The following is a 248,850-nucleotide window of genomic DNA, read 5'->3' on the forward strand; positions in this document are numbered from 1 at the left end:
GCGCTCTTTGTAGAGGGCACTGGGCTGTCTGACGTTGCTTTCCATGGAAAGAAACTGCCCCCTGCCCCCATCCACAAGATCACAGTCTTTTGTACGATGTGGTTTCATTTCTCTGTTAATTGAACCTAGTGGGTACTTGGCTAAGTTGAGTCTCTCTGGGTCATTGATCCAGGGACTAGAGACCAACAGACCATATCCCTCTCTTGGAACGTCTTTGGGGAGCCATAGCTAAAGCATGTAGACCCAGGGGCTCCTCACCCCTTCTGGGCTGGGAGCAGACTAGTGTAGGCACAGTGGTGTGGTAGCCACTGGGCCTGGCTGTCTGCGCATTCATTCATTCTGCACGTATTGATCAGGCATTGGGCTGGGTGGTGGGCCCACAGTAGTGAGCAGAGCAGACGATCTTCTGGCCATCAGTTCTCCTTTAGTCCTGAATTAGCTTCCTGTGGCTACTGTAACAAATTACTGCAAACTTAGTGGCTTAACAGAGAAGTTTATGCTCTCACAGTTCTAGAGGCCAGAAGTCCAAACTCAGTGGGCTGAAGTCAAGGTGTGGGCAGGGCTGTGCTCCCTCTGGAGGCTCTGGGCGAGAACCCACTCCTTGCTTCTTCCTGCTTCTAGAGCTTCTGGCATTGCCGGGTTGGGGCCATTTCCCTCCAGTCTTCAAGGTCAGCATCTTCCAATCTCTCTCTTCTCTATCTTCACATGGCCTTCTCCTCCCTATGGCAAGCCTCCCTCCCTCCAAGCTGATGCTCCCTCCTTCACTGAGAAAGTTGAAGCCAGCTGAACAGAATTTCCACAGCCTCCTTCCACTGCCTCCACCCACTGCCTAGCATCTGCACCCACACACTCTGCCTTCTTGGCTGCTACAGGCAGACCATCCATGCTCCTGGCCGAAGCCAGTCCCTTCTCATGGGTACAAGAACACATCCAGGACCTCCCTCTGGCTCTCCACCCCTCTCTCTTCGGCAGCATCTGTTCTTCTCTCTTGGATCTTCCCCATCTTCAAACAGACAAGAACAAAACTTCCCTTTGACACCCCGCCTCTGCCAGATACCTCTTTCTTCTCTGCCGTCTTGTGCAGGAAGCCATCTTAAAAGGGTAATCTATACTCAGCCCATGAATTGCTCTCATTCCTTTCTCTTTAAACTGCTCTAAACAGACTTTCGTCCATCGTTCCACCCCCAGCAGCCTTCTTCTCAGGGTCAGCCATGGCTTCCATCTTGCTAAATTCAGACTTAATTCTGGGTTCTCAGTCTTTTCACATTGGATCTTGCAGCTTTGGCACAGTTTATCACTCCCTCTTCCTTGTTCAAGTTTCTTCCATTGGCTTCGAGGATGCTGCCATCTCTTTGTTTTTCTCCTTCCTTGTGGCCACTCCCTAATGACCACCACCTTTTGCTGGTCGCTCCTCCTCTGTTGGAGCACCCCAGAGCTCAGTCCTTGGTCCTCCACCTACCATATGATCCAGTAACTCCACTATTGGTTATTTATCCAAAGAAAAAGAAACACTAATTCAAGAAGATGTATGCTCCCCTATTTTATTGCAGCATTATTTACGATAGCCAAGATATGGAAGCAACCTAAGTGTCCATCTATAGATGAATGGATAAGGAAAATGTCATACACATGCACACGCACACGGACGCATGTGCTCACAATGGAACATTATGCAGCCATAAAAAAGGATGAGATTGTGCCATTTGAGACAACATGGATGATGTTAGAGAGTATTATGCTAAGTGAACTAAGACAGAAAAAGACAACATGATTCCACTCATAAGTAGAATCTAAAAAACAATAGCAAATGAATGAATGAAAGAAAAGCAGAATCAGATCTATAAATACAGAGAACAAACTTTTGTTGCCAGAGGGGATGAGGGTGGGGGTTTGGGCAAACTAGGTGCAGGGGGAGGGAGATCCAGGCTTCCAGTTGGAGAATGAGTAAGTCATGGGAATAAAAGGCACAGAATAAGGAATACAGTCAATGATACTATAATAATGAGGTGAGAGCACAAACGGTAGCTACACCTGTGGTGAACATAGTGTGATGTATAAACTTGTCCAGTCACTAAGTTGTATACCTGAAATAATAAAATATTGTGTGTCAACTGTACTTAAATTAAAAAAAAAATTTTGTTCCAGGTAATAAACCACCTAGCCCAGTGGCTGTCTACACTTATTGTGGTGAGCACTGAGTAATGTATAGAACTGTGGAATCACTGTGTTATACACCTGAAACTAATATAACATTGTACGTCAACTATACTCCAATTAAAAGTCTCCATGTCACCGGGGTTCCCAGCCTAATGGGGATGATGAACCATTATCACCGCAGGTGATTCACGTGTGCGGTGCAGGAAAGTTTGAGTTTCACTGCCTTAGAACATCAGCCCGGCATTGGAATGCCATCTAGTCCTGTCTCACTGTGCCTCAGGACCCTGTTCACCACGTCCAGCCAGAGGAAGCCTCCTCAGCATTCCACTTGACAGTGACAGTTTGCTTGTCTGCCTGGCAAGGCAACGTGCTCCCCAGTGTCCGCCCCCCCGTCAGCATGTGGTGCCCTTAATTATGAAGGAGTTTTCACACAAAGGTGAGCGGGACCCCAGCTGGCTTCTCAAACACTCTAGTATTTGCCTTCACATATGGACAGCTAAGTTCAATGTAAAGAACAAGAGAACTCACAGTCCGGGCTAAGAACGCCGGAAGGCTCTGGGTTCTTCAGGCACTCTGAAGGTGGAATGTTCTGTGCAAGCTGGAGATACTCTTGTTCCCCCAGGAACTTTGCAAAGCTCCAACAGGCTGCCAAATAGCTCATTATCGTGGTAATGTAAAAAATGGAAACATAAAAAAGAAAGCTGAGTTCAAACGGAGCCAAGCGCTGATGGAGGCTTTCAGTAGAAGGTATATCCTGGCGATGATGAGGTTAAACCATGAACTCGGACTCAAACCCAGCTTCCTACCCGCGCCTGGGCTGATGAACAGAAGTAAAATAATTGTATAAGTGGTTCTCCAAGTGTGGGCCCCAGACCAGCAGCTTTCAGCAACACCTGCGAACGTATTAGAAATGCAAATTATCTGGCCCCATCTCAGACCTACGGAGTCAGAAAATCTGAGGTGAGTCGCGGCAATGTGTGTTTTAACAAGACCTCCAGGAGATTACCATGCTCCCTCAAGTTCGAAAACCTCTGTATGAATACATGTAAGTAAGAATAAAAATCCCCACCACGTGCAGGTAAAGGGCAGCTTATTCTGTTCTTTTTTTTTTTTTTTAAAGATTTTATTTATTTATTTGAGAAAGAGAGAGAGAAACAGCATGAGAGGGGAGAGGGTCAGAGGGAGAAGCAGGCTCCCCGCCGAGCCAGGAGCCCGATGTGGGACTCGATCCCAGGACCCCGGGACCATGACCTGAGGCGAAGGCAGTCGCTTAACCAACTGAGCCACCCAGGCGCCCAGCTTATTCTGTTCTTGTCTGCAAGACGGCAGTAGGCAATCCGGGCAGAGCTGTCCAGGTCCTGCCCCTCTCCTTCCAGCATCTGATAAACGAGGCTCCCTCAAGGTCTGGAACCCAGGGACCCCAGCGCAGGGGTTAGTAACCTTGCCTCCCACCTGGAGTGGGGTAGCTGCCCCGCCCTACCTTCCCTGAAATCATACGTAAAATTGTGCATATACGTGCATTCTTCTAGAGACTATTATATTGTATCAGATTCTTACTGTACCGCTGTGCATTTTCCAACAAAAAACTGAACTTGGAGCCTCTTTTTCCGGACTTCAGGTCCTTCTGGCAGTTTTACAGCCACTGAGAGCGGGAAGAGAAAATGAAAGGAGCAAAGATCCATTTACTTTTCTAAGAAGCTCTGACAAAACTCTTCATTTGGTTGACACATCCCTGAACCCGCCCCCACGACATCCTGAGGGAGGGGGCCGGCCGCCCTTCTCCCAGTTCCCCCACGTGACTAAGTGTGTGACCCACACATGACTCACTCTCCTCCCCCCCCCCCCCCGTGGTTTGCACCACACCTGCTACTTGGGCCCTGACACGCTGGTCCAGAACTGATGAAGTGGGGAGGGGAAAATTGGGATGCTTGACAGCACCGGGACTACCTTGTAGCCCGCCACTGGGGTAGAAGCCCGGCTGGGAAAGGCGGGCAGAGGAAGGATGTGAGGCACATCGAAAAGTCCCTTGACGTCCGATGCCACTTCTCGAATTCATAACCACCTGGGCAGCAGTCTGCAAAGAGCTGTGTGTGAGCATTAATATCACTTCTGGAGCTTGGGGGAAAAAAACTCAGAGAACCTGGTGCAGTCAGCTCGGGTTCGGACCCCAGGTGATTCAGCTCCGCAGCCAGGGCTGAGACCCTAAAGAGCTGGTTCCACTTTATTCGGGTCCCTTGTCAGTGAACATTGCTTAATAAAACAAACAGCTGTCTGGACTTGCCAGTGTCTGAAGTTAAAAAAGGACCCCAATTTCCCAGCCCTTATGTAAACAAACACTTGACCATAGGGACTCTTCTCTTTCCATGTCAGCAGGTCCTCTCGGAGCCCGGCTTGCCTTGTTGATTCATCTGGTCACAATCTACAAGTTCACATCCCTTCCATTTTTATGTCCTCAGGTCCCAGGGGAAGCCTGCTAGTACAAAGTTAACACGTGATGTTTATTAAATGAATGAATCATTATTACAGCTATCAGCATGGCCCTCCATGCCTTAAGCCTACGTCCCACAGGCTCCCCACTCTGAAGTTCAGCCCCTGCCTCAGTTTGCACAAAGCAAGCTCGCTCTCAGCAACCATTCCTGAGCTCTGCTGAGGACTTGGGGGTCCCAAGGATGGTCCCTCCGCTGTCAGGGCCTCTCCCTTGCCATGGCAGACCCTCCACCAACATCAGCTAAGCAGCCACCCCTCGGATTCCCTCACCGTGCCTGGTTTGCTTTCTTTTGCCACAATCCCATAATCCCTCCCAAGGCCGTAATTACATTCTGACTGTTACTAGGGTGCCTGAAGTTTCCAGTTCACTCAGGACTGAGGGGTTTCCTGGCACGTGGGCCTTTCGATGCTCACACCAGAACAATTGGTCACCCTACTGGTAAGAATCAAAATTTTCAGCTTGTTCTATAACAGCAGTACTAATAACTCTAACCTAGGCGCTGGTTCTCCAACGTTAGCTGCCATCCTAAGCACCTGGGAGGCTGGTTGAGACACGGGATTTTCTGATTCAGCAGGTCTGGGGCACGGCCTGAGGCTCTGCATTTCTCACAACTTCCCAGGGATGCGATCTGGCTGGTCCGGTAGCACACTTGGAGAACCCTGATTTAGCTCATGCACACTGTGCCTTCAGCAGAGCGCTTGGCACAGGGTACGTGCACAAGAGATACTGGTGAGCAGAGAATGTTTGGTTGAGCGCTGACTGTCGGCCAGACACTATGCTATTTATACGTATTATCTCATGAATCCTCGCAGGCCCTCTGTGAAGTAGGTGATATGATGCTTGTTTTCCAGCAAGAGAAACCGAGGTCCGGGGACCGCCGAGTAATGGAGCCTGATTTGCACCCGGCTCTATCTGGCTGCAAAGCTGGCGCTCAGTTTACCCCCACCCCCGCTGCACTGAAGACAAGCTGCTCCCAGCTAGCCGTGCCACCCTTTGTAATTTTGACTTGTCGGAGGAAAATCTTTCAGTGTATCTCCCACATCCCCGCCTTCTTCCAAGTAGGCGGAATACAGATCAACCTCCCCTGGATGACTGAGCGGCAGCATTTTGAACCCAGATCACTGTCATTTTCCAGAACTTCTGCACTGGACCTTCTCCCAGAGACAGTCTCTAGTCCTGTCCTTCCTGCCCCTTTCTCCAGCCTCTCTCTGAGCCAGCCAGCCCAGCCCGGCAGTTAGTAGAGTAGGACCCCAGAGGCCTCAAGTCTGGGGGCCTCTGACCTCCAGCCCAGGGGAGCACCCCACAGCTAGGGAATCCCCTGGGCCCCCACGTTGGTCCTACTCCCTTGAAGGCTGCCTGGGGGAACCCCTGATGCAGGGCACTACAACTGGTTTTTCTGGGACGATCACAGCTCCTCCCCATCCCCAGATGAATCCAGGCGCTGTTCCCTATTTGTGGTTGGCATTGCTGACCTTTCCAGTATTACAGGTACCCAGAGGCTGTGTAGGTAGGGGTAAGAGCACGCTGCCCAGTTCTAGCCCAGCTATGCTGCTGCTTGAGGACCTTAGGCAAGTTGCCCGACCACTCTGTGCCTCCATTTCCTCGTTTGTCAGTTTGGGTCGATAATTGTACTTCTTAGGGCTATTGGGCTATTATAAGGTTTAAATCAGGTATGCACCCTTAGAATAATGGCTGGCACATAGAATCTGTATTTAAATGTTAGCCAAGATCCCAGAATCCAATCAGTAAATGCTTTTGGAGTGCCTACCAGTAACTCCAGCCACCATTATTGAACACTTAGCAAGCACGTGTCATTGTGCTTTGCATGGGTCACCTCACTTAAGGCTTGGAGGAGCTGGGTGACTTGCCCAAGCACACAGCCCTAGTAAGTGGGGTACGAGGATCCCAGTCTAGGCCAAGCTGCCCTGCACGGCCCCCTCCGCCTCCCTTGAGGGGCAGGCCCTGGGCTGGACATCAGCAGGGAGGCTCAGCCTCCTCTCATCACTCTCCTTCCCCTGGATGGCCAGGCTGGAAGGCTCTGCCCTGCACTCCCATCCTCTGGCCACATCTTCTGCCCTCCCACCTCCTCCCGGCCTGCCTCACTCCCCCGGCCCTAGTGCTCTTCTGAAAGGTGGCCTCCACGCTCCACTCACTCTGCCTGTTGTCCTCTCCTTTCCTGGTCCCAGGGCTACTCTGAGCTCTGCTCTGACCGAGCTCCCCTTATCAATCAAAACAGATTTGACCTTCATGAGAAGCAATTTGTCATCCTGCATCCAGAGGCTTAAAATCCTCCATCCTAAGAAGTCCTTTCCTGGGACCCTTTCCTAAAGAAAGCATCAAAGATGCAAAGAATTATGAACAAAGATGATCTTTGAATTTATAAGCCAAAAAGATTGGAAATGATCTAAGTGAACAATAATTGGGGAATGATTAAATAAGTAATGCTATCCCCACAGAATGGAGAACAACCCAGCTATTAAGGAGATGTGTGGATCAGTGTAAGAAACACACATTTCCTGCCCTTTTGCCAACCCTGGGAGTCATCATCTTTGTCAAAATCTTCACTTAGTAGAAACGTGAAGAAGATGGCATCCAATTCTTTTTACTTTCACTTCTTTGAGTACCAGTAAGATTGGACTTTTTAAGATTTGTCAATTTTTATTCCTTATGAATTGCCTATTTATACTTTCTCTCCAATTTTCTTTTGGATATTTCATTTTTTCTTACTTATTAGTTTCTATTAACTTTATTGACCACTTACATGTCATATTTATTGCAAATTTTTCCCTTGCATGTATTTTATTTTAATTTGATTTATTTTTACACTGTAGACATTTTAAGTTTTATATGTTCAAAGCTATCATATTCTCTTTTGTGGTTTTTGTCTTTGATGTGATGCTAACAGGATCCCTTCTCATCCAAATATTATTTTCTTCTCATACCTTTATACTTATAGGACACCTTTTTTTTCCAGGTGACTTCCTATCCATGAAATAATAAAATGGAAATGTCCATACCTCGTACCCTTATAGTGAATATTAAATGAGCTAATTCATGGAAAGCTCTAGAAACAGTACCTGGCTCGTAGTGGTACTTTTGTCACTGTTAATTGCAGCTTTAACTCACTGGAAGTTTTTTCTGGAGTTAGGCGTGAAATAGGTTTTAGTTTTGTATTAAGCCAGAGTTGTCCCAACGCTGTTTATTCAATAACACATCGTGTCCTCATCAAAAAGCCTGCGGCTGGAATGCAATCTTTGTGTTGACCCCAGAGTTCAGGAGGGGGAATTCCCTTTACAGGGCTATGGGCTGGGGGCAAGGCTGCTCCGAAGCTCCCTGCTCACCTTCTCCCCCCATACTCTTCCCCATGCCAAGGTCAAGGCCTGTGTCACAACAGGTTTCCTAAGTTGGATGCAGACCCAAGACATGCTCAGCCTGCCATGTTGTTCCCCACAAACCCTCCCTTCACTTTGTTCTCTGGGGCCAATGAGACTCTTGTTTTCTCTAACCACGCTCTCCCACGGGCCACTGAGTCTGCTCAGCCAAGGTCCCCATAGCCCTTAACCGAGCTGGCGAGCCACATAGGAGCCAAGGAAGGACCTTTGCCACCTTTGTCCTGCAAGGGTGGCAGTGAAGGGGCTGCGGGGCTGCTCTATCCCCTGGGGGTCCCCCAGCCAGTCTTTCTGGCCACTGCTGATTCCTGCGTCCAGTAAGGGCCAGCTTTCCTCTGTCTGAGGCGCAGTGTTAGCCTCCCTTCTTATAATTCACCTCTGCAAGGAATATTGATCTATTGATTTGGCAAAGAGCTGAAATGCCACTGTTAGAGGGCTCTCTGGATCCTGGGCGGGGCCAGGCAGCCGCCCAGCCCCCGGGGGGGACTGTTGACCAGGCATTTGTGGGAAGGGCGTCCCATGGTCTTCGCAGCCGCCCAGGCCTGTGCTGAGCGAGGCCTTTCACCGAAAGTTACCTCTCACCCAGGCCGCGGGAGGGGGACATGGGACTCCTCCAGGTGAGAAACCTAGCCGCAGAGATGTTCAGTAACTTCGCAAGGTCCCTCAGTCCTGCGGGGCAGAGCCGCGACTCGAAGCGTGTCCTCCATGCCAACCCCAAGCCGGGGTCAGGGGACGCTTCCTCACTCTGTGGCTTTGGCAAGTTATTCCAACTCTGGGTACAGGTTCCCTCGCCTGAAAAACGGAGCTCATCTGAGAACTTGCTTCAGGGGTTGTTGGGGATTAAATGAGTTGATGCATTCAAAGGGCTCAGAATAGTGTCTCATATGCACAGTTGCTATTCTTAGCATTACTAGCCCCATTATAGCAGCGGCCGCGGTGTGCCATCCGCGTCTGAGGTTCCCCGGGCGCCCGGGAAGCCGGGCAGTGTCCCTCTCGTCCACCAGGTGGCGCCATCGCAGAGCAGATGGGCCGCTTGCCAGCCTCCTCTCAGCACCGCTCTGCGGGGACGCCTCAGGCTTAGCAAACCTCAGAGCCCACTACCGCCGGCCCCTGCTCTCACGCCCGCCCTCTGAGACTTCCTGCCCTGTAGGGCTGCTTGAACCCAGACCAACGGACGCCCTGGGGACCCAGGCTCTGGTCTTGAGTGTCGCAAGTTCATCGTTCGTATTTTGTGCCCCATGGCTCACACAGGGCCAGGCCAAGGGGCCTTCTCAGGAACTGCTTGATGGTCCCCTCTGGGCCTTAACTTCCCCACCAGAGGCGGGGCTGGCTCCTTCTGAACACTTCATGCCGAAAGCCAAACCTAAACCCCTCATGGCTGACCTCAAATACCTTCAGGAATTGCTCCATCTGCTTCGAGGTTGCCAGGTGGATACAAGGAAGGGGGGGTTGGCGCAAAAGGAGTTTTCGAAAGGCTCTTTTTGCCTTGGTTCTAACAGGGCTCCACACACATTTACAGCCCTACCAACCTGCCACCCACTTGGGAGACGCAAATCCCTGACCTCTGGCCTCTGGCACCCAGCACCTCACAGACTGTTGTATGAGGACCTCCTGCCTCAGATCACAGATGGAGCTTATTAACAGGGCAGACGCCAAAGCTCTGTGTTGGGCCAGGGGTTCTCAAGGTGTGGGCCCAGGAGAGCTGCTACACATCACCTGGAAACTTACAAAAATGCATATTCCGCTCACTTCAGACCTACTGAACCGGAAGTGTGGGGTCGGCCGGCAACCTGTGCCTTCACAAGCACTCCAGGTGATTCTACCACAGCGGGAAGTTTGAGGCTCCTCTTCTGTGGCCGCAGGATTTCTCTCCACAGACGTCGCCAGATGTCCTTCCAGAGCTCTGGTGGGTCTAATTCATCATTTCCAAGGGGCTGAAGTGTTTTGTCGGTGGTGTGATTTGGGGGTTGTGTGGTGCGCCACGGACATGGTTGTGACAGGTGTTTTCCCGTTTGACGGTGCTCAAAGCTATTGTGGTTTTCATTTGTATCTTGATGAAAATGTGTGGTGTTTTCATTATAGTTGCTTGGCAAATAGAACCCTGACTTGTGACAGTCGACTTGACAGATGATCAGATTTCATGGTCTGTCTTGTTTCCAACAGCTGTACTATTTTTCTCCTCTGAGGCAAGGGGCGGTTGCTGGGAGACATGGAGGTGGCCCTGTTCTAGTGTGAAGGGGGAGGGGGCCCAGGCCCCTGTGATGTGGAGAGCCCTGCCCTGGGGAAGTTCCAGATCTGGGATGGGAGCAGCGTGGTGCCTGGGGGAACGAGAGGTAGAGGCCCATTCTTCGGGAAGCTCACAATCTCAAATAGATAACCTTTAGGCAGAAAGTGTGAAAAATGCATTCCTTTCCCTCCCAATGACCTCCGAGAGAGGACTTTCGTAGAACTCAGCGCTGCCATCCAAATTCCTCCACACAGGTAATGAGAGAGAAAAGATAGAATGATTTTCCGTGAAAAGGGGGCCATTGGCATATGTAAACAGGCTCTACTGATGATGCTAGAAGACTTCAGAAAGTAGGTTTTTTTCTAATTGTAAGTAAACTTGTATGTTTCTCTGAAACTCTCAACACAATTCTCATGATTCTATAAATAGAAGTATAGTGGATTGGATAGTGGGCCCCAAAATATATGCCCAAGTCCTAACCCCCAGTACTTGTGAACGTGATTTTCTTTGGAACTAGGGTCTTTGCAGATATAATTAAGTTAAAGATCTTTTGATGAGATTATCCTGAACTTAGAGGAGGTCCCTAAATCCAGTGTCTGGTGTCCTTGAAAGAGAAAGGAGATGAGATCAGGGACACACAGAGGGAAAGGCCTTGTGAAGATGAAGTGGAGGGATGTGTCTAGAAGTCAAGGAAAACCAAGGATTGCTGACAGCCACTCAAACCCAGGAGAGGGATGTGGAACAGACTCTCGCTGAGAGCTTCCAGAACAAACATATCTTGTCAACACCTTGATTCGGACTTCTGGCCTCTCAAACTACGAGAAAAGGAATTTCCGTCGTTGTAAAACCACCCAGTTTGTCGTAATCTCTTGCAGCAGGCCCTAGGACAACTAACCCAAGGACATTATGTGCTGCTTTACCACAATGAATCTGGGAGCCTAGAAAGAAAATTGATGATTTTCTGACAAAGTTTGTATTGCCAAATATGACCCAGAAAGAGGTAAGAAACTTGAATGGTTCAGTAACAACAGAAAAACTTGGAAAAGTTGTTCGAGATGTATCGCTTTATAAAGCACCATGCCGAGATTGTTTTATACCTAAGTTCCATTTTACTTCCCAAAATAAACAATTCCCTTGACATTCAAACTATACAAAACTATAGAGAAAAGCCCCTAAGTCATTTCATGAAACTAGAAATATCTTAGTATCAAAGTCTGATAAAGCAAGTGAAAAAAAAGAAATTTCACACATATGAAAATAGATGCAAACATTAAAAATATACTAATCTGCAGTGTATAAAAAGAATAATACTATGCTATTCACTATGATCCAGAGGATTTATTCCAGTGTAAGGGATATTAAAAGCAGCACTTCCTGATATCTGAGTTTGGGCAGAAGCCCACAGGCCCAAACAAGAGCAGAGTTGTCAAACATCTCCCTTTCTTGAGGGAGACACCCAGCCCCTGCCAACCCACTAGAACCCTCTAGACCATGAGGTTTCCTTAAGAGGTTGAGGAGTAGGAGTGAGGAGGTGTTCGGAAAATGTTGTCAACGAGCATACCTCCTGATCTGGCCTTGTACATCAAGTCAAAGGAGGCGCTCCTGAAACCTGAGGGGTGTAGGAACCAATAAAGACTCAAGATGAGGGGCACCTGGGTGGCTCAGTCGGTTAAGTGTCTGCCTTCGGCTCAGGTCATGATCCCAGGGTCCTGGGATCGAGCCCCATGTCGGGCTCCCTGCTCAGCAGGAAGCCTGCTTCTCCCTCTCTCTCTGCCTTCAGCTCCCCTTGCTTGTGCTCTTTCTCTTGCTGTCTCTCTCTCTGTGTGTCAAATAAATAAATAAAATCTTAAAAAAAAAAAAAAGACTCAAGATGAGGGCACCTGGGTGGCTCAGTCATTAAGCGTCTGCCTTCGGCTCAGGTCATGATCCCAGGGTCCTGGGATCGAGCCCCGCATCGGGCTCCCTGCTCAGTGGGGAGCCTGCTTCTCCCTCTCCTTCGTGTGGGGGTGTACACGCTCTCTCTCTCTCAAATAAATAAATAAAATCTTAATTTAAAAAAGGCTCAAGATGAGAGACTGTGGTTGGAGCTGCCCCAGTCTGGTAGCAGAGATGGGTGAGGGCTGGCTTAAGGAAGGCCTGCATTTCCAGCCTCCAACTTCAGCAAGGGCATGTGCATATTTCCTATGGGCTAGAGGTGGGCCCCTTGGAGGGAGGTGGTATTTAGTAGAGACTCCCTACGGGGAGCAAAAAGACATGGTGAGGGGAGAAATCCACACTGCCAGCTTGAGGAGGCATTGCCTGGTTCAAAGGCTGTGTAGGAGAGGGAGCCACAGTTTGGGAACTGAGCCCCCCTCAGTAAGAGTAAGTGCGACACACTCCAAGGGCACCAGCACCAGGTGACAATGCAGCAAACTAGTAGGACCTTTCTGTTGCTCATCTCTGCTCTCCTAGAAGGCCCCTGGGATTGTTAGTTTTATTTGTCAACCTGACTGGACCATGGGGTGCCCAGATATTTGGTTAAACGTTATTCTGGGTATGTCTATGAGAATGTTTCTGGACGAGATTAACACTTGAATCTGCGTACTGAGTAAGAGGATTGCCCTCCCCAACGTGGATGGGCATCATCCAATCCAGGGAGAGCTGAACAGAACAAAAAGGCAGAGACAGAAAGAATACACTCTCTCTGCAGACTGCGTGAGCTGAGATAGCAGTTTTCTTCTGCCCTTGGACTAAGAATTACTCCACTGGCCCCCTTGGTTCTCAAGCCCTCGGACTCAGACTGAACTACACCATCGGCTCTGCTGGGTCTCCAACTTGCAGACCCACAAGGTGGGACTCCTCAACCTCCACCACTGGTGAGCCAGTTCCTTATAAAATTTTTTATGTAGGGGCGCCTGCGGGGCTCAGTCAGTTAAGCGTCTGCCTTCGGCTCAGGTCATGATCCCAGGGTCCTGGGATTGAGTCCCACATCGGGCTTCCTGCTCAGCGGGGAGTCTGCTTCTCCCTCTCCCTCTGCCTGCAGCTCCCCCTGCTCACTCTCTCTCTCTCTGACAAATAAACAAAATCTTTTAAAAAAATTTTATGTAGATATAAAGATAGAAATATCTATAGATACACAGATATTGATATGGTTTTGTGTCTCCGAAGAACCCTGACCAGTACTTCGGAAAGAGGTGGCACCCCTGTCCCCATGGCAGATGTTCCAGTCTGAGGCAGAGCTAAGGGAGAGGGCAATTTAAATTAGATAAAAGGTTCAAGCTTAAATATTGGATTGTATTGTGTGACTAAAACAAAACAAAACATGATGGGAAAAGTGATGCAAGCTGCCCAAGATTTCACCCAGAGTGAGGGAGGGCGCACCCAGACCATGAGCTTCAAGGACAGTGGGAAGAGGTTGCTTTTCTGCTTGCACCTTGCTAACGAGACATCCGTGCAATCAACTGGTTCCACCAGGCATGCAAGTGTAGCTCAGGAGTAGGACAACTTAAAAATCCCACGGTCCCATGGAGCACTGGGTGTTATACGCAAACAATGAATCATGGAACACTATATCAAAAACTAATGATGTACTATGGTGACATAACATAATAAGAAAAATTATTTAAAAAAATCCCACAGTCAAATCTGCAGATGTGGGGAAGACATTTGATAAAATTCAGTACACATTCCCGATAGAAAACACTTGATAAAATAGGAATAGAAAGGAATGCCCTAAAATGCCTGATACCGATAACTAATATCTGTTTTTATTTTAAAATTTCAGAAAAGCAGAAAAGGAAACAAATCATTCATATTCCCATCACCTAGAACTAATAAGCGGGCAAATTTGCTTGCTGGGTTTTTTTTTTAAAGAATGATTATTCTGCTGCATAAGACATGTTGTGAAAAAGAATTCAAACAATGCAGAAAAGTGCAACAATAAAATTTTTTAACCACTAATCAGAAACAGTCATCATTAATATTAGGTAAACATCATTCCAGGATCTTGCAGAACACATTTACAGATAGAAGGTTAGAGACACATACGTACACACATGGAGGTCTATGGTTTAATTGCACTTATATTTGCATCTGTGTTCATGGAAATATTGGTCTATAGTTCTCTTTTTCTGTAATGTTTTCATCTGGTTTTGATATTAAGGTAATGCTGGCCTTGTAAAGTGAATTAGGAAGTGTTCTATACTCACCCGCCCTTTTTAAAATTAAGCTCCACACCCAACATGGACCTTGAACTCATGACCCTGAGATCAAGAGTCGCATGCTCTACCGACTGAGCTGGCCCGGCACCCCTATACTTTCCTATTTTTAAAAAAGATTTATGTAGAATTGATATTTTCTTTTTAAAATGTCTCATAGAATCCACTAGTAAAGCCTTCTGGGCCTAGAGTTTCCTTTGTGGGAAGTTTTAAATTACAAATTCAATTTTTGAAATTATGATAGGGCTATCCGAATTTTTTGTTTTTCTTAGGCCAGTTTTGGCAGTTTTTATCTTTGAAGGAATTTGTTCATTTCATCAAGGTTGTTCAACTTACTGGCATAAAGTTGTTCATAATATTCTATTTTTTTATCCTTTTAATGTCTACAGAGGCTATGGTGATGTCCTCTCTTTCATTCCTGATACTAATATTTTATTCCTTCTTTCTTTTTTCCTTGGTCAGTTTAGCTAAATCCTTACCAATCTTATTGGTATTTAATTTACTTATTTTTGCAAATCACATGTTTGTTTATTTATTTTATTGAAGTATAAATAACATGCAATGTTATTCTAGTTTCAGGTGTACAATATATTGATTCAACAGTTCTATACATTATTCAGTGCTCATTAAGATAAGTGTAGTCGCCATATAACATTATTACAATATTACTGACTACATTTCCATGCTGTACTTTTCATCTCTGTGACCTATTTGTTTTATAACTGGGAGTTTGTGCCTCCTAATCCCCTTTATATATTTCACCCATCCCCCCCTCCATCCACCTCCCCTCTGGCACCCACCAGTTCGTCCTCTGTATTTAAGAGTCTGTGTTTTTTGTTATTATTGTTCATTTGTTTTGTTTTTTAGATTCCGCGTATAAGTGAAACCATATGGTATTTGTCTTTCTCTGCCTGACTTCTTTCACTTAACATAACACCCTCAAGTTCAATCCATGTTGTCACAAATGGCAAGATATCCTTCTTTATTATGGCTGAGTAATATTAAGTTGTATGTATACACCACATCTTCTTTATTCATTCATCAGTCCATGGACAATTGGGCTGCTTCCATATTTGGGTATTGTAAACAATGCTGCAATAAACATAGAGGTGCATATATCTTTTTTAATTACTGGTTTTGTTTTCTTTAGGTAAATTACCCAGCAGTGGAATTACTGGGTCATATGGTATTCTTATTTTTCCTCTTTTGAGGAAACTCCATATTGTTTTCACAGTGGTTGCACCAATTTATATTCCCACCAACAGTGCACGAGGGTTCTTTTTTCTCCACATCCTCACCAACACTTGTTGGTTCTTGCCTTTTGCTACTATCACCTCTTGTGAGAGGTGATATCTCATTTTGGTATTGATTTGCATTGCCCTGAAGATTAGTGATGTTGAGCACTTTTTCATATACCTGTTGGCCAACTGTAGGTCTTCTTTGCAAAATATCTATTCAGATCCTCTGCCTATTTTTTAATCAGGTTGTTTGGGTTTTAGTTTGTTTGTTTTTGTTTTGGGTTTTTTTTTTTTTCAGTGTTGAGTTGTATAAATTCTTTATATATTTGAGTATATTATTGGCAAATATCTTCTCCCATTCAGTAGGTTGCCTTTTTGTTTGGTTGGTTGTTTCCTTCACTGTGCAGAAGCTTTTATTTTGAGGTAGTCCCAATAGTTTATTTTTGCTTTTGTTTCCCTTGCCTGAGGAAACATACCTAGAAAAATGTTGCTGCAGCCAATATCCAAGAGATTACTCCATCTGTTTTCTTCTAAGAGTTTTATGGTTTCAGTCTCACATTTAGGTCTTTAATCCATTTTGAGTTTATTTTTGTGTATGGTGTAAGAAAGTGGTCCAGTTTCATTCTTTTGCATGTTGCTGCCCAGTTTTCCCAGCATCATTTATTGAAGAGACTGTCTTTTCCCCATTGTATATTCTTGCTTTCTTTGTCGTAGATTAATTCACCATATAGGTATGGTTTATTTCTGGGCTCTCTTACCTGTTCCATTGATTGATATGTCTATTTTTGTGCCAGTACCATAATGTTTTGATTATTATAGCTTTGTAGTATAATTTGAAATCTGAGATTGTGATGCCTCCAGCTTTGTTCTTTCTCAAGATTGATTTGGCTCTTCTAGGTCTTTGTGGTTCCAACGAATTTTAGGATTATCTGTTCTAGTCCTGTGAAAAATGCTCTTGGTATTTTGACAAAGATTGCACTGAACCTGTAGACTGCTTTGGGTAGTATGCACATTTTAACAGTATTAATTCTTCCAATCCATGAGCATGGAATGTCTTTCCATTTGTTCATGTCATCTTCAATTTCTTTCATCACTGCCTTATAGGTTTCAGAGTACAGGTCTTTCACTACCTTTGTTAAGTTTATTCCTAGATATTTTATTCTTTCTGGTGCAATTGTAAATGGAATGATTTTCCTAATTTCTCTTTCTGCTACTTCATTATTAGTGTATAGAAATGCAATAGATTCGGGGCGCCTGGGTGGCTCAGTCATTAAGCGTCTGCCTTCGGCTCAGGTCATGATCCCAGGGTCCTGGGATCGAGCCCTGCGTTGGGCTCCCTGCTCAGTGGGAAGCCTGCTTCTCCCTCTCCCACTCCCCCTGCTTGTGTTCCCTCTCTCACTCTCTCTCTCTGTCAAATAAATAAATAAAATCTTAAAAAAAAAAAAAAAGAAGCAGCAGATACAGAAAGAGACATAAAAAAAAAAAAGAAATGCAATAGATTCTGCACATTAATGTTGTATCCTGTCACTTTACTGAATTCATTTACCAGTTCTAATAGTGTTTTGGTGGTCTTTAGGGTTGTTTTTTTTTTTTTTTTAATATATTATATCATATCATCTACAAATAGTGACAGCTTTACTTCTTCCTTACCAGTTTGGATGCTTTTTATTTCTTTTCTTTATTTGATTGCTACAGCTAGAACTTCCATTAGTATATTGAATAAAAGTGTTGAGGGTGGACATCTTTGTCTTTTTCTCTGAGAGGAAAGCTCTCGGTTTTTCACCATTGTGTGAAGTTAGCTATAGGTTTGTCAGATATGGCCTTTATTATGTCGAGGTATGTTCCTTCTACACCCTCTTTGTTGAAAGTTTTTATCATGAAAAGCTGTTGTATTTTGTCAAATACATTGATTGAGATGATCATATGGTTTTTAACCTTCCTCTCATTAATGTAATGTATCATACTGATTGATTTGCAAATACTGAACCATCCTTGCATTCTGGAATAAATCCCATTTGATTGTGATGAATCCTTTTAATGCTTTGTTGAATTTGGTTTGCTAACATTTTGTGAAGGGTTTTTTGCATCTGTGCTCATCAGAGCCATTGGCCTGTAATTTTCTCCTTTTTTGTAGTGTCTTTGTTTGGCTTTGGTATGAGGGTGATGCTGGCCTTGTAGAATGTATTTGGAAGCTTTCCTTCCCCTTCTTTTTTTGGGAATAGTTTGAGAAAAATAGGTATTAACTCTTCTTTAAATGTTTGGAAGAATTCACCTATGAAGCCATCTGGTACTGACTTTTGTTTTTTGGAAATTTTTCATTACTGATTCAATTTCATTGCCAGTAATTGGTGTGTTCGAATTTTCTATTTCTTCTTGATTCAATCCTCCAATCCTGAAAGATTATATGTTTCTAAGAATTTATCCAGGTTGTCCAATTTGTTGGCATATAGTTTTTCATAATATTCTCTTATAATCCTTTGTACTTCTGTGGTGTCAGTTGTCATTTCTCCTCTTTCATTTATGATTTTATTTATTTGAGTCCCCTCTCTTGTTTTTCTTTTTTTTTTTTTTAAAGATTTTATTTCTTTATTTGACAGAGAGAGAGAGACACAGAAAGGGAACACAAGCAGGGGGAATGGGAGAGGGAGAAGCAGGCCTCCCGCGGAGCAGGAAGCCCGATGCGGGGCTCAATCCCAGGACCCTGGGATCATGACCTGAGCCGAAGGCAGACGCTTAACGACTGAGCCACCCAGGCGCCCCATCTCTTGTTTTTCTTGATGAGTCTGACTAAAAGTCTATCAATTTTGTTTATCTTTTCAAAGAACCAGCTCCTGGTTTCATTGATCTTTTCTATTGTTCCTTTTTAGTCTCTATTTCATTTCTTTCTGCTCTAATCTTTATTATTTCCTTCCTTCTGCTGGTTTCAGGTTCTGTTTATTCTTATTTTTCTAGCTCCTTTAAGGGTAAGGTTAGGTTGATTGAGATTTTGTTTTGTTTTGTTTTGTTTGAGATAGACCTGTATTGCTATAAACTTCCCTTGTAGGACTGCTTTTATGTGTCCCAAAGATTTTGGACATTGTGTTTTCATTTTCATTTGTCTCCGTGTGTGTGTGTGTGTGTGTGTGTGTTTAAGATTTATTTGAGAGAGAGAAAGAGAGAGAGAGAGAGAGAGAGCATGAGTTGGGGGAGGGGCAGTGGCAGAGGGAGAGATACAGGGAGAGAAGCAGACTCCCCGCTGAGCACAGAGCCCAGTGTGGGACTTGATCTCACACCCGTGAGATCATGACCTGAGCTGAAGTCAAGAGGCAGATGCTTAACCGACTAAGCCACCTGGGCACCCCTCTCCATGTGTTTTTTTTTCTCTTTGACTTTTTGATTAACCCATTCATTGTCTAGTAGTATGTTGTTTAGGCTCCGTGTATTTGTATTCTTTCCACTTTATTTCTTGTAATTGATTTCTAGTTTTATAGCATTGTGGTTGGGAAATATGCTTGATATAACTTCAATCTTCTTAAATTTATTAAGACTGATTTTGTGGTCTAACCTGTGACCTATTCTGGAGAATGTTCCATGTACACTTGAAAAGAATGTGTATTCTGTTGTTTTTGAATGGAATGTTCTGTATTTGTCTGTTAAGTCCATCCAATCTAATGTATCATTCAAAACCACTGTTTCCAGGATGCCTGGGTGGCTCAGTCTGTTAAGCACCTGCTTTCAACTCAGGTCATGATCCCAGGGTTCTGGGATGGAGTCCTGCATCAGACTCCTTGCTCAGCAGGGAGCCTGCTTCTCCCTCTGCCTGCCATTCCCCCTACTTGTGCACTCTCACTCTCTCTGACAAATAAGTAAATAAATAAGAATCTTAAAAAAAAAAAAGCCACTGTTTCCTTGTTGATTTTCTGTCTGGATACATCCATTGATGTAAGTGGGGTGTGTTAAAGTCCCCTACTATTATTGTATTACTCTTAATTTCTCCCTTTTATGTCTGTTAATGTTTGCTTTACTTATTTAGGTGCTCCTATGTTGTGTTCTTAGATATTCACAATTTGTATACAACTTTTGTTGGGTAGATCCCTTTATCATTATGCAATGCCCTTCTTTGCCTCTCGCTACAGTCTTTTTTTTTTTTTTAAGATTGTATTTATTTGACAAAGAGAGACACAGCGAGAGAGGGAACACAAGCAGGGGGAGTAGGAGAAGGAGAAGCAGGCTTCCTGCAGAGCAGGGAGCCCGATGCGGAGCTCGATCCCAGGACCCTGGGATCATGACCTGAGCCGAAGGCAGACACCTAATGACTGCGCCACCCAGGTGCCCTACAGTCTTTTGTTTTAAAGTGTATTTTATCTGATATAAGTATTGCTACCCCGACTTTTTTTTTTTTGCTTACATTTGCATGGTAATTTTTTCCATCCCTTCAACTTTTAGTCTGTATGTGACTTTAGGTCTAAAGTGGGTCTCTGTAGGTAGCATATAGATGGGTCTTTTTTTTTTTTATCCTTTCAGTCACCCCATGCCTTTTGATTGGGGTCCATTTACACTTAATATATATATTTATTTATATGTATATGTGTATTTCTATGTATAAATATATATGTACATATATATATACTCTCACACTTTAAATATAAGAACACAGATAAGTTGAAAGTAAAAGGATTGAGAAGGGTATACAAGCAATAAGTACAAGAAAGCTGAAGTGATTTTGTTCGTATGAGACAAATAGACTTTAAGATAAGGAGAACTATCTGATATAAACAGGGACATTTTATAATAGTAAAACAGTGAATTCATTAGAAAGACATAATTATAAATGTGTATGTGCCTAATATTAGAGCTTCAAAATACATGAAACGGTATTTGACAGAACTAAAGAAGAAATAGACAAACCAACAATTACAGTTGGAGATTTTAACCCTCCTCTCAGTAACTTATAAAATAGCTAGACAAGAAATTAGTAAAGATATGGAAGTTCTGCACAATACCATCAATCTTTTTTTTTTTTTAAAGATTTTATTTATTTGACAGAGAGAGACACAGTGAGAGAGGGAACACAAGCAGGGGGAGTGGGAGAGGGAGAAGCAGGCTCCCCGCAGTGGGACTCGATCCCAGGACGCTGGGATCATGACCTGAGCCAAAGGCAGTTGCTTAACCAACTGAGCTACCCAGGTGCCCCCATCAATCTTTTTTTAAGATTTAATTAATTTATGTACATGATGGGGGGAGGGCAGAGGGAGAGAATCTCAAGCAGATTCCATGCTGAGCACGGAGCTGGACATGGGACTTGATCTCACAACCCTGAAATAATGACCTGAGCTGAAATCAAGAGTTTGACACTTAACCAACTGAGCCACCTAGGCCCCTCTCAATCTTCTTTTTTTTTTTTTAAAGATTTTATTTATTTGACAGAGAGAGACACAGTGAGAGAGGGAACACAAGCAGGGGGAGTGGGAGAGGGAGAAGCAGGCTTCCCGCTGAGCAGGGAGCCCGACGCGGGGCTCGATCCCAGGACCCTGGGACCATGACCTGAGCCAAAGGCAGACGCTTAATGACTGAGCCACCCAGGCGCCCCCCTCTCAATCTTCTTGATCTAAATGGCATTTATAGAATATGATTGTAGATCATCAATTGTAGAATATACCTTTTCAAGTGCACATAGAACCAAAATAGACTGTATGCTGGGCCATAAAACAAGACTCAAAACATTTCTGAGAGCTGAAATCATACAAAGTATATTTTCTAACCACAATGAATTTAAATTAGAAAATACTAACAAACTAAAAACCCCCAGCTATTTATTTATTTATTTATTTTTAAAAGATTTTATTTATTTATTTGAGAGGGAGAGAATGAGAGAGAGCACGAGAGGGAAGAGGGCAGAGGGAGAAGCAGACCCCCTGCCGAGCAGGGAGCCCGATGTGGGACTCGATCCCGGGACTCCAGGATCATGACCTGAGCCGAAGGCAGTCGCTTAACCAACTGAGCCACCCAGGCGCCCACCCCCAGCTATTTAAAAATTAAATGGGAACTTCCAAATAATCAATGGGTCAAAGAGGAAGTCACAACAGAAAATAGAATAATTTTTAACTAAACAAATCAGGAAATTATAACCTATTGAACATAAACCTGACACAAGAATAAATAAATGTCTGAATAGTCATTGATATTGATGAAATTATATCAACAATCAAGAACCTTCCCAGTGAGAGTATGATTTCATTGGTAAGTTTTGCCAAACATCAAAGAAGATATAATACCAACCATATACAAACCCTTTCAAAGCACAGAGGAAAAAGGAAACTTCCTAACTTATTTATGAGGCCAGCATAATCCTGATATCAAAAATTGACAAGGAAAGAAAATTACAAGAACAGAACATTTCAGAACCATATTTTTCATGAACATAGATGCAAAAATTCTAAACAAAATATTAAGAAATCAAATACTCAAATAAATTAAAAGGAGGGACTACTTAATGACCAAATGGATTTTATTCTAGGTATGTGGGGTCAATTATACAACTATAACTCAATCACCATAATTCACTGCATCAACAGAATAAAGGGGGGAAACTATATGATCATCTCCACAGATATAGAAAAAAGCATTTAATCGAATTCAGGAAACTGATGTAAAAGGGGAAGTTCCTTAATCTGATGAAGGATATCTTTTAAAAAAACTACAGCTAAATCATGTTTATGATAAAAGATTGAACATTTTTCCTCTAAGATCAGGAAAAAGACAAGGATTTGCTCTCACTCTTGTTCAACATTATACTGAAGGTGTTAGCCATTCCAAAATGGCAATGAAAAGAAACAAAAAATATAAAAATTGAAAACAAAGAAGGAAAGAAATTGTGCTTATTGGCAGATAACATGATTATATTTTTGGAGCATTCAAAAGAATCTGCAAACTAATAAATTAATTTAGTGCATACAAAGTCAATACAGAAAAACCAATTGTAGGCTGGTCTGAGTGCAGTAGTGTTCCCAATTAATTCAGAATAGCCAGTTACAGATTTCTTTGTTCCTTCTCCACTCCCACTGCTTCACTTGACTAGCCTTAAAAAAAAAAACAAACAGTTGTATTTCTAGATGCTAGCCATAAAGTACTAGAAAACAAAATTTTAAAATCAACACCACTTACCATAGCATCAAAAACATTGAAAACCTAGGAATAACTCTTATAAAAGTTGTTCAAGTCCTCTATTCTGAAAGCTACAAACATCTAAAAACAAAAAACAAAAAGGCAAAAATACTCCAAATCATAATAAACTATGGAAGTCCTTAATACGTGAAGGGATATAACACGTTCATGGGTTGGAAAACTCAATATTGTTAAGATGTTGTTGTGGGCAAAATTCTAAGATGGCCCCATGATCTCTGTCCTCTGGTATTAAACCACACTCTCTTGGAGTGTGGGGAGACCAGTGACTTGCTTTTGGTCAACAGAACGTGACAAAAATGATGGGCTGTCACTCCTGTGATTATGTTATGACATATATACAGACAGCACTCACTTTGCACATTAAATGGGACAAGCTGAAACTTAATCAATGGGAAAATTTATTATTGTTCCCAGACCTTTAAAAGTGTTTGACGGGGTGCCTGGGTGGCTCAGTCATTAAGCGTCTGCCTTCGGCTCAGGTCACGATCCTGAGGTCCTGGGATCGAGCCCTGCATTGGGCTCTCTGCTCAATGGGGAGTCTGCTTCTCCCTCTCCCACTCCCCCTGCTTGTGTTCTCTCTCTCGCTGTGTCTCTCTCTGTCAAATAAATAAATAAAATCTTTAAAAAAAAAGAAGAAAAGTGTTTGACAACAGGGTGCCTGGGTGGCTCAGTTGGTTAAGCATCCAAGTCTTGATTTTGGCTCAGGTCATGATCTCAGGGTTGTGAGATTGAGCCCTGCATAGAGCTCCATGCTGGGTGTGGAGCCTGCTTAAGACTTTCTCTCTCCCTCTGCCCCTCCCCCACCTCTCTCTCTCTCTTAAAAAAAAAAAAAGGCGTTTGATGAAACATTAAAAACTCCCTTTGCAACTATCACTAAATTCTATCCCTGAAACTAAAAATACAGTATGTGTTAACTAAATTGAATTTAAGAATTAAAAAAAAAAAAAACCAAAACTTCCTTACTGCCAATTGTAAATATATCAGGAAATTAGAAAAATAGTAAAATTAATATTTATACAATGTAATTTTAAATATGAGAAATACTCGCAATAGCTACTAAAACTAAAAATTCACATATCCTATAGCAAAGCAAGCAATTCCACATAAGATCAAGAGAGCATAGGTCCACCTAACAATATATGTAAGAATTTTCATATCACTTTATTCATAATAGCCAAAAACTAGAAAAATTTAAATTTCCACCTTTAGGAGACTGGATCAACAAATTGTAGTATATCCATGCAATGGAATATTACATACTAATTTTAAAAACCTCATACATGCAATAGCACAGATAAATATTAAAAACACTAAATTGAGCAACAAACACAGACACAGAAGTGTATTGCTGAATTACTGTTGGATTTAATTTATATGAAGCTGAGGAACACCACATAGAATCGATGGTAACAGAACTCAGACAAGTGGTTACCTCTGGACATGGATGTTAACTAGGAAAAGCATGAGGAAAATTTCTGGAGTAATAAAGATGTTCCATATCTGGACCTGGGGACTATACAGATGTATAATTGGTAGAAATTGGTTGAGTTGTACCTTTAAGATTTGTGTGTTTTACTGTTTGTAAATTATATTTACTAAAAATAAATATATAAATAGAAAATGCTTGTAAAGCTTTTAATACAGTGCTTTACACACAGTATGGCCTGAATAAATGCTAGGAATTTGCTATTTTAAAAACTTGTAGGACTCAGCTATAGCTGTACTTAGAAATTCATAGCTCTAAATGCATATGTTATAGAAGAAAAGTTGAAAGTAACTATCTTTTTTAAAGATTTTATTTATTTATTGAGAGAGAGAGAGAGCACATGCGCATGGGAGGAGGGGCAGAGGGAGAGGGAGAGAGAGAATCTCAAGCAGGTGCCCATTGAGTGCAAAGCCTGACAGGGTGGGGGGCTCACTTGATCTCGTGACCCCAAGATCACGACCTGAACCAAAACCAAGAGTCAGACGCTCAACTGACTGAGCCACCCAAGCGTCCCCCCAAAAGTAACTACCTTAACTTCTATCTCAAGAAGCTAGCTAGAGGGGCACCTGGGTGTCTCAGTCATTAAGCATCTGCCTTCAGCTCAGGTCATGATCCCAGGGTCCTGGGATCAAGCCCCACATCAGGCTCCCTGCTCGCTGGAAAGCCTGCTTCTCCCTCTCCCACTCCCCCTGCTTGTGTTCCTCTCTCGCTGTGTGTCTCTCTCTCTGTCAAATAAATAAATAAAATCTAAAAAAAAAAGAAAGAAAGAAAGCTAGCTAGAAGAAAAAAAAATCGCAGCAAAGTAAACTCAAAGAAAGCAGAAGAAAGGAAATATAGAGCACAATCATGGAAATAAGTCAACAAACAATAGAGAAAATAATTGAAGCCAGAAGTTTCTTATTTGAAAAGGTTAATAAAATTGATAAACCCTAGGGCAACTGGGTGGCTCAGTTGGTAAAGTGTCTGCCTTCTGCTTGGGTCATGATCCCAGAATCCTGGAATGGGGCCGGATTGGGCTCCCTGCTCAGCGGAGAGCTTGCTTCTCCCTCTTCCTCTGCTCCTCCTGCCTCCTGCTCGTGCTCTCTGGGTCTCATTCAAATAAATAAATAAAATCTTTTTTAAAAAATTGATAAACCCCTACCAAGACTGCTTAAGGGGACAAAAGGAGAAAATATAAAGTATAACAAGAATTTAAGGGGCTGCCTGGGTGCCTCAATTGGTTAAGTATCCAACTCTTGATCTCAGCTCATGCGGGTCTTGATCTCAGGGTTGTGAGTTGAAGCCATGTGTTGGGCTCCACACTGGGTGTGGAGCCTACTTAAAAAAAATATTTTAAGAAGAACATCACTACAGATCCTACAGACATTTTTAAAAAATAAGAATATTATAAACACCCCTATGCCAACATGTTTTAAATTTTAGGTCAAATTGAAAAGTTCCTTGAAAACAACTTCACAATTTATTTTGAAAACACAACTGATTAAGAAAAGAAAGAAAATCTTGCAGTCCTAGAATTATTAAAACAATGTGATGGAAAATATAGAATGACCAGGTTGGACCTGAAGGGCTGGAGGTAGAACTGCTGTCAGCGTGGAGATGTGCCATTGGACAGTTTTCCAGAAGGGCAGTAAGGACAGGAAGGATTGTCCATGTCTCACTTGGTCTTTGTCCTTGAAGAGTCAGGTTTGCACCCTGGTCAGCACTGGCATTCATTACTCAGCGGTGATTGTATCAGCTGTGACAGACCTCCAGGTGGGGTTGAGCTGCGGTGTCAGTGTGGACTGCCTGAGACACCTTCCACAGTGGGCACTTCTGTCACTCCTGCATCTGCCAGCCCTAGTAGGATCTGTGGGACACGATCCTGCAACTAAGGGGTCTCCAAGACAGTATGAGGAGCAATATGCAGCTAGGTAACAGGATTGGAACTAACAGAAGATCTCAGACCAAAGAAAAGCAAACGAATGTGAAACAGTTTCTAACACTAGTGTGTGAGAAGACTCTAGATAGAGATCCGCTACTGATAATTAGGACTGCTGTTTGAGGTCAAACAACAGAGTTTGCCTAGGCATGGGAAGAAGAAGCTCAAAAATTATATTAGGTCCTTAAAGAGTAGAGTAGAAGATGTTAGAAAAATATATATGTATTAGCTAGCCAACTAAGCTAGAAAAGCAAAACTAGAACATAAACTTCCCAAGGCAGTTTTGTCTGTTTTATTCACTGCGACACCGCCAGTGTTCTAAACAGTGCCTGGTGTGTAAAAGGCCCTCCCCGAATACTTGTTGAATAAATGAATGAAATAGCCAAAGACAAATGTGGAAAATCTGGGAGGAGAATTAATCACGAGATTGAAGGACATAGACCTCTTTTTGGACAATTAGAAGAATCGTTTTTTTTTTTTTTTTTTTCAGAGGATACAAGGGAACAGAAAGGATATTACGCAAAAGTCAAAATCAAATAATATCAACACTCTCAGATCATGTTTCCACACTAAGAAGATCTACTAATTACTATAAGTCTATATGGTCAGAATTTTAATTGCTGACAGATATTAAACAATTATCTACCACAACAGGTATAAAAAACTAATATTCCCAGTAACCTACTCTTCCCAATTAAGGAATGATAGTTGCAGTTTTCCTTCATAATACTATGGCTTAAAAGAAAATTATCAACACATTTAAGGCTGATCTAATTATAGAATCTAAAATAAAACACCTCGTCTGTTTTCCCTTACAATATATATGTATATGTGCTTTTGGAAAGGCAAACCTTTTCTTATAATCAAAGAGATTTACTTACTCTGTAAGTGATGACATTCATCAGGGATTTATTTCAGGCAGGTGTGTTACTGGGAGTAGAAATGGGAGACACATGTGAATGGGATAAGGGTTGGAGGGATCTTAGAGACTCTCTTCCCAGAGTTGAGTGAGGAGAGGCCGTCCACACAACAGGCTGAGTGCTGGTGAACTCAAAGGAGGGATCAAGAAAGTCTCACTGCAGTAGTCACTGTGCCTTCCTTCTGCTAAAAGACCTATTTTTACTTTTCCTGGCATTTTTCTCATTTCTCATTTCATGATTTGAATGACAGATTTCATCTTTACTTAAAAAAAAAAAGATTTATTTATTTGAGAGTGGGGGAAGGGGCAGAGGCAGAGGGAGAGGGAGGGAATCCTCAATCAGAATCCCCACTGAGCACAAAACCCATGCAAGGCTGGATCCCAGGACCCTGAGATCATGACCCCAGCCAAAACCAAGAGTCAGATGGTCAACCGACTGAGCCACTCAGGCACCCCTATTTCATATTTACTTTTACAGAAAAAAACAGACCTTTGTTCTCTGTTGGTCTGGTTTAAAATTCATTTATCATCTGCAAGGTAACATACTATGAGTAACGAGTTACCCCAAAGACTGTTTTGGTTTTTTTCTTTTTTGGCGCTTGTTTTATTTTTTTTTTATTTTTATTTTTGTAATTGAAATATAGTTGACATATATTTGTGCACAAGATAATGACTTGACAATTATGAAATGCTCACCATAATAAGTGTGGTTAGTACAGGTCATTATACAAAATTATTACAATATTATTGACTATATTCCCTATACTGTATTTTTCACCCCTGTGACTTATTTATTTTATAACTGGAAGTTTGTACCTCTTAATCTCCTTCCCCTATTTCACCTACCCCCCCACCCAGCAACCCCTAGTTTGTTCTCTGTATTTATAAGTCTGGTTTTTGTTGTTCTTTGTTTTTTAGATTCCACATATAAATGGAATTATATGGTATTTGTCTTTCTGTGATTTATTTCACTTAGCGTAACACCCTCTAGGTCCATCCATGTTGTTGCAAATGGCAAGATTTCATTCTTTTTTTGTGGCTGAGTAATATTTGACTATATATATATATATAATCACATCATCTTTATCCACTCATCTCTTGATGGACACTTAGGTTGTTCCACATCTTGACTATTATAAATAATGCTGCAATAAACATAGGGGTGCATAGATCTTCTCAAATTACTGTTTTTACCTTCTTTGGATGAGTTCTAATTTTTTTCCTATTTTTTTCTAATTTTTTTTTCCTGTTTGGCTCCAAAAATCTAGTGGTTGTTTCTTCCCCCCACATACTTTTACCACTGTTATGAGCACATGAATGTTATTTTGATCTGCTTTAATAACCAACTATAAAATAACTTCAATTTTTAATATGTACCTCATAGGGATTTTGTGAGTTATACTGGAGAGCCTTTGAGTTTCTATTATCTCATTTTAGAAAGAAAAGAGAAAGAAAAAAAAGAAAAAGAACCAAAACTAGCTCTGTATTTGTGTGTGTGTGTGTGTGTGTGTCATTGTATGAACCCAGAGAGAGAGATGAGGAAGGACATAAACCAAATGGATACCACTGACCACATATAGGGTACATGATTTTAAACTTTTTTTTTAATTTTAAACTTCTTTATACATTATTTGCTAAAGCAAGCATGAGTTACTTTTGAAATTTTACAAACTTGAATAAAGTAAGTTTAACAAACAAATGAGAGGGGCACCTGGGTGGCTCAGTTGGTTGAGCGACTGCCTTCGGCTCAGGTCATGATCCTGGAGTCCCGGGATCGAGTCCCACATCGGGCTCCCTGCTCGGCGAGGAGCCTGCTTCTCCCTCTAACCCTCCCCCCCTCATGTACTCTCTCTCTCTCTCGTTCTCACTCTCTCAAATAAATAAATAAATCTTTAAAAAAAAATGAGAAACATTATGACATTTCCTCAAAAAATGAAACCTGGAATGACCTACCACATGATTCAGCGATTCCACTTCTGGGGACATCCCCAAAGAATCGAAAGCAGGGACTCAAACAGATGTTTGTACACCTGTGTTCGTAGCAGCATTGGTCACAATAAGCAAAAGGTAGAAACAATCCAAATGCCCATCAGTGGACAAATGGAAAAACAAAATGTGGTATACACACACAATGGAATATTATTCAACCTTAAAAAGGAAATTCTGACACGTGCTACAACATGGATGAAACCTGAGGACATTATGCAAAGTGAAATAAGTCAGTCAGAAAAGGACAAATATTCCAACTATATGAGGAACCTAGAATAGTCAAATTCACAGAGGCAGAAAGTGAAATGGTGGTTGCCAGGGACTGGGGGAGGGGGAATGGGGAGTTACTGCTCCGTGGGTACAGAGTTCTAGTTTGAGATGATGGAAAAGTTCTGGAGATGGATGGTGTGGTGGTTGCACAACAATGTGAACGTATTTAATTCTACTGAACTGTACACTCAAAATGGTTTAAAATAGTACATTTTATGTTAGTGTGTTTTACCACAGTAAAAAAAAAAAAAAAAAGACACCTTTGGTCTCATTTATTTTTGATAATCAAAGTACTAGTTTGTGGGTGTCAAGCATGGCAGGAGTGGAAGTTGGAGCCAACGAAGAGGAGAAGAGGGGGAAGGGTGGGAAGAGTTCTATAGGAAGGGGTGAGGCAGGATCCCCAGACTTCAGCCTCTAGGACCTGTGTGAGGAGTTCTGGAACCACATCTGTGGGGTGGGAGGTAACAGACCCTGCCCACGGTGAGAGTGTGAGGGAGACATGGCTGAGGCTTTTAACAAAGTGGTTATCTCCATGGTTGTGTCCCCCATGCCAGATTGGAGAAAGGGGGAAGCAATTAGAGCCTGACCCTCTGAGATGGCAGCACGTGCCCAGGAATGCCACGTTGACCCAGAACAGCTAAGAGCCACAGGGCGACCTTCTTCCGGTTTAGGGCGCGAGAGCGTGTGAGAAGTGAGGTGGCACCAGAAGCGCAGACACAGGCTGGAGCCATCAGGAGGTGGTCTTGGAGCGAGAGGCCATGGTCAAATCATGAAGGACATTGTAGGGACATCTTCACCCTCCCACCCCCGATATCTTCCTGCTGCCACACTTCCTTCATCAGACACACACATGCGCATGTACACACACACACACACACACTCACCCCTCTACTACATCTTCATGATGAGAGTATGAAATAATTGACTTCTTGGGTATAACCGGTACACTTTCCCACCCCCAGCACCCCAAACAGTGCTCTGGAAATATTGTCAAATTTCACTGGTTGTGCAGTTTGTAGGCCTGGCTTGAGAAGATTCCAGGCTAAGGAGCAATGGATTTGCAGCTCCCTCTGTTGCTTTTTATCAGAGGATATGATTAAGGGCCATCCTGTTCTTGGCTCAAACACATTTGGGTCTTCATTCTTGTGTGTTTCCTTCATTCTTGTGTGTTTCCTTAATTCTTGTGTTTCCTTCACAAACATAAAGCACCTACTGCTGGGTACTAAGCTTGGTAACCCAGTAAATTATCAAGACCCACTGAGAGAACCGGTGCCCGAGACCTCACAGATGCTCTGGTTAAACTCTTCACATTGGACACAAGGGGTTGCTAAGGTCCAGAGTGGGAATGACATTTGCATATGGTCATACAGCAAATCATTGTTTTGTGTTTTTAAAATTTTTTCCAGCTTTATTAAGACATAATTGACATATAACATTGGGTAAACTAAGGTGTACAATGTGATGATTTGATATATGTATATATTGTGATATGATCACCAAAACAAGGTTAACACATGTATCATCTCACATAATTACAGTTGTGTGTGTGTGTGTGTGTGTGTGTGTGTGATGAAAACTTTTAAGATCTACTCTCTCAGCTGCTTTCAAATATGGAATACTGGATTTGAAACTATGGTTGCCATGGTTGTACATTATATCCCCAGAAGTGTTTCTGTGTTTTTTCAGTGATGATATACAAAGGACCAACAAGCATATGAAAAGACACTCAACATTACTAATCATTAGAGAAATGCAAGTCAGAACCACAATGAGATCCCTCCATGCCCATTAGGATGATTACTATAAAAAAGAAACAACAACAACAGAAAATAGCACAGGTTGGTGGAGAAAGTGGAAGGCTTGTGCACTTGGTGGGGATGTTGGTGGGATGTGAAAGGTAAAACCATGGAAAACAGGATGGTGGTTCCTCAAAAAATTAAACAGAATCACCATATGATCCAGCAATTCCACTTCTGGGTATATACCCCCCAAAATGGAAAGAGAGTCTCCAAGAGATATTTGTATCCCCATGCTCATGGCTGCATTATTCACAGTAGCTACATGTGGAAGCAACCTAAGCGCCTGATGAATGGAATAGCAAACTGTGCTGTATACATGCAATGGAATATTATTCAGCCTTTAAAAGGAAGGGAATTTTGCACTATGCTATAATATGAATGAACCTTGAGGACATTATGCTAAGTGAAGTAAGTCAGTCACAGAAAGACAAAAGTCATGATTTCTATGACTTAAATGAGATACCTAGGCAGGTCAAAATCACAGAGAGAGAATGGTGGCTGCCAGAGGGAGGCAGGAGGGGACAGGAGTTTAAATTTTGTGAGACGAAGAGCTCTGGAGATGGATGGGGTGATGGTTGCACAATATTATTCAATACCACTGAACTGTGCGCTTAAAATGGCTAAGATCATAAATCTGTTCTATGCATTTTCCCACAATAAAAATATTTTACTTATACAGAGAGTACATAAGTACATCCTTGCTGTAAAAAGTCAAACAATATAGAACAAACTAAAGTCTTCTTGACAACCTCCCCATCTGAATATACAGCTTTGTACCCATGTGTCTTATTTACTACTCACGCCCCCATATGATTTAAGTATTACTATGATCTCCATTTTCCAGATGAGGAAACTGAACTGCAGAGAAGTTAGGGACCTTTCCCAGAGCCAGGAAGTGCTCGAGTCTAGATTTAAATTCAGGCAGATGGAGGAAAAGACCACGCTCTCACCCAATGCCCTCTCGGCCTTCTGTATGCCCAACTGCGCTGGACACGGAGGACATTAGGGACTCCCAGCCTAACGGAGTGGGCAGACACAAAGAAAATTACTCTAGCCCCACACAAGAAATGCAAAAGTAAAACTGATGACATCTACACAGCAGAGGCTACTTGTCTTTCTGTCCCAAAGGACAGGTGCTTTTATGAGATGTTACGTTTTTTAAAAAGATGAAATCAGGGCGCCTGGGTGGCTCAGTTGGTTAAGCGACTGCCTTCGGCTCAGGTCACGATCCTGGAGTCCCGGGATCGAGTCCCGCATCGGGCTCCCTGCTCGGCGGGGAGTCTGCTTCTCCCTCTGACCCTCCCCCCTCTTGTGCTCTCTTTCTTTCATTCTCTCTCTCAAATAAATAAATAAAATCTTTAAAAAAAAAAAAGATGAAATCATAGGTACACCTTTAGCCTTCTTTGTTATTTAGGTCTCAACACAAATGTCATCTTCTCAGAGAGCCCTTTCCAAATCACCCTGGCGAAAACCGCCCTCCACCTTCCACCAGTCACCCTCACCCCCCCTCACTGCATTGTCTTCATAGTGCTTTTCCTTACCTGCTATTCTCCTGTTTGTCTGTCTTCTTTCACTAGAATATCAGCTCTCTAGGAGCAGGGAGCCTATCTAGTCTGTTCACCGTGAATCTCCTGGGCCTAGAACAGTGCCTGGCACTTAGTAGTTGGCTGTGTTAGTTTCCAAGGGCTGCCATAACAATATACCACAAACGGGAGGGTTTAAAACAGCAGACATTTATTTTTTTCACTGTCCTGGAACTAGCAATCTGAAATCACGGTGTTGGCAGGACCAAGCTCTCTCTTGAAGGTCCTGGGGAACACTCCTTCCTTGTCTCATTCTTTCTCCCTGGTTTGTAGCTGCATCTCTCCAGTTTCTACTACTGTCGTCACACGACCTTCTTCCTCTGTGTCTCTGTTTCAAAATCTCCGTTTTTACAAGAACCAGTCATTAGATTTAGACTCCACCCTAATCCAGTATGATCTCATCTTAGCTTGATTACATCTACCAAGACCCCATTTCCAAATAAAATAACATTCACAGATACCAAGGATTAGGACTTCAACAAAATTTTTTTGGGGGGGACACAATTTGACCCACAAGAGTAGCTAATAAATATATTGAACAAATGATTTAGTGTTCTCTGAAAAACTGCTATAATATTATGAACTCTCAAATGAGTTCAGGCAAAGGCTTTGGAAGATATCATTCTGCCCAGGTTTTGTGATGATCAAACAGTACATAAAATGTCTTTTACTAGCTATAGTAACTAAAGTGTCCAGGTCAAGGGAAATAATGGCTCCAATGTTCTAGGCACAGATTCAACCTCAGGTGGGATGTGAAATTTTAGGTGCCACATTCTCAGTGTTCTTACATATTTAATTTATGAGAGCAATTTAATGGCATTATAAAGTTTGGACAAGAAAATCAACCATAATCCCACTACCCTAACGTACTTTGGGGAAAATTCAAGAGGGGAACTTTCCAGGTAGAAGAAACAGCAAGTACAAAAGCCTTGAGGCATCCATGAGCTTGGTGTGTTCAAGGAGCAGAGAAGGCAATGCAGCTGGGGGTAGCAGTGGTCCACAGGATGATCTAAGCCTCTTACTGGACATCTTTGTGGGTGTCCATCCAGCTCACAAGTCAGCAACCTTCCATTATCTGCTAATTGTCCTCCAAACGCCCTCTGCAAGCACACTAACCCATGAGGAGGATGTGGTGTGGACCTGGTGTGCGTGAAGAGGGGAGGGGATGATGGATACAATTGGGTCCTCTCTCCAGAGCATTTGGAATTGGGACAGGATAAGGATCAAGCAGTCTCTGGAAAGTTCTGTGAACCTGGAAACTGTGAGAAAGGTGCTGTGTTCTCCACTTCAGCCAGACACAGAGGAGGGAGGTCAATTGGAAGAGCAACAGGGAATCAGAGCTGAGTCAACAGTCAGCTTCCTGGTGCATCCATCCTGACATCCAGCAGCATTCCTGCCTCAAGTTCCAGGGCACTTGACGATATTCCTATCATACATTCTCAGTTCTTTAGCATAAGTTGATTTGGGTCAACCAATAAGAGAAGTGTTTTGAGTAAAAGAATTCTGTGGTCAAATAATTTGGGTAACATTGAGTTAAATAAAGTTTAACAGCTTTCGGGGCGCCTGGGTGGCTCAGTTGGTTAAGCGACTGCCTTCGGCTCAGGTCATGATCCTAGAGTCCCGGGATCGAGTACCGCATCGGGCTCCCTGCTCAGCAGGGAGTCTGCTTCTCCCTCTCCCGCTCCCCCCTCTTGTGCTCTTTCTCTCTCACTCTCTCTCAAATAAATAAATAAAATCTTTAAAAAAAAAAAAAGTAACAGCTTTCTATCTGCAGGACTTCTCAGAGCCTTTAATAGGATTGTGTACAACCAAAAAGGAGCTCTCCAAAAACAAAACCAAAACAAAACAAAAAACCCTCAAGTGAGCCGCATTTCCTACATTGATTTCCCAGGTTACACTGGGAAAGAGTGTAACAGTGTTTAAGCTGGGAGGTTTTCAGCTTCCATTTTGGTTGAGTCCTGGAAGGTTGAGAATGATAGAGGAGCGCCCAACTATTCTGGCCACCAGGAACAAGCCTGTTACTGAAAACACTCATTGCAGCAAGTAATGTTATCCAATAGAGAAGGATAAGGCCAGAGAGAGAGCAATACCTGAAGGGACAGAGAGAAAGAATATAGTTATCTTCTGGTTGTTGTCCATTGGGTCCAGCCTTTCAGTGAAATTACTGAAAGCTCAGAATCATTCCAGTACATTTGTCAACTCCAGAATCACATTCCAGTAATGGATGTGCTCACTCATGCAAGCCGCCTAAAATGTATGCCCATCCACACGATGATTTATGTCTGAATGTGGAGACTGAGACTCCCCTGCTCGGATAATTCAGAAAAGGGTTAGATAGAAGCTACAGGCTTCACAACTGACCCCCAAGCACCCTAGGGCTTGCCCTTCATCTCCCTTGTGTCCACCCGTCACCTGCTGTGTTGGGCGCCCCAGAGACTAGCAGGACGGCCTGGCCACCCGGGAACTCGGAGTCTGACGATGCAGGCAATTAAGATCCAAACTGACACCCGACGGAGTGGGGAATGCGGGGCGGAGGGCACTGTGGGGGACAAAAGGGACCCTGGGCTGGCTAGGTTGGGCTGGGGGCCAGGTCTGAGCTTTATGAGATGCCAGAGGAGGGGGCAGAGGTGCCCGGCTCTAGGGGCCAGAGTCACGCCCCCCCTTGGGTGGGGAGGCCCGGCCTCGAACGCCCCGCTCACAGCCCGTACTAGACTGCCTATCGTAGACTGGGTGTAGGAAACAGGTTTTATGTGATGTTTATCCATGACAAGCCATTTGTCCACATGCCCCGGTGAGTCATACACCGCCCGGGGCGACACCTACTCAACTAGGGCTCTACCCGGGCGTTGCAACTGCGCCCTCCTCTGACGCCTGCGCGCGACGTTGGGTCGAAGGGCACCCACGCCCGCTGGTTCCTCGGCAGAAACCCCGCAGCCGCCCCGCCCACGGCCTGGCCCCGCCCCCGGGCCCGCCCCTGGGGGGCGGAGACGTCGGCAGCGGCGAGCCTGGCCGCGAGAAGAGCGCTGCAGCGGAGCACGGCGTCTGCAGACCCCACGCCCCAGTGCTAGGCGTTCCTACAGCTGAGCGCCCAGACCGCACGGGCGAGTCCCGCAGGGCAGGGGCGGCGCGGTGCCCGGCTTCTCGCACTTGGCGGACCGATGTGCCCGGGTGTCGGGGCGCGTGGACCTGGGCTCGGGTGAAGCTCTGGGAAAGGGCAACACGGCGGCGACGAGATGCAAGCGGAGGAGCCCTGCGCCCCCGGCGCCCCTGGTGCCCCGAGAAGCCAGCGCGCACCCAGTCCCGAGCCGCGCCTGTCCAGCCAGCTGCTGCCCGAGCTCTACACCTTCGTGGCGCGAGTGCTGTTCTACCTGGCTCCCGTCTACCTGGCCGGCTACCTGAGGCTCAGCATAACCTGGCTGCTGCTCGGCGCTGTGCTGTGGATGTGGTGGCGCAGGAACCGCCGCGGGAAGCTTGGGCGCCTGGCGGCCGCCTTCGAATTCCTAGACAACGAACGCCAGTTCATTAGCCGCGAGCTGCGGGACCAGCACCTGCCGGCCTGGGTGAGCTGGGCCGAGCCGGGCGGAGGTCGGAGGTGGGGTGGATGCTCTTAGAGGTTTGGAAAGAACCTGCGGTCGGCCGGGGAGCTGGAGGCGGCAGCTCCGCGATCCGCACACCTGATGCCCCACCAAGCCGGGAGCACAGACCCCTGGCCGCGGCGTCCCTCAGTCTCCTCCCCACCGCCCGTCCGAGGTTGGGGGGGCGTGACTTAGGTTTTACTTAAGGGCCCAGAGCCTGGGAGAAAAGTCACGGGCGGGCCACACCCAGGAAAAAAAAACAAGGGCGTCTGGGACTTTGCAAAGTTACTCAGGAGGGAAGCAGAAGGCCTTTCTTCCACCCGCCTGCTGATTCAAAGAAAGAACGCTGGGTGCAAAATTGATCCGCAAATGCAGCAATGACAGAAACTGCAGACTAGTTGCCTCAGCAGAGGTCCGGACAGACAGAGGAGGGCCACGAGGGGGCCGGGATTGAAGGGATGGGGTGGGAGGCTGGGTCACCAGCTTCTCTCCCTCCCTTTGCCTGGTAGGGATGCTCAGACGTGCCCAGACACATTCACACATTCACACTCCACAACTACAGACCCATCTCCTGGTGTGGAATGGCCTGGACTAGGGTTTCACAAATGCTTCCGATCCTGAGAATCACCTGGCCCACTTAACAAAAACAAGTTCTGAGCCCACCTTACAACTCCCAGGTGGGACTGAGGCACCTGGGTGAATTTGGGAAACACCAGCAACAGGGGCATTGGGTCCAAGCTTTGGTCTGGTCTGTGGCAAAACTACACTTCTGGGTGCTTCTCTGATTCTTCCAGATACACTCAGGCCCCCAGGGAGAGATGACCAGAAGCCACCAGACCCCTCATTTCCTCTAGCCTGGGGCCTTTATTCTAAAATTCAGACCCACCCTGACAGTAGCCAGCAAAACGAGATGTGCGAGGAACATATTAGAAAGGCCTGTTTATATTTATCTTTAAAACAAGAGAGAAATTAAGCCTTACTATATTAGTTTGCTGTGGTTGCTATAACAAAATACCACAGACAGACAACAGAAGTTCATCAAGATCAAGGTGTCAGCACGGTTTGCTTCTTCTGAGGCTTCTCTTTGGTTTGTAGATGGCTGTCTCCACCATGTCTTCATATGGTCTTCCCTCTGTAGATAATCTGTGTCCAAATTTCCCCCTTTTATAAGGTCACCAGTCAGATTGGGTTAGGGCCCATCCTAATGACCTTATTTTAACTTAATCACCTATTTAAAGGCCCTGTTTCTAAAAACAGTCACATTCTGGGGTACTGGGGGTTAGGATTTCAACATACCAGTTTGGGGAATATGGTTCACTTCGTAACACTGATATTTAATATATGGATTGACAGTACAGTTTTGTAAATTGGTTTACACATATTGAGGATGAGGGGGCCCAAACCTTCTGCTAAGGGTGCACAATAAAAAAGCACAGTGACCATTTTCCTAGGGTAGCAGCCATGGGAACAGTATTTGGGGCCTATCTCCCAAACTTGGTTATCCTGATTATTCTTTGGGGGCTTGTGATCCTGAAAGATCTGGATCCAGAGAGCAGGCCTGGACCTATCCACACTCCTTGCTCATTGTTGAAGGAGTTTTGGATGCCTGTCAGACCTCTGTTGGGACCCCGTGGTGGCTTCAGTCCATGAGGGTGAGCTTGTAAGCCCTCACCAAGGGACAGGCCTCCCTTTCTGCCCTTTCTTGGATTAGGGAACACCTCTAGACACTTAGTTGTGTGCAAAAGGCAGTGTTTCTGAAATTGAGGCAAGGATCAGATCCTGTAGGAGCTTTGACATGCCCCAACCACCACCACCTGCCCCCATGCACATAAACACCAGAAGCAATGTGAAACTAGCCAACAGGGAGCTCAGCCTGATGGGTAAGACAACACAAGAAGCTATCTCACCTCATAAAACAGACCCCAGGCCTGACCCGGCTGGGCATAGGGACACACAGAGGAAGGTGATGGTGTCTCTCCTACCAAGAGGGTAGTCTGGGGCAGGAAGTAGATGCATATAGGTAATTACCATGGAGGTCTCAGAGAAGCCAGAGATAGGAGTCTGGACAGAGTCCAGCCAAGGGTCAAAAGTGTGGAGTGAAGGACATCCCACTTGATTTCCATAGCAGATTGTCCCCAGGCCATAGCCTCCCTCTTCCTTGCCAGAGTTCTGGGAGGGGCCTGGCCTCAGCTTGCATTCTCCAGACTCTCCTGGCTGGTGGGCCGGGCCTGGATTGCCTTTTGGGTTGAGGCAGTGGTGCTGCAAAGAGCATTCCAAGCTGGAGGTGGCTTTCGAGCACAGCATGGCCAGTATACAAGGGAGCCCACGTGCTTTGGTTCGGTTTGGCTGAAGTGTGTAGTAGGAGCTGGTGGACAGGGACCACACTGAGGCGGGCTTGATGGAGGTTGGGCCTAATTCTGAAGGCCACAAGGAGCCTGTGGAAGGCTTTGGAAAGACCCTGTAAAAAGCAGCGTGGGGGGAGGAACGAAGCTGGAGAAGAGAAACCGGATGAGAAATTGATTTAAGCCAAGATGATGGTAGCGGGGTTGGAGGAGAGGGACGAGAGATGTGCAAGAGTGGGACTCTGGGGACTTGGTGGCCTCTAGATTAGTGTGAGGGAGGGATCCAGGAATCTTCCAGACTGTTTTCTGATCTGGGGAGCTGGGCATCCAGAATGAGAAGCAGGTCTGGGAGATTGGTGGTGGGAACGCCTGTGTAGAGTGAGTAACTAGATGCAAGTGTGGGCTTTTCGCCCTGCCTCGTGAAGTTGCCAAGCCTGGGGATGATGCAGAAAACCTGGAAGCTACTTGTTTGAATATTCTCCTGTCTTGTCCCTGTCTTCTGAGGAACACATTCGGAGCCGTGGCTCTGGGTATGGCGGGGGCAGTGTGCCCCTTGCCCACGACTTTAGAGCATGGGTGTCTTTATCCCTATACATGGGCCTTGCAGCATGCCTATTTCCCTGTTTTGAGAACTGATTTCCTTGCAAGGAAGTGGGGTCGATGACTTATGACCTCCTTTGGCCTCAAATATTTTTACAAAATAACAGATTGCAAACCCATAGTTGGGGCAGGGGTTGAAGAAGAGTTGAGGGTCTTGGCTACCACACTCAGGCACAGTCCCACAAGTCGTCCCTTGCACGGCAGCACCCAGTGAGGGGGATGTGGGGAACACAGTCCGCGTGCTGCTTGGAAAGGGCAGCTTGTTCTACTTTGCACCAAGCCCCCGTGAGGGGGTGGAGGCCCAGGCCAGGCTGAGCTGGAACGAGCCTCCCCTGCCAGGCCATGGTGGCCATGGCTACTTCTCAATGAAGCCAAGGCTCCTTCTCAACACATTGCTCCAACCTGCTGCCCCCAGGTGATCTTAGAGAGTCCTTTCCCTCGCTGGGCCTCAGTGTCCCCACCTGTGAAACGCGGTTGTTTCTGGTCAAACCTCACACAGCCCTGCCCCTCCTCTGGTTCCCTTCCGTGCAAGAGCTAGCTGGAGGAAAGGATGCCTCTGCTTTAAAAGGGGTCAGGAGCATAGAAGCTGTGGATTCTCCCGCCGTGTGAACTTGGCCTGGCCACTTGGAGAGAGCGGGCCACGCTGCCTCCACTGCTCGTGCTCTGAGCAAGGAGCCACTGCCACTCGCTGTTCACGTGCAAATGTTGTGTGTGTGTGTGTGTGTGTGTGTGTGAATGGTTTGTGATAGACTTTTATATAGATCTTGCACACAGTTTTTAGTCTATTTTTCAAGGAATGAAGAGCCTCTTCCATGAGCCCACCCTGCCGGGGCTGGGGACTGGGGACAGCACAGGGCCGAAAGTGGAGTCCTTGCCGCCGCCCAGCTGGAGAAACCCCAGCTCCGCCGTCCCATCTCACCACAGGCCTGGCAGGGTCGGTTCTGCAGGCGGTGGCGGCCGTGGCTGCAGAGCTGTCCGCAGAGAGGAGGCGGGGGCGCGCTCAGGGGGCTGGGTTCTCAGTCTCCCAGGCCTCCCAACGCTACCTTTCCCCAGTATGACACTCATCACCAAGGGTCTTGCCAGCAAACAGGTCTGTCTGTGGCTCCAGCTCCAGCCGGGCTTGCTCTCCCACCAGCTGATAGCAATCAGTTGGCAGCTTTGTTGGGGACAATTAACCCCCTGTATCTGCTGGGCTGGGGGTGGGGGCTTATGTGATGTGGTGGCAGGTATGGACTTAGAGTCTGATGCTCAGTCACGGCAGAAGGGGGTGGACCTTGAGAAGGGCCCCTGTGCTCCCTGGGTCCCTGATTCCCCTCTGAAAATGGCAAGGCTTTAGGAGATGCTCTGTGGAGTCATTTTAGCTTTTGGTCTGCCATCATGAGTCGGTCCCAAGTTGGCTTTTCTGTAGTGCCGCGGGCCCACAGGACCCTGTTCAGCAGCATTTCTTGCCTACCTGTCATCTAACTGGGTGCACCTTGGAGTAATCAGCTAGGCAAGCACCAGGGAGAAGTGAACTGTTCACACAAAGCAGGGAGCACTCCTGGGCTCCCAGCGGTGTCCCTGGGATGGTCCCCTCCAAGCCTCCCTGCCAGCATTCAGGTGGAGGACCAGGGTTGAGTACATTGCTTTCCTGGGGCTGAGTTTGACATTCCTTCTGTGGGTGGAGCAGTAGTCTGTCAGGGCCCAGGCTCTCCTGATCTGTCCCGTACTGACACTTTTGTTAATTAGAGGAAGTAACTGCAATGACAGCTCTGAGCTGGGCTGGCCACTCCCATTAGCTCAATTCTCAGAGCCCGTGCCGTGGGACCTGGTCTTAAACATCTGCTTGGAGTGAGGGGACTTCTTGCTTGTGAGGTCGCTGCAGCCGTGTGAGGTCATGCGTATGGCTTGGAGTCAGGCTTGTCCTCGGGAAGGAAGAGGCACAGCATGTTTTAGTCATGCCCCTTGGGTCTCTGCCCCGCATCTTAGTGATGCTTCATGGACTGATCCTGTCTTGGGCCAGGATTGGGCAAGAAGAGGGACAGAATGTGGGCGTCCGCCCCTCCAGGCCCAGCGCAGGGATCTTAGGCATCCGTGTGTTCATTGCTATACTCAGTCAGCAAACATCTCTGCAATGTGTCAGACCCAGTGCTGCAGGCTGGCCGATGATATGAGTGACACATGGTCCCCGCCCGAAAGGAATCCCTGGTCTAGATGGGGAGTCAGACCTGCTAGAACCGCCTTTCCTGATTCAGTGTGATCAGTCCTACGAGGTGGCCGTGCAAGGCTCCGAGAAAGCCTGGGGGAGGGGAGCTAATCCAGGCTGGAAGGGTCCCACGAAGTGACACTTTGGTGTTGCTGGCTGTGGTAGGGGGTAGAGTCTCCAGGGGGACTCTGGGCAGGTTTGGTCACTTGAGCTCATAATCTCCTTCTGGGCGAGCAGATTTTGGGACAGCAATTTAGGATACCCAAACTCACATGATACAGTGGTTTAACAGAAAAAGTAAGAGCTTTAGAATACAACAGATTTAGCAAGGCAGTTAACCTTCTTGCTTTAGGTACAAGGGGCTGAATTTTTCTGCAACGGAAGTGTCCACAGCGGGGCGCCTGGGTGGCTCAGTCGTTAAGCATCTGCCTTCAGCTCAGGTCATGGTCCCAGGGTCCTGGGATCGAGCCCCGCGTCGGGCTCCCTGCTCCGCGGGAAGCCTGCTTCTCCCTCTCCCTTTCCCACTCCCCCTGCTTGTGTTCCTTCTCTCGCTGTGCCTCTCTCTGTCAAATAAAATCTTAAAAAAAAAAAGTGTCCACAGCAACCTTTTCTCCAAGCCAAGTACCTGAGGGCCTTAGTAATGGGGAGGTCACGTGGTGGATAAGGCTCAGGGCCAAGGCAGGCGACAACCATTGTCCTCTTCCATAGTGGCCCCCTGTCCCATAGGCAGGGAAGTGTGGAGAGCTGGCCACCAGCTTCCATTGGCCTCCTAGCCCGGTCTTGACAGCAGGTTGAGCTGGCACTTCAGTGGGAATGTCCCCAGTCACTCCGGGGGAGGGGGTGGGGACTGCTGGGGGCTGTATGCTGTCCCCTGAAGGCCACAACCCAGCTACACAGAGGAGCAGGGGACTGGGACCTAGGCTTCCCTGCCCCCTTCCTGACCCTCCCACCCCTCGATTCAGAGTTACTCCTCCTGGGAGACTTCCAGGGGTTTTTAATTGAGGGAAACCTAGAGCTTAAAGCTCCAACATATTCACACGTGCTTGAGGAAAGTGCTTTCTCTCTTCCTCCTCCTTTCCTGCAAATAGTGAAGAGGGAAAATATTCTGCCCCAGTGGGGACTAGTAAAGGGGAAAGCCCCGTTCTCTTTCCCCTGCCTTTCAAGCCAAGGGAATGAGAGTTCACCCCCTCAGGCCACACAGGGAGTCACAGCTGGAGGCGGGGTGGCCGCGTCTGCCCAAGAAGCCCCATGGCAGCGTGCCAGGAGTCCTCCAGACGCTCAGAGTAAAGAGCCAGGGGGCTTCTTAGGGACATGGGATGTTTCAAAACCTTGGAGTCACCCACTCCATTCTTTTACCCTTGTTATGTTTACTTTTTTAGGTCGTTGGTTATAAATTGGTTAAAAATCTGGTTTTTCCGGTTATAAAAGTGAAAGTATTCCCATTGTAGAATATTTGGAAATGGCCTAAAAGGACTAGAACAAGTGTTTACAGTCCCTCCACCCAGAACAGTGTTCTGTGTGTACTTCTTTTGTGTGGAGGGTGTATGAAAGCAGTTTTTAAAAATACTTGTACCCTTTTTTCTTTTTCCTATTTTTTTCTTGTTCTTAACATGATATTGCCAACATTCTCCAAAACACATGCCTAAGGATCATGATATCCTTCATACGTACCTTGTGCTGCTGAACCATTTCTAGCATTGATTATTATTTCCCAGCATGTCGTCCTCATGTGGCTAGCTGAGGCGGGCGGCGTGTCCTAGGTCTGTCTGGATTTTCTCCCTCTGACCTGCCAGCCTGGCTCCCTCGACCTTTCCTTCAAGTCCAAGCCCAGCGCCCCCCCCCCACCCCCAGATCCTACTCCTCGGGTCCCCACAGCACCCGGAGCCTGTGTCACCCCACTTCCTTTCTGGACTTGCACCTGCCAATTTTCCTGACTTTTCCTCCCAACTGAACGTTCTTCTAGGGCGAGGGTGTGTTTCCTGCTCACGTCTGTGCCCTCAGTTCCTGGCTCGGTGCCCAGTGCATAGTAGGCTCTCAGGAAAAGTCTGGCCCACAGGCGCTATAGTGAGTGCTGCGGTATTCTTAGTCCATGTTTCTCAAGTTCCTTACCATGGATTCCTACATGTTTAACTCATGTCAAAGCTTCGGAACACCTGGGGGCGCCTGGATGGCTCAGTCGGTTAAGCATCTGCCTTCAGCTCCAGGGTCCTGGAATTGAGCCCTGCATCGAGCTCCCTGCTCAGTGGGGAGCCTGCTGCTTCTCCCTCTGCCCCTCTCCCTGCTCATGCTCATGCTCTCTCTTTCTCCCAAATAAATAAAATCTTAAAAAAAAAAAAAAGCTTAGGAACACCTTAAAGATTCTCATTCCCACTTCACTGTGGCCTCATCAGCATCGAGGATTACATTTTTTGGTCTTTTTTTTTTTTTTTAAAGATTTTTATTTATTTATTTGACAGAGAGAGAGACAGTGAGAGAAGGAACACAGGCAGGGGCAGTGGGAGAGGGAGAAGCAGGCTTCCCGCCGAGCAGGGAGCCCGATGCGGGACCTGATCCCAGGACCCTGAGATCATGACCTGAGCTGAAGGCCACCCAGGTGCCCCCGTTTTTTGGTCTTTTAAGGCATATGTCATTCTATTACACTTTGCAGATAATTGCTGCCCCCCCTTTTTTTTTTTAAACAAATGGAAGGTTTGTGGCAACCCTGCATTGAGCAAGTCTATCAGTGCATTTTCCCAATAGCATTTGCTCACTTTATGTCCCTGTGTCACATTTTGGTTATCCTTGCAGTGTTTCATACTTTTTCATCATTATTATATTTGGTGATCTGTGATTAGTGAGTATGACTCCCTGAAAGCTCAGGGGATGGTTAGCATTTTTTAGCAATAAAGTATTTTTTAATTAAGGTATGTACATTTTTTAAACATACTCTTGCACACTTAATAGACTACAGTGTAGTGTAAACATAGCTTTTATACGGGAAACTGAAAAATTCATTTGACTCGTTTTATTGTAACATTCACTTCATCACAATGATCTAGAACCAAACCTGCAGTATCTCTGAGGAATGCCTATACTAGTTTGATAAGCAAAAAATACGTTTTTTAACCCTGGGGCATTAGCAAACCTAACTGTCTGAACTCTCTGGTGACTCACCATTACCCTCAGGTCTCCATGAAAAAAACGCCTCTGTGCACGGCTCAGGGCAGCCCCTCTGTTCTCCAAGCCCTCGTTCCTCAGCAAAGGGGGACAGGCTCCTGGCACTGGTATTCTTGTCCCCAGTGACTGCCTCTGCAGTTTTGGGTTTTTTAAAGATTTTATTTATTTATTTGAGAGAGAGAGAATGAGAGAGAGTACATGAGAGGGGGGAGGGTCAGAGGGAGAAGCAGACTCCCCGCCGAGCAGGGAGCCCGATGCGGGACTCGATCCAGGGACTCCAGGATCATGACCTGAGCCGAAGGCAGTCGCTCAACCAACTGAGCCACCCAGGCACCCAATAAGCAGGATTTTTTTTTTTTAAAGATTTTATTTATTTATTTGAGACAGAGAGAATGAGAGAGAGAGAGCACATGAGAGGGGGGAGGGTCAGAGGGAGAAGCAGACTCCCCGCTGAGCAGGGAGCCCGATGCGGGACTCGATCCCGGGACTCCAGGATCATGACCTGAGCCGAAGGCAGTCGCTTAAGCAACTGAGCCACCCAGGAGCCCTGCCTCTGCAGTTTTATCTGCACGGTGTCCTCCTCCTACTGGGTCCAGTTGACTTAGGCCAGTCTGCAGGCTGGGTGTATTGTTAAAGAGTCTATGGATTTTAGAACAGCATTAGACGAATTCCAAGTTGGCAAGATAATGTTTTTCTTTCTTTCTTTATTTATTTTCTTGAAGATTTTATTTATTTGACAGAGAAAGACACAGCGAGAGAGGGAACACAAACGGGGAGTGGGAGAGGGAGAAGCAGACTCTCTGCCGAGCAGGGAGCCCGATGCGGGACTCGATCCCGGGACTCCAGGATCATGACCTGAGCCGAAGGCAGACGCTTAACCAACTGAGCCACCCAGGCGCCCCTAATGTTTTCCTTTAAAGCAACTTTTGGCCGGGTAATTTTAAGCAGAATGGTGGGCAGATTTAGAAGCAGTTTTTATGGTCAAATGTTTACCTCTCAAGAACAGAGAGAAAATGGGTCAAAGGCTGTGCTTCACCAGGGAAAAGTGTATGAAATGAGGGGCCGTTTTCTAGTAGAGGCGGAAGCACCGAATAGGCACCACGGGGCAGGGGCCTATCTTGAAAGACCGGAGCCACGGGGCCTCCCTGTGTAGGACCTCCCTGGGGGACACCCGGAATGCGGGGGCTCCTCTCTTCTCTGAGCGTGGGAGGGAGTTGGCAGCATCAGTTTTGAGTCTGCCGGTGTGTGAGTGTAAGGATATGCCCACTGGTGCAGAGAAGAACCATGAGGCTTTTTTCCCAGCAAAGAGGGCGTGTCCTTGTGTGGACGTGTGTCTGTGTAGTTCTGAGGGCGCGAGTCTCAGGTCTTTGGGGTACAAAGAGACAGACCTTCTCTGTACCTCTCTGCGTCTGTGTGTGTGTTCAAGGTTGCTCCCATGGGAGGAGCCACCATCCCTGGGACAGGGAGTGAGCCAGGTTGGCCTGGTGGCAGGCAGGTCCTTTAAGTCCGATCCCTCTGCCTCCTGAGAGGGTCTGGTGGCCCAAAGCTGCTGCCCGGGCCCCCAGCCCATCTGTGGGCCCTGCCTGGGCTCCGGCGCTGATGGCTGCCGCCCATCACCCTGGCTCCATTCTCTCGCTGCTGTGGGATCATTTTTCCTAAAGGGTTTAAGAAATAAAGCACACGACACCTAGAGGTGAAGCACTGATGTGCAGCGCCCTTGTGGTGGCCTCTGTGAGCCTGGAATTCTGACTTAGACTTGAGTTTGCTTTACAGGCTGTCTCTCTTCTCTGAGCTCTCATTACCTCCACTGCCGAAAAACTGCTGTCATTAAACTAGGAGCACACTCTGCCTGGGAGGCGTGGGCCCAAGCACACTAACAGCAGAAGAGGTGAGTTAGCATTAGGGAGGCCTCAGGGGCTGGCCAGGGCCCCCATCTTTTTAAGCTTCCCTGAGGGCCACTGCAGGGGGAAGGGCAGGCATCCGGGGTCCTGGTGACTTGACCATGGGCCCGGGCAACTTTGAGATTTTCCAGGCCTGCTTTGGGGAAGTGCTCACCCCTGTCATACATCAGGGTACCGTTCATGCTCTGGGGGATGAACCGTGCTAGAGCTCTGAATGTGTCTCCGTTGAGAGGAGATTCGCATTCATCCTCTCCTGATTGTAGACCCGGCCAGCGGAGGCATTGCAGCCCCACTTCCTCAGGCAGGAGACACCTGAGGCTGCAGAGGGCGGCTCAGGACCAGACCCTGCTTCTCCCGCCTCCCTTCTCCCCCCCCCCCCCCCCCCCCCCCCCCCCAGGAGCGCTTCCTACTCCTGCTGCCCGGCTATAGAAAGCAGCTGGGGGTGGGAGTGGCTCACATTTTAGGGGCAGCGGCAGCGCCCAAAGCCAGGCAGACTCATAATACGGTGTTTTTCATCTGCTGGCTCTTGCCTCCCCTTGCTCTTTGTGGCACAAAAGTTAACTAACTCCCTTTGTAAAAGATCGAGGTCCATAAGCTGCTGGTAAGAATTGGATGACAAAGCAGTATTCTCTCAGGAGTGACAGCTGGAGACACAGACAGTGACTTTGGAGCCCTAGTCAGGAGCCCCAGAGGGCGGAGGAATCCCCTTCTAACAGGGCCTGAGCCGGTCCTCCCGCCTAGGGAGCCCTGAGCTCTCACTCTCCCACACTCTCCACCACCATGATCAGAACGACCTGGGAGCTCGTTTCCGGCCCCCTGCCCAAAGGCTTCAGGTTCCTGAATCAAAATCTCTGAGGGCCCTTACCAAGAACCCACGTTTTAAGGAGCTCTCCAGGTGGGTCTTGTAGACAAAAGGTTGAGACCCCCGGCCTGAGAATGGCCCTTTGCATTGCCAGGAGGTGTGGGTGTCTCCCTGCTGGCTGGTCTCGGGGACCCCCAGCCTTGTGAGGTATTGGGACAAAAGTTCAGTGACTTTAGGACTCAGTCTCCGTGGCCCTCCAGTCTTTCTGCCTTCCCCTCGTCTACCTACTGAGGAAAGACATGCACAGAGGCTCTGATTGGGTCCCTCTGCCACGCCTCACTGTGGAGCACCCCCCCCCCCCCCCGCCCCACATTCGGCGGTTTCACGCAGGCGCCTCACAGGGGCGGGGCGCACCCCTCAGCCAATCACCAGAGGCTGGGAAAACAACACTCAACTGGGGTCCTTCTCCTTCAGCCTCAGCCACCTTCACTGTGTTCCCCTCTCCTCGTTTTCTGTTCTCCCTTCTCTGTGGTTTCCCAAAGCGCGGAGCCGCAGGCACCTGGAGATCCCGTAGAGAATTTCTGGGACTTTGGGTCAGACAGAGCTGGACACATAGCCCAGGTGGCATTGTTCTTGGCATGTACCTGAGGACAGAGGTGCCAGAGTGCACTTCCAGTGTCTATACAACTGCCAACAACAGTCACCGCTTCTGGAGTATTTACCCTGAGCCAGGGAGGGTACCAGGCACCTCACATGCATTGTCTCATTTACTCATCTCAGGGACTTTCTGAAATTGGCAGCATTGTACCCATCTTGTGGATGAGAAAACCGAGGCTGACAGAGCTGAAATTTTAAATGCACGAGGAATACTAAGACACTAAGATATGGACTTCACAGGCTGACAGTTCAAGTGCAGGAGGTGGGGAGAAAAAGGTTTAAGACTGGGCTCAAATTATATGCAGGTGAAATGTGAGTTCTGGTCACCTGGGTGATCAGGGCAAGTACCAACTTGTCTCTGAGCCTCTCCTCATCTGTAAAATGAGGATGACTGTGGCTTTGCTGTGTACTTTATGGAGTATTAGGAGGATGAAATGAAAGTATCTGCAGAATGTCCTTTATAAACTATAAAGCATGGTCTACCAGTGAAGACTCAGGTCCCTTGAGGGCAATCCTCTGCTAAACTAGACTTTCTGTAAAAGAGGAAAACCTAGTAGTATGTAAGGTTTTCTTAAGAGGAGTAAGAGGGGGGCACCTGGGTGGCTCAGTGGGTTAAGTGTCTGCCTTCGGCTCAGGTCATGATCCCAGAGTCCCAGGATCGAGTCCTGCATCCGGCTCCCTGCCCAGTGGGGAGTCTGCTTCTCTCTCTTCACCCTGCTTGTGCTCTCTCTCTCAAATAAATAAAATATTAAAAAAAAAAAAGAGGAGTGAGAGGGGTGCAGTGGAGAAGTACAGACTTGGTGGTGAGACAGACCTGGGTCTCTGTCTCAGCTCTGGCACTCCATACCTGGTGACTGTGAGCAACCTTTCTGAACCTTACTTTCCTCATCTGTACAATGGGGCTGATAAAGGATTAAGGTGAGTTTTAAGTGACATGAGATAACATGAACTGAAAAAGGTGGAAAATAGGGTGGAAAAAGATACAACTGGGCAACCTTGAAACAAAAGTAAGCGAGAATGGCAATTTTCATATTAGACAAAATAGAATGTAACTTGGATATATCCTAAAGACCAGGATGTTATATCATAAAAGAAACAGTAATTAAAAAAGGTAATATAACAATCATGGAGATGTATGTACTGCATAAAATAAACTTGAAATGTAAACCAACAACCCGATGGAACTGCATGGAGAAGTAGATAAATCAACAGCTGGGCTTGGAAATTCTAATACATTCTTCTCTGAAAATGATAAATCAAGAGGAAACAAGGATAAAGAATAGCCAAAGGGCATGATATTTTTTTAAAAGGACATGATTAATAACTTGATCATATATGGAACAGTCACAGAAATTAATCGTGCACTAGGCCACAAAGGAATTATCAGTATATTCCAATGGATTGCCATCCTACAGACTATGCAGACCATAAAGAAATGGAGTCAGAAAACAATAAATAGCCTTAGAAATCTCACATGTCTAAATATTTAAAAATATTACTATTAAAAAATCATTGTTTAGGGGCGCCTGGGTGGCTCAGTCGTTAAGCGTCTGCCTTCGGCTCAGGTCATGATCCCAGGGTCCTGGGATTGAGCCCCGCATCGGGCTCCCTTCTCAGCAGGAGGCCTGCTTCTCCTTCTCCCACTCCCCCTGCTTGTGTTCCCTTTCTCACTGTCTCTCTCTCTCTCAAATAAATAAATAAAATCTTAAAAAAAAAAATCATTGTTTAAAAGGTAGTCATAATGGTAATTATGAAAAGTCCAGGAGCTGAATAGTGATGAAAATACAATGCCAAAAATCACAGGGGAATTTATAAATTTGAATTTCTCATAAACCAAAAACTGAAAATAAATTCTTCAACTCTAAGAATGTAAAAGGACAACAGATTTAGATCAAAGAAACAGGGAAAGAAATAATACATTTAAGGGTGAAAATGAACAAAGATTTTAATGTAAAGGTAAAGGGGAAAGAAAATTATTAACAAGTAAAGCTAGTTCTCTGAAAAGATTAGTACAATGGGCAAAACCTTTGTCAAGCTTGATCTATTAATAAATAGAAAAAGATGAAAATAAAATCTGGGATGAAAAAGGCAGAAATAACTACAGATAAAGCAGATTAAAAGTAAAAATATTATAACCAAATATATATATCAATACATTTGAAAACCTAGATGAACGATACATTTCTAGAAAAATACAAATGCCCAGATTACCACAATAAGAGATAAGTAGACCTTGAATACACACTATTAACCACTGAAGAGAGAAAAGGTAATTTCCCACTCCAAAAGGCCTGAGGCTACGATGGCTTTTATAGGTAAGAGACCCTAAACTTCACTGATCAGATAATTCCTATTATTTACAGGTTGTTTCAGAGAATAGGAGGACACGGAAAAGCTGTCCCACTAGTGTTCTAATTTATTGTAAAAATCTTTATACCAAAACTAGGTATGGATTGTACAAGAACAAAAATTGTAGGTATCACTTTGAATCGTGAGTATATAAAACCTAAATGAGATATCAGGCTAACTAAGTGTATTGCTTCAAATGGGGCTTATCCCAAGAACTAGAGATGGTTTTGTTTTATAAAGAAATCAGTTAAGTTGGCCACCTTAATGGACCAAAGGGAGAAATAACACGATTATCTCAGTAGATTTTAAAAAGTGTTGAATATACTTCAATAAGCCATTTACAATGAAAGCTCTTGGAAATGTAGCTATTGAAGAGAACTTCCTCAATCAGATAGAGGCTGTCCTCTAAAAATCTACAGTGCAAATCATGCCTCATGGAAAAACTTCCATTTGATGTCAGGAACCAGATAGACCTGCTCGCTGTCATCACCACTGCCTGGTGTAGTACGAGAGGGCTGGGCCAATGAAGACAAACTTAAGAGAAACAAGAAGGATAAGGATAAGAAAAAACTTATTGGAGATTAGAAGTATATATAAATAACCTATGAGAATTAATGAACAGTTAGAACCAACAACAAATTCCAACAAAGTTACCCATAAAATGAAATACCATTTTTAATAACTGTAAAACCCACAAAGTAATCTAACAACAACAACAAAAAAAGTACGGGATTTTTATAGAAAAGGTTTATGATTTTAAATGTGAATGCAACCAAAGGTGAATTAATAAAGGGAAATATTCTGTTCATGGATGCAAAACTTAATATTGTAAAGCTATCCATTCTCCCACACATGTATAAACTAAAAGTATAACAATCAAAATCCCAGGAGGATCTTTGCGGGGAAGATGGCCAAGACTCTAAAATTCATATGGACGCATAAATAACCACTATTAGCTAAATTGGTTTGAAAAATAAAAGCAAACAGAGAGGAATCACCTACCTTGGGTCATGCTGCAAAGCCATAGTGATTAGAACAGTGGGGGTACTGGCAGGAAACAGGCAGTCAGACCACTGAGTTCAATGCCAAGTCCAGAAACACACTAGACATGAGAAGCTGACATATGAGGAAAGTCGCTTCACAAGTCAGGAGGAAGGATGGAAATTTTTTTTTTTTTTTTTTTTTTTTTTTGTATATGATATTAGAAAATTGCCTTAGTGGGAGTCTGGAGAGAAATGAAAGTATATGCCTATCTTACCCACTATAAACAATTTCAGACAGATTGAAGACCTAAGTGCAAAGCTAAAATATAAAGTCAACAGATAAAAACATGGAATAACTTTGAGATTTTGGAGTAGGGAAAGATTTTTTTTTAAAGGCCAATTATAATGGAAAAAAAATGACAACTCCTTTGTCTCCATCAAACTGAGGGAGCATCGGGGCTGAGTAGTTGTTCCCTAAGTGTCTGTCTCTCTGATGTCATTCCGTGGTCCAGGACTTACTCTGGGGCAGTCACAGAGACGGTGGCCTGGCTCTTGATTTGGCTCACTGGGGAGTCATGACAGGTGCTGAGATTTAGGCAGAGGAGAGCCAGCAGGGTGCCTAAAGCAGAATAGGGTGACTTGATGGTTCTTTATTTTCTTGGCCTGAATTGCTGCTCTCATCAGGGCATTCAGACTTGTTCTCTAGAGGAATCTCTTAGCAAGGAGCCTCAAACACAAGTGTGGCTAGCCAAGAGACCATGAAAACAGTGCAGGCCCTGGACACTCGCTGCTACCTACACGGTCAGGGTGAGTGTGGGTCACTCTATTGCAAGGGGTGGGCTGGTCATTGATACCTCACAACCAACCCTGATGGAACTCCAGAATCATGCCAGGAGCTTGTTAAAAATAAATTGCAAGGCCCCACCCGGAAACACTCTGATTCAGTAGGTGTGAAAGGCAGCTCAGGAATCTTTGACTGGCTCCCAAGTGTGGCCAGGGTTGGACCTGCCAGGCTGGATCACTTTTCCAGGGTTCAGGAGATCAGAACTCAGCTCACAGGGGTGCCGAACCTCCCCTGGGTCCTCTCCTGGAGAGGCGGGGGTAGGAGGTGGAAGGGAATACACATCAGGTGTGCCCCAGGGCAGGATGGGAGCACAGTGGTTGGGATGGAAGGAGGAGAGGAAGGGGTCCAGCCAGTAGGCTTGGGCAGAAGAAGAGCAAAGGTGCCAGGGAAAGGCCAGCTATCACCCACCTTTCTCCTTTGTGAGGGTCCCACTCCCCACACCTTGGCACTGATCCTGTACTGGAATGGTCTCTTAATTGCCTGCTTCCTTTACCAGCCTAAGACCTGTTGGTAGGCAAGAAGCTTGCATTCATTTATGCATTCATTCATTCCACAAATATTTATTAAGATATTCATATGCCAGGGACAGGCACTAATGGGGAACAAGTCTGAGTCAGCCCACTAGAGCTTCCAGTCTAGTAAGGAGGCAGGCAGTAAGACCCAGCAGCTCTAATGAGGTGTATTAAATGTTGCGATGGAGAACCAGCAGACACCTAATAGGGACATCTATCTCTGACTTGAGAGATCAGGAAAGGCTGCCTGGAAGAAGTGAAGTCAAAGATGGTGATGAATGGAGCAATCAAAGAGGAATGGGGATGTCGGTTTCAGCCCCATATGGAGGAGTTGTTACTTTAGTGCTGGGTGGTGTGATAGGGGGCAATGAAAGGGTCTCACCCTCCATTTGTGTGGTACCAGCCTGGGACCTGACCCAGGGCAGCAGCAGGGAATGTATGGTGAATAGGCTGCTTCTCCCCAGCTGAACTGGATGGGCTGGCCCTAGTTCCTGCCCACTTCCCCCAAGATTCCTTTCCCATCATTCTCTTCTGTTCCTAAGGACTGGGCCAGACCCCCTTGGGAGCCAGGCAGTGATTTTCCTTTAGCACCTGGGAATATTAGATGCTTCTTCAAGTTAGTATGGATCACCGTCCAGAACTGGGGAAACTGAGGCTGGGAGAAGGGCTTGATGTTCCGGGAGTCCCAGAAGCACTGGGCTTCTCTGACTTCTCAAGGCTGTTAAAAACTGCTCCTAATGGGCGCCTGGGTGTCTCAGTCGGTTAAGCCACTGACTCTTGATTTCAGCTCAGGTCATGATCTCAGGATCATGAGATGGAGCCCCACATTGGGTTCCACACTCAGTGGGAAGTCTGCCTGGGATTCTCTCTTCCCCCACCTCCATTTGCCCCTCCCCCCCAATAAACCTTTAAAAAAAAAAAAGGAAAACTCCTAAAAGAATTAAATTACTCTATACTCCTGGGCATAGTGTTCTAGGCCAGGGTCTACATTTGGGCCTTCAGGGCACCCCCAGAGCAAACCCAAGGCCTGGCGTGCACTAGATGTGTGAACTGCATGGACATGTTTCCTCTCCTGACCTTGGGAGTCCTACACCCACCATGAATCTGATCCTGAGTTGGCCTTGTGCTCTGAGGACCTGGCGACAGAGGTGACCATTGCTACCATTTTACTGATCAGGTTTTGTGTCAGGCACCAGTACAGTCTTCCCTGTTTGTCCCTGAAAACCCTGGGGCTGGGCTGGGGGTCTATGAGAAGCTCAGCAGACACTGGCGGAGACTGAGACTCTGGCAAGGAAGGGGTTAAGAACCCTCAGAATCCGGTCATGCAAAGGGTAGCCAATAGGATTGTCACTTCTCCTGGGGATAACCCCCCCCCACACACACACCAACCCAGGGCTGGGGGCTGTGACCTGAAGGAAGCTCCCCTATGTGACCCCAGGATCTGGCCTGCTGGGGAGGGGTGCTCCCATTCCCCAGTTGCCTATGAAAACAGCATGATCCCCTTTTCAGCCTTTCAAATTGGCAATCATTACCTTAGGAATCAACACAGTCCTATTCGTTCCTAAGTGGAAAAAGCAGACTACCAAACACCTCAATTTCTGAAAACTACACATCCTTGTTTTTGTAAGAGGCTGGAAGAAGATGGATCCACCTGTTAACGGTGGTTGCCACTCAGCATTCTCTGATGAAATGTCTTTCCTTTTGCTCACCCACATTTTCTAATTTTTCTCCAGAGGCCACGATTACTTGTGTCATTAAAAGAATACGGAGGATGGAAGTGGCAAGGAGCAAAGTCGGGTGGTATGGGTGGTACCCTGAGCGGGCCGGGTGGGGGTTCTGCGTTTCCACCGGGAAGGCGGGGCTTATTTGCATAAGCAAACGAGGGGGTTCCAGCCCCGCCCTTCCAGCCTGAGGGCGGCCGGGCGCAGTCGGGGTGGGGGAGCTGTCTGCCCGGAACCGCCCGGGGCGCACGTTGGTGCAGTCTGGCGGCTTGCCGCCTGCCCCTGCGGACTGCGCGCCCCGGGGCAGGGCTGGCTGGGTCTGCTGGCCGGTGGCCAGCGGGCGCTGAGGGGGCGGGGAGGCGCGCGTGGGGTGGGAGCGGGAACCCCAGGCTGCGTGCGGCTGGGTCTCCAGGGGCGGCCCGGCGCTGAGTCTAACTTGCCCTCGGGGCTTCTGTTCCTTAGATCCACTTCCCGGATGTGGAGCGGGTCGAGTGGGCCAACAAGGTAAGGCTGAGGTGGGCCTGGCGGGGCTGGCCTCTTGGGCTCAGTGACCCCACACTGGATGCGGGCGAGGTGGCCACGGACAAAGGCCTGCTGGCAGTAACCTTGCCCGCTCCCCCTTCCTACCCTCAGGGTTCTTCTCGTTACCAATGACTTTCTTTAAAAAACAAACACACACCTTCTTTCAGCGTGAAATTAGTGCACGGCGGTAGCAGAAATATTAGAAAATACAGGGAAGGATAGAGAAAAATGCGGCCCTGCAGGAGGCCAAGGTCGGGGCTTCCTAGGGAGAGGAGGGCGGTATCCCACCACCGCTTCGGCCCTTCACCTGGTGGGCAGCCCACATCCGCCACCTCTCAGAGCCGTTCCCTCATCTGAGCAATGGGAATAATTATGGTCCCTGCCTGGTGAGGTTGTGAGGATTCATGAGGTAATGAAAGCCCCACAGTGCCGGGGCCGTCAGGAACACTGTCACCATCGGAATGACTGCTGTTAGATCCTGGGGGGAGCTCCCTCGGGCCCTGCTGACGAGGCCTCAGGGAGGGCCCGGCTCTGTGACTCCTGGTCTGGCCCTTTCTTACAGATGAGGAACAGAGTCTGGCCCCTGCCTGATCAGCCCAAACCTGTCTCCTAGATGTGGAGACTTGAGTATCTTCCCACCCCTTCAAGTATCCTGATTCGGGACTTTTTCTAATACACTCCTTGCCTCTGTTCTCGTTAGAACAGCCTGTAGCAGGAATGACTTTAGGTATAAAGAAGGACTTCCTGATGGTTTTTGAGCCAAGGCTGATAGTCTCGTGTTACCAGAAATGTCATTGCCAATGTGGATCAAAAACTGTTCCCAGCCTGCAGGCAGAAGTTGGAGGAAGTGGACTGCTCCTTTCCAAGGATTTCTGTGGATTAATGCAGGGCCCAGGGCCCCTGGGACAGACTGTGTTCTTCCTGCCTGTGTGTCCGTTAGTTCACGGGTGCCCTCGTGTGTTCCATCCTTCTTTCTTGCATTGACACACACAGCCCCACACAAGGTGCTGGGAATGTGTGACCGGTGCGATGAGCCTCCTGCCCTCAGCTCAGGGCATGGATGGGGAGACAGCTGTGTAGACAGACCACACACTGGGGCACCACGTGTGTCCCGAAGAGCTTTGTGCTCAAGACCACAAAGCAGTGAGTCAGGAAGCTGGGTCCAGCCCTGAGAGGGCCCTTGAGAGAGATGGGGGCAGTAGGGCCCTGAAACCTCACTGCCTCAGCCTCTTCTGATGATGGGTCTGGGGAGCCCAAGGTGTATCGGTGAACTATGACCCACGTCCAGGAGGAGGAGGGGGGCGAAGCCCTTGGCCCAGAAAGAACATGTCTGCCACTGCTGCTCCTTTCCTACCCCTCCCTGGCACCCTCCCCACTCCTCCCTGGCACCCTCCCCACTCCTCCCTGGAGCCCTCCCCCTTCACCTCCCCCACCCCACCCCCCACACCCTCTGCCCCTTGCTTCCCAGACCTGGGCCATGAGTCACTCTGCTGCAGAGATCAGCCAAAGGCGGCCTTTTCTGATTGCTAGAATAAGTTAAATCCGCAGGAAACAGTCTAACTTTGTTTTCTGTGATTTCTTTTCCTTAAGCCTCTGGCACCTGCTACTCCTTGATTATAGCACAGTGTCGACTCTGATAGCTTCTGTTTTAGCGCAGAACCAGAAGTTTCATAATACTAAGTTTAGTGACTATTTCATGGTGCTCTGCAAAACAGCACCAAATCTTGGGGTCCCACTGCCTGGGCACGTGTGAGAACCACTGCTGTAGTTATGCAATGTTTGATGGACACATGGACAGATGGGGGGGGCGATGGCTGGGCAGGCAGGCCTGTGGGTGCTGCATCGTAAGGGCCACGGGCCCCCACCCCTGGGTCGGGTTGTCCCGGGCAGCCCTGGGTCTTGGGTGGGGGAAACAGACCTGACCCCCAAGAGCCTCCTCTTGTTGCCACAGATCATCTGTCAGACCTGGCCCTACCTGAGCATGATCATGGAAAACAAGTTCCGGGAGAAACTCGAGCCCAAGATCCGGGAGAAGAGCGTCTACCTGAGGACCTTCACCTTCACCAAGCTCTACTTTGGACAAAAGGTGGGTGATGTCTCAGGAGGGGCAGCCTGTCTACCATGCAGTCTTTTCTCTGTCCCAGACCCTGCCTCAGGTCACTCGCCTGACTGAAAATATCCCAAGGGAGGCTCCCTGCGGACGCGGCCCCCACCTGCACTTTTCAGCCTCTCAGCCTCAGTGTAGACCCTGCACCCCCGCGTCCCAGCACCAACATGTCTGCAGGGTCAAAGGAGGCCTGGCTCTGAGAGAACAAAAAGGAAAGGTGGGAAATGAGTCCACTTTTCCTGAGCCAAATTTTGAAAACGTGCCATGCAGTAGAAGCCAGCCAGATACGAAAATGTACAAGTCGTGCTTGCTAAGGCATCAGTGAGGAAGAGCACACCTCTGTGGGGGGGGACAGTGCCTCAAAGCAGGGGACAGTTCTCTACCAGTCGATCGGTTCTGTCAGGGTTACAAGCCTCACACTACTTCTCTGAAGCTAATAGGTGACTCAGGCTAGAAGAGGTTTGCGTTTGACATACCCAACATCATGTCCCTATTCTTGACGGCTTCCTACTCTACCCTCTTGCCCCACTTCTGCTGTCCCAAAGTGCCCCATTGATATGAGTCTTATTTTTGTCATTTGGCTCCGTCAGTAGAGCATGTGACTCTTGATCTAGGGATTGTGAGTTTGAGCCCCATGTTGGGCGTAGGGTTTACTTAAAAAGAACTGCATCCCATGGGCAGAGGACTGCCTGAGGTCCATCCCTTGGTAAACCAGACACATTGGCATCTGGTCTGCTGAGGGACAGGCAGGTGTCAGAGCGCAGGCCAGCCTGCCCCGCTAGCCGCCTGAGTGGGGAGAGCAGCCTGCCAGGCCCATGGAGATTCTGGTCTGTGCCTCTCAGACTCAGCCAGGACTCGTTTGTCCCCGCATCTGTGAGTTTCTATGTTCATTCCCTGCTTCATTCCTGTCGACTCACGGAGCATGGCTGTGTGCAGAGGCACCGTAGACAGAAATGGGTGTGACTGTGCCCCTGCCTTTGGGAAGGTCCCTGTCCTGTTACGGAGACACACAAACCGGTGGGCCACCACACGGCCGTGTACTCCGCGGAGCAGGAATGCGCGAACTCAGGAGTGGAGGGGTGTCGGGGGCTGTGGTCGTCCGGGAAGACTGCCGGGAGTGGGTGACGGCTGAGCCGGCATTCGGAGGACTCGGCAGACTGCTGTGTTTAGAGCAGAGCCCGATGCCTGTGGGATGTGGTGCTGTTGGGAAGCCATCCCTCGCCACAGCAGAAGCAGGCCCAGTGGCGACTCCAGGCTGCGGGAGGTCCCTTACAGCGCCCCACTCGCCTCCCAGGCTTCTGCTGGCTTTTCTGGGTCTTTACCATCAAGGCCCTGGAGGCCAGGGTGGAGCCAGGTGCCATGCAGCCTGAAGTGCCTATGATTTGGAGGACCCTCTTAAAAAGAAGGACATAAAATTTGGGGCGCCTGGGTGGCTCAGTTGGTTAAGCGACTGCCTTCGGCTCAGGTCATGATCCTGGAGTCCCTGGATCGAGTCTCACATCGGGCTCCCTGCTCGGCAGGGAGTCTGCTTTGCCCTCTGACCCTATCCCCTCTCATGTATTCTCTCTGTCTCAAATAAATAAATAAAATCTTTAAAAAAAAAAAAGAAGGACATAAAATTTAAAATGTAAAATCAGGACAAAAATGAATATTAAGTAAATATGAGAAAGAATAGGAAAATAAACCACAGCAAATTAAACACTTTAAAAAGCTGACATATCTTGGCGCCTGGGTGGCTCAGTCGTTAAGCATCTGCCTTCGGCTCAGGTCATGATCCCAGGGTCCTGGGATCGAGCCCCACATCAGGTTCCCTGCTCGGTGGGAAGCCTGCTTCTCCCTCTCCCACTCCCCCTGCTTAAGCAGTGTTCCCTCTCTCGCTGTGTCTCTCTCTGTCAAATAAATAAATAAAATCTTTAAAAAAAAAAAAAGCTGACATATCACACACATCACAAACTCTGGAAAAACCACATGATGATTTTAATTAACTGCTCAAGATGTCCCTATATACCTTTTTTTTTTTTAAGATTTTATTTATTTGACAGAGATATCACAAGTAGGCAGAGCAGCAGTCAGAGGGAGAGAATAAGCAGGCTCCTCACTGAGCAGAGAGCCCTACGCGGGGCTTGATCCCAGGACCCCTGGATCATGACCTGAGCCAAAGGCAGACGCTTAACCAACTGAGCCACCCAGGCTCCCCCCCATAATACCTTTTGCCCTGCATTTTTGGCTCTGTACTCTTTGATAAGCTTTTTATGTGACAGTGCATTTGTAAACGGCACTTTCTGTTTTTTTAAGACTTTATTTACTTGAGAGAGAGAGAGCACAGAGGCAGAGGGAGAAGCAGATTCCCCACTGAGCAGGGAGCCCCACGTGGGACTAGATCCCAGGACCCTGGGATCATGACCTGAGCCGAAGGCAAACGCTTAACTTAGCCATCCTGGTGCCCTGTAAATGTCACTTTCTAAAGAGAGAATAGAAAGATAATGGAATCTCCTCTAGTATGGCTGATTAATTTTTTTTCTCCAACATTTCATTGTGAAAAATCTCAAACATACAGAAAATGTGAGAGTATTAGGCAGTGGACCCTCTGGATTGTATAACTGCTAACCTTTTGTTATATTTGCTTTAGCACATATCCACACATCTGCTTTTCCTCCTCACTTTTTTTAATGCATTTTAAACTAGATTGCAGACATTAGTAAACTTCACCCCTAATTACTTCATCATGCATATAACTCAAATTCAAATGATACTTTTTTTATTCTTAATAATCAGAGCCCACTCCAATGCCCACTAGCCTCCTGACAGGAGGCAAAAAAAGGAGTGGGGTGGGGGAGATTACTTAGGAGCTCAGCCCTCGGCCCCAGAGGCTAGGGGACCATGGCCCTGGTGTGGGACACTTTAATTTCTAGGGTCAGATCCCTGCCTTCTTTTCTTGCCCTTGGGGGGCCAACTCCTACTCATATGCCAGAACTATTTAAATGCCGCCTCCTCCAAAAGCATTCACTACCCTCGGTCTACCCAAGGAAGGCACTCCTGAAGTCCCCTGATCCCCATGTGACAGCAGGGGCTGCACCTCATCATACCGTACCCCACCATTGTCTCCTCTGCTGGGCTTCCAACCCATGAGGGCAGGCTCAACCTGTCGTGCTCCTTACCTTTTCCCCAGTCTAATGCCTGGCATAGAGCAGGTGCTCTGTGAATATCTGCGGTAGGAGAGAGAGAGAAGGAAGGATGCATATCCTAGGGAGGGGAGGTATCATAGGTCCAAGGACAGACGGGCCACAGTGTGAATTTCTCTGTTTGTGCCCCATCCCAGGAGTGTAGTGGTCACGTTGTTATGGACAAAGCCAGTGCTGGGCAGGGGGCCAGCAGCCATCCCTTGCTGCGAGATCCCCGCTGACCTAGCCCTCTGGCCTCTCTTCCAGTGCCCCCGGGTCAACGGGGTCAAGGTGCACACTAACCAGCGCAACCGAAGACGGGTGGTCCTGGACCTGCAGATATGGTGAGCCCTCTTGCCTGTGCGGGCCAGGTGCAGGGGAGAGGGGAACACCGTGTGAGAACAGCCAGTTTGAAGATGGAGTAGTGTAGTTACATTCTAATTTGGGGTCGGAAAGCACCTCACAGCACAACCCCCCCCCCCCCCCCGCCCTGGGCTGGAGCACAAGGTCCCTGCTTGGGACGGAAAGAGTATCAGGAGAATGGATAGTCCCAGGGAAGCCGCTTCTGTTTGACCCCTCAGCCCAGGCCTCGCTTCTCCCATAAGACTAGGCACCAGGCAGGCTCTGGGTCCCAAGGCCCAGGCTGCAGAGCTTTCTTGGGCTAGTCACCTGGAGGCTCAGGGCAGTCACCTGGAGGCTCAGACCAGCTGCCTTAAAGAGGATGCAGAAAGAGGGAGCAAGTATGACAAGAAGATGTGGGGACTTGTGGTAAGGCCCAGGGAGCTCTGAGCACAGGTTGTGAGAGGTCTGTGGGAGAACTGGACTCTGGAGCCTAAGGAAAACAAGGATGCAAAGACACATGAGTGACTAGTTCGGTGGGTTGGGCAAAGGTACTTCTTTTGAAAGATATTTGTAGCAGGCTTGAGTCTGAGAGAAGGGACATTCAGTCCAGGAAGTCTTCCTGGAGGTGGTGACATTTTAATTGTGCTTTAAAGGACCAAGGATTAGGGGTGCGTGGGTGGCTCAGTCGGTTGAGCATCCGGCTCTGTTTCGGCTCAGGTTATGATCTCACAGGTGTTGGGGTCCAGCTCTGCGCTCAGTGGGGACTCTGCTTGAAGATTCTCTCCCTCTGCCCTTCCCCGTGCTCGTGTTCTCTCTCTCAAATAAATCAATCTTAAAAAAAAAAAAGCAAAGGACCACCAAGGATCAACTGTGAAAGTTCCAGAACGTTGCAGTGTCTCATTTCCTGTCCTTAGCCCAGAGGCTGGCACTGAGAGCATATTGGGTAGATCGGAGCCCACTCTGGGAACACCCATCCCCATTTGGGGGACGTGTTGGGATGATGATGGCTCTTGGGCACTCCTGGCTCCAAGGCTGTGCCACCAGATCCGCTAGGGTTGCCTGGCACCCACTTAGCTTCTCAGCCAGCTCAGGCAGCCCCTGGGGTCCCTAGGTTGCCCCCCTTCCGGAGGGTACCCAGCGTTTCTGTGACGTCCAGCCCCTCCACCTGTCCTGCAGCTATTTGAAGGCTGCCCCCTCTCTCCCCTTCGTCTTCTCCTTCAGTCCTTTGATGGGGTCTTAGGATCTTTACCCTCAAAGGCACCCATTCGGGGCTCCCTGTGCCCATCGCTTGGTAAGAGCCGCCAGCTAGACTCAGGTTCCTGTGTCCCTGGGAAAGAGACCTAAGCAGAGACAGGGTTGGCACAGAGCAGCGGCAGAGGGATGGGTGGTATGTTCATCAAGAGCCCCTCCTTGACATCTGTGGGGTGTCGTGGGGCAAAGTGGTGCCCAGAGTCACTGGCCTTGTGGGCAGAGATGTGCATGGGCACCTGGGTACAGGGACCTGGGGGCTGCCCCCCAGGGCTGGGCCTAGGTCAGTGTTGCTGCAGAGCTGAGAGAGGCTGAGGCTTTGGGGAGGCCAAAGCCAGGTGATGCAGGGCTCAGGCGTGGTGGCTGGCTGCCTGAGCCTGGGCTGTGTGGCCCTGGGCAAGTTTCCTGGTCTCTCCGAGCGGTGGACCTGCCCTTCCTCCCGGCCTTCCTTCTCCCTCCCCACTTTCAGCTACATTGGGGACTGTGAGATCAGTGTGGAGCTGCAGAAGATCCAGGCTGGTGTGAGTGGGATTCAGGTGCGTGAAACCTGGCGGCATTGCCCCCCACCCTTCCTGCCTGGGTGGGGAGGCTGGGCAGGGGGAAGCCGGTTCTCACCGGAGCGGGCTGCAGAAAAGGTGAGGACATCACACACAGGCTGATAATGATCAAGGGGCTCCAGGCCTGATGTCACAGGCCCAGAAAGGAGTGACTGGGCTTTACCAACCTTCTGCTTGGCCCCGGGACCCCACACCTGCCTCTGTTTGTTCAAGTCCCCTCAGGGAGACATGAGCTGCCCAGGGAAGGGCGAGGTTCTGCTTATGGAGTAATGCAGAAGCCGTGCTTAGGAAGGGGATGGATCAAGGAGGGGGGGGAGAGCCGTGGCAGAGGAGGAGTGCCGGCGCTGGGGCCCTGCTGGCTGGGCTGGCCGGAGATGGGGGCGAGGCTGCAGGCCCCTCAGGCCCAGCGCACCAGTGGACAGCAGTGGTGGCTAGCCCATGGCCCCTGGTAGCCAGCAGAGGGGTGGCAGCCCTGTGCAGGTTTCTGTCCCCCGCGTGTGGTTCCTGTTGCCACAGCAGGTGGCCCTGACATTTGGGGGTGGCATGGGCACAAGCGAGACAGCAGTGGCCTCGGCTGAGCGCGGCAGGTGCGGGGAGGAGGGAGGCTGAGGTGCAGTTTGCGCCCTCCGTTCCCATCCAGTTGCAGGGCACGCTGCGGGTCATCCTGGAGCCCCTCCTGGTGGACAAGCCCTTCGTGGGAGCCGTGACCGTGTTCTTCCTCCAAAAGCCGGTAGGTCCCGAGGAGGGACGTGGGCCCTGTTTCCCTGTGAGTAGCACTCGCCTGCTGGGCCCCAGGTGCTAGTGTGAGTCCGAGAACGGAGCTGCCGAAACCAGCCTAGACCCGGGCACTCCACACTCCTCGTGTCCCGCCGTCTGAGGCAGCCCGAGGTGCTCGACTCTGCGCTCCCCGAGAGCAGGAAGCAGCTCGCAAGAGCGGCTTGCCCGGGTCACACAGAGGGTCCAGGAGTGTGTGAGGCGGACAGGAGTGTGTCTCTCAGACCTCTCGGTCCAGGCCGGCCTGTGGCCCTGTGCACTGCTCAGGTCCTGGCAGGGAGGCAGCAGGCCTGGCAGCCCCGGACGTCCCAAGCCGAGGCCTGCGTAGGGCTGAGAGGTGCCCTCACCTGCCTGGCACCCCTGTGGAGGTGCCCCCCGCAGCCGGCTGCGTTCTCCATGCTGGTGGGTGCCAGGGGCTTGGCAGAGGGACCTCAGCCTTGGGCTTCTGGCTGCTTCCAGTCTAACAGCCTCCCTCTGCCCCCGCAGCATCTGCAGATCAACTGGACAGGCCTGACCAACCTGTTGGATGCACCAGGAATCAAGTGAGTGCGCCGTGGGAGCTGCCGGACGGACCCCGGAGTGGGGCCCTCTGTGCTGGGCAGCCCGTGACTGGCGCGGCACGGTGGCTGTGCCCTCCTGCCCGGGGCCCCGCGGGAGGAGTGGCGCTTGCACCAAGCTGTCCCTGCTCCGGCGGGAAGAGGGGTGGTGTGTCTGGAGAGGGAGCGGAAGGCTAACAGTGTTGCTTGGCCTCTGTGGGCAGGCGCTGCACCCAGAACACACACACCCCCCCCAAATGCCTGGGCACACACTGGCCAGATGAGCTGTCCTGGGCGGGGGAGGCGGTGGGGGCTACTGAGAGCGCAGGCTCTGGAACCACACCCGGCCAGACCAGGGTCCTGGCTCGGTCGCTCAGCGTTGTGTGATTTCAGACAATTTACTTTACTCCTCTGGGCTCTCCCTCCGTGAAAGGGGAGCCTGCTCCTTCTGTGTTGTGGTCCTGGGAGAACACTTAGGTGTGGACACACACGATGGCCTCCCTTCAGCTGCACCCCATCCCCTCCCCGACCCAAGTGTGTGGTGAGACGCCCACAAGCCCCCCCACCCCAGCCATGGTCGCAGGGGGCCGCTCTCCCAGCAGAGGCCAGTGAAGAGGAGCTGGTCCGGGAGAGTCCACATTCCCGGGACTGGCTGTGGGGGCTGCTGCCCCCCGAGAGGAGCAGAGGAGGGCTCTGACCCCATGTGGACACATGTCCCCACGAGGGCAAGCTGGGGCTTACCGAGCCCAGGCACCTCCCCAGCCTGCAGGAAGGACCACCGGCCCCTCACCAGGGGTGTTCCCACTGATCCTGGCCCCCTGGAGTCAGAGAATCCAGTTGTACAGTCTGGCAGATGTTTACTGAGTACTGCTGCCTGCTAGCCCTGCTCTCGGCACTATCCCTGCCCCTCTCCTGGGGAGATGGGGTCCGGCGGTAGAGAATTTTGATGGGATGTCCGGGAGTAGAAGGGCCACGGGAAGAAACCCGTAGCTACACTTACTGTGCACCAGGCGCTGTTCTCTGCACTTTGTGTGTTTTAACTCTCTTTGTAACAACCCTAGGAGGAAGTATTAATATCCTCAGTCTAGAGATGAGGAAACAGGTCCAGAGAAGTAGCAACTTACCCAAGGTCACACAGCTCATGGGTCACGGAGCCAAGATTGGCACACAGGCTCCAGGTCACCCCTCTTAGCTGCCCCACTGTGATGCCTCAGAGAACAAAGATGGGGAAGAGGGTGGCCGGGGGCTGTTGAAATGTATGCCCCACATCCCCCCAGGCCAGGCAGGCTGGAGTCAGGGCTGTTCTCTCCCCCGCAGGGCCCACCCCGCCCACCAAGCTCTGCTCCTGGCTCCCGTTCTGGGGCTGGCTGGGGGGGCAGGTGACCTGGGGAAGGTAGTGCCGCCCCTCTACAGCTGGCCGTGCCCACTGTCCCCAGTGAGGTGTCAGACAGCCTGCTGGAGGACCTCATTGCCGCCCACCTGGTGCTGCCCAACCGTGTGACTGTGCCTGTGAAGAGGGGGCTGGATGTGACCACCCTGCTCTTCCCTCTGCCCTGCGTGAGTACCCACACTGGCCACAGAGCACTGGGCCCGGGATCGAGGGACACACAGGCTGGCGGAGGGAAGGCATTCTCACATGATGATTGTCTCCGTCCGGTGGGAGCGTGGCATCCTCATTTTACTGGGTGAAGACTGAGGCTTGGGAAGGTTGACTGGCTTGCCCAAAGCCACCCATCTAAGGAGGGGCAGAGGCCAGGTGGCAATCCTTCCTGGATCCTGGCCCCCCTCTGCCGCCTGGGTTGGGGACTTTGGGTAGTCACCTCTGCCCCGAGGAAACTCCAGGAGACTCCTATCCTTCCTTCAGGGACATGAAGCTCCCCGGACTCCATCATTTGGGGGTGGAAAGGATTCCTGGGATAAATTGGGAAGAATATTCAGTCAGCCTGGGACATGGGGCTTTCTTGTGTGCTCAGCCCCACTGCCCCCTCTATCCTGGGCCCCGCTTGGGAGGCCTCTGAACACAGACACACGGCCTCCCTACAGAAGGTGCCCTTCGGGACGGGCAGTCAGGGCTCAGGAGAGGGGTACGTGCCCACTTCACTGTCAGCGCCAGGTATGAGGCATCGGCCTGCTCCAGCCGCACCCGGGTGAGGCCCGGGCTGGCCAGGGAGGCAGTGCACGCGTCCTCACAGCCTTCCCACAGTGACGCGTGGGCTTTATCCCACACTGTGTGTGGCAGTCTCAGAATAACAGCTCAGTACCATCACTTGCATCACCATTACTGAAAACAGTCTGTCCTTGGGATATATCCCCAAGGCGTACTGGCAAGTGGCTCCGATTTAAACCCACTTGGAATAGTTCTGTGTGTTTGTGACGACTGGCCATAATATTTAGATTGATTTGTTTCATTCCATTTTCTATTTTTAGGGCTTAATTTTGACCGTAACTTCCTTTTACCATCATGCAAAATAATTGCAAGCTTCCAAAATCCAATATAAAAAAACAAATTCTGTTTTAAGGAGTCTGGCTTCTGTCCCTTGTTCTCTCCACCTAACCTCCACCCTCCTCCTATAAGTAATGGTTTATCCTTCCACTGTTCCCTATTGATTTTCTAATATGAGCAGATGCACATACAGTTGTGTGCGTATCTAATTATGGTCACGTTCCCCTTCTTTGATGGATGGCAGTGAACTACAGTTTTCTCCACCTTGCTTTTATCATTCCCTACGTCCTGGGCGCCCCTCAGTGACAGCGTAGACAGAGCCCTTCCTCCTCCAGCCGCACCATGCCCCGTGGGGTGAGTGGCTGTGTGTTACTGAGCTAGTTCTGAGCGCCAGTGAGTTGTGTCGGTCTTCCAGTTACCGACAGTGCTGTCGTGAACAGCCTCCTACATGTCTTTTTATATTTTTACCAGTATCCTCTTAGAGCTAGAAGTGGGATTGCTGGGTCAAAGGGTAAATGAATGTGTATCTACTGATGTTTTTTTTTTCACTTTAATTCCAGTATGGTTAACATCCAGTGTTAGATTAGTTGCAAGTATATAGTGAAGTGATCCAGCAATTCAGCAATTCCTCAGCCGCTTATCGTGATAAGTGTACATGTATCTACTGGTATTTTAAAAAACAGTTCCAGGCAGGAGCCCTTACTGGCCCCATGAAGTGGGTTTCCTAATTCTTGTGCTCTGTTCTGCCTTAGAACAAAGCTTGAGGGGGAGGGGAGTCAGTGCGGGGCCTTTATGAGCACAGGGACCCACTGCCCACAGCAGGCAGTGCCCATAGGGGTGTGTCCCCCTGGGTGTCAGAAAGAAATGACTAGAACTTGCTCTACATGCAGGTTAGAGAGGGTGGGGAGCACAGGAGAAAACCTCCTCGGATGGTGGTTGTTGGCACTGGAGGAAATGGCTGCAGTTGAACAAGCCAGTCCCATGGCAGGTTGGAGTCCAGCAAGGTTGGGAGGGCCCGCAAGGTGGGCAGGGTGTCGTGATGCAGCGGACAGAGCCCTGGGCCCTGACATCACTTGCTGTATGGCTTTGGCGGGGACATTGCCGTAGCTGGCTTCTGTCTCCCATCTAGACATGGAGAAAGTGGGGTGGGCCTGGGGTGATGTCTGATGGCTTCGGCCCCGACGCTACGGGCCTGGAGGGCTGCCACAGCCCAGGAAGTAGCTGTGAGCCCTGGGCTGGGGCATTTTCCAGGGAGTGCTCAGAGTCCACTTGCTGGAGGCGGAGCAGCTGGCCCAGAAGGACAGCTTCCTAGGGGTCCGAGGCAAGTCAGACCCCTACGCCAAGGTGAGCATTGGCCTACAGCATTTCCGGAGTAGGACCATCTACAAGAACCTGAACCCCACCTGGAATGAGGTATTTGAGGTGAGGGTCTCCTGGCTTCTTCTGATGCCCTCCAGGCTCCATGCTGGGTCATGCTGGGTCCAAACAAGGGAGGGCCTCACATACCCATGGGGCAACACTGGGCCCAAGGCGTGGGCCTAGTTCCCACATCCACCAGGCTTCCAGAGCAGGGCTAATGTGGCCCTGCTGGAGGGACAGCTCATAGGTGCATTCCCACCTCCCTTCCCCACCAGTCAGCTTTGTTGGAATTTTTCAAACCAGAGTATAAGACAGAACCTCAGAGTTGGTTCTGCCCAAATCCTCTCAATCTCCCCTGCCAGAGCCTGATGCCAGGAGCTTAAAGTTCTCCCTTAAATTCACCCACAATCGCTACTACTTGAAGAGGAGTACCCACAGCCTGTTTAGCGCTCCAGAAGCTGCGAGCCCCGTGCAGAACACCCAGCAGCCACCATCCCCTGAGCACCCACCCTAATCCTCCCCGCCCTGCCAGAGGGCATCACTCCCTTCTTAGAGGTGGGGTTCTCCAAAGGCACCGGAAGGCAGGAACCTGCCCAGGGCTCTGAACTGGCAGGTGGCAGAGTTGGAATTTGGCTCCCCTTGGGTCATGCTTGAGCCCTGCTCCATCAGCCATTGTGGCCTGCAGACCAAGTCACCTGTGTCTCCTTCCAGTTTGTAGTGTATGAAGTCCCTGGGCAGGACCTGGAGGTGGACCTGTATGACGAGGATCCCGACAGGGACGACTTCCTGGGCAGGTGAGGAGGAGGGCTGAGCTGGGCCCCAAGGGCGTTGGGCTGCGCCTTGGGACACAGCAGCCCTGCTTCCACCACTCAGTGACCTGCACCCCTGGGCTTGGTTACTGTGACACGGTGACTGTGTTAGGCAACTGGCTCCGTTGTTCTACGTTCCTGCCGCTAACCTCCTTCCTAGAAGTCTCCTGAGTGCCCAGCCCTGAGCTGGACTTTGGGGATACTGAGGACCCCAAGGTTTGTGTACCGTGGCTCGGCTTCCTGCACGCCTGATGATGATGCACCCAGAAGCCCCATTTGGAGCAGTCGTAGGGGCAAGCTGGCATGGGTGGGCAGGTCCCCAGTGCCAAGGAGCCCTGGCCACTTGCTCTGGGGCAGAACCCAAACTCAGGGCTGTGGGAGGACTGAAATGGCTATGCTGGGGCTGGCTATAGAAATTTCAAATTTACATGTCTTTTGGCCCGTTAGCCCCACTTCCAGGAATCTCCTGTAAAGTAAAAGCAGTATACCTGAAATGCTCCTCAATGAGCAGAACTGTGGTGGCGAAACATCAATAGTCCAGCCTCAGAGGATACTGGCTGAATATTTGAATAAATTTGCCATTGCCAAACTACAGAATATTCTGCAGCTTTTAAAAATGATGAGTAGTAGGATCTATGTGCATTGACATGGAGGACGCCAGTATGGGGGAGAAAGCAGCTGGAAGTGGCTTGTGCAGTCTGATTCATTTCTCCAGGGAGGACCCTCGAGTGTGTGTGTGAGCACAGAGAAGGGCATGGAAGCTACACAGCAGGCTGTTCGCACTGCTCATCTCAGGGGGTTGGGATGAGGAGGCAGAAAAGAGTTTTACCCAAATTTTCACACTGCTGTATTGTTTAGCTTGTTTCCATGAACATGTAATTGTAAAAGCAGAAACAAAGCAAAGTGGGAGGGGCATGATCTGACAGCCTAAGAAACAGCTCACAACCAGATGTTATTTTTCTTTTTATCTTAATGGAAAAAGCTGCAGTTTTTGTATTGTTGCAAGTTAGAAGTGTGGCTTGTAGTTCGTGTTGTGACTGATTTCGAGTGTGTTCTGAGCTCAAGCACATTTCTAATGGCTACACAGTCTCCCCGCCGGCTGTCGGGAGCTCCTGTTTGGGCCTGGGTCGGGTAGGTGGAGGCACGCTGTGAACATGCCAACACATGCATGCCCACTACACTTACCCTCGGAGGGCATCTGGGGTTGTTACAATGACTGTGGGAGGTGGTGCCACTGGCATTTAGAGGGCACAGGACAGGGAAGCTAAATTCCTGCAATGCATGGGCAGTTTTGCACAATGAAGAATCATGCCATTCAAAACACCAGTAGCACCATCACGGAGAAATCCAGAGCCAGTGTGTCCAGTGTCTGCTCATTCTCCTCTGGGGATCGGAGCCACCTGCCTGCCCAGGCAGCAGCCCTGATGGTCAGACAGTCCTTCATTTGTTTGAGCTGCGAGTGGTCTACCATGGCTTCCTTGGGCTGAATAACCTCCCCTGCCTTGAGGGCCGCACTCCCATCTGCGGCTTCTTGCCTCCTTGGAGCGGAGCTGACTCCCTCTGTATTCCAGCCTACAGATCTGCCTCGCGGATGTCATGACGAACAGAGTGGTGGATGAGGTAGAGTTGGTGCCTGTCACCCCCTCCCTGTGGACATCCTTGTTGCCATCTGTCCGTAGAAGGACAGAAGCACTTCTATGACCACCTCTCCTGGTCCCTCAAGCCCAGAGCCCACCCCATCTGGGCTGGGTCACCTTTTCCCTAAAGCCTCTACGAAGGCCCCCCCACCCCCCAGGTGCCAGAACGGAACTACTTGAAGAGGGTCAGCAGCACCTCACTGGCCCTTTGCCTGAGCTCTCCTCTCCCTCCTCACCCTCCTCCTGCAGTGGTTTGTCCTGAACGACACAACCAGCGGGCGGCTGCACCTGCGGCTGGAGTGGCTTTCACTGATCGCCGACCCAGAAGCTCTGATGGAGGTGAGTGTGGGGTGTCAGTGCTCCCTAAAGGAAAGGTGTGTGGGTGTGGTGGCGCGGGGGTGGGACTTGTGGCAGGGCTGGTCCGTGTGAGAGCTGTGTGGGAGGGGGCGGGATGAAGCCCCCAGATCCCACTCCCAGAATTGTCCAGCCAGCCCCACCTTCTGCAGAACATGTCCCTCAGCCTCATCTCCACCCAGGGCAGCTCATGACCTCTCAGCAGACAGCCTCTGAGCATCTCAGGAAGATGGGGTCCTCAAAAGCTGTTAGTGCCGGTCAGTCCAGTTCATGGGGAAGTCCCCCCCGCCCCGTGTCTGACTTGAATCTGTCCTGCTGCAGTTGTAGACTCCGTCTCAATCAAAAGCTAGGTTGTGGGGAATCTTAGGGCTTGTCTGGAGTGCAAGGGCTGGCGGGCTTCCTTTCCAAAACCAGTCTGTGTCTCCTGATGCTGCAGCACCTAGTGAGGGTCTGTGTCTGTCTGTAGGACCAAGGTGGCCTCTCAACTGCCATCCTCGTGGTCTTCTTGGAGAGTGCCTGCAACCTGCCGGTGAGTGGTGACATGACCAGTGTCACACCCTGCCTTGTGCCCGTCACTTGCAAATGTCCGTGTGTCATTCATTTATCCTGTCCTTGTGCTATAGAGAAACCCTTTTGACTACCTGAATGGTGAATATCGAGCCAAAAAACTCTCCAGGTTCACCAAGGTAAGTGAAAGCAAGTCGCTGCTCCTTTTCCCCAGAGTGACCACAGCCCTGTCCCCTGGGTGATCATCTGTGCACCCACAGCCTACGGATGACAAGAGTGCCGTTCATTAAGTCTGCTGTGTGCCAGGCACTGGGCTTTACAACTCATCCCCCATGTTCATTATGCCTGAGTCCCATGATGAGTGTGTGTTTTTGTTGCCATCTTACAAGTAGCATCCAGAAGGTTAAGTACCTGGGTCATAAGTTAAAGAGCCAGAACTTGACCATTTCCATAGCCCCAGGGAACCAGGCCCAGCTCCCGGCCTCTTGTCATTAACTTGGAACCTCTCCTGGGGTTAGCCCTATCCTGGTGCTTGCACAGTTTTGGCAGCCCAGTGGCCCTGGGAGCACCACAGTAGCCTTCTCTCGAAGGGAAGCAATCGGTTGGTCCCAGATCCCACTGATGCTCTGGGAGTTGGGAGGTAAGGTGGGGTGGGGGGTGGTCTCAAGCCAGTGGTGCCACTTTCATTGTTGTGGATTTGCCCTTCACAGAATAAAGTCAGCAGAGATCCTTCTTCCTATGTCAAGCTATCTGTAGGCAAGAAGACACATACGAGCAAGGTAAGACAGCGTGGTATGTAGCCATGGGACAAGGAAAGGGGGCGCCACACCTTTTTAAGGAGAGAAGAAAAGGGAAGGGAATTAGAGAATTGAATGCTTAGTAGGTGCCAGGCTACATTCTAGACAGTTTGTCTTCAGAACAACCTCACAAAATAGTTCTATGGTTTAAGAATCTGAGGGTCAGGGGCACCTGGGTGGCTCAGTCGTTAGGTGTCTGCCTTCGGCTGAGGTCATGATCCCAGGGTCCTGGGATCGAGCCCCGCATCGGGCTCCCTGCTCAGCGGGAAGCCTGCTTCTCCCTCTCCCACTCCCCCCGCTTGTGTTCCCTCTCTTGCTGTGTCTCTCTGTCAAATAAAAACATCTTAAAAAAAAAAAAAAAGAATCTGAGGGTCAGAGATGAGTGACTTGCCCAAGAGCACGAGCTAGAAAGCAGCAGAAATCCTGTTGGTCCCCGCCCCGGGAAGTGAGCGCTGGTGCTGCTGGTATGCTTTTCAGCCCCTGCACAACTTCGTGGGAAAGCTCCCTTCTGGCCTTTGGATCTGGCTGCCCTGCTCTAATGCCTCCCCTAAGCTGTAGTGTGTGGGGTCTGATCCCCGGGCGGAGGCGGAGAAGGCTCCCAGTGATAGTGGGTGGCCAGCTGAAAGCAGAGGGTGCCAGTACCCTGCGCTGCCCATCCTGACCCTTCAATGATCTTTCTCTCTGTCCCCAGACTTGTCCCCACAGCAAGGACCCAGTGTGGAGCCAAGCGTTCTCCTTCTTTGTGTCCAACGTGGCAGCTGAGGAGCTGCACCTGAAGGTTTGAAGTTGGGCTCCTGGAACAAAGCTAAGAAGTGTCTAAGCCAGGAGGGGTGGGGAGCTTGATAATTCACCTTGAGCAGGTTCTCCCAGCAGTAAAGTCAGCCCCTTTTGTGTGGGAGAGGATACAGAGGCCCCACATCTTCATGAGGCTGGTGCCCAAGGGCAGTGGGTAAGAGGCTGTGGAAGGACAAGCCCTCAAGTCCCTTGGCTCTCCCTGCAAGACTCTTTCAAGTTGTTACCCAGCACCCAGAGTGGCCTGTGTTGGGATCATCCCAGGACCTTGATGATGATGTACTTCTTTAAAAAAATAATTTAATCTTCACAAAAGATCTGTGGAAAAGAGATAGCTTCTTTATTTTACACAGAAGCAAATAGAGGCACAAACAGTGACTTAGTCATGAAAGCTTAAACAACAAATGGCAGAACTGGGATCTTTTAAGGCCCTCAGCCCATCAGTCCCTAAAGCCCCTGCGACCCTGAGCATCTGACACACTTGCCTCATAGAGGTCCTAACTGCCTCTACCCTGACTGCAAACGGGGGACAGATCTAGTCCTAGTCCTGGGTTCTCAGAACAGGACCAGAGGCCAATAGACGCACAGTACATGCTTACTGAAGTGAACTTAGACTTGAATGGGGCCCAGAGAGAGGTGGTGGCGGGTGTGGGGCTTGGTTCTCCTGTTTTGTGACTGGCCCCCTGCCCAGGTGCTAGACGATGACCAAGAATATGCTCTGGGAGTGCTGGAGTTCCCCCTGTGCCAGATTCTACCCTATACAGACCTCACCCTTGAGCAGCGCTTTCAGCTGGACCACTCAGGCCTGGACAGCCTCATCTCCATGAGGCTGGTGCTTCGGGTAAATCTCTCCTCCTGTTCCCCAGGGTACGTGAGGGGTGGAGCTCTGGCCATGGAACAAGGTGGACTATCCCAGCACTAAGTACCTGCTCTGTGCTGAGAAGCTAGGAAATCCATAGTTTTCATCAACTTTGGAATATTGTCAGCTTCAGATATTGCCTCTCCCATTCTAATCCTTCATTCTAGAACTCCTACACTGGACCTTCTCCCCATCTCCTCTGTCTCCACCTGACCTCACTTTCATATTTTCTATTTCTTTATCTCTTGGTGCTACATTCTGATTTCCCCAGATCTGTCTTCTAGACCACTTATTCTTTTCTTTACATATTCATGGTTTTTATTTCAAAGGCTGTTTTTTATTTCTATCTTTTCCAAATCCACTGTGTCTGTTTCTAATTCCATCTTTAATCATCTGAAAATACCTATGCTATAATGTGTGTCTGTGAATTCTATTATCTGAAGATCTTGAGAGAGATTTTGATACTTGCTGTATCTGTTGATGCTTTTTCAGGGTGACTCATTTCTACGTTTGGTGACTTGGGCTGCAAACATATGTTGAGTGTTCTTTTGTGACCTAGATTGAGGTTGCTTGCTTCCAAGGAGGTTCTGTTTTGCTATAACCATGCACTTTGGGGGCATTACAAACTAGGGTCCATTCTTAGGTTAATTTTTAAATTTTAGGTTTCAAGATTCCACAGGTATAAATATGAACCAAAATTCATATAAGACAGTCCTGTCAGGTGCCATATTCTCAGAAAATATTCAGTTCCCCCAGCAGAGTACAGGCGGAGATGGATATATTTCTTAGCAGTCTTTCCTTGGGGGGAAGGGGGGGCGTGGAATGTTTATCCTAGACTCCTTTTTTCCCTAAAGAGACGCCACCTTCATGGTTCCGACTTCAACTCTCAGCCTCACATTGACCTGAGGCCTCTTCTCCTAATTACCCCTTGGATTTTTCAAGGTTGATAAATGACCCTAGGAAAGCTTAGCCTTTATTTTTCAGTAACCCTAGGGGTTTTCCTTATTTTCTTGTAACTTTGTCTATGCATTTAAAAAGGATGTTTGTTTCATTTTATTAGTCATTCTTAATGAGGCTTTTCAGAATATTTGATCACTATAGTGCTAGAAATGGAAGTCCCTAGAAATGGTCTTGATGACAGGGGGAAGGAGAAACACAATGGCTGAGGTTTGAAACTTTGGTTATAGGAGCACTGAGGTGTGTGTGAACAGGAAACACATTTTAGAGAAAGCAATGGTGAATAGGGTGACAGCTGGAAAGGGCCCTATCCAGAAGCAGTGTGTGATATATGTGAAGGTTAAGGTAGAGGTGTAGATTCTGGGAGTCCTTTGCATAGAGGGACAGTACATGCTTTAAGAATGAGCCAGGTCTCCACCAGCCAGTGTGAGTGGGGGCCAGGACTGAGTCCTCATGAAGACTCACTATTGAGGCAGTAGTAAGGGAAAAAGAGAATAATTGGTTATAGGGACCCAGGGGCAGAGAGAGGTTAAGGAAGATATGGGGGTGGGGTGGGGAGAAATCCATTTGGTTGGGCAGTCAGAAAGGAACCATTTCCCAGAGGTTAAGATGAGAGCAGAGGAGGAGAAAGTGGATGTGGGAGGCCCAGCCCATAATCCTGTCATCTGCTTACAGTTCCTGCGCGTGGAAGAACGAGAGATGGGGAGCCCATACACAGGACCTGAAGCCCTAAAGAAAGGTCCTCTGTTCATTAAGAAGGTGGACACCAGCCAGGATCCCAAAGCCCCATCCCAGGGAGAGTGCCCTGCAAATTTGCCATGCCCCCCAGATCCTGCTTCTGATACCAAAGAAACCTCCAAGAGCACCATGACAACCACCAGGGCCACTATTGTTGCCACCGAGCCCACGCCCCAAGAGACAGGCCCAGAGCCCAAAGGCAAGGACAGTGCCAAAGGGTTCTGTGAGCCCTTGGGGAAGAAGAGGAGTTCAGCCACCATCTTCCTGACTGTCCCAGGCCCCCACTCTCCAGGGCCCATCAAGTCACCCAGACCCATGAAATGCCCTGCCTCCCCACTCGCATGGCCGCCCAAGAGGCTGGCTCCCAGCATGTCCTCGCTCAACTCCCTGGCCTCCTCCTGCTTTGACCTGACAGATATCAGCCTCAACCCTGAGTATGCACCTCTCTGCTTAATCTTGTCTACAACGACCTGTGTGAAAAATACATTCCTGGATGGAAAAGTAGATATACAAACTCACTTTTCTCTGCAAGTTCTGGTCTTTTACAAAGTGGCTTCATGAGAGGCAGCATGGTATATGCTAGAAACACAGGGCAAGGGAGAGAAAGAGAGCAAGTGCATTCCCGCGGTAACCAGGTGCTGGGCTTTGTTTGTTAAGGTTCCTTACGACAGAAATATTTCCTGGATTCTCAAGTGTACTGGGATGATATGGAAAGCTTAGAGTGTGGAAACAGATCATCAATGGCTGCCATTTATTGACTATGAGCTTAGCATGTTATTTAATTCCATCTTCACAATTACCCTAGGAGATAGAAGTTAATATCATAAAGGTCGAATAACTCACCGAAGGTCCCACAGGAAATCATGGTATAAAGGCAGATCCCATTCCAGGGTTCATGTTCTTCCTACTGTGAAGTGGGATGATTACATGTGAATGGATGGAACTGACTTCTGACTGAAAGGCACCTCAGTGAGAATTACTAACGCACATGGCTCTATGTGCCTAAAGCAGGGCGTGCTTCTGTCTTAGGGGCTGGGGGAGAGGCCAACACCCGTAATGGCAAGGGGAGTGACGAGCCCTTTCCTCACAGAGGCGGGGAGCTCAGGCGGCGGAGGCTGGGTGAGGTGCAGCTCACCGTGCGTTACGTGTGTCTGCGGCGCTGCCTCAGTGTGCTCATCAACGGCTGCAGGTAACGGGGGGCTGGGGCCGGAGGACCGAGCGAGTGGAGGTGCTTGAAGTAACGGTAGGGGTGGGCATCCTAATACACTAGGAAGGAGTGTGGTGTGAAGGCGGCATGCGGTGAATGACAAGGTCCTCAGTGACGCCGGTGGGCGGGCTCCAGAGCCAAGGGCTTCGTTTAAATATAACCACTGCAAAAACTGTTTGAGCGGACTTGGAGCCAGTACCTTTTCTCAAGTGCGAATCTCCAATTTCCTTTAGATGGGAAGTACTTGCTCTACTCCGGGCTTTAAAAAACACGTGTTTTCAAAATCCTGCATCTGATGTTTTATCCTCCAAATTCTGCAGACTTTTGCTTTTTGGTCATCTAGACAACAGGGCGTTTTTATCCACAAGCCATCTCAAGCTGAATGGCTAGTACAGCCTTCTCCAAGAGTCCTTTCAGTGTTTCAAAACTTTTTTCTTTAATGTCTTTGAAACCAAATCAGAAACCTGACACCCTGTACCAGCAGTGGGGCTGATCCCTATGTCCGTGTCTACTTGTTACCGGAGAGGAGGTGGGCAAGTCGTAAGAAGACCTCAGTAAAACGGAAGACCCTGGAACCCCTGTTTGATGAGACGTAAGTGAACCAAACTGCCCTGCTTAGAGTGTCTTATCATTCAAGTATTTGCTGAGTACCTGTTGTGTGCCTGGCAAGCCTGCCCGATGCTGGGAAGGGCTAGGTCTGTGGGCCTCGGGATAACAAGGTCTATGCCTTCATGAAATTTCTATACATTAGGGGGAGAAAAGGACTGCCAGGGCAGTTTAGCAAAACAGCTACCAACTTTTCTTGCTCATAGAGGCTAAAATGTTTCTGATTATGAACTGCTCCCTACTTTTTCTCTTTAAATGAAGCCTCTTTAGCACTAAAAGGATTTAAATCTGACCAAATATGTTTTCTTTGACTGTTTTAAAGTAGCAGTTAAAAACAAACATATCTTAAATCCGATACCTAAAATTTCTTCTGAAGCTCCAAGCTCTGTGGCCTGTCTTCCCTTCTGCAACAAAGCGTAAGTGGCAAGTGAAACAGATGTCCTCCCCTGACTTGTCCACCCATGTGCTTGGGTACACAACTGACAGATCCTAATCACATTTCTTGCTTTTGATGGGTCTCGTATAGCAAGTCTTACGTGAAATATTCTGTACCTTGAGGTCAACTGGAAGTCAAGAAGTCAAAATTTCATTATTGCTTCCTTCTGCTTCAGAATCCTAACAAAAGCCATTTCTAACCAGCCTGGGAAGATAATATACCTGATAATTTTGATTTCCTCTTATCTTGGTCAGTAGTTACTCATTTTAAATAAGAGTTATATTGAGTCCTCTTTGGGCCTTGTCTAAGAACTAATACTTTCCTTTAAGAGCTTCACTTGGAGTTCACTGATATCAAGAAAGGGTGTGGGAAAGAGAATCTATTCATTATTTATTGAACACTTTATGCCAGGCACCATCCTATATTCTAGAGCCACACAAGTAAAAGACTTTGCCCTCAAATAAAAGGATTTCACAGTTGCTGTGTGGGAACACAGGAGGGAGAGGTTTGACATTTGGCTTTTATGACAAACCTGATCTATTTGTTAGTAATTCTCTCTCAAAATTGTAAGAGTAAGATATGACCAGGTTATCTGGAGGGCAGACTTGGCAACCTCCACCCTCACGATAAACCTAGAAGTAAGGAGCCCGGAGACCTCTTGTGAGTACATGACCCATATTAAGACACATTATAATTAAAGTGTCAAAAGTTAAAGGTAAGGGGAGAATCTTAAAAACAGCAAGAGAAAAGCTTGTTACATATTAAGGGAACCCCTTTGGACAATCAGCAGATTTCAGGCCAGAAGGGATTGGCACAATATAGTCAAAGTGCTGAAAGAAAAAACTTCCAAGAATACTCTATCTGGCAAAGTTGTCATAAAGAATTAAGTTATTACCACTGGACTGGCCTTAAAAGAAATGTTAAAGGGACTTTGTAAGCTGAAAAGAAAGGGTGCTAATTAGTAACAACACATATAAAGGTATCAGTCTCACTGGTAAAGGTAAATATATAGTAAAGGTAGTGGATTAAAAAGGTAGTGGATTAATCATGCATAATGCCAGTGTGAAGGTTACAAAACAAAAGTACTAAAAATAACTATCACCACAGTAACTAGTTTTAAGGGATATAAAAAGATATAAAATGTGGTGGGGCTGGGTGAAAGCTTTAGAATGCTTTCAAACTTAAGATATTATCAGCTTAAAGACTGTTCTGTGTAAGCCTCAGTGTAATCACAAAGCAGTAACCTATAGTAGGTACACAAAACTTAACTTAAAAAGAAAGTAATCTAAGCATACCACTAAAGAAAGTCATAAAACCACAATGGAAGAGAGCAAAAGAAGAAAGGAATAGAGAGGGACTACAAAACAGAAAACAACAAAATAGCATTGACTACTATTAATATAAATTAAACTCTCCAATCTAAAGATACAGAGTGGCTGAAAGGATAAAAAAAACAAGACCCATCTATGTGCAGTTTTTAAGAGATTCATTTCATACACAAACTGATAGTAAAGGGATAGAAAAAGATATTCCAAGCAAATGGAAACTAAAAGAAAACTGAGGTAGCTATACTTCTATCAGACAAAATAGACTTGAAAACAGCATTACGTAACGATAAAGAAGTCAATCCACTAAGAGGATATAACATTTACAAATATTTATGCTCCCAACATAGGAACAGCTAAATATATAAATCAAATATTAATAGACCTAAAGGAAGAAATAGCAATACAATACTAGTAGAGGACTTTAATACCCCACTTATATCAATAGTAGATCATCCAGACAATCACTAAGGAAATATCAGCCTTAAATGACCTGTTATACCACTGGGATTTAACGGATAGATACAGAACATTTCATCCAAAAGCAGAATATACACAATATAAGTTCTTTTCAAGTGTACATGGGACAGTCTCCAAGATAGATCATATGTAGGTCACAAAACAGGTCTTTAAGAAAATTGAAATTATATCATGCATCTTCTCTGACCACATGGTATGAAACTAGAAATCAAGTACAAGAAATAAACCAGAAAATTCACAAGTATGTAAAGACTAAACACCATGCTACTGAACAACCAACCGGTCAAAGAAGAAATCAAAAATATCTTCAGACAGATGGAAAATACAACTTGCCAAATTTGTGGAATGCAGCAAAAGCAGTTCTAAGTGGAAAGTTCACAGTAATAAATGCCTACATCAGTAAACAATAAAAATCTCAATCTCAGCTTATACCTCAAGGAACTATAAAAAGAATGAAGAAAGTCCAAAGTTAGCAGACGAAAGGAAATAAAGATCAGAGCAGAAATAAATTATAGAAATAGAGACTAAGACAATAAAAAAGATCAATGAAACTAAAAGTTGGTTCTTTGAAAAGATAAAATTGACAAGCCTTAGGCTAGACTCATCAAGAAAAAACACAGATTCAGAAAGGAAAGAGGAGACATTATAACTAATACCAAAGAAGTACAAAGGATCATGAGACCACTATGAACAAAATTATATGCTAACAAATTTGACAAGCTAGAAGAAATGGGTAAATTCCTAGAAACATACAATCAAGACTGAATAATGAATAGAAAATCTGAACAGAACAACTACTAATAAGGAGACTGAATCAGTAATCAAAAATCTCCCAACATGGCGGGGATGGGTTAGCCCGATGATGGGTATTAAGGAGGGCATGTTCTGCATGGAGCACTGGGTGTTACACGCAAACAATGAATCATGGAACACCACATCAAAAACTAATGATGTATGGTGATTAACATAATAAAATTAAATTTTAAAAAAAATCTCCCAACAAAGTCCAGGACCAGATGGCTTCACTGGTGAATTCTACCAAACACTCAAAGAATACCCATCCTTTTCAAACTCTTCAAACAAACAAACAAAAAACAGAAGAAGAGGGAACACTTCCAAACTCATTTTACAAGGCCAGCATTACACCCTAATACCAAAACCAAACAAGGACACAAGAACAAATTACAGGCCCTCTATGAACATAGATGCAAAAATCTTCAGCAAAATATTAGAGAGCTGAATTCAGTAATATATTAAAAGGATCATACATCATGATCAAGTGGGGATCCCAGAATGCAAGGATTATTCAGTATCCATCTGCAAATCAATATGAAACATCAAATTAGCAAAAATCGTATGTTCATCTCAATGGATGCAAATAAAACATTTGACAAAATTTAGTATCCATTTATGATAAAACTGTCAACAAAGTGGGTATAGAGGGAATGTACGTCAATGTAATAAAGGCCACAGGAGACAAGCCCACAACTAACATCATACTGAGAGGTGAAAACCTGAAAGCTTTTCCTCTAAGATCAAAAACAAGACAAGGATGCCTACTCTTGCCACCTTTTTAGTTTTGGAAGTCCTAGTCAGAGCAATTTAGCAAGAAAAACAAAAGGCATCCAGATTGAAAAGGAAGAAGTAAAAGTGTCACTGTTCACAGATGACATGACATTATAGAAAACCCTAAAGATTCCACCAAAAAACCATTAGAACTAATCTACAAATTCAGTAAAGCTGCAAGATACAAAATCATATACAAAAATCTGTTGCATTCTATACACTAACAATGAATTATCAGAGAAATTAGAAAACAATACCATTTATAGTTGCATCAAAAAGAATAAAATACCTAGGAATAAATTTAACCAAGGAGATGAAAGATCAATACATTGAAAGCTGTAAGACATTAATGAAAAAAATCGAAGACAACACAAATAAATGGAAAGATAGTTACTGCTCATAGAATGGAAGAATTAATGTTGTTAAAATGTCCATACTAGGGCGCCTGGGTGGCTCAGTTGGTTGGGCGACTGCCTTCAGCTCAGGTCATGATCCTGGAGTCCCGGGATCGAGTCCCGCATCGGGCTCCCTGCTCGGCGGGGAGTCTGCTTCTCCCTCTGATCCTCCCCCATCTCATGCTCTCTCTCTGTCTCATTCTCTCTCTCAAATAAATAAATAAAAAATCTTTAAAAAAAAAAAAAGTTCATACTACCCAAAGCAATCTACAGATTTAATGCAACTCTTTCAAAATTCCAATGGCATTTTTCACAGAACTAGAACAAATCCTAAAATTTGTATGGAACAACAAAAAACCCAAAGCAATCTTGAGAACAAAGCTGGAGGCATTACACTACTTGATATCAAACTCTGTTAAAAAGCTATAGTAATCAAAGCAGTATGGTTTTTGCATAAGAACAGACACAAAGATCAATGGAACTCAATGGAACAAAATAGCTCAAATAAACCTGCACATATATGGGCAATTAATTTATGACAACAGTCAATATGACAACTTATGGGAAAGGACTGATTCTTCAATAAATGGTGCTGGAAAAACTGAACAGCCACATTTAAAGGAATAAAACTGGACCACAATCTTACATCATACCCAAAAATAAACTCAATATGGATTAAAGACTTGAATGTAAGACCTGAAACCATAAAACCCCTAGAAGAAAATATAGGCAATAAGCTCCTCGACATTGAACTTGATGATTTTTTGAACTTGACACCAAAAGCAAAGGCAACAAAAGCAAAAATAAATGCAACTAGCTCAAACTAAAAAGTTTCTACACAGCAAAGAAAACTGTCAACAAAATGAAGAGGGAACCTACTGAATGGAAGAAAATATATGCAAACCATTTATCTGATAAGGGGTTAATATTCAAAATATCTAAAGAACTTACACAATTCAAAAGCAAAAAAAGAGTCTGGTTTAAAGATAGAGAGCCTGAACAGAAATTTTTCCAAAGAAGACATACAGATGGCCAACAGACACATGAAAAGGTGCTCAATATCACTAATCATCAGAGAAATGCAAATCAAAACCACAATGATCTATCACCTCATACCTATTAGAATGACTATTACGAAGTATTGGTAAAGATGTGGAGAAAGGGAACCCTGGTGCACTGATGGGGGGAATGTGGTGCAGGCACTGTGGAAAACAGTACAGAGTTTCATCAAAAAACTAAAAATAGAACATATGATCCAGCAATTCCACTTCTGGATATTTATCCAAAGAAAATGAAAATAATTCAAAAACACATACATACTCCCATGCTTGCTGCAACATTATTTACAATAATAGAAAAGGCATGGAAGCTACCTAAGTGTCCACTGATGGATGAATGGATAAAGAAAATGTGGCATATACACAGTGGAATATTATTTGGCCATAAAAAAAAAATCTTGCCATTTGCAAAAACATGGATGGACCTTTAGGGTATTAGGCTAATATGTGGAAATCTAAAGGAAACAAAAAGCCCATAAAGGATAGCAAAAAAACAAAAGATGCCAAGCCCGTGGATATAAAGAACAGATTGGTGGCTGGTGTTATGTGTGTGTGTGGGGAGGGTAGAGATAGGTAAAGGGGGTCAAATGGAAAAAATTTCCACTTATAAAATGAATAATGGGGATATAATGTTCAGCATGGTGACCATATTTAATAATACTGTATTACATATTTGAAAGTAGCTAGATCCAAGAGAATGGATCTTGAAAGTTCTCATCACAAGAAAAAGTTTTTATAACTATGTATAGTGATGGATGTTGACTTACGATGATCATTTTGCAATATATACAAATACCAAATCATTGTTAAACACCTGAAACCAATGTTCCCTTACCTCAAAAACAAAAACATACCTAGAAGTAAGGATTCCAGTGGCCTCTTGTGAGTATATGACAAAGCTTATACACTAAGATTCCTCTGCCTTACTCCACAGGCAGAAGGGGGAAGGGCCACTATTTTCTATGAAACTCCATTGCAGCTGACTCTTCAGCATCCTAGTCCTTAGCTGGTCAGAAAAGACAACGGAGGTAGGGGTGGAAGTGGTCCTATGAGCAAGCACTGTTGAGAGTGAGAAGGGGCAGCTGAAAGAAAGGCAGCCAGGGTAGGCTCAGAGAAAGTAAGAAACCCCAAAGCACAGTAGTACAAGGCACTTCACAGGCAAACAGCCTCTTAATATGTCCACGGCTTGTGATTAGCATAGGACTGTGATTACCTGTAATAATGATGCACTGAATATCTGTTATGAGCCAACTGTTCTGCACGGTCCCCTAAATAGTCTATAGCTTCTGTTTTAAAAGTAGGAAAATGGATCAAACACTTCAGATTTTCAACAAAAATGATTAAAATATGTAAATGTAAAAAAGAAGTAAATCTCACTTTCTGACTTTTTGCATCTTAAAGATTTGAATTTTTTGTTCCCATGGAAGAAGTAAAGAAGAGGTCACTAGATGTCGCAGTGAAAAACAGTAGGCCACTTGGCTCACACAGAAGGAAGGAGCTAGGAAAAGTAAGTACAAGAGGGACTCTTGGTATTCTGTCCCCTGGCCCTCTAAACTGGAGGTCACTGGTGGAACACCCTGCAGAAATCCTGATCACCTGGGTGTTACCAGTGGCTTCAAGGATGTTAGAGCCTCACTGGGAGGTTTTTGGGTGTGTGTGTCTTAACATTGTTGAAAGTAGAACAGATGTGTACATTAACATAAATACTGTCTTAACAAACTGGAGAATCTATCCAAACTCATTATTGCACCAGTATTTGAACATCTATTAAGTATTGTTTTGATAAATATAGCACCGTGTGAAGCTTGGGTCTCATTATGTCAAGATTTTTGTGGAGATGGGATTTTACTTTAAGTAGAAGTAGAGAAAATAGAATCTTCAGGAAGATGCCAAGGACAGACAAAAAGAATGACATTTGTACAATACTTTACAGTTGTATTTTAATAAAGACCTTCTTTTTAAGATCCTGCTTCTATGGTGTAGGTGAAATTATCTTCATTTTTACACAGTTGAGGCAACTATGGTGTCTTGCTTAAAATTACGAATCAGTTCATGAGTAAAGGCAAGTTGTTCTCTCTTTCAGTAACATTTATAAATTCTGAGGTTTAACTCCAAAGAGCAGTTCACCTTTTCCCAGTACACTGAGGTCAGTGTCTATATTGCCCTTCTGGAGAGGTTGCATGTTGAGAGCTAAAAGAAAAAGAGTCCCTGCTCAAAACTGAAACCCAAGGAGGCCCTTTTTACGATCAATTCCATTTGTCCCAATATGTTTCCATTTAATGCAGTTTTTGGAAGGAAACTGATTATTTGTGTTTGTTTAGGTACTGATTGACTTATCAAAAGAGGATCTGATTAAGGGCTTCTCACAATGGTAAGTGAGCCCTTTCATCTGATCACATTAATCTGGTACTCAAGACACTGTCTCCGACAGTTGCACATAATCTTTCTCCAGAATTCTTCCTTTTTCAGTACATGTCCACTTCTTTGCTTATCAAGGAAGGAGACACATTACAACCTATACTTAAGACTTTTCTGCCTGCAGTTCTCACTTACCTAACAGACCTCTGTAAGCTCTAGCCTTAATCCTGGCTGGTCAACTTACAAAGGGGTGGGTTCTCCCTGTCCCCCAGGGGCCTAGGCTGGCTAGAGGAGGCTGCTTGGCCTGATGCTGCCACCACAACACACTCTCGATACTAACACAGTCCAAACCCAACTGTCTTACAGGTATGAGCTGACTCCAGATGGACAGCCCAGAAGTTGATAAGCACCCTCACTACCTTTACAGTAAAATGTGTACATATGTATATTTTGTAATTTAAATCAGAACAGCCATTTGAAAATATATGCATACATTTTTGTGTGAAATTTAAGTACATGACTGGATAATATTAGGGAGAGGTAAATGTATATAAAAGCAAGTACTGTTCTCTCTCCGTTGGATTTAATTGTTCAAATCCAGAAAGAAATGGGGTATTCATACTTAATAAATTATCAGAACCTCAGTGGTGATTTTTTTATGTAGGTAATTACACACCATATAACTTGGGATTTGCCCAAATGTATGTGTCCAAAGTGTCCTGTCTCAGACATAAGGGGTGAAGGAAGTCTGTTCCTAGAGCAACTACCAGTATTCCTGGGAAGTGACTGACCAAGGGAAGAGGCTTCTTTTATGGGAATAAAAAATGACCCACACTAAAAGTGCCAAAAGCCAACACTACCTAAACCCTTCTGATCCTTCTGCCACCTCTGGTACTTCGCTGCTGGGAAATTTGTTCCTGTATCTACTGTAGAACTAACATGTACTTTTCTGACGGCAACAATGTTATAGTGATATACCTAAATACCCTGAGTTAAATACTCCAATGTGGGATGGCCTGGCCCCAAACTCCAGCACATGGCCTCATTTCCATAGGAAAAAGCAAACCAAACCCCAAGCCCAGGTCTACATCTCCACTCCCACAGCAGAGCATGAGAGGATGCTGCAGAGTGTTAGTGCCACAGGAAGAAGGAGCTTCTTGCCTGTCTCTCAGATGGTTTGGCAATTCTATTCCACTTTTCTAAGACATGGCTGGTTCACCTAAATAGCATTTAAAAGCAAAATATGTAAATTGTACAAATGCCTCTTTTGCATTTCAAACTTTATAACACCAAATATTCTTATCCTCTCTCATGTTATCCTAGAGTTCGCATCCTTTTCTCTTCACTCAGGCAACAGCCCCTGCCATCAGTTTCCTGGTCCCCTCCCCCACACTGCCTTCACTGCTGCTTTTCTGAAGAATGGTAGCATCTTTAAGTTTCTGTTATGTTACTCTCACTTATAAATTATCCATGATTTCCTGTTTTCTAGAAGAATAACACCCAATCCTTAATTTGTCCTTTAAACCTAACAATCTAGCCCCCAGTGTTTTACAACTTTATGTGCAGATGCTCTATTCCAGAATAGTCTATGTATCATATCCTGCCTACTCAAATCCTATCCTCTTCAAAAGCCTTGTCTCAAAACCCACCTCTATTGTGCCAGTCCACACTGAAATGGCCTTTCCCCCACCTCCTACAGCATTTACTGTCAATGCTGTGTATTTTTTAATTCCCTGCCTTGTAACATTTAATTATTAAAAAGGCTTATTAGATACCTATGAAGATCACATACTAGGCAACTACGCATATTGTTTGAAATTTAATGTTTGTTTACTGTCCATCCAGTTGAAGTTACTGTAATTGATTTTCAGCCCCCATCATCCAAGACTATGCTAAGTACATGGTAGATGTGTAATAAAATTTGTTTCTGCTAAGATTTCTATTTTGAGTGACAAATTCTTGTAACAAAAATCAGGCAACTGATGCCTGTCCTACTTCACAATGGCATTGGAATGTTTACTAAATACATGTGCCTTGAAAATGGTAAATCATCAGAGACGTATAAGGGAATGCATCATGTATCACATCCTGAATATTAGCAACCCTAAAACAACTTCTGGTTAAGATGGCCAACAAGTGAAAACCTATCCCTTCCTCTTCCAAACACAGAGAAAACCTACTTAAACCAGGAACAGCATTTATTTTAAACATGGCTGATTAAGAAGTAACACAGGTAAATTTCCTGGTGATGGTCCAAAGAGGAAATTTAAAGCAGTGTACAGGAGTTGTAGGGGAATTTAAGTGTTGACAGGAACCAGAATTTTAGCATACACTGACAGAAGGCAAGGCTTATGTAAGGGACAAGAAGCCTGAAAAGTTTTGTATCAGAAAACACCTTGGCTGCCAATGAGGACAAGGAACTGGCTGTCAACAGTGAGTGGAAGCAGTCAACTAATCTGTCCTACAGGAACACAGGGTCTGAGGTTACACACAAATGACTTGGAATAGAAACCCCAAACCTTGAAACTAATGTGAAAACTGGTTTAGAACCTACAATCACGTGAAGCCCTGACACAGGCAACCACAAAACTGGCCGTTAGGGTTGCCAGGCCCATCCAGGGCACATGTGGGACCCCTGCAGCATGTAATTCCCACTAAAAGAAGCTCATGGGCAAAACTATACAATAAAATTGCAATTTTAAAAATATAAAACACATGGGAACATCAAACCGAAAAAATGGCCATGAGATGTATTTCAGCAAGAAAGAAAGTGTAATATTCAGAAGTGGTACATGGGAAACAATGGGGAGCGAAGAAATCCACAAAGTGTTAACCTAAGTCTTGACTGCTTACAAAATATAAACAGGCAAGCAACCAAAAGTTTTTGCAAAAACTGGGTTCAAAAACACAGTGGCACTAAAATGCTGGTATTAACATTTAAAAAGGGACAAGAGGCTGGTTCAGTGGAAAGTTGAAGTGTTCAGGTCATTATCTTATTTAGGAAACTAAAGATAGTTTTATATTTTAAAAATAAACTATAGATAAATTTGGGTCAGTTACTATCTTATCACCTCTCAGCTCCACATCAGCCCATCTTTGCCGTCCTTTGATGATTCAAGGGACACCAGACTTGTCTCTTTGCCAGGGGGCTTGATGTTAGGCTTTCCCAGTAGAGGGCATTGGAGAGACACTGCAAGGCCAGAGGAGCAAGAAAAGGGGACTTTTTTTTTTTTTCTACTAATGTGCTGTTTTCCATGGCAGCTAGCTGGTTGTTGCGTGGAGGCTGATCTCTGTCACGGAAGCACCCCTCACAGTTTACCCTTGGCTCATGTCCTTGGGCTCTGCCACCATAACCATGGCCTTCATGGTTCAGCACCAGCCAGCAAGTTGGGTTGTTTTGTTTTGTTCTTTTTTTTTGCCACAAGTAGGCTTCTTCCTATGGCCGCCAAACCTCTCCTCAAAGTTTTCAATCTCAGCCTAGTTGGAAGGCATTCTTCCAAATTTCACAATTTCTTTCTTCACTCTCCTTTATCCCTGAGGGTAGTATCTACTTTCTGCAGTTGCTATTCTGTACCTCCTAGAGTCCTCTTTTATCCCCTTTCATAGTAGTTAACTACCTTTTACTAGTTAGCAATTCTTGTTTTAAATTTTCCTGTTAGCTACCTATGCAATGTGGTTTGTCTGCTGATTGGACCCTAAGTATATATTTAAAATTTTAAGATAATCAATAAAATAGAGTAACAATAGAAAAATCAATAGAGCTGAACTATAAAACTTCTAAATCAATAGTAGAGAAGAAAAGTAATAGAGGAAAATCAACCCCCCCCAAAAATAAAGAAAAAAAGTACAGAAAAAAAATGATGATTAGGAAAAAACAAAAGAAAATGGTCAAAAGACCTCTAAATATATTTACAATCACAATAAGCCCACTACTAAAGCCTAGAATGTCAAATGATGCTGGGAAAACTGGACAGCTACAGGTAAAAGAAACGACCACTTTCTTACACCATACACAAAAATAAACTCAAAATGGATTGAAGACCTAAATGTGAGACATGAAACCATAAAAGTCCTGGAAAAAAATATAAGCAGTAATCTTGTTGTTACTGGACTTAGCAACATTATTCTGGATATGTCTCCTCAGGCATGGGAAACAAAAGCAATTAAACTACTGGGAGCACATCAAAACAGAGAGCTTTTCGTCTGACTCTTGATTTTGGCTCAGGTCATGATCTCAGGGTCGTGAGATTGAACCCTGTGTTGCGCTCTGTGCTCAGCATGGAGTCTGCTTAAGATTCTCTGTCTCTTTCTCCTCCCCCTGCTAGTGCACGCTCTAGCTCTCTCTCTCTCTTTCAAAATAAAATACTTTTAAAAAATAAAAATGAAAATAAAAAATAAAAAGCTTTTGCATAGCAAAGGAAACCATGGACAAAACAAAAAAAGCAACCTACTGAATGGGAGAACATATCTGGCAAATGATATATCTGGTAAGGGGTTAATGTCCAAAATATACAAAGAACCTATACAACTTAACACCAAACAATAAATAATCCAATTAAAAAAATGGGCAGAGGACCTGAATAGACATTTTTCTGAAGAAGACGTGCAGAGGGCTGACAGACACATGAAAAGATGCTCAATATCAGGGGCACCTGGATGTCTCAGTCAGTAGAGCATGTGACTGTTGATCTCAGGGTCATGAGTTGGAGCCCCTTGTTGGACAGAGATTACTTAAAAAAAAAAAAAAAAAAAGATGCTCAATATCATTAATCATCAGGTAAATGCAAATTAAAACCATAAGGAGATATTACTTTATAGCTGTCAAAATGGCTAGTATGAAAAAGAAAAGAAGTAACAAGTGTTGGCAAGAATGTGGACAAAAGGGAACCTTTGTCCACTGCTGATGAGAATGTAAATTGGTACAGCCACTGAGGTTCCTCAAAAAATTAAAAGTAGAAATACCATATGATCCAGTAAATCCACTACTGAGTATTTACCCAAAGAAAATGAAAAGACTAATTTGAAGGGCGCCTGGGTGGCTCAGTCGTTAAGCGTCTGCCTTCGGCTCAGGTCATGATCCCAGGGTCCTGGGATTGAGTCCCACATCGGGCTCCCTGCTCCACGGAAAGCCTGCTTCTCCCTCTCCCACTCCCCCTGCTTGTGTTCCTGCTCTCGCTATGTCTCTCTCTGTCAAATAAATAAATAAAATCTTAAAAAAAAAAAAAAAGACTAATTTGAAAAGACATATGTACCCCTATGTTTACTGCAGCATTATTTACAATCATTAAAAGCAACCCAAGCATCCACTGATAAATGAGGAAAGAATATATGGTATATATACACAATATAGTATTATTCAGCTATAAAAATGGAGGAGATTCTGCCATTTGAGACAACATAGATGGACCTAAAGAGTATTATGCTAAGTGAAACAATTCAGGCAGAGGAAGACAAAAACCATATGAATTCACCTATATGTGGAATCTAAAAAACAAAACAAAGGAACAGACAAAGCAGAAACAGATCCATAAGTAGAGAGCAGGTAGTTGCCAGAGTGCAGGGGGCTGTGGGGATGGGCAAAATGGGTGAAGGGGAGTAGGAGGTACAGGCTTCTGGTTAGGGAATGTTTATGTCACAGGGATAAAAGGTGCAGCATTGGAAATACAATTAATGGTATTTTAGTAACACTGTATAGTGACAGAGGGCAGCTACACTTGTGGTGAGCACATTATAATGTATAGAGTTGTTGTACCCCTATGTTGTACTCCTAAAACCAATGTAATATAGCATGCCAACTATACTTTCATTAAAAAAAAAAAAAAGACTCCAGGTGATTAGACTCAATGTGATAAGGCAAAACTATACAGCTATAAGATAACATAGGAGAATAACTTTACAACTGCGACTAGGGAAAGACTTCATAAGACACAGAGAGCACTGAACTATAAAGGTAAAGACCATACATCTCTATACTAAAATTGGGTTCTTCAGTTCATAAAAAGAAACTACAGTTGACCCTTGAACAACATGGGTTTGAATTGCATGGGTCCACTTTTATCTGGGTTTTTTTTATAAATACAGTACAGTATTATAAATGTATTTTCTCTTCCTTATGATTTTCTTAACATTTTTTTCTCTAGCTTACTTTCTTGTAAGAGTACAGTACAGAATATACACAACATATTAAGTGTGTGTTAACTGACTGCTTACATGATCGGTAAGGCTTCCTTCTGGTCAACAGGAGGCTATTAGTAGTTACGTTTTTGAGGAATCAAAAGTTATACACAGATTTTTGACTGCATGGGGAGCAGGGTGGCACCCCCAATCCCCACGTTGTTCAACAATCAACTGTACAGGAAAATGGAAAGAGGACACAGAATTGCAAAAAACATTTGCTACACATAAATGTCAAATGGCTCATGTCCAAAATATATAACTCCTACAAATCAATATGAAAAGACAGGTAGTCCAACAGAACAATGAACAAAGGACATATCTAAGCACTTAAAAAAAAGAAATACAAATGGCCAACAAAGGAAAAGATGCTTAACTTCATTAGTAATCACAGAAATAAAAATTACAACCATAAAAATAATTCTATACACTACAATGGCAAAAAATTGAAAATCTGACTTACCAACAATTGGTCAGTGGAAAAGTGGGAACTCTCATACATTGATGGTGGGAGTATAAATTGGTACAATCACTTTGGAAAATAGTTTGGCATTTTCTTCTGAAGTTGAAGGTAAACATTCCCTATCAAAACTGCCACAATGTACAACCCCCAAGGCTCCACTGACATCATTATCTATAGGAATATATTACCTTTAATTGTACAGACCAGAGGCTCTGTGGCAGTATACACGAGTGTTTTCCCCTAGGGCCCAGCAATTTTACTTCTTGGATATTGATTCTAGAAAACTTGCACACAAGTGTACAAGGATGCATATAAAGGATGCATATACATAATAGCAGCAGTTCACAATAGCCAAGAACAAGAAACAACCCAAATATCAATTGCCAGTAGAACAAATGGACTGTGTAATATTCATAGAGAAATACTAGACACCAATGAAAACAATAACCTGGACCAACAGACAACAACATGGATCAACAGTATAAAAATAATATTGAACCAGAAGAGGGGAAAGATGGCGGAGGAGTAGGGGACCCTATTTCAACTGGTCCCGGAATTGAGCTGGATATCTACCAGACCACTCTGAGCACCCACGAAACCAGCCTGAGATGTAAGAAGATCTGGATCTCTACAAACACAATATCGCAGGCAGTTGGTTTTGAGGTACGAAGCGGAGAGCCGTGATTCTGCGGGCTGATATCGGAGGATAAACGGCAGCGGGAGGGTGCCTGGCCGTGGGGATCCTACACCGCCAGTGAGTGACAGCCTCGGGCGCTGCGGACGGGGCACAGACTCGCGGACGGGGCACAGACTCGCAGACCGGTAGAGTCGGGAAAGGACTTTAGGGCAGCCCCCGGGGTGGAAAACCACACCGGCGGGGTCCCGCGCACGGGAACCGCTGCCCCCTGACAGAAACCGAAGCGACGGTCGTGCGCACACGAACTGCAGCCTCCGAGACGGAAACCCGGTGCGCCGGGGTCCCGCCGGTGAACTGCAACCTCCGGGGTGGAAACCCCGAGCAGCGGAGTCGCGCACACGCGAACTGCAGTCCCCGGGACAGGACCCCAAGCGGCGGAGTCGCGGGTGCATGAACTGGGAGCAGCTGGCGGTTTTAGAAGCACAAAGGGCAGAGACGTGCCCCAACATGGAGGCAGGACTGGGAGCGCTGCCGACGGGCGCACAACCCAGGACACTGCAGTTTATAGCAGCACGGACAGAGACGGAGACAGTGTGGCCTGGAGAGCTCACTGAAGAACAGACTGAGGTCTCTCTGCTCTGAGGCAGAGGGTTGGAAACGGTCTCTTCTGCTCTGACTCGCGGAAGAGATGCGGAAAGCCACCAGGGAAAGGCGCCAGAGAACAAAAGCCCCAAAGACTGATTCCCGCTGAGCCCATCCCCCGCCACAGGGGCGCAGGGCAACTCCGCCCAAACAGGGTTGCCTGAGTAACAGCGCGGCCCCTCCCGCAGAAGACAGGCTGGGAAAACAAGAGGCCAGCAACCCTAAGGTCCCAAGAAAACAGGTGCATCTTGCTTGGGTTCTGGTCAATAATGTGGACTCTATACATTCCCTCAAACACCCATCAACAGAATGACTAGGAGGAGGAGCCCCCCAAACAGAAAAGACTCAGAGATTATGACTTATGCTGCAGATTTACAAATGGATGCAGATATAACCAAGATATCAGAGATGGAATTCAGGCTAGCAATTGTGAAGACAATGGCTAGAATGGAGAAATCAATTAATGGCAACATAGCGTCTCTAAGGGCAGAAATAAAAGGTGAATTGGCAGAACTTAAAAATGCTATCAATGAGATCCAATCCAATCTAGATAATCTAACAGCTAGGGTAACTGAGGCAGAAGAGAGAATAAGCAATCTGGAAGACAGTATAATAGATAAAAAGGGAAAAGAGGAGGCCAGGGGAAAACAACTCAGAATCCATGAAAATAGAATCAGAGAAATAAGTGACACCATGAGGCGTTCCAATGTCAGAATCATTGGAATCCCGGAGGGAGTGGAGAGAGAGAGAGGGCTAGAAAATGTATTTGAGCAAATCGTAGCTGAGAACTTCCCTAATCTGGGGAATGAAACAAACATTCGAGTCCTAGAGGCAGAGAGGACCCCTCCTAAGATCAAGGAAAACAGGCCAACACCCCGGCATGTAATAGTAAAACTTGCAAATCTTAGAACCAAGGAAACCATCTTAAGGGCAGTTAAGGGGAAGAGATTCCTTACGTACAGAGGCAGGAACATCAGAATAACGTCAGACCTATCCAGAGAGACCTGGCAAGCCAGAAAGGCCTGGCAAGACATATTCAGGGTACTAAATGAGAAGAACATGCAGCCAAGAATACTTTATCCGGCAAGGCTTTCATTTAGAATGGATGGAGAGATGCAGAGCTTCCACGACCGGCAGAAGTTGAAAGAATATGTGCCCACTAAGCCGGCCCTGCAAGAAATATTAAGGGGGGGTTCTATAAAAGAAGACAGACCCCAAGAGTGATCTACAACAGAAATTTACAGGGACAATCTATAAAAACATCTTCACAGGCAATACGATGACAATTAATTCATATCTTTCAATAATCACTCTCAACGTGAATGGCCTAAACGTTCCCATAAAACGGCACAGGGTTGCAGATTGGATAAAAAGACAGGACCCATCCATATGCTGTCTACAAGAGACTCATTCTGAACCTAAAGATACATCCAGACTGAAAGTGAAGGGATGGAGATCCATCTTCCATGCCAGCGGACCTCAAAAGAAAGCTGGAGTAGCAATTCTTATATCAGACAAATTAGATTTTAAACTAAAGTCTGTAATAAGAGACACAGAAGGACACTATATCATTCTTAAAGGGTCTATCCAACAAGAAGATCTAACAATTGTAAATATCTATGCCCCCAACATGGGAGCAGCCATATACATAAGCCAACTGTTAACCAAAATAAAGAGTCATATTGATAACAATACATTAATTGTAGGAGACCTCAATACTCCACTCTCAGCAATGGACAGATCCTCTAAGCAGAAAATCAACAAGGAAACAAGAGCTTTGAATGATACATTGGACCAGATGGACCTCATAGATATTTACAGAACATTCCACCCTAAAACAACAGAATACTCATTCTTCTCAAGCGCACATGGAACTTTCCCCAGAATAGACCATATACTGGGTCACAAATCAGGTCTCAACCGATACCAAAAGATTGAGATTATTCCCTGCATATTCTCAGACCACAATGCTCTAAAACTGGAACTCAATCACAAGAAACAATTTGGCAGAAATTCAAACACTTGGAAGCTAAAGACCACTCTGCTCAAGAATGTTTGGGTCAACCAAGAAATCAAAGAAGAACTTACACAATTCATGGAAATCAGTGAGAACGAAAATACATCGGTCCAAAACCTATGGGATACTGCAAAGGCAGTCCTAAGGGGGAAATACATAGCCATCCAAGCCTCACTCAAAAAAATAGAAAAATCCCGAATTAACCAACTGACTCTACACCTTAAAGAACTAGAGAAAAAGCAACAAACGACGCCTAAGCCACGCATTAGAAGAGAAATAATTAAAATTAGAGCAGAAATCAATGAATTAGAAACCAGAAACACAGCAGATCAGATCAATGAAACTAGAAGTTGGTTCTTTGAAAGAATTAATAAGATTGATAAACCACTGGCCAGACTTATCCAAAAGAAGAAAGGACCCAAATTAATAAAATTATGAATGAAAGGGGAGAGATCACGACTAACACCAAGGAAATAGAAACAATTATTAGAAACTATTATCAACAACTATATGCCAATAAACTGAGCAATCTGGATGAAATGGAGGCCTTCCTGGAAATCTATAAGCTGCCAAGACTGAAACAGGAAGAAATTGACAACCTGAATGGGCCAATAACCAGTAACGAGATTGAAGCAGTGATCAAAAACCTCCCCAAAAACAAGAGTCCAGGGCCTGATGGATTCCCTGGGGAATTCTACCAAACATTCAAAGAAGAAATAATACCTATTCTACTGAAGCTGTTTCAAAAAATAGAAACAGAAGGAAAAGTTCCAAACTCATTCTATGAGGCCAGGATTACCTTAATCCCCAAACCAGGCAAAGACCCCATCAAAAAGGAGAATTTCAGACTGATATCCCTGATGAATATGGATTCCAAAATCCTCAACAAAATCCTAACTAATAGGATCCAACAATACATTAAAAGGATACTCTACCACGACCAAGTGGCATTTATCCCTGGATGCAAGGGTGGTTCAACATTCGCAAATCAATCAATGTGATAGAACACATTAATAAGAGGAGGGAGAAGAACCATATGGTCCTCTCAGTTGATGCAGACAAAGCATTTGACAAAATACAACATCCTTTCCTGATTAAAACTCTCCAGAGTATAGGGATAGAGGGAACATTCCTCAAACTCATAAAATCCATCTATGAAAAACCCACAGTGAATATCATCCTCAATGGGGAAAAGCTGAGAGCCTTTCCCTTAAGATCAGGAACATGTCAAGGGTGCCCACTCTCACCACTGTTGTTCAACATAGTACTAGAAGTCCTAGCAACAGCAATCAGACAACAAAAAGAAATAAAAGGTATTCAAATTGGCAAAGAAGAAGTCAAACTCTCTCTTTTTGCAGACGACATGATACTTTATGTGGAAAACCCAAAAGACTCCACCCGCAAATTACTAGAACTCATCCAGCAATTCAGTAATGTGGCAGGATACAAAATCAATGCACAGAAATCAGTTGCTTTCTTATACACTAACAACGCAACTGTAGAAAGAGAAATTAAAGAAACGATTCCATTTACAATAGCACCAAAAACCATAAGATACCTTGGAATAAACCTAACCAAAGAGGTAAAGGATCTATACTCTAGGAACTACAAAACACTCATGAAAGAAATTGAAGAAGACACAAAAAGATGGAAAAATATTCCATGCTCATGGATCGGAAGAATAAACATTGTTAAAATGTCTATGCTACCCAGAGCAATCTATACCTTCAATGCCATCCCAATCAAAATTCCAATGACATTTTTCAAAGTGCTGGAACAAACAATCCTAAAATTTGTATGGAATCAGAAAAGACCCCAAATCGCCAAGGAGATGTTGAAAAGAAAAACAAAGCTGAGGGCATCACGTTGCCCGATTTCAAGCTATATTACAAAGCAGTGATCACCAAGACAGCATGGTACTGGCACAAAAACAGACATACAGACCAGTGGAACAGAATAGAGCCCAGATATGGACCCTCAACTCTATGGTCAAATAATCTTTGACAAAGCAGGAAAAAACATGCAATGGAGAAAAGACAGTCTCTTCAATAAATGGTGCTGGGAAAATTGGTCAGCCACATGCAGAAGAATGAAACTCCACCATTCTCTAACACCATTCACAAAGATAAACTCAAAGTGCATGAAAGACCTCAATGTGAGACAGGAATCCATCAAAATCCTAGAGGAGAACATAGGCAGTAACCTCTTTGACATCAGCCACAGCAACTTCTTTCAAGATACATCTCCAAAAGCTAGTGAAACAAAAGCAAAAATGAACTTTTGGGACTTCATCAAGATAAAAACCTTCTGCACAGCAAATGAAACAGTCAACAAAACAAAGAGGCAACCCACAGAATGGGAGAAGATATTTGCAAATGACACTACAGATAAAGGGCTGGTATCCAAAATCTATAAAGAACTTCTCAAACTCAACACCCAAAAAACAAATAATCAAGTCAAAAAGTGGGCAGAAGGGATGAACAGACACTTCTCTGAAGAAGACATACAAATGGCTAACAGACACATGAAAAAATGTTCATCATCATTAGCCATCAGGGAAATCCAAATCAAAACCACACTGAGATACCACCTTACACCAGTTAGAATGGCAAAAATGGACAGGGAAAGAAACAACAAATGTTGGAGAGGTTGTGGAGAAAGGGGAACCCTCTTACCCTGTTGGTGGGAATGCAAGTTGGTACAGCCACTTTGGAAAACAGTGTGGAGGTTCCTCAAAAATTTAAAAATAGAGCTACCCTATGACCCAGCAATTGCACTCCTGGGTATTTACCCCAAAGATACAGATGTAGTGAAAAGAAGGGCCATATGCACCCCAATGTTCATAGCAGCAATGTCCGCAATAGCCAAACTGTGGAAAGAGCCAAGATGCCCTCCAACAGATGAATGGATAAAGAAGATGTGGTCCATATATACAATGGAATATTACTCAGCCATCAGAAAAGATGAATACCCAACTTTTACATCAACATGGATGGGACTGGAGGAGATTATGCTAAGTGAAATAAGTCAAGCAGATAAGGTCAATTATCATATGGTTTCACTTATTTGTGGAACATAAGGAATAACATGGAGGACATTAGGAGAAGGAAGGGAAAAATGGGCGGGGGGAATTGGAGGAAGAGATGAACCATGAGAGACTATGGACCTGAGAAACAAACAGGGTTTTAGAGGGGAGGGGGGAGGGGGGATGGGTTAGCCCAGTGATGGGTATTAAGGAGGGCACGTACTGCATGGAGCACTGGGTGTTATACGGAAACAATGGATCGTGGATCACTACATCAAAAACTAATGATGTATTAGAATGGTGACTAACATAACATAATAAAATTAAAAACTACAAAAAAATAATAATAATATTGAACCAAAGAACAAACATTAAAAAGAATATGATTCACCATTTTTATACAGCTCAAAAACAGGTAAAACTCAACTATCCTGGTTTAGGCATACACAAAAGTGGCAAAGCTATTTATTAAAAAAAAAAAAGGGCGCCTGGGTGGCTCAGCTGGTTAAGCGACTGCCTTCGGCTCAGGTCATGATCCTGGAGTCCCGGGATCGAGTCCCTCATCAGGCTCCCTGCTCAGCAGTGAGTCTGCTTCTCCCTCTGACCCTTCTCCCTCTCATGCTGTCTCTCTCTCATTCTCTCTCTCGCAAATAAATAAAATCTTAAAAAAAAAAAAAGGAAGAGACTAACATAAGTCAGGCTAATAGCTACCCCTTGGGGGAAGGGACATGGGGGGGTGTATTTGGGAGTGCTGGTGATGTTCTACTTTTTTTATTGCTGCATATGTATTCACCATTATACTTGACATTTATGGTTTATACCCTTTTTAGCATGTGTTATATTTTACAATAAACAAGATTAGTAAATAAATGAAAAAGGAAAATATCCAACAGCTATTAATTAAAAGAAAGGACAAACCTGCATTCAAGGTGAAATGCATGAGTAGCAACAGAGCTATTAATTGAGAAAATATTATCAACTATGAGTTTATAAGTACATGTAAGTAGGCTTGAAATACATAAAACAAATTTGACAAATCCAGAGAAATTTTAGTATCTCCCATAAACTAACAAATCAAGAAGACAAAAAAATTGATAGGAAAATTTAAACAATTTAATTGATAGTATATATCAAACAGAGATGAGGCTTTTTTTTTAAGCAACATGTGTAATAGGTATAAATTTCATCACATAGAAAATCACAAAGTCTCAACAAATTCCCAAAGACCTGATACCAAAAAAAAAAAAAAAAGTTCTCTGACTACAATGCAATAAAATTAGAAAAAAATAATGAAAAGACAACCTAAGAAACCCTATATATTTTCAGACTTAATACTTCTAAACTTCCACTTTTAACCAGGATGGAGTAACAGAAGCCAAATTTACCCTTCTACCTGTACCAACCAGAACCAAAACAAAACAAAGAATAGACAAAATGTATGAAACAGTTTTCAAGACACTGGATATCAGGTATATGTCCATACAAAGATCTGAACAACATGAATGTTTATAGCAGTTTTATTCATAGTAGTAAAAAACTCAAAATACCTAAAATCTCCATCAATAAGTGAATGGATAAACAAACTGTGGTATACTCATACAACAGAATACTACACAGCAATAAAAAGGAATGAACTGTTAATAAATGCAACATGCAAAAATCTCAAAATAATTATGCTGAGTAAAAGAGGCCAGACAAAAAAAGAAATCAATTGTATGACTCCATTTACATGAAATCCCATAAAATGCAAATGAGTCTATAGTGACAGGGAGAGCAGATCAGTTGTTGCTTAGGGGTAAGCGGGGGCTGGGTAGGATTACCAAGGGCAAAGAGGTCACTTTTGGAGAGATGAGGTATGTTTAGTATTTTGATTGTGGTGATGGTTTCACAGGTATATATGTGTGTGTATCAGAACTTACCAAATTGTATACTTCAAATATGTACAGCTTATTAGTCAATTATATATCAATTAAAATGTAAAAAAAAAAAGGACCTAAACAATAATTGCAGTACTTTACTTGTATTTTAAATAATTAAAACTGGATAAAAGTAGATCTAACAGAGTCCACAGTTCTTCCTCCTAGTGGCACTGTCCCGCTCAGTGACCCTCCAAAAAAAACTCTGAGGCTTCTGAGGAAGAGTTTGAAAACCTGTTTTAAACTAAGAGCTAACCAGAGGCTCTTAAACTAGCTAACAAAATTTAAATTAACATAATTTTTAAATTATATTTCTTCCTTTCAAATACTGTTAGATTTACAAACTGCCTCATAGCAATTTCTTGGAGTAATCTAATCAACTAAGAGTATTTACATTATTGAATATCCAATTACTTTTTCTACTTAACCCTCAAAGACACAGATTCTTTCACAAATTATGGGCTGGAGTTTAGAAATGTAACTGCAGCCTAACAAAACAAAGAATTTTAAATCTAGAAAGAGACTAGGCCTGCTAGATATACAAGAATGGCGAGGGAGGGGGGTGCGGTAACACTGGCCCCTTAAAAAACCAGACTGAATATTGAGAACAGAGAATAAGCAGAAGGCAGCAAGAAAAGTATTCTTATATAAAATAAAATGCAGCAAGGCTCAGCCTTGTAAGAAAATATGATTCATTATTTGTGCGTAATATAAATAAGTCACTGAGGACACTTATATTTGGAAATTCTTCACAAAAACTTTATTTAAGATTTCATTTCCTTATAAAAAGTATATTACAAGATTGCAAAAAGATACTTTTTTTGATGAGAGACTACTATCTACTTATCTATATTACCTCATAATTCATTTCCTATCCTAACACAATGATAAAACATTTTTTCCTTTTCTTCCTCCTGCTTTGAAAAGGCAAGTGCCATGAGGGATATCTTAATAGAATGTGCCATTTCCTTGCCAGGAAAGCAATAGGTTCTTATTGGCTGAATTCAAGAGAGCCACTGGCAATCCTTGTTCCCAGAATCAAAAAGGCCACTAAACCCTCAACTTAAATACAACCTTTTTATTATTTGCAACCTCTCTGAGTTTGTTTTACTCACACATTAGATTTTAAAACAGTCTTAGACTTTAAGCACTGAAGAATTGCTTAAGAAATGTTTAAATGACTTAAGGTCAACTTACACTTTAGCTTACAATGTTTTCTATATAAGAATCTCAAAGTTAATAAAAATATAGATGCGAAGGACCCAATACTAAGAAGGGGATGAATTCTGAGAGTAAATACATTTATAACCCTGTCTCAAAGCAAGATCAATCCTATAAAATACTCAGAATGTTAAGAATGCAATTTACACAGTAAAAATGATTTGATTTGTTTTCAGTATGAAAGTATTTTTAATTTCTTTACTGCAGGTACAATGGCATCCAAGTCATCAATTTCTGTAACAGAAAAACATGAATAAGGAAAGAGTAGCTTTATCTAGTGATAGGCTCAGATGAAATGAGAATCTCTATGCAAAGCAAACCTCAAACACAAAGGCAACAACATTAGCTCTTTTATGCACATGAAATTTTTCTCTAATAGTGATGATAAGAGTGTCACTGATTCAGACACAGATGCTTCATAGGGCATCTGTTTGTAAAGCTACCCTATACCTACAAGTATCCTCTGACTCTGATAATAATCTCATTAGCAGTGTGCTCTTATTAAGCGATCCTACTGGCCACATTTGTGATATGTCATTGCTGCTTTAAATCCATGTAATTACATGGGTGAGCCTACATGGTGAAATCCTAGGTGAAAGCTGTCTCTTTTCTGGGTCCCTATCTGAGCACTTAATGATTTCTTCTCATGGAACACAGTCCTCTCCTTAATTCTATTGGAAAAATTTCTCATTAGTAGGATCATTCTTAGGTCTACCTTTTAGGATGAAACATATCTACGTAATAAAAAGTGTGAGACAAAGTACAAATCTCAAATGCAATGTGCTGAAGAGCTTAGTCTGGTCCAGCTTACTAGATCAACTAGTTCAGGTTCTTCTCTGCCAGATTCTTTGTGAATTTGATTTCTCTTTCTAAAACTGTCTTCTTCCAACTAGCCTGTTAAATTCACTGTCTGAAAGCTCTTGGCCACTGGAGAAGCAAGGTCCTTTTCTCTCATTATCTAGGCTCCAGCACTACAAGCCCCAGTGGCAAGTTCTCTAGATTCTTAACACTTTTTTCTACCTTATTCTGCTGGGCCACTGTTTATAAACTCATTTTCCTTTATATAAAACATGCTTCCTTAGGTTCTACCTCTCTTCCTCCATGTTTAGCTGAATTCTGGTTGCTTTTCCTTTAACCTAAACGTATAGCCCATGCTACTTAAGCTCCTGACTTCAGTCAGAATACTTGTCTAGATCCACTTACAAAGTGTCAAGATACCAGAAAAAAATATAAGCAAGTCTACAACAGAGAATTTGATTCACACCTTGCATCACCTGTTTTCTCACTAAATGAGATACCTGCCTTATAAATGAACCTTGCAGAGAAGGATCTTGGCTAATACGAGATCACACCACTTATATGAGAAAAACAAAGTCCTTCTCCACATCTGGTATTCAGTACAACACTCTGTAGTTGATGCTTAAAATGACATCTAGTAATAAAAATAGTTATATTTGCCAATCAGATTTAACTTTCCCAATGTTAAGTGTCATTTTTAATTCCAGAATTTCAACTGTGACATAAATAGAGTTCATCTGCAGGGAGACATGGCTTCTTGAAGTAAATGATCCCCCATGAACCATGAGGTCATAATATCTGAGAGGAAGTTTCTATAAAAGGATTCTAAAATGTGTTACCCGCACACCTATTAAAATGTTTATTAATGATGAGAACTTCCCTGTTTAACTGCTACCCCAAAGCAAGTAAAATCATATTATTCTATGAAACTAGGGTCTTCGGGATATGAGGCAACACATTTCTACAATTTCATGTCTCATCTTAAGTTTAGCTTTCAAATTACATTTTCCCTTGCTATGATCTTTTCAAACATATGAGCATGCCTAAAGCACATTCAGTCACTGTCTCCCTTGCTTCCACAGTCTACATAAAACTGGCCACAAAACTTCCTTTATGTTTACCAGGCTAGATACTCCAGTCAGATGCTTCTTTTCATTTATTCATCTTCTTACCAAATTTTAATTTACTCATTCCCTTATCTTCTACTAAACCTCATTTCCTCTTCTAATTTAATTTTATTATTTTTTTTATGTGAGCTCTCTGCCCAGTGTGGGGCTTGAACTCATGACCCCAAGATCAAGAGTTGCATGCTCTTCCCACTGAGCCAGCCGGGCGCCCCTCTTCTTCTAATTTAATTTCCTATGTCAAGGAGGCATTCTTTAAAAAAAATCTTTCAAATAAACTATATAAAAAAAAAATTCATCAGTGAATAAATCACTTTAAACCTTAAAAAGTGTTCTTAATAGTAAGATAAATTACTTTTATAGCCATATATAATCACACTTAAAATAAGAGCCTTGGGTTTCTATTTTGCCTATGATTCCTAAGCAAATTACATTTTTCCCTTTAAAAGATAATACTAATAACAAAACCCTCAATCTGACCAAGAATACAAATATATCTTTTTCCTTCTACAGATTTATAAATTTATCTTTTTTTTTTTTATGGATGTTTACTTTACATTACTTATCACCTGAGAAAGAAATTTAATTTGTATATTTTAAATAACACAGTAGGTAAGTTCTATCTTAAAAAAAAAAGAAGGCATGGGGCGCCTGGGTGGCTCAGATGGTTAAGCGTCTGCCTTCGGCTCAGGTCATGATCCCGGGGTCCTGGGATCGAGTCCCACATCTGGCTCCTTGCTCAGCAGGAAGCCGGCTTCTCCCTCTCCCACTCCCCCTGCTTGTGTCCCCTCTCTCGCTGTCTCTCTCTCTGACAAATAAATAAATAAAATCTTTAAAAAAAAAAAAAAAAACTAAACACCTTCAAGATCATAAATTCTATGAAGATTTCTCATTAGACCACGCCAGAGTCAGGGTTAACCTGGGCCTAACCAAAGTAAGACCATTTCTCATTTTATGGTTTCGAAGTAAAGGCAGCCTCTAGCTCTTTAAAGGATATGTGCTTCTCTGTTTTGTAGACCACACCAACCAACTCTAATTACAAGTTAGGAGTGTATTTCCAGAACTGTTAGTGGTTTTTAGATACTTTCTACCAAAACACTCTAGGTAAAAGCACTAATACAGCGACTAAGGAACACTCATCCCTCAAACCCACTGACATCTTAAGACTCGAAATTTAACCACCACCAACAAAGAGCTTACCTAAGATTTCAAGTAGATCATTAGTAAATGCCTGAAATGCTGGGAAAAATTCCTCATGTTCTTCCAGTTTGTTGATAATACTTTTAAAAAAAAATGCACAGTTTACACTGAATTTCCAACTTAAGGTTCTTGCATCTGATTGAAATAAAACATTCTCAAAATGGAAAGAAATTTCCTAATTTCAGTATAAATTTAATAATCATTTACTGCAATCCTTGTTCATCTAATACCACTTTTCTAAAACAAAACAAAACAAAAAACCAAACTCTTATTAATCATTGTAAACATGTGTCCCAAAGTTAAATTTAACATTCCTAATGTGGAAGATTTTCCATTTAGCTTGAGAATTTTCAAGAGAACTTGCTTTTTAACATTTGCTAAAAATTGTTTTTTATATCCCATATTCTATTAAACATTAAGAATAAGTATCAGTCATCAGTATAAATGTGGGAAAGGGGAAAAAGACCAATAGTGAGACATACATTCCTTTTAAAAGCATCAAGTATGAGAAAACTCAAGTGTCAGATCTTCCTAGGATACTTGCAGAATATATGGAATGGGTGGTATATGTCTGTGTTCCTCTTCCCATACGTTGTAGTATGAAATTGGGGGGGGGGGGGGGGGGGGAAGCGTTGCTTTAATATGTTTCCATATTTTAAAAAAACATCAGTTTTATTTTAGAGATGACTAGCTTTTAAAAAAACTCGTTAACATTTACTTTCTAATCAAATAATAAATACACTGGTAGCAATTACTAAGCGACCTATAGTAGTGTACTAAAAATAAGACTTGTTTATATACTCTGAATACTAACATGAAGTTGCTAACAAGGTGTGAATTTCTCCATATATAATTTCCCCTGGGAACAGGCTTATAGCAATAATGCTGGAGTCCTGACCCACCCTATGTAAACTTACAGGCCCTACGATCTATTTTTATCTTGAAAATACTTGGCATTCTCTCCATCAATAAGGTGTGAGATTATTTTAGACTGTCAAATTATTTAAAAGATGCTATCCCAAACAGGAAAGATAAATAACTTATGAAGTTCTGAAAGTCTTTAATTTCACCAATCCAAGCATTGTGGAAGATACTTTTTAAAATAAATACCTTTGGAGGTCTTCAGGTCCCAATACCTGCATAACCTGTTCATTCACATCCTCATTAATCAGCCTACACAATTTTCCAACTGTGTTCACCAACACACACAATGAAGATGAACTATCTGAAAGAGAGAAATAAAAGGATATTTTTAAAAAATATTTATTTATTTGACAAAGAGAGAAAGAGAGCACAAGCAGGGGGAGCAGTAGAAGGAGAGGGAGAAGCAGGCTCCCCGCCAAGCAGGGAGCCCGATGTGGGGCTCGATCCCACGACCCTGGGATCATGACCTGAGCCGAAGGCAGACGCTTAACCATCTGAGCCACCCAGGCGTCCCTAAAAGGATATTTTAAAAGAGAATTTCATCATCATTAAATCAAACATTTTATGCTTTAGTTATCCTCAATTTTCTTACTTTTCAATTTTTTAACCTACTTTTTGTTGATTTATTAGGAATAATTCTTAAACAGGGGCCAGAAAGGACAAAGAGTTATCACCTAATTCTAAGAGTTCTTGGAGGTTTCTCACAGCATTGTTCATTTCTCCAAGCCTAGTATAAACTTCATTCATTCGAGGATAGACTCCATTTAAAGAAGGCACATCAAATAACTTTTGGAAGTGAGAAACAATAGCTTGCAAAGTTTTTAAGTTTGGCATATTGCTGTCCTGTCCAAAAGAGGGAGAAACAGTTCACATGTTAAAATAATCCCAAGACATTAAAAAAAACTTTAAAAAGAGAAAAAGAATCTTAGTAGAACAAATACCAATATCTGTATCACTATCAGTTTTTAAGATAAGATTACATTAAAATGTGAACATTTACATAAGTATTATGCATTACCTTTTCCTTATTTTCAACTTCTTCTAACATGGTATCTACTATAAACAACAGATCTTCAATTCTGATACCTTCATTTTCATCCTGCTTTTTTAAATTATGCCAAGGCACCAGTTCTGCAGATAGTATTTTCAAGGACTTATACAAATCCTTTATAACAAAAGAAACAACATGGTATTATTGACCTTAAAAAAGTTTCCATAATAATGCTAATAAAATATAATTATCCAGGCAGTTTTAATATATATAAACCATCATCAGTACTTTTTAAAAATACCATTGCCAGCTTAGAAAAAGTCTGTTAAATTTGTTTTCTCCAGATAAATATAGGGCTTACAAAAAACATGATATATTGATTATCTGAAATCTGGATATTTAAAGTAATGATGTTATTTATTAGTAGTATATGTTATTTAAGTAATTATTTTTGAACTATTGATGGATAAAAAATAAGCTTATCCTTTATATTTTGGCCTTGAATAATTTTATAACAGATTTATTGAGATATAATTCACATAAAATTCATTCTCTATAAGTGTGCAATTCAGTAATTTTAATCAGTTTTCAGAGATGTACAATCATCACCATTATCTAATTTCAGAACAGTTTCATCACCCCAAAAAGAAATCCCATACCCATTTACTGCCATTCCCCATTCTTTCCTATCCCAGCACCTGGGTCACTACTAACCTACTTTCTGTTTCTATGGATTTGCCTTTATGTGAAATGCCCAGAATAGGCAAAACCATAGAAACAGATAAGTGGCCTTTGTGACTGGCTTTCCTTCACTTAGGATAATGTTTTCTTTTTTTTTTTTTTTTTTTAGAGAGCGAGCGAGAGAGAAACAGCATGAGAGGGGAGAGGGTCAGAGGGAGAAGCAGGCTCCCCGCTGAGCCGGGAGCCTGATGTGGGACTCGATCCCAGGACCCCGGGATCATGACCTGAGCTAAAGGCAGACGCCCAACCATCTGAGCCACCCAGGCGCCCAAGGATAATGTTTTCAATATTCATCCATTATAGCATTTATTTCTGGGCAGGTTTTAATTTGAAAAACTAATTTAATTTAAAAGATTCTAAATTAAATTAATTCTACTTAATCTTCATGACAGCCTACTTAATTCTCTTGGCCTAGACAGGTTCTCCTAATTTATTTTAAGCTGTGCACAAAGGACAAAGCCACTTGAAGTTTAAAACTGGTCAAACCGATAAAAATTTACTGAGCATTTGCTATGTGTATGGCACAATGCTTGGCCCTTTAGAACACTGCTGTCCAAACGAAATGTAAGTCAGAGTAATTTTATTTACTTATTTTTTTAATATGATAGTTGACACACAGTATTACATTAGTTTCAGGTATATGACTTAGTGATTTGACAAGTTTATACATTATGCTATGTTCATCCCAAGTATAGCTACCATCTGTCCCATTACACTGCTATTAAAGTACCACTGTAAGTAATTTTAAATTGTTGAGTAGCCACACTTAAAGTAAAAAGAAACGGGTAACATTAACTTTAATATCTTTGGTTTAACCCACTATATCCAAATATTATCATTTTAATACATAATCAATATTTTGTTTTTTTCTATACTCTTTTAAATCTGGTAGGTATTTTAAACTTGCAGCACATCTCAACTGAGACTAGCACATTTTAGGTGATCAAAAGCTAAATGTGGCTAGTGGTTACTGTATTAGACAGTGCAACCCTAAAATACAGAAAGAAGTACGGGAAATTCTTTTTCCAACTCCTTATTTGAGTCCTCCACTTATTTATCATTCTCCAGTGAATGCCCAGACCTCCCTCACATCTGTAACCTTTCATTTGTTAAGAAGGCAATTACTATTTCAGCAATTCAAGGCAATATGTCAGTATCCAATGAATGTTTTAAACAATAAGTGCCACTAGAATTTGAAAAAGAAGTCAGGAAGTTGCAGCATAAAAACCTTCATTAACTAATGCTTCATCAACAAGGTGCAATTATAAAGAAATGGTCTTCAGTAAAAAGCACACCAAATATAAATTTTGCTTGGGAATAAAGTATTAGATAGGTAAGATAAAGAGCTGTTCCGGTCTACTTGGCAGTGACAGGATGGTTGTAGCATAGTCCATCAAGCCCTGAAAAATCTAAAAGAGGGTCTCCTGTGTTCTCCATATTGCTTAGCTGTGGGGATGTAGACGTACAACCAATGTCCTGTCTTTGTACAGCAGGCCTCTGGAGCACTGGGGAATGGGAAAGCCCCAAGGTACAACAGCATACTGGATTGGGAAAGCAACAGTATCTAGCTCAACTTTCCCGAAAAGGTGAGTGGGAAGACAGAAGGAAGAAAACAGACAGCTCCTTCATGCCTTTCCCATCCTTCTCTTTTAAGCCAAATCTAACCCGAGGAAAAAACTAATCTAGGAAGATGGTTGTCCCAACCTTAAAGGCTACTACAACACAGAAAACCTTTCATATGAGGCCACAAAGAACTTACATAGTTTCTCAATTTGGATCCTGATTCTGCAGTAATAAATATCTGAAGCACTGCCTAAAATCCATGAGTTACTTCAGCGGCAGAACCACTAAATTCGTCTCAGGGGTCCTTGGACTATTCTAATTATGTAGCTTACTCTCCTTGTCTCCTTCTAGTGGAAAAACTATACAGTAGCAAGAACTCACCACCACTGTAAAGCTTTTCTTGGGGGTTCTTCCTCTTCCAGAATCTGGAGCACAAGTCATCTACCTCATTCACTTAGCACTTTATCACGGGCTGTTTTTTTTAAGATTTTATTTATTTATTTGAAAGAGTGAGAGAGCACAAGCAGGGGGAGGGGCAGAGGGAGAGGGAAAGTAGGCTCCCCACTGAGCAGGGAGCCCGATGTGGGGCTCGATCCCAGGACATCAGGATCATGACCTGAGCTAAGGGCAGACACTTAACCGACTGAGCCACCCAGGCGCCCCCTTTCATGGGCTGTTTTTATGGCATTCATTTCTTCTAATGATATCTTGAATGGTTAAATTTTATTTCGTGTTTTTTAGTAAGTTGTATCTCCAATTAGTCTGAATCTTGTGTTCATTTTTTTAAAAGATTTTACTTAATTTATTTGAGAGAGAGAGAGAGCATGAGCAGGGGTAGAAGCAGAGGAGGAGAGAGAGAGAATGTGAAGCAGACTCCACGCTGAGTGCAGAACCAATGAGGGGCTTGATCCCACAACTTCGAGATCATGACCTGAGCCAAACTAGGAGCTGGATGCTTAACTGACTGAGCCACCCAGGCACTTCATGTTCATCTTTTCTGATTACCTCCCCAATGCCTTGAACATAGTAAATCATCAGTAACTATCCATTTATTTGATTCTTCCTTTTGTCTCCTTTCTCTTCTAGTCTTTTAACTTCTCTTGGCAAGCCTGGGCATGTTCTAGCCCATCTTCCTTGAGAGGAAATGAAGTAGGGTTAGCACAATGGGGCACCTGGGTGGCTAGTTAGGTGTCTGACTCTTGGTTTTGGCTCAGGACATGATCTGATGGGTCATGGGATCAAGCCCCACATTGGGGTCCCTGCTCAGCAGGGAGTTTGCTTGAGGATTCTCTTCCTCTGCCCCTCCCCCAACTTGCTCAATTGCTCTCTCTCTCAAATAAAAAAATAAATCTTTTTAAAGTGGTGTTAGCACCATTTCCTCCTACTGGGAGAACCCCTGACAAGCAGTGACTGGGTTTACATAATTAACCACTAATTATTTACCCTCTGCTAAGATATAAACTGGAGAGACTCAGGTCTATAAGACAGGTATATTAATCTAACACTATCACTCAATTAAAATGCTTTCTATTTTATAGCTCTATCTGATCCCTATATAAAAAGGGAAGGCAAAATTAGGCTAATGTGAAGATTCTTTCATCATTACAGGTATGTTTTCATTAATTTTTAAAAATTCAATATCATCTTCATTTTGTTGTCTTGGAATTTGTTATTCTGCTTCATTGTTTTGACAAATATCGAGCACTCATTATGTATCAGAAGGTTCCTTGGGACACATCAGAGAACAAAAAAAGGTAAAACTCATAAAGCTTATACATTCTTACACATATCTTCTGTATCATTTATACTTCATGCAATAAGGTTTGTTGACAAATACTGTTACTGAATCGCATCCTATGAACAGAGGTAGTGCTATATATATTAGTTATTGAAAAATCTAAAGATCAGGGGTGCCTGGGTGGCTCAGTCAGTTAAGTGTCTGACTTGATTTCAGCTCAGGTCATGATCCCAGGGTCATGAGATCGAGCCCTGCGTCAGGATCCATGCCTCCATGGAACCTGCTTAGAATTCTCTCTCCTTTTCCCTTTGCCCCTCCCCTCTCTCTCTAAAAAAACAAAAGAAAGAAAGAAAAATCTAAAGATTAAAGGGAACAGAAACTAAATATTAATGACCTTAGCAATTCACCTTTCAGTGAACTACTCAACAAAAACTGAAAAACCTGAAGATACACGATAAATACACAGTAACTCTAGAAACTGAAGAAATTTTTATCTTTCATGGATAGAATAGGTAAAAGTAGTATTGGCTGCTACTGAACTATTAACTGCTCTACAGAATAGGCAGATGTGGACAGTTTTGAGAGAAGGAAAATGATTTAAAATATGAAGAGGGAAAAAAATCCCTAATTAAAATGGAATGAAGGATAAAACATTACATCTCAAGAGAAGTAAGGGCCAGGAAAATCTGTAGCATGGAGATACCAAAAAGAGGAAGATGAAGGTAGAACAGTGAAGGGCCCAGAAGTGCAAAACAGATTTTCAACATGGCAACAGGCCTAAAAAAAGTATTTGGTAGAACTTTACAGGAGGTAAAGCTTATAGTAATGATAACATCAAATAGGTAGTACTTAAAACTGATATGGTAAGTAGCAAGTTTTAAGTTTTAAATAAACTAAACTATACAGATGATACAAACAAAAAAATGAAGCCTAGTCCTATTAATAAAGCCCAGAGACTCCAATAGATTTTCAAAGCATGTAAAAAATATTCAACCCCTTACCTTTAGGGAAGTCAGTTGATCTGCCCACATTTCTATTATAGGAATAAGATGTTCAAATCCACAATCCTGAACAAGATCTTTATTAAAATGTTGGGCTCCTCCTTTGCTCTGTTTATAAATTATTACTGGAGCTCTTGGATTGTGAACAATTGAATTGATGCTATTCAGAACCTTAAAAAAAAAAAAGAATGTTTTTAAGTTGAAATGTTTATCATAGTCTTATCAAAGTGATTTAGGTTAAGAGAGCACTTTATATGTCAATGTATCATCATTTTCAGAATTAATTTTAGGCATTAAGAAGTTCTTTAATAGTACTGACACCTGTAATGTTTACAGCAGTTTTATCAACATAATTAAACATATAAGTTCTAATGAGAACCAGAGACTTCAAAGAAAAGCTAAAATGCATTTTCAAATGATTTGGACTTTAAAGTAGATTATGAATGACCTATTACAATTCACACAGGGAAAAATAATCATCAATACATCCTTAGCTAGAGTCTCACATTTCTCTAATTCTATCTCCTCATATTTAAGCTAAATCAGATGTTGAAAGGGGGCATTTCCTGTTGTCTCATAACTTCAGTTAAGTTCAAAGTTCAAGGACAATGAATAATAAAGTCCAACACATTCTATACAGAAATCCTGGAAACATCATGCCAATTCTGGAAACCCCAGACCCAATTCAGAGAACTAATCCTTAAAATGCTGTTCCTCTACAACCACTCTCAGTACCAAAATCTGTATTATCAAGGTTCTACAGAGAAACAGGAACAATGTGTATGTATATAAATATACCTAAAAAGATTTATTATAAGGAACTGGCTCACACAATTATGGAAGCAGGTAAGTCCCAATTTCTGCAGTAGGCAAGCTTGGACCCAAGAGAGCCAATGGAGTAGTTCTAGTCTGAATGCCCACAGGCTTGAGACCCAGGAAGAGACAGTGCTTCAGTTCAAGTTTGAAGGCAAGAAAAAAACTGATGTCCCAGCTCAAAGGCAGTCAGTCAAGTGGAGCTCCTTCTTACTCAGCCCCTCTGTTTTAGTCAGGTCTTCAAATGACTGAATGAGACTCATTCACATTAGGGAAGGCAATCTGCTTTACCCAGTCTGCCAAATCAAATGTTAATCTCATCCATAAACACCTCACAGACGTATTCAGAATAATGTCTGACCAAGTATCTGGGCACCCTGTGGCCCAGTCAAGTTGATACATAAAATGAACCATCATAAATACCCACATAATCTCTACCTAGATTTAACAATTGTTAACATTTTCCCATATCTGCTCACTTAGCTGAACTTTCTAAAGAAAATAGACATGATAAAACTTTACCCTCAAATACTTAAGTATGCATCTCTTAAAAGTAAGCATATTCTCCTACAAAATCCTAACACATTATACATAAGAAATTTAACAGTAATTAGGGGCACCTGGGTGGCTCAGTCAGTTAAGCATCTGCCTTTGGCTCAGGTTATGATCCCAGAGTGCTGGGATGGGGTCCCACATAGGGCTCCCTGCTCAATGGGGAGCTCGCTTCTCCCACTCCCTCTGCCGCTCCCCCTGCTTGTGCTCTCTTTCTCTCTCAAATAAATAATAAATAAAATCTAAAAAAAAAAAAAAAGAAATTTAATAGTAATTCCCTAATATCATCAATGCCTGGAGTAAATCTTAAGTATCTTTTTTTTTTTTTAAAGATTTTATTTATTTATTTGAGAGAGAGAGAATGAGTTAGAGCACATGAGATGAGGGAGGGTCAGAGGGAGAAGCAGACTCCCCGCCGAGCAGGGAGCCCGATGCGGGACTCGATCCAGGGACTCCAGGATCATGATCTGAGCCGAAGGCAGTCGCTTAACCAACTGAGCCACCCAGGCGCCCTTAAGTATCTTAATATGTACAGTATGTGACTATAACCCCTCTGCCAAAAGCTATGAGTTCTACCAAGGAGAGGAAAGGAAGACCCAAAACAGCAAGTTTAAACAAAGAAGAGTAAAGCCATTTCCTTATTTACCACCATCAAGCCCAGACCATTTAATAAATAGCTACATAAGTATAAAAACAAGATACTATTTTGATCTCAAATCTTTGTCCCTACTCATACTTCAAGCTATATAACTCACAGGTCTCTTGGTACTAAGATTTCAGATGTTTACTGAGGTGCTTTTGTTTTGAGTTCAAGAGAGTATTTCAACATTTTCTTCTCTTGTATTTAAACACATTTCAATGGAAAAATTAATTCCCCTCCACAGAATTATTAATGACAGCAGAGCATATTCTTATGACTTGACCACAATCAGGTGAATGGCAGCAAAATATGTATTAACAGTGAGGAAACAGTAAAATGACAATTACGAGAGAGATGGGAATTAAAAAAAAAACAACTCAAAAATAGGTCTTACCTATTCAGAAACAGTTTGTAGATACTAATAAACTCTTGCTATGGATAAAAACTGTATCTTAAGAGTAATCATTAGACAAATAGAAAAGAATTAAGATGACAAATGTCCTAAGTACTTGAAGAGAAAAAAAGACAAATCTCAACCCAGCAAATGTCAGGAAAAGAACAGAACCAAAAACCATATATAGAAAACAGAAAGATGTCAGGAATAAAAGCAGATATATGAGTTGGTCTCAATATCCATGAATGGTTTTATTCCCCTGTTAAAGGACAAAGCCTCTCAAATTGTATCTAAGAAACAAGATGAAATAAAAGAAATTCAGTTACATGCTGGGTACAAAAGAGTTATCAAAAGAAAAACAAAAACAAAAAAACAGTTTTCAGAAAAGTGCCTGGAAATAAAATCAACTCAGAGATATATGAATAACCAGCAACAATCAATTAGAAAATGTAATGGAAAAAAGGATGCTATTCTCAATAGCAATAAAAGTTATAAAATACCTAGGAAAATAAACCTAACAAAAAATACTCAAGAGCTAAATTTAAAAATATATAAAACTTTATTCAAGGCTACAAAAGAAGGCCCACGTAAAATTAGAGACATATTTCTGAATGAGATGATTCAAAACTATAAAGGTGTCACCTTTCCAAATATTAATCTAAAAAGTTAATCCAATTATAGTTCATCTCAATAGGATCTATTTTTGATTTTGACAAATTGTTCCTCCAGAAGAATAAATAGCAAAGGAAAAATTTTTATAAGAACAATGACAAGATTCTTACCCTAAAAGGTATCAAAACCTACTATAAAATTACAGAAGTTAAAAGAATATGACAATAGTATAAAAATGGAACAGACTAGAGAATCTAGACACAAACCTATGCATATGAGTAGATATGATAAAGGTTTCATTTCAATGAAGTAGAGAAAGAATGGTCTATGAGAAACTGTAAACTCAAATGCCTCTAGAAGCAAGGTAAGACCATGACTGAGTGAAACAAGGATGGCCAAGGGCTGTAGCTAACTGAAGAATACAGGCCCATATGTGACAGGGGAGAGGCTTATGCCTACGATATCTGCCCTGATAATGACTATGCAGGAATTTGTTGCCAGATTCTGTGGGCTTTTTTTTTTTTTAAAGATTTTATTTATTTATTTGACAGAGAGAGAGAGCACGCACAAGCAGAGGGAGCCCGATGCGGGGTTCGATCCCAGGACCCTGGGATCATGACCTGAGCTGAAGGCCGACGCCCAACCGACTGAGCCACCCAGGTGCCCCTGGATTCTGTGGGGTTTTGTTTTTTTTTTTAAGATTTTATTTATTTATTTGACAGAGAGAAACACAGCAAGAGATGGAACACAAGCAGAGGGAGTGGGAGAGGGAGAAGCAGGCTTCCTGCAGAGCAGGGAGCCTGATGCGGGGCTCGATCCCAGGACCCTGGGACCATGACCTGAGCCAAAGGCAGACGCTTAACAACTGAGCCACCCAGGCGCCCTGATTCTGTGGCTTTTTAAGAGAAGCTTAGAAATAAGCTTAGAAGTAAGAACTTAACAAAATATCTTAATTTTTAAAATATTGGTAATTAATTCAAAGTTTAAAAAACCCTGTGTGGGTCCAATAAAATATGAGCATAGGTCTAGTTCAGTCAGTACATAGGCTTAATCACTCATCTATTCAATAAATGGTCTATAAAACCAGCAAGGTTAGATCTCTACATCATACCACTTAGAAAATTAAAGTTTATATGGACTAAATATCTAAATAAAAACAAAACTATGTAAGGACCTTAAGAAAATAGATTTACATATATAATAACAACAGCAACAATAATAATAATTATACCAACAACAGCAAAAACACAAACAATAAAAAGGGAAATGGCTTAAGGGAGGAGGATAGGAAAAAGGATTATAAAATCCTTTATTTTTTAGTATACTTAGCTAATAAAATTTTATTATTTATTTATTTGTGAGAGAGAGAGAGAGCACGAGCAGGGGAGAAGGGCGGAGGAAGAGGGAGAAAGAGACTCCCCACTGAGCAGGGAGCCTGACCCAGGACTCTGGGATCATGACCTGGGCCGAAAGCAGATGCTTAACTGACTGAACCACCCAGGCACCCCAAAATCTTAAAAATCTTATCAGCTTTTTACTACCCTGCTTTGAATTAGGCCAAAGTCTTTCAAGGAGTAAGACAAAATCTAAGTCAAGCTACCTACAATGTTTTTAGCCAAGAAGATATGTCATGATAAGACAGGATAAGCACACACAAATACAAATATTCCTTACCATCTGATAATTTAGTAAACTGAGGTGGAAACCAAGTTTCAAATATAATAATAGTAGTGGATTTTAACACTCTACTTACATCAATGGACAGATCATCTAAAGAGAACATAAACAAGAAAATAAAGGCTTTGAATGATACACTGGACCAGATGGACTTAACAGATATATTCAAAACATCCAATCCTAAAACAGCATAATATACATCTTTTTCAAGTGCACATGAACATTCTTCAGAATAAATCACATATTAGGTCACAAAACAGGCCTCAACAAATAAAAAAAGACTGAAATCATACCATGCACCTTTTCTGACCACAATATTATGGAACTAGAAGTCAACCACAAGGAAAAATCTGGAAAGAGCACAAACACATGGAGGTTAAACAACATGCTACTAAACAATGAATGGGTCAACCAGGAAATAAAAGAAGAAATTTTTAAAAAAATACATGGAAACAAATGAAAATGAAAACCCAATGGTCCAAAATCTTTGAGATGGAGCAAAAGCAATCCTAAGAGGGAAGTATATAGCAATACAGGCCTACCTCAAGAAGCAAGAAAAAATCTCAAACAACCTAACTTTACACGTAAAGGAGCTAGAAAAAGAACAAATGAAGCCCAAAGCCAGGAGAAGGAAAATAAAGACTAGAGCAGAAATAAATGCAATAAAAACTAAAAAAACAATAGCACAGATCAATGAAACCAGGAGCTGATTCTTTGAAAAGATCAACAAAATTGGTAAACCTCTAGCCAGGCTTATCAAAAAGAAAAGAGAAAGGACCCAAATAAATAAAATCACAAATGAGAGAGAAGTAACAACCAAAAGCACAGAAATATAAACAATTATAAGAGAATATTATGAAAAACTATGCCAATAAATTAGACAACCTAGAAGAAATGGATTCCCAGAAACATTACCAAAACTGAAACAGGAAGAAATAGAAAACTTGAACAGACTGATAGCCAGCAAATAAAATGAATTAGTAATCAAAAAACTCCCAACAAACATAAGTCCAGGACCAGATGGCTTCATATGCAAATTCTACCAAACATTTAAAGAAGAGTTAATACATGTTTTTCTCTAACTATTCCAAAAAATAGAAAAGGAAGGAAAACTTCCAAATTCATTCTATGAGGCCAGCATTACCCTGATACCAAAACCAGATAAAGACACCACACAAAAAAAGAGAACAGGCCAATATCTCTGATGAACACAGATGCAAAAATTCTCAATAAAATACTAGCATACCGAATCCAACAATACATTTAAAAAATCATTCACCACAATCAAGTGGGATTTATTCCTGGGTTGCAAGGATGGTTCAATGTTTGCAAATCAATCAACATGATACATCCCACTAATAAAAAGAAAGGATAAGAACCATATGATCATTTCAACAGATGCAGAAAAAGCATTTGACAAAGTACAACATCCATTCATGATAAAAACCCTCAACAAAGTAGGTTTAGAGGGAAAATACTACAACATAGTAAAGGCCATATATGAAAAACCCACAGCTAATACCCTAAATGGGGAAAAACTGAGAGCTTTTCCTCTATAGTCACAAACAAGACAGAGATGTCCACTCCTACCACACAGTACTGGAAGTCCTAGCCATAGCAGTCAGACAACAAAAGAAATAAAAGGCATTCAAATCAGCAAGGAAGAAGTGAAACTTTCACTATTTGCAGATGGCAAGATACTACACATAGAAAACCTGAAAGAATCCTCCAAAAAACTGCTAGAACAAATGAATTCAGTTGAGTCTCAAGATACAAAATCAATGTACAGAAATCTACTGGATTTCTATATACCAATAATGAAGCAGCAGAAAGAGAAATTAAGAAAACAATCCCATTTGCAGGGGCACCTGGGTGGCTCAGCTGGTTAAGTGGCTGCCTTCAGCTCAGGTCATGATCTCAGGGTCCTGGGACTGAGCCCCACTTAGGACTCCCCTCCTCAGAGGGGAGTCTGCTTTTCCCTCTGCCCTTCCCTCCCCCCCTCCCCCAGCTCGTGTGTGCTCTCTCAAATAAAATCTTAAAAAAAAAAAAAGAAGGAAGGAAGGAAACAATCCCATTTACAATTGCACCAAAAACAGTAAGATCGCTAGGAATAAACCTATCCAAAGAGGTTTAAGACCTGTACTCTGAAAACTATAAAATACTGATGAAAGAAACTGAAGATGATAGAAAGAAATAGAAAGACATTCCAAACTCATGGACTGGAAGAACAAATACTGTTAGAATGTCTATACCACCCAAAGCAATCTATACATTTAATGCAATCCCTATCAAAATACCAACAGCATTTTTCATAGTGCTATAACAAATAATCCTAAAATTTGTATGGAACCACAAAAGACTCTGAATAGCCAAAGCAACCTTGAAAAAGAAAAACAAAACTGGAGGTATCACAATTCTCGACTTCAAGTTATATTACAAAGCTACACTAATCAAAACAGAATGGTACTGGCACAAAAACAGACACCTAGATCAATAAAACTCAGAATAGAAAACTCAGAAATGAACCCATAATTATACAGTCAATTAATCTTCGATGAAGAAGAAAAGAATATCCAATAGGAAAAAGCTCTCTTTAACAAATGGTTCTGGGAAAACAGGGCAGCAACATGCAAAAGAATGAAACTGGACCACTTTTTTACACCATACACAAAAATTAATTCAAAATGGATTAAAGACCTAAATGTGAGACCTGAAACCATAAAAATCCTAGAAGAGAATACAGGCAGTAACTTCTTTGACATTAGCTGTAGCAACTTCTTCCTAGATATGTCTCCTAAGGCAAAGGAAACAAAAGCAAAAATAAACTATTGGGACTACATCAAAATAAAGCTTCTGCACAGAGAAGGAAACAAGGCAACCTACAGATTGGGAGAAGATATTTGTAAATGATATATCTGATAAAGGGACATATCCAAAATATATGAAGACCTTATACAACTCAACACCCAAAAAACAACCTAATTAAAAAATGGGCAGGATATGGGGGCAATCTGGCTGTGACATCTGTCACCCCACTGTTCGCCAGGGTTGATTCAGCTGATCTGGCTGGCTAGGCAAGTGTCCCTTTCCTCCCTCACCACTCCATGTGCATCCCTCCGGAAGCTGCAGGTTTGGTCAAAGAGGACAATCTTCCCCAATTGAGGAGGACTATTCTTCAGTCAAGGGTATACAAGTAGCTGCATTCCCCTACTAGAACCTCCAAACAAGCTCTCAAGGTCCATTTGTAGGAGAATGTAGGGTAGTCAAGTTTTCAAGGTTCTAGACCACATCCAAATGAGGCCCTACATGTGGCAGTCTGCCTTTCTTTAAAAAGGGGGGGGGGGGCAGAAGATATGAATAGACATTTTTCTGAAGAAGGCATACAGATGGCTAACATACACATGAAAAGATGCTCAACATCACTCACCATCAGGGAAATGCAAATCAAAATTACAATGAGATATCACCTCACACCTGTCAGAATGGCTAAAATCAACAACACAAGAAACAAAAGGTGTAGGGGAGGATGTGGAGAAAAAGAAACCCTCGTGCACTGTTGGTGGGAATACAAACTGGTACAGCCACTGTAGATAACAGCATAGAGGTTCCCTAAGAAGTTAAAAATAGAACTACCCTAGGATCCAGCGACTGCACTACTAGGTATTTACCCAAAGAATACAAAAATACTAACTCAAAGGGATACATGCACTCTGATGTTTATAGCAGTGTTATTTACAATAGCCAAATTATGGTAACAGCCTATGTGTCTATCAATTGATGAATGGATAAAGAAGATGTGGTATGTGTATATATATACGTATGTATATATACATATACACATGCATATGCATATACATGCATACATACATATATATGTATGTATATACATATGTGTGTATGTGTGTATACACACACACAAATGGAGTATTACACAACCATAAAAAAATGAAATTTTGTCATTTGCAAGGACACGAATGGAGCTAGAAAGTATTATGCTAAGTGATATAAGTCAGAGAAAGACAAACATCACATGATTTCACTCATATGTGGAATTCAAGAAACAAAACGGGCACCTGGCTGGCTCAGTCAGGGGAGCATGTGACTCTTGATCTCAGGGTTACAAGTAGAGATTACTTAAAAATGTAAAAAATTTTAAAAATTAAAAAGAAAACAAAACCAAAAAGGGAGAATAACTACAGAGAACAAACTGATGGTTACCAGAAGGGAGGTGCGGGGGGCGGGGGATGGGTGAAATAGGTGATAGGGATTAAGGAGTACTCTCATTGTGATGAGCACCAGGTGTTGATTGCATGGAAGTGTTGAATCACTATACTGTACACCTGAAACTAATATTAGACTGTATGTTAACTGGAATTCAAATAAAAAGTTGAAAAAAAAAAAAAAGAAACCAAGGTTCACTACAAATAACCAGTCTCTTTGCCAGTTGTTCAATACCTGAAAGTATCTCTGGTCAATTAGGGCCTGCTGCTGGTTATCTTTGCTGGGTTCATCTGGTTTCTCTGGGTCCTCTGCCTTTTTTTGACTGATAAGATCCTGTAATCTAAAGGGGAAAAAATAAATCAAGATAAAATACTTTACTAGACACTGGATTAAGACGACAAACTGAGTCAATGATTCAGCTACCCTCCAACATCTTTAAATTAATTTTTTTAAAGATTTATTTATTTGAGAGACAGAGTGTGTGTGCATGAGCAGGGGGTGGGGTGGGGGAATGGGCAGAAGGAGAGGAAGTGGAGAGAATCTGAAGCAGACTTCCCTGATGAGGGCAGAGCTGACACAGAACTTGATCCCATGACCCCAAGATCATGACCCAAGCTGGAATCAAGAGTCTGACTGAGCCATCCAGGCACCCCTAACCCTCCAACAGCTTTATGTCATATTTACATATATATACCTTTTATACACACACATTTTTTACATTTAATTTTGTAAGTCATATTGTCACTGGAAAACAAGAATGCCCCCTCAATAGACCACAAATTAGAAGAAATCGCTGAAAACAAAAGGGATCAGACTGAAGAAGAAAGTTCTAACCACACCCCAACACTTGCAAAAAGTAGAATAGGAAAGAACTACAGGAAATGATGAAAGCAACTTCCAAGGTACTCTGAGATTGGAGGCTATAGGTAAAGGGAGCAAGGAGCAATGCTCAGGGCAATTTGGGCTCTGTAGCAGCAAGAACTAGACAGTACGGTTCTTCCTTCTTTATACTGTATTTGTACCAAAGAACAACCAACAGTGATGCCTGGGCTAGTCAAGAGGGCATGGAAACCCAAGAGACCACTGTTCCAAGTGGCTACCAGAAATCTGACAAAGTTTCTTTGCCTAGAAACCTATGTAAGAGTGTATCCACCTAGTAGCAAACCCTTTCCCTTCACCAAATATCTCTTATGTCAGGCTGTAGTAAACATTCTCCTCCCACCCACCATGCCTCTGGAAAAAAATAGTCTCTGACTAAAACCCATTTCAAATTAACCACATTAAATTTGAGTATGCCTATCAGTTTCCTGCAGAACCCTGACTCATTAAATCCATTCATGACTCATTAATGAGCTTGACCTGCTATTTCTAAAATAGAATAGCAATATTCCTGGGCACTTGGGTGGCTCCATCAGTTAAGCATCAGACTCTTGATCTCAGCTCAGATCTTGATCTTGGGGTTGTGAGTTCAAGCCCTGAGTTGGGCTCCACACTTGTTGAAAAAAAAAAAAAGCAATATTCCATCATGTCATTTGCTGGCTAAAAAACAAATCAATGGCAGGGCACCTAGGTGGCTCAGTTGGTTAAGCATTGGACTCTTGGTTTCGGCTCACGTATTGATCTCAGGGTCTTGAGTTCGAACCCCGCGTGGGCTCCGCACTCAGCAGGGAGTTTGCTTCTCTCTCTCCCTTTCCCTCTTCCCCCTCCCCCGGCCCCCCCTCATCCTCTGCCTGTCTCTCTCAAATAAATAAACCTTAAAAACAAAACAAAACAGGGCGCCTGGGTGGCTCAGTCTTTAAGCGTCTGCCTTCGGCTCGAGTCATGATCCCAGGGTCCTGGGATCAAGTCCACATCGGGCTCCCTGCTCGGCAGGAAGCCTGCTTCTCTCTCTCCCACTCCCCCTGCTTGTGTTCCTGCTCTCGCTCTCTCTCTCTCTGTCAAATAAATAAATAAAATCTTAAAAAAAAAAACAAAAAAAACCCCCAAAACAATCAATGGCTTCCCACTGCTCTGTGAACTAAACCTCTCCTTAGGTCAGCATTTGAACAGCTCAATGCCAGTAGTTGTTACCCAATATTCCTCATGACTCCTTTCTTACCTCATCTCTTACTATTACCCTACAATTATCTAGTCTTCACTCAATTGATCTTCATTCAATTGCTTTTCTCTGCTCTCTGATGAGTATATGCCAAAAACAAATTAATAAGTGGAATTAGTTCTAGGTAAAAAGTCAATCTCCTTCATCCAGTAGGTATAAAGACCTCACAATCCATTTTCCTTTTTTTTTTTTTTTAAGATTTTATTTATTTATTTGACAGAGAGTGAGAGAGAGCATGTACGTTAGAGGGAGCACAAGCAAGGGATGCTACAGAGGAAGAGGGGGAAGCAGGCTCCCCACTGAGCAGAGAGCCTGACGTGGGGCTTGATCCCAAGACCCTGGGATCATGACCTGAGCCAAAGGCAGTTGCTTAACCGACTGAGCCACCCAGGCGCCCCTCACAATCCATTTTCCACCTGACTTCCCACCTATTTACCAAATTCATATACTTTACAGTTTTGCTGAAGGCAGTGCCAGGAGCATATTATCTAGAATACAAACAGGACACAGAAAAGCCAATATGCTCTCTAATGGGAATACAAGTAAACTGATACATCTGAATTTAAATGTTAGTTAACCTTTCACTCAGGTGAAAATGTTTAGCTTATCATTGAACTGTTTGCAAGTCTGATTAATAAATATTACGCTATAGATATATAACATTTTAGCTGTCAGTATAGTAACCTAAATATATAACTGAAAGTACTAGTTACAGTCACTCTGGTAAATGATATATGATTCAATTAACTACATGAATAAAGACATACCCTCATTTAATGACAATAATCAACTTATATTAGGATGGTGATGATGATAATTGCATTTATTGAGAACATTCTCTATGAAGAACTCTTTTAAGCACTTTACATTGTAAAAGAAGATTTCAAAATGGAGCAAGCAAGCCTAGCTAAGAGTCTCTTAAAATAGGATCAGGGGGCCAAAAGGGAGGAGGATTTTATGCATATCCTAATAGGAAGAAACTAAACTTTTAAAAATTTTTCAGCCAGCTGTGGCCCTCAGTCCTCCTCACCATGATAGTTTCAATACCTCACATGCATATTAAATTAACTATCCCAGTTAACCTAGTTTCAGTCCGTTTTGCATAGAGGACCTAAAGGAGAATGGCACTTATTACCTTTCACCTTTATAATTCTACCTCCTCTTTGTCTCCCTCAGAACACAATTCAGGTTTCTACCTGAATCTGTGTCTCCCAGATTGCAGTTCTAATTGCCCAAATAAATATCTGTTTGTTTAAATTTCAATCAGTTCCTTCTTGGTTGACAACATGCATACATTTCATCTCATTGTTTTTCTAAGTTTACAGAAGATGATGATTAGTGAAAGCTAGGGACTCATGGGATATTGACCTTTGGTTTGCCTGGTCTCACAGTAAATATCAGCCAAAGCATAATATTCCTGAAAACTTTGTATTTCTGCAAAAACACAAAGGTAAAAATAACAGAGCTCAGGAGAAAAGTAGTGTTAGAAACCAGACTACATAAAATTGATGCAGCTTGTAACCAGAGAACAACCACCGGTCGGTCCCTCAGGAGGTTAGACAATCCCAGTATGTCTAATATCCCCTCAGGGGATATTAAAAATGCACAGACCACAGAGCAGAAATGTTGGCTTGAGAATGCCAAGACTATGAAGATGGAAATGGATCCAACTCCAGGCCAAAGAAGCTGAGGTTAAAACAGGCAAGGGAGGAAGTGCAACTTGCCTCCAGCCTGGAGTCTGTCTAATGCAGAAGGTCAAGGAGGGAGCCCTGGGTGCAGCCTCTCGTTTTAAATTTTCTTAAAATAGAGCTGAAGGGGCAGTTGCCTATGTACTAGCAAAGGTTTTCCCCTTGCTGAAAACTGTACTACTGCTATTCTAATTCCTTGTACCTAGGAAAAATCCTGTGAACAATGTAATGTCTATTTGACACTACTAATCATTCCCTTATTTCCCAATTGCATATGATTTCCTTGATGCTTTAGAAATGTCTTTTAGCAGTATAGGCTGTACTCAGAAATATACTAGGGTTATTCTGTTGTCTCCAGAGCAGTGAGGAGGGCCTAAAGGCCATAAAAATTCCTTAAGAGTAGCTAAAGGATTCTTCACATACTTAACAGATACTTATTCCATGCAGCCAGCAACAACAGCTATGTTTCTTTGTAGAGTCTGGGAAACCCAGCAAACTGCACTTCCAGCTTAAAATGTGCTGTGCTGTCTCCTGTTTTCTATAAACATCTCCATAAGATATGTTTCTATGTTCAGATATTTTATAGCTTTTAACTGTGTCTGGATGAAGCCTTTCCATGATTCATGATGACTCCATTCTGGAGATGAGGAACAAGCTGAAAAGTGGAATGCCAATTTTGTTTTAAAAAATCCTGCTTAGGGGCGCCTGGGTGGCTCAGTTGGTTAGGCGACTGCCTTCGGCTCAGGTCATGATCCTGGAGTCCCGGGATCGAGTCCCGCATCGGGCGGGCTCCCTGCTCGGCAGGGAGTCTGCTTCTCTCTCTGAACCTCCCTCCTCTCATGCTCTCTATCTCATTCTCTCTCTCAAATAAATAAATAATCTTTTTAAAAAATAAATAAATAAAAATTAAAAAAAATAAAAAATCCTGCTTATTGGGGCGCCTGGGTGGCTCAGTCGTTAAGCGTCTGCCTTCTACTCAGGTCATGATCCCAGGGACCTGGGATTGAGCCCCGCATGGGGCTCCCTGCTCCGCGGGGAGCCTGCTTCTCTCTCTCCCTCTGCTGCTCCCCATGCTTCTGCTCTCGCTCTCTGTCAAATAAATAAAAAATCTTAAAAAAAAAAAAAAACCTGCTTATCTTGCCACAAAGATACAAAACACATATATATACCAGTGTGAGCCTCTCAGAGTTATACATTCCCTGAATCCTTTTCTCCACATTCCTAGGACTTTTTATACGATTAGGATGAAAAGGGTGGTTCCCTTCAATCTATCAACTCCAGAGCTACAACTCTGAAGGCAACTGTTTCTTTAGGAGAGAAGTCCAGCTCCAGGCTAAAATCCTACATGTTATCTTTCAGCCAATTACAAAGGCTCTGCCTAGAAAGCCTCATGGGGGAAAGCTGCCTTCCCACACCAGACTTGGAGCACAGCCTATGCACTGCAATCTCTGGAGGGAGCTGCTGTCCAGAACTCAGCCCCCCTTACTTCTCCCTTTCCTTGCAACTCCCAGGCCAGCATTACTAGTCCAGATGCCTCCATCCTGAGGCATCTTTATTGGGGTGACCCTAAGGTACTTTTCACTTCTCCTTATGGGGTGGGGGCAGTCTTAACTAACCCACTTTTCTCTGCTCTGACTCAGTATCTTCCACTCCCAGGCTCCCACTAGGCCCATGAAACAGCAGGAGTCTTTTGTGCAGGGCTCCTAGGCAGTGAGATGTTTCCTCCTATCAGTGCAGCATGTCATTCACTGACCCTTGCCTGGTGTCATTCCATAGAGGAAAATGGAACACTAAAAATGGAATACTTTTTGGCTGCTTACACTATAGTAGTAAGTGAATAAAGCCTTGATTGTTCATTTCAGCTTGGTTCACTGTCCTAACCACCTCGCCATACATCAACTCAACACTAGAGTGACAGGATTCTGATTCTGTTTTCGCCTAGCGAAATATAAATATCACTGAAATTAAATGGTAATGATTAGTGTAGTACCTTTACCTTGTATGGCAGACCTAGTTGATCACCTCCTAGCAACCGAATTTTATAATCAACCTTGTTTGTAATATTAAACAAGAAAAGTCCATTTTTTCCCCACATCAAATAGACTCATTTGATATTGAAGGTGGTTAGTTGAAAGGCAACAAATCTAAAGCAAAAATTGAATTTTCTCAGGTTCTAAAAGTGAAAGAGAGAGCCTTTCCCCTCCTTTTCTTGTAGCATTTCCTTTGGAAAACTTGCAGTTGTAAATCCTTTCTCTGTGTCTTTAAGAAGTATGTAAATCTTTTTAAGATTTAAATAAGCCTCCTGCCAAGTTTACATCCTAGGAATGTCTTTCTTTCTTAGGAGCCTTTGAACCACCTTTTTGAAATGTAGACATCTCCCTGTCTCTGCGGTATTTTAGCCTAGGCTCCTGGCTCTAGGTTGTAACTTGCTGCTTATCATAAAAAACACGGGAAGCTTTATTTTTCCCTAGGATAAAGACAATTCACATACAATATATGTAATGGATTGTACATGCCTGGCTATATAAAAGAATGAGATTTCCTTCTGGCTGTGTAATCTCTTTAGCAGACTGCCTATAATGTACATCACAGTCTGGTTGGATGTTTATTCAGTAATAAAACATTTTTTCTACATATATGGAGAAGATTCATTGGGCTGACAGGGTATTTTATTTTAAATTATTTGCCTAACATTTAGTTCTTTAGTTCTCTAACATTTATGTTCTTTAAAAGAACACAGTAGTTCTTTAAAAAATATTCTACCTCTGCCATTGCAGAAAATAAGAATTTGAAAAGTTTTACCTTAAAAAAATGTTTTTCATCAGGTGTTTTGTTGGTTCTAATTAGTATGATGGTTAAGAGTTTGAGCTTTGGAGTCAGAATGACTGGGTACAGATCTAATTTCTTTCCAAGTTCTTCCACATACCATCTGTATGATTGTAGGCAAGTTATCTAACATTCCTAATTCCCTGTTTCCACATCTAGATTCTACAAAAGTTCCAAACCTAAAAAAAAAATTATTAATTTTTTAAATTCCAAATTTAAATTTCTTTTTTTTTTTTTAAGATTTTTTTTTTATTTATTTATTTGAGAGAGAGAGAATGAGAGACAGAGAGCACGAGAGGGAAGAGGGCAGAGGGAGAAGCAGACCCCCTGCTGAGCAGGGAGCCCGATGTGGGACTCGATCCCAGGACTCCAGGATCATGACCTGAGCCGAAGGCAGTCGCTTAACCAACTGAGCCACCCAGGTGCCCCAAATTTAAATTTCTAAAGCACAATTAATTTCTTCAAAATTAAACAGAAAAATACAGCAGGGATTAAATTCTGAATCATAATTTTAAAGGTTAATCGTGAAAAGTCAATCTAAAGACAATAACCCAAGGGGCGCCTGGATGGCTCAGTCGTGAAGTGTCTGCCTTCAGCTCAGGTCATGATCCCAGGGTCCTGGGATCGAGCCCTGCATCAGTCTCCCTGCTCAGCCAGAAGCCTGCTTCTTCCTCTCCCACTCCCCCTGCTTGTGTTCCCTCTCTCGCTGTCTCTCTGTCAAATAAATAAATAAAATCTTTAAAAAATAATAAAAATAAAAAATAAAGACAATAGCCCAAAATGAACAATAACAAAGACATATACAGTCGATTCTTGTTATTTGTGGTAGTTATGTTCTATAAAGTCACCATAAACACTGAATTAGCAAAGATTGAGCCATTGCTCCTAGGGTTAATATAGTCAGTTTCCTGCATGCATCTGATAACATTTTCCTCAAGTGATCAATATATAAGCTTGTTTTATGTATGTCAATGTTTAAAAGCACCTTATTTAATATTGTTGATTAATTAACATTGAACTCATAATAGCACTATAACTCGTGCCTAAATGAAGTTTATCTAGCACATGTATTTTCTCTTTAAGCCACATCACAGCCTTCTTCCCACCCAGGAAAGGACACTACACAGTACTTCAACATTATGCTTAGTGGCCATCTTGGAGAAATCACCAACAAAAAGTGCAAAAATGCAAACAAACAAAAAAGTGGCACTATGACAACAAAAAGGATGCTTGTTTACAGTTACAAGAGCTGAAACAAGAGGACAGATCATCACCTTGTTCAACAGCTGGAAATGTGTATGTTGGGCATGTCCTCTCGTGATCATCAAAGTTCCACAACTACTGATTTGAGGGTTAAAAATAAATTTCAGCAGGTAGGCAAATTCACAAATATGAAATCTGTGAATAATGAAGACTGATTACCTATCTCTATGTATACATAAGTGCACATATGTATATGTGTGTGTGTCTTCCCTAATATACTTGCCTTGAAGTGAGTAAAGTTCCTTTGAAGAGGATCAGGACATGCCACTCCAAAATATGCCACTTGACATAGGAAATGTTTTAAGCCAAAGGAATTTGAGACATGGCAGGTGCAGGAAAGGCTCTCTGACCTCCTCCTCCTCTCCTGAAGCAGATCATAAGACCCTCATGTAATAGGTGCCCTCCAATACCCAGAGGAAAGGAGTATCTTTATTTCTGGAGACAGAGGGACTCCAAGAAAGAATCTGAGTTTCCCCCAGTATACTTAGCTCATACCCTTTTGTCCTATCATGTTTTTCTACAACTTTCCACTCTTCAACAAAAGTAGTATAAGAAGGCTCAGGCTTAACTGTTTCTTCAGGCTTTCATTTCCTTATGAAGACTTTCATATATTCACATATAACATCTATCTATACCTTCCCCTCTTTTTATCTCCTTTCATCCTCCTTTTCCCAGTTGCTTCTCAACCAGTTTTCCTATCTCATTTTGACACCAATAACGATCTAGTTATTCAGGCCTAAAACTTAAAGGAGTCTTGATTTTTTCCCCGAGCTGCCTATATCCACCCAATCCATCACCAAGTCCTATCAGCTCTACCTCCAATATTCCAGACACTTCTCACCTTTGCCACTACTGCCCTCTGTGACCATGTCACCACCACCTCTTGTCCAAACAGCAACTCTCATACTATTTTACACTTAGTACTTATACTACATCAAAATGGTCTTATTTATTTTTTTCATTGTCCTTCTCCCCTCATGCAATCTCCATGAGGTCAGGGACCTTACTATTTGGCTTATCACTGCAATTCCAGTACCCAGAATGCCAAGCAAATAGTAGGAAGTACTAAAGGTACCCAAAATATTAAGGAATAGTAGGAAGGGAAAAAAAGTGAACTAATGAATGCAGCCTTTCCGAACCTTTCATTTCTCTCTTCTTTTTTAGTTTTCCTTCTATCCTATCTTAATTTAACTCGGTATGTTAATCCTTGGATGTCCAGAATATTTGCCTTTCACAGTGGCATGTGTTGCCATGGGAAGGAAGAAACATAGTTGTCCCTGAAAATTGAATCAACTTATGCTAATACAAGTGACTTAATACATCTAATGCATATATTAACTCATATAGTTTTCAAAATATTTCCTCTCAATGCTCCCCACACTACCTTTTCAAGTCCCATTCCCTCGAATGAAAGAGTACACCTAGGTAATCTTCAGAAAATACTACTAATTATTTAGGACCAACTTTTTCAAACTCCTCTGAGACTGTGCTTTTCAAAGTCAAGAAAAGTACAAGTGAGAGATGTGAATGGCTCACTGCATTCATTCTAGTACTTTTGAAGTATGATAAGGCTGTGTATTATTCAGGTCACGACTAGCACCAACAAAAATTGGGGGCTTGTCATGTCTAATTTCAATGATTCACTTGCAATTCCTCTATGGCTTCCAAAGACAATGTTCTAGTTAAAATCTTTGCCCTTGGGGCGCCTGGGTGGCTCAGTTGGTTAAGCGATTGCCTTCGGCTCAGGTCATGATCCTGGAGTCCCTGGATCGAGTCCCGCATCGGGCTCCCTGCTCAGCAAGGAGACTGCTTCTCCCTCTAACCCTCCCCCCTCTCATGTACTCTCTCTCTCTCATTCTTGCTCTCTCAAATAAATAAATAAATCTTTAAAAAAAAAAACTTTGCCCTTATTACATCAGGTAAATGCCTTTTTTTGTTCTTAAGATAAATATATAGCCAAATTCAACACAGTAGAAACTGTTTTTAAACTGTGTAACCAGAAATATCCTATTATGTCATCTCCCCCATCAGTCTGGTAATTTCAAGCTAAGGCCACTATGAGGTAAGCACGAAGTAAACTTACAGGTAATAAAAATAATATAATACAAAACCATAACGAATCTGTTAACTTTGGTAAGGTATAATTACTTGATGTCTTTCTTAAGGGCTTTCTCCAGTTTCTTCACCTGTTGTTTATAAAGTCTTAATTCATGTTGTGTGGGCCTGTAGAAAATAAATCACATTGAATGCATTCAGTTTATTGAGTAAAACTATAAGGATATTTAATAAATAAGGTATACCATGTTACTCGTCACAAATATGCTTATTAGAAACCTTAAAATATTTCATGACTGCCAGTGAGGTGTTTCTTGGCCACTGAATTTCTCGTTCCATGTATTCCCTGTTCAAAACTTTTTACCCATTTTGTTTGTTGTTAATCTATTACTTGTTTTTATAGTGAAATATTTCAAATGTACAGACAAGAAGAGAGAATAGTAAAATAAACAATGCTATACCCACTACTCGGCTTCACCAAAGTGAAATATTGACAGATTTGTTTTGAATTTTTTTTTTTTAACTAAAACATTATACATATAGTTAAAACTCCATGTGTGTCCCTGTTAGGTAACCGCTATCCCAAATTCACTGTTCATTATTCCCATGCATGGTTTAAAATTTTTATTACATATTTATATAGCCACAAATTTACATATCATTATGTGGTAGGTTTTTTTAAACTTTATGTAAGTGGTTTCTACTTTAGGTATCAGTTCCTGCTCCATTTAAATATAATCTTTATGAGAACAAGTTATTTATTTTGGTCATTATATTACACCAGAGCTTAGGACCACTGTCCAACTTATAAGAGGTACTCAACAAACACTTGTTAAATGAAAAAAATCTCAACAATGTTCATTCCTTATTATTCCTTGTCAATGTACAGAATGTCATCCTTTTGTGGTGGCATGCTACATATAAATATACCTTGTTGTATGACATTTAAACTTTTTAGTTTTCTTCTCCTCTCACAACACAGGGATAAGATAGTAAGACATTATAAAGAAATTTGGGAATGTGAAACCTGCTGATATAAATCTGAATCTACTCTGCGTTCCCACCCAGTTTTATCTTTTTCAACGTGGGCTCCTATATTCTCACTTCCCTTCCCTACCTACGTGTGTTCTTGTTCCTTACATCATATGAGATACAACTAACTAAAATGATTATAAAAAAGTATGAGGTTTCCAAGATTAGTTTTACAGTAAAGGAGCTGGAAAGATTCATTTAACACCCCAAATCCCAATATGTGTTTACTTTCTAAAAGTTAAATAAAAATTACTTAAGTTCCTCTCACCTGGTTTCCAAATCTTTTTGGAGATTCAGCTTTTCACTTAAAAGTGCATCAATCTTGGATTTCGATTCCTTGAGTTGATTCTGTAATGACTTCAACACATTTCATAGAAAAGTAGTTAACTTCCCTAGATTATTATTTTACTTCCTAGATTATTATTTTACTTTATAAAAAAGTAATTAGTCTTATAGTCCCCTTACCATTAGAAGGCCTTTATAAGTTGGCGAGGCATCCAAACTTCTGTAGTCTTTTTCTTCTTCTGACGGACTTTCATTTTCTTTATATTGCCTGTGAAAAGATACATAGTGCGTACTTATGAAAAATCTATCTTCAAAGGAAAAAATACAGCTAACAAAAATCAACCCAATAAATGTTTGATAACCTAAACATGAATTTAAATTTAAGCCAAATTTCCTACTTGTTCTCAGAGAGAATGGTACTAGAACATACTACTACCCAGTATTACAGTACATATCTGTTCACTATCACCTTAAATTAAAACATAAGATCCATGTGGACCAGAACTTCGTTTTGTTCACCATTGCATCTCAACTACCTAGAAGAGTATGGGGCATAAAGGGGGTGAAAAAACCACTTTTTGAATGAATAAAGAAACAAAGCATACTGTTTTTTCTTTCTAGTACTTTTAGGTCACCAAAAAACCTATACGAAAAAAATACACAGTATGAGTAGACGAGGCAACAGATTTAATAGTCCCAATTCAAGTCCTGACACCATTAACCCGATGCTATTTGAATAGATCAATCTCTCAGAATTTGTCTTCTGTCAGAGAAGTATCTATCACATCTACCTTACAGGATTGGTGTTAAAAGTAAGTACGGGCGCCTGGGTAGCTCAGTTGGTTAAGCGACTGCCTTCAGCTCAGGTCATGATCCTGGAGTCCCGGGATCGAGTCCCGCATCAGGCTCTCTGCTCGGCAGAGAGTCTGCTTCTCCCTCTGACCCTCCTCCCTCTCATGCTCTGTCTCTCATTCTCTCTCTCTCAAATAAATAAAATCTTAAAAAAAAAAAAAAAAAAAAGAAGTAAGTAAAATATATTAAAGCACTCATGTCCAGGAAATCAGAAATGAACTTCCAAAGTTACCTGCTTCCATTATCCAAGACCATTTTTAAAATTTCTATCTAAAGAGAAAGATGGAATTAAACAAGGGAGCTTCACTTAACTACTAATTCACTATAGGACCATTTTCCCTAGGGTAATTTTTCAAGTGTCTCTGACATCTGAGAAGAAAATGTGAGCCTAATAGGTTTTATTCCTATGTTACTTTCCTTGGCTCTTCAACGTATCCACCAAGTCAGGGAAATACTAACAGAAATAACTAGCAATATATTTCATGTAATCTATATTGATGCAGAAACACTGGGTAAAAAAAAAGTAAAATTACATAGCTGAAAGCCTATCATTTTAAAATGTACTTTTCCTGTTTCAGAGATTATAGCACATTTGCAGTTTTCTTTTTTTTTTTTTTTTTAAGATTTTATTTATTTGACAGAGAGAGACACAGCGAGAGAGGGAACACAAGCAGGGGGAGTGGGAGAGGGAGAAGCAGGCCTCCCGCTGAGCAGGGAGCCCGATGCGGGGCTCGATCCCAGGACCCTGGGACCATGACCTGAGCCGAAGGCAGACGCCCAACGACTGAGCCACCCAGGCGCCCCCATTTGCAGTTTTCTAAGACTTCCAACTTGTTAACTCTTGTATTCACATTTCTATTGCCTTGATTGCTGATTCCTTTCCGAGTTTGCTCATATATGGAGACAGAAAGTAATACCAGTCCATAGTATTCTGAAACTCCCTTCACAAGACCCTCTGGAAGTCTTCCCAAACCTTGCCCTAAATTAGAGCCCCCAAATAGTGTACCATAGGTGTGCTGTGCAAAAGAGTTATAGATATGGCAAGATATTCATCCCCCTCAGGCCTCAGGACAACTGGGTAGGGTTTAGGGTAGTCAGAGTTCTTGAACCAGGCACTCCTGATTACAGCTTTGTGTGTACCCCAAGTGTGGTACAAAAATATCAATATTTGTGTTTCATAATGAGAAAAACTTTAGACAACACTGCGCTTAATAAACAGGCGTTAAGCAGGGGCTTTTGCCTCTGCAAGAGGCCCTGTCCCATCTGTCTTCTTCCCTTGGTCTTGCTCCCCTACCTCTACAGGTACATACCTCCTTCTCCTGTGCTTCCTGTGTATCCTATGTAGGCCTCCAAATCCCTCATTTTCTCTCCTGTTTCAGCTCTTTCATCTCTCAACTCTTTCATCTTCTTTTCTTTAGTAATGTAATACTTATCAATCATACCCTCCTTTTACACTACTCCTGCTCCTTCAAGTGATAATAATATCCTATTTATAGATCTCAAAATTCACCTTGAAGTTGCTACAATCTCACTATCAAGTTTGTACTCACTCTTAGAAAGGAGACTATTGGGGTCTATAAAGTCAGTGAACCCTGAAAAACCCTCCTCTTTGGAGACTCTTCATCATTGCAAAGTATAAATGACTTCTAATTTTTTCATCTGTAAGATTATATATAATGTAGCTCCTATTTTCTTCCTATCTCCTTCTTCCTTAGTGAGAGACATTCAATCCAAATATCTGGCCTGAGCAAGGTTTTTATAAGCCAAACTATCTCACTTCAGCTAGGCCAGTGATGACAGGATTGCTAAGTGAAAAGGGAATTCCTTTCTGCCAACGTTCTCATTCCTCAACCAAATTCAACACTCCTCCCCAAAATGGACTCAATCCTTTTATCATTTATAGTCCGAGAACCCCACTTTGCACAATTTCAGAGGCAACTTCTCATACTATATCCCACATGATGGATTTCAAATGATGGCTATGCTAAATCTTCTCTACTTTTACTAAAAACCCAAACTCCATCATATATCAAGTCAGCAATCAGCAAGCTGCTGCCTGTGGGCTACATGCAGGCTGTGGATTTTTGTAATTAGAGTTTTACAGAACACAGCCATGCCAATTCATTTACATATCATCTGTGGCTGCCTTTGTGCTACAAGAGCAGGTTTGAAGAGTTGTGAGATTATACAGCCTAAAATGCCTATAATATTTACTGTCTGGCCCATTACAGAAAAGTTTGCAAACACCTAAATCTAGATTAGAATTTACTAAAGACATAGCCCAAAGGCTGCAACTGATATTCAGTTTGGACCATATAATATTTTTGTTTTTTCTTTTTAAATTTTTTATGACTACAGTTGACATACAATGTTACATTAGTTTCAGGCATACAACATAGTGATTCAACTTCTCTGTTTGTTCTCTATGCTCACAAGTGTAGCTACCTTCTATCACCTTACACTATTACAATATCATTGACTATATTCCCTACGCTTTCCCTATTATTCACGTGACTTACTCATTCCATAAGTGGAAGCCTCATATCCTTCTCTCCTTACCCATTCTGGCCACCTCCCACTCCCCTTTTCTCTGGCAACCATCAGTTTGTTCTCTGTGGACCATAAAATATTTTTTAAATCATTAATTATTGTGAATATTAAAAATCTTATTTCATTTATAAATCTTGAAAACCCAGCAAATCTAGCCACACTGAACTCACATTCTTACAAGGTATCAGCTGGCTAGAGTGTGTAAGTAATGGCCCCCTTCAGACAGATGGTAGATAGCCGTCCAATTTGCCACAGTCCTCACCTAGCCTGCTTCACTCACTTTCATTATTTTCTTGATTGTGTAAGCTTAAGTTCGCAACCTTTCAAGCCATTAAATTCTTCATTTTCCTTCTCTTTACTCTTACATACTATGACTATCCATTTTAGTGTCAAGTTGGTGCCCAGCTGTTTGGTCAAACACCAGTCTAGATACTGCTATGAGGCATTTTTTAGATATGATTAACATTTAAATCAAGAGACCTTAAGTAAAGAATCTTTCATAATGTGAGTAGGCCTCATGCAATTAAAGGCCTTAAGAACAAAGACTGAGACCCACAACAAGGAACTCTTCCCTGGGTCTCTAGCCTGCAGGCCTGCCTCACAATCACAATCAATTCCTTTAAATTAAATTTTTCTACCCACATAAATGTACATCCTATTGGTTCTGTTTCTCTTGAGAATCCTGACTAATCTACATATCTATAACCTCATCACCCAGTTTTTCTGTATTAAAGGAAAAAGTGCCTTCCTTCTTTCCAAGGCAAATGATGCCTTCTCATTCATTTACAGCCTACTTGGTCCAGTATGTGAAAGACTGCTCTCTATAGATTACTACGTCTATCTATAATATACCAACAAATGCCTTGAACTCCAGCCAAATTGGTTTAATCACAGTGCCATAAAAAAATCTACACTTCCATATCTACGCACTTTTGCTCATAGCATCCAAGTGGTCTAAAATGACTACCTTTTTTGCCTTTCTACTTTCCCAAATTTTACTTATCCTTCAAGCTCAAGCACAACCCTCATCTACTTTGTAAAGGCTTCTCTGGTCACCCCATCCAAAACTATTTTGTTCTTGTTCTAAACTCCTATATTACTGTCTGTACAATTTTTAATAATTACTCTATAATGACATTATGTGTATTAGTGTTTTTTAATCTCCTATTATTTTTCTTAATTATTAATGTGTTTACATTTTATCTCCCTTACTAGACTGTAAAATCTTAGAAGGTAAGAATCATATCCAAAACTTTGTCTCATCTCTGTAGAATCTAACACCATGCCTATCATCTAAAAGACACAGTTTCATTTGGAAATCAGGAAGTCTCTGAAGTTACTTGATATAATGCTACTTTCTGAATAGAATGAAACAAGGAATTGCTCTATCATTAGTTGTATTCTTCTGGTCTTCCCTTCCTCCCTTTTTCACTTCTTTCTCCCCTGCATGCTGGGTTTTGTTGGTTGGTTGGTTGTTTTTTTTGTTTTTGTTTTTTTAGAGTCCCCAAGGTGCTAGAGGAATCAGCAACCAGCACAGCTCTGCCATTTGTCCTGCTGTGTTTCTGGAAAGTCATTATTCTTGGGGAGAGAATACAAGAATGTACACCTGACAAAAATGGAGAATTTATCTGCATTGTTTATTACGGTATCCTAAGTACCTAAAACAACATGGCACGAGGTAGGTGCTCAAATATTTGTTAAAAGAATTATTCCATCTATAAACAATGAAACAAAACAGCTGTTTTAATGACCTTAAAGCACTTTGGATTATTTGGCCTTAGATATCCCTCAGTTATTTTAGGTTAGTCAAAGACCATTATCTTTATCTTTACCCTTATTTTTTTAATCAGAGGTGACAAGTGTGTTTTACTCTATATGTTTGATTTGTCACTAAGACAGTTTGTCTTTATCTCCTATAAATCTGCACACTAATGATGGTGCACTTCGGTGGGCAGCTAGTCTAATCCTATGCAGTCTGTGGATATACTCAGTAACTGTCCAGTGGCTAGATGACAACACTAGACAAATTATAATGCTTCGACAAACTAAAATAAATACTATTTCTTCTGTGACAAATATTTTGGTGATTATTAAATATGAATATTTAAAATGAATGCAACAATACATTTTAACATAAAAAGTAAAAGTCTTCAAAATCTTTTTAAAAAAAGAAATTCATAGTTACATATTAGGTAGATTTCCAAAGCATATTTAAGTTTCAAAAGACTATAAAAACTTTTGGTGTAATTCATGACTGGGTAATTAACTTTAAAAACTGTAAACAGGATTAGACTTACCTTTGTTTATGCAATTTTCTAATTTTACATTCATAGTAATCAATTAGGCAAAGCAACCTAGAAAACAGAAGATAAACTAAATTTTCAAAATGTGGTATTGGACCATTTACTATACTATTCTCTCTACATAATTTCAAATTACAGCAATAAAGGTACAGGTTATCTAGCAAGTTTTTAAAAAAAAATTTAAATGATTTTTGTCAGAAGTATTATACTAAGCCATATATTTTAATTTTGAAGTATGGATTTTAAAATAACCACAAGCATTATATCTCAACATATTAAATGAATATTTTCTTTGTCCCAGTTCTACCTCTAGCAACTGCTCCCACAGAAATATTTGTTCGAACTTATAACTCAAAATGAACAAAGTTGTTCACTGCACCATTATTTACAAGAGTGAAAACCCAGAAACATTGTAAATGTTGTAAATGTTCTTCAATAAGAGAAAAGTTAAATAAATAATGACACATCCACTCTTTGGAAGACAATGAAGTGTAGAAGAAATAATATATGTAAATTTGTATGTCCTAATAAAAATTGATAAGGAAAAAAAGTAACAGCCAAATGTAGAGTATTACTTTATTTGTGTTTTATTTATTTATTTTTTAAGATTTTATGTATTTATTTGACAGAGAGAGCACAAGCAGGGGGAGCTGCAGAGGGATAGGGAGAAGCAGGCTCCCTGGGGCTCGATGTGGGGCTTGATCCCAGGACCCTGGGATGACAACCTGAACCAAAGGCAGTTGCTTAACCAACTGAGCCACCCAGGCGCCCCTCTATTTTTGTTTTAAAAAGAACTAATTGTATGTGAAGTTGTATTTGTATTGCATAAAAACTCTGTGAGTTCTTAACTGGGTGATAATACCATAACCTAGGGGATAGTCTTGGTTGTCACACTGACTAGTTGGGGAGGGCGCAGGATGCTAAAAGTTCATCAACAAAACTGACAGCTATACTACACAAAGAACCATCCCACCCAAAATGTCAATGGCACTCCTATTGTTAAACACTAGGAAGGACACAAACCAAACTATCAAAAGTGATTATCTCTGGAATATGGGAAATAGGAGGAGTAAGCAGATATATTTTACTTTACATGCTTTTATATTGTTTGAAATTTTATAAACCTGTACTGCTTTTGTAGATTAAAAAATCCTCAAAAAAAAAAAATAACACTGTTTTCACATGTTATTTTTTTTTTAGAAAAAAAATGTTTTTTTAAGATTTTATTTATTCATCTGAGAATGAGAGAGAGAACACGAGAGGAGAGAGGGTCAGAAGCAGAAGCAGACTCCCCGCTGAGCAGGGAGCCCGATGCGGGACTCGATCCTGGGACTCCAGGATAATGACCTGAGCCGAAGGCAGTCACTTAACCAACTGAGCCACCCAGGCGCCCTCACATGTTATTCTTCTTAAAGCAAGAATTTATACTATTTCCCCACCTTGGGAAACTTCCTCTTTTTTTCAGAGCTAATTCAACCAATGGTGCTTTTAATATTTCAACTTTCTGGATTATTCTTTCAATCTTTCTCCATCTCAACGCATACCAGCTTTCATATTATCCTGTAAAAATGCTTTAATTTCCTTTATATCCTTCAAAAACCCTTTCCCCCGACCACCCCCCTTACACTACCATTTCATCTCTATCTTTTCCTTCACAGAAAACTTCATTCATTCTGATTGTTACCGGATACCTTCAATAAATTTTTAGGGAGGACTTAATTGTGTGTCAAACTGAGAATTCTGAGTAAGACAGTGAGAAGGCAAACACTGATGAGGAAGCATGTAACACTTCTTATCACCTCTCCTTCCTGAAATACTTTTGTTCCTTAGTTATTCTGACATCCAAATGTAACTCCTCTTCTGCCTACTTTCTTCCTTTATCTGAAATATGGAAGTTCTCTGGAGTTTGACCCTTCTAACTACAGGCCTGATATCTCTACACGGCTGACAAAAGGTGCCTAAGCACATGTCCATAAATGAATTCATCACTTTCCATCCCTCTTCCCCAAACCCAGCTTGAAATCTGGCTTTGACTCCTGTCCTTCTTCCAGTATCTACAGCCAGTTAGTCTTGACAATTCCTATCTTACCAACAGCTCTCCTTTCTTTTGGCCCTAATTCAGGCCTTTGCAATCTCCAACCTTGGCTATTACAAGAGATTATTAACTTGTCTTTCTATCTCTGGGTTTAATCTCTTTGATCAGAAATCCTGGGGTTTTGGGGCACCTGGGTGGCTCAGTCATTAAGCGTCTGCCTTCGGCTCAGGTCATGATCCCCAGGGTCCTGGGATCAAGCCCCTCATTGGGCTCCCTGCTCAGCAGGAAGCCTGCTTCTCCCTCTCCCACTCCCCCTGCTTGTGTTCCTGCTCTCGCTATCTCTCTGTCAAATAAATAAATAAAATCTTAAAACAAAACAAAAAAAACCTTTCCCTTACCTCTGCCTACTAAAATTCTATAGTTCCTAATAATCTAGTTTATAAGTTATCTCCTTCATGAAGCCTTTCTGGTCATTACCATATTCCTCAAAGGAAACGAATCTCTCCTGTCATGTCGACTTAGTATCCTATTTGCCCCATCACTGTAGCACATACCACTATCTGCCTTGTATTTTATTTACCTCAGTATGTGTCTATCTACCCAGTTAGACTATCAGATCCATAAATGGCATGAAACATAGTTTTACTCATCTGTGTATGTTCTATATTGTTTTTCCCAATGCCTTTGTAACTTTTTTTTTGCCTTTCTAACTTTTAACAATAGTTGTAGTAGTTACAACTCATGTATTTCTAATAAGGTTAATTCACAATTTTTAAGTTCTGTGTCTCAAACTGAAAATTAGCTTTATTAAAAATCAAATCGAATAGAGAATCTCTAGGTCATCAGATAAATTCACAACTGAATTAGCTTGACTTCATATGGTACATGATAAGTTATCTCAATGCTTTTCTTTTACTCACTGTCTGACTCACTCAAATTGGCTGGTTTTTGTACTTGTTTTCATTCCCTTTCCTCCATGTCTCTTACTCCCCTATTTCTCCCACTGTAATTGTCTCTCTTTCCTTCTTTTTGTTCTTCCTTACCCTTATTTTTCTTTCTCTGCTTTTCCCTTTTCAAAATTTATTCACACCTATCTCTATTTTTATGGTATTTTAATTGTAATTTTTAAATTTTTGTCCTTGTTCTTCCTTCAAAAGGATGAAAATTATATATGTGTGTATTCTTTCTTAAATAATTATCAAAATCTATAGTCTTAACTTGTTTTTAATTTATATGAGACCTCATTTATTTTTATAGTAAAATAGAAATACCTAGTTAGTAAAGATCCCCAGTCCTACTATGTAAATACTTAAGACTAGTTAGAATGTAATTAGTTTATACTATTAAGTGAAAAAAACATGGTGCTACCTTTTATACAAAAAGGGGAAATATGAATATAATATCCATACTGCTTATATTTGCTAAAGATAACACAAAACATTTAAAATTACCTAGAGGGGAAGGTAAGGAATGGGGTCAAGGGGACAGAAATGAAAACACAACTTTTCTGAATATAAATAATTAGTTTTGACTTTGGAATTGTATTAATGTCTTACATATTCAAAAGTAAATGGAAAATAAAAAAGCAATCCCTAAACATTGAAAACAAATTGAAACATATCTAACTGTATATTAATTTGGTGACACAAACATACAAAGAAATATTTCAAGATATTTTAGAACACTGTATTTGTATCCTATATTATTAATGTCAAAGATAATTGCAAAGAAATTTAAATTTCATAAAGTAGACTTATTGTTAGCAGTAATTATGGTATTATTTTGAAGCTATTTTTATATGTTATATAATAAAGCAAATAAATAGTTATATAATGTTCTTAGGAATAAGGATTTCTAGTATAAAAGGAAAGTTACAATAGAATCAGAGTTTAAATAAAAATCCTGTAATGTTAACTTCAGCTGGAAAAAAATTAATGATTTGTTTTTTCCCAGAAATATACATAATTCCTTGTACTCTTCTAAAAAGTCCTAAACCAATGACAACATAATAAACATTATAAGCATGACAAGCAACCCCAACACCAAACTGTGGTCTCTAAAAACCATTCCTGACTAAAAGAAATATCTAATTAATTAATCTTAAATTTAATTTAGTTAATTCTAAATGTTTAGTGTTAGCTTTAACAAATATCTGAATTCATCCCCAAAAGAGCTCTGGGGCAAAAAAAAAAAAAAAAAAATGTATAGAATATGCCTTCTGTCTAAAAGTAAGAAATCTAACAAAGATTAATGAGGTTGGGTCAAAGGTGTATAATACCAACATGAAGAAGTTCCCATTGGCCAAAGACAGAATAATATGATCATTAAAATCCAGGAGTTAATAATAACATTTGAAAAAAGAGAGGATAGCCACAAACAAAAAATCATATTGCTTATCACTGGAAATCATAAGGGCATCAACTCCTTACTCTAAAGAGTGGGAATTAAAATGAAAGAACTGAGCATTAATTCTACCTTCCCTGTAACAAACCACATAGGGCAACCAAACAGCCCCTAGTCAATAGGAAAAGCTTTTTTTAATGGAAGAATTCGGGGGGGGGGGGGACGACAAGAGAACTGAAAACTCACCGTCTTGCAAAATCATCAATTGGGTCAACCATTAGATGAAGGAATGATGGGGAATTTTATAGCGGAAGGAGATTACTATTTAACCCCCTGAACAATCTTAGCATCCTTAAGAGTAAGTCAACTAGACAATATGTGCCTCCTGATATGTTACAGTTAGAAGCATACATTACCACCTATGAAGTATTTTGCCAGAAAATATTTGTATCTGAATTTAGCTCTAACTTCCAGTTTAGAGAAATAGAGGAGACAAAGGAATAAATTAAATGACCCAGTAAGGAAGCAAAATCTAGCATGAACTTCTCCAGGCCAAATGACCAGTTTCTTCCTTTGGGAGGGGACGGGGAGGGGCAGTAGAGAAGAGTGGGAGGAAGACTCCTCCAGTTTATAAGAGATATAACCATTCCCAAGCATAAAATCCGTTTAAAAAATGATAGTGAATCTAGCTACATATCAGTTTATATAGGATACATTACTGTCTATCCAAGATGGTATGAGGAACTCTTTTGCAGAGATAAGCAAACACTCTGTTTTGAGTGACAATGCGCTCTTCCTCCTCCTTTGTTAATCTATAGATATCCTTTTGCAAAGAAGCAATAGTCTCTTGTTGCTCCATTCGTTTTTCCTTATAATGCTGACATTTTGCCTGTAAGAAATTTTTCAAAAAACATAATTATGATACGTACATTTAGGACATGGTGTCCTAACAATATTGTCCACAAAGCCATCTTCAGTTTCTACTGAGATACTTCATTCAAGAACTTCAAGAACTGTTTTTAAATGGGTGCAAGCTCCAAAAACATTAATAAGTCATAAACACAAAAAATATAACAAGTAAAACAGGAAAAATACAGTTTATAATTAATCACATGCATTCAAGTTTTTGTAATAAGTAAAGGAACTCCATAAAACTGATATAATTTCATGTATAGGTTTAGATGAAAATAATAATCAGGAAGGGACCAATATTAAGGATGTTAAAAAGAAAGAGGATTTAGAAACAAACTGAAGGTTTCAGAGGGGATGGGGTAACACGATGATGGGTATTAAGGAGGGCACATGTGGTGAGCACTGGGTGTTATACACAACTAATGAATCACGGAACACTACATCAAAAACTAATGATATACTATATGCTGGCTAATTGAACATAATAATAAAAAAAGAAATATAAAAAAAAGAAACAGTATTTAAAATTCAGATTCTTAAGTGATGATTCAGGATTTCAGATGGTTTGATCACCTTAGGCAATTATGCAATATGGGAGACAGTAAACTCAGAGTAACTCCCTAATCAGGATTATTATTAAGAAATAATATATACCCCAAGATTTATACAAAGGAATATAAATCTTGGACACTCTTTTCCTTGTCTTCAATGAAATATCACTGGCCTGGTTTCCCTTTATTCCCTAGCTTCAATCCTTCAATGTCCCTTGAAAGCTCATTATCAATAGCACCACCACTGTTGTTATTAATACACTTTTTATTAAGTTCAGTGAGAAATCCCATCCCCATCTAACCTGTATATAACTAAGACATACCATTTTCAGAAGAGAATGCCTTGTCTAAGCACATGTTCACCTGCCCATAGTGTCAAGTTTTCTGAGACTTAGATAACCTCAAAGGGAAAAGGGGACTCAGCTTCTGATACCATAACAACTCCCCGTAACCAGTGATCATCTGCCTCAGCCCCAATCTGGAAGCCAAGTGATGTGGGTCCCTGTTCCACCTGTATCTATACAGTAGCCATAAAACTAGAACTAATAATTCAGTTTTGCAAGGTTGTAGGTGTAAGAGCAATATACAAGAATCAACTGTATTTCTCCTAAGTTATTCTATGAAGCCAACATTACCCTGATACCAAGCCAGACAACACAAGACAAGAGAACCACAAACCAATATCCCTTAAAAACACTCATGCAGATAATCACCAACAAAATACTAGCAAACCAAATTCAGCAGCATATTAAAAGGACTGTACACCAGGACCAAGTGAGATTTATTCCTGGAATGCAAGAATGACTGAACATACGAAAAATCAGGGGTGCCTGGGTGGCTCAGATGGTTAAGCGTTTGCCTTTGGGCTCAGGTCATGATCTCCAGGTCCTGGGATTGAGCCCCACATCGGGCTCCCGGGTCAGCAGGGAGTTTGCTTCTCCCTCTCCCTCTGCCTCTCCCCCTGCTCATTATCTCTTTCCCTCTCTCTCAAATTAATAAATAAAATCTTTTTTAAAAAATATGAAAAATCAAATGTAATACACACTAACAGAATGGAGGAAAAAAACATACGATCATCTCAACTGATACAGAAAAAGCATTTGACAAAATCCAATACCTTTCATGATAAAAACACTCAACAAACTAGGAATAAAAGGAAACAATCTAAACATAATAAAAGCCATTTAGGAAAAACCCACAGTGAACCTCATACTCAATAGTGAAAGACTGAAAGCTTTTCCTCTAAGATCAGAAACAAGGTAAAAATGCCTGCATTTGCTACTTGTATTCCACATAGTACTGGAAGTCCTAGTCAGAGTAATCAGCCAAGAAAGAGAAATAAAAGGCATCCATTTTGGAAAGAAGTAAAATTATATTTGCAGATGATATGATCTTATATGCAGAAAATCTAAAGTGTCTACAAAAAAAAAACAAAACAAAAAAACCGTTAGGACTAATAAATGAATTCAGCAAAGTAGCAGGATATGAAGTCAACACAGAAAAATCAATTGCATTTCTATACACTAACAATGAACAATCCAAAAGGGAAATTAAGAAAACAATTCCAGAGATGCCTGGGTGGCTCAGTCAGTTAAGCTTTCAACTCCTGATTTCAGCTCAGGTCATGATCTCAGGGTTGTGAGATCGAGCCCCATGTTGGGCTCCACACTCAGTGGGAAGTCTGCTTGAGATTCTCTCTCTCCCTCTGCCCCTACCCACCCCCACTCTCTCTCTCTCAAAATAAATAAATCTTAAAAAAAAATTTCATTTACAATAGCATCAAAAAGAATAAAATAGAAATAAACCAAGAAGTCAAAAGACTTATACACTGAAAATTTAAAAAGGCGGCTAAAGGAAAGCAAAGAAGACACAGACGAATGGAAAAACATTCTGTGTTCACAGACTGGAAGACTTAATATTGTTAAGAGGTCAATACTACCCAAAGTGATCTACAGATTCAGTGCGACCCCTATCAAAATCCCAATGACATTTTTTGCAGAAACAGAAAAATCGGTCCTAAAGTTCATATGGAATCTCAAGGGACCCCACACAACCAAAACAATCTTGAAAAGGAAAAAGTTAAAGCTCTCACACTTCCCGATTTCAAAGTTTACTACAAAACTACAGTAATCAAAACAGTGTGATACTGGCATAAAGACAGATGTATATACTAATGGAGTAGAACAGAGAGTCCAAAAATAATCCTGTGGATATAGGATCACATTATTTTCATCAAGAGTACCAAGACCACTCAATTAGAAAATAATAGGCTTTGTTGTTGGAGAAACCAGATATCTATATGCAAAAGAATTAAGTTGGACCTTTATCTAACACCATATACAAAAAAAATTAACTTAAAATGGATCAAAGATCTAAATATATGAAATAAAACTTTAAAACTCTTAGAAGAAACATAGGACAAAAGCTTCATGACACTGCATTTGGCAATCATTTCTTGGATAGGACACAAAAAGCACAAGCAAGAGAAAAAAAATAGATAAATTGGACTTCATCCAAATTTAAAACATTTGTGCACCAAAGGACACTATCAGCAGAGTAAAATGACAGCCCACAGTATGAGAGAAAATATTTTCAAATAATATATATAAGGAGTCAGTATCCAGAATAAAGACCAACAACAAAATCCAATTAAAAAACAAGGAAAGGACTTGAATAGACATTTCTCTAAAAAACATACACAAATGACCAATAAGCACCTGAAAAGAATGCTCAACATCACTGACCATTAGGAAGATGCAAATAGAAACCAGAATGATACCTCTTCACATCCATTAGGATGGTTACTATTGAAAACACAACAAAATAAAAAATAACGGGGCTCCTGAATGGCTCAGTCGGTTAAGTGTCTGCCTTCGGCTCAGGTCATGATCCCAGGGTCCTGGGATCGAGCCCCACGTCAGGCTCCCTGCTCAGTGGAGAGCCTGCTTCTCACTCTCCCTCTGCCTGCCACTCTCTCTCTCTGTCAAATAAATAAATAAAATCTTTAAAAAAAAAAAAAAAGAAAGAAAATAACAAGTGTGGGTAAGGATGTGGAGAAACTGAAACTTTAGTGCATTGCTAGTGGAAATATAAAATGGTACAGCAACTCCAGGGAATATATTGCAGTTCCTCAAAAAATTAAACATAAAATTACCATATGACCAACAAATTCCCCTTCTGGATATAAACCCAAAAGAACTGAAAGCAGGGACTTGAATAGCCATTTGTATACCCATGTTCACAGCAGTATTATTCACAATAGTCAAGGGTGAAAACAATCCAAGTGTCTACTGATGGATTAAATGGGTAAACAAAATGTGGTATATATACACAAAAGAATGTTATCTGGCTTTAAAAAGGAAATTCCAACACACGCTATAACATGGGTAAATCTTGAAGACATTTTGCTAAAATGAAATAAGTCAGTCACAAAAGGACATATATTGTAGGATTCCACTTATATAACGTATCTACAGTAGTCAAGTAACAAGACAGAAAGTAGAATGGTGGTTGCCAAGAGTTAGAGGTAGCAAAGAATGAAGAGTTACTGTTTAATGAGGATGGTGTTTCAGTTTGGGAAGACGAAAAAAGTTCTGCAGATGGATGATGAGGACAGATGCACAATAACATGAATGTACTTAATGCCACTGAAGTGTATATTTTTAAATGGTAAAGTTTATGTTATGTATAATTTACCACAACAGAAAAAGGTGAAAAATCAATTTCTCTGTATATACTAGCAATGAACAGTAAGAAATTAAATAGAAAATTGCAGCATCTGGCTGGCTCAGTTGGAAGAGCATATGACTCTTGATCTAGGGGTCTTGACTTTGAGCCCCACACTGGGTATAGAGATTACTTAAAAATAAAATCTTTAGGGGTGCCTGGGTGGCTCAGTCGTTAAGCGTCTGCCTTCGGCTCAGGTCATGATCCCAGGGTCCTGGGATCGAGTCCCACATCGGGCTCCCTGCTCGGCAGGAAGCCTGCTTCTCCCTCTCCCACTCCCCCTGCTTGTGTTCCCTCTCTCGCTGTGTCTCTCTCTGTCAAATAAATAAATAAAATCTTTAAAAAAAATAAAAAATAAAAAATAAAATCTTTAGGGTGCCTGGGTGGCTCAGTTGGTTAAGTGCCTTCGGCTCAGGTCATGATCCCAGGGTCCTGGGATGGAGCCCCACATCAGGATCCCTGATCAGTGGGGAGTCTGCTTCTCCCTCTATCCCTTCCCCCTGCTCGTGATCTCTCTCAAGCGCTCTCTAGTAAATAAAATCTTTGAATAACTAATTAATTAAAATAAAATAAAAATTTTTAGGGGCACCTGGGTAGCTCAGTCGGTTAAGTGCCTGCCTTTGGCTCAGGTCATGATCCCAGCTGGGATCCAACCCCACATTGGGCTCCCTGCTCAGCGGGGAGCCTGCTTCTCCCTCTCCCTCTGCCACTCCCCCTGCTTGTGCTCTCTCGCTCTCCCTCCCTCTCTCAAATAAATAAATAAAATATTTGAAAATAACAAAAAAGGAAATTAAAAAGAAAGATCAAGCATTTACAATACCATTAAAATACTGAATAGAGATAAATCTGATAAAGCATGTAAAAAAGACCAGTGTACCCCAAATTACAAAACATTGCTAAGAGGGGGCACCTGGGTGGCTCAGTCTGTTAAGCATCTGACTCTTGATCTCAGCCCAGGTGTTGATCTCAGGGTCCTGAGTTCAAGCCCTGTGTAGGGCTTAAAAAACAACAACAACAGTAACAACAAAACAAAAAAACATTGCTGAGAGAAATTAAAGACCTAAACAAATAGAAATATCATGTTCATGGATCACAACATTCAATATTGTTAAAATGTCATTCTCCCTGATTGGATCTATGTACTCAATAAAATCCCAGCAGGCTTTTTTTGTAGAAATCAACAAGCTAATTCAAAAATTCACACAGAAATGTAAAAGACCTAAAATAGCCAACACAACATTGACAAAGAAAAATATAAAAGACTTATAGTGCCTGATTACAAGATTAACAGTAATCAAAACAGTGTGGTACTTCCATAAAGACAGATACATATATCAATGAAATAGAACATAGAGTCCAGAAGTAGACCCACACATACAAAAATTGATTTTCACCAAAAATACAAAGGAATCTGGTAGAGAAGGATACTCTTTTTAACAAATGGTGGTAGGACAACTGGATACTGCGACCTTGGGCTAGGTACCATTTTTTTAGATACAAACCAAAGGCATGATCTATTAAAAAAAATTGATAGGTTGAACTTCATCAAATTTAAGAACTTAAGCTCCTTGAAGAACACTGAAAAAATGAAGGTAAGTCACAGGCAGTTTCTTAAAAAGTTAAATATATACTTATCATACATTCAGCAATTATAGCCTTAGGTATCTAGTGAAGAGAAATAAAAACATATGTTCACAAGAAGAGTTGAACACAAATGTTAGTAAGCTTTATTTGTAATGGCCAAAAACTGGAAACAACTCAAAAGTACACTAACAGGTAAATACACTGCGGTATATCCATACAATGGAATACTTATCAGTAATAAAAAAAGTATTACCTACTGATACATCCAGCAATATGAATGAATCTTGAAATAATTGAGTGAAAGATAACTAGATAGCTGATTTTGATAGAGTAGGCAGTTAGCTAAATAAGAGCTGGAGGCAAGGATGGTGGTGAACAGTGGTTACATAGATTCCCACCTCCCAGGGCTATCAGATCAAGAACAGCAGGTGCAGAGCATGCATTCTTCTTTCCAGCCTGTGCCCTACAATAACCTACATCTTCATTACATTTACACTGTGGTTTCGACTCCTCCCTTCCCGTGGGGGAAGATGGCCAAGACAGTTCTGGCAAGAACCTTGTAAGGCCGAAAACCCCCCTCCCTACCAGTAGGAGTCTCTTAGATGACTGGAAACAACCTCAGAGACCACTGTAGCTATGACCCATAACCTATGCAAACATAAAAAGAAAAGACACCCCTAACTCCAGTGCAGTCGCCATCTCTGGGCCTGCCCGCTCTCCCATCTTGAGAGTGTACTGTCCTTAATAAACTGCCTTGTGCTTGCTACTTTCCTCTGGCTGTTTTATTGGAGTTCAGATTCCCATATAAATCTTTCGTGGGGCATCCAAGAACCAAGACCATTCACACAACACAGAATCTCCCACCAGTAACAATCTTAATAGCCTGTGCCACATGAATTGTCCTTTTCCTTCCCATATCTCTTTCCTCCCTACTTAGATTTCAGTACTTATAAAGCAGTTATATATTCTGAATGTCTTACTGACTTTAAAAAATTTTAGGTCTAGGGGCACCTGGGTGGCTCAGATGGTTGGGTGTATGCCTTCGGCCCAGGTCGTGGTCCCAGGGTCCCGGGATTGAGCCCCACATCAGGCTCCTGGCTCAGTGGGGAGCCTGCTTCTCCCTCTCCCTCTGCCTCTGTCCCTGCTCATGCTCTCTCTCTATCTCTTTGTCTCAAATGAATAAATAAAATCTTTAAAAAAAAAAAAAACAACTTTAGGTCTATTTTTTCATTTGGCCCCGAGAAACACTCCGTTTTATGGTCTGGTGTGTTATTTCAGAAAGGTAAACTCAAAAGATGAATCCAACATAAAGTAAAAAATTGAAGCTAAAGAACTTATGGAAAAAAAGTATATAAAAGAGCTTGGTGGCTTTACACTGAGTGATTTCAATAATAAATAACAATTAGGGCAGAGTATATAACTAGATTTTTTTTTCCTGCTTTGTAAAAATTTAAATAATAACAGGAAAGAAATATTTTGTGTTATTTCAATGTTCAGTGGTAACAAAATGTAGAGAGTCAATAAAAATAGAGAATTAAAATATACAACAACAAGTTGGGGAGTGGCAAAATTGTTTTGGGTGTTGTACTGGCACGGAATAAGGTAAAAATTACAAAGTAATACTAAATTTCTTTTTAAATGAAGTAGTTTATGTGCAATGTTACATTAGTTTCAGGTATACAACATAGTAATTCAACAACTGTACACTTTAAGCTATACTCACAAGTATAGCTACCATTTGTCAGCATACAATGCTACTACAATACCATTGAGTATATTCCCTATGCTGTACCTTTAAACCCCATGACTTACTCATTCCATAACTAGGAGCAAGTATCTTCCACTCCTCTTCACCCATTTTGACCATCCCCCTACCACCAGAACCATTTATGGGTCTGTTTCTACTTTTTATTTATTCGTCTTTTAGATTCCACACATGTAAGTGAAATCATATGGTATTTGTCTTTCTCCATCTGACTTAATTCACTTAGCATAATATCCTCTAGGTCGATCCATGTTACCACAAAAGGCAAGATCTCATTCTTTCTTATGGCTGAATAATGTATATCACATCTTCTTTATCCATTCATCTATCAATAGATGCTTGGGTTGCTTCTGTATCTTAGCTATTGTAAACAATGCTGCAATCAACATAGGAGTGCAGATATCTTTTCCTATACTAATTCCAATACCTATTCCAGTACACAGTAGTGGAATTACTGGGTCACATGGTATTTCTATTTTTAGTTTTTTGAGGAATCTCCATTTTGGTTTTTACAGTGGCTACACCAATTTACATTCCCACCAACAGTGCAAGAGGGTTCCTTTTTTCTCCACATTCTCACCAACACTTGTTATTTCTTGTCTTTTTGATTCTAGCCATTCTGACAGGTATAAGGTAATATCTTCTGATGGGTTTTTACTTGCATTTCCCTGATGATTAATGATGTTGAGCATCTTTTCACGTGTTTGTTGACCATCTGTATGTCATCTTCTTTGGAAAAATGTCTATTCAGGTCCTCTGCCCATATTTTGATTAGATTGGGGGGTTTTTTGGTGTTGAGTTGTGTAAGTTCTTTATACATTTTGGATATTAACCCCTTGATGGATATATCATTTGCAAATATCTTCTTCCATGCAGCAGGTTGTCTTTTCATTTTGTTGATGGTTCCCTTTGCTGTAAAAAGCTTTTTATTTTGATATAATCCCAATAGTTCATTTTTACTTTGTTTCCCTTGCCTGAGGAGACATATGTAGGAAAACGTTACTGAGGCCAATGTCAATAAATTAGTGCCTATGTTTTCTTCCAGGAGTTTTATGGTTTCAGGTCTCACAATCCTTTTTGAGTTTATTTTTGTGCATGGTGTAAAAAAGTAGCCCAGTTTCATTCTTCTGCATGTAGAGGTCCAGTCTTCCCAGCATCGTTAATCAGACTTTTTCCCATTGCATATTTTTGCAACCTCTGTCATAGATTGACCATATAACTATGGGTTTATTCCTGGGCTCTCTATTTGGTTCCTTTCATCTGTCTTTTTTTTTTTCTTGCAATAAAAACAGCATTTTATTCTACTCCCTCCTGCCCTCCCTCCCCCCACAACCCACAGTATACTTTTCCCCTCTCATTCTCACAGCAACATTACAATCAGAAAACAGTAAGTTTTGGGGGATGGGACTGGGGGGGTAGTTAGGGGTACAAATAGTCAAATCACAATAGGAATTTTTCAAAATAGGTTATTCCACTTAGTCATCGTCTTCTCCTTCATCTTCAGGTTCTCATTTTCACTTCTGACCCCTTTCTTCTTCACCAACATCTTCTTCATTTTCCTCATTATCTACTTCCCAGTCATTATAACCCTCTTCATCCTCCTCTTCTCCTTCCTCCTCCTCTTCATCCTCCTCATCTTCCACTACCTGAGCATCTTCATCATAATTCTTCCTTATCCTTGTCCTCCTCATTGTCATCCAGGTCCTCCACATAGCCCTCGACATCTGAGTCAGGGGCCTCCCTGTCATTTGGTTGTAGCCACCAACATACGTGAGCTGCAAGAGGAGCTTCAGTTGGTTACCTCACAACTGAAAAGGTCTGAGCTCTTGAGGTTTTCTTTTTCTGTGGCTCTATTGTGCTGAGGACTTTAATTTTGTTGCCACTTAAAATTTATATGCATGAGGTTTGGACACTTTTCTGCTAATACTTCCAGCCCCCCGAGATTCTGTGATCACTTAGTTCAAGCTTCGAAAGTTTGTTTAACTTTGGTAAGTTCGTGACAGAGGTGAGGCCTACAGTGACTGCACTTAAGAACTCTAGTTCTTCAAATTCATCTGTGAGGCCTTTGATTTTGCCTTAAATCAATTGGCAGTTGTCCAGGACAAGTTCTTCACATCAGAGGGCATCCTGTTCCACAGCTCTAAATGAATCCATTTGTCCATCTCTCACACTCTCTCCCTGGAGAGGCTCCCATGCCCATGGAATTCAATCAGTCCATACCATACTATTTTGATCACTGCAGCTTTGTAGCCTATCTTAAAATCTGGAATTATGATACCTCCAGCTTTGGTGTTCTTTCTCAAGATTGCTTTGGCTACTTGAGGTGTTTTGTGGTTCCATACCAATTTCAGTATTATCTGTCCTAGTTCTGTCAAAATGTTATTAGTATTTTGAAAGAGACTGCAATGAATCTGTAGATTGCTTTGGGTAGTATGGACATTTTAACATTTTAATTCTTCCAATCCATGAGCATAGAATATCTTTCCATTTGCTTGTGTTGTCTTCTATTTCTTTCATCAACGTTTTATGGTTTTCAGAGTACAGGTCTTTTATCTCTTTGGTTAAGTTTATACCTAGCTATTTTATTCTTTTTGGTGCAATTATAAATGGAATTCTTAATTTCTCTTTCTGCTACTTCATTATTAGTGTATAGAAACACAACCCATTTCTGTGAATTAATTTTGTATCTTACAACTTTACTGAAATCATTTATTATTATTTTTTTAAGATTTTATTTATTTATTTGAGAGAGAATGAGAGAGAGAGAGAGCATGAGAGGGAGGAGGGTCAGAGGGAGAAGCAGACTCCCCACTGAGCAGGGAGCCCGATGTGGGACTCGATCCCAGGACTCCAGGATCATGATCTGAGCCGAAGGCAGTCACTTAACCAACTGAGCCAGCCAGGCGCCCAATCATTTATTATTTCTAATAGTTATCTGATACTCTCTTTTTGAGAGAAAGAGAGAGCAAGTATGGGGAGGGGAGAGAAGCAGAGGGAGAGGGAGAGAGAACTTTAAGCAGGCTCCATGCCCAGCGCAGAGCCCAACATGAGAATCAATTTCATGATCCTGAGATCATGACCTGAGCCAAAATCAAGGGTTAGACACTTAATTGACTGAGCCACCCAGGCACCCTTTGATAGTCTTTATACATTTTCTATGTATAGTATCATGTATCTGCAAATAGTGACATTTTAATTTCTTCCTCACCAATATGGACACCTTTTATTTCTTTTTCTTGTCTGACTGCTGTGGCTAGGACTTCCAGTAGCCAAGTAACATTAGATTTTGAGAAAAGAATACATATTTTTTTTTTATTTTTTATTGTTATATTAATCCCCATACATTACATCATTAGTTTTAGATGTAGTGTTCCATGATTCATTGTTTGTGCATAACACCCAGTGCTCCATGCAGAACATGCCCTCCTCAATACCCATAACTAGGCTAACCCATCCTCCCACCCCCCTCCCCTCTAGAACCCTCAGTTTGTTTTTCAGAGTCCATCGTCTCTCATGGTTCGTCCACCCCTCCGATTTCCCCCCCTTCAGAAAAGAATACATATTTTAATCTTTGAAGTAACCACTAAATAACAGTTAAAATCAGTTTACCAATCTATATACTCCCTATGAATAGCACCATCATTTTTGCAAAGAGGGAGAATTATATCCTGATACAGATCACACTGACTTAAAACTAAAAAATTATCTGTTTAGAAATTTAAAGAACCTAAGAGTTTATAAAACTACATCCAAAGAAGTCAACACACTCATCTAAGTACAAAGAGAAACTGCATGGCAGAACATAAAAACTGCAAATATAATACTGTCTTTTGGTTTCTGCATTTCCCTAGCAATCTTTCAATATACTGTTGTCAAACATCTATTGATTTCCTTGACTTCTCTGCCACATACATAAAAGATCAACATTTCCTTTCTCTCAATTGCAAAACAAGCAACACTAAAGCATTTTAAATTGGAAACTGTATGCCAAAATAAGAAGAATGTGCCATAAATGGTGAAATAAGGGTTTTCCAGGGGCACTTCCCATCTTCCCCAAGAAAGCACAGATTGACTAGTATGAAACAGAATGTATGACTAGTCTGTAATGGTATGGGACAATCGAGCTACACTGTCAGGACAGAAATTCCTTGGGTTGGCCAATTTCTGTGAATACTCTAAAGTACCCTTCAGGGACTTAAAAACAAACAACTAATTTCAATTGATCAATTTAGCATAGACAGCCTTCCCCCAACACCAGGTGTCCATACCCTAGTCTTAATTCTGTCTGTTCCCTTCCATGGCAGACTGGAACATGAGACTTCCTCTGTACCAATTTATAAGTTATATTAAAAAATCTCTGGGATCTGCAATAGAAAGCTAATAATACTACAAGTCATTATGACACATGGAACTATTTGATGGAAAAATACAAGTCATCCCTTACCAATGAACCTTCAAGTAACAGTTCTTTGCAGTGCCTAAAACCCTGGTAAATTCATATGTCTTATGTTCCAATATTTTAACTTTTGTAATTGTTTATATATCAACCTCTTTGAAGAGATAAATAGATATCTTCCTAGAAAAATAACACTTGTATCCTCCACCTCAACTCCCTCTGTCAACCAAGGACCTAGCACCTTTAACAGCTCCTGATGGCTGCTTTCTCACATCAATAAGTTGATGTGTTAAGTGGTCTAGGGTTTCACACACCCTCTGGGAGAAAGGTCAAAATCAAATGCATATAGAAATATTTCCAAACTCCCTCCTCCTTTTAGAGAGACTTTATAATTTTATAATGCTCCATTGATGAGGAAAACTACTTAACAAAGCCAACCTAAAAACATAACATCCTAATGGCTGAGGATTTTGTCGACTGGTAAGTAATAAAAACAGATTTGGCTATCTTCTCTGGAGTTATGATCAACACCAGCAGCTCTAGCACTGTGTACCCCAAGCTGGCAGTCTAAATGAGGGCGGAACACCAACTGCCTCTGTCCTCATACCAGAACTCCCTATGGTCTCTGGCTGATTCTCTGACCCCCTGGACTTTATATTAACTCATCTGATCCTTCCAATGCTGCCAGCATAAACTGAATGGACATCTAGACCCAGCCTGATGAGTACTGATCCCTTTTAGGCAGCCTAAATCCCTGTGTGCAGTAGGTAAATACAGTGTTGTGCCAACAAAACCACTTTAAGGATCTGATGTTCATAAAGATATATTTGTAAGAATCTGTAATAACTCATACAACTAAAATTGATTATCACTACAAAAGATTTATTTTCTTCTAATTATAACAAATGCCCATGTTTTAAAACAAGTTTTTTAAAATTAGAAAATAAAGCATTCAGTGTTACAATATTGTTATTTATATAAAAAGAAAAGTAACCCAACTTATAATCACAAAGGATATTTCATAAAAATGTTATGTAAATTTAATTCAATAACTCAAATATTTGAGCATCGACTATTAATAATAAAACAGACAAAAATATTTGCCTTCATGGAACTTACATTCTAACACAGGGAGATATATAAACAAAACAAAGTATATAGTATGTTAGCATGTTGGATGATGGTAAGAACTATAGATAAAATTTAAATCGGGGAAGGCAGTATGATGTGTAGGGGATGGAACTGGTAACCATAAGTAAAGTACTCAGGAAAGTACTGTCACCTGAGAGATGGTGACACCCAAGAAAGGAGAGAACAAGTCACGCAACTAACTGGGAAAAAGCATGCAGTGCAAAGGAAAAAGAAATAACAGAATGTACAAAGGCCCTGAGGTGAGAATGTTCAAGGAAGAGCAAGAACATGGGGCGCCTGGGTGACTTAGTTGGTTAAGTGTCTGACTCTTGATTTCAGCTCAGGTCATAATCTCAAGGCTGTGAGATCGAGCCCTTCACTGGGTTCCATGCTGAGCATGAAGCCTGCTTAAGATTCTCTCTCTCCCTCTGCCCCTCCCCCACCTGCTCACACCTGCTCATGCACTCTTTCTCTCTCCCCTCCACCTCACTAAAAAAAAAAAAAAAAAAGAGCAATAACGTCAGTGTGACTGTAGTAGAATAAGCAAGGAGTAAACTAGATGAAATTAGAAGGTAACAGGAAGCCAAACCATGTAAGACCTTAGAGGTCATGGTAAGACTTTTTGATTTTCCTCTAAAGAGGAAGGAAAGCCATTAGAGGTTTCAGAGCTACTATGTTGAAAGCATACCAAAAAAGGCAAGGGTGGAAACAGGGAGACCAAGAGACAGGTAAGAGAGAAATGAAGGTGACCTGGACTGGAGTGAACACTAAAAGAAAAAGTTCTGGGAAGAAATTCAGGAACTCCATTTTACATTTAAAGTTCAAGATGCCTTTTAAACATTCAGTAGAGATATCAAGTAGGCTGCAAGGTATAAGTGTGGAATTAAGGGAGGATACCTAGGCTACAGATTTAAAATTATGAATGAATTTATGTTATGCATTAGACTGAACATCACCAAGGGAGTCAGAATACACAGGAAAGAGAAAAGTCTAAGAATGAGTACTGGGGAATCCCAGCACTAATTGGATAGGAAGATAAGAAGAACCAGCAAAGGAATTAAAGAATGACCAGTGGGGTTAGAGGAAAACCAGAGGAGAGGATATTCTGGAAACCAAACAAAGAAAGAACTTTAAGAAGGCAATAGTAATAGATCAATAAGATAAAGACAATTGAATTAAGCAACAAAGAAGTCACCTGTGACCTTAATGAGCTGTTTTAGTACTACCATCTATGAAAACACATAATCAATACCTGTAAAGCTTTATGCTCCTTTTGAAGATCTTTTATTATATTCTGCTGCTGGCAAACCCTATTTAGAGATTCATCCTCCAATTCATCAATTTTGGACTTCACACTCTCCATAATTTGTTCCAAGTCATTAGCTCGTTGTTCATGATCGGCTGCTCGGCTTTGTTCTAACTGAAGTTCATTTCTAATAATAGACACACAATTGCTTCCCTTAGTAATAAAGGTAAATCACATCAACAAACATGCCCATCTAACAATATAATGAATTTCTAAAATTTCTTTGCATTCTTAAAATTTCCATCATATAACACAAATCAATAGGAGAAATATAGGGCACCATTACATATCTATTACTGACAGATTTACCTATTAAAATATTTTTAAACTTAATATTTAATCAAAACAGAAAATTTTTTTAAAATTTTGATTTAAAAACCAAAGATTCTTTTCAAGGCAATTATTTTTAGAATGCATACCACTTGCACATAAACAATTCAAAAGAGAATTCTTTCTATCTTCTTACTTAAGCTGCTGATTAGTTTCTATGAGCTCCTGGATCATGTTCTGTTGACGTGTTGTTTCTTCCACCAATGTTTCCAAATTCTGCCTCATCCTTTGTGATGACTGTTTGTCAAAAACGATGAGATCTACGTTTTTGGAATATAACACAGATGGTAAAAATAAAAGGCAAAAAAATTTTAAGATAGAAAGTTTTACAAGGAAAATTTTTTACCATAACAAGAAAGAATAGGATCTAGCAAGAATAGGAACAGCAAGAATAGGATCTGATTACCTTTAAGATCAGTTCTTTTGACTAGAGACAAAGGTTTTAGGCCATGCCTCATCAACAGCACATTTATGCTTTCCCATTCTGCTTCTTCCCGCTGTAATTATAAGCCACAAGAAAAGGATCAACTTTAACATATAAAGTGAAGAAACACCCCCTCGAATATAATTTCCTTGTTTTCAAAATAATGGAACTTTTTCTCCGAAGTTTTTTAATATGAATTTTTTTTTTAAAGATTTTATTTATTTATTTGACAGAGAGAGAGACAGCGAGAGAGGGAACACAAGCAGGGGGAGTGGGAGAGGGAGAAGCAGGCTTCCCCGCGGAGCAGGGAGCCCGATGCGGGGCTCGATCCCAGGACCCTGGGATCATGACCTGAGCCAAAGGCAGATGCTTAACGACTGAGCCACTCAGGCGCCCCTAATATGAATTTTTTATGCACATATAATGATTAAAATTAAAACAAATTTCTAACAAAATTAGCAGACCAAAAAGAATGCAAATAAGCACAAATAATTACATTATATAATTCCATACTCATATGTATGGTCTTAATGGATAAATTAAAACAAAAACACCAACACCTTATAATTTCAGTGAACCAAACAGACCTTAGTTTTTTTGTTTAACTGAATCACACCAAGCCCTACTCAAAAGAAACAGCTGCGGGGCACCTGGGTGGCTCAGTCAGTAAAGCATCTGACTTCAGCTCAGGTCATGATCTCAGAATTGTGGGATCAAGCCCCACATCCGGCTCCCTGCTCAGCATGGAGTCTGCTTCTCCCTCCCCTCTGACCCAAGGTTTAAAAAAAAAAAAAAAAAAAAAACAGCTGCATATTAGGTCATATTAACTGACTAGTAAATTAAATACAAGTCACTCAGAAACAAGTATCACTTAATGAGTAGGGTCACACACACACAAAAAAAATCAAAACATCTGAATGGTCAAGACCAATAATGCAGATAGTCCCTTGTATAATGGACAAGGTCTAACTATAAAAAGGAGTCTGTCCATCTAGGTAACTGATTCTAGTAGAATCACTCTGAAAGACACTCCCAAGTTTTATATCCCTGATTCTAAATAAGTGCTTACTTATGCCATAAACCTGAGAGGGGAACCCTAACTCTCTAGATTAAGTAAATAAAAACATATTAATGGAAAGAAAAAGGTAAATACAATATTGTACATACAATACAGATAAGAATAAAAATAGAGATGGTTTTTTTTAATTAGACATTTAAATCCATGATAACAGTTTATAAGTCTTTTAAATGAATTTGAAATCACTGTGTGAAGTGACTTATTTTTTAAATTATTAATGTATATTTGAAAAGGCAATTTGGGTGAATTTTCAATCAGTGTTTAAGTGCTTGAAAAATAAAATTTGCACAAGTTTTCACTAGCGATGTATAGTATTAAATACTGTAATAGCTTAAAGATTAATAATTTAGGCAAAAGACAAAATATATATAAAAGTATTATTTTCCACATCTAAATGCCCCTAAACATTAAAGAATCTCTCAAGACAAAAGAGGAACAAATTACCCTTATGACTATGATAGCACTATTACTAACAGCACCAAATCTTTCCTTTTGACTGCTGACTTTTTCTTCACCTTCTTTATCCTTTCCACACTTCTTTTCCCTCCTACACTCTTTTCCCTTATTTATGTTGTAGGTCTTCTGGTCACAAGATACTTGACCCAGAATTAAAATTATTGAAGATATCTGGTTTAGGAGCCAAATGTGTGAACATCTCAGTGTCTACTATGACTCATAAAAACCAAGTACTCTGTAAATAATGTCACACTTTTTTTTTAAGATTTTATTTATTTATCCGACAGAGAGAGACACAGCAGGAGACGGACCACAAGCAGGGGGAGTGGGAGAGGGAGAAGCAGGCTTCCTGCTGAGCAGGGAGCCCGATGCGGGGCTCAATCCCAGGACCCTGGATCATGACCTGAGCTGAAGGCAGATGCTTAATGACTGAGCCACCCAGGAGCCCCAGTGTCACACATTTTGAATGATCAAATGATATATATATATTGTTCTGATACCTCTTTTGAGAAAAGAATAATGTAACTGAAAATTCTTGAAAAGCGCTAAGAATGATATTTTCTAAAGTATGTGCTACAGAACACTAATGAAATGTTCATGAGATTAATGTTAAATAAACAGGAAATACTGTATGCTAAAGCCTCCTTATGAATAGTATTGTGAAGTCTCAGAATAATGAAATCATTAAATAATCTTTAACCCAACATTTCCCCAAATTATTTTACTAAAGAATCCTTTTAAGGATTTTTAAGATTTTTCACATATGTAGATGTAGTATTCTTTGGCACATACTTCAAGAAACACTGGGTCAAATATTTTGTTTACCTGTTTTTCAGTCATGAGTGTGTTTGATGATTTACTGGACTCCTAGGCTTTAGGGGCTGCTGGAGATATATCTTTTGTGAAATCAGAAGAAGTAGACTGGCAAGAAAAAATATTCACGTTGTCTAAATGAAAAAAGAAAAAGTGCAATAGGTGTTAAAGGAAATATTTAAAAGAACCTATAACTCTTAGGCAATTTAAGCCATTCCTGTGTCAAAACTTGTATGACTTCTTAGAAAGCTGATCTTAAGAATGATTAGAATAAACGCTATCTTAGTTCTCCTCTAGAAATAAAACATTATGGGTTTTACACACACACACACACACACACACACGAACTATCTGTTTTAACTAAATGTGCAAAGCATGTGCTACTAATAAATAAACTGCTCTCTTTTGGAAACTGCTTCCTGAAAAACTAAAAAAACCATACCTGACCCAAAGTTACAGGCCAGTTTAACAATTCACTGGACTAACTCCAAGGGTAAATGCAATGCCACTTTCTTAGGTAGTCTTTATTTCTAAGTAGATCAGAAGCTAGCAAAAAGGATTCTGTGTGACTGGCAGACACAAAAATTTATATTCAGTCTACCCTACCATCACTTCTTCTTGTTATCTAAGACTCTATCATCCTACAGGAAAAAAATTTCTTGGATTGTTTGACATGTAGGTATAATTCCTCCTTTCAAGAGGCACAATCACACACATTCATTAGCATCATGAACTTTTAGATCTTTAGCAGACCTTGGATATTGTTTAATCCAAAATCCCTAGCTGTTCGTAGCTGGCAGAGAAACATACGGGAGAGCTGTAGCAATACAACAGGTACAACCATCTGACACCCAGAGAGGTGAAATGATCTTTTCAGGATTAATAAGAAAAGAAGTAGGCCTCCTGGCTGCCAGGTCAGTATTTCTTCGAAAGCATCCTTCTCCCCTTTTATGCTGCTTCAGATAGCGAAATCCAACTAAACAATTTACCAGTCACCCTTAAGTCTGGTCTATGGGGTATAGTCTTTCCACCTTATTTTCAGATAAACCTAATAACATGTTACAAATTCTCAAATTCTGCCACTTTTGTGCTTGGTATCATACTATTTCCCCTTTAAGCTTTGGTCTCTTTCAACAACTCAGTCACCCACAATGTTAATCCCTCCTGCTTTTACAAATCTTTCAGTTAGTTTTAACTTTTCATTAGAGAAATTTTCAGAAATACACAAAAATAGAGAAAGAGTATAATAAACCCATGAATACAGCTTCAGTGAAAGCCAGTATTTTTCCATTCTTATTTCTTCTTCACACTCTTATTTCAGTATATATCTCTAACAAATACAAATTTTTTAAACACAATTTCAATACCATTATCACACCAAATAAAATTAATAATTTCTTACTATCACTTAATACCTAGTCCAGGTTCAATTTTTCCCAAAATGTCTTTTTTATTTTTTTTCCAAATCAGGATCCAAACAATGTTCACATGTGGCACTCTAAAGTTTCTTTTAATCTACAGCAGTCCTATCCCCTTTTTGTTGAAAAAATAGGCCATCTGTCTTGCAAAACTCCCCCTATTTCAGATTTGTCTTACTGTATTCTTGTCTTTTAGCCTATTTCTCCATCCCCTATATTTCTTGTAAACTGGTTACATTTAGAGGCTTTATTAGATTCAGGTTCAGTATTTTCTGGCAAGAATACTTCAGAGGTGGTGCTGTGTTCATCCTACCATATTCACCATCAAGGGTCAATCAGCATTTTAAAGTGGGAAGAATACTCCCTTATAGACCAGACACAATGGTGGTAGATATCAATGTAAGATACTCCCCCAAAGAGTGTGGAGCCACATATTCTGACAACCTCCCTAACTACCACACTGGACCTCTTTCAAATCGTCAAAATGTCATCTCTCTCCAGATTCAAGGCCTGGCCACTCTTATCCTATTCTTCACTTAGTTAACTTATACTTGACCTTCAGATCCTGGCTCAGATTTCTTTCTTCAGGAAAAACTCCCCTAATCCCATGACCAGATCAAGTCCTCTTGTTATATGTTCCTGTAGCACTATAAAGAGTAAAGTATAGCAGTTTAGCATTCAGAGTCAGATAGCCTGAGTGACTACTAGCTTAACTATTTATTAAACTATATATGACATTGACAAACTCATTAACCTATTTGAGCACTGATTTCTTCATCTGTAAAAGAAAGAATACAGTAATACTTACACCTTATGGGTTAAATTAAGTCAGACAAGTAGAAAGTACTTAGAATGAGATACCTGGCATATAGAAACTTATAGATAAGTGGCAGTTGTTACATAAAAAGTATGCTAAACAAAACGGATCTTACCTAATCATAGCATCATGTATTAGCTTAGATGTTTTCTACAAATTACCCAGATAATGACCTCATACATCTGTTTTACAAAAATATGTCTAGGTAAGACTAAATTCCATGAGATAAGTAGTCTACTTTTGGTAATGGTGGAGTAGGCAGCTCTGTCTCCAAAGGGCAACAAAAAAAGCTGAATAAAGTACATTAAACTCAGGGTGCCTGGCTGGCTTATACGGTAGAGCATGCAGCTCTTTATCTCGGGGTCATGAGTTTGAGCTCCATGTTGGGGGTAGAGGTTACTTAAAACTAAAAAAAAAAAAAAAAAAAAGACATTAAATTATTTTTCTTACAAGCATTAAAGGACTAACACAATAACGAGGAATTACCAGGCAAAAAATCGAGGAGATGAGAACCCACGTTTTCCCTAAAGGCATTTGGAAATCCAAAGAAAGAGCTGTGAAAATGCCGCACCCCACCCCCCCATTTAAAATTTTCCTGTAAGGACTACAATGCTCAGGGTAAGGGTTAACCAGAAGTAAACTATATGTCCCATTAACTGAAACCTGGTTTCCTCTCCTCTGAGTCATCCAATATCTCAAGAAGGTCTCAAATTAAACTTTCATGGGGCACCTGGTGGCTCTGTTGGCTAAGCATCTGCCTTCAGCTCAGGTCGTGATCTCAGGGTCCTGGGATCAAACCCCACTTTGGGCTCCCTGCTCAGTGGGGAGTCTGCTTCTCCCTCTCTTTGCCCCTCCCCTGCCCTGCTGTGCTTGCTCTCTCTCTAATAAATAAAACTTAAAAAAAAAAAAGTGCTTCCCTGCACCTGGCAGAAGCAAATGAAATCTTCTCTGGAAAAAGGCCTTAAATTATCCCCACCAAAAAACATTTCAAATACAACATCCAGCAAACAAAGATAACCAAGGCATACAGAGACAGAAATAACAGTCAAAAGAAACCAACTAAGAAAGAAGGACTTCTGGTATTGTAATTATTAGGCAGAGACAATAAAACAATTATGCTGACAATGTTCAAAGAAATAAAAATCAAAGCCTGAAACTTTTGGCAGAGAACTGTAAACTGAAAAAGAAACAAAACAGATTTGAAAAAGAATAAAAATTTAGAACAAAAAATTACAATAGCTGAAAGTAAGATCTCAAATCACAGGCTCAACAGCAGATTAGAAAGCAGAAGAGAAAATTAAATGAACAAATGAAGGGAAGGTAGAACAGACTCCATCTTTTTAGTTCTCTATGCTACATTCAGGAAAACACAGCAGACATTCTACTTCAAATGGAGAGGATACATGCATAACTGGCATCCAAGAAATAGAGAAAAAATGGAAAAGCAGGATTTGAAGACATAATGGCTAAGAAGTTTTGAGAGCCAATGAAAGACATAAATCCACCGATTCTAGAAGCCCAGCAAATGGCAAACAAAATAGGGAAAATAAAAATCACACCTAGGCACATCATATTAAAGTACAGAGAAATAAAGACAGAAAATCTTAAAAGCAATTACAAAAAAAAAAGATTATCTTCAAAGGAGTAACAGTTGAAATGTCAGCTAAATTCTTAGCAGTAATAATGGAAACTAACAGTGGACTAATATATACAATGTGCTGAAAGATCTGCCAATCTAAAATTCTAAATCTAGTGAAAATATCCACTAATAATAAGGGCATAAGACATTTTCAAACAAACAAAACAAATCTGACATCTATTCTATAAAAAATTCTAAAGGAGATGCTTCATGCAAAAGATTCCTTGATTAAAAAGGCATAAATGCAGAAAGGAATAAAGAGCAAAGAAATGAATACTGTAAAGAGACACTGACTACATAAAATAAGGTCTTGTGAAGATTTAAAAAGATAGCTAAGGGGCCCCTGGGTGGCTCAGTTGGTTAAGCATCTGCCTTTAGCTCAGGTCATGATCCCAGGGTCCTGGGATCGAGTCCCACATCAGACTCCCTGCTTGGCAGGAAGTCTACTTCTCTCTCTCCCTCTGCCCCTCCTCCCTGCTCGTGCTCTCTCTCTCTCTCTCGCTCTCTCAAATAAAGAAATAAAATCTTGAAAAAATAAATAAATAAAAATAAAATATAGCTAAAATGCACATAACAAAATGTATTAGCTGGGAGTAGGGTAGAGTAACAGTGTTCTAATTTTGTTTATAATTCAGGAGGAAGATAAAGGTATCTCTTAATATCAGTATTTTGCAAAATAAGGATGTTTAAGAATTTCTGGAATAGCCACTAAAGAACAGAACTCAAGTGTGTAATTTCCTAAAAGAAAAAAAAAAAGGAGCCATGAGGATGAATAAAAATAAATCTAAAAGGAGAGAAACAAAGAACAAATAGAACAAAAGAAATATATATTTAAACTCACATCGGTAATTATATCAAATGTAAATAGATTAAATGCTCCAGTTAAGATTAAAAAAAAAAAAAAAGGTCAAACTACATGTTTTTAAAGGAAAAAAGACAACTAAAATATTAAAAAGCCATATAAAATATAAATATACAAAATGGTAAAAGTAAAAGAATAAAGAAAGGATTGATGGCATGGTTAGAGCAAAGTTTTTTAATAAAACAAAAGTAACTAGGTAACAAAGAAAAAAACCAAAGAACAGTATTTGCATCAAAACATAGTGACAAATTATTCCCCACAAACATCAAAATATAAGTAGGTGGGGATAAATCACTAAGAACTGCAATCTGTCAGCATCTGTGTAAGAAAACAAACAAAAAGCAACAGGCAGTATTTAAGTCATAAAAACAGGAGGATTCCCAAATCATTAGTATTCACTAATATTCACTATTGCACTAATATGATAACAGGTGAATCTGGAAGGGGTTTTGTCCTTGTGCCATAAGAAGGATTGCAGCTGCTAGAGTCCTATGAACACTCAAAACTGACATGCAAGAACTCCAAGACAGAGCCCACAGTTAGAAGAAACTTCTGGGAATGGAACCAAAATTGAGCAAGACAGAGACAAGAGAGAGGAAGGGAAAGCTGAGATCAAAGTGGATTGGGTAACAGATCCAGGAAATCTCAGAAAACAACCTGCCATATTTTTTAACACTACACAAAAGCAACAGAAGAGAGAAGTCTGAGAAATCAGAAAGACTTTCCTGAATTCTGTCCCACTGTAAAAGTTCAGAAGGAGAGGATTCTGGGAAGAATGCAGAGTAAAGAGTACCAGGAATTTGTCTCACCATGTAGACAACAATTACACTGGCAGATTCTGTCTCAAGTAACTATTTTAGAACTCTGTGGAGTCTACTGAGGTTTGCAAATTCCAGAGAAAACTAGAATGATAATTTGTGGTTAATTACAATTTTAGCTCTTAGCACAGTAACAAATACCCATTCCCACCCCCATTCCCACAACTGGCAGCTGTACACAGCATACCAGGAGCAGCTTACCCACAGTTTGTGTAGGGTGAGCAAAAGAACGCTTTGCTCCAAATATCAGGGTTCTGTGATCTGATCAGTGATTACTGCTTCTAACTTCAGAGAAGTAAAGAAGCTAAAGTGACTTCCAGGAATTTTAAAGGGCCATCATCCTTTTCTTCTCCCCTTCATTGTTCTGTCTTGCCCCTTTTGGGAGCCAGACATTAAAGACTACACAATTAAAAGCAAATGCACATTTGGGAAATTGAAAAGTCACGGCACATGCTGAGTGAAAAGTGCAGGCTGAAAAAAACCTGAGAAGACCTTAAGTTTACACCTCAGGTTGATTCTTGGCACAGAGACAGCCTATAACAATCAAAAACAAAAACAAAACCCAGCAAACCTTGGTGAAGAAGAAGAATCTGATTTTCAGAATTACCACATTATTAGATTCAAATGTCCAGTTTCCAACAAAAAAGTAACAAACATGCAAAGCATCAGGAAAGTATGGCCCATTCAAAGAGAAAAAAAAATCAACAGAAACAATCCATGGGAAGGAAAGGAAAAAAAAAAAAAAGGAAGACTTGATGGCAGATCTACTAGACAAAGACTTTTAAACAATCATCTTAAAGAAGTAAAGGAAGATGTGAAAACAAACAATATATGAACAAAATGGAAATATAAATAAAGAGATGAAAAACCTAAAAAGAAATAAAAAAGAAGGGCAACTGGGTAGCTCAGTCAGTTGAGCATTCAACTCTCGGTTTTGGATAAGGTCATGATCTCATGGTCATGGGATCAAGCCCCACATCAAGCTCCCCACTCAGTGGGTAGTCTGCTTGAAAGATTCTCTCCCTCTTCCCCTCCCCCCACTCTTACACTCTCCCTCTCTAAAATAAATAAATAAAAATCTTTAAAAAAAAATAGGGGAAGGAAAGAAAAATAAGATAAAAACAGAGAGGGAGGCAAGCCATAATAGATTCTTAAGGATAGGAAATGAACCGAGGGTTCCGGGAGGGGAGGGGGGTAGGGGGATGGGGTAACTGGGTGATGCCAATGAAAAAGGGCACTTAATGTAATGAGCACAACTTGATGTATTGTAACTGATGAATCATTAAATTCTCCCCTGAAACTAATAATACACTATATGTTAACTAAAGTGAATTTAAATTAAAAAAAATTTTTTAAAGAAAAAAAATTTAAAAAAAGAATTATATAAGTTTATGTTTTGGGGCACACATGTATAAACATGTGATCGTGTAACATCAACAACTGAAAGAGGTGGGGATGGAACGTAAAGAGCGGAGTTTTTGCATGTTATTTAAATTAAGCTGTTATAAATTCAAATTAGAGTGTTATAATTTGAGAATGCTAAATGTAATCCTCATAACAACAAAGAAGACAGTGATAGAATATATACAAAAAGAAATAAAGGAATTAAAAGATTTCACTCAATAACATCAACAAAACACAAAAAGGCCAGTAATACAGAAAATAAGGAACAGAAAAGCTGTAAGACAATATAAAAAATAGCAAAATGACAGAAATAAGTCCTTACTTATCAGCAATTACTTTAAATGTAAATAGATTAAACTCTTGACAGATTGGCAGAATGGATAAAAATATGATCCAACTATATGCTATCTAAAACAGAGTCACTTCAGATCCAAAGACACAAAGAATTGAAAGTGAAAGGATGGTAGAAGATATTCCATGCAAATAAGAACCAAAAGAGAGCAAGGTGGCTATATTAATATCAGACAAAACAGACTTGAAATCAAAAGATATTACAAAAGATAAAGGACATTACATATTAATAAAAGGTTCAATACAGCAAGAAGAAATAACAATTATAAAAAGTATACACTTAGTAACAGACCATCAAGGCACATTCAGCAAAAGTTGACAGAATTGAAGGAAGAAATCGTTCTATAATAGTAGTTGGAGACTTTACTATGCCACTCTCAATAACAGAACAACCAGACAAAAGATAAGTAATGAAACAGGAATTGAAAATAAACCAGATCTAACAGATTTATAAAGAACACTCTACCCAACAAAAACACAAGACACAGCCTTCTCAAGTGTACTTGAGACATTTTCCAGGACAGAGCATATGTTAGGGCACAAATTAAGTCACAAAAGATTTTAAAAGATAGATCATACAAAGTATTTTCTCAGACCACAACAGGATAAAGTTAGAAATCAGTAACAGAAGGAAAATGTAAAACACAGAAATCTGCGATAATTAAGCAAAACACTCAACCAAACAATGGATCAAAGAAGAAATCACAAGGGAAATTAGAAAATACTTAGAGGGGCGCATGGGTGGCTCAATCAGTTAAGTGTCTGCTTTCAGCTCAGGTCATAATCTCAGGGTCCTGGGACTGAGCCCCAAGTCGGGGTCCCTGCTTAGCGGGGAGTCTGCTTCTCCCTCTGCCCCTCACCCCTGCTCATGCTCGTACTCTCTCTCTCTCAAATAAATGAAATCTTTAAAAAAAAAAAAAAAAAGATAAAAGAAAAAGAAAATACTTAAAGATTAAGAAAAACAAAAATAGGGGCACCTGGCTGGCTCAGTCAAAACATGCGACTCTTGATCTCTCAGGGTCATGAGTATGAGCCCCACACTGTGTATAGAGATTACTTAAATAAAACTCAAAAACAAAAACAAAATAAAAAACACAACACACCAAAACTTATGGGACTCAGTGAAAGCAGTGCTAGGGGGAAATTTATAAACACTTACATTAAAAAGCAAGAACAGGGGCGCCTGGGTGATGCAGTCAGTTGAGCATCAGACTCAGTTTCAATTCAGGTCACGATCTGAGGGTTGTGAGACTGAGCCCCACGTTAGACTCCATGCTCACTGCAGAGTCTGTTTGAGATTCTCTCTCCCTCTGCCCCTCCCACTAATGCTCTCTCTAAAATAAATAAATCTTTTTAAAAAGTAAATAAATAGGGGGGCAGAGCAAGATGGCGGAGGAGTAGGAGACCTGGATTTCGTCTGGTCTCAGGAATTCAGCTGTACAGGGATCAAACCATTCTGAACACCTACGAACTCAGAAAGAGATTGAAGAAAAGAATAGCAACAACTCCCTGAACAGAAAAGTGACCACTCTCTGGAAGGTAGGACGTGTGGAGAAGTTAATCCGAGGTGATATTAGGGAGGATAGATGGCAGGGGAGGGGGCCTCCGTTGGCCACTTCTGGCAAGTGACAGAGCAGCGGAGCACCAAATCGGAACTTTTAGAAGTCTGCTCCGCTGAGGGACGTCGCTCCAGTGGCTAAGTGGGGGGTGGAACCCTCACTGGGACAGTGTGGTCTGAGAACCCTTGGGGTCACAGAAAGACCGGGGGTGCCTGAGTGCAGCAGAGCTCCCAGGTATCTGAGCAGGGAAGCCAGCTGCAGACACGGAGCCGAGGAGCAGGCTCTCAGCTTGGGGTTGCCATAAACTATGATCCGTGGCACAGTCGGGCCACTGTTCCTCCAGCAGGGACCCAACAAGCGGCAGATCTGGGGAGACTCCCCTTCTTCCCCCAGGAGGAGCAGCGTGGGAGCACACCACAGGGATCTGCTGGGTTTGGAGACTCCACATGGGGTCGGGTGCCAGAGATAGAAACGCTCGGTCACAGGCAAGGTGAGCACGGAGTGCGGTCAGAGACTGGGGAGATGGGTGTGATTGACTGCTTTTCTCTGGGAGTGCCCTGAGGAGCGGGGCCCCAAGTTCTCGGCTCCTCCAGGGTGGAGATTGGGAGGCTGCCATTTTCACTCTCGGCCTCCAAAGCTGTACGGAAAGCTTGCAGGGAACAAAAGCTCCCGAGAGCAAACCCGAGCAGATTACTTAGCCTGGAGCAGGCAAGGGTGGGGCAATTCCACCTCCAGCAAAGACATTTGGGAACCACGACGACAGGCCCCTCCCCCAGAGGACCAGCAAAAACAGCCAGCCAAGACCAAGTTTACCGATCAATGAGAACGGCAGAACTCCAGCACTAGGGGAATAATGCACATAGAATCCATGGTTTTTTTACCATGATTCTTTAGTCTTTCAAAGTTGTTTTTTTTTTTTAACTTTTTTTTTTTTGAAATTTTTTTTTCCCTTTTTCAACTAACATCTTATCAATCCCCTTTTTAAAAAACATTTTTTTCATTTTTAGAGTCATATTCTATCCCTTCATAGTAGGTACCCTTATTTTGGGCATATATATATATGTTGTTCTCTCTTTAAAATTTTGAGATAGCTTCTTCTAACAGATCAAAATATACCCTAAATCTCTAGTGTATGGCTTTGTTCTAGTCTCCTGCCTGATCACATTCTCTCCCTTTTCTTTTTCTTTTTTTTTTTAAATCTTCTTCTTTCTTTTTTCAAACTTCTTATCAATTCCTTTTATAAAATTTTTTATAATTCCAAGGCGCCTGGGTGGCTCAGTTGGTTAAGCTACTGCCTTCGGCTCAGGTCATGATCCTGGAGTCCTGGGATCGAGTCCCGCATCGGGTTCCCTGCTCGGCAGGGAGTCTGCTTCTCCCTCTGACCTTCCTCCCTCTCATGCTCTCTGTCTCTCATTCTCTCTCTCTCAAATAAATAAATAAAATCTTTAAAAAAAAATTTTTTTTAATAATTTCCATCTTTACAGTCATATTCCATCCCTTCATCATATCAACTCTTATTTTTGTACATATATAAATTTTTCTTTCTTTAAAATTTTGAGAGGCACTTTCTTCTAACAGACCAAAATACGCCCAAAATCTAGTGTGTGGCACTGATCTATGCACCAGCCTGATCACATTTGATCATATTCTGTTTTTTTTTGTTTTGTTCTGTTTTTGTTTCTTTTTATCTTTTTCTTTCTTTCCCTTTCTTTCCCCCTAGTTTCAGGTCTTTTCTGATTTGTTTAGAGTATATATTCTGGGGATGTTGTTATCCTGTTAGCATTTTGTTCTCTCATTCATCTATTCTCCTCTGGACAAAATGACAAGATGGAAAAAAATCACCTCAACAAAAAGAACAAGAGGTAGTACCGACTGCCAGGGACCTAATCAATACAGACATTAGTAAGATGTCAGAACTAGAGTTCAGAATCATCACTTTAAAGATACTAGCTGGGCTTGAAAAAAGCATGGAAGTTATTAGAGAAATCCTTTCTGGAGAAATAAAAGAACTAAAATCTAACCAAGTCGAAATCAAAAAGGCTATTAATGAGGGGCAATCAAAAATAGGGGCGCTAACTGCTAGGATAAATGAGGCAGAAGAGAGAATCAGTGATATAGAAGACCGAATGATGGAGAATAAAGAAGCTGAGAAAAAGATAGATAAACAACTACTGGATCACGAGGGCAGAATTCGAGAGATAAGCGATACCGTAAGACAAAACATTAGAATAATTGGGATCCCAGAAGAAGAAGAAAGAGAGAGAGGGGAAGAAGGTCTATTGGAGCAAATTATAGCAGAGAACTTCCCTAATTTGGGGAAGGAAACAGGCATCAAAATCCAGGAGGCACAGAGAACCCCTCTCAAAATCAATAAAAATAGGTCAACACCCCAACATCTAATAGTAAAACTTACGAGTCTCAGAGACAAAGAGAAAATCCTGAAAGCAGCTCAGGACAAGAGATCTGTAACCTACAATGGCAGAAACATTAGATTGGCAACAGACCTATCCAGAGACCTGGCAGGCCAGAAAGGACTGGCAGGATATATTCAGAGCACTAAATGAGAAAAATACGCAGCTAAGAATACTATATCCAGCGAAGCTGTCACTGAAAATAGAAGGAGAGATAAAAAGCTTCCAACAAACAAAAACTAAAGGAATTTGCAAACATGAAACCAGCCCTACAAGAAATATTGAAAGGGGTCCTCTAAGAAAAGAGAGAGCCTAAAAGTAACAAAGACCAGAAAGGAACACAGACAATATGGAGTAACAGTCACCTTACAAGCAATACAAAGGCACTAAATTCCTATCTTTCAATAGTTACCCTGAATGTAAATGGGCTAAATGCCCCAATCAAAAGACACAGGGTATCAGAATGGATAAAAAAACAGACCCATCAATATGCTGTCTGCAAGAGACTCATTTTAGACCCAAAGACACCTCCAGATTCAAAATGAGGGGGTGGAAAACCATTTACCATGCTAATGGACACCAAAAGAAAGCTGGGGTGGCAATCCTTACATCAGACAAATTAGATTTTAAACCAAAGACTGTAATAAGAGATGAGGAAGGACACTATATCCTACTTAAAGGGTCTATCCAACAAGAAGATCTAACAATTGTAAATATCTATGCCCCTAACATGGGAGCAGCCAATTATATAAGGCAATTAATAACAAAAGCAAAGAAACACATTGACAACAATACAATAACAGTGGGGGACTTTAACACCCCCCTCACTGAAATGGACAGATCATCTAAGCAAAAGATCAACAAGGAAATAAAGACTTTAAATGACACACTGGACCAAATGGACTTCACAGACATATTCAGAACATTCCACCCCAAAGCAACGGAATACACATTCTTCTCTAGTGCCCATGGAACATTCTCCAGAATTGATCACATCCTAGGTCACAAATCAGGTCTCAACTGGTACCAAAAGATTGAGATCATTCCCTGCATATTTTCAGACCACAATGCTTTGAAACTAGAACTCAATCACAAGAGGAAAGTCGGAAAGAACTCAGCTACATGGAGGCTAAAGAGCATCCTACTGAAGAATGAATGGGTCAACCAGGAAATTGAAGAATTAAAAAAATTCACGGAAACCAATGAAAATGAAAACACAACTGTTCAAAATCTTTGGGATGCAGCAAAGGCAGTCCTAAGAGGAAAGTATATAGCAATACAAGCCTTTCTCAAAAAACAAGAAAGGTCTCAAGTACACAACCTAACCCTACACCTAAAGGAGTTGGAGAAAGAACAGCAAATAAAGCCTAAACCCAGCAGGAGACGAGAAAAAATAAAGATCAGAGCAGAAATCAATGAAATAGAAACCACAAGAACAGCAAAACAGAACAACGAAACTAGGAGCTGGTTCTTTGAAAGAATTACAAGATTGATAAACCCCTGGCCAGACTTATCAAAAAGAAAAGAGAAATGATCCAAATCAACAAAATCACGAATAAAAGAGGAGAGATCACAACCAACACCAAAGAAATACAAACAATTATAAGAACATATTATGAGCAACCCAATGGCAGCAAATTAGATAACCTGGAAGAAATGGATGCATTCCTAGAGATGTATCAACTACCAAAACTGAACCAGGAAGAAATAGAAAACTTGAACAGACCTATAACCACTAAGGAAATTGAAGCAGTCATCAAAAATCTCCCAAGAAACAGAAGCCCAGGGCCAGATGGCCTCCCAGGGGAATTCTACCAAACATTTAAAGAGGAATTAATACCTATTCTTCTGAAACTGTTCCAAAAAATAGAAATGGAAGGAAAACTTCCAAACTCGTTTTATGAGGCCACCATTACCTTGATCCCCAAACCAGACAAAGACCCCATCAAAAAGGAGAATTACAGACCAATATCCTTGATGAACATGGATGCAAAAATTCTCACCAAAATACTAGCCAATAGGATCCAACAGTACATTAAAAGGATTATTCACCACGACCAAGTGGAATTTATCCCTGGGCTGCAGGGCTGGTTCAACATCCGCAAATCAATCAATGTGATACAATACATTAACAAAAGAAAGAACAAGAATCATATGATCCTCTCAATAGATGCAGAAAAAGCATTTGACAAAGTACAGCACCCTTTCTTGATCAAAACTCTTCAGAGTATAGGGATAGAGGGTACATACCTCAATATCATAAAAGTCATCTATGAAAAACCCACAGCAAATATCATTCTCAATGGGGAAAAACTGAGAGCTTTCCCCCTAAGGTCAGGAACACAGCAGGGATGTCCACTATCACCACTGCTATTCAACATAATATCAGAAGTCCTAGCCACAGCAATCAGACAACAAAAAGAAATAAAAGGCATCCAAATTGGCAAAGAAGAAGTCAAACTCTCACTCTTTGCAGATGATAGGATACTTTATGTGGAAAACCCAAAAGACTCCACCCCAAAACTGCTAGAACTCATACAGGAATTCAGTAAAGTGGCAGGATATAAAATCAATGCACAGAAGTCAGTGGCATTCCTATACACCAACAACAAGACAGAAGAAAGAGAAATTAAGGAGTTGATCCCATTTACAATTGCACCCAAAACCATAAGATACCTAAGAATAAATCTAACCAAAGAGGCAAAGAATCTGTACTCAGAAAACTATAAAATACTCATGAAAGAAATTGAGGAAGACAAAGAAATGGACAAACGTTCCATGCTCATGGATTGGAAGAACAAATATTGTGAAGATGTCAATGCTACCTAGAGCAATCTACACATTCAAAGCAATACCCATCAAAATACCATCCACTTTTTTCAAAGAAATGGAACAAATAATCCTAAAATTTGTATGGAACCAGAAAAGACCCCAAATAGCCAGAGGAATGTTGAAAAAGAAAAGCAAAGCTGGTGGCATCACAATTTCGGACTTCAAGCTCGTCATATTACAAAGCTGTCATCATCAGGACAGTATGGTACTGGCACAAAAACAGACACATAGATCAATGGAACAGAATAGGGAGCCCAGAAATGGACCCTCAACTCTATGGTAAACTCATCTTTGACAAAGCAGGAAAGAATGTCCAATGGAAAGAAGACAGTCTCTTCAACAAATGGTGTTGGGAAAATTGGACAGCCACATGCAGAAGAATGGAACTGGACCATTTCCTTACACCACACACAAAAATAGACTCAAAATGGATGAAAGACCTAAATGTGAGACAGGAGTCTATCAAAATCCTAAAGGAGAACACAGGCAGCAACCTCTTCGACCTCAGCCACAGCAACTTCTTCCTAGAAACATCGCCAAAGGCAAGGGAAGCAAGGGCAAAAATGAACTATTGGGACTTCATCAAGCTAAGAAGCTTTTGCACAGCAGAAGAAACAGTCAACAAAACCAAAAGACAACTGACAGAATGGGAGAAGATATTTGCAAATGACATATCAGATAAAGGGCTAGTATCCAAAATCTATAAAGAACTTACCAACTCAACACCCAAAGAACAAAGAACCCAATCAAGAAATGGGCAGAAGACATAAATAGACATTTTTCCAAAGAAGACATCCAAATGGCCAACAGACACATGAAAAAGTGCTCAACATCACTCGGCATCAGGGAAATCCATATCAAAACCTCAATGAGATACCACCTCACACCAGTCAGAATGGCTAAAATTAACAAGTCAGGAAACGACAGATGTTGGTGGGGATGCGGATAAAGGGGAACCCTCCTACACTGTTGGTGGGAATGCAAGCTGGTGCAGCCACTCTGGAAAACAGTATGGAGGTTCCTCAAAAAGTTGAAAATAGAGCTACCCTACGATCCAGCAATTGCACTACTGGGTATCTACCCCAAAGATACAAATGTAGTGATCTGAAGGGGTACATGCACCCCAATGTTTATAGCAGCAATGTCCACAATAGCCCAAACTATGGAAAGAGCCAAGATGTCCATCGACAGATGAATGGATAAAGAAGATGTGGTGTGTGTACACACACACACACACACACACACAGACACACACACACACACTGGAATATTATGCAGCCATCAAAAGGAATGAGATCTTGCCATTTGCAATGACGTGGATGGAACTGGAGGGTGTTATGCTGAGCGAAATAAGTCAATCAGAGAAAGACATGTATTATATAACCTCACTGATAAGAGGAATTCTTTATCTCAGGAAACAAACTGAGGGTTGCTGGAGTGGGGGGTGGGGTGGGAGGGATGGGGTGGCTGGGTGATGGACACTGGGGAGGGTATGTGCTATGGTGAGTGCTGTGAATTGTGCAAGACAGTTGAATCACAGATCTGTACCTCTGAAACAAATAATGCAATATATGTTAAGGAAAAAAAAAAAGAAGATAGCAGGAGGGGAAGAAGGAAGGGGGGGAAATTGGAGGGGAGACGAACCATGAGAGACGATGGACTCTGAAAAACAAACTGAGGGTTCTAGAGGGGAGGGGGGTGGGAGGATAGGTTAGCCTGGTGATGGGTATTAAAGATGGCACGTTCTGCATGGAGCACTCGGTGTTATGCACAATGAATCATGGAACACTACAACAAAAACTAATGATGTTATGTATGGTGATTAACATAATAAAAAAATTTATTTTCAAAAAAAAAGGTAAATAAATAAAAAGAACATTTCAAATTAACAACCTAACTTTACAACTTAAGGAACTAGAAAAAGAACAAAAGCTAGCAAAAGAAAGGAAATAATAAGATAAGAGCAGAGATAAAGGAAATAAAGGAAAGCAATAGAGGGAAATCTGAAATAAAAAGTTATTTGAAAAAAATCAGAATAGACAAATCTTTAGCTAAATGGACAGAAAAAAAGGAAAGAAGACTCAAATTATTAAAATCAAAAATGAAAGTGGGGACATTAAAATAAAAATTTTAAGAGAGCAATACAAAGAAAGAGAAAACCTGAACAGACCTATAACTCACAAGAAGATTGAATTAGTGGAACTGATGGCTTCACTGAGGAGTCTACCATTTAAAGAACTAATACCAATTATTCTCTAACTTTTCCCAAACTTGAAGAGAAGAGAATACTTCCTATTTCATTCTTTAAGCCCAGCATTACTCTAATACCAAAGTCAGACAAAGATAATACAAGAAAACTAAAAACCAACATTCCTTATCAACAGTGATGCAAATATCCTCAACAAAATACTAGTAAACCAAATTCAGCAGCATATTAAGAGGATTATACACCACAATCAAACAGGAGTTATTCCTGGAATGTAAGAATAGCTCAACCTATGAAAAGCAATCAATGTAATGGACTACATTAATGGAATGAGGGATAAAAACCACATGATCTTCTCAACTGATACAGAAAAAGCATCTGACCAAATTGAACACCCTTTCATGATAAAAAAACACTCAACAACCTAGGAAAAGAAAAAATCTACCTTGGGGCCCCTGGGTGGCTCAGTCAGTTGAGCATCCAACTCAACTCAGGTCATGATCTCAGGGTTGAGACTGAGCCCCCTGTCAGGCTCCACACTCAGTGGTTAGTCTACTTGACATTCTCTCCCTCTGCCCCTCCCCATACTTACACACACACACTCTCTCTGTCTAAAATAAATAAAATCTTTACAAAGAAAAAAACTACCTTAACATAATAAAAGCCACATATGAAAACATAAAGTGAACATCATACTTAATGGTGAAAGATTGAAAGTTTTTCCTCCAATATCAGAAACAAAGCAAGGATGTCCACATTCACCACTTCTATTTCATATAGTACTGGAAGGTCTAGCCAAAGCAATTAATCTAGAAAGGGAAATCTAGAAAAAGGCATCCAAATTGAAAAGGAAGAAGTAAAATTACCCATTTGAGGGTAATATAATCTTATATGCAGCAACACCCTAAAGAGTCCACCAAAAAAACCAAAAACCTGTTAGAATAAATGAATTCAACAAAGTACTAGGATATAAGGTCAACACACAAAAATCAGCTGCATGTCTATACACTAACAATAAAGGGAAATTAAGAACACAATTCCACTTAAAATAGCATCAAAAGAAATAAAATACTTAAATTTAATTAAGGAGGTCAAAGACCTGTACAATCAAAACTGCAAAATATTGATCAAAGAAATTAAAAAGACAAATAAATGGAAAAACATCCTATGCTCATGGATTGGAAGACTTAATGTTAAGATGTCAATAGTGCCCAAAGCAGTCTACACAACCAATGCAATCCCCATCAAAATCCCAATGACATTTTTTGAAGAAATAAAAATCATTCTAGTCTCAAGGGACCACACACATGGCCAAGACAGTCTTGAAAAAGAACAAACCTGGAGGACTTACACTTCCTGATTTCAAAACTCACTGTAAAGCTACAGAAATCAAAAGTGTGATACTGGCATCAAGACAGACATATAAACCAATGGGAGTATAATAGAGAAGCCAGAAATAATCCCCCACATATACTGTCAAAACTTTGCTGTTGTTGTTGTTGTTAAGATTTATTTCTTTATTTTAGAGAGAGAGTGAGAGCAAGTGTGGGGAGGGGCAGAGGGAGAGAATCCTGAAGCAGACTGACTCCCTGCTGAGCAGGAAGCTCAACATAGGGCTGGGTCTCAGAACCCAGGAGATCATGACCCATGATCATGTGAAATCTGTGCCAAAACCAAGAGCTGGAGGCTTAACCTACTGAGCCACCCAGGCACCCCGAAAAGATTTTCAACAAAAATGCCAAAATCATTCAATGGAGAAAGTAGTGTCTTCAACAAATGGTTCTGGGAAAACTGGACATCCACATGCAAAAGAATGAAGTTGGACCCTTACCTAACACCATATACAATATTAACTAAAAATGGATCAAAGACCTAAACATAAGAGCTGAAACCATAAAACTCTTAGAAGAAAATATAGGGTAAAAGTTCCATGACACTGGATTTGGCTGTGATTTCTTGGATATGACACAAAAGGCACAGGAAACAAAAGAAAAAACAAACTGGACTTCACAAAAATTAAAACTTCGGTGCATCAAAAGATACTATCAAAAGAGTAAAAAGGCAATCCACTGAATGGGAGAAAATATTGCAAATCATATATGTGCTAAGGAATTAATATCCATAATATACGGAGAACTCCTAACACTGAATAAAAAAAAAAATCTGACTAAAAAATGGACAAAGAACTTGACATACAAATGGCCAATAAACACCTGAAAAGATATTCAACTTCACTACCTATTAGATAAATGCAAATCAAAACTACGATGAGATACCACCTCACATCCATTAGGCTACTCTCAAAAAAACAAAGAAGTACCACGTATTGGCAAGAATGTGGAGAAACTAGAACCTTTGTGCACTATTGGCGAGAATGTAAAATGGTACAGCCACTGTGAAAAACAGTATGGTAGTTCTTCAAAAAAAATCAAACAGAATTATCATATGATCCAGTAATTCTACTTGTGGGTATATACTCGAAAGAATTAAAAGCATGGTCTCAAAAAGATATTTGTATTTCCATGTTCACAGCAGCATTATTCACAATAGCAAAAATGTGTAAGAAACCCAAGTGTTCATCAACAGATGAATGGATAAGCAAAATATGATCTAGCCATACAATGGAATATTATCAGCTTTAAATAGGAAGGAAATTTTGACATATGTTGCAACATGAGTGAACCAAGAGGACATTAGTCACAAAAAGACAGATGCTAAATGATTCCATTTACATTACTAGAGCAATCAAAATCATAGCAACTGAAAACAGAATGGTAGTAGCCAGGGCAGGGCCTTGGGGGACAGGAGACTTAATGTCTAATGGGTTTAGAGTTTCAGTTTTACAAGATGAAAAGAGTTCTGGGGTGCCTGGCTGGCCCAGCTGGAAAAGCATGTGACTCTTGATCTTGGGGTTGTATGAGCCCCACCACTGGGTGTAGAGATTGCTTAAAATAAATAAATAAATCTTAAAAAAAAAAAGGTTCTGTAGATGGATGTGGGTGACGGTAGCACATTATGAATGTATGTAATATCACTGAACTAACTGTACACTTAAACAATGGTTAAGATGGTTATAGTTTAAGTTCTAACAGTTATTTTTCTTTTTTGTAATGCAAGTGCCTGACTTAAGCTTTGATTGTGAAGGGATCCATTTCAAAGAAGCATCCATTTCAAAGACGGCTCTCTCCAATAAACATAGTGCCAACCACAAGACTAGATAAAGAGCCAGGCCACCTCCCCCAACTGAGGCTCCTTTGTTTTAGAGATCTTGGCTGATTTTGATAACTGGACATTTGAACCACTTCGTTTTTTTCTTCTACACTTCATATTCCCTCTCTTCTGTTTTAAATGCACCAATAAAGAGTGAGCCTGCAGAACCATGCCTGGAAGTGTGAAGGAAGATGGTAGAGTAGGAGGATCCTGAGTTCACCTTGTCCCACAGACACACTGAGACAACAACTACAGCTATGCAACTAACTCTGAAAATGATCTGAAGACTGACAGAACAGATCTTCCACAGCTAATCAGAGAGAGAAAGCCACACAGAAAAGGGTAGAAAGGGCAGAGATGCAGTTGGGAACCAACCCCCTAGTCAACTAACCACAAACAGAAGGGATATCACAAGCATGAAGAAGAGGATCAGACTCCACACCAGTTAGCCCCCTGGAACTGGGAACACTGGGAAGACAAATCGGCTTAACATCTGGCTTTGAGGGGCACCTGGGTGGCTCAGTCGGTTACGTGTCTGCCTTCAATCAGGGAAATACAAATCAAAACCTCAATGAGATACCACCTCACAGCAGTCAAAATGGCTAAAAATTAACAAGTCAGGAAACGATAGATATTGGCGAGGATGCGGAGAAAAGGGAACCCTCCTACACTGTGGGTGGGAATGCAAGCTGGTGCAGCCACTCTGGAAAACAGTATGGAGGTTCTTCAAAAAGTTGAAAATAGAGCTACCATATGACCCAGCAATTGCACTACTGGGTATTTACCCCAAAGATACAAATGTAGTGATCCGAAGGGGCACATGCACCCCAATGTTTATAGCAGCAATGTCCACAAGAGCCAAACTATGGAAAGAGCCTAGATGTCCATCAACAGATGAATGGATAAAGATGTGGTATGTGTGCGTGTGTGTATACATATATATACACACACACATACACAATAGAATATTATGCAGCCAGCAAAAAATGAAACCTTGCCATTTGCAATGACGTGGATGGAACTAGAGGGTATTATGCTAAGCGAAATAAGCCAATCAGAGAAAGACAATTATCATATGATCTCACTGATATGTGGAATTTGAGAAACAAGGCAGAGGATCATAGGGGAAGGGAGAGAAAAATGAAAAGACAAAACCAGAGAGGAAGACAAACCACAAGAGACTCTTAATCTCAGGAAACAAACTGAGGGTTGCTGGAGTGGAGGGGGGTAGGGAGGGATGGGGTGGCTGGGTGATGGACATTGGGGAGGGTATGTGCTATGGTGAGCACTGTGAACTGTGTAAGACTGATGAATCACAGACCTGTAACCCTGAAACAAATAAAAATATGTTAATAAAAAGAAAAAAAAAGTGTCTGCCTTCAGCTCAGGTCCTGATGGGATCGAGCCCTGCATCCAGTTCTGTGCTCAGCATGGAGTCTGTTTGTCCCTCTCCCTCAGCCCTTCCCCGCCCCCTGCTCATGCTCGCACTCTCTCTCTTCCTCAAATAAATTAAAAAAAAAAAAATCTGGCTTTGAAGACCACCAGGGCTTAACTCTAGGAACTTTAAAAATCAGCAGGCTTAACTCCAGGAGAGCCAGAGGGTGACAGGAAACCGAATCCCTGCCCTTAAAGAGTCAACATACTAAATAACTCAGAGACACAGCACAGAAGCAATAGCTTGAAAAGCACCTGGGGGTATTCATGAAAGAGATTTATTGACTAATCTTAGAATATGTACTAGAGGGGCCAAAGATTTCTATGGCAACAAAAGCGATGGCAGGTGCCATTTTCCCTGGCCTCCTGCAGCCTAGATAGCAAGATGTTTCTGAGAGCCAGTTCTAACACTCTCCATTTACCTTGTTGAGTACCACGCCCCCCACATTCTCCTGCAGACCACCCCACCCAACCTGCCCACCTTGGCAGCCATCCCTCCAAAACAGCTCCTGCCCTGCCACACCTGGAAGGAAACTCTGCCAACAACGTACCACTCCAAAGTAATTCCTGCCTTTGGGAGGGGAGGAAATAACCCCCCCACCAGCGTGCCCACAGTTCCTGCAACTGAGCCTCTAAGCTGGCTGTGCAGAGAGCAAGTTCTGCCCTTCACTGTGCCTGCAGGTATGGCAGATGTTAATTGTAGACAGCTAGCTAGGCTGAATGCCAACCCACCTACCAGTGAACACACAGGCAGCAGGTGGGCCTTTCAACATTGCGGGGAGCAAACTGCCCAGTACACCTTTATCAGGCAAATCAAGTCACTGCAGCCAGTCAGGCTGGAAGCCAGCCCCACCCACCAGCATACACACAACAGCAGCAGCTCAGCCGCAACAGAAGGGTGCACTAAGCCTACACAGGGGACATCCTTGGAGTGTCTGGTTCTAGTGACCAGGGCGGATTTGCATTATACAGCACCACTGGATCTCTTCTACACAAGGCCACTACTTTCAAGACCAGGAGATGTAGCTGACCTACCTAATACTTAGAAACAAATATAGAGAGACAAAATGAGGAAACAGAGAAATATGTCCCAAATGAAAGAACAAGACAAAATCACAGTAAAAAAGATAAATGAAAGAGAGATAAGCAATATGCCTGGTAAAGACTTCAAAGGTAATAGTCATAAAGATAATTACTAGACTTGAGAAAAGAGTGACTGAACTAGGTGAGAATGTCAACAGAGACACTAAATATAAAGTATATGCATAAATATTTTATAAAATATATACATATATTAAAAAAATAACCAATAAGAGCTATAGAATTCAATAATAGAAATGAAAAATATACTAGAAGTAATCAGTAGCAGATTAAAAGACACAGAAGAACAAATTAGCTATCTGGAAGACAGAAAAATACAAAGCAACCAAACTGTACAGCAAAAAGAAAAAAGAATAATAAAAAATGAGAATAGAGGAGGGAACTCTGCAACATAATCAAGCATAATAACATTCACATAATAGAGATCCCTGAAGGAGAAGAGAGAGAGAGAAGGAGGCAGAAAACTTACTAGAAGAAATAATAGCTGAAAACCTCCCCAGTTTGGGGAAGGAAACAGACACCCTGGTCCAGGAAGGACACAGAGGCCCTAATGAAGTTAACCCAGGGAGTTCCACCATCAAACACATAACAGGTCAAACAGCAAAAAGTAATGATAAAGAGAGAATTTTTAAAACACCAAAAAGAAACAGTTACATACAAGGGAGACCCCATAAGGCTATCAGCTAATTTTTCAGCAAAAACATCACAGATACCAACACTCACTTGCTTACACCAGCCCCATCTCCCCATACCACACTTCAGTGGACCCACCCTTCCCAGTCATGCTTGCCTCAGTCCCAGTCTTGCAGGCCTCCTCCCAAGAACACCAGCGCAAACCTCGCCAGCACCACATCTCCTAATCCACGGGTTTTGTAGGACCTCAGCTACAGCAGCAGCAGCAGTGGCAGGACTCATTTCACAGACTGACTACAACACACTTTGTTAAAACACAGCCCACTCGGCAGGGGACCAAACACTTCCCACAACAAGCAAAGAGAACCTCTACAGACAACTGGACTGAAGGAAAAACCTTCAGTTTTTCAACCAGGACTCAACAGCAGAGCACAAGCAACACACACAGGAGACACTCCCTGAAGCACCAGGTCCTAGGGAACAGGGGACACCACACTGCAGGGAGCTACAGGGCTTCTTCTTCAAAAGACTATTACCATCAAAAGCAAGAGACATAGCTGACTCCAAACACAAAGAAACAAACACAGAGCGTTAGACAAAATGAGAAGACAGAAAATATGCCCAAATGAAAGAACAGGACCAAACACCAACAAAAGACCTAAGTGAAATGGATACAAGTAATATGCCTGATGGAGAATTTAAAGTGATGAAGATACTCACTGGACTTGAGAAAAGAGTGGAGGACATTAGTGAGGACCTTAACAAAAAGATAAAAAAAAAAAACAACCAATCAGAGATGAAGAACACAACAAATCAAATTAGAAATACACTACATGGAATAAATAGCAGGCTAGAGAAAGCAGAGGAACAAATTAATGACCGGGAAGACAGTAATGAAAAGTAACCAAGCTGAGCAAACAAAATATGCAAATTGAGAATATACTCAGGGAACTCAGTGACTCCATCAAGCATAATAACATTTGCATTACAGGAATCTCAAAAGAAGAGATAGAAAAGGGGGCAGAAATTTATTTGAAAAAATAATAGCTGAAAACTTTCCTAATCTAAGGAAGAAACAGATATCTAGATCCAGAAGGCACAGAGATTCCCCAAAAAATTCAACCCAAGGAGGTCCACAACAAAACACATCATTAAAATGGCAAAAAGTAGTGATAAAGAAAAAAAATTAAAAGCAATAAAAGAAAAGAAGACACTTACATGTAAGTATAAGGCTATCAGCAAATTTTTCAGCAGAAGCTGTGCAGGCCAGAAGAGAGTGACATGATATATTCAAAATGCTAGTAGGGAAAAACCTGCAGTCAAGAATACTCTATCCAGCAAGGCTATCGTTCACAAAAGAAGGAGAAATAAAGACTTTCTCAAACAAATAAACTAAAGGAATTCATGACCATTAAGCCAGCCCTATAAGAAATATTAAATGAATGGAAAGGACCATAAGTGAGAATATGAAAAGTAAAAAATATAAAAGCAGTAAAAATAAGTATTTCTGTAAAAATCATGCAAGGGATTCATAAAATAGAAGGATATAAAATATAACACCATATACCTAAAATGTGGAGAGGACAAAAGTAAAAAATGGGTTCAAACTTGTGACCGCAAACCTATCATAGACTGTTAGACACAGATGATGTTATATACAAACATAACAGTAACCACAAATCAGAAACCAGTAATAAATATGCAAAGGATAAAGAGATAGAAAGCCAAGTATATCATTAAAGAAAGTCAACAAACTATGAAAGAGAACAAGAGAAAATCAGAGAAAAACTACTAAAACAACCACAAAACAAGTAACAAAATGGCAATACATACCTATCAAGAAAGATTTTGAATGCAAATAGACTAAGTGCTCAAATCAAAACACATACGGTGACAGAGTGGATTTAAAAAAAACAAAAACCAAGACCCAACTGTATGCTGCCTATAAAAGACTCATTTCAGATGTAAAGACACCTGCAGATTGAAAGTGAGGGCATGGGGAAGCTGGGGTAGCAATACTTCTACTGGACAAAATATATTTTAACACATTTTTTTAAAGATTTTATTTATTTATTTGAGAGAGAGAACACGAGTGGGGTGAGGGGCAGAGGGAGAAGCAGACTCCCCGCTGAGCAGGGAGCCCAATGCGTGGCTCAATCCCGGCACTCCGGAATCATGACCAAGCTGAAGGCAGACATTTAACTGACTGAGCCACCCAGGTGCCCCTGGACAAAAGAGGCTTTAAAACAAAAACTGTAACAACAGACAAAGGAGTGTATAATAAAAAAGGGAACAATACAATAAGAGGATATAACAATTGTAAATATTTATGCAGCTAACATGGGAGCACCCAAATACATAAGACAGTTAGTAACAAACAATGGAAGTAATTGATAATAATACAATAATAGCAGGGGACTTTAACACCCCACTTACAACAATGGACAGATCATCCAAACAGAAAATCAACAAGGAAACAGTGCCTTTGAATGACGCACTGGACTAGATGGGTCTAACAGATATATTAAGAACATCCCAACCACAAACAGCAGATTACACATTCTTTTCAAGTGCACATGGAACATGAGCAGAACATATCACATATTAAGCCACAAAACAAGTCTCAACAAACTCAAAAAGATCGAAGTCATATTATACATCTTCTCTGACCACAACACTATAAAACTAGAAATCAACTACAAGAAAAAATCTGGAGCACAAATACATGGAGGTTAAATAACATGCTACTAAACAATGAATGGGTCAACCAAGAAATCAAAGAAGAAATAAAAATTACATGAAAACAAACGAAAAATGAAATCACAATGGTCCAAAATCTTTGAGATGCAGCAAAATCATCTTTTCTAAGAGAGTTTATAGCAATACAGGCCAATCTCAAGAAGCAAGAAAAATCTCAAACAACCTAACCTTATACCTAACGGAGCTAGAAAAAAACACTCCCAACAAACAAAAAAAAACTCCCAAAAAAATAAAGCCCAGAACCAGACCACTTCATAGGGGAATTCTACCAAACATTTAAAGAGAGTTAATACCTATTCTTCTCAAACTTTTCTAAAAAATAGAAGAGGAGGGGTGCCTGGGTGGCTCAGTCGTTAAGCGTCTGCCTTCGGCTCAGGTCATGGTCCCAGGGTCCTGGGATCGAGCCCCACATCGGGCTCCCTGCTCCGCAGGAAGCCTGTTTCTCCCTCTCCCACTCCCTCTGCTTGTGTTCCCTCTCTCACTGTGTCTCTCTGTCAAATAAATAAATAAAATCTTTAAAAAAATAAAAATAAAAAATAGAAGAGGAAAGTAAACTTCCAAATTCATTCTATGAGGCCAGTTAGTAACAAACAATGGCCTCATTCTATGAGGCTCTGATACCAAAACCAGGTAAAGACTCTACAGCGCACCTGGGTGGCTCAGTCATTAAGCATCTGCCTTTGGCTCAGGTCATGATCCCAGGGTCCTGGGATTGAGGCCCGCATCGGGCTCCCTGCTCAGTGGGAAGACTGCTTCTCTCTCTCCCACTCCCCCTGCTTGTCTTCCCTCTCTTGCTCTCTCTTTCTGTGAAAAAATAAATAAAATCTTAAAAAAAAAGTTTTTTTAATTAAAAAAAAAAAAAGACACTACAAAAAGAGAGCTACAGGCTGATATCTCCGATGAACATAGATGCAAAAATCCTCAACAAAATACTGACAAACTGAATCTAGCAATACATTAAAAAAATCATTCACCAAAATCAAGTGGGATTTATTCCTGGGATGCAAGGTTAGTTCAATATTCACAAATCAATCAATGTGATACATCACAGCAACAAGAGAAAGGATAAAAACCATATGATCATTTCAATGGATAAATTAAAAGCATTTGACAAAGTACAACATCCATTCATGATAAAAACCCTCAACAAAGTAGGTTTAGAGGAAAAATGCCTCAACATAATAAAGGCTATATATGAAAAATCCATAGCTAACTTCATACTCAATGGGGAAAAACTGAGAGCTTTTCCTCTAAGGTCAGGAAGAGGACAAGGATATCCACTCTCACCGCTTTTATTCAACATAGTACTGGAAGTCCTAGCCACAGCAATCTAAAAACAAAAAGAAATTAAAAGCATCCAAAATGGTAAGGAAGAAGTAAAACTTTTATTATTTGCAGATGACATGATACTATCTATAGAAAACCCTAAAGACTCCACCCCAAAACTACTAGAACTGATAAATGAATTCAGTAGTCGCAGGATACAAAATCACTGTAGAGAAATCTGTTGTATTTCTATACACTAATAATGAAGCAGCAGAAAAAGAAATTAAGAAAACAATCCCAGGGCACCTGGGTGGCTCAGTCGGTTAAGGATCCAACTCTTGATTTCACCTTAAGTCATGATCTCACGGTTATGAGATGGAGTGATGGAGCCCTGCATCCGGCTCCGCTCAGCTGAGAGTCTGCTTGGGATTCTTTCTCTCCCTCTTCCTCTGCCCCTCCCCACACCATGTGCTCTCTCTCACTTGCACACGTGTGCTCTCTCTCTCTCTCAAATAAATGAATCTTTAAAAAGAAACAATCCGGGTGCCTGGGTGGCTCAGTTGGTTAAGCGACTGCCTTCGGCTCAGGTCATGATCCCAGGGTCCTGGGATCGAGTCCCACATCAGGCTCCCGGCTCAGTGGGGAGCCTGCTTCTCCCTCTGACCCTCTCCTCTCTCATGCTGTTTCTCTCTCGCTTGCTCTCTAATAAATAAATAAATAAATAAATAAATCTTAAAAATAAATAAATAAATAAATAAAAAGAAACAATCCTATTTACAATTGCACCAAAAATAATAAAATATCTAGAAATAAACTTAACCAGGAGATGAAAGACCTGTACTCTGAAAACTGTAAAACGCTGATGAAAGAAATTAAGACAACACAAAGAAATGGAAAGACAATCCACGCTCATGGATTAGGAGAACAAATATTGTTAAATTGTCTATGCTACCGGGCGCGTGGGTGGCTCAGTTGGTTAAGCGACTGCCTTCGGCTCAGGTCATGATCCTGGAGTCCCGGGATCGAGTCCCACATCAGGCTCCCAGCTTGGCGGGGAGCCTGCTTCTCCCTCTGACCCTCCCCCATCTCGTGCTCTCTCTCTCTGTCTCATTCTCTCTCTCAAATAAATAAATAAAATCTTTAAAAAAAAAAAAAAATTTGTCTATGCTACCTAAAGCAATCTACACATTTAATGTAATCCCTATCAAAACACCAATAGCATTTTTCACAGAATTAGAACAATCTTAAAATCTGTATGGAACCACAAAAAACTTTAAATAGCCAAAGCAATCTTGAAAAAGAAAAAACAAAACTAGAGGTATCACAATTCCATATTTCAAATTATATCACAAAAACTATAGTAAAAAAAAAAAACAGTATGGTACTGGAACAAAAACAAACACATAGATCAGTAGAACAGAATAGAAAACCCAGAAACAGGGGTACCTAGCTGACTCAGCTGGGAGAGCACGTGACTCTTGATCTCGGGATTGTGAGTTCAAGCCCCATGTTGGGTGTAGAGATTACTTAAAAAAAAAAAAAAAAGAAAACCCAGAAATAAGCCCACAATTATATGGTCAGTTAATTTTCAACAAAGGAGTAAAGAATATGCAAAGGGAAAAACAGTCTCTTCAATAAATGGCGTTGGGGGGGAGCCTGGGTGGCTCAGTCATTAAACGTCTGCCTTCGGCTCAGGTCATGATCCCAGGGTCCTGGGATGGAGCCCCGCATCGGGCTCCCTGCTCAGTGGGAAGCCTGCTTCTCCCTCTCCCACTCCCCCTGCTTGTGTTCCCTCTCTTGCTGTGTCTCTCTGTCAGATAAATAAATAAAATCTTTAAAATAAATAAATGGTGTTGGGAAAACTGGACAGCTACATGTAAAAGAATGAAACTGGACTACTTTCTTACACCATACACAAAAATAAACTCAAAATGGATTAAAGACCTAAATGCAGACCTGAAACCATAAAAACAGCAACGGAAACAACCAACCAAACTAAAAAGCAACCTACAGAATGAGAGAAGATATTTGCAAATGACATATCTGATAAAGGGTTAGTATCCAAAACATTTGAAGACCTTATACAACCCGATACCGAAAAAACAAATAATCCAATTAAAAATGGGCAGAGGACATAAACAGACATTTCTTCAAAGATGACATACAGATGGCCAACAGGCACATGAAAACATGCTCAATATCACTCATCATCAGGGAAATGCAAACCAAAACCACAATGATGTATTATCTCATACCTCTCAGAATGGCTAAAATCAAAAACTCAAGTACTGACAAGGATGTAGAGAAAAAGGAGGCTCCCTGCTCAGCAGGGAGTCTGCTTCTCCCTCTGACCCTCCTCCCTCTCATGCTCTCTGTCTCTCATTCTCTCTCGCAAATAAATAAAATCTTAAAAAAAATTAAAAAAAAAAAAGAAAAGAAAAAGGAATCCTTGTGCACCATTGGTGGGAATGCAAACTGGTACAGTCACTGTGTGAGACGATATGGAGGTTCCCCAGAAAATTAAAAATAGAACCACCCTATGATCCAGTAATCATGCTACTGGGTATTTATTCAAAAAATATAAAAACACTAATTCAAAGGAATACATGCACCCTTTACATGTATAGTCCTGCTATAAACTAAGGGTTTGGCTATTATTTACAATAGCCAAACTACTGAAACAGCCCAAGTGTTCATTGATAGACGAATGGAAAAAGAAGATGCAATATATATCCAATGGAATATTATTCGGCTATAAAACAATATGTATGAACCTAGTGGGTATTATGCTAAGTGAAATAAGTCACTCAGAGAAATACAAATACCATATGATTTCACTCATGTAGAATTTAAGAAACAAAATAGAGCAAAGGGATAAAAAAGAGACAAACCAAAAAAACAGACTCTTAACATGAAGGAACTGGAACTCAGATACACTGCTGATGGTCATGTAAAATAGGACAACCACTTTGAAAAACACTTTGGCAGTTCTTTTAAAAGGTTAACTATACACCTAAGACCCAGCCATCCCATTCCTAGGTATTTACCCAAGAGAAATGAAAGCATATGACCACACAAAGACTTGTACATAAAAGTTAAGAGATTTATCTGTAATAGCCAGGAACTGAAAACAACTCAAATGTCCATCAAAGCTGAATGGATACACAAACTAGTATATGCACACAATGGAATACCTCTCAGCAATAAAAAGGAATAAACCTTCAAAAAAAAGGAATAAACTATTGATATATGCAACAACACATATGAACCAGACAACACTTACACTGAGTAAAAGAAGCCAAAGATTTACATACTGTATGACTCCATTTATATAAAATTCTAGAAAATAGAAAACAAAAACTAATCTAATATAAGTAGATCAGTGGTGGCTAGGGGAACAAGAGGCTGGAAAGATGGACCACAAAGGGGAAAAAGGGAATTTTTGGGGTGATGGATATATGCCCAATCTTGATTGTGTGATGGTTTGACATATATATATATATGTCAAAACTTATCAAATAGTACACTTTAAATATGTGCAGCTTATTGTAGATCACTTGTATCTCAATAAAGCTGTTTAAAAAATAAAACTTTCCTGAAATGAAAAAATATATACATTTGAAATTACATATGGAAAGAGCATATCACATACTTGAGAATACTAACCCATCCTAATAAAATTACTAGACTTCAAAGAAAAAATTCTCTGGTCATCTAGAAAAAAAGAACAATGACTTATAAGGGGAAAAAATATTAGATTATCATCTGGCTTTGATATCAATGCTTTATACCAGAAGAAAAAGAGTAATATATTTAAGAAACTCAAGGAAAAGAGTGTGAACCAAGGACTTTATATCAGCAAAACTGCCTTTCAAGTATAAAGAACACAAGCTTTTATCCACATACAAGAACTTAGGGGATATTCCTTCCTGAGGAACCTAATAAAGGAGCATTGGGTAACCAAAATGATATACAGGGGCACCTGGATGGTTCAGCATCTGCCTTTGGCTCAGGTCATGATCCCGGGGCCCTGGGATCCAGCCCTGCATTGGGCTCCCTGCTCAGTGGGGAGCCTGCTTTTCCCTCCCCCACTCCTCTGCTTGTGCTGTCAAACAATAAAAAATCTTAAAAAAAAAAAAATGGGGTTATAGATATAATAGAGAAATTAAATAAAAGCTCTATAGTCTCAATTTGTATTGAAAGTATTTATATGCACTCATGAGATACTTAATCTTTAATGTGTGTGTGTCTCTATATAAATAGATGTAGGAATTCTAGCTCTGCCTACCGAAAAGCCTCAAACAATGACTATGGATCCCTAGCATACAGATTATGACCCTGAAATGCAATTTCCCTCTAAAAAAAAAAAAAAAAAAAACCCAGAGTTTTTTTGAAGAAATGGATGATTTCAGATTTGGGACAGAGCATTCAAGCTATCAGATAACAAGCTATCAGACTATTAAGGGTCATATCAAAAGAACAGGCTTAAATAGGCTCCCCGCAGGGCAAAGATGAGACAACATGAGCTTCGATAATGATAATGATTGCAATGAACTAAAACCCAACAAATATGTTTAAGTTCATGACCTTATACTGACATTAGATTTTCTAAAAAGAATGGTCTTCAGAAGATAAGGAACATAAATGGAAAGAATCAAGCATTTATGCTGCCTGTCCTAAAGGAATTGTACAGCTGTGTATCCAGATGATAAATAAGGGACTAGTATGCCAATTAATAAGAAAAAAAAAAACCAGGATAGAATTAAAATACCACTATTTTGCAACCTTAAATGAATAGGTACAGGCATGAAGTATCAAGAGTTGCTGAGATCACAAAGAGAAACATAGGCACCTCCAATGGTCTTGCGAAACACCGCTTAAAGAACTGCCAAAGGACTTGAATCTGAGTCTGATCCAGTCCTGGATCCAGCTACCAATGTGCAGGAGTTACCCAGGGCAGAACGTATTGAATTGTACATGAATTTATAATCAGCAAAATCCAGACTATAGGATATATAAGTCAAACCCAGATTCTGCATCAGATAAACTATAAGGGAAAGGAAGGAATAAAGAGAAAACCTACAGATTTTTTTAGAAGATTTATTTATTTGAGAGAAAGTCTCAAGCAGACTTTCCAGGCTGAGTATGGAGCCAAACGCGGGGCTCAATCTTATAACCCTGAGATCACGACCTGAGCCAAAACCAAGAGTCAGATGCTCAACTGACTGCACAACCCAGGCACCCTGGAAAACTACAGATCTTTTAAAAGATTTTTTTAAGATATTTTAAAAGAGTTTTTAAGGGGGAACTGGGTGGCTCGGTTGGTTAAGTATCTTGCTCTTGGTTTCAGCTTAGGTCATGATCTCAGGGTCATGAGATGGAGCCCAGTATGAGGCTCCACGCTCAGAAGGAGTCTGCTTGAGAGTCTTTCCCTTTCCCTCCCTCTCTGCTCCTCTCCCCGTTCATTCTCTCTTTCTAAAATAAATAAAATCTTTAAAAAAAAAAGTTCTTAAAAATTTTTTTAATCAGCAAGGCTACACTACAGTGTCTAGAAATATAAATTTATGAAAAAAAAACTCAAACACAAGGAAGCAATTACTATAGAAGTCAGAAGAATGGCTACTAATGGGAGTACAGAAGTAACTGTGATTGACATGGAGCAATAGAGGGGCTCTGGCATGGTGAGCACGATTCTACACCCTGATCTGAGTTGTATCATCTTATTTTAATAATTTATTAAGCTACACATTTGGTACATGTGTTCTTTTCTGTTTGACTTAATAAAAACTCATTTTATAATAAAAAAATTTTTATTAAATAATAAAAACAAAAGTAATGAAAACCCTAACCAAAGGAAAGCTGGTATAGCTCTGTAGCCAGGCTGACTGGATTTGAATTGTGGATTCTGCCACACAGCCAGGAAAATACTAATGACTCTGTGCCCTGATCTCATTATCATAAAATGAAGATTGTAAAAGTACTTGGCTCATAGGGGTGTTATGGAAATTAGGAGTTAATATAGAAAGAAAATAGAACAGTGCCTGGCTCATAGCAGGACAGAGTTGGTGATTAGAGTTGGTGACCACCAACTATGTGAATTAATGTAGTTACTTAACCTCTCTGGGCTTCAGTTTCCTTACCTGAGTTTAAAATATCTACCTGATAGGATTATCAGGAGATCAGAAGGAAATATATGCAATGTATCTATTACAGTATTCAACAAATAATAGGTCTTTTCCATGGCCTCCCAACATCCAGAGAGAGTTATCTATCACATTAGACATACCTCAGTCAGAGCACATTCCTCTTGCACTTTTCACCTGTTCATTTAAGTTGATCTCAATGAAATGATCACCCAGTGAGTCTCACGTCCGAAACTGGATCTTCATCTAGATTTCAAAAAGATAAAGAAACCAAAATCTTAAAATGTTCAACTTCCTACTAAGAATGGTCTTGTGTCACTCCCAGAGCAGGCATCTATGTAAACACTGAACTCAAATAGGAACAACTTAAGTAACCACTGATGGACTCGACGCTCATCACCATGTGTCTTCTCCCTTCTCTTCTTTCCTCTCCCTGCTTTGTTGAAACATTTAGCTGGGAGTCCAGATTTATCATAACCTATCATCAATTCTGACTTCTGGCTACAAAGGTAGATTATTCTCATTTGCAAGGGTACTAAAATGAAGCACCCTCAGACAAATACCACTAAACACAAAAGGCAAAGGCAGGAAGAAAAACTGTCTCAATTCCACCTGTGACCAAGCCCTCCTTTCCAGAGATCCATGCTGGGATATTAATGTGCTGATAGTGTGCACCAGCATTTTCCCCCACTATAAGCTGTGACAGGACACGGATCTGGAACTTTGAGTCACAGGCAGAGACCAAATGTTTTCCAAAGCCAAAGCTGATGCTATAGCTTTAATCAGTGCCAAAACACACCTAAAGTAAGACCATGGGAATAGGGGTTGCAGGATACAAGTTGGTTTGTAAATGGCATAAAAAGCCAAATGCAGAGAAGCAAAGCATGTTGTATCTTCTGGCACTGTCCAGGTTTCCAAGAGTCCTCTGGTAACTTACCCTTCATAGGTATGAAGTCCAGGTAACAAGCATCATCCAATAAATGTAACTATTTTTCACCACTTTTTTGGGGAAAGCTGGAAATAACAAACCATGGCCTGTAATGATTCTTTCTCAATTGAGACATCAAAATCTGTAATTAACTATCTCAAAAGCATATATTTCACATTACTTCAATAAATGGAACAAGCAATGCTTTCAAAGTCTCTGTCAATTAAATACAAAAGCTCTACTCCAAAAACATGCCAGCGTGCTGCTCAATTCTTAAGAAGTGAATCTACTGGGGCGCCTGGGTGGCTCAGTTGGTTAAGCGACTGCCTTCGGCTCAGGTCACGATCCTGGAGTCCCGGGTTCGAGTCCCGCATCCGGCTCCCTGCTCGGCGGGGAGTCTGCTTCTCCCTCTGACCCTCCTCCCTCTCATGCTCTCTGTCTCTCATTCTCTCTCTCTCAAATAAATAAATAAAATCTTAAAAAAAAAAAAAAGAAGTGAATCTACTGCAAATAAGGAAATGGGAGTTAGGATTGGAAGTCATCTGCACCCAATCACTCTGCCCCAGGAGAGGGTACACAAAGGGCCAGAACACGCCTCTCCCCCTCTGAGGCAGAAGCTGCGGACAAAACCCCAGTCAGCCACCTCTTCCTCAAGGTGTGGCGGGGGAGGCCGGAGTCTACCTGGCAATGCAGAAAGTAAAAACTCATGCAGAGGACTGGAACCAATGCAGGTGATGCCAGCACAATGCTTAATATTACTATGGTTGGAAAATAAGTGGTAGTAGAAACCCTTTCTGTGCGGTCCCTAGGTGCCGGATCCCAGCCTTCTGACATTTCCACCTCATTGATTTTCTTCACAGAATCTATTTAGACTCCGCAGAAAGTCAGCGGGCCTCCGAATCGGGAATGAGCCTAAAGAGCCGTTGGAAGGGCTACTCGCCTACTCCTTCGTGTATCCATCCCCCTTTCGCTCCGAGTCTTCTCTAGCCAAGCAACCTTCTCCGACAACTTGACACTGAAAAGCAAAGCGGGTGAGCTCTGGTCGACTCTCGTATGCGGAGGAATCGCCCAGGACTTAACCGCAATCCAGTCTGCGCCAGGTATCATTCTAAGTCTTACGCTTACGGCCTCGTTCAACCTCGTTCAACCTTCTCAACCCACACCTAACGCCAAGAATCACCAGCTGTATGCTACGCATGAAGAAACGGAGGCGATGGGCGCCTGGGTGGCTCAGTCGGTTAAGCGCCTGCCTTCGGCTCAGGTCATGATCCAGGGTCCTGGGACTGAGCCCCGCATCGGGCTCCCTGCTCAGCGGGGAGTCTGCTTCTCCCTCTCCCACTCCCCCTGCTTGTGTTCCCTCTCTCGCTGTGTCTCTCTCTGTCAAATAAACAAATAAAATCTTTTTAAAAATAAAATAAAATGCTCTTTGGGATGCCTGGGTGGCTCAGTCGTTAAGTGTCTGCCTTCAGCTCAGGTCATGATCCCAGGGTCCTGGGACTGAGCCCTGCATTGGGCTCCCTGCTCCGCGGGAAGCCTGCTTCTCCCTCTCCCACTCCCCCTGCTTGTTCTTGTGTTCACTCTCTCGCTGTGTCTCTCTCTGTCAAATAAACAAATAAAATCTTTTTAAAAATAAAATAAAATGCTCTTTGGGATGCCCGGGTGGCTCAGTCATTAAGTATCTGCCTTCGGCTCGGGTCATGATCCCGGGGTCCTGGGATCGAGCCCCGCATCGGGCTCCCTGCTCCGCGGGAAGCCTGCTTCTCCCTCTCCCACTCCCCCTGCTTGTGTTCCCTCTCTCTGTCTCTCTCTGTCAAATAAATAAATAAAATCTTTAAAAAAAGAAAGAAAGAAAGAAAGAAACGGAGGCGCTGAGACGTTAAATGAGCAGCCAAAGATGGCAAAGGCCGGGGAGCCAGGACTCGAACCAGGTTTGTCCAGGACCGCAACCCTTATACAGGGATTTTCAACCGGCGGGCTCTCTGGGCGCCCGGACAAGGGTCGTTCTGCCCATGCTCTCGGACCAGGCCAGGCCGGTCCCGGGGATGCTTCAGGGAGCGGAACCCCAGCTCCACTCACCTTCCTCGGCCGCGGCCTCCCTCCACCAGCGCGCCCGGCCCGGCCCCACTCAGCCCCCTCCGGCCCCGCCTCCGCGACCGTTACGGCGCCGCGGGAGGCCGGCCAGTCGAGCTGGAGCGCGGCGAGAGGCCCGCCTCGGCTGCTCCTCCGAACGCGGGAGCTGTTTTCTCCCACCTCCGGGCGGGGGGTCGGGGCGGGGACCCAGGGGTCTAGGTCGGCCCCGCGTCCGGTTCGCTCCGCTGTGGGGGCGGGACTTGCAGTCCCGTAGGCGAGAGTGCGCCGAGCTCACGGTGTGCGCCTGCGCACCGCCGTCGCACTGAAGACAAGCCCTGGCCTTGCAGGTGCTGTCAACAGCCGCCTGGAAACTCATTTGCCCGGGAGACCGCAGAAATACGTATTTGAGGCCGTAGGTGAAAATGAGGCCCCGGCAAGGTAGCCACCGCACACTGCCCTCCACACACATACTCGGGCTGTGACTGTGAGCCCTTGCTACAGGACTAGTCAGCCTGTTCTCTAGGTTCCAGACCTTGCTGAGCACGGCAACACCTGGCATTTGGAGGACCCCAGTATGTGTTTGTTGGTGACATTCTACCCTTCCGTTCCGCACTTTTTTTTTTTTAAAGATTTTATTTATTTATTTGACAGAGAGATAGCGAGAGCAGGAACACAAGCAGGGGGAATGGGAAAGGGAGAAGCAGGCTTCTTGCCGAGCAGGGAGCCCAGTGTGGGACTCGATCCCAAGACCCCGGATCATGACCTGAGCCCAAGGCAGACGCTTTAATGACTGAGCCACCCAGGCGCCCCGTTCAGCATTTTCAAGTCTCCACGAAGTGTCAGGCCCTATTTGAGGCTCCAGAAATGCAGAGGTGGCTGACCGGAGATGCTCAAAGTCTAGTTAGGGGGATGAATATACGCTCTGAAATTAAGATCAGTGTGATAGGCGTAATCAGAGAAGTTTGCGCAGGGCACAGAAGGGAAAGAGAAGAATTATCTAAATGGGTCACTTTAGTCTTCCTAGACCTGTGGGTCTCAACCCTGGCTGCATATTAGAATCACCTGAGGAGCTGTGAAAACTTGGTGCTCAAGCCCCAGACGACTTAAATCATTATCTCCAGGGTGGGACTCAGGTGTTAATAGTTTGTCAATAGTGTCTCTCCCCTCCCCACTCCCCAAGTGATTCCAGTGTGCAGCCAAGCTCAAGAACTGCAAACTTAGAGGAATACTCGAATGATTCTGAACGGTAGGAGTTCCCCAGCAATACAGGGAGGAAAGATATTTAGAGAAAACTTCATGTGCAAATTAAATAATTTCAAAGCACATTATTATAATGCCTAGATCACAAGTAATCAGTAAACCTTATTATTTTTTGTCATTAAACCTGGGCCCCTTTGGTACAGCTCATATCTGCCCTCTCCTAAAACCTAACTCCCAAAGCCTTTAAAAAATATAATGGAACTTACTGAGGGTTTCCTGACGAAACTGAGTAATACGTTCCATCCCTGGAGAGGCAGAGTAGGAAGGCCAAAGGAGGTGTGCTAAGGACCTGGGACTTTATCCAGGGGGTGATGGGAAACCATAGACAAGTTTTCAAAGGAACTAATAAAATGGAAAGGTTTTTGTTTGGGTGTCTTCAAGCCTAATTTTCATGCATCTTGATAATACAGATAAAAACTGTAAAAACAGCTCCACCATGTACAAATACAATCACTGCTTTTTTTCCTCACAAAAGGAAATCACAATATTTTATTTCTCAGCTTAATAAATTCAGAACCTACAAATAGGGTCCCTGTACACCATTTTCAAAAACTCATGGGGGTTAAGTGATCCAAAAATTCCTAGCAGAAAAATACAACTTCCACACACCTGAAGGGAAGGCCTGGCGTCTCATTGGCCCACTATTGTCGTTGCATCTTACAGCCACATGGTGTCGCTGTTTGACGACCTGTATTTTCCAGGCCTGTGGTTGTGCAGGTCCCAGAAGGGCCAACAAGGATCTCCAACAGAGGGCATTAATCATGATGTGTCTCACAAGAAGTCTCAGGGTCACAGCTTTTCAGGTACAATACTTTCAGGCCCATATTTAGCCTTCTTCCTAGGCAGCTGGGGTTACTGTGAGTTTGATCTCTGTGTCTGCCCCACGCAAACATGTTCTCAACCCTGCCCCCAATCCCTTTCCTTACCTGGCTATTCTCACTAGCAATAGCTGCTAGTTAAACAGATTTTCATTTTCAACCGTCGAAACACAGAATCCAACTGCTTGCCTTTTCCAAGACAATAGGGTGACTTGCCCACTCTTCTGACTAGCTGCACTAATTGAGCCAGGAGGTCAAATATTACACGTCAGTTGTAACCATTTTGGCTGCAGATAATAGAAAAGCTGATTCAAATGGTCTTCTTAAGCAATAAATAAATTTATTATCTCACACAACTGGCAAAACAGACTTTAAGGTTGGTGAACTCAATGGTTCAACAACTTATCAAGGACCCAGTCTATTAGTCTCTCTGCTCTCCTCTAAACATGGTAGGTTTCAAATTCATACTAAAGTGGTTTTCCAGATGTCTACCAGGAGCAATCAGGACCATATACTTTCTTTTCCATCTAAAATCCTTCCTTCCGGTTTTTTTGACCAATTAGGTCACACAGGCACATACTCTGCCTCCCCATCAGTAACTGCCTAGCAAATGTGAAGAAGACTTAAGATTGGGTTCCAGAAGGGAAAAGGGGTTACCATAATTGGAGTTGGCAATGGGGTGGGTGCTCCTTGAGTCACATAAATTGCAAGGGGGAGGTATGGCTACTTGAGTAAAACTGGAGTCCTGTAAGGGCCAAGAGGACCATGGATCCTAGATGTAAGATCACCAGTATCCTTTACAGTCTTCAAAGCACAAGAAGGCTGATTACCCTCTATTTCCTAACAAGAGAGCCTCCTCATCCCTCCTGGATTTTGTGTGTATCAAGTGGAGGGGAGGAAAATTCTACAGCACTGTCCTCCAAAGGAATCCCCCTCTTATGGACCATCAAGACCTTTCCGGCACCTCTCTTTGCTAGAGAAGTAAAAGACTGCACACAAATTCAGTCTTTGACTCAGCATCCTGCTGCATTGATCTCGAGGGTTTTTTTTTTTAAGATTTTATTTTTAAGTAATCTCTACACCCAAGATGGGGTTCGAACTCACAACCCCAGGATCAAGAGTCGCATACTCTAACAACTGAGCCAGCCAGGCATCCTGATCTCAAGTTTTCTATGGGTCTTCAATGACCCACCAGGATGCTAATAGTTCTAAACACTCATTTAACATTCATTTACAAAAATGTATTAGGCCCCTAGATCAAACTAGATGCTGTGTTTATAGTGGTGAGTAAACCAAATGAGATTCTTGCCCTCATGGTGCTTATGAAAAAAAAAAACACAAATAAGCATTAATTATGATAAATGCTATGAAGAGGAAGGAAGAGAACAGGGGTATGTGGAGGAGGCTCTCTCAGGAAGTGACATTTAAGCTGAGATCCAAAGCCTGTCTTCATTTCAGCTTACTGCTCTCCTCTGTGCTTTGTATTCCAAGTATAAATTACAGCCTCCATTAGCAATGAAAACGGGTATTTTCATTTCTGAACTTCTAAACTGATTCTCAAATTTTCTCCTAGGCATAGACCTATCAAGTTTCTCTCCATAACAAGGAGTATACCAAATTCGAATGGCATTTGGGTGATAAATTCTTCAAGATTCTTCAACTCACAAGTCTTTTAGACTTAGAACCCTTAATTACATGAATACATTTGTTTCTGCCTCCCTTATGAGAATTTGAACTCTGGGGACATGGATCATATCTTACTTTGTTCAGGACCTAGCATTGTCCCTGGCACATAGTAGGTGCTCAACACAGTGTAGATGGCACTGCTAAATTTGAGTCAGATTTAGACAGGGGCATTCACCTTCAATAGCCATTTTCCAGTATGAAAGACCATTAGCAAATAGCTCGAACAAATAGATAAATAACATGGGGTGCCTGGATGGCTAAGTCAGTTAAGCATCTGCCTTCAGCTCAGGTCATGATCCCTGGGTCCTGGGATCGAGCCCCACGTCGGGCTCCCGGCTCAGTGGGGAATCTACTCCTCCCTCTGCTCATGCTCTCTCTCAAATAAATACATAAATAAATCTTAAAAAAAAAAGATAGATTAATAACAAATGCTCAAGAATACAGATTAACAATAGTTATATTAATAACCTTTAAAATGTGTCAAGTTCTGGGCTACACACTTTTTTCTAACTTCTTGACTCTTCACAACAACCTTAACATAAGTACTGTTAATCTTCATTCTACAAATGATCAAATTAGAAAATAGACATCAAAAAAAAAGTGGCAAATAAATAAAATCTTTAAAAAAATAAAATAAAATAAAATAAAAAGTGGGCTCCTGGGTGGCTCAGTCGGTTAAGTGTCTGCCTTTGGTTCAGGTCATGATCTCAGGGTCCTGGGTTTGAGCCCCACGTCAGCTCTGCTCAGTAGGGAGTCTGCTTCTCCCTCTCCCTCTGTGCTCGCACTCTCTCTCTCTCAAAAAGAAACAAAAAAATCTTAAAAAAAAAAAAAAAAAAAAAGACTTGCTAAGATCACACAGCCAGTATGTGGCAGAGCCAGGATCTGAAACCAGCATTCAGGCTCCAAAGCCTATTTCATTAACCACTTGACCATACCACTTCTCTTGATGGGCATCTGCTCTACCATAAGGGAATATGCATTTATTCCAATTTGCAGCTATTTCATCTATTAGTTATCTACTGATGCATAACAAATTATCCCTAAAATTAGAAGCTTAAAACAAACATTTGCTATCTTGACATGTCTGTGGATCAGGAATACAGGACTGGCTTAGCTGGATGGTCTGGACAGAATCTTTCATGAGGTTGCCGTCAACCTGTTAGCCACGGTTAGTCATTTCAAGGTTCAACTGGGGCTGATGGATTCACTTCCAAACTCACTCATGAGGTTATTGGCAGGGCTCAGTTTGTTACTTAGCAAGCAGACCTCTCCACAGGCTGCCTGAGTACCCCCACAACATGACAGCTTCCCACAGAGGGAGTGATCTAAGAGAATGTGTGAGCACCTAAGAAAGACGCAAAAGTCTTTTTGATAACCTCATCCAGGAAGTGACATATCATCACTTCTGCTATATGCTATTAATCACACAGACCAACTATGGTAAAATATGAGAGGATTACACAAGGATGTAAATACCAGAAAGTGGGGATCCTTGGGAGCCATTTTGGAGGGAACTTACTACAATCTGATTGCTCATTTTTTGTGAGTGCCTCCTCCACTAGAATGTAAACTTCACAAGTGAGGAATAACCATCAGTGCTGCTCACTGTTATATTCTCCCCAGTGCTTGCCGTAGAACAGACTGTCAATAAATACTGAATAAATGTAATGATGACGATGATATGAATTCCAAAGAATGAGCTCCCTACAACAATCCTGTCTTACTCTAACACAGATTTCCAGTTGCCATTCATGGTAGCATAAGTAAGTAAGGAAGGAAGGAAGTAAATAAATAAATAAATAAATATTTAAGATTTATTTTTAAGTAATCTCTACACCCAATATGGGACTCGAACTCACAACCCTGAGTTGCATGCTCCACTGACTGAGCCAGCCAGGCATAGCTCAAATAACTTTTAAAAGCAAGATCTTATCATGACTACATTTACTCATAATTTTTTTCTTTTTTTGCTAAAGAAAACTCATAATTTTTATTTCATTGCCAGTTTTCCAGGAAGTGAAATCTCAAAGGAGATGAAAAAAAATTTCTGAGCTGAACCCAAAGCTATGCAGGATTTAGAGAGGGGTGTTACCTAATGGTAAATGCCTACTCAGGAGCACCAGCAGAGCCAGGAGCAAGTTGGAGGAACTGAGTCTAAGATTCTTGCATTGGATAGGACCCTAGAAGCATGTTAAAGTGGTTCTAGGTCAGTGACTCTCCCTAGCTCCCAGATACAATTATCTCAAGATAAAGTTTTTAAAAAATCACCAATAGACTGGGGTGCCTAGGTGGCTCAGTCAGTTAAGCAGCTAGTTCTTGATTTTGGCTCAGGTCATGATCTCAGGGTCGTGGGATCAAGCCTCAGTGGGGCTCCACGCTCAGCGGAGAGTCTGCTTGAGGATTCTCTCTCTCCCTCTCCCTCTGCTCTCCCACTCATGCTCTCTCTCTCTCTAAAATAAATAAATCTTAAAAAAAAATCACCATAGGGACACTTGGGTGGCTCAGTCAGTTAAGTGGCTGCCTTCGGCTCAGGTCATGATCCCAGGGTCCTGGGATGGAGCCCCGCATCAGGCTCCCTGCTCCGCGGGGAGCCTGCTTCTCCCTCTGCCTGCCCTGCTGTTCTGCATGCAGCTCTCCCTGCTTGTGCTCTCTCTCTCTGACAAATAAATAAAATCTTATTAAAAAAATCACCATAGACCTACATTAAAAGAAGTTCTAAGTATGTAATTTAGAAAGAAGAAAAGTGATGAAAGAAGACAAGGATTGTTGAGAAAAATGACAAACATGTAGATAAATCCAAACAAACATTGTATAATTCAGTATAATGATCATGAAGGCAAATGCGTGGGCTGAAAAAAAGGACAGATGCAGATCAGACTTACAAGGTTACTTACAAGGTGAAAGGGGACAGCCATTGGAGTTAGAGTATTCCAAGGTCCTTGTATTATCTAGAAGGAGTGGGATGTTTAGGCTCTGTTAAGTGTGCAATGTAAAATTTTAAGGGTAGCCACTCTAAGAACAGGAATAGGGTCAATGACTTCCAAACCAGTAGACAGAAAAAGGGGAATATGAAAACAAAAATTCAGGCTACTTTTAAGAATGAAAGAAAGACAAACAAAAAGCAGAGCAAAGGTGGGACAAATAGAAAGCAAAAGGTAAAATAGTAGATACAAGCTAAATACACTAGTAATAATATATTAACAGTATATAATTCAAAGTGGGATAGTGCAAAACACCTTTTTCATTATTATTTTTAAAATAAATTTATATCCCCCCCCACCCATTTCTCCCCCCCTCAACCTCTGATGACTACCTATCTGTTCTCTATGAGTTTGTTTTTGGTTTTTAGATTCTACCTATAAAAGACATATTTGTCATTCTCTGTCTAATTTCACTTAGCATAGTGTCCTTAAGGTCCATCCATGTTGTCACAAATGGCAGAATTTCCTTTTTTATGGCTGAATAAAAGTGTGTGTGTGTCAGAGAGAGAGAGAGAGAGATAAATACCCAGAAGCAGAATTGCTGGATTATATGGTAGTCTATTTTTAATTTTTTTTTTGGAGGGGCAGGGAGGGGTAGAGGGAGAGAGAGAACCTTAAGCAGACTCCACACCCAGCCCAGAGCCCAACGCAGGGCTCGATCTCACAACCCTGAGATCATGACCTGAGCTGAAATCAAGAGTCGAACACAACCGACTGAGCCACCCAGGCACTGCTATTTTTAATATTTTTGAGGAACCTCCACACTGTTTTCCATAGTAGCTGCACCAAAATACATTCCTACCAAAAGTGCACAAGGGTTCCCTTTTCTCCACATCTTTGCCAACACCTGTTATTTCTTATTGACAACAGCCATTCTAATGGGTATGAGCTATTCATGTATGTAACTACAGAAAATGGACTCACAAGGAAACACCAAATTCATGTTCATATTGGCTTTGGAGGAAGAGAAGCAAGTAATGGTGTTGGACTTGCAAATCCAATAGGGTTTTTATCTGCAATGTTTTCTTCCGTTGAAATTTTTCAACGAGCCAATATTTAATGATGGTCAGTCAATTCTAGGTAGCAGGAATATGGGTATCATTTTCTATACTTTTTAAGTTTCTCTAAATAAACATGGTACAAATTTTTACCAAGTCTTAACCAACTGGAACATGTGTATGTATTGCCTTCTTTGGCTCCTTGCTCTAATTAAGGGTGTATCTACAGACCCCAGCCTCCACATGACTCAAACCAACACCTACGTTCTCCTGAGCCCGTCAAGCTTCTCCCGTTTGAAGTTCTACAAAATCACCTTGTTTCACTGCTTCTCCACCTTCCCTGTTTGTGCAGGTAGCGCCACAGCGTCCTTGGGCAGAGAGGAAGATGTCTAAGCGGCAGCAGCACGGCCAGCAGCAGGGGACTGGGCGTACTGGCACCGGCTCTGACACACACTCCTCTGAGGCCAGTTTTGAGCCCTGGGCTTGTTTCTAAAGCAGCGGTGCCTCTTCCTCTAAACATATCGCCAGGGCACCTGGGCAGCTCAGATGGTTAAGCATCGGCCTTCGGCTCGGGTCAAGATCCCGGGCTCCTGGGATCGAGTCCTGCGTCGCACTCCCTGCTCCTTGGGGAGCCTGCTTCTCCCTCTGCCTTTCTCTCTCTCTGTCGCTCATGAATAAAGAAATAAAATCTTAAAAAAATAAAAATAATAAACATATCGCCAGTAGTTCAGGCTGGACCAATACGGGAAGGGCATGTGGAAAATTTTAAGTCTTGTAGGTATCAGACTATGTAACTTTTCCCTTTTATTTTGATCTCCATTCACGTTGTTTAAAAAGTAAGTTCAGGAGATCAGTCAATGCATTAACAATTCCCTTTTCAAAAGGAGGCCCAATGAAAGCATGGAGGATGGTGAATGAAAAAAAAAAAATCACTGATGGCCTGGCTGGTTCAGTCGGTAGATCATGTGACTCTTGATCTCAGGGTTGTAAGTTCGAGCCCCATGTTGGGTGTAGAGATTACTTAAAAATAAAATCTTAAAAAAGGAGTCAATCAATCCAATCAATCACTGATGTCAATGGGCAAATCAGTGAGAGGCAGTTTAAGAGGTAAGAACCAGCATCTAGGTACTTCCTGGGGAAACAAGGAAATAATCTGGGAATGAGAATAAAGTCAAAAGCACGGGACACCTGGCTGGGTCTGTCAGAAGAGCATGTGACTCTTGATCTTGTGGTTGTGAGTTTGAGCCCCATGTTGGGCATAGAGATTACTTTGAGGGAAAAAAAAATAGTAAAGTCAAAAGCAGGATCAGCTTGACTGAATACATTTTATACTCAAGTTCAATACCTCTCACAGTATTTTCTTCAGACCTTTTTCTGTAACAGTTCTGTCTAGTAACAAGTGACTAATGCTACCCTCAGTGTCCTGGGCCCCGGGAATGAGTAGGTGGAAAATGTAGCCCAAACTGGTATGTTCAATTCCAGGTATCCCAGAAATTATACCCAAACAGAAAATAGTGATATAGAACAAGCCAGCTGAGGAATCAGACTGCACTGCCTATTCGTGGTGCAGACTTGAGTACACCTCATGAATGTACTCTGTGCTCCATGGGCAGAGGAGCTTCCCAGGCCTCTAAGGAAGGGTCCAGATATTTCTTCAAGCACAATTAACACTTTTGTAATAACAGGCCCCGTTAACATGAACTTTTTGAATCCCACAAGCCTGGCTCCACATGCTGGCTCGGCAACTTCTGAAGGGCTTTGGGTCTCTCTATAATGTAAGTACTGGGCTGTTGTGAAAAATACAAGTAACAATATATAAGGACATAGCAAGCATCCAATAAATTATACCTTAACGGTCTTGTAAAGGATATCCAGATTCCTAAAGTTTTACAAGAAAATATAATCCTTCATTACACAGTATCACAGAGCTGCTCCCCAAGCAGGGTTTCCTGGTCCTAGCCCAATGACCCAGGATTGTTTCTTAGAAGAACTAAGGACTAAAAAAAAGTAATTAGGGACATGTCTTCAGCTAGCCTGGTCCCATCGCTGGAAATTTCCACTCTGGGGCCTTTTCCCTTTTCCCCCCTACCTCATTCTTTCAACATTTATTGAAAACTCTCTGCTCAAGACACTGGTTTAGAAGATAATACAAATATGAAAAGTCTTTGTCTTCCAGGAGCTTTCAATACAGGGTTGCAAACAAGAAATCAGTGCTCACTAACCAGAATCCTTATAACATAATTTGCTTAAGAATTCAGTCATTATTACTTTGCAGACTGATTAAACTAATAGATTGTTCCCTCTTACCTCTCTATCCCCCTTCTCTCACATACTAGCTCAGCATCTAGAAACTGCTTCAACTCTTACCAACCCTAAAGATGAAACAATACGTTAACCTCAAGCGGGGGGAAGAAATTACACAATGGGGCCTCGATGCCCCCATGCCCCCCAATCTTCTGGGCCCTCAGAGTCCCCCCAGAATCCCTTCAAATGTCTGTATATTGTCACTGGGCACACTCTCTACAGGGACCACTCACTGCCCTCCTCCAATGGCCCACTCAACAACCCTCCTCCCTCTCTGCTGGTGACAGTGAAAATCGAAACCACCTGAAACTCACCCAGGCCTGCTCTACATTCATTCTTTAAACAAGTATTTATCAGAGCCTACTATGAGCCTGCACTGTGCCGATGTGGGAGATAACAAGATTGAGAGCCAAGCGGCCATAGCCCCTGCCTTCAAGAACCTCAGTCCACTATTAAGTTACACATCAAGGAAAAATCACACAAATAACTGCAAGGACTAAGGAGAATTCCAAGGGCTGCAAGTGTTCACGGACAGGATAGTTTTCCTTAAAAAATATTTGAAGCGCAAGCTCAACAACAAAGTGGAGGATAGCTAAGGGCAGAGGCAGGGAGGAGTGCCCCGCAGAGGGAAGAGCATCTGCAGAGGCCCCGGGGAGAGAAAAAGCTTGCAACATTTGCGAATCTACATGGGGCCTCATGCGCGCCTTAAGGAGTTTGGGTCTTTACAGAAGTAACCGGAACCCATAGCGAGATTTCAAGGGGCGAATGCCATAATCAGATTTACCTGCCCAGTGGCTTCAGAGCAGGCACAAGGTCTGTTTTTGCCACCAGGTTATCCCCAGCGTCCGGCCCCGCGCCTGCTATCAGCGGGTCTTACCAGCCCGGGGCGGCGGGACGCGGTGCAGGACTTAAGGTTTGGGGATGACGGAGGGCCTCTGCAGAGAGCGCAGAGCTCTCGGCTGAGGCAGCAGGCGGGGGCTGCGTCGGCGGTGCTGGGGGGCGGGGGGCGGCCTGCGCCGGGCACCTCAGGGGACCTGAAGCGCCACAGAGTCGGCGCGCCCGCAACTGGCGGCGGCCGAGCTTGCAGCTTCCGAGGAGGAAGCGCCCGCTTCTCGGCGAAGGGAGCAAGGCCGCGCGGCCTACGTGGCGGAGTGGGAACACGCGCGCCGCGTGGCCCAGAGCCTCCCGCGGTGCTCGGCGGCCAGGTGAGCGCCGCGGCCCAGGTGGGGCGGCCCCGGGCCGGGCCCCAGAAGCCCCTGCGCGCAGCCCCCGGCGTTCCCGCTGCAGGGCGGCGGCGGCGGCCATCTCCGGGCGGCGGCGGGCGCTGCGAGCGGTGGGCGGTGTCTACGCGGACCGTGGGACGGGGCGGGTGAGGCGTCGGGCCGCGCCGGGTGCGTTCCGGACGTCCTGTGTCTGCCCGGCGGAGGGCAGAGGCAAGGAGCGGGGGGGGGGGGGGGGGGGGCAGTCTGCGGGTCGCCCCTACCTGGCCAGGCCCTGCGACCCTAAGATAATCCTCTCCCAGCCCTTTTTTCCTGGACGCGTGAGCAGACTGCATTTTGCAAAGCCTAGATCGGAAGGTGCTGCAACTTGGCTTCTTTACCTAAGAATGCAGCGTGCGCAGCTAACCGTGGCTCTACGTGTTTTTCTGCGTCCTTTGTATTGGCCGCACTGGACTGCGTTCCTGTGTGCCAGGTTGGCCGCAGCATCCATCCCGGGGCCTGGCCCCAGCTGGACGTGCAGTTTGTTGAGTGACGGGACTGTGATTTACTTCATGGCGTCCTTCCCTGCTGGTGGACATGGTTTTCAGTTTGTAGCTAATACCAAAAAAGGCAGTTCATTGAGCACTGTTACGTCTAGTGTGTTGAGCGTGATCCGTTGTTTAGAGTGATCGCTCCTAAGGCTTGTGGTTTACATTGTAAAAATGCTCCTCAGAAAAGTTACCGGTTCTTGTACCTCCGGTAGCATTTGGGGAGGCCTGGCTCCTGGAGCTTCCTGACCGACTTTGCTGGGTCCCAGTGCTTCACGTGGGTCTCGACATACAGTGTCAGCACCTGTTTGTTGAAGAGTGACCTTGTGGCTGGCCTTACCTAGAGCTTTTGCTGAAAAGGGAACTATGAATATCTTAGTAATTTTTAAAACGGATTTGGGTTTAGCTTGGACAGACCATTACAGCCCCCAGTGCGGTTAAACCCAAGTTAAGGCAAAATTCAAGCTGGGTTAGATGAACAGTGGAAACGTCTTAATGGTTAAGTCTTACTCTGAAACGTGACCGTTGAATTGCTAGGGAAGAGATTTTAAAAGATTATGTTGATGCCTAGATATTCAAAAAGCGTTCTTGGAAGACATGTAAAAAGTTTCAAGTGAGGGGCGCCTGGGTGGCTCAGTCGTTAAGCGTCTGCCTTCGCTCAGGTCATGATCCTAGAGTCCTGGGATCAAGCCCCGCATCGGGCTCCCTGCTTGGCGGGAAGCCTGCTTCTCCCTCTACCACTCCCCCTGCTTGTGTTCCCTCTCTCTCTGTCAAATAAATAAATCTTACAAAAAAAAAAAAAAAGTTTCAAGTGAGTGACATCATCCTCATCAGTGAAAATAAATGGAATTTGGTTTTCCATCCTTTTCATTTATTTTATTTTTTTATTTTATTATTTTTTAAGTAGGTTCCATGCCCAGCATGGAGCCCAAAGCAGGGCTTGGACTCACCACCCTGAGATCAAGACCTGAGCTGAGATCAAGAGTTGGACGCTTGGGCGCCTGGGTGGCTCAGTTGGTTAAGCGACTGCCTTCGCCTCAGGTCATGATCCCGGAGTCCTGGGATCGAGTCCCACATCGGGCTCCCGGCTCAGCGGGGAGCCTGCTTCTCCCTCTGACCCTATCCCCTCTCATGCTGTTTCTCTCTCTCTCTCAAATAAATAAATAAATAAATAAAGAGTTGGATGCTTAACCGACCCAGCCACCCAGATGCCCCTTCATTTACATTTTTTAAATTCTGTGCTAAAATAGAGGGAATATTCTTTGTAATGATCATTTTTCAGTTTGGTCACATGATCCTGAAAATTAAGTACGTGTATAAGAGTTTAAGAATGACAGTGGATTAATTCCTTTCTTTCAAGTTTTAAACCAGTCTTCTCTGGCCTTCTCACCCATTTGGTAGGGCTGGGATTCTTTCTCTGTGGGCCCATTCTGTCCTTTACTAGTTCTCTTTACAAGGACACCCCATGTCTGTGTCATAATCATCATTTGGTCTCTCTAGGGCCCCTCACTGAGCTTAGTGTCCAGCTCAGTGCCTGGCACATAAGTGACTGATAACTATTAGCATGGTGAATGAATTTAGAGTATGACATGTGTTTATTAAGTCCAGTTTGTAACTTAGAGATGTGTGACAGATATTTCTCATTTTTCAAATGAGTAAGGTAGACAAGGACAGTTGTGATCATCTTTTGGTTATAGATACAGTCACATTCCAAGAAACACTACCAGCAGGGTACCTAGGTCTTTCCTTTTTGTGTAATTCACATACCATACAATTCACCCATTTAAAGTGTATAATCCAATGTCTTTTTGTATATTAAAATATTATTTTTTTAATTTGTGGTAAAAAACATATGACATAAAATTTACCATTTTAACCATCTTTAAGTGTACAGTTCAGTGGGATTAAGTACATCTACAATTTTGTGCAACCATCACTATTTCCAAAACTTTTCAGCACTTTAGATAGATACTCCATAAATAAATGAATGTATGAATGAATGTCGATAGTTTAGGGAAAATTTTCAAGAAATAAATGTGACCTTGATTTCTCACTTCCCTTCTAATTTGTTGTGTTGTCTTTTATACTTCTATATGAAAAGTTATTATAATTAAGATGGTACCATGCCTTATCGTAGTGTGATAATACTGAAGTTCCTTATAATGGAAAACTGGGCAGTTCTTTCAAGTTTGAATATTGAATTACTGAACTTTCTAGGGTCTCTAAAAGTTGTAAAGCAAAATTTGAATGATATCCCTAAGCCCACTCTGATTTGCAAAGGATGGCTTATCCAAGTTTATATTATGCTATTTGGCTTCCTCTATTGCTATGTATTCTCTTTGCTTTTGTAGTTGGAGGATACCCTCCACTTTCATAGGAGATATCCTAGGGCTTCTTGAGATTAGAAAAGTTCACAAATTTGTAAGGTGCTCCCAAAACAAAGGGATTTATTTTAGGTACAAAGTGTTTGAATCTTTTTTTATTCTAAAATTTTTATGTTTTCCTTGCCTGCTGGATTGCTTTTATCAGTGTTAATCTCTTCTTTAACATCTTTTTTTTTTTTTTTAAGATTTTATTTATTTATTTGAGAGAGAGAACACCTGAGAGGGGATAGGGTCAGAGGACGAAGCAGACTCCCTGCCGAGCAGGAAGCCCGATGCGGGACTCGATCCAGGGACTCGATCCAGGGACTCCAGGATCATCACCTGAGCCAAAGGCAGTCGCTTAACCAACTGAGCCACCCAGGCGCCCTTCTTTAACATCTTTTTAAAAACAGTTTGTGGCTTCTGCCTGTTTCCAGCTAAATAAGTTTGGCGATCTTCCATTTTTAACAAGGAGACAGCACTCTTGGGCATCTATAGGGAGAAGGCTAGGACAGAGTAGATCTGGGAAGCAAAAAATAGTTGTAGCTATTTTTCAGTAGGTTTGGAAGGGATACAGCTGTTAATCCCAAATCTCCAAACGTGGAGGGTTTCCTATGCATGTGTGAATATATGTGTGCTTCTGATTTTAGTAAAATTTAATTAGTATTACAGCCTAGTTAATTCTGAGATAACTGCATGGGAGTTATGGGCCCTAGTTCTGGCTCAGGCCCTACTAGTGACCTGAGCAAACCACATAACTTTTGTGGATTCATTATTGGCACTAGTAAATTAAGTGGGCTTGAGTAAGTGGGTAAATTAAGTTTGCTGTTAGAAAGCAAACTAGCATATCCTTGGTTGCTTCCTGCAAACTAGTCATTTCTTTGAAGGTATCTAAAATTTTTTTTTAATTTTTTATTTTTTTTTTAATTAAGTAAGCTCTGCCCCAACGTGGGGATTGAACTCACAACCCCGAGATCAAGAGTCACGTACTCTACCAACTGAGCCAGCCAGATGCCCCTAAAATATTTTTTTAATTATATATTCCACCATAATATATAGCCTTCTAAAATTGAATATTAAGATTGCATTTTAAATTTGTTACCACCCTGTAACATTGATGCTTCCCAAAGATGCGTACTGTTTATTCTGGAGTTTTAAGTATTCCCTGACCCACTGCCTCATACCCTGAGGGCCTCTTATACCTCTCAATTTGAGAAGCGCAGGACCCAGAGGACCTCTAGGTCTCTTTCAGCTCTGATGTGGTATCATATTTGTCTCTAGTTTTGGGAAACTATAAATTTATAACGGAAAAATATGATCGGCCAATTTGCATGGCTTAATTTCTTTTTCTGAAAACTGGAGATTGCAATTCTATTGTATGTAAAAGCTGTTTCATCAGAAACTGCATGCAATTTGAGAAATGGATTGCAAATTTAGAAAAAAATCCTTTACAGATGTTATCTTTGTTGCTCTCAATCTTTCTTTGCTGCAGTCCTGCTTTTTTCTTTCCTGCCTGCTAATTGGATTAAAGACTGTTTTGCCAAACCATGGCATCTGGAGGCGACAGTCCTGTCTTTGAAGATGCTGAAAGGTAAATGTCTTGCATGGCAATAAAACTAGCTTTTGAAACTTTCAAGATTGTTTTAATCACTCAAGAGTTATTTATCCAGGCTACTTGGTTAAGGACCCATTTTATAAACTTGCAGAATGCATGGTTTTGCTCTTCTGTGATTGAGAGCAAGGGTAGTAAACACCTGGCATGGAGGTGGCCACCAGTGGGACATATCTTTTCCCTTAGGGCCTGGAGGTAAGGTCTCCAAGTCTGCCGTAGCACAGAGTTCTTGGCAATCACTTCAAAATGATATCAAATCAGTCCACTTACCATTTCTTGTTTAGAGTACACAGAGGACATTAGAGTGAATAAAGAGTAAGACGTAGTTAAGAGAGCAGGCTCAAAATATATTTTGTATAGGTATTACATAATATAATATATGGCATGCACACAGGGCACAGATATGATAAGTATTATATATTTTATATTAAAATATTAATATCTAAAAGGTGTATTTAAGTTGTGCCAGAAGCTTATGACAAAACAGAATCCTTTATTTTTTTAAATAAGATTACTATAGTAAAGACAAGAATTACCATTTTCCATACATTTTTATTTCTTTTATTATAGGACATTTCTTCTATGACTTCTCTTCTTCTCAGTATAATAAATTAGAACCCTTTTTGTTAAAATGAATCCTAACTGATTTAAATTTGAAAGGTTTGGAGAGTTCTTGTTTTGGAGTGAATGATCTGAAAAAGAAAAACCAGAATTAAATACTGTGCTTTTTAAATGGGGATGTAGGGAAGAAGTAGAGACTTTTTACTGACCTTTCCAAGCATTATTCTGTAACCCAGCTTAGAATACTATCCTGGATAAACTGATGGGTTCTTAATCCTATTAATATTAAGGTGACTTTGTTTGGAATTACCCGACTATATACCCATATATAGTAGTTTCATCTTAAAGGAAGAGTACATAAGAGGAAGAAGATAGTTATATGTACTGTGAGTAGAAATTCTTAGGTACTGTCACTTTAATATCTTGTAATTTTAGGGGTTTAAAAAAATCTGATATTTTCATCTTGGAAATATTAATTGGTTATTTTCTTACTGTTTTTGGCCTATTGTAATTGCTTTATTTTATTCCCTTAGCCCTCCTTATAGCCTGGAAAAAATGACAGATCTCGTAGCCGTTTGGGATGTTGCTTTAAGTGACGGAGTCCATAAAATTGAGTTTGAACATGGGACCACCTCAGGCAAACGAGTGGTATATGTAGATGGGAAGGTAGGAAAAAAATAAGTTATTTTGTAAAATATGGTATACATAGAAGCTTGATTTTGTTAACATAGATTCTTCATATGTAAATTCAAGGCTTTTCTCTTACATTGGTTATCTTTATATTTGGGCCTGGATCATATTGCTGGACCAAGCAAACTAATAATAGTTATAGGATCCATAGACAATAACATTTAAACTTGAGGTGCTTTTATTTTCTAAAATGTTTGAATCATGAAGTAATAAAATTACATCTAAATAGCATTGCTATTTACTCACTTTAATTATAGCACTTCTAAAGCTAAATATTAAATTTTCTTCCATTTGTGTGTTTTTAACTTTTATATTTTATTGCTTAGGAAGAGGTAAGAAAAGAATGGATGTTCAAACTAGTGGGCAAAGAAACCTTCTGCGTTGGAGCTGCAAAGACGAAAGCAACCATAAATATAGATGCTGTCAGTGGATTTGCATATGAGTATACTCTGGAAATTAATGGGAAAAGTCTCAAGAAGTATATGGAGAACAGGTCAAAAACCACCAATACTTGGGTATTACATTTGGATGGTGAGGACTTTAGAGTTGTGTTGGGTAAGTGAGTGCCGTTTCTGCAGAATTTATTGGCTTTTTATGATGGTTGTTAATTAGTTCCCCTAACCACCCAGACCCTTTATGGGAGATTGGACTAGAGAGAGTGTAAGTGTGTGTAGGTGTATTTCTGATGTGTCCTATGTGAACAAAGTATTCATTTAAATGACTGATTTATATGAGAGCCAGATTTTGTAGTGATGGATTGGAGATTATAAACAGGTTTAAAAAAAAATTTTTTTTAATTTTTTTAAAGAAAAAAAGAAACATTTTAAACAGGCTTTAAAAAAGATGTAGACATTTGTTATTATTTATTATTGATATTTCTATTATTATTGATATTTCTCTTTAAAAGGATATCTAGAGACAGTTGGAAATCTAAGCTTGATCAGTAACAAGGGAATTTTTCTCTAGGTAGCAAGAGGTTTAGTATGGCAGCACATCAAAATTGTCAAAGTCCAGATAAAGTAGATTAAAAAATAAAAAGTAATAAGCCGTTCATCTTTGAGCTAAGTTCTGTTGTTACAGATTGCCATCTATGTTGTTTCCACTGGGCCTATAAAACTTAAGAGACAAATATTTACAAGTTACTATCTTTTCTCTCTTCTGGTACTCCCAGTATTTCCTGCTTCTCATATCACTAAAGTTAAGACCATTTGGATTATCTCATTAATTCATTGATTCATTTATTTCGATAATACTGAGTACCTACTAAATACCAGTTAGCATATCAGGCACTGAGGATATGTAGATGAAGAGATGTTGTCCATGCCTTTAAAGAGTCTACAGTCTAGTCAAATGCTAGCATGTACTTTAAAAAAAATTTTTTTTAAGAATGAAAAATGTGGGGGCACCTGTGTAGCTCAGTTGGTTAAGCCTCTGGCTCTTGGTTTCGGCTCAGATCATGATCTCACCGTCATGGGATCAAGCCCCGTGTTGGGCTCTGCACTCAGGGCAGTCTGCTTCAGATTCTCTCTCCCTCTGCCTCCTGCTCACTTTCCTCTCTCTCTCTCAAATAAATAAATAAAAACTTTGAAAAAAAAAAAAAAGAAAAATGTTTGGGGCGCTGGCTGGCTCAATTGGTGGAGCACGTGACTCTTAATCTCAGGTTCGTGAGTTCAAGTCCCACGCTGGGTGTAGAAATCACTTAAATAAATTTTAAGAAAATGAAAAATGTTTATCAAGTAATTAAATGCACGTAGTTGAAAAAAAAAAAAACCCAGAAACTCCTGTATAGCTTATTTATTGAAGAAACTGGATCAGTTTGTCTTGAAGAGTTTCCTGTGGTCTGGATTTTGTTGATTGCACTTCCGTGATGTTTCTTTTTCTTTTTCTTTTTAATATATATTATTTTAAAGTTTTTATTTTTAAGTAATCTACGCCCAAAGTGGGGTTTGAACTTACAACCCTGAGGTCAAGAGTCACATGCTCTATCAACTGAGCCAGCCAGGTGCTCCCTCACCTCTGTTTTTGTTTCCTATACATTTGTTGTTGACTGAAGAATTGGTTAAATTTAGGTTTGATTTTTTTTTCTGGCCAGACTACTTTATAGTTTTGTTATCAAGAGGCACATGGTGTTTGTCAATTTATTTTATTTTATTTTATTTTATTTTTAGATTTTATTTATTTATTTGAAAGAGAGAGAGATAGTGAGAGAGAGCACAAGTGGGGAGGAGAGGGAGAAGCAGGCTCCCCGCAGAGCAAGGAGCCTGACACGGGGCTCGATCCCAGGATCCCGGGATCACGACCCAAGCTGAAGGCAGACGCCAAACCGACTGAGCCACCAGGCACCCTATTTATTTATTTATTTTAAAGATTTTATTTATTTATTTGACAGAGAGAGACACAGTGAGAGAAGGAACACAAGTAGGGGGAGTGGGAGAAGCAGGCCCCCCGTGGAGCAGGGAGCCCGATGCGGGGCTCGATCCCAGGACCCTGGGATCATGACCTGAGCCGAAGGCAGACGCTTAACAACGGAGCCACGCAGGCGCCCTGTTTGTAAATTTTTTTGATGTTGGCAACCATTAATACCTAATTTTTGCATCCAGTAATTCCTTAGCAGTTGCCAAATGGTGATATTCTGGAATATTTCTAAAATGAAAAACTTCTTGTCATCTACTATTTGGTTGTACAGAGGTACAATTCATATAAGAAATGCAGAATAACACTTGTTTTCCCTTTACTAGTTTTCAAAATACTGAATTGGCTCCTTATTTTCTTCTAAAGGTGATCGTTAAGGTTTTTTTTTTTTTTTAATCATTATTAACTCATAGATTTAAATAATTTGATGTGTATTACAACACACTGAAGTTATTATTCTTATTGGCCATCAAATTGTCCCAGTTTGGGCCAATAGTGTGCTCTTTAGATTGGCTCCTGAGTCCTTTTGACACATCCTTGGTAGACTTTGAAAGCTTCCTTGCTTTCTGGTATGACACGATGTCCTAGGCTCATTTTGAACATCTTCTACTCAGATGTGGAATCACCCTTTTCTTCAAGAAGCCCTGGTTTCTTTTAGAGGAAAATGGTATTTCAAGAGCATAATCTGGGCATATGTTAAAGCTGCTCATTCATTATATCTAGAGAAGCTGCAGGCAGGCAGAGAGAAGAGGCTGCAAGGTGCACATGCTCCAGGACCTCCTATGACTCCCTGCATCCACATCTTAGCCATGATTTAATACTGTATACGTAGGTTCTTTTGTTAACATACATACTTAAACAGGTGCTATACTCATATGATTCAGAAATTACAATATGAAAAGAAAGATACATGGAGAAATTTGCTTCCATCCCTATTCCCATCCACCCTGTTTCCCTAATAAAGATAAGCCCTTTTTAATAGTGAGTCCTTCCAGTGTTTCTTTATTCAGATTCAAGCCAATACAAAATTTTAATACTACCTTATTTCATAAAAGCATCTTGCTTTATTGACTTATTCATATATTTGAGGATCCTCTTATAACCGCACATAAAGAGCTTCCTCATACTTTTTCTTAGAGTCAATCTCCTAATAAATAAAAGTTCATTTAACTCGCTCCTGACAGCTGGGCACTTGGGCTATTCCTAATCTGTTGCTGTTGGAAGCAGTGTTGGATGAAGAGCTTTGTTCACATGCCTCTTGGAATATAGTTGACATTATCTCCTTAGCATAAAATCCCAGAAGTGGGAAAATAGGATCGCGGGTTCAACATAACTGTGCTTGTCATTTGAGTGGATTGTGCCCCATTGCCCCTCCTGGTGCTTTTACCATTTTGTGCTTCCAGTACCCATTTCCCCACAGCTTCTCCAGCTGAGCATGTTGTCAGATCTTAAAAATTTTTTTAATATTCTGCTACATGAAAAATGGTATTTCAGTGTTGTTTTTATTTGCCTTTTTCAAAATTAAGTGAGGTTGAGCATCTTTTCACATTTGAGGTCCTTTTGTTTTTCTTTTCTGATAATGCATTTTTGTGTCCTTTGACCCACTTCCTTTTGGGTTGTTGGTCTTTTTCTCCTTGGTTGCTCGGAGTCTTTATGTTAGTAAGATTAGACTTTTGTCTGTCCTGTGAGTTTTGCTTATTTTTTTCCAGTCTGTCGTTTATTGTATGACTTTGCTTATGTGTGTACATGTTTTTTTAAGTAATGCAGAAATACTCTTTACTTTTATGTAATCAAATATATTCCATTTTTCTTTTATGGCTTCTGGGTTAGCAGGTTTCTTCAGAGGCACATTAATAATAGCTTTCTAGAAAATCTGATACCTGCGCATGTTCAGTGGACATATTAAATAAAATTCCCGTCTTGACCACCAGCATGGTTTACTTTAGCGCCATATGCCCTGCTCAGGTGTTGGGACAAGCTCGGTTTCCCTACAGCTGCGCCTGTTGATGCTCCCCGCTCAGGCTGCCGCCAGGGCAACCAGTGCCCACATCTCCTAGGCCGGGGCCCTCGGCCTCTCTCTCCCTTTAGCCCAGCTCAGAGGCCTCTCTCCGCTCTCTGAGACCCCTGTCTCAAGGTGTGGGGAGAAAGGAGTCCCTATTAGACTGTGTTCCTGGAGTAGACAAGCTCCTGACTGGCACCCCAGGCTTGACCCGCAGGCAAGTTTTTGACCCCTGGGTGCACCTAGGTCCCAGTTCTAGGCTTCATTATAACACCCACAGCTCATCTTGTGACTGCTTGATGAGTGTGGTCTTTCCCGCCACCTGCCAGGACACTAATATTTGCAAGTGGGCCTGGGGATCCTCCCCCGAAATGCACATGTGTTTGTGTACACGTGCACACATGCACACGCCTCCCCAAGTGAGCCCTGACAGCTTGACTAATGCCCAGCTGGCTCATGGCAGCATTTTGCTCCATAGTGTCAGCAGAGTCCACCAGGGATGCCTGCATTTTTTCTTATGATCCAATAATTCTTCCCCAAAATGAAAGCATTACAAAAATGAATAGAGGTTACTGGGCTATCCAGTAGGAAATTCAAGGTTAAATTTCTGAGCCTGAATGCTGTCCATCCTACGTGAACCCTGTCGTAGCCTTTCTTGGTGGCCTCTTTATGCCATCATCCACCTGGCTCTGTGTGAAAGGTGGGGGTGGGGATCATCTGGTCACTGATGCCAGTCTGTGTGGCGAGGCCCCTCCTCGCACTCATTTCTGTGCGTCCTCAATACTGAAGTTCGTGTTGCAGTGTTTATTTTGCTCAACAGGGCTTCATCCATTTGTACTGGGGCCATGATCGTCTCCTAAAAGATTGTTTTGTTTCATTTTTATTTTGTCTGTGAACCAAGAGTAAACGTAGTTTCTTCAAATTTAGAAGAATTGGAAAGCCGTGAAAAGTTAATGGAGTTTTAGAAATCCAGTATATCAAACTTTTCTTAAAATAATAGAGTTAACTTTATATTTGAGTCATAGATTATAGTGGTTTCTTTTGGTTTGTTGCTTTTACAGAAAAAGACACTATGGACGTATGGTGCAATGGTAAAAGAATGGAGACAGCAGTAAGTTGACCCTTTGATTACTCTTAGCGCCGTGGGTAAGGGTTGCCACTGAAATGTTGCTGTGTTTCCTAATGGTGAAGATTGATAATTAACCCAAGGTCCTCTTGGTTAAGAACAAGAGAGAGATGATATACTCCTGACTCCAAATTCTGAAGGCCTTTCTGGGACAGTGCCTGGGGCAGGGAGGGCTTGGAAACGCCTTATGTTGAGAGCTGGCCCCAGCCTCACGCGCTGCCCTTCCTCTCCTGGACCAGGCTCTGTCCTAAAAGGAATTCACACATCAGAAACTGCCCCACAGAGGTTGGCATCCTCCTCTGTTTGCCCAAGTTAAGGTTGGGCTTCATACCGCAGCTCCTCAAACCTGCATGTGTAGGAATCACCTGGGATCTTGTTAAAATGCAAAGTCTAACATTTCCCCTGGTGCCAATGCGGTGTGTCGGCCCACAGGTCACACTCTGAATGGGAAGGCTTTACACCATACCCTCAAAGCAGATAGTACTTTTCTAAAAGTGAAGTTTTTGAAAAAGAAGTGATACACACAATGTCAGATGACACGAAGGCAGATAGGAAAGGGCCCTGTCACAAACCACAGAAGACAAGTGGAATTTGTAGACCAGCAGTGCCAAGAGGCTGCCCCACTCATTGTAGCCAAGCGTGATGACATCCCCATCTAACCCCAGAGTGTCCGGCCTTTGCTGTCAGCTGCTTGCATTGTTACGGCTCTGGGTGGGCGGGATGACTATTGGAGTGATTTCAGGGAGAATGAAATAGTGGTGTGCCTAGCCCGGGGAGCAGGGGAGTGTGGGACTGGGAGCTGCAGTCCCTGGGTGGAAATTCCCCAGGGCTGGGGGGTCTGCTGGCAAGCGGGGGGTACTATCCCTGGTCCCCGCCTTGCATGCTGGCTTCTGGCATGAACACCGGGGCTTGAGACCCACTCTGCTCTAGCCATGTTTTAGCTGGTTGCCCCATGGTAGGTGCTGCCCTTGTCCCCTTCATCTGTTGTAGGTATAGGAAGGTGAAGAGAGGTGCTCAGAGGGCAGGAGGTCTCGGATGCGTTTATTCAGCAGCTATCTAGGACCTACCTGCTGGGTCTTGTGGCTGTCTGCTTCTGAGGAAGTGCCTGTGCCGGAAATCAAATGTTACAAAGATAGATGCTTCTCTCTTAATCCTGGTTTGAATTCTTGAAGGGTTATTTAATCAGGGCTCACTCAGAATCCATCACCAGAGCTTGAGCCACTTACTCTCCGGGTTAAATCTACTGACAGAGACTTCTTTTATGCAGAGACGTTTGGAGAGCTCCATCAGTGTTTTGTGACCCCTGTGGAATACCTTCAGTTATCATTAGCGTGGATCAGGCCCTACTGGTCCTTCCTGTCCTTTCCTTCCTACCCTAGAATTCTCTAGATGCCAAGTTGGCAGTTTTGAATCCTGTTCCCTCCCACTCTCAAGGAATTCTCCAATGCAAATGTAAAGAGAATGTTGTTTTGTGGTATTAAGAATGTGGTTGTAAATAAGAAGTTGAAAGTAATGTTCATCCACAGTGTCTGTTCCTCAGTAATTAGCAGGGAACCACAAGTGTTTGGACAGTAGCTCTTTACAACCCAGGTGCCTCCTCATTGTAACTCAAACCTAATTTGCAGAGTAGTTTCTGCAGCTCCGCATCTGGGCCGCCTTCCCCAGGATGCGCACACCTGCTCTTGCTGCCTGGGAGCTACAGTTTATTTCCTCCTTTTTCTTTCCATGACCAAGATTATGTATCTGGCAAATCGTGCACCTGCAAGGTCCTTGTGGTGGTGTCGGTACACCTCCGGTAAAGAGCCACCGGCCAAATCCTCCCCACAGCTCAGAAAAAGCTCTCCCCCGTGCATCCAGTGCTTTCGTAGGCGTGGGACCCCGCTCGGTCTGCTCTGGCTGCCAGGAAGCTCGAAGCCAAGTTTTAAGTCTGATTGTGCTTTCGTTGCTTTCCGCCATACTCCACTTTCATCCTCAGAGCCTCCTGTTCTTCCTTTCTTCTCTGCACTACCTGGCCCCTGTCTTTGTACTCTAGATCAGTCCTGCTCAGTAAAAATGTAACATGAGTCACAGGCACGAGTTTCATGTGTAACTTTTCTAGTAGCCACATTTTAAAAGTTTTAAGGTGAAGTTCATTTTAATAATATCTTTGATTTAAATCAGTATATCCAAAATACTGTATTTTAACATCAGTATAAAAAGGTTTCAGAGTTATTTCACATTCTGTTTCATTCTAAGTCTTCCACACTCTGTGTGTATTTTGCCCTGAAACAGCACAGGGCATTTCAGACTCAGCACATTCAGTGCTCGGTTGCCCCCCGCGGCTGGTAGCTGCTGTGCGGACAGAACAGGGCGAGATTGGGTAGTGCTCGGTTTTAGTTATCTGTGTATTTTACTGTAAGCCGCCTTACGATCTGAGGAATCGGGTTTTCGGAGTGGGTAAGAACATTCTCTCCCTTCCTGACTGGGGCCTCCTGCAGTTATTTCACCACTCTGTGCCTCGATTCCCTCGTCTGTACGGTGAGGATCGTCATAGTGCTTCTGTCAGGGTTATGGTGAAGGTGCAACGAAGTAACGCGTGCAAACTGTTCTTGATATAGAGTAAGTGACTCGGGATAAAATAAGTGCTTGCTATCATGCTTATTATTTTTACTTTTAAAAATAGTCACTCTTATCTCATAGTGCGTGTTATAGACACACAGCCACGAGATGTAAGGGGCTTTTTTCCTCTGAAACTTAAGATTGTTCAAGATAGTAAGCAGGTACAAATAAGAAACGTTCAGTTCACAGCAGAGATGGAAAAGCATCTAGCGATACAAGCTTCTAACTTTAATTTCCCAAAGTTTAACACTGAGCTAATAGATACTTCATTATGCCGCCCTTTTTAGATGGTGTTAATGCTCTAGACAAAGTTAAATGTTTCTGGAACACTAATTCCTCCTTCTTTTGTTGGCCTAGGGTGAGTTTGTAGATGACGGGACTGAAACTCACTTCAGTGTTGGGACCCATGACTGTTACATAAAGGCTGTCAGTAGTGGGAAGCGGAAAGAAGGGATTATCCATAGTCTCATTGTGGATAATAGAGAAATTCCAGAGATTCTTGAATGACTTCATGATACTGAATTTTAATCTTAAGAGGTAAAGATCAAGACTTTTAAATTACTGTGGTAATTAAATATGTTCATTATGTACTTTTCAGTACACTTAGTCTGCCAGGTGTTTATTTTTTAGTTACTTGAAACTGTAATATTCCAAGGGTCAAAAAAAAATTATGTACAATCACAAAATTGCAATTCATTTTGTAAATAATATAAAATGTTTTAAAGCCAAATGGAAAATAAGATATGGACCAAAATCACTCATGTTTTACAAGAGGAACTTTTTAATAAACACTATAAAATAAAATTGGTGCTGTTTGATTTGTGTTTCTGAAAATGGATGTCTTCGTTAAAAAAAATTTTTTTTTTTTTTTTTTTAAATTTTAGAGAGTGAGAGCACATGAACCAGGGGAGGGGCAGAGGGAGAGAATCTCAAGCAGAATCCGTGCTGAGCACAGAGCCTGATGCAGGGCTTAATCTCACAACCCTGAGATCGTGACCTGAGCCAAAACCAAGAGTCGGACGCTTAACCGACTGCACCACCCAGGCGCCCCTATCTTCATGTATTTTTAACTTATGGAGGTAGATTGTCTCTTTAGTTTAAAGCAGTTGGTACATAATGATATGATTAGTTTAACTGGAGAAAATGAGTAACATTTTCTATCTGGAAACTTTACTATTAAAGAAATGCCAAATAGTGTCATATAAGAATTTAATTAAAAATGGGTTTCTGAAAATGTAGTCATTCTGTTTAATCAGCACAGTGAGGACAAAAGAACAGGAGGAAGAAGCAAACTTCTTGACACCAGGCTGCCTCAGTTGCATCCTCAGGCAGTGCTGAAAATGTCGAGCTGCATCTGGTGTTGGGAGGTGAGGCACACTCCCCGAGGCGGTCTCGTCAGAAGGGGCAGTGCCTGAGATTGTGACGGTCTTTCAGGGCAGGATATAGCTACCAGTAGGGCCTTTTAGCAGGGTGTCTCATGTCCGTTACCACACGGCGATCCTCTGAGAGGAGAGGTTCTCCATTTTCTAGACTTGCTCTGTCCAATATGGGAGCCATCAGTCACGTGGCTATTTGAGTTAAATTACTTAAAATTAAATACATTTGTTAACAAATTCCTCCATCACACTAGCCACATTTCAAGGGCTCAGTAGTCGCTTGGGGCTGGGGGCAACCGCATTGGACAGTGCAGATACAGACATTTCCCTCATCCTACCACATTCTGTGGACAGCACTGGCCTGCCTTCGCTGCTTCGGGTTTCCTGAGCTCCTCACTAGTGGCACAGGCAGGATTTAAAGATTTTATTTATTTATTTATTTATTTAAGAGAGAGAGAAACAGCATGAGAGGGGAGAGGGTCAGAGGGAGAAGCAGGCTCCCCGCTGAGCCGGGAGCCCGATGTGGGACTCGATCCCAGGACCCTGGGATGATGACCTGAGCCGAAGGCAGACGCTTAACCAACTGAGCCACCCAGGCACCCGGCACGGGCAGGATTTAAACCCAGGTTTTTTCCGACACTGAAACCCATGCCCTTTACTACTAATCTCCCTGCCACTAACATATTTCTAAGAGATCTGGGGCAGAACAGAGGCACAACCAGGTTCAAGGGCCAGGAAAAAGGAACCAAGAGGAGAACAAGAGAACAAAGAGGGAGGGTGCTCAAACAGGCCTGGGCCAGGTAGGCAACGTGCTGGGTGGCAGAGCGAGCATAGTAAAATGAGCCTGTGACTACTTGCTTCCTCTAACATTTTTTTTTTCAAGTCTTCCCAAATTGGCGGGTGCACATACTACCTTGACAGAAAGTACCCCCTGCTCTCCCTCCTCCATCCCCCAGCCTGCCCCTGGAAAACCAGATGAACAAAAAGGGACTCTTCTGGGGCTTCTTAAACTCACATTTGGGTGTTGTCAAGTGTTTGGGTATTGCTTTCCTTTCTCTTGAATAATGGGCTTCTTCTAATGGCCATATTTTATCTGGGACAGAAAAAAAAAAAAGATTCAGACCATGTCCAAAAACAAAGCAAATGTTTTTAGGCACTTTGTTTTGAACTCCAGTTATTAGAGGTCAAAACCTGTGCTTTTCAGGGGCATCCCGTCCTACAGCAAACACTTGAGGATACAGTTTGATTCAGTCTTTGTGGAAACCAAACCTGAGGAGGTAGTTTTGCTTCTGACTTGGTGAACCTGTTTGTTTTGTTAATGCAAAGCAGCATCGTGATGCAAAAGGAGCACAGCCTGGATTTGAAGTTTGGCACAGGGTCAGTTCTTGAGCCTCAGGCTCCTCATCTTAAAAAATGAGCCTATTTGTTTTGTTGTTTTAGTTGTTGAATGAGATGCTTGAGATGTACAAAAAATAGAAATATGACAGTTGTATTCTTTAACTGGGCATACCATTCACCCAGGTTAATAACAAAAACATTACAATACCGAAGTGAGTACTGTATGCCCTCCCTATCCCCAGGCCCCTGCCTTGCCCAAGTAATCACTGTCATGATTTGGATGTTTATCATTCCCATGCAAGTCTACATTCTTTTACCATATAGGCATACATCTCTAAACAATACACAGTATTATTTAAAATGTTAAATATCCTATTCTTGTATCCTTCCTGCAGCTTGCTTTTTTGCCCACTCAACATTGTTTTTGAGATTTATTTCAGTTGGCATGTGCAACTCTAGTTCCTTTTAACTCTTGCTTTTAACCATACGAATTTAGCTACCTACTCACCTCAATAGTTTTCAGAAGCTCGTTAATATCATCAGTGTTCTAATGAACATCTCTGTGTATGTCCCCTGAGGATATGCATCAGTTTCTCTTGGGCCTTGCTGTTTAAAGGTGTTCCTGGACTAGCAGCAATGACATCACCTAAGAGCTTGTTAGGAATTAAGAATCTCTGGTCCTTCCCCAGGCCTACTGAAACACAATCTGTGTTTTAACAAGGCCCCGTGGTGATTTATATGTACATCAAAGATTCAGAAGCACTGCCCTAAGGACACTCTGAAGTGGAATTGCTAAATCAAAGGGTAGGTGTATTGTATTAGGTATTGCCAAATTGCTCTCAAAGGTGGTTGTACCATTATAAGTTTTGACCAGCAGAAGTTCTTTTCCTCATGTTTTCAACACTTGAAGTAGTCAGGATTTAAAAATTTTGCCAATCCAATGGTTTTTAAAAAATCCTGTATCATTTTACTTTATTAAGTTTTTTTTTTATTTATTAATTTAAGTAATCTCTACACCCAATGTGGAGCTCCAACTCACAACCCCAAGATCAAGAGTTGCATGCTCTTCTGAGTGAGTCAGGTGCCCTGAACAAAATGGTATTTCATTTTATTTTCTCTGATGACTAGTGAAATTGATTGTCCTACATGTTTATTGGCCGCTCAGGTTTTCTTTTCCAAGAATTATCTTTTCTTTTCTTTTGCCTGCTTTTCTATTGAGTTGACATTTTCTAATAGATCTGTAGTAGTTCTACATATATTCTGGAACTAATCTTTTGGCTGTAGCCTTTCCCTTACAGCAGTACAAAATGTGCATGAGATCATCAAGTCTCCCAGTTATCCCTCTAAATTAACACAGTATCTACTTGCTCTAATAAGCTTGGAGGGCAGGGACCACATACTGTTGTATCCCCCAGGACTTAGCACACCCCTGACAGTAGACAGATTCATGTTACTGAGGCTCAAAGGTCTGGGCTGGAGCTACACATTCGGGCATCATCTGCATTTGGGGGAGGTTTAAAGCAATGGGAATGGATGACATCAACTAGGGATTTTGTAGACAAAAAAAAAAAGAAGGGAGCCTAAAATTAAACCCTGAAGAGCTATAGTATTTGAGACTGGCCAAGGGCAAGGAAGATCGTCATTGAGAAAGAAAATTCTGAAGCTATAAAACAAAAGACAGACATATTTGACTATGTAGAAATTTGAAAGTTGTATGGTAAAAAATACTATAAACAAAGCTAATAAACAACAGATTTGGGGAAAATTGGTAATGTAAAAGACAAGGGTCAAGATATATATAAAGAGCTCTTAGAAGTTGATAAGAATCAGGCTAATTGTAGAATGGAAAGGATATGAATGGGCTATGGAAAATGAAATCAAATAGCCAGCAAATATATTTTTTAAATGCTCAAATTAATCTGTAGTTAGGAAAATTATTTTAACAATGAAAACAGCAAAAAAAAAAAAAAAACAATGACATTGCTGTCGGAGATGTAGAAGGTTAACTTTGAGGGTTAAAATAAGTATTCTAAGTTCTTAGGGGAAAAAATGTGACGTTTGTTAAATTTAAAAATTCCATTTACATAAAGTTCAAAAACAGGCAAAAACTAATACATAGTTTTAGAAGTCCACATAATACTCACTTTAGAAGGGAGTTAGTAAATAGGAGCATGAGAGGAATTTCTGAGGTGATAGTAATTTTCTATTTGATGTGGGTGCTAGTTACAAAGATATATTTACTTCCTGAAAATTAATGAAGTTACTTAACTACATGATTTTTACCTTTCTGCCTATATGTTCTATATGAATGTTAAACTTCAATAAAGATTTTAAGTTGTACTTACAATAAAGTGTTTTAAAACAGCGTGCGCGCGCGCACACACACACACACACACACACACACACACTTCTATTGGGAACCTATCCCATAAAAACAAAGCCATCAATAACAATATATAAGAATATATACATAAGTATACATATATATAAGAATATATACATAAATGTATGTTTATTGCAGCATTATTTATAGTGGGAAAAAATAGGAAATTGCGAATGCCCATGTACAGAGAAATGATTGAATATAATACACCATAAACTACAATCCATCCATTTAGAATGAACTGCAGAGATTTCCATAAGGTACTTTTGAGTAAAAGAAAAGCGAGTTGCAGAAAAGCAGGTATAACATAGTGCAATTTTGTAAAAAAAAAAAAAAGGGCACCCTATATAATGTGTATGTCTTTATGTATGTTTTCTGTTTACAATTTTGAAACCATGGAGAGAAATATGGAAGGTTACAAACAGCATGAGCTAGTGGGGATGGGGAATGTTGATGATGGGGAATGGGTAACCAAATAAAATTAAAAAAAAAATTAAGGGGGCGCCTGGGTGGCTCAGTCATTAAGCTTCTGCCTTCGGCTCAGGTCATGATCCCAGGGTCCTGGGATCGAGCTCCACATCAGGCTCCCTGCTCCGCGGGAAGCCTGCTTCTCCCTCTCCCACTTCCCCTGCTTGTGTTCCCTCTCTCACTGTGTCTCTCTCTGTCAAATAAATAAAATCTTAAAAAAAACCCTAAGATTCCACTTTTAAAAACTAGGCATTTGAAAATAAATAAAATCTTAAAAAAAAAAAAAAAAAAAAAAAACTAGGCATTTGTTATCACATTTATGCATTTATGTACAAATATTTAAAAAAGAAGTATACAAAGAAAAAACAGATTGGATAGAGAAAGTGTTAGTAAAACAGAATGAGGAGTGTTTTGAGATGGTAGAAAATCCTAAGATATAAAAGGAAAATCCTAAGATGTAGAAAGTATTACAAAACATGAATAGTTAACTATGTCACATTGCCGCTTAAGTGAGGAGCATGAGAACTGGAAAGTGTCCATTAGATTTGGCAACGTCCAGGATGTTGGTGAAAAAATTAATGAAATCAATCTGAATCAACTGAAGCAAAAGCCACATTAAAGTGGGTGGAGAGTTAAGTAGGGTTAAGAGTAAAGTTGGGAAAGGTAATGCTGACAGTTCACTTGCTAATGACAACTTGAAAAAAAAAAAAAAAAGATCAAAATATAAAACATATCTTCTTGAAGGCACCAGAGAGCTAAAAAGGCAGTGATGAATTTCTATGCCAAGATGTAGCAGAAGACAGACACCCAAAATTGTAAGCTAGGCATTTGGAACCACTTAACCCTAGGAATGTTTACTGATTCCACAAGAGGTAAAGAGACTAAACAGCACTTTGGATAGCTTAGCAGGGCTAGGGAGATACAACTTGGGGTCCACAAATGCTAATTCTGGGGAACTCTAACAAAATTCCCACATTTTGGGCTAGGACCCCAAAAAGCATAACTTAAGAAATAATAATAAAGAGTTGATTTGTTTTTGAAATTAGAGTTACTGTGGATGTGAGTATGCAGCATAAATAAATAAGCAAATAAGACACAACAACATGAATTGGTGTCAGCAAAAATAATGAAGCAATAGAAACAGACCCACAGGGGCTGCAATTTGAGTTCACTAGATGTAGAGCTTAACTATGTTTAAAGTGTTCAAAATAATAAAGACAACTCTGAGAATTTCAAAGGGAACAGGAAAAAAAAAAGCAAACTTAAAAAGAACCAAATAGAAATTGTAGAATTGAAAAATACACAATGAAATTTGTAACTCAAAATCAGAAAAATACTAAACTGGAAAACAGGTAAGAAGGAAATATCTAAAAGAAAAATACAGGGCGCCTGGGTGGCTCAGTTGGTTAAGTGACTGCCTTCGGCTCAGGTCATGATCCTGGAGTCCCGGGATCGAGTCCCACATCAGGCTCCCTGCTCAGCAGGGAGTCTGCTTCTCCCTCTGACCCTCCTCCCTCTCATGCTCTCTGTCTCTCATTGTCTCTCTCGCAAATAAATAAAATCTTAAAAAAAAATAAAAAGAAAAAAGAAAAAAAAAAAAAGAAAAGAAAAATACAAAGAGATTATAGAGGAGAAAGTAATAAATATAGACTGCACAGTTAAAGGTCAAATAATTATAAATGGAGTTCCAAAAGGAGAATTATGCAGAGGCAGATTTGAAGATAATTTACCAAATGATGAAAGGTAGCAAGCTATAGATTCAAGAAGTTCTGCAGACACCAAACAGGGAGAATACAAAAATAGAAACAAAACAAAACACCAGGCATATCACAGTAAAACTGCTAAAAACCAAAGACAAACAGAAAATCTTTAAAAGCAGTTAGTAGAAAAAATACACACTAAAATGTTACCTTTTCAGTAGAAAAGAATGGATTTTTCAATGGAAAAATCCCTTCAAAGTGCTAAAATAAGTAACTACCAACCTAAATTTTTATACCCAGCAAAACTACCATTTATTAACAGGCAAACAAAAATTTGATGAAATTAATCAAGAGTAGAACAACTAAAAGAAATATGAAAGGGTTTTCTTTGGTCTAAGAAAAAAATGATCCCAGATAAAAACTTGAAAACGCAAGAAAAAGGATGAAAAGCAATGAGAATGGTAAAAACATATATACAGATCATCCTTGATTTATGATGGGGTTATGTCCCAATAAAACCATTGTAATTTGGAAATATAAGTCGAAAATGCATTTAAAACTGACTGAACATCATAGCTTAACCTACCTTCAACATGTTTAGAACACTTACAAAAGCCTACAGCTGGGCAAAATCATCTAACACAAAGCCTATTTTATAATAAAGTGCTGAATGTCTCATGTGATTTATTCAATACTGTACTGAAAGTAAAAAACAGAATGATTGTATAGGTACAGAATGGTTGTGAGTTTTTCAGTTGTTTACCCCCATGACAGCATGCCTGAAATGGGAGCTATGGCTTGCTGCCACTGCCCAGCAGCACAAGAGTGTATCATACCACGTTAGCCCCAGCCCAGGAAAAGAGCAAAATTCAAAATTCAAAGTACAGTTTCTATTGAATGAGTATTATTTTCACACTGTTGTAAAGTCGAAAATTTTAAGTCAAACCATTGTTAAGTCGGGACCATCTGTATAGCTAAATGAACAGTGGCTGTATAAAACAATACTTTCTTGTGGGATTTAATAATGATCTATAATTAAAATCCAACAACAATAGCATCTAGGTTGGGAGAGAAGTAAAAAGATTTACTTGCATTGTCTGGGAAGATGATAAACGTACCAAGTAACACTAGACAAAGATAAGTCTAGTATGCAAGTTGTAACCTAGTGTATCAATAAAATAATGGTAAGAGAGTGTGATTTCCAAATTAATAGAAAAAATATTTTAAAATTCCATTAAAACTGGAAAGAAAAAAGGAACTGGAAAGAAAATCATGGAAAAAGGAACACAAAGAAAAGCTAGAAAAAATAAAACTACATAGTAAGATGGTTCACTTAACCCCAAATATATTGGCAACTACATTAAATGTAAATGTGAATGCTTAAATTAACAGGTAAGGAGTGTTAAATGGATTTTTTAAAAAAACTATATGCTATTTACAAGAGAAACATTTATAAGGTTTATAAAAGGTTTAAAGAAAAAAAAAGTACCATGCAACCACTAACCAAATGAAAGCTGGCATAATTATATTACTATCAATTAAATTAGACATCAAAGCAAAAAGCATTGCCAGAAACACAGAGAACACTTTAAAACAATTTTTTTAAATGTTTCATCAGGGATATAAATCAACTCTAAATTTGTAAGCACCTAATAATATTGCCTCAAACTAAAATAGGCACAAATCCAAAATCACAGTGGGATATTTTAACTTATCTCTCATAAATACTAGGCAAAAACTCAATAAAGATATATAAACAATTCAACAGAATTGATCTAATGAACGTATGTGGAACACTTAGTAACTGCAGTATATGGACTTTTTCACATGCACACTGAACATTTATAATACTTGACCATACTGAGTCATAAAATCAAGCCTCACAAATTTGAAATTGAAATCATACAGATAAGTTCTCTGTCATGCAATCTAAAACTCAACAACAAAATAGTAATGAGAAAATTCACATGTATTTGGAAATATATTTGTAAATAATCAGCAAGTCACACAGAAAGAAAGATGGAGATTAGAATATACTTTTTACTGAATGGTGATGAAAAGACTTCATCTCAAAACTTAGGGGATGCAGCTAAAGGTTGTTATTATAAAGGCTAAAATCGATTGGCCAAGCAACTATCTCACAAAACTGGAGAGGGAAAAGACCAAATAAAGTAGAAGGAAGGAAATAATAGGGATGAAAGGAATGTTGAAAACAAACATAGAGTATCAAAAAAGCCAAAAAGTACAAAGACCAATATAATTGAAAAACCTCTAGTGAGACTAATTAAGAGAACAGAGAAGGCACTAACCAATAAGAAAAGAGGACATCAATATAAATCCTGCAACATTAATAAACTCTTAACACATCAACTGCTTTATAGAAATAAAATTTAAAATGTAGATGGACACACTCCTAGAAATTACAACTCTTTAAAATGGACACAATAAGATAAAAATCTAATATCCCTCTAGCTATTAATGAAATCCATACCCCCAAAGAAAATATCAGATATAAGGTCAATGGCAAAATTCTATCAGATTTTTAAGTAAGAAATAATGCCAATCTTACCTGTGTTATAAGGTCACAAAACCTTGGTAACAAAACCTAACACAGATCTTAAAAGAAATTTATGGGCCAATCCCACTGATAAAAATAGATGCAAAAATCCTAAATGAAATATTGGCAAATCAAATCTTGCAGTATATTTAAAAAAAATACATCACAATCAAGTTGTGCTCATCCCAGGAATGTAAACTTTGGTTTAAAATTTGAACATTAATCGATATAAACTTACCAAATGAGAAAAACCTTAGTAAAATGCAGAAAAATAATTTGATAAACTCAGCATCCTTTCATATTTAAAAAAAAAAAATCCCTTGGAAGTTGAAGCATGCATCCTTAATCTGGTAAAAGATCCAGATTCCAGAGCATATACCATACTTAATATTGAAAACTTTCCCTTTGAGATCAATAAAAGATTTAGTATTGCTTCTATTCAACATTTTATTGCAATTCCTAAACTGGGAAGAAGGTCAAGAAAAAGAATGTTGAAGGGAATGGAATAGAAGAAATAAAACTGTATTTGTAGATCATATATGCAAAATCAAAGTAAGTTCTTTAAATAGGATTAATAGAATGTTTAATATGTCTGCCAAATGCAAACATCAACTATATATCTATTAATTGCTCTGAAACTTGTTAAAGCTTTATTAAAATACAGGTTGCTGGATTCCATCTCTAGTGGTTCTAATTCAGTAGGTCTTGCAGAGGGGAGGGGAGGTCCTCAAGAATTTGTAGTTCCCAGGAGATGCTAATAATCCTACTTAGGGGACCATATTTGGAAAACCACTGCTATAGATTAGCAACAATGAAACTTAAAATCACTTACCCAGAATTCTAACAAAAGATATACAAGACTCTACACAGAAAACTATAAATCATTGTGCACATAAATTAAAGTGGATCTAAATGAAGGTTACTCCATTGTCATAGATTGGAAGAGTCAATATTCTTAAGATGTGAATTTGCTTCAACCTAATCTATTATGCAATTTCACTAAAAATTTCCACAGGTTTCTTTTTGTGGATCAACAAGCAGATTCTGAAATGTGTATTGAGGCATCATTGATAATTGTGAGGAAAGAGCATTAACACTTAAGACCAAGTCCCTGAGTTTGAATGCTGCCTCTTACTTTGTGACTAAGGACAAATTATTTAACCTTCTAAGCCTCAGATTTCTCATCTGTAAAGTGGGGAAGGACACTTGCACCTATACATAAGGTTGTTATAGAGATTAAATATGTAACAGTTTAGATGCATTCCTAGTACACACCAAACGCTATGTATGAATATGATAAATTAACTTAAAAAATAAAAAGAGGGAGGTAAAATCTATTGGATATCTTCTAGAGTCCAGAAGCAGACTCCTGTGTATATGGACACCTGGTTTATGACAAACGTGGATCTACAGAACAGTGGTCAAAGGATCCCAATAAAAGATACTAGGACAATTTGGTGCCCATATAGGAAAAAACACTTCACACTATTTATAAAAAGCAATTCCAGGTACATTACAGATCTAAATGGAATAGGTTTTTTTTTAAAAGGAGCTTTTAGAGAATAATCCAGGAGAGTATCTTCATGACCTTAGGGTAGAGAAAAATATCTGAAATACTACACAAGGGATATTAACCATAAAAGAAAATGATAAATTTCACATTAAAATTAAGATCGTGTGTTATGAGAATGAGAAAGTCACACACTGGGTGGAAAAGATATTTTCAACACGTGACTGACAAAAGGCTTGTACACACAATACATAATTTCACATAACAAAAACCAAAAAGTAGTATTAAAAACAAAACCCTCCTCAGAACAAAAAAACCCAAATGGCAGGTATCCAAATAAATACATGGACAAAGGACTTAAGAAGGCACATCACAAAGCAGAAAACTGAAATGAATAAAAACATGAAAAAGCAATTTAATCTCATTACTAATTAAAAAATGCAAATTTTTTCACCTCACACATCAGAATGACTAAAGTTTTTAAAATGTTGGCTAACTGGGTACTGGTGAAAATATGGAGTGACAAGAGTTAAGTATTGGAGGAGAGTAAGTTGGCACAACCACTTATTTTAGCATTACTTAGTCAAAATAAAGATATGCATAATCCTATGACCAATTAATTTTAATCTTAAGTATATACATCCAAGGAAATATATACATCTGTGAATCAGCAGATAAATTATAATCATCATAGCAGCATTTATTTGTAATAGCCTCAAAACTAGAAACTACATGTATGTGTTCCAACAGTAGAAAGGATACATAAATCATAGGATCTCCGTAAGACGGAATATTGTGTGGTGATGATAATGATGCCACCACATGGCTGAATCTTTTAAAGACATAATGTTGAGCAAAAGAAGCCTGACCCATAACTGTAAAGTAAGGAAATAAGATGATTGCCATCAAAGAAGAGACAGTGATTACGTTGGCAGAGAGGAGGGAGTCCTGACCAGAAAGGGGAACTCGTGGGGCTTCTGAAGTGTTGGCAATGTTCCTTCTGGACCTATGCGATGGTTTTCTGCATGTCTGCTCTAGAATATTTGCTAAGCCTGTTTATATGCCTTATTGTTTTATATACTTTATGTGCCATTTCTCACAATATAAAAAAGTTGGGAGTTTCAAAGGGCAGACTTTTCTGAGTGTTGAACCCGGGCTTTACTCAGAGTGGAAAGGAACCCTGAGTTCCAAAAATACATTAGCTATACATTTTAGAGCAGGAATAGCCCAGAAGGTGATGTCAGACACTTTTTCCATCATCAGACAAGGGGATAAAACTGCCGCAGTGAGAGAGGAAGAGGCTCCAGGATGACATGACTAAAGTTTAGATCCTGTCTGGATCCCTGAGAAGTGCAGCATTCTGGAGTGGAGGAAGGGGAAGAGGCAGAGGCAAAGAAATAACTGTTGAGCCTGTTAGTGCCCATGGACCCTGTTTTTCCTCCCCTCCAAGCCTTTCTAACATGCTGTACCTTCCTTAGTCTTACCTATCACCCCTTCACCTAGCTTCTATCTGTCCTTGAAGACTCAGCCCAGAGGCCCTCTGCTCCAAGAAACCCTAGCACTTGGCCCCTCCTTTTTGAAAAGCTGCCCATTCCCAACAGTCAGGGTCACATGGCATGGTCCCTCTCTGCTCTCCACCCCATGGACCAGTCTTTTACCTTCTGTACACAAGTGACCTCTGCATTACAAGGGTGCCTGACTGGTCTGGTGCTAATAGGGCTATGGGCTGGACAAGGCAGAACTGAGAAGACACTGCAGACCTTCTCAGACAGGAGGTAGGGATAGAGCTCTGGAAGGGGCTTTCCTTCCCTGAGATTCCTTTTAGTGGCTTTCAAGTGGGGGAAGCAGGTAAAGGAAGGAGTTTGCCTCTGAACTGGGACTCAGCCTATGTTCCCATTCAAGGCCTTAACCTAGCCTCTCCCCACCACACAGAAATGAGTAGGGCAGTTATTATCAGTCCCACTTTACAAACTAGGATGCTCAGACCCTGAGAAATAAAATATCTTACTCACGGGTCACAGAGGAAGAACTGGATTGCAAATACTCGTCTCTGCAGCCCAGTGTCTGCCTATAGACATATGAGGTTAATACTCAGGAATTACTTGTTCAACCAAGGCATCCTTTGTCTACCCAGACCCAGGCAGACACAGAGGCTGCTCTCAAGTATGGAAATGCATAGGGTTTCCAAAACACTGTTTTGGATAAACTTGGGAAAGGACCAAAAGACAAGGAGCCAAGTGTTTTGGGCTAAGATTTATTGTTGACCAGAGCACTTAACAGCCAAGGTACTAGATAACCAGCCCCCATGCAACAAGCTCATCCTGCAGCCCAGACCTTTAGACTGCTTTCCTCTGCCTTCTACCTCCTCTTCTCTGGTTCTGCCAGAACCTGAGAATCAGAAATATGCAATTCAGTAAGTATGTAAGGAGCACCTGTTAGGAGTGGTCAGCAGCTACAGAGGCCTACTGTGTCACAGTGTCCTAGTTATCTTTGAGGGGCTTATGGCAGAGACCATGGAGAGGAGTACAGGGCCATCCTGGGCTCAGGCCCAGGACTATCCAGGGAGGTTCATTTCCCTTTCTTACTCTTGACATTCACATTCACTGACTTGGCATATATTTACCAAGGCTCCCTAGGGGCTGAGGAGACTCCTCTAGAAATAGTGGTGCTAGCAATGTTCACCAGTCTCCAAACCCCTGACCTGCAAGACCTAGTGCATGTAAAGGTAGACTGCTACTGGACAAAGATCCTTGAACAAATCTATCCTTCCAGAGTCCTATTCCTAGAATTCTCACTGAGTCTGGACCAGCCCTGGGAATGGTCAGTTCAGAGGTCAATCTCCATCCTTAGCTGACTTATTTTCTAAGAAACTATGACTTGTTCTGAACATCTGCCCCATGGAAGAGTCCTACAAAGTGGCTATAGTCTGGCCTCGGCTTGGGTATTGAGTCACTGAAGGGGCATTCTCCCCAGTCTCAGGGTACCTCGAAAAGATATGAAAACTTGATGAGCTTCAGGCTCCGACCGAAGTCCAACAGGCCTCCCACACTGCCTGCTGGGAAGCAGAGAGAGAAGTCAGAGAAGAGACCATGAGCCTCAGCCTACTTCTCAGATTGATTTATTTATTGACCATTTCTTAGAGTCTCAGTGCTGAGATCTAAAGGCCTGTGCTGTCCACAAAGAAGCAGCCCACATGTCCCAAGAGCAGCTGAAACCAGCTCACCCATTTATTTGACTGAGAACATGAAGGAAAACAACAAAATTAAACAATCTTTAATAAAATTCCTATAGAAAACTCAGTCACAGGGTAAATACTCGGTTCTCTTTCTCATGTCACTGAGGATTGAGAGCTCCCAAAAGTCTTTGGAGAAAAAGCAGTAGTTTTGCTGGATATTGCCAGTACTCAGAAAGAGCATCCATTTACACATTCAAACCAGTAGTTCTTATTGCACATGTTAACATTATTGGCCATCTAGCACCCTAAATGTATGGTACCTCAACAAATAAATTAAAGAATTCCATGTGGCATGAAACCATTTCAATCTGAACTAATATCCTTGAAAAAAATCACATTATTATAAGTTTTAATAAATACAGTAAGAACAGCTGGCATTTTACTAAAATACTGAATTTTAGGTCTGGAGAGGATTCCATAAATAGTTTCTTTTCATTTGCTTTCTGTCTTGGATGCGTTTGCTCAAGTATTATGCTCTATGAAGTGAACTCTTTCATAGATACCATGTAAAAACTGAAATTACTATGTGCCTCACTACAGAAGCAACTGGAAGAACTGGATCTCATATAGTTAACTAAAAAAGTAACTTAGGGAAAAGCTCTGCTTTTTGTAAAACTTTAAAACACAGACGGAAAAAAAACAAAGAAATGTCTTTTTATATAGAACTCCCACTAGAAATTTTATAAATATATATGCAGCATATATATTATATTTGCCTCACGAGCAGATTTTCACCAAGTCTGGTAGGAATGATGCTGTCATAGTAGATAAATATCAACAAAAGAGTTAATCTTTCCACAGCTTTCAAGATTTCCTTTGAAAAATAACCATAATTTCAAATTATGTTATAATTTATAGTTGATGTAATTTAAAAAGGGAAGAAAGATACCTTTCTTTTAAGCCTCATTTGGAAAGTAAGAACAACTACCAGTCCCCAGGTGTGGATAAGTTGGCTGAGTGATAACACTTGGTCACAATACAAAAAGAAGTATTTACACCTTTCTGGAAAAGTACCAAATACTTAAAAAAGAAGAAGAAGAAGAAGAAGACAGAAAATAATCTCTAATAGCATTCTTCGGCGTGCAAAGTCAGCAGGAAATGATTATCCATTATGTTGGGAGTTTTCATGATGAATCTTGGAAGCATTCAATAAAGCAGAGGGTGGTCATCGGGGATTGTTCAGATTAGGTTCTGTGGGATGCCTTGTTCTTAATTTAACTGAGTTCCAGGATTTCATTCCCTTTATAACATCTCTGGCAGGGTCATATTCAATTTAGTGCAAGTGCAAACTGAAAACTAAACAAAACCAACAAATACATTAGGAGCAAAGGCTGATCACTAAGATCTGTAGTCTTTCCGAACCGTGTGGGCCATCCAGTTCACTTTAGTAGTCCAGCTTTCCCTGAGTGCCTCATCAAATTTTTGCTTAAATTGCTTGAGTGCTTCTTCTTCACTCTTCCCTAAGGCAAGAGAGTCCTAAAAATGAAAGGGAAAAAAAATCTGATTTTATATATCCTCCACAGTGACATGCAAATGTCAAAATCTCAGCCATGCCTCCCCAGCCACCATTAAGCTGTGTGTCTCGTGTTCTTATTTAAATGCCTTTTGCAGGATAGAAAATGACAAAAGGTACGGTGATAATATAATCTCTGCCAAAGGGTTTTTGAAGATGAAATTTATGATTACTGCAAGACAATTACTCAGCTGCTTGTCACTACCACTCCTGGGTAAGAATAGTCTAAAGGAAATGGCTTTGTTCCATTTCCTTTGAACATCTGAATGAAATAGGTAGGTATAGCTGAGCTTCATGCCTACAAAGTCCAATATACAAAGAAAAGGGGTTTGTACCTTAAGATACTGTATATCCTTGACTGATGTGAGCTCAGGAAGCCCTGCAGTCAACATCAGTGCAAAAAGAGTGATGAAGAGATTCCCGTGCCGTCGTAAAATCAGATATGCATCCTCACAACACTGGCGGAAGCTTCAGTTGATGCAACAAATCACAAGAACATGATATCAGAGAAGAGAGCAATTTCACAAAAGAAAACAAGACAGACATATCTAAACTTTCTGTAAGAGCTGGAAAATTTCTCCTGAACTAAAAGTTCATTTCTGATTTTTAAAACTCTTTAAAAATTGTTCCAGGGGCGCCTGGGTGGCTCAGTCGTTAAGCATCTGCCTTCAGCTCGGGTCATGATCTCAGAGTCCTGGGATCGAGCCCCACATCAGGCTCCCTGCTCGGCGGGAAGCCTGCTTCTCCCTCTCCCACTCCCCCTGCTTGTATCCCCTCTCTCGCTGTCTGTCAAAAAATAAATAAAATCTTTAAAAAAAAATAAAAAATAAAAATAAAAAAATAAAAAATAAAAATAAAAATTGTTCCAAAAATAAAATTTACATAGGCTAAATCTAGCTGTCTAAAATCACACACACTGGGCACCTGGGTGGCTCAGTTGGTTAAGCGACTGCCTTCTGCTCAGGTCATGATCCCAGAGTCCTGGGATCGAGTCCTGCATCGGGTTCCCAGCTCGGCAGGGAGCCTGCTTCTCCCTCTGACCCTCTCCCCTCTCATGCTGTTTCTCTCTCAAATAAATAAATAAATAAATAAATAAATAAATAAATAAATAAATAAAATAAACACACACTAAATTGAAATTCTAAGAAAAGGCTATTTAACACTTACTCTGTGCTTTTTAATTCTGAGACCCAAAAACTAGTTCTAAAACAAGTGGTAATTTATAATTCATGAGGACTTCTGAACATATTTGCAGATTCTAGATTTGTAGTCTAACTCCACAGACTAATTTCTTTGATTTCTCCCCAAGTCAGTATCGATGCTTTTGCACTGCACCTCCATTATCATCTTGCTTTCCCTCTCTCTCCTCTTAAAGATATTCAAGAGGACTATCCAATGCTATCTCCCTAATTTTGCTAAAAGGGAAAATGAACACCCAGAGGTATATTCTGCAGAAACTCAGGCAGAACTAGGAATGGTTAACAGCAATCATTTGGCAAGCATATAGTATGAATTGGTCACATAATACAACAACTCTAATTATGGTAATAGCTCTAAATTTTCAAAAAAATTTGAGAGAGAGACAGCGAGCTTGGGGAGGGGCAGAGAGAGGAGGAGAGGAGCAGACTCCTCGCTGAGCATGGAGCCCCTGACATGGGGATTGAGCCCACAAAACTGAGATCATGACCTGAGCCAAAATCAAGAGTCAGAGGCTTAACTGACTGAGCCACCCAGGTGCTCCAAAATAGCCCTAAAATTTAACTATTTTTGTCCCTATTTTAAGATGAAGAAACAAACAAAAGGCAAGTAATGTGCTTGGAAACCTACAAGTAGTGAGGACTAGATCAGAGATTACAAAGTTCTGAACCCTGGCTCCCTTAGAATAACAGCAAAATGCCTGTCCCTCTCAGCATCTCATTATGAAATGTCTTAAGACAGATAAAAAGTGGTGTGCTATTGGAATAAAACACAGTAATTTATTTCAAATTTCTAGATTCTGTTCCTCCTCTCTGAACCAGAACATGAATCTGATAGGCAAATTCCCCAAAAGCCCCCAGTTAGCAGACTATTTCCCTGATCTAAATATCTCAGCTAAGAAATGCTAGTCCAGCTAGTCAGATGAGAAAATGTCAGATATGTTTATCCTTGACATGAGGGCAATACTCACCGGCCAAACTTCTCTGTGTTTCCTGTTTTTCCTTGTTGAATCACATGAATGAAATCATAGGTAAGAATAAAAGGCACCCGTTCTCTTTTAATGCCAAATTTAGACTTGAAATTTCCAAGAATATGTCCAAAGTCAATGTGGAAGAGCTGGAAAACAAATGGGACTTAATTTCTCTTGTTTCCAAAGAGAAAAGTTTAAGATCTCAGCAGTCCTTGACCCCCACCACTACACTGATCCTCAACTGAGCCCTTTTCTCCCTCTTTTTATTGACATATAGTTGATACACAATATTGTATTAGTTTCAGGTGTACAGCATAGTGATTTGATAATTACATACATTACAAAATGTTCATTAGCCCTTTTCTCTTTTCTCTGGGAACTCACCTCCCCGACACTCAGGGAGGACCCTGTTAGGGCCGCCTTATGGCCCTAGTCTCAGACCTTCCCAGGGGACATGGGGTAGAGTGACACAAAGCACTCAGCTCGTGGCCCCACCGATGAGCTTCCCTCCGCCCTATGCCCTTTTCTCTTTTCAAAGGCTATTGGGTCACTTGGGAAGAGTGTTTAAATAACACTCGTAGATCTTTTATACTCAATAATAACCCAGACCTGATATTAAACTGCATTTACCCAGTGGGAAACACAAATCTTTAGAAAGTAAAAGTAAAAAAAAAGAAACAAAAAACAAAAAGAAAAATGCATCCAAATAATAAACATGTCTGATTTTAAAGTCAAGTAGTTCTACATATCAGACTATTTTGGTCAATATTTCTACATACGGAAACAAAAAAGAAAGTGCAGTCTTGCCCCAGCAGCCCCCTCAACACCCTGAGTGCTACTACTATTTACTATTTAGAGGTAACTTCTCCCTACTCTTTCCTGGGTTTTTCCTCCATTTTTTTTAAAATGGTATGTTTATACTTATTTTTTACCTCCTAGTTTTGAAGTAAATTATGGAAGGTAAAGACTCAGTACTTTGTGCTAATGTAATACTATACAATGAGGCACAGTATATTATAATTTCTGGTTAAATCAATACTCAGTGGGTTTACACTGTTCAGGCCATGTAAATACATTTCAAAGCTCAGCTATGTGCCAACAGTACACTATGACTACATTTCCTTTTATGCCCATCTTCTTCCTTGACAAAGCTTTTTTTCCCTTGGCTTAGTGTCCTAGGACCCTCTTCATTAATTCTTCCCCAAATCTTTTTTTTTTTTTTTTTAAGATTTATTTATTCATTTGAGAGACAGAGAGTCTGGGGTAGAGGGGCAGAGGAGAAGGAGAGAGAGTCCCAAGCAGACTCCCCGCTGAGTGCAGGGCCTGAAGTGGGACTTAATCCCACGACCCTAAGACCATGGCCTGAGGTGAAACCAAGAGTCAGACGCTCAACCAACTTGCACCCTCCAGGTGCCCCTTTCCCCAAATCTTATATTGAAAGAATATGTCATTTTAAACAACTGCAATAACTTCTCAAACATTAGATAAGTGCTTATCACCTAACTTCAAGCAAACAAACCAATGAATATATGAAGCAGATGGTATGTGAAACAAGGGATGGGAAATAAAAGGAAAGCACAAGACACGACTCCAAGAATCACTAAAGAATCTGCCTGAATTGCACAAGAGATTGTGCTGTATGTAAGTAATAGCATCACTGAGGCCCTTGGCAGACTCTGGGGAGCAGCTCACCTGGCCGGTTTTTTTGACCATGATGTTGTCACTGTGTCTATCACCAATCCCAAGGACATAAGAAGCTACACAGTAGCCGGCACAGGACAAGGTAAACTCCTCAATGGCTCGGTCTAGGTCATCCCTGAAAAAAGAGAAATAAATAAATTAATTAATTAATTAATTTAAAAAAAGAAGCAACAAAGGTTTTCAGTCTCCAAAAGTATAGGATGAGACCCAATTCACACTTCTGCTTCCTTTTTATTTGTGAGTAGAAAGGCAACACAGAGCTGCCAAAACCCTATGAGCAGAACATTCTGGATCAGCCAAGAGAGGGAGGGTGAACACTGCAGAAGCAGGGCAGAAAGGAGTCAGCAGGAAGACTCAAAGACATCAGATAAATGGACCTCAGCCATTCAAACTGCTGTGTCCTGGGGACTGAGCTTCACTGGTGTTGGGAGTAAGTTCAACTGCATAATAATAAGAGGAGATCATCAGCTTTGCTGGCTGACGCTGGGCTTTAGAACATTTTTTGGTCAGTTTTGACCTAACACTACAATTCCATATTTAAGAGTTAAGTATTACAGTTTCAACACTTAAAATCACTGACTTAAATTAGAAGTTAGTAATACAGACCCTTTAGAGACAAGGTCTTAAGACTGAAATCTGAAAACTAATTCTCCAAGTCCTTCTGTTTTGCCAACGATCAAATATAAATCCGACTTTTAAGTCTTTAGCCAAAAATACTTGCAGTGTTTTCTCCTCACTGTGAAATTCCTTAATTATCTATGATTAGGGCTTTCCCAACATAGTAACCATTAATAACACAATTCCCAGCCCTGTGTTTTTTTTAATTTGGAGCAATCACAGTCTACAAACTCATTTACTTCTATTGTAAAAATCTACTGAAAACTTACTAGGTTCATATATTCATGTAATTACAGAAGTTGACACATTCAAAAAATCATTTTAAAAATTCATAAATTCTAAGATTGTACCTCCTACAAGGCTCTGAATTTGATCTAGATAAAGCAGAATTTAATGCTCCATCTGTGAGACTTTAGGAAGGCCTATTTGTCATTCTGACCTAACCTGACATAAAGCAATAAATAACACTAACATTTCCTCTAGGACACTGATGATTCTACTTGAAAGAACAGTTATTACTTGTTTGGCTGTTTGTTTAGAAGAATGATAAACAAACTAACCCAGAATTGTATTCTTTAAGCCAGTTCAGAAGGGCATCTTTGTTGAAGGCTGCTGCCGCAGCCACATTGCTACTGTTCAGCTGAATGTCAGCAATTGTTTCAGAGGTGCTCACAACTTCAATGAGGCCAGAGCGGTCTCCTGTCGCTAAACAGCCATAAGGCAGCATCCTGAAAGGGGAAAAAAGGGGCATAGTCACATGTATATGTTATCCATAAAATGAAACTTTCACAGAGTGAGTTTCTTCTTTGATTTTTTTTTTTAAGATTTTATTTATTTGACAGAGAGAGTCACAGCGAGAGAGGGAACACAAGCAGGGGGAGTGGGAGAGGGAGAAGCAGGCTTCCCGCCGAGCAGGGAGCCTGATGCGGGGCTCGATCCCAGGACCCTGGGACCATGACCTGAGCCGAAGGCAGACGCCTAACGACTGAGCCACCCAGGTGCCCCTCTTCTTTGATTTTTAAAAAGTTTTATTACTATTGATACCCTTGCTATTTTTGTATTATTGTCATATGGAAAAATACAAGTTTTATTTTCTGTTGGGAGGTAAACCTCTTGGCCAACAGATGAAGTAGTTTACCAGAACTCCAATGTACCAGCCAAATGTGTAATTTGTTATCTAGTTATTCTGGTGAAATATTCTATTTGTTTGTGTAGAAGGACAGAAGTGTATCAGATAAAAGAAAAGTCTTTTATTTTTATTCTACATTTTGGAGAAGGGAACCACCCTTTATAGAGCACCTAATAGGTGCCACACAGCAGGCTGAGCACTTTACACATTACCTTGCTTAATGAATGGCAACTCCATCCTTCTAGCTGTTCAAGCCCACAATCTTACAGTCACCTTTGACTCTTTCTCTCATGACCAGCATTTACCTATCCTGAAAATATGTACTTAAGACTTCTCTGCCTCCCCTCTTCCTCCAGCTCCTACCCTAGACCAAGTTACCATCAACCCTTACTCAATTCTTCAAGTTTCCTTACTAGTCTCCCTGCTTCCACATCATAGTCTGTTTTAAATGCAACAGCAATATAATCCATTTAAAAAGTATGCATATTATGTCACTCCACCCCATCAAAATCTCTGCACTGGCTTCCCACCTTAGGGTGAAAGCCAACATGCTTGCCATAGCCCTTCACCTCTCCTCGTATCCTCCCCTTGTTCACTTTTATTCCTACTACACTGGCTTCCTTGCTTTCCTCAAACGTATCAGGTACGACATTCACTCACTCCGTTTTCTCTGCCTAGAACATCTTTCCCCAAGACCTCTACTTGACTTACTCCCTTATTTCTTTGAAGTCTTTGCTGAAATGTTTCTGTCTCAGTGAGAAATTCCTGATAATCCTATTTAAAATTACAAAACTATCTGTGACACAACACTTGCTATCTCTTCCCTGTTTCAATTTTCCTCTATAGCCCTCAACACTATCCAGACATCATGTACATTTTATTTGTTTCTTTACTGTCTCTCTCTCCACCATTAGGATAGAAGTTCCACCAGGCAGGGCTGTTTTGTTCCCTGCTGTATCCTTAGTGCCTGAGAATGTGCCTGACACAAAGCAGACACTCAGTAAATATTTCTGAATGAACAAATTTAATAACAAAAATCCCTATAAGGTAAGTTCCCAGTTTTACAAATGAGAAACAAAAGTAATTTGCAAAAGGCCATACATTTAACTAACCATAAGATCTAAGACTTAAAACTAGGTCTGTGTGGCTCTAAAATTATCTTTTAAACCCAACAGTCTCTAGAGTCTGACTATATAACAGGCCTCTCAGGCTGCTCTTGTGTAAAATAATTTTTGCTGAATTGATAGGTAGCATTTTGCTTTGAATTTCATTTATACGATCCCTAATGAAAATAAAAATTTTCTCATGTCTCTTAGTCATTTTAAGACGATTTTCTTTTATGACTTAGGTATTCACATTCTTTCCCTATTAGGGTTCTAAAATATTTTCCTTAGTGACTTATATTACTTCTTTAAATATTAACATTATCCTTTTCTTCCTTTGGTTGTAAATATTTTCTTCAGTTTTGTAAAAACTGTGTTATCCTTATAGCAACTCCAAACTAGAATGGGAAGTTCAAATGAAAGGTGACTACAGAAAATGTAATGGATGGGATTCCAGGACTCAACAAATACATGGGTAAAGCCATGTGCCATGCATTGTGTTTGCTGCTGGTGATACAGAAAGGAACAAACAAACAAACAAACAAAAGCAGTCCTTGCTCTCACTGAGCAGACAAGGCAGAAATGCACAATGTGCATGTGATCTTTGTACGAATGAGAACTGCCATGAGAACATGTCAAGAGTTAAGAAAGATCTCTATGAGGAGGAAGGACAGCAGGGCTGGAGGAAAATATAAGGGGCAATACAAAAGCAAGGTGAGGACAAGAAACAGTGTTGGAAAGACTATGCAGGGCCCTACAGGTCATGTAAGGACTTCTGTCATTCTCTTAAAGGCACTGAGAAAGCTTTGAAGGATTTTATGAAAGGTGTGTGTGTGTGTTTGTGCACATGTGCATGCGCATGCGCACCTGAGTTGGGAAAACGTATGAATGCATTACTGTAACAACCTAATAAAAGAGCCAAGTTTCATTAAATAATCCCTAAATTTCCATACAACCAAGAATTCAATTATATTTTATGACTTTTTTAGGCACTTTCCTGGTTTAACTAAGTAAGACTGGGAGTAGAACTGCCAAACTACATGCTGGCAGCCTGATACACCAATAGACTGATTTACATCTGCATTATTAATTTTTTTTCCTCCTTTTAAAAAGTTACCTTTCAGTAAGAAAGGTAGCTTGGAGCATGGAAGCTTTCCCAACATCCCTGTCCTTCTCGTGACACAACACATGTGAGGTAAACAGTGTATGGTTTAACTGCACTTTGGCTCACTTTCCTGCTTCTCCTCCCACCTCACTTGCAGCCAAACTGGGCAAAAATCCAACAACTTCCTCTTCAAAAGCATGCAATGATAAAAGTATTCAGTGCCTCAAGGATGAAACTCTCACAATGGGAAGGAAAAAACATCCTTGTCAGACAGACAGTTTGACAGAAGTCAAGCTGGGGGCAAACTCCTGGAGCCCTGACCATCTTACATGGGCCCGATTTGCACTCGATTTCCACACTTTTTATAAAGGCTGGAACAACAACTGGTAATGTTTCCCTTCCTTTCTCACACTCTCTGACACAAGGAGCAATTTGTTACCTTTCCACTAAACAGGAATTAAAATATAAATTCTACAGCAGAGGGGATGGCAGCCCCCATAACCCTACTCTCAATGGGTATATAGACAATTTTCTCTGGCCTTGATTCTGACTCATCGACCCAAATCAGAGTGGTACTCTAACTGGTATTCTAACTGGTTCCTGGATACCTGAGAGGACACAGGCCAGACCTCCTTCCAAAGGAGGAAAATATAATTCCTTTACCTAATGTTTGCATTGCTTCCATCTTCTTCCTTAATCCTTCCAAGATTACTATACCAGTGTCATTACAGAACTGTTCATTAGCACTCTTAAAAGGGAAGTAAATCCCATTAATGTAAGTCAGATGTAAAGTCACAATGAAGACAGCTGTCCAAAATTCAGGGGGTGGAAGAGGACTGTCAAAACTACTAAAGGTCAGATAGATTTACATATAGACAACCCATGAGACTTGACAGAAAAGGCTGAATACCTATTATCTGTTGACTGAATGAGGTCAGAGTGTTCTAACATAATGACGGCTTACAGATGTTCTAACTTAACATGAAAGATACCAATAGTATTTTTGAGACATCAGAGAAAAATGAAAATGAGAAATACACACTTTCATTCATGTTAACATGGCACTGTTACAAGTACTAAAATATTCTGGTCAAAGTAATAAAGTATAGAAGGTACCTGAAGATTCAAGATTGAAGTTAGCAGAGTGTATGCTACGCGACCGAGTTTAACCTTAACAGCTGGCCAAAAGAAAAACAATAGGAACACTGGAACACACATATTTATAGAAACAGTAAAACAAAGTTTGGTGAGAAAAAGGTATTCATTTAGAAATTAACCCTAAAGAATTAAAGTTCTACATATTTTAAAAACATGGGGTCAGAGTACACAAAGTCAGCAGAGATCTCACTGAACAGACAAGTTCCTTTTTGTTAAGACACTTGTTGCTTCCCATAAGAGAGACGCTAGGTTTATTTCTAGCACTCCCACATGTGGTTTCCTCCCTTTGCCTGAGGTCACAATGAACTTCATTTGAAGCTAACTGTGCTTTACATTTGAATAGAATGGGTAAAATAAAAAAGCTAGAGAAAAGGATTGGGGTTTTTAATTCGGCTGATGGAACTGAGGCAAGCCAAAGGGACCCCATGAAAGTAAAAGCTGTTTTGTTCCTTTTGCTTTTTTTCCTGCTTCTATTCTTGCTAGGAACTGCACCTCTGCCCTACATTTGCCTTAATGCATGTCCTCCTTGTAAGGGACAAAGTTAATATCTTTGGAGTCTTCCAGCACAACAGGTAATATCTAAACCACTGGAGCTAAGCATCTCAAAGCCAAGACCCTGGCTTCAAGGAATAAGTGACTTATGATGGACACCTGGGCCTTGTCCTTATTCTAACTGGTTTCTGGATACCTGAGAGGACACAGTTGAGACCATCGTCCTCAATAAAACCCCCCAGACCCTAAACAAAGACGAGACTCATGCTTATTTCCTTTCCAAGTGTCCGGGACAGTCCATCTGTATCTGCTCTCCCTATATCTTTAATAAACTCTGCTTTCACCTCCTGCTGACTCCTGGTAAATTTCTGTCCTGCATGAAGCCAAGGACCCTTTTGGCTGGTCCTGTGAGATCCACTCTGTGTCCCTGGACCTGGCTTGTAGGCATCAGAACTTTACTATTTAATTTTTTTTTTTGAGAGAGAGAGAGCAGGAGGAGGGGCGCGGCAGGCAGAGGGAGAGAAAGAATCTTAAGGAGACTTCATGTCCAGCGCAGAGCCCGACACAGGGCTTGATCTCACTACTCTGAGATCATAACCTGAGCCAAAATCAAGAGTCGGGCGCTTAACCAACTGAGCCACCCAGGCTCCCCTGTAGGCATCAGAACTTTAAAGACAAAATTTTTAGCTCAGCCTTTCATAACTGAACATGACTCCTCATATGGTCTAAATCTGCTTTTAGCAAAGGAGACCACTTTGTAGCTTACGTGCTAACCTTGGAAAGAACCAATGAGTTACTAGCCTAAGCTTGGAAAGTCTCCCCTGTTTTTATGGGATAAATCAAGTAAAATCATTTTTGCAGGGGTTTACTTTATAGGAAAGGTCAGCAAACTTTTGGAGATTAAGCCAGATAGTAAATATTTTAGGCATTGCTGACTACTCAATTCTGCAGTTACAGCATAAAAGCAGTCACAGACAGTATGTAATCAAATGGGTTGTGGCTGTGTGCGAATAAAACTTTATATACAAACAGTGGGGGTTCCTGGATGGGGGGGTGTAAACCAGATCCCTCTGGGTTTATGTTCCTCAGGTAGAGTTCACAATCATCCATTCCTCTTATCTATGCAGTACTGCCTATGTGTATGTGCTTGACTAAAAAACTTGCTACCTATTCCAAAATAATTCTACTTTTTACACAGTGGTATTAGAAATTCCTCCCAATTTAAAAGCAAAACTCTGTCTCTTATGGTGCTCAAAGGGTCCTTTTTAGATAATCTAAACTATAATCTCACTTCCTTATTTCAATCCCATCTATGAGTCCAATAAAAGTAACAATACCAACAGCAAATTGCTCTTTATATCTCAACAGCATGGAAGGATCTAAGACTAGAAAACTCCTTCTTTAAAGAAAAAAAAAAAATCAATGGAAAGTTACATATTTAGGGCACCACAATACTTTGATAAACAAAGGGTACTAGAGATGTCCTATCATGACTGCTTTCTTGCTTAGACTGGTAAAATGAAAAAATGACATCAAGTATATAGTCTGAAAGACCTGGATTTGAATCTGGCTCCTTCACTTAGTAATTTTGTAACCTTTGACAAATTGTTTAAAATCCCTTGAGCCTTAATTTTCTCATCTGTTAAAAAGAAGTAACATGGGGCGCCTGGGTGGCTCAGTCATTAAGCATCTGCCTTCGGCTCAGGTCATGATCCCAGGGTCCTGAGATCAAGCCCCACATTGGCCTCCCTGCACAGCAGGAAGCCTGCTTCTCCCTCTCCCACCCCCACCCCCCCGCTTGTGTTCCTGCTCTCGCTAACTCTCTGTCAAATAAATAAAATCTTAAAGAAAAAAAAAATGTAACACAATCTCATAACAGTTTTTTAAGTTACATGATATTACATATGTGAAGAACCTAATACAACATCTAGCTCAGTCAATACATAGCAAGTGTTTTAAGTTTAAAAAATCCTAAAATATATTTAGTAATGAAGAAAACAATTCAAGTTTCAAAAATTAATCAGAAAACACTTATAATCTTAAAGGGATAAAGTCAATCACAAGTAAAACTATTTACAGCAAACTTGTAGACTAAGCTGCTATAGATACTAAAACACACAAAAAAATGACAGGTAAAGTAAAAAAGGTTTCATAAATAGTTATGGTTAATAAAGAAAGAGAAGGAGAACTCTGGGTCCCAGAAATAAGATTATTCATAGCACTGGCTGAGGAAGTTACTAACTTGGTTGACATTTTAATGTCCATGAGAAAAGAGATATGGTGTTGGGCCCATAAGAGACAGAATCTGGACCTGAGATCCTATACAAGGCTGCAGATCTGAAAGCACTGTCAAGTGTATGAAAAAGGAACTAGACAATGTCTGCTCACGGACCAGAAGATGTAGCATGAAAGTCTGCCATCTACCTTGGGCACTGGATTGGGGGGGGGGGGGGGGGAAGGTGAGTTTTGTGAAAATGCAAAAACTCAAGACTTCCTACATTCTCATGAAATCCAACTATAAACTACCTATGAAATCTGAGAACATAAAGGCAAAGAGTTAAAATAAAAACTGACTGATTGTGTATAAAGACCTTGGGGAAGAGCACAAATTAAACTCAAATTCATTTTGGGAGGATAAAGGGCCCTCAGAGAAAACACAATCCACACCAAAAGGAATTTAAAACCAAATTTTATCAACTACACAAGAAAATGAAATTGGACAACGTAGAAGAGGAATTTAGTGAATTAGAAGACAAAATACAAGAAACTACAAAGAATGTCACCTAAAGATGGGAAATAGGTAAGACAGGTTAAGAGACATGCAGGACAGAACAGGAAAGTCCAACACACCTCTATTAGTTGCAGAAGACTATGAGAGTGAAAGAAATGCAATACTGAAAAATATGGTTACATTTCGTAGGCACTAAAAGAAAATGTTATTTCCTCTCATTGAAAAGACACAATGAGCATCAGGCTCCCTGCTCAGAAGCAGGGAGTCTGCTTCTCCCTCTGAC

The 248,850-nt window shown here is 41.6% G+C and overlaps 4 protein-coding genes and 1 pseudogene across 15 annotated transcripts in view; 2 read left to right on the plus strand and 3 right to left on the minus strand.

Annotated features, from left to right (window-relative positions):
- Positions 1 to 35,841: 35,841 nt before the first annotated feature.
- Positions 35,842 to 86,316, plus strand: ESYT3 (extended synaptotagmin 3). Of its 2 annotated transcripts, XM_034995653.1 has the most exons (23): positions 35,842 to 36,383; positions 54,913 to 54,954; positions 56,924 to 57,058; positions 60,508 to 60,584; positions 62,300 to 62,366; positions 63,028 to 63,117; positions 63,648 to 63,703; positions 65,134 to 65,254; positions 67,392 to 67,562; positions 68,211 to 68,293; positions 69,880 to 69,928; positions 70,195 to 70,284; positions 70,766 to 70,828; positions 70,923 to 70,985; positions 71,517 to 71,585; positions 72,295 to 72,381; positions 73,087 to 73,236; positions 74,887 to 75,383; positions 76,040 to 76,138; positions 76,617 to 76,748; positions 83,424 to 83,529; positions 84,344 to 84,393; positions 84,747 to 86,316. In XM_034995653.1, exons 1-23 carry the CDS (start codon positions 36,057 to 36,059, stop codon positions 84,781 to 84,783), a joined length of 2,661 nt encoding a protein of 886 aa, XP_034851544.1. In that variant the 5' UTR covers positions 35,842 to 36,056; the 3' UTR covers positions 84,784 to 86,316. The 2 variants fall into 2 exon arrangements, with proteins under 2 accessions (XP_034851544.1, XP_034851543.1); XM_034995652.1 differs by lacking the exons at positions 84,344 to 84,393; positions 84,747 to 86,316 and having other exon boundaries at positions 83,424 to 83,896.
- Positions 86,317 to 100,086: 13,770 nt separating this feature from the next.
- On the minus strand, positions 100,087 to 206,217 carry CEP70 (centrosomal protein 70). 6 transcript variants are annotated; one of them, XM_034995681.1, is made up of 20 exons: positions 195,135 to 195,307; positions 193,068 to 193,144; positions 192,274 to 192,376; positions 161,241 to 161,331; positions 159,279 to 159,400; positions 156,902 to 156,992; positions 156,632 to 156,755; positions 156,112 to 156,292; positions 141,514 to 141,683; positions 136,411 to 136,467; positions 130,892 to 130,979; positions 130,695 to 130,783; positions 129,488 to 129,562; positions 119,699 to 119,804; positions 110,556 to 110,726; positions 105,540 to 105,686; positions 105,196 to 105,364; positions 104,708 to 104,822; positions 103,598 to 103,677; positions 100,374 to 100,709 (listed from the first exon to the last, which is right to left on the minus strand). In XM_034995681.1, exons 5-20 carry the CDS (start codon positions 159,291 to 159,293, stop codon positions 100,648 to 100,650), a joined length of 1,740 nt encoding a protein of 579 aa, XP_034851572.1. In that variant the 5' UTR covers positions 159,294 to 159,400; positions 161,241 to 161,331; positions 192,274 to 192,376; positions 193,068 to 193,144; positions 195,135 to 195,307; the 3' UTR covers positions 100,374 to 100,647. The 6 variants fall into 6 exon arrangements, with proteins under 6 accessions (XP_034851553.1, XP_034851572.1, XP_034851565.1 ...); XM_034995662.1 differs by lacking the exons at positions 193,068 to 193,144; positions 195,135 to 195,307 and adding an exon at positions 205,960 to 206,217 and having other exon boundaries at positions 100,087 to 100,709; XM_034995674.1 differs by lacking the exon at positions 193,068 to 193,144.
- On the minus strand, positions 150,596 to 151,718 carry LOC118004402 (annotated as a pseudogene).
- A 23-nt stretch (positions 206,218 to 206,240) lies between the features above and the next one.
- Positions 206,241 to 221,087, plus strand: FAIM (Fas apoptotic inhibitory molecule). Of its 3 annotated transcripts, XM_034995712.1 has the most exons (6): positions 206,295 to 206,380; positions 210,778 to 210,876; positions 211,992 to 212,124; positions 212,475 to 212,703; positions 217,621 to 217,670; positions 220,641 to 221,087. In XM_034995712.1, exons 2-6 carry the CDS (start codon positions 210,833 to 210,835, stop codon positions 220,788 to 220,790), a joined length of 606 nt encoding a protein of 201 aa, XP_034851603.1. In that variant the 5' UTR covers positions 206,295 to 206,380; positions 210,778 to 210,832; the 3' UTR covers positions 220,791 to 221,087. The 3 variants fall into 3 exon arrangements, with proteins under 3 accessions (XP_034851620.1, XP_034851603.1, XP_034851612.1); XM_034995729.1 differs by lacking the exon at positions 210,778 to 210,876 and having other exon boundaries at positions 206,241 to 206,380; XM_034995721.1 differs by lacking the exon at positions 206,295 to 206,380 and having other exon boundaries at positions 210,282 to 210,876.
- A 10,476-nt stretch (positions 221,088 to 231,563) lies between these two features.
- The window catches only part of PIK3CB (phosphatidylinositol-4,5-bisphosphate 3-kinase catalytic subunit beta), a 204,230-nt gene continuing 186,943 nt past the window's right edge, over positions 231,564 to 248,850 (minus strand). For 2 of the 4 annotated variants that reach the window (XM_034995750.1, XM_034995755.1), the window contains 5 exons: positions 241,410 to 241,577; positions 240,223 to 240,346; positions 238,531 to 238,676; positions 236,699 to 236,831; positions 236,189 to 236,326 (listed from right to left, as the gene is read on the minus strand). In XM_034995750.1, the coding sequence (XP_034851641.1) occupies positions 236,189 to 236,326; positions 236,699 to 236,831; positions 238,531 to 238,676; positions 240,223 to 240,346; positions 241,410 to 241,577 (709 nt within the window). Of the gene's footprint in view, positions 236,327 to 236,698; positions 236,832 to 238,530; positions 238,677 to 240,222; positions 240,347 to 241,409; positions 241,578 to 248,850 lie in introns of all 4 variants that reach the window. The other 2 variants (XM_034995741.1, XM_034995764.1) reach the window with 2 other exon arrangements.

The sequence above is a fragment of the Mirounga leonina genome, unplaced genomic scaffold (genome assembly GCF_011800145.1).
Source record: "Mirounga leonina isolate KUSES-001 unplaced genomic scaffold, KU_Mleo_1.0 Mir_115, whole genome shotgun sequence".
NCBI classification, from domain to species: domain Eukaryota; kingdom Metazoa; phylum Chordata; class Mammalia; order Carnivora; family Phocidae; genus Mirounga; species Mirounga leonina.

Coding starts and splice junctions, on each gene's coding strand:
- ESYT3 (XM_034995652.1), top strand. CDS start 36,057: ATGCAAGCGGAGGAGCCCTGCGCCCCCGGCGCCCCTGGTGCCCCGAGA. Junction 60,585..62,299: donor GTCCTGGACCTGCAGATATG/GTGAGCCCTCTT, acceptor CCCCACTTTCAG/CTACATTGGGGACTGTGAGA. Junction 76,139..76,616: donor GTGCTCATCAACGGCTGCAG/GTAACGGGGGGC, acceptor AAACCAAATCAG/AAACCTGACACCCTGTACCA.
- CEP70 (XM_034995662.1), bottom strand. Junction 130,784..130,891: donor CTTATAAAGGCCTTCTAATG/GTAAGGGGACTA, acceptor AATGTGTTGAAG/TCATTACAGAATCAACTCAA. Junction 105,687..110,555: donor ATCAACTGACTTCCCTAAAG/GTAAGGGGTTGA, acceptor TTTGTTATAAAG/GATTTGTATAAGTCCTTGAA.
- FAIM (XM_034995712.1), top strand. CDS start 210,833: ATGGCATCTGGAGGCGACAGTCCTGTCTTTGAAGATGCTGAAAG. Junction 212,125..212,474: donor TGGTATATGTAGATGGGAAG/GTAGGAAAAAAA, acceptor TTTATTGCTTAG/GAAGAGGTAAGAAAAGAATG. Junction 217,671..220,640: donor GTAAAAGAATGGAGACAGCA/GTAAGTTGACCC, acceptor TTGTTGGCCTAG/GGTGAGTTTGTAGATGACGG.